Source organism: Podarcis tiliguerta (assembly GCF_965153285.1).
Source record: "Podarcis tiliguerta genome assembly, chromosome: 2".
Classification (NCBI taxonomy): Eukaryota; Metazoa; Chordata; class Lepidosauria; order Squamata; family Lacertidae; genus Podarcis; species Podarcis tiliguerta.
The window spans coordinates 87,801,263-88,085,482 of NC_139535.1; the positions used below are offsets into that span (position 1 = coordinate 87,801,263).

General features: G+C 43.3%; 11 protein-coding genes and 2 long non-coding RNA genes across 52 annotated transcripts in view; 9 read left to right on the forward strand and 4 right to left on the reverse strand.

Moving 5' to 3' along the window:
• Positions 1–8,001: 8,001 nt before the first annotated feature.
• On the forward strand, positions 8,002–28,878 carry SRP68 (signal recognition particle 68). Of its 2 annotated transcripts, XR_014508641.1 has the most exons (17): positions 8,039–8,241; positions 10,414–10,480; positions 11,611–11,724; positions 13,338–13,533; positions 15,986–16,068; positions 16,356–16,465; positions 17,590–17,672; positions 18,366–18,506; positions 21,693–21,791; positions 21,987–22,051; positions 22,626–22,782; positions 23,948–24,042; positions 24,590–24,719; positions 25,183–25,258; positions 25,798–25,850; positions 26,733–27,410; positions 27,540–28,878. XR_014508641.1 is itself a non-coding variant. In XM_083429907.1 (16 exons), exons 1-16 carry the CDS (start codon positions 8,004–8,006, stop codon positions 26,958–26,960), a joined length of 1,935 nt encoding a protein of 644 aa, XP_083286033.1. In that variant the 5' UTR covers positions 8,002–8,003; the 3' UTR covers positions 26,961–28,878. The 2 variants fall into 2 exon arrangements, 1 of the variants encoding a protein (XP_083286033.1); XM_083429907.1 differs by having other exon boundaries at positions 8,002–8,241; positions 26,733–28,878.
• LOC310672573 lies at positions 28,288–33,126 on the reverse strand. Its single transcript, XR_014508662.1, has 2 exons — positions 29,772–33,126; positions 28,288–29,637 (listed from the first exon to the last, which is right to left on the reverse strand). It is a non-coding gene; the product is annotated as an uncharacterized lncRNA (long non-coding RNA).
• Positions 33,127–42,913: 9,787 nt separating this feature from the next.
• On the forward strand, positions 42,914–81,666 carry EVPL (envoplakin). Its single transcript, XM_083429806.1, is given in 24 exon segments — positions 42,914–42,956; positions 46,426–46,490; positions 46,493–46,596; positions 56,148–56,250; positions 56,716–56,870; positions 57,929–58,052; positions 59,924–60,049; positions 61,272–61,310; positions 63,000–63,161; positions 64,530–64,637; positions 66,335–66,430; positions 67,812–67,937; positions 69,017–69,163; positions 69,954–70,108; positions 72,399–72,496; positions 72,771–72,952; positions 73,613–73,791; positions 74,092–74,230; positions 74,682–74,875; positions 75,687–75,837; positions 76,134–76,217; positions 76,316–76,426; positions 77,129–77,221; positions 77,696–81,666. Coding segments are annotated over 24 exon segments (6,186 nt in total). The 5' UTR covers positions 42,914–42,928; the 3' UTR covers positions 81,113–81,666.
• A 443-nt stretch (positions 81,667–82,109) lies between these two features.
• On the reverse strand, positions 82,110–91,432 carry CDK3 (cyclin dependent kinase 3). Of its 17 annotated transcripts, none has more exons than XM_083429946.1 (8): positions 90,860–91,432; positions 89,607–89,657; positions 88,740–88,817; positions 87,747–87,867; positions 86,859–87,029; positions 85,920–86,021; positions 83,643–83,846; positions 82,110–83,344 (listed from the first exon to the last, which is right to left on the reverse strand). In XM_083429946.1, the coding sequence occupies exons 2-8, from the start codon at positions 89,630–89,632 to the stop codon at positions 83,219–83,221; spliced, it is 828 nt and encodes a 275-aa protein (XP_083286072.1). In that variant the 5' UTR covers positions 89,633–89,657; positions 90,860–91,432; the 3' UTR covers positions 82,110–83,218. The 17 variants fall into 17 exon arrangements, with proteins under 17 accessions (XP_083286072.1, XP_083286066.1, XP_083286079.1 ...); XM_083429940.1 differs by having other exon boundaries at positions 89,509–89,654; positions 90,860–91,431; XM_083429953.1 differs by having other exon boundaries at positions 89,509–89,657; positions 90,860–91,431.
• A 1,756-nt stretch (positions 91,433–93,188) lies between these two features.
• Positions 93,189–101,255, reverse strand: TEN1 (TEN1 subunit of CST complex). 4 transcript variants are annotated; one of them, XM_083429984.1, is made up of 4 exons: positions 101,164–101,255; positions 99,370–99,486; positions 97,446–97,603; positions 93,189–93,737 (listed from the first exon to the last, which is right to left on the reverse strand). In XM_083429984.1, exons 2-4 carry the CDS (start codon positions 99,456–99,458, stop codon positions 93,601–93,603), a joined length of 384 nt encoding a protein of 127 aa, XP_083286110.1. In that variant the 5' UTR covers positions 99,459–99,486; positions 101,164–101,255; the 3' UTR covers positions 93,189–93,600. The 4 variants fall into 4 exon arrangements, with proteins under 4 accessions (XP_083286110.1, XP_083286109.1, XP_083286111.1 ...); XM_083429983.1 differs by lacking the exon at positions 101,164–101,255 and adding an exon at positions 100,974–101,157; XM_083429985.1 differs by lacking the exon at positions 101,164–101,255 and adding an exon at positions 100,834–100,948 and having other exon boundaries at positions 99,370–99,484.
• A 119-nt stretch (positions 101,256–101,374) lies between these two features.
• ACOX1 (acyl-CoA oxidase 1) lies at positions 101,375–129,086 on the forward strand. 3 transcript variants are annotated; one of them, XM_083429905.1, is made up of 15 exons: positions 101,436–101,719; positions 103,056–103,215; positions 109,261–109,421; positions 113,714–113,874; positions 118,373–118,480; positions 119,285–119,404; positions 119,893–120,008; positions 121,460–121,629; positions 121,960–122,122; positions 122,783–122,973; positions 123,398–123,577; positions 125,227–125,332; positions 125,427–125,570; positions 126,632–126,838; positions 127,366–129,086. In XM_083429905.1, the coding sequence occupies exons 3-15, from the start codon at positions 109,357–109,359 to the stop codon at positions 127,414–127,416; spliced, it is 1,782 nt and encodes a 593-aa protein (XP_083286031.1). In that variant the 5' UTR covers positions 101,436–101,719; positions 103,056–103,215; positions 109,261–109,356; the 3' UTR covers positions 127,417–129,086. The 3 variants fall into 3 exon arrangements, with proteins under 3 accessions (XP_083286029.1, XP_083286030.1, XP_083286031.1); XM_083429903.1 differs by lacking the exon at positions 109,261–109,421 and having other exon boundaries at positions 101,375–101,719; XM_083429904.1 differs by lacking the exon at positions 113,714–113,874 and having other exon boundaries at positions 101,385–101,719.
• Positions 129,087–129,589: 503 nt separating this feature from the next.
• Positions 129,590–158,409, forward strand: FBF1 (Fas binding factor 1). Of its 9 annotated transcripts, none has more exons than XM_083429851.1 (30): positions 129,590–130,217; positions 132,278–132,386; positions 133,142–133,169; positions 134,745–134,786; positions 135,430–135,517; positions 135,810–135,870; positions 136,179–136,229; positions 136,358–136,493; positions 136,965–137,048; positions 138,762–138,881; positions 140,458–140,611; positions 141,523–141,656; positions 142,818–142,917; positions 143,012–143,437; positions 143,673–143,744; positions 144,206–144,303; positions 145,148–145,185; positions 146,335–146,490; positions 147,586–147,686; positions 148,305–148,511; positions 149,086–149,193; positions 151,216–151,355; positions 151,779–151,897; positions 153,924–154,046; positions 154,435–154,620; positions 155,111–155,287; positions 156,004–156,141; positions 157,372–157,510; positions 157,659–157,780; positions 158,135–158,409. In XM_083429851.1, exons 2-30 carry the CDS (start codon positions 132,384–132,386, stop codon positions 158,216–158,218), a joined length of 3,435 nt encoding a protein of 1,144 aa, XP_083285977.1. In that variant the 5' UTR covers positions 129,590–130,217; positions 132,278–132,383; the 3' UTR covers positions 158,219–158,409. The 9 variants fall into 9 exon arrangements, with proteins under 9 accessions (XP_083285977.1, XP_083285973.1, XP_083285971.1 ...); XM_083429847.1 differs by having other exon boundaries at positions 129,591–130,217; positions 145,127–145,185; XM_083429845.1 differs by lacking the exon at positions 129,590–130,217 and adding an exon at positions 130,909–131,026 and having other exon boundaries at positions 145,127–145,185.
• A 3,755-nt stretch (positions 158,410–162,164) lies between these two features.
• MRPL38 (mitochondrial ribosomal protein L38) lies at positions 162,165–169,953 on the forward strand. The gene is made up of 9 exons (XM_083428757.1): positions 162,165–162,287; positions 162,994–163,173; positions 164,304–164,432; positions 164,527–164,735; positions 165,528–165,600; positions 165,904–165,949; positions 166,961–167,119; positions 168,018–168,154; positions 168,898–169,953. The coding sequence occupies exons 1-9, from the start codon at positions 162,221–162,223 to the stop codon at positions 169,032–169,034; spliced, it is 1,137 nt and encodes a 378-aa protein (XP_083284883.1). The 5' UTR covers positions 162,165–162,220; the 3' UTR covers positions 169,035–169,953.
• Positions 169,954–171,004: 1,051 nt separating this feature from the next.
• Positions 171,005–181,996, forward strand: TRIM65 (tripartite motif containing 65). Of its 2 annotated transcripts, XM_083428758.1 has the most exons (7): positions 171,005–172,671; positions 175,147–175,242; positions 175,641–175,874; positions 177,913–178,078; positions 178,734–178,775; positions 179,398–179,478; positions 181,334–181,996. In XM_083428758.1, the coding sequence occupies exons 1-7, from the start codon at positions 172,222–172,224 to the stop codon at positions 181,987–181,989; spliced, it is 1,725 nt and encodes a 574-aa protein (XP_083284884.1). In that variant the 5' UTR covers positions 171,005–172,221; the 3' UTR covers positions 181,990–181,996. The 2 variants fall into 2 exon arrangements, with proteins under 2 accessions (XP_083284884.1, XP_083284885.1); XM_083428759.1 differs by lacking the exon at positions 178,734–178,775 and having other exon boundaries at positions 171,006–172,671.
• A 3,445-nt stretch (positions 181,997–185,441) lies between these two features.
• On the forward strand, positions 185,442–204,167 carry TRIM47 (tripartite motif containing 47). The gene is made up of 6 exons (XM_083429906.1): positions 185,442–186,323; positions 194,072–194,167; positions 195,000–195,230; positions 197,157–197,352; positions 199,965–200,039; positions 201,800–204,167. The coding sequence occupies exons 1-6, from the start codon at positions 185,577–185,579 to the stop codon at positions 202,423–202,425; spliced, it is 1,971 nt and encodes a 656-aa protein (XP_083286032.1). The 5' UTR covers positions 185,442–185,576; the 3' UTR covers positions 202,426–204,167.
• Positions 204,168–208,584: 4,417 nt separating this feature from the next.
• On the forward strand, positions 208,585–222,585 carry WBP2 (WW domain binding protein 2). The gene is made up of 8 exons (XM_083429962.1): positions 208,585–208,762; positions 212,235–212,343; positions 212,976–213,111; positions 215,501–215,593; positions 216,748–216,882; positions 217,647–217,766; positions 219,053–219,129; positions 220,047–222,585. The coding sequence occupies exons 1-8, from the start codon at positions 208,704–208,706 to the stop codon at positions 220,098–220,100; spliced, it is 783 nt and encodes a 260-aa protein (XP_083286088.1). The 5' UTR covers positions 208,585–208,703; the 3' UTR covers positions 220,101–222,585.
• LOC310672574 lies at positions 216,935–217,632 on the reverse strand. Its single transcript, XR_014508663.1, has 2 exons — positions 217,296–217,632; positions 216,935–217,034 (listed from the first exon to the last, which is right to left on the reverse strand). It is a non-coding gene; the product is annotated as an uncharacterized lncRNA (long non-coding RNA).
• A 1,833-nt stretch (positions 222,586–224,418) lies between the features above and the next one.
• UNC13D (unc-13 homolog D) overlaps positions 224,419–284,220 on the forward strand; it is a 63,269-nt gene continuing 3,467 nt past the window's right edge. Inside the window, exons 1-34 of one of the 9 annotated variants that reach the window (XR_014508637.1) lie at positions 224,442–224,528; positions 239,071–239,129; positions 248,941–248,973; positions 251,542–251,649; positions 252,887–252,946; positions 253,574–253,640; positions 253,830–254,022; positions 255,438–255,482; positions 255,728–255,799; positions 255,973–256,042; positions 256,955–257,059; positions 257,958–258,050; positions 258,257–258,360; positions 259,222–259,339; positions 259,942–260,066; positions 260,980–261,070; positions 261,468–261,524; positions 261,899–261,996; positions 262,834–262,885; positions 264,233–264,363; positions 265,649–265,769; positions 266,379–266,522; positions 268,092–268,190; positions 268,724–268,930; positions 269,774–269,842; positions 270,600–270,679; positions 271,636–271,741; positions 271,869–271,940; positions 272,374–272,457; positions 273,083–273,203; positions 275,001–275,124; positions 276,088–276,293; positions 279,222–280,338; positions 282,966–283,170. Coding sequence is in view for 6 of the 9 variants with exons in the window: in XM_083429854.1 (XP_083285980.1) it covers positions 244,991–245,047; positions 248,941–248,973; positions 251,542–251,649; positions 252,887–252,946; positions 253,574–253,640; positions 253,830–254,022; positions 255,438–255,482; positions 255,728–255,799; positions 255,973–256,042; positions 256,955–257,059; positions 257,958–258,050; positions 258,257–258,360; positions 259,222–259,339; positions 259,942–260,066; positions 260,980–261,070; positions 261,468–261,524; positions 261,899–261,996; positions 262,834–262,885; positions 264,233–264,363; positions 265,649–265,769; positions 266,379–266,522; positions 268,092–268,190; positions 268,724–268,930; positions 269,774–269,842; positions 270,600–270,679; positions 271,636–271,741; positions 271,869–271,940; positions 272,374–272,457; positions 273,083–273,203; positions 275,001–275,124; positions 276,088–276,293; positions 279,222–279,346 (3,237 nt within the window). In the remaining 3 variants the exon portion in view is untranslated. Of the gene's footprint in view, positions 224,529–227,013; positions 227,156–229,396; positions 229,528–231,027; positions 231,215–234,612; positions 235,349–238,972; positions 239,130–244,842; positions 245,048–248,940; positions 248,974–251,541; positions 251,650–252,886; positions 252,947–253,573; positions 253,641–253,829; positions 254,023–255,437; positions 255,483–255,727; positions 255,800–255,972; positions 256,043–256,954; positions 257,060–257,957; positions 258,051–258,256; positions 258,361–259,221; positions 259,340–259,941; positions 260,067–260,979; positions 261,071–261,467; positions 261,525–261,898; positions 261,997–262,833; positions 262,886–264,232; positions 264,364–265,648; positions 265,770–266,378; positions 266,523–268,091; positions 268,191–268,723; positions 268,931–269,773; positions 269,843–270,599; positions 270,680–271,635; positions 271,742–271,868; positions 271,941–272,373; positions 272,458–273,082; positions 273,204–275,000; positions 275,125–276,087; positions 276,294–279,221; positions 281,917–282,965; positions 283,171–284,220 lie in introns of those variants that run through there. The other 8 variants (XM_083429856.1, XM_083429857.1, XM_083429859.1 and 5 more) reach the window with 8 other exon arrangements.

The following is a 284,220-nucleotide window of genomic DNA, read 5'->3' on the forward strand; positions in this document are numbered from 1 at the left end:
GTATCTATGGAAACACAGACCCCTCCCCACATACATACTACACACACTGAACATTCAGAGTGTTTGCAAGTCTGGGGCTTGCCCATGTGCTTTTGGAAGAACGGAAGGATTGCTTTAGTGATAAATAAATTGACATTCCTTTGATGATAACTTCGTACTGCAGTGGGATGAACTGTTCTTCAACCCTTTGTTGGTGCATCAGGGAAGGGGCAGAATCTTCCAAGAGACGTAAGAGCTAGTGGTGCACACATTAACAGCTACCACATGCAGCCGGCTCAGATATTTACACATATCTCTGCTGAGTGTAGCGGCTGAAAAATGTGCCACCATGCTCATGCGAATCACCGTCAGCAGTGGAGAATCTGCAGTCCAGAATACAGAATGCTGGAGGCATGAGTCCCAGCCAGTGTGCTGTAGTGGTTAAGAGTGGTAGTCCCGTAATCTGGGGAACCGGGTTCGCGTCTCCGCTCCTCCACATGCAGCTGCTGGGTGACCTTGGGTTAGTCACACTTCTCTGAAGTCTCTCAGCCCCACTCACCTCACAGAGTGTTTGTTGTGGGGGAGGAAGGGAAAGGAGAATGTTAGCCGCTTTGAGACTCCTTTGGGTAGTGATAAAGCGGGATATCAAATCCAAACTCTTCTTCTCTTCTTCAGTAGAATGAAGGTGGTAGACCCTCCTTTATTTGAAGATTATAAGCAGAGGTTGGATGAGCATCTGTCATGGATTCCTGAATTGCATGGGGTTGGACTAGATGACCCTTGGGAACTCCCATGACGCTTACTGTTGAGGATTTAGAATTTAACGAAGATCATGCTTAGACTGATGAGGAACAGTGCTAATAAAACATCATATCATTTCTTGTGTGTGGAGGAAGAATGTGAACGTAATGACCTGATGTTTCTGGGCTCTTCTCCAATTTTTCCAAAGCAATATTTATATTTCTTAGAAGAAACTGTCTCCCAGTCTCCTTCCAAATCCCATGGTGTTCCCAGGCTGAGCGACTGTAAAATATGATTTGCTTCTTTCTTCGTTGATGGCAGAATGAGTAATACCAGCATCCTCTACACAGAGAGAAAATGGGAAGCCTTGGCGATAAGAGTATTTGAGCTGCCTACAATTTCTCTGTTCTTAGTGTTTCTGTACTAAAAACCTTGCAACACCACATTTATTATTATTATTATTATTATTATTATTATTATTATTATTATTTCTGTCCCCTTTCTCTTTGACAGTTTCCATAAATTCGTATTTAATGAGAAAGTTGTCAGAGCAAATAATAACATCATGAGGAAATGCTGACTGGCCGTTGTTCTCCAGGGTCTCAGGCAGAAAAAAATGTATTTTCCAGCCCCTGCTACCTAATAGCTTTAACTGGAAATGGCAAAGATTGAAATGGCAGGGGCTTTTCTGCATGCAAACTAAGTGCTCCACCACTGAGGCACAACACACCATTTTTTTGTATGCCAAAGCACCAAATTAGAATAATGGCAAAGTCCCATATAGAGGCACCCTCATCGGAACAGATTGGGCTGCTGCCGCCATATAGCTGCTAACTTGCATACCATATGGTGTCCTCTCTACTCTGTGGAATAAGGGTAGTAGTGATTTTGCCTATAAGCACTTTATTGGTCAAATCCAGCAAGATCTGTGACATGGAATAGAAGGGAGAGGCTATCTGTAGACTAGCAGTCTCCAACCTTTTTTTGGTCCAGGGGCATTTTGGGAATTTTGAAAAGGCATGGACAGCACCAGTCAGAAAATGGTTGCCACCAGCAGTGTAGCCAAGCACAAAATGGATGCCAACTCCAGAGGAGCAGAAAAGAAAAGAAAAATAGTTCAAATATGAGAAGATCCATTCATTTTGTTGTTGTTGTTAGCAAAATATGTCTGAAAAACTTCCTTCTTTGCCAGACACTATTAAGTCTTAGTTGTTATATTGTCTGTCGCTGGTATGCTGCTGGCAATTACAGCTAGAAAATAAAAGGTAACTGAATCCTGGGATAATTTAGAATTATTACAGCTAGCCACACACTTGAATTGTCACAAATAAAAAGGCATACTTAATGCTGGCTTGCAAGCTGATTTTGTTGTTTTTATTAATTTTGTAAAATAGAAAAGAAGTACATGGAAAATTACAGAAAATACCAAGTATGGAATGTATGAGGAGATAATAAGGATGTTTCTGCTTTTCTGTACTGAGCTGTCTCCTACCCAAACAACTTTGAAACAATCCTTGATTTGGGCGAGGCATGGTGCTGGTGGGGAGTGATGAAAATAAGCATATATCTGGAATGAGCACCATCATCATATACAACAACTTGGGAACAATCAGAAAAAGTAATGATATTGATACCTCTGCACTCTACCCCGACTACAATTCCCATAGTTCCCTGTGAAGAGGAACTGATGGTTAAACTGAAGGAATGGGTTTCTGTGCAGTCAGTTTAAAACTGACTCAAAACCCCCCTTTTCTTCTTAGCATTTCTAAAATGCATAAAACTTGAGCTGATGAGCAAATGCATAACAAGGACACAGCTGTATAAACAAACTCTCTCCTTTATCAGTCACGGCAAGGGATGGCCTTGGCTGTTCCAGCCGAGTAGTGATGACATGTCTGGGGCTTATCTTACATGCTGACACACAGACCTAGTCAAGGAACAGCGCCAGAGTGTGTTCTTGGAGATGGTGACCTCTTGCTCCAAGATAAGAGTAGGAACAGGAATATCCTTTTATGGTCAGAAGTACAGGAAGGAATACCCTTTTATGGTTAAGAATACCAGAGCAGGAACATATGTGATGTCAACCTGCATGTATAGGCTGACATGGTTGGATTCCTGGGAAAGGAGGGAGAGGGTGCCTGGAGTATATATATACTGCATGAAATTTCTCATTTCTTTGGACTTGCTGTGGACACACCACACAGGTCCCTTTCTGCTGTTCCGGAGAGCAGAAATAAAGAACTCTTTCTCTGAACCAACCCTCGGTGTCATTTGAGTTCCTTTCTCCTGTCCGGGAGCAACGCAGACCCAATCGCTGAACTCCAATAAGGCTGCAAAACCAATCTTGGAATTGTACTCCTCAGAGGGGGTATAAAGGTCTCCTAAAAACTCTCAGCACCCTTAATAAATGATGGTGTCCCAGATGAACTCAACTATATATTTTTTTAAATATAATTTTTATTAACAGGCCAATCATATCACATCAATTCCAAATCACATTAGTTCCAAATTATACAGCCAATTTTTTTAAAAAATTGTTGGGGTAACCCATACTTCAAGCTTCGAAGGGGTCCAAACATCACTCTTGCTGCTGCTTTAATTAAACAGTTCTATCCAGTTCTGTCCAGATAGTCTTCCTTTCTTTGTGATCTCTGATAATCTTCACAAGCGGGTTGAAAACAAACATATCCTGTGTGGTTTTTACACTCTCCAAGAGTCATATTACATAAAGGACAGACGCCATTTCCACACCTCTGTAGAAAACATTCCCATAGTCTGTCCGTTGATTTCCACAGGCTTGCCAATCTATATCTCAAGGGGCTCTGCCAGGTCAAGATCACATTCCGCTCACCATACATTCACATTCCGATGACCCTGGTCCTCCTCCCCCCGTCCATCTGTGCGCAAGCCTGTCTTATTTGTAACTGCGTCATAAAGCTTTCTTTCCATTCCTCGATGTTTCCACCAGTCCTGTCTTTAATCAGTAATTGCTTTCCACACAGTTCTTAATCTCCTGCTTGTGATTAATAATTTGCAACGATTCTTCTCTCTGGAGGGGAGGGTTATTGAATACTCACATAAGACAAAGAAAAGAAAAGTTTTTTCCTCCCCCTCCTTTCTGGTTCAGTCCGACATACCGATCTTCTAATGTTGATTCTTCACTTGATTTATTGTCCAGCCCGTCACTCCACTCACAGAGATCCCATTATTCAGCAGTCTTTACTCCCGATCTTCACTTGATGTATGTGCATTAGCTTCTTTCCAATTATATATTTCCAATTATATATTTTGAGCTAATGCTAACCAGTGCGTGATTAAAGACAGCGTCAGGGAGAGCCAACCTCACCCGAGGGCTTCGTGCCAAGTGCCCGGTCACCCCCTTCTTTCGAATCCAGGGGTGAATTATAGACACAGCTGGCAAGGCAGCCCCCCCATTCCCCTGGGGGGGGGCAAGGGAGGCTGCACACTCCCATATCAGCCTCTTAATTACCTCGTGTGGGTCGGAGAGATGTTATTGTCGGCCATCTTCCAATGCGCCCCCTGGTGGCCCCCCCAGATGAACTCAACTATTGTGTATGGTTGCAGGGTTGCAAGTGCTTCTATATGAGACCTGTCCCAAGTTGTTAGGGTGTTATGTACTAAGCTTGGATCCTAGAACAATAGGCAAGTAGGATCCTAGAATGCAACAACTGATTGGCTTGCAGGAAAAGACCAATCAGGCTCCAGGAGGACGTTAATCAGCCTATTAGGCTGGTAGGATCATAGAATGCAACAACTGATTGGCCTGCAGGAAAAGACCAATCAGGCTCCAGGAGGTAAGCAGAATCAGCCAATCAGACGGGACTCATTGTGTAAATAATGTACACTGGTACCTCAGGTTACATACGCTTCAGGTTACAGATACTTCAGGTTACAGACTCCGCTAACCCAGAAATAGTACCTCGGGTTAAGAACTTTGCTTCAGGATGAGAACAGAAATTCTGCTCCGGCAGCGCGGTGGCAGAGGGAGGCCCCATTAGCTAAAGTGGTGCTTCAGGTTAAGAACAGTTTCAGGTTAAGAACGAACCTCCGGAACGAATTAAGTACTTAACCAGAGATATCACTGTATATAAAAGCCTGAGGTTTGGGGGGCAATTCAATCACTGTTTTACAAGCTGCAATAAACAGCATGAAATCGCTATAGGACTCCGAGTATATTTCAGGTCGCATCATGTTGTAGACTTCTGTTGAACTGCTGAGAGCCATTGGGTTGCAGTGGACAGGGGCATATACTGCTTGAATGTAGAAGACACGTTCAGATCCTGGTTTGTCTATGAAACCTTCTGAGCAAGTCACTGTTAAGGTTCCCATCCAGCTTATTGTCCTTTGAACATAGCAAGTGGACAGTGGACACATCTCAGCCACCATGCCCTTTGAAAACAGGTATCACACAAGGTCATTTTAGGTACTTGAGGTATAAAATCAGAAATGGAATGGTCATGTGGGAAGAAATCTTTTCATTCCTGTCATCACACAATATGGCACTGAATATTTGAAAACATCCACTGGAGGCAGAAAATCAGCCTGCATCCATTTTTCTATTAGGAACTACAAAAAACAAAAGAAAAGAAAAGCTGAAAGTGTTCAGGAGCCACAACAAAAGCCCTTGTGGATTTAAGCAAGCTGCACAGAAATAGAGGTGACACAAGAGAAATGAGCTGCAGCAGTATTTTACTAATTCTTTATTAATATTAAAGTGCATTTCCCCCAGGGCAGAAGGAAGGATGTGTGCGCCTTGATGCCACTCTCATTTTAAAATGCAGTGTGCACAGACCTGCAAATGGGAAATATATTAGCGAAAATAGCAGTTATGAATGTGATGTATTTTACTGGGCAGAATAAAACCCTCCTATAAGGTCAACGTGACAATTCAATTTTTAAAAAATATGTCTGGAGAAGAAATCTAATTTACTGCTGAGAGACTCACATTCTGAAAAGATGATGAAAATGGATTGAACAAGTTGGAGCCTGTGAACAGTCCAAGGAGAGTCCAATTTCCCCCTCCACATGTGGCTGTTTCACTGACAAAGAAAACCCAAAGGTCTTAGCACACAGTTAAACTATGGAACTCACTCCCACAGGAGACAATTTAGGCTACCAACTTAGATGGCTTTAAAAAAAAGATTAGACAAATCCATGGTCTAATGGCTACTAGCCATGATGGCTATGCTGCGCCCCCACAGGTGGAGGTAGTAATGCTTTTGAATAGCAGGTGCTGGAAACCGCAAGAGGGGAGAGTGTGCTTGAGGGTTTCCCACAGATGCCTGCTTGGCCACTGTGAGAACAGAATACTGGACTAGATGGGTCATTGGTCTGATCCAGCAGGCTCCTTTCGAGGGGGAATTACACTCCAGTAACACATGTCAACAGAACACGCATACTCAGAGCCCAGCTCTCCTTCCCCTTCATTTGGGGTTGAAGGGAGAAACCTATTCACCACCAGCCAGATCTTTGTGCAGTGAAATGTCCACTGGAGGACCCTGGAAGGCCACAATCATAGCCAGAGAACTGCCTAGTAAGTATGCTTAACACATGGGCAGAGAGGGGACCTGTGACCCTGCACTCCAGCTCCCATCAGCCATGACCAGTGCCATGCTGGCCTAAGCAGATGTTATTACAGACATTATAACTCATTATCTCCTCTCCTCTCTCTCTCAGCACTTCAGTACTCTAAACATAAACCTTTATGGGTGTAACAGGGAAGCATGTCTCCATTTTAATCCATTAAAAAATGATTGGCTTTGCTATCAAAAGTCTGGGGAACACAAGAATGTTTTTTTTTACAGTGTCCTGGTGTTGCACACATTTGCACGTTAAACATATTAGGCACAAGAATGCCATTTGAACTCTGCAGAACTGTGTAAGCATGCTAAAGCCGGCACAGCAGTGAGACTGTATCTGTGGGGTGCCTGTTCAGCTGGAGAATAATGGAGCTCTAAAAGGACATCTCTGTATGAAACTCTCTGGAATAACAAAGTGTGCCAGGTTTGGGGCAGCTGCCGCGGGATGTTTTTCACGGCAGGTTCCCATGCCTTTAGTTGTTGCAGGCCAAACAGAAAATTCAACATCTGCAGCTTTCTCACTCAAACCATCTCTAAGTTGAAAACAGGGCAGGCTCTATGATGAGGCAGTGAGGCACCTGCCTCAGGCAGCAGGTGCTGAGGTGTGGTGAGTGGCCAGACCTGTGCCATGTGTCCCCAATGCTAGCCTGCATTCCTCAAGCACAGGGAGGATATTGTTCATTCACCAGTAATGGGGTAAGATTCAACTATCAGTCCAGTTGGCTTTTGTATATACCTTGGGGGAGGCTGCCCTTTTGTCCTTCACATCAGGCAGCAAAATGTTGTGAGCTGGCCCTGGTTGGAAAACACCCTTTTTTACTGTTGTCTATTGTGCTCTGTTAAAGGTACAGGAACCCTTCCAATGTCTGTTTTTTTTCTAAATTGGCATTCATGGTGGATTATGAAACTTTCTCCCAATTCATGTTCAGCTGGCTCCTTCTGATTGATTTTGTTTGTAACAGAGCTGATGTTAATGCTCTCTTGTTTTTAATGTGCTATTTTGGCTTTTTAAGCTGCCTTGGGGGGCTCCTGTGGTTCTAAAAAATGAATGTTTGACTAAATAAACCCAAGTGAACAGTGCTCAGACAACAGCTGAAGCAGTCTTCTGTATTGGGGAGTCTGCTGCTGCAGCGGTTCCGCTGAGCGGATTGCTCCTTAGAACTTAAAAGAGGAGCCTCTGCTCAAACCTGCCATTAGAATAATTCGTCACTTTTATTTAACACCATCTCAGTACACGGGGCCTTACAAGAACACAACCTAAAATATAAAAATAGATTCAGGGAAACAGCAGCTGAAGGCAAGGGAAACGTAGCAGGCGGGTGTGTGTGTGCAAATTAGGTAAGCGCATGCAAATATTTCAATTAGACAATTACACGCGGAGGGACTAGGGAATTACAGATGTTTTTGTTGGACTGCAATTCCCATTACCCTTGGCCGTTAGTCACGCTAGCCGGGGCTGATGGGAGTTGGAGTCCAAAAAAAAAACAAAAAACGGGCCGGCTTCCCCGCTTCAGCTTTAAATGCTAACAGAGCTGCTGACGTACCGCCCCAGTTCCCTCTGCCCGAATGTGCAGCGGCTCGGGGGCGGCCTCAACCATTTAAATAGCCCCTTCCTAAAGCGCTTTCTCTTTTCGAAAGCCCAGCCCTCCCCCGTCCTCCTCTTTCCCGTCATCCTCAGCGCCCATGTCCGCTACGCCCCGCGCTCCCGACGGCTCTTCTCTCCCGTCCCGTGATGCCTCGCGCCGCGAGTGGAACAGGCGCAAGATGGCGGCTGAGCGGCAGGTGGTCAGCGGCGGTAGCGGCCGTGGAGGTGGTGGAAGCGGCGGAGGCAACAGCGGAGGTTCCGCGGCGGGCCTAGAGGAGAACAAGGAGAATGAGAAGCCGAAACCGGGCGGCCTCGGCGATAGCCTGGGCCTGGAAAGTATCCTGCCGGCATGACGGGGTTTGGGGAGGGCTTAGTGGGGACGTGTCACTTAAGCGAGCGGCGCAGCCCTCCATGCAGCCCTGGCCTCTGGCCCTCAGGAAGCTCTGGCCCCTTCGGCCTCCGTGGGCCTTTCTCCCGCTGCCTCCCCCCTCGCTCTTTACAGGGCTGGGGATGTGGCTGTCGGAGAAGGGACCACTGGCAGATTTCCTAATGGGCATTAGCGGGAGCAGCTGACGTGGACCTTAGGGATGCAGAGCAGCATATTAGTAATAATTAATAATAATTTTATTATATATACCCCGCCCATCTTAGCTTTACATTAGGGTACAGTTTCAGCCAGGCGTTATGGGGTGGTCGGGGTTTTTTTTGTTGGGGGGGCTGTTACTCCTTGAGATTTTGACAGAATGGATTTGGGATCCAGCAACATATGGCATATTTAAGAAGAACTTTCTCTTTCCACTACCACCCCCTAAACCGCCTGGATTTGCAGGCCACGCCTGTTTCTGAAAGGCTCCGTGTGGAATTTATTTTGTGGCAGTAGGCCATGGCAGACTTATTACCTGGAAAAAAAGCAGTGTTGAAATGTGAAATCCGTGTGCCAATTGTAGCAAAGATAGCTGAGCCCTGCTTACCGATCTCTTTTTGGAGGAAAGAGTTATTATTTGGAATTATTTGGTTTCATACGCATTTTTCTGGGGGTGGGGGGTCTTTCCTTTGTAATCTGCTCCTTATAGCAGATTATAGAAGTACTGCTAAACTCTTTTGACTGATATAGCAGTCCTGTTCTGTTGGACATTGTGGAGAAGCATTCATAACTGCTATATAAAAATGAAATGTTATACCGTGGAAAGAAATCCAGGCCCAAGGTGTTATTTTGCTAAACTTTGTGGATCATTTGGTGAAATTTATTTTTCCTTGGTGTTACCAGCATATGTAACACTTTACCAAGCAATACAAGTTTAAAATAAAAACTTCCACAAAGTCATTGCACCTAGATGCTTACAATTTAGACAGTGGGGGAGACAAGAGGCCATTGTTGTGGAATAGATATACTTTGATACAGAGTGAAATAGTTGTTTATGGATTGATGAGGGCAGCATCAAATTGTCAGATGAACAAAGGTCAGTGTTTGAAAGTTAATTCGGTGATTGGGATTAAAAGTAACTGGTGATCATGTAGAAATGTGTTGTGTGCAGCAGAAAATTTAACAGTCCCTGAAAATAACTTAAAGGCATATTTTTTGCCTCCTTCTCCAGAGCTACCACTAAATACTGCAAAGTGTTCATAGTGGACAGTTGTAGCAGTTCACTGAAACCTACTGGAAAGTATACCATTTCAGAAATTCAATATCCCAAACAGTGCAATTGCCACATGCAGTATTAGCTATCTTGAAATAAGGAGAGCATTTATGCTTGCTTGCTATTGTCCTCTACTCTTTGTTTTGCTAATTGGCTGACTTCCATAAATATTAAGATTTAATAAATATCTTTGTTTCTGTAGATTCAGGAAGAGGGAACCGGTAGTTCATGCTTTTTATATTGTGCGTTTGGAACCTAGAAAGGTTGATTTTTAAAATTTTATTAAGAACTGATCAGAAGACCCAATGAATTTTTGATACTTCATTATTTTAAGTGTTTACTCTTCTTGCGTTACTGAAAAGGTAGATGGGAAATGTAAAGTACAGACTACTTTTTGTCTTCTTTTTGAATTTATTTGTACTCTTACTATACTCATTGGCCTATCTGTACCAGTTTTTATTTTGTAACTGTAATAAATCAGATCAGTTAATCTCACAAATTAATGATTATGATTGCAGTCCTCGATACAGTTACCTGGAAGTAAGCCCCATTGAACTTTATCTCATCATCAAATATCTCTTTATAAATATATAAGGAAACATTGGGTTTCCTAGAATATAGGTTAACTGAATTTAAACAGTGATCTTCAAGCTAACATTGATATACACAGGTGTATTGGCTTTCCAGTGAATTCTACTTGTTGTAATCTGTAAAACTTATTTTGTTTAACACTTTCCCAGTTCAGAAATAAGTATCAGTGTAATATTACAAAATAGAAAGTTAGTTATTTACATGTGCTCCAAATAACAACTGTCATTTTAATGATACATCTTTAGCATCCTGTTTAACGTTTCCTTAACAAGTTCTTCAGTCCTTCAGATTGTTAAGGAATCGCAACAGCAACATGGGTTACGGCATGGTGATTTTCAGAGATACAGGTTGGTATACTAGGAATAACGAATGGGAATGATTTGCTGCCAATGTCCTTTTGTCTTTATTTAAATGACTAGGTCTAAACAGATGCTAGTTCTTTCTGGAGTTTTAGCAGGGCTGCCATATTTCAAAAAGTGAAAATCTGGACACAAAAGTTGTTGAGCTGCTTCTCTCCCCACCCCTAAAATTGTTGAGCTTTTTAAAGTTTTGCCCAAAATTGTTGAGCTTCTTTTTTTAAAAAAAACAAACTTTTGAGCTACTTTTATTGAAATTCACCAAAATCTACACTACCAACATGGGCTGCCATACAACTGGGTTTCCCTGGATCAGCGATTTCCACCCAGACACTGTTTACGAGGTCTATGTCTGGGAAATTCCGGGGGTATGGCATACCTAGTTTTAGAGAACCTGTTCCTTCCACTTATTTATGAAAATTTGTATCTACTTAACGTCTAAAGGTACTTCCCCATTTATTTGAATCGTTAAATTGTTGGGTGGCTTTTTTCTTCAATTCTATAAAGCACTAGCATGGGTGTTACATATAATTTATATAATACAGTTTTACAGGTGTGTAGAGGGGTATGCAAAACACTGAATGGAAAGCTACTTACTCAGAACTCGCATGTTACCTAGGCACTAAAGGCTTCATTTCCATAAGCCATTTGGTGCACCACTCTAAAGCAGCTGCTTTGTGGTTCCATTCAGTTCTGTAAATCTGTCATGTAGGCTGCCAAGATTTCCTGATTATTAACATTTTGGCTATGACAACTGTCTTCCACTGTAAAAACTGATGACAGCCACACATGGTGTCCTCTAATATATGAAATGTATTATAGCTCTAGGTTTGTTTTTACTGTCTTCCTTTTTCTTAGTCAAATAGGAGGCAAAAAATGGAATTCAACATTGTGTACATCCTATCCTTCTGTTAGTGCAAGCTTGCCAGACGGAACAAACTCCCATCTCCTCCTTCCACACACTGTTCTGGGGATTCTCCTTGCCTTCCCAAGCAAAGTGGGGAGGGGGAACCCCACTAGGCTAGCAGGGCTTGTTGCATTGGCTCCTGGAACCTATTTAGTTGAATCCAGCCCAAGTTCTATTCTTTGTAAGAACTAAAAAGTTGTGGTTTTCTCTTCAGAGGTTACTGCTCCCGACGACTAAGAAGACTCAGAAAAACTCTTAACTTCAAGATGGGAAATAGGCACAAGTTCACAGGCAAGAAAGTAACAGAAGAACTGTTATCTGACAACAGGTACTAGGATGCTCAATAGCTGTGCTGATTTTTTTATTTGCCAAAAGGGGCAGGTAAAGTTATAAGCTTCTGGTTATATCTCTCAATCAGAAACCTCCAGTAGTAAAGGGAAATGGTGCCGCATGCTTATATCAGTTGCTTTTGACTACATGTACCTTAGCAGTGCTATTCCCCCATTACCATGGGTGACATTATTCAACTGTGTGCTGAAGATTTGGGGTGCTGGTGAGGAGAGGAGAGAACTGTTCAACTTCAAAACACTGTATTTTTCGCTCTATAAGATGCACTTTCCCCCTCCTAAAAAGTAAGGGGAAATGTGTGTGCATCTTGTGGAGCGAATGCAGGCTGCACCGATCCCTCTTGCTCTCCTGGCTTCAGGGATAACCACGCAAAGCCTCTTGAGCGCAGCCGGGGCGCTCCTGCCTCTTCGCTCAAGAGGCTTTGCGTTGCTTTCTTGTTTCTTGTTTTCCTCCTCTAAAAACTAGGTGCGTCTCATAGAGCAAAAAATACGGTAGGCAGCCCTGCTCAGTATTATAAAAATGTTTTGAAGTGGATTACTGATCTTTTCCCCCTTTAAATGTAGTGACTTGGAAATCAGTATCCTGACTACCAGACTTCAATATGCATATTTGTATGCTAATTTCTTTGTGGGTGGGCGGGCAAAATGCAATCTTTGTTTCTTTCTACTTTGTTTGGGGATCGGATTTGCTGGGTTAACTGTTGGGATACTTTTAGATAAAATGGGATTTGAGTATGAAGATTCCACATACTTGAATGAAAAAGTTCACAAGCTAATTCAGAGCTACCCCCCTTCCTGTGTTGATCATTGCTAATCCAAGGAGCAGCATAGGGCCTGGTAAGTTCAGTGTGGATGGCACAGTCCAAAACAGGGACCACAGCCAACCTCAAAACAATTTGCTCAAGGTACCTGTACCACCTCCAGGTTTTTACACTACATCCAAAACTGGCATTTATTTATTTATTTATGCATACATACATACATACATACATACTATGTATAGTCGTACCTTGGAAGTCGAACGGAATCTGTTCCGAAAGTCCGTTTGACTTCCAAAATATTCGAAAACCAAATCGCGGCCTCTGATTGACTGTAGGAAGGTCCTGCAGCCAATCAGAAGCCCCGTTGGATGTTCAGCTTCCAAAAAATAGTTTGCAAACCGGAACACTCACTTCCGGGTTTGCCATGTTCCGGAACCAAAACATTCGGGAACTAAACCGTTTGAAAACCAAGGTACGACTTTATATGCCATTTAAGAGATAAAATATAGTAACCAAAAAATAAATAAAAACACACATACCAGTACAATAAATTGAATACAACTTGTATGAATATCAATAACATTTGACAACTAAAACAATTAGACATCAACAAAGCAGATTTTTTTAAAAAAATAGGTGGTTTACCTACAAATTTAAGTTGTGCAAAAGGAGAATGGTCTTCAGGATGTGTGATCAAGGCTTTAAAGGTGATGGGGTAGATAAATCTGTCCTAACCACAGCAGAACTTGTTCCATGGGTCTTTATTGCACAAGTAAAATAAAGAAATTTGTTTGGAATAGGTTTTTAAGCTGTCTTGTCTTTTCTTACACTAGATACTTGCTCTTGATTCTGATGGATGCTGAGAGAGCCTGGAGTTATGCTATGCAGCTTAAGCAGGAAGCCAACACAGAACCTCGCAAACGATTCCACTTGTTATCTCGCCTGCGCAAAGCAGTAAAACATGCTGAGGAGCTGGAGCGCCTGTGTGAAAGCAACCGCGTGGATGCCAAGACCAAGCTGGAAGCTCAGGTTACTGCTAACTTTCAAAACCCTTTTATAGCATAGAAGATATAAACTGACATTTTGTTTCTTGTTGGATAAATGAATCTGAATTGTAAATAATGTTAAAACTTCCTGTGGAGATTAGGAATGTCCAGTATATTTGTAGCGACTTTTAAAGCCCAAGTTAAATAACATAGTTCATTGAATCAGAATAGTGGTCTGTGAAGTCTGAGACAGATCATTAATCTGAAAGCCAGTACAGAAAATGGGGAAATAAAGCAGATAGCAGCTAATCCTAGACAGGAGTCTGGTTGGGTTCAGCCCATAGAATGTTTCCAGCTGGCCGATATGTATGCTGTTTAGCCAGTGCTTCCTCCTGTAGTCTACCTGGGACTGAAGGACTATAGTATGCCATAGCAGATGCAGCAAAAAGGTCAGGAGATGCAAATGCTTGTTTGAAATAGCAGGCTCTGTTATTTACATATATAAGGACATGTGATGGAAGGTTGACGAGTGATATATTTGAGGATGGTGAGTGGAATCCAATATAGTGCTAAGTTAATGCTTTGTCAGTGCAAGAATTTTGGCTTGTGCAAAGGAACACCCTTCCCTGCACCCTGTTCCATGCAACCTCTAAATCTGTTCTAAGGGTTTCCCCAACTCTCTGGAGCAGATCTGGGGAGCGTGCAGGCCATGCACAGCAAAAATAGAGAGGGAAATTGTCATGCAACTTGAAATAATTGTGCTGATGAGATGCAGTAGTTAAACACCGCTCGGTTTTTGGAAATATCAGGCTGTAGCATATCAATTTATGGAAGTTCAAATCTGACATTTCGCACCTTCTGTCCAGAAGTTTGAATCTTCATCCTGTCTTATAGGAAGCATAGATAATTGTCCTGTCATTCACTTTCAACTTTTGGCTGAGAAACAGGAAGGAGGTATCAGCCTGTTTGGAAGAACTCTATAAAGTTTGGAAAAATAAATAACAATTATTATCTCTGCCCCTAAAAAAGAAATCCCCTACTCCGGTGAGGATTATTACTATTATTCTATAATCACAGGATGTTAAGTGTCAGTTGGAACAGAAAACCAGGGGATACTCTGCTTGAACTCCTTGCAGCTTATATTGGAGGAGGGTAAGGCTGGCTGGCTGGAAACCTGAACAGGAACACTCCTGCTAGGAGGTTAAGGTGCACTGTAACATTTTGCGGTATATATTCTGATGTAGCAACCATTACCTAATATTTCCAGTGGAACTCCCATATATAAAATGAGCCTTTTCTGGGAATGGTCAGACAGTAGCAGGGATAAGGACTTGGGTCTCTTTGTTTCATCTCTGGTATTCTCCCCAGGTCACATCTCGCACCAGCCCTGCTTTCTTCTTTAATAAACACTGAAAGTCATTGAACTCTAATAAATGCTGTTTCCTTTTTTGGTGTGAAGGATAGGGAGGTAGGGGGTGTGTGTGTGTGTGTGTGTGTGTGTGTGTGTGTGTAAACTAGCCTATTGCATAAAGGTAAAAGTCACATTTGCAGTTCTTCCCACTTTTGCCTCTGGTGCTGCCAACTCCTGGCATACTACCCCTGGAAGGTTGCCCAGAAATGAATGCAGCCCTCTTGTTAAACTAAGCCCCCGCAGGGCTATAACCTACAGGGGATGGGACTTCCATTTTTACAAATCCTGGGATTCCTTGATTGAGGCAGAACCAAGAAGAGTGAGGTGGGAGTTTGGGGCCAGCTTATGTATTCAGTGAATAGGAAACTGACTGTCTGCAGAGCACAGAAAAAAAGAAAGAATAAAAAATTGCTGTGCTGAGAAAAGGTAAAATTCTACTTAGTCTAGCACTGTGTCTAAAAATACCTGAAACTTACAAGTGAAACATCCTAGATACAGGTTTTTTATTCATTCTCAGCATCTGGTAATTGGGCTTCCTCTATGTGCATTCCATTTTTAGCTGCCTGAGCTAATAGCAATGATTAACAACACATCCTTTAGGAATTTGTTCCAAAAATATTATCTATGCTAGAATCCTTCTATATGCTGATTTGTGACTTATCACACCCAGGCAGCTATTTGACTCTGGCAGTTTAATGATTTACTTATTATAGTGCACACGTTCTTTCATTTACTTGAACACCCTCTGTGTGGTGGAGTAGCATGACTACTTGCGCAACAACTGGACAGTAAGTACCACAAGTCTTAGTAACGTGTCTTTCAAAACAGCATCACATAAATCCTAAAGCTAGGTTTCTGAAAACATGAATTCGAAACATGAATGTATAATTTGTACAATGTATGTAGTGATGTAAAATGTTAGGGCTGAATGCCAGGTTTACTGTATGAATCTTGTTGTGGTATTTGAGGTAATATAGGCAACCGGGGAAAAGAATAGTGTTCAGGCAAGTTGCCGGTCTCTGCTGGCTGTAGACTAAGACTGTACTATTGCACCGACTAATAGGCTCCCCTCCTTGATTTACAGGCATATACAGCATACCTCACAGGTATGCTCCGCTTTGAGCGTCAGGAATGGAAAGCAGCAATGGAGGCATTCAACAAATGCAAGTGAGTTTGCCCATCCTTCCTATTGCTTTGTTAACATGAATCTGTTAAACTAATCCTATCACATGTTGATGAGTTTTTCCACGCAAAGTCTCCTCTGTGTTCCAATATAAATCCCCCTCCCCCATCAGTTTTGGACCCAGAGTAGTTGTCCTACTGAGCAGCATGATAATAAAGTTAAAAGGCCTTTGTAAGAACAGATCAGTACTGTAATAGTAATTTATTTTAAAGAGAAAGGACTTTCATTGTTGTAAAATTGAAACTATTAAGTTTTTATCTTTCTGCTGCAGAACCATATATGAAAAGCTGGCTAGTGCTTTCACAGATGAGCAGGCTATACTATATAATCAGCGAGTGGAGGAGATCTCCCCAAATATTCGTTATTGTGCTTATAATATTGGTAAGTAAACCAAGAAGAAAAATATTTTAAAAGACTACTAGTACTGTTTACATTTGCTCGCCTGCCAAAAGAGATCAAAGGGGTAATACATACTTGAGCATATGCTTGGTGCACCGTTTAAAGTCCAGACTGTCCCGCAGCTTGATGTTTTGGTAATTTCTGCTTTCATTTGGAATAGTTCTGCCTGTCATAATTGCAAAAAAGAGCTTGAAAATGTGCTGGAGAACACAGAAAGCTGAGAAAACAAGAATCAAAATTGGGCTTTAATGGTTATGAGTTGGATCTAGGTGCTTGCTTCCCCCCCGCCCTTCACTTCTATGCAGTAATTAATATCCCATTTTTTCCATTACTTTCTTTGATCTTGGGGCAGAAAATACTTGACACAAACCTGGTCATTTAAAATAAAGTCCAGAGTACATATGTCTTGCAGTTTTTTCCTGAAGAAGCTGCTAAAGCTGCAATCTTCACGTGAGGAGGATCTTACCCTTCTCTTTCCAGCATTTTTTTCCCTGCTGGAAATTACCACCCCATGTGCTTTCTCCTCACAGAAACAGCAGTACTTTTTCCTTTATAGATCAAAAATTGGTAGCTTTTAATGTGAAAGGTTTGAGAAATCCCCCCCCCCCCCGTGTTCTGTCTTCTACCACAGATGAAACTACTTGCAACTGAATAATATGTAACTTTCCTTTGAGAATGAAGGTTTGCAAATTTGAGGGTTCTTGTGCATAGTCAGCATCTCATTTTAGCATGGGCTGAAAATATTATTATGAGAGTTATTTATTATTATTTATTGAATTTATATACTGCCCTATACCCGAAGGTCTCAGGGCGGTTCACAGAAACAATCAACATGAAAACCACAATATATACAATCAAAATAAAAACAACCCAATAACCCCAAATAGCCAGTAACTACAGAGTTGCCTTTCTCAGCCCACTGTTGCAAATTGGCGTTTATCATTACAGCATATCTGTTTTGTGCATACATATTCAGGACACAAATGCACCATGTCTCCCAGTGTTCTTTACATTTACTACTTGCAATCACGAGGCTTGGAATTGTTTTCTCACAATGTAACAAAATGTGCTAGATCACATATTGTGCACTGCTATTTGTTTCTTAGGTGACCAGTCTGCTATTAGTGAGCTAATGCAAATGAGACTGAGATCTGGAGGCACTGAGGGGCTTCTTGCTGAAAAACTTGAGGTAATCTGTTCTCTTTTTTTAAAAAGAGCCTTTCTTGCAGAAGTTGGCATAAGCCTGAACTTAGACCAATAGTGTCAAACTTGAATGGGCTGTAGAGAAGACTTGCCATCTAGTGTGTGTTGCAGACATGGAAAGCTATTTTTTCTGTTAAAATGAATAACATATGCAGATGCCTAGCTGTGTCCTGGAAGACTTGGAACGTTCCTCTCCTCCTCCTCCTCCTCCCACTAGCCACCTAGCAAAGCAGATATATGTGTACGCATCCCAGTGCATATGATGACTGAAGGTGGTTTAGTCATTTGTGCTGAGTGTAGTAAAAGTGCAGCGGAAAACACTGGGATCCTCTAAGAGATCAGAACTCCCTGACTTTATGATGGACAGCCCAGATCTAGATAATTTTATGAAGGCAAGGATTTTCTGACTAAGCATAATAAACAGAAGAGTCCTTAGTGGCTTTAGGAGCATTTTTAAAAATACTTTAAATATTTTGATTTCTGATAATTACTTGCCTTTAGGGGATAGGACAGACTGCTTATTAAAAAAAATGAATGTGTTATCAGATTAATTTTTTTACAACTTAAACGGGCAGATTTTATGCCTGTCGTCATGGCTGTTGCACAGATCTAAGTGAAATATTGTGGGGAATACAACCTTCTATTTGCATTTCTAAATAGTAGCTTCTCTGTTTTGCAGTCATTAATCACCCAAACCCGAGCAAAGCAGGCAGCCACTATGAGTGAGGTAGAATGGAGGGGAAGAACAGTGCCAGTGAAGATAGACAAAGTGAGGATTTTCCTGCTGGGGATGGCTGATACTGAAGCAGCTATTGCTCAGGTAAGTATATCCCTGCAATCTGTCACTGTGATTTTTACTGTAGTCAAAGTCCTGTATTCTTGTGTGTAATTAGATAGCTGTACATCATCCACTTGTGTTGGGGGCGGAGCAGATTTACGCCCAGAAAAGTTGTGTAATAGAGCTGTGTGATCAGCAGGTGGTGTAGCTGACGATTTTCCAGTGTCTTGGCTGAACCTTGGCCAAAAAGAATGTAGGAGGATATAAGTGATGTGTATTTTCTGACCTATAATTGTCATGATCAGGCATGTCGCCAAGTCAGTGAGTACACGTAGATTGGCTTCTGGAATTATCACATGTTGACATGCAGACACTTGCAAGTACATAGCGCTCCCCAAATTTTGTCTTGGCTTACTCGTCAAACTCATTTATTGAGTTCACCACCAGCCCCTCCTGTCCCCAAACCTTATTTGTGCAGATAACTCGAAAAGTGTTAGGCTTTTGCAGAAGGCGCAAGTAGCACCTTGCCATTGCTGCATCTTGCCGAAGCCCAGTAGGAAGGGAAAATAAATGTTTTCCCTCTGCATAGAATAGGGGTGGAGAAGAAAAAAGAGGTGGCTTCTGTTATGCAAATTTTGCAAAAGTACAAGCCATGGATCGCTGCCTCTACTCCCCCTGTTCTTGTAGAACAGGGATGTCCAACCAGTAGATCGCCATCTACTGGTAGACCCTGGCTTATCCTGGTAGATCGCGGCAACCTTATCGTGTACAGTGGTACCTTGGGTTAAGTACTTAATTTGTTCCGGAGGTCTGTTCTTAACCTGAAACTGTTCTTAACCTGAAGCACCACTTTAGTTAATGGGGCCTCACGCTGCCACCACGCCACCGGAGCATTATTTCTGTTCTCATCCTGAAGCAAAGTACTTAACCCGAGGTACTCTTTCTGGGTTAGCGGAGTCTGTAACCTGAAGCGTATGTAACCCGAGGGACCACTGTACAAAAATTTACAGGGGAAAAGCTTCAAAACTAACTCTGTGCAATCCTACCCCAAAAAAGCTCAACCATTCTGGGCACTCCCCTCCTAAAGAAAGCTCAACCATTCTGGGCAATCCACCCACCACCCACCCGCTCCTCCTCCCTCCAATGACAAGGGATAGATCACTGCCAGTTTGTTTTTTTTATACTGGGGGTAGATCGCAGTCTCTTGGGAGTTGAACATGCCTGTTGTAGAATAACAAAGGGAGTGTTTACTTCCTGTTAGGATATGCAGGACTGCTGCTGTCTTCTGCAAAAGTCTTAACATGCAAAACTGTTTCTTTTCCTTCATGGAGGAATGAGCCAGTAGCAAATTGTTGCTGCCAGTTGCAGAAGCTGAATGGGAAGGGAAAGATACCACATTTTTTCTCTTTGGGAGAAGAAATAAGGAGGGCTTTCCCCTCCCCCTTTCCAGCTGGGTTTTTGTACGAAGCTGCTGCAGGGCAACTTTCAGGAGAAAAAGTGTATTTCCATTTTCTTCCCTGAAGGTACTTCTAGCTTCGCACCAGCAAAGGTTCATTGGTGCATGTCAAATGGAGAAACAGCACTTGTTACTTGTCATGAAGTAAGCAGATTTATGGAATCCTCGTTGAGTGGATCATACATGAGTCTTATTTAGAGGCAATCCTATGAGCCAAAGCCTGGTTAAATATCCAGTTCTGACAATTGTTTTTGTACAAGTTAAAAGGGAATCTCTACACGGATACACCCACAACAATATATACAAGTGTTGTTAGGCAGATGCTGAACATTATGAAGAAAATGCTTTCAAAGTCTCAACTGTCAGAGAAGTAAAACTGTAACCATGCTTCTGAATCAAGTATTTACTTATTCAAGCTATTAATCCAGTTCAAGTCTATTTTGCCTTCACTTCTGCTCTTTAAGAACCTTTGCTGATACATCCATTTCTTGAAGGAGCTTGTTATCAGTTGCAGTGCACCCAGTGCTTGTCCATAGTTATGTTTAACATGAGTGAACAATACACTAACTTCAGCCTTCTCCCCATTCCAGTCCTGAAGCTCTGTTCTCTGTTTGCTGGGCGTTTTATTACTTCATCATTATTTTAGTTGGTTTCCCCTTTGCATGTCTGAAGTTGAAATACTCTCATGGGTGTTGCTAAGAATGCTGTCAGACTTGTCTAGCTTGTCTCTGTGGTGGTTCAGAGTAACCAATGTCCCTCCTTAATATTTAGAAACCTTCTTTATATATACCTGAAGAATAAGCAGCATATTTTTGAAGTTTATTAATCCAGTTAACATTAGTTGGATGAGCAATTAAAGCTAGTATGCCCAAACCTATCCCAAAACTGCTAGGGAGGTTTTCTGAAGGGCTGTTCAGGCTAATGAAACTAGAGAGTAATTGGCTTCTGGAGTTCAGCCCTAATCCTGCAATGCGCAAGCCATGGCTCTCAAACATGCTGATCTAATCAAATCAGGCCGTATACCAAGGAAGTGGAACTTTTAGCCTTCCAGAAGCTTAATCTAGGAAAGGCTGACACTGTTAGTGGGTGGTTCTTTAAACTGGATGGGTGGGGTTCAAGCTGTTTTGGGTGGAGTCTCACACCACAAAGGAAGAGGTATGCAGCTTGTGGGGTCCTTCTAGATTCCATTACTTACTCTGGAGGTCTTGATATTTTATGATATGGCACTATATAAATAGTAATCTTCATGGTGCGGAGTGCCCTTCATCACCTGCAGCTGATGATCCAGCTGCATCTCTGTCTGGATGGGGACAGCCGAGGTTCTGTTTCTCTGGTCTGGTAATCTATGTAGATTACTACAGTGCATTATACATGGGGTTGCCTTTGAAGATTGTGGTCTGGAACTAGACAATCTAAACATATAACAATGATCCTGGTGGGCTCTTGGTTTTTCTTGCTCAGTTCATACGGTACAGCACTGATGAAACAGTTACAAACAGTTTTTATGAGAAACTACTATAGAAGGCCTTTTTTTCAGTGATTTGAACATAGTCACACTACTTTCCCTTGTGCATCTCAGGAAATGTTAGCCACAGGGCCAAGTTTCTACAGTTTGTTCCGCCAGCAGTGCAACATTCTGTAAAGTTTCACATGATGTTGCATTTCTGAGTTGTTAGAATTCTTAGTGTGAGCTTTTACCTCCTTTAAGATTTCAGAAAAAGTAGCATAGGCCTAATGGATTTTCAGTGTTTCTCTGGTGCTTCTTTGTTTAGGCAGAAGAAGAAGAAACTAAAGAGCGGCTGTTTGAATCCTTGCTGAGTGAGTGTCGAGATGCAATTCAAGCTGTTCGTGAAGAACTGAAACCAGATCAGGTGAGGATAAAGTATTGTCCTTGTGCATCACCTTTTAACTGAGTGCTTGAAGAAAACATCTTGTGACAGACCCTGTAGGGTTCTTTATGAAATGTAATAAATTGTAGTACAGTATCTCTCAGGCTTTGAGTTTTTGTTTTACCTCTTGTGTGCTCCCCAAATAAATACAATATAGCTTTGTTCTGCTCCCAACAGAAGCAGCGGGAACACTCTTCAGAAGTGGATTCTGGAAAGGTTACTAATATCCAGTACCTGCACAGGTGGGAGTCCTTCTAGATATTAATTTAGGGTTGTATCCTGTGAAGTCATCCCATTTGCACATTGGAATTCCCCACCCCTTCTCTTGCCAAGCACCCACCAAATCTGTTCTGTAAGTTTGGAGAGACCCCATAACAGATTTGAGGGAGCACATAGAATGAGAAGAGGGAAGGGGAAGCTGTGTTGCATGAGAAGTGCTTGTGTGGGACATACAACTCGCTTGGAGAAAACTCTCAATATTTATTTAACAGATCTTAAACTCTTAATGGCTTGTGACTGTGGATCATTCAAATCCAGCAATATAAGAAACGTTTTAAATATTCCAACATTGCTAATAAGGGTTTGTAAACCAGCCAAAGTTAAACATATTCCAAACTCTGTTCTACTTGTTTGTTTTGTTGCAAATATATCAACGAGAAAAACTTTAAGGTGGTCAGACTAGAGTTCTTCAATAAACTTTTTAGGAAGGTTTGACAGTCATCTTGTTCACTTGCCCATTTTGCCTGTTAAGCTTTTATGGTATGTCCAGGTGTTTTGAAATGGCTTTAACAAAACTCCTTTAATCATGCTTTCTAGTTATCTGACATACATCAAGCTGTCCACAGCCATCAAACGCAATGAGAGTATGGCAAAGGCACTGCAGAAGGCGCTGCTTCAGCAGCAGCCCGAGGAAGATGGCAAGCGTACACCTCGGCCTCAGGATTTGATACGCCTTTATGACATCATCTTACAGGTAATAGCAGTGGAGCGGGAGGAGGTCTTCTGGTTCCATATTTCTTAATCCTTTCCTAAGTTTGCAAATCGGGATCAGAAAGCACAAGTGCTATAAAGCTGCAGGAGATCCTAATGCATTATTTGGCAACCAGAGATCACAATCCTCTGCTGAAAATTCTGTATAGCCTGTAGTAGTGCTTAAATTCTAGAGCCTCGTGGTCTCAAAATGAGTCTGTTCTCCTGCCTGTTCATTCCTGCAAGTACATCTTTGCTGTGTTCATTGTCCCTAGAGGACTCCACCTCAAGCACACGGTCCCAGCTAGTCAGCATTCCAAATACTTATAGTCTTTCCTGTATTTTGAGATGCAAGTCTTTGGGGAAAATGTGGCTTCATTGTAGGGAGACTAAATCTGACGCATTTGTCACTTTCCTATATGAGCATTTACTACAGCTAGCACATAGATAATTCTGATAATTGCAGGTTATTCTTAAAGGGAGCATGTGGAAAGGGTTTAAGAAAATTCTAATGTTTAAAAGAGTGATGCTGTAGCTACTTTATTCAGTTATTTCATATGTTTGTGTTTCTTAAAGAAACAACCAACCATCCTGTGAAAACTACTGGTTTGGTTTACACATCACTCTAAGCCAAAGTGTGACTTGGCACAAGTGTTGGGGGCTCCTGGGAAGAAGAGGGTGGTGACTTTGCTTCTCCCCAGTTGTTTTGCTCCTGTTTAACCATGCTGAGCTAGTTTAGCTTAACACGTTGTCCAACCCCACCCTTGTAGTTTGGCTCTCTCCAGACTAGCCATGAGCCATAAACGAAGAGCGAACCTCGATTATGCTTCATGGTTAGTCTGGAGACAACTAAATTGTGAGCTCGCATTTGGGTGACACATTAAGCCAAACTGTGGCTTACTTCAATACAGTGCAGCAGCGAAACAACCAGACAGCTGTGCATTCACACCAAGCCATACTTAATTAGTTTTAGTGAAAGATTATCATTACTTTATTTTAACAAGATTTATATACCATTTGATTTTAAAAACAACAATCTGTTTTACAAAAAAGATACCTTCATTTGGAAACCACTAGTTGCATTTCTGATTTATGAAATACTATTTATATTCAAGAACTGTTTCTCTCCCCTCCCCCCCCCCTTCTGTTAATTCTCTTCATCATTGAAGAATCTGGCAGAGTTGCCACAACTTCCTGGCCTGGAAGAAGATAAAGGCTACCTAAAGGAAATTGGGATAAAGACACTGGTGTATAAAGCTTACAGGTAATTCTCAAGCAAACAAGGTTACTTGATCAGTTTACCTGTAGCTAAAGAACAGCTAATATTTGAATACAGAGGCATGGATCCCAAGAACCAAGAAGAGAAGGAGAAAGTATAAGTGGTGTTCTGTGAGCTCTTGTGTAAGCTGTACCAGAAGATTTCTTGCAGTGCCATTCCACAGTCTGTTGGTGATTTCATTGCAGTAAACAGGGAAAATACAAACTTATAACATATAAATGTTAGAGGCCCAGAGGAAGTTCTTGCACAGAAACTTAAACAAATAGTTATTATTTCAACACCAATTGAATTTGAAGTCGCTTTCCTCAGGCAACATTCTTCTGCTAATTCAGAAGCAGCCCTTTTGTGACTAACAGAAAACCAATTATGCTGAGAACTGAGTTGATTGATAACAAGAAGCAGACAAGAAATTGCTCAGCAGAGTGGGCTTCTTTTAAATTGCTTTTAAATTGTTTTTTATATCCTTTTTATTGTTTGAACTGTTTTTAACATGAATATGAATGCACCCAATGTTGTCTTCCTATCCCACTAGGTGTTTTTTCATTGCACAGTCATATGTTCTAGTGAAGAAGTGGAGTGAAGCCCTTGTTTTGTATGATCGAGTTCTGAAATATGCCAACGAAGTCCAGGCCCAAGCTGGAACTTATAAGAACAGCTTAAAGGTATGAAACTCTCCATTCAGCATGCAGCAACGTTGTCAGTGAAAGCTCTTGAAAGACCGCGTGCAATTAGCTAGAGGCCATGTGTATACATATTTAACTGGCTCTTTAACTGCTGAGCAGTAATACAATGTTTAGCTTTTGTAAATTCTTGCTCTGTAGATCCTAAGGTACAGTGCGCAAATGCAGCTGTGACTTCCAGAGACTTACCTCTTCTTGCAGAAAATATACTGAATATATGTATCTCAATGGTACTGCCGGATGCAGGCTGTGGGGTTGTAATGGCTACTGTGGATTGTATTTGTATATGCACAGTAAATGCTTTGCTTCCTCATCCGTTGTGATTGAAGCTGCTCTGGGTGATCTTCTGTCTCTGAGGAGTTTTTGAACAGTGGTTGAAACTTGCTAATGGCATAAAACTTTTAATACCTGGAAGATGTTTTACATAATTGACCTGGTTATTTAGGAGCTGCCTGATGTCCAAGAGCTGATCACTCAAGTGAATGCAGAAAAATACTCCTTGCAAGCAGCTGCCATATTAGGTGAGTGGGTTCCATTTCTTCTGTATAGATTGCTTCTCCCCTTTCAGCATTGTGAAATTGTAGCCTTTTCTCTGGTTCATGCTGTGGACACCTCTTGCCTACATATATCTAGAACTCTTATCACCAAAACCATTCCCCTCTGTTACCTTTTCTGAAACCTCCACTGGCTTTCTGATGCAGCACAAATTCCTCATCCTCACTTTCAAAGGCATCATACCTTTCTGTGACTTGTTCAGCACAACTCACAGTTCTCAGTCACTACTGAAAAGAAACCGGTGTAACTCAAGTGAACATGCAGTCGTTCCTTCCTTCTGTCCCCCACTCACCTGGGTCAAATTTCAGACTGCAGTATTGATGGCACTATTACACATAAATAAATAAAACAGGACGACTACGTATAAATCTCAAATTGCAACAGAGAATAGGAACATGTTCTTAAAGCTGTGACAATAGATGCTTGTATACTATTGATGTGTTTTGTAGGTAGTTGCATTGCTAGGAGCTGCATTTTCCTAAAATATTCTTGTGGCACTTTTCAGATGCAGGTGACAACCATGAGACTGAATCACCATCCCAGGTCAAGGATGGCAAGGTAAGACAGTTTTTGTAGCTAGTGAGATGGAAAATAGATTATTTCAGCATAATCAGCAAATGTACCACATGTTGCAGTTTGCACAAGCATGCTTTTAGTTACACAAATTAGACAGATTCTTACAAGTACATTTAATTGCAGATTTCTGCTGCTTGCTCATAGACTGGGACTTCCCCTTCCTCCCTTCTGCAGCTCCCACACCCCCCAGATCTGCCCCAGGTCCCCCAACCTCCCAGGGCAGACTGGTGTTTTTTTTAGCCTGGGGAGCGAGGAACCATGAAAGAGGAAGTCCCATTGGGCAAGCGAAAGTCCATTCCTCAGCCATAAACAGCTTTGAATTTCGTGTCATTGGACCATGAGGAATAAAAATACTTTTCAGCTCAGTTTTGTAGAATCACCCAGGCATTACACCTGAACTCTATTTAGCATGATAATGAGGACCTTCATCCAGATCTGGGAGGAAATCTGACAGCTCAGAAGCTGTTTAGAGAGAAGAAAAATGAGCGTAGAACAGGTCTAAACGCTTAACCAAGTTTGTGCAACTCTACACTTGACTCATTATTGAGAAGCTGTCAGCTTTCTGTAAGTATGCATACACACACCCTCTCTAGCAGAGTTTAAAATACTTCCTCTTCAGGCTTAGAAGAGAAACTGTCCCGTGGACTGGTTTAAAAGAAGGTTCTGAGGTTTCCATGGCAGTACATCTGAAATATCCATTCTTACTGTACCTGCCTCACTGGCTTGGACATGTTACCCACAAAGTCAGAACTGATGGGTAAGGAGATAATAGGTTCCTGCCTGGCCATTAGGCTAGACTTCACTTGGTAGCTAATGTTGTTTCAACTAATCTTATCTGAGATTTTTGTTTCCTTTGATATCAAGCCACTTTCTGAACGGTTTGAGACTTTCTGCCTGGATCCTTCTCTTGTCAGCAAGCAAGCCAGTCTGGTGCATTTCCCGCCAGAATTCCAACCGATACCATGCAAGCCTTTGTTCTTTGACCTGGCTCTCAACCATGTTACTTTACCACCCCTGGAGGACAAAGTGGAGCAGAAAGCCAAGAGTGGTCTCACAGGATATATCAAGGGCATCTTTGGATTCCGGAGTTAACCGGGGCCATTCTCAAGAAGAGCGCTTTTCTTCCTGTATTTTGGGATGGCTCCAGCAGGTTCAGACCTTAACTACTTATGTCTAAAATCTGTATGGGAGGTCTTTAATAACTTCCCACTATTCTCTTTGTTTGCACACCTGTTTTATTAGAAACTTTCCACCCTGAGAACATGCATAATGTGGTCTGTCTCCCAACATTTGAAACTGAAGGAAAGAGCTGGAGTCTCAAATCACATTTATCAATCAGTTCAGGCAGGAATAATGCCCACTTTGTGTGGGCTAGGCATATCATCATTTTGTTTTACAGCTGATATGGTACTTTTAATTTTCAAAAAGCTAACCCAGCCCTCTGGACAGTACAGAACAGAGGGGAACCAAAGGCACATATATGTCTTCAGATTTGGACTGTCTAAGCAGAGTATGCAAAAACCCACAGCTGGCTAGATATCTGTACCGCCTGCCATTTCTGACTTTTGCTTACAGCCATGTAAAGTTTTGTTTTGTTTTTAACAAAAATCAGGAGCTACAGATTTACAAAAGTCTTGGATTAAAGATATATGATGGTTAAAATCTATAAAGTAAAAATGAGATTGTTTAAGAATACACTTTAAAGCATATTGTATAGTCTTTCCACATTGAGGCACCACTTCTCAGAACAGAGGAATATGTTTCTCAGAGGGTCTTTCTTAGAACCAAAAGTCTTTTGGCTTCAGAAAGAACAAGCTACTATCATTTTATATCTTGAAAGACTCCTGACATTTCTTCAGTTTCCCTCTTCAACTTAGCTGAAAGTGGTAAATTGGGAGGGTGTTTTTGTTGCTTATTCTGTCTTTTACCTCCTTTCTGACATTATATTTGGTTGTTTTAGGGATTCCACTAGTGAAGAATCAAAAGTGGAGCCAATGAAATCTTAAGCAATAAAGATCTCTAGCCATGTGTTCATGGTGCATTTTTTGTGAGAGCATTTATCTGTGCTATGGGAATCCAAGTATCTTTATGTCAATATCATTCCCCCCCCCCCAAAAAAAAAATATGCATAGGCACAATTATTCTAAACATTTGTGAGCCTGAATTGTATATTTGACTTTTTTGCGAGCTATATTACTGGTCTTAGGTAGTCTGAAATATTAGTAGGAGATGAGAGTCCTTAGCCATATTTTCGTGTTTATATTTTGTCATACTGTGCTCCAGTTTAGCTCTGTTTCTTCTTGGCATTGTTGGAAACAGTTTTGAAACTGGATTGTTCAGTTATAGAAATATTAAACAAAAACTGCTTTTCAGCCGCTCAGTTAGCAAGCTGCAGAGAATTAAAATTTTCAGATTAAAAATAAATTGGGTTTAATTATACCAAAGTTATTGGATGTATGTACCATATGAAAAGAGTGCCCCACTTGTTTTAAAGAAATGGTCTTTCTGATCTGTCTATGGGAAGGGGGTTTTATAGGGGGGGAAACCTATTGCAAAAGAAAAAGGAAGTAATATTTTTTAATTTTTATCAAGAGATGAAATTTCTCATTGAGATGCAGTAGTAAGCCAATGATTTGTTAGTTCTGTTGAAGGTTAAATGGAAATGAGATCTTTTGTCAAGTGACTGGGTCCAATCTCCTTTCTGGGGATGTGCCTATCAGTGTTTCGTTGATTGTACTTTGCTTCAAGCTCTGCTGTCGTCCTCTTTTCAGATCTGAATTAAATCTGAGAACTCTGCTCCTCTTACAGATGTAGCCAAACTTTCTTTTTGTTTGCATTCTACCCCACACCTGTGGGCAACTGGACACATTCCACTCCCTCTGCTTTTGTCCTTGTTTGCTGTCACAAATGGCGACTACTTCCTTTGTGAAACATCCTGTGGAACAAAGCATGTTGGTCAGACAGAAGTGAAATCCTGAAACAATAAAGGACTTATTCCTGCTTTCTAAAAGTGTAGTTGTAAACTATCAAAATCAGTGCTGAGCTTCCACTTTGCTGCTTCCTTACTTGAAAGTTGAAAAATTGCCTTTGCAATTGTTGGAGCTAAATTTCTAGGGAGAGTAAAAGCAATATTTCAAACTGTTGCTGCAGTTTTTTTAAAAAATGCTTCCTGCCACACACACATGTACCCACTACAGTGGACCCTCCAATTTGAATTAAATTCATTCGGGGGGTCTGTACTTAACCCAAAAAGTCCATAACTGGACACTTCCAGGTTTGCTGCGTTCGCAAACCAAACATTGCGTATCCAGAGCAGTACGTAACTCGAGGGTCCACTGTACTACTATCTTGAGCCAGCTGAAATGGTTCAGACAAACTATGGGATGATTGAGTTGGAACCACTGTGCTTCGGCTGCTCACATGTCTTCAACTGTTCTTTAGCAATGTGTTAGGGCCTGTATCCAGGTGTATCTACCACCAAAGCAGCTGCTGTTCATAATGGGCACCAGCATATGGGCCACAACCCTTGGATTGGGTCAGGTGTCTGTTAAAGAGCAGCAGGGAGCCTCACTGCAGTGTTTCAGGGCAGTTTGTGCATCACAAATAGATTTCATTTAATGATTAATGGTGTGTTACCCTCTGAATTTGTAAACTGTAAGAGGAATACTGTGAAGCACTACAAAATCATCAAAGGAGAACACAGAAACGGGGGCTTTTTTAAAGCTATGTGAATTATAAAAACCAGGTAGTTTGCATCTGAAGTTGTAGCCTTAAAACAGGCATAGGCAAACTCGGCCCTCCAGATGTTTTGGGACTACAACTCCCATCATCCCTGGCCACTGGTCCTGTTAGCTAGGGATGGTGGGAGTTGTAGTCCCAAAACATCTGGAGGGCCGAGTTTGCCTATGCCTGCCTTAAAAGTTGAGTCAGGAGAGGTTTGTTGGTGATAGAATGCTAGATCCTCATAGTTGGCTGGTAGTAGTATATAGTTGGTAAGCACTTTTGAGTAATTCTTGAATATCTGAGGTGGGGAAATCTATATAGAATGCTTGTGAACAAATTATCAGCATAGAACAAATTATCAGCATAGAGGCAAGTGGAGTGGGGAGCTGCCTGATAACAATAAAGAATGCATATCTCCCAAAAGCAAACAAAAATTAATGTCACACTCAATGAAGAAACAGGAATGCAGTATTTGGTGGTGGTATTTAACAGTATGAATCACCAGCTTGTTTCCTTTGGTTCAAAAGAATATTGCTTAGTTTCACTATTAGTCACCTACACTATAAATTCCATCAGAATTCACAAGTGATTCTATAAGAGCCTTGATTTTCTGTGTAGCTTATTGCGGTTCAACGTTGGCTTAGTTGGTCGAGAAATAGGCGATGTCTTTCACTTAGTCCAGGGGTGGGGAATCGCTGCCTGGGGGCCAAGTGCAGCTCTCCAATTCCCTCTAAGGCCACACCTCTCACTGATGCTGCCCCACACCCTCCAGCATTTTTGCACGTTCTTGAACTGTGATCATGCATCTTGCTTGCCTAGGTGAAGAGATGTGTGCATAGAAACCTGACTGGCTATAGCTTACTGTACCAAAAGAAGAGCCTCCTTCTGCCTCCTTTTGCTTCTGGCCCCACCCAATGCTGGCATGTGGCCTCCAGAAGGTTGGCAATGAGCGACGCCCTAGGCTGATAAAGGTGTCCCATCCCCCCCGGCCTTGATTATATCAGGTTGAAATTTAAACACCTTTGTCTGTTTCTTGTATTGATCAGAAAGGTAAATGGGATGATTTGGTTGAGCTAAAATATTTGGCTGCTAGTGATGTCTGTACTATGTTATGTCACAGTTTTTAAGTTAATAGAACAACCTAGGAGTAAAATGTGTTGACTTAGGGAAAACACTGAGGGATTCTTCAGTTCTCTGCATAAGTGCAAGATAGGATGCAATAAGAACGATACAGATGCAGATAAGTATTGTTGCAAGACTCAGTTGTGATGAAGAGCAGCTTAGTTCTCTGGAGCCCAGTTTGTTCATTTAAGAGATGGGGAAGCTGTGGACCTCCGTATGCTCTTGGACTCATGTTTTCAGCAGCCCCAGCCAGCAACGCCAACAGCCAGGAAGGATGGGAGTTGTGGTCCAGCAATATTTGTAGGGTCACAGATTCCACACACCTAAGAGCTGGAAGCCTATTGGACAACACAAGCCTACTAGCTAACATTTCATAGGTTGTCGGCCTGTATAATGAAGCCAGCAACACCTAGTGATAAAGATGTCACAGTTAACTGAGGCAATGATAATGTGTGGAGTATTGTGTCACAACTTTTGACAAGTTTTTGCTTTAATTAAGTTAAAAGGTCAGCAAATAATCATTTGAAATCGGATTAGGATAACCAGAGAGCAGATGCGGACCTCCAGCTCCAGACAATACCTTCGGATAGTTATGTCCCGACAATTGAAAGTGGAATAAGAGAGTGGCACACTCTGCCATCCCAGTCATTCCAGGGCATTCAATTTAAAATGAGAGATCTGTTCACTGTTACAAAAGCTGTAATAGTTGTTTGAACACTGCAGTCAGGAGTTAAAAGAATGAATTTATATTCTATGTGTTTTTCTTTTTCTCTTTAATGTATCCTATCTCTTTTAAGAAAGATTAAAAACTGTAAATGCTCCAGATCTGCATTTTTAAAAATGTGTTTTGCCATTGTATGTGCTCGTGTTCTACCTGGACCATTAATTCTGCGCAGACCTGCTACAAACTCAATTCGCTTAATTTGTTTAAAACCAATTGTCATAACAGAGAAAAAAGATATGTGTGTATATACAATCTGCTGGTGAGTACTTCCTGCAGTGCTGAGAACAGAAATATTTTTCAACACCATACTTAATTTACCTTGGTTTCGGTCACTGAGCAGTTGCATTGCTGAAGTCGTTGTAGCAAAAGCATATGCTTAGAAAATAAATAACCAAGTTAGCTATCCTTTGGCTTGGCATAGAGCAGTTCCAGCCCAGTTTTGTGCTATCCTAATAACACCTCCCCCCCCCCTTGTTTTTTTTGAAAAAACAGAGCAGGTGCCAAATTTGGGCCTGATAAATCAATTAAAAGAAAATTAAAGGCATGAACAGCAACTCTGTTTATCAAAGTAAAAGTGCTTTTCTATGGTACAAAGTTGGCCCAGAACAGTTTCTGGCCAAAGAGGGAAAACTTTTCAAGGTTTCTATATACACACTGTTGTGTTTTTTATGGCGTTTTGTGACTGTTCATGTAAATCAAACTGCCTCCTCTCCATATGTTTGAAGAGTAGCCTCTGTGCAAGAACATATCTCTCAAGAAAATTAAACATCGTTAATTGTGAAAAGAAATATTTATTTTTAAAGGTCTTAAAGGCTGCTGTACACAACAATGAACCAAGCAGGTCCATGCAATCTAAACGGTGAAACGAGAGCCAGAGAAGAGGAGACAAAGCAGCAGTTGAAGTGAATACTGTATATAACAAAGCTATGGCTGGTCTGTCTGTTCCAAGTGCTTTATTAGAAACTAAACAAAGCTTGTCCCATTGTGTTGATATCATCCAGCTTGGGCAAAAGGTTAGCACTCTGCTACCCTTACTGTCATAGAGCTAACTGAACAGAAGAAAAGCAGGATCAGGATTAACAGTGGGAGGAAAGGAGGCTTTCAAGGAGAAGAAAGGAACTGATAATACGTGCCAAGAATGTAAACCAAAGATACGTGACTTTAAAAGATGAGCAAAAGGAAGAATAAAAGACAAGAGAAAAAAGATGGGAAGGAGAAAGTTATCCATCAGTCACAGAGTTTATAACATTGAATAGTGGTAGTGTGTGGATGAATGGATATGCCCCTCTTTCAAGTGGCAGCTGTGGTGTCAGTGCTGCCTCAAATATGCCATGCAAGCTTTCCTCATGGATTTTCAGAGTACCTCTTGGATACATAACAGGATGAAAGTTGGCCATAAAGTAGTTGTTAATATGGATAAGGAACAAGGTGGCAAGAATCTTGCCCTGTTGCATGGTCACTTTTTGCAGTTAAGCTGTTGTACAGGTTAGAGACAGGGTTACGAGGCATATTTACTACCTGTAAAAAGGTACCGCTACCGTCTGAGCAAGCTGATGAGTGGCATTGTCCCTAGAATCCCCTGATGGGACAATGATACACATCTGTTAAAAGCAGATGTGAATCCAAAGCTGTCAGAATGGAAAGTTAGAGGGTTTCTTAATAAGATGTTTAAAAAGTTATTAAAGGATTTTTGCCTTCATCTGCTGCTTGCAAGATCTGTCTGTGCCATGTTGTTACCTCCCTGGGCAAAGCATTCTATAAATGGGGTGCCACAACTGAATGAAAAGGCAGGGGCACGTAGAGAAGGGCCTCTAATAATTACATGAATAGGTAGGCAGAAACATGGGAGGAGGTGGTTTTGAGATGCCCAGGTCCTAAGCCATATAAAGGCTTTGAAATTCATCATGGAGTTGAATTATGCCTAGAAATAGGCTGACAACCAGTGTGGCTCTTTTGACCTTATGGCACTTGCCTTATTCTCCACCAGTATTCCAACAACTGTGGGTTGTTTATAATGGTTATTGCCAGAGCAGAACGACTGCTGGTGCTGTCAGTCTTCCTCTGCTCCCCACCCCACATCTGCTCTGGGGGTTCCTCAAACCTTCGAAGCATATTTTTTAAAGGGGTGGAAGTTGCTTCTCTCATGCAATGACCTTTTTGAATTCAACCCTTCATTCTGGGATAACTGAAGTCTCCATTCAAAGACATTGATATAATGAAATCTGGATGTTACCAAAGCATGGAGAGGCTTGCTGTCTTGGAGGGAGTTTCATGTGACACTTGACCAGTCTCAGTTGGTGGAAGGTGCTACTTGCCATGGAAGCCATTTGGACTTCCTGTGATAAAGCTGAATCAATCATTGCCCCCAGAAATGCAATGTTGAGCCTTTGGGGCCAGATTAATTCTATTCTGGCTGAACACTGCTGTCCAGGTCAGACAAACCAGCTCTGAACCATCAAATTGAGCTTCAGATTCTCACAGGCCTCAGACTTCCATTTAATCTTTTGGCAGCTTTACCTGGATTAGATTAAATTAGTAGTAGAGTTAGATGTTATCAGCATACCGAAAGCACAGCACTCCGAATCCCTGGTTGACTTCACTCAGCAGTTTTGTGAATCTTCTAATAGTTAACTACTGTAGGGCAACAAGATAGAGCCCTATGAAATGCCATATCACAAAAGTCAAGGGGTCTTCCAGGTAGGAGCAGGATCTTCTAGAAGTGGTGCCTCATTTCTGCAAAGCCTATCCAGGAGATCAATGGTATCAAAATAGCTGCTGAGGTACAGGAGAAATAACAGGGTGACATTCCTTCTGCCAGTCTCCCAGCAGAAGTCATCCGTGAGAGTGACCAAGGCACGAGAAGGAAGCCTGGAATAGATCCAAATAATCCACCTCTCCCAAGTGAGCCTGGACTTGTACAGCTTCCAAATGTTCAAGCACCTTGCCCGAGAAGGGTGTGGGATCATCGGCCATGTTGGCTGAGGCTGATGGGAGTTGGGAGTCCATCAACACCTCAAGGACACCATGTTGTTGGCCCCTGGCCTAGAATCTGTTGGAGATGCTTTAGCTCTGGGGTTTTGGTTTTGCACTGAGCAGGGGTTGGGCTTGATGGCTAGCTAGGCCCACTCCACTGATTCCACAAAGTAAGATAAAAATGGGTACTGAGAGCCAGTGTGGTGTAGTGGTTAAGAGCAGTAGACTCGTAATCTGGTGAACCGGGTTCACTTCCCTGCTCCTCCACATGCAGCTGCTGGGTGACCTTGGGCCAGTCACACTTCTCTGAAGTCTCTCAGCCTCATTCACCTCACAGAGTGTTTGTTGTGGGGGAGGAAGGGAAAGGAGGTTGTTAGCCACTCTGAGACTCCTTCGGGTAGTGATAAAGCAGGATATCAAATCCAAACTCCTCTTCTACTACTCCCCCCCCCCAAATATTCCTTATCCTTTGGACTTACTAAGATGAGTGTGGATAATAGCAAAGAAAAGGCAAATGAGCAGACATGAATAGGCAGGTAAGCAGGCAAGTGCTTTACTACTGAGCCACAGCCCCTCCTCACATATTTCTGATGCCGTTCAGTTACCTTCACGTGCCAGGCTGATACAGATTATAAAGAAAATCAGTGAAAGTTCAATACTGCTGTTCTCTGCCACTCCCACGCCTGTACTTTGAGGAAGTAGAGCCAGCGCTGGCGACTGCTGCTTAAGATCGGAGATCTAATGTGTACAAAGGTTGGGGTGTTGGTAAGTATTAACATCATCTTCATGCTTTTTGGCTAACATTCTCTCCTTGCAACTCTTGCGTATTCCTTTCTATCCCCATGTCTCCCAAGTGTTTGCCTCACTTAAAGGAATTCCGGCCAAGTTAGGGAGAGGGACACCCATTTCCATCACTACCTTCTTGTGCAAGTCTTTGGGTATTGATGGGAGGCATTGTGGACTTTCAGAGTGCTCTCTGCCCATCCCTGTCTAGGTTTCAGACCCATGTGTTCTTTTCCTCTTTGCAATGCCGAACAAAAGCATAGGGGTGAGGTACAGTGGAACTGGTTTGAATTTGCCTTTCCCAGGCCCTCCCTTGCCATTTCAAGCTCTCGTGAACTTAACAAAACAATGCACACTGCAAATGGGACACCCAGTGGAAAGTCTGAGAAAGCCTCTGGCCTCTTTGATTTTTTTATGAGATGTTATGACTTTATGAGTTTACAAGCTTTACCACAGTCACACATGGATTTCTAGCTTGGGAAGACACAAGAATCCTTATATAAGGAGTATCAATGTCTTTGTATTTGGAGGGATAGTTTTTTCTATCCTAGTGTTCAGGAGAGGATGAAATCTTCCCCACATCTAATGTCCTTGGCTAGTCTTATTTAATATATAGGTCTACTCATGAGCCTTCAGGGCTTGTTACTAAACTGATTTCCGAGTCTCAAGATACCTCTCATATTATGCACTCTGGTTAACTCTCAGCTTTCTGCTTTTGTGACACATGGAGGAGCAGAATTTGCATCCTGTGGTGTCTTAGGAGCAAGGAATGTAGTTATGGAGCATAGCATTCAGATTCCTGATTATTGTTTTCTGGCACTTCTTGACTTTCCTTCTTTTTAAAAGGACTTTTGAACTCTTGATATGTTTGCAATGCCTAGCAAAAGCAGAATAAATTATGCAAATTAGTACACTGGTACCTCGGGTTAAGAACTTAATTCGTTCTGGAGGTCTGTTCTTAACCTGAAACTGTTCTTCACCTGAGGTACCACTTTAGCTAATGGGGCCTCCTGCTGCCGCTGCACCACCGCTGCACAATTTCTGTTCTCATCCTGAAGCAAAGTTCTTAACCCGAGGTACTATTTCTGGGTTAGCGGAGTCTGTAACCTGAAGCGTATGTAACCTGAAGCGTATGTAACCTGAGGTACCACTGTAAACATTTCAAAACAAAGTATGCAACAACAGCAAAACGACAGGGACTGTGCATAATTTGTGTAGTTTAATCAGGTTGCAGAAATTAGTTGCTTGCTGCAATGTTCGGATTCCATGAGAGCAGATTAAAAAATTTATAGCAAAGACTACATATGGCCCTAACTATAATCTGATTCATGTGTTACGTCTCTTAGGGATAAAGAATCCCATCTCCATGGAAGAAGTTACATGTTATATTTGCCATGTGCTCTTTCAGGGCGTCAAATCCATGAATGTTCCATGTTATTTCTGGTTTGGGAGTGAGAACTCTTCAATACTTCTGGTTTAGTGGTTAAAACACAGATCCCAGACATCAAGGAAGCTCCCAGGTCAGCAGTCTTTCTCAACCCGATGTCTTCAGTATGCTTTCTTATTGATGTATTTAAAGCATTTTCCCCACCCATAGATTTTATTAAAGTTTGAAAAAAAGATATGAAAGTTAGTATCAAATACCCAAAATATTTTTAGAATATCAAAGGTAAAAGAAGCTAATCTAAATAAAAACACAAACAGGGGAAAAGGGAAAGAGAGAGAAATGACAATGAGAGTGAGGAGAAAACTTCTGATTCTTTGTCTGTCAGCAAAAGTAGAAAAATTATTCAAAATATCCACTCAAAGATATAAGGCATTTCTGACATGCTTTTCATTACAATGTAATTCCAAGGCAGGGCTCAATTAAAAAACCACCACAATACATAATAAAACACAATAAAAACATCAAACCCATATGCAATGATAAAAACAATAACCATAAAAATTGGGGGAAAGTTAATGGCAGCTTTTGGAGCCCAACAGAATAACATTTCAAGGGAACACTCCCAAGACTACCCCAAACTCACCGTCAAATCACATGTCTGTGGCCACAGCATGAACCACAGAAATCATACATCCACTGTTTCGTTCAGAATATTTTTTTTCTTGTTTTCCTCCTCTAAAAACTAGGTGCGTCTTATGGTCAGGTGCGTCTTGTGGAGAGGGCACCAGGTTGGGGAAGGCTGTTCTGGAGACTTTTAAGTTCGTTCCTTCCATACAATTCTGTATACTTGGAATTTGTTCAAATCAACAACTTATTTCTTTCTCTGCTTCTGCAGAACTGAAATGGAGCTCTTTTGTCTGTTCTTTGGATATGCAGACAAAGGAAGATTTAAAACTTGAACAGCAGGTCCTAATTCTGCTACTTAAATTTCATCCGACAAATCTGTTTGGATGTAGCTTTCCTCTTCTCCCCGTTGCAAACATTATTCTTAATGCAAAGTGTCTCTCTGTGCTATTTTCTCTCTCTCCTGAGAGGCATAGGACAGCAGCACTCATTCTTAAAATATTCATGTTGAAAATCAGCACAAGTAAAAATGCATCCTGAGTTTCTGGTGATGAGGTATGTGGCAGAGAGGATATGGTCTAGTGCAGCAGTCTTCAGTGCTTTCAGATTCGGACTCACCTTTAACTCAAACATGCAATTGGGGACTCTATTAATTTTGTTTATCATATATTCTTATGGTGGTAGTGCTAAGATGTAACCCACCTTAGATCAGGCAAGTGACCTGGTAGTGGCTGTTTTATTCACTTTTATATGTGTTGTGTGTTTTGGTTGATGTTTCACTGGCTTTAAGTTGCTTTTGTTTTAATACTATAAAGGGGGGAAATAGGCTGTACACCGCTTAGAGATTTTTGAAATATTAAGTGGTATATAAATGCTTTTTAAGGGATGCGGGTGGCGCTGTGGTGTAAACCACTGAGCCTTGGGCTTGTTGACAAGAAGGTTGGCGGTTTGAATCCCCGCGACGGGGTGAGCTCCCATTGTTCGGTCCCAGCTCCTGCCAACCTAGCAGTTCAAAAGCACATCAAAATGCAGAAAGATAAATAGGTATCACTCCGGTGGGAAGGTAAACGGCGTTTCCGTGCACTGCTCTGGTTTCGCCAGAAGCGGCTTAGTCATGCTGGCCACATGACCCAGAAAAAACTGTCTGCGGACAAACGTGGGCTCCCTCTGCCAGTAAAGCGAGATGAGCGCTGCAACCCCAGAGTCGTTTGTGACTGGACTTAACTGTCAGGGGTCCTTTACCATTACCTTTTTAAACTGCTTTTAAATATATAAATAAAATGTTGGTGGATTTTCATGAAAACTTTCCAAACCATTTCTAACTGGTGGCAAGAAAAGTGGCAAGATTGGAAATCTCAAAAACTGAGTGAAACCAAAATTGCAAGACATGCCTACGTCTACAGATAGGCTGGCCATTGGCCACCCAGCTTGAAACTGAGTCAGCATTCAGGAATGGGAGTTATGTCCTAACCATTTGGTCACTGCACACACATTTCCAAACCCCCGCCCCTCCAATGTCTTGCAAAGTATTTTGTGCAGTACGGAAGACCGTAGTGATCCAAGAGCAGTGAGTCAAGGATTTCTACCTCTCAAAATTCATGAGTTAAAAACCACGACTACAGTAGTAAAGATGAAGTATAATTTAATATGGCATGGAGCAACTGTAGAAACGGTGCTGGAATATTTGCTGCTTGAAGAAGAAAAAAAAAAAGAATTTAACAAAGCATCAATTAAAATAAGTCAGAATGCTGAAGTCCAGCAAGTTGAGACAGAGCTGAAAAAGTGGTTATGTATCAGTCCTTAACCCCATTTGCGTATCATTGTAAAGTAGGACATGTTTCTCAAGGGGTTCTTCAGGCTGAAAACATTTACAGCCACAGCTGGAATGCATCATAACTGGTCATCCTGTTTTGCATGACTTGTCCAATAACGACTCTCATTCTGTGTTGCCCTTTAAACATTAAAAATATTACGTAAATAACTTCTCCCTTCTCTGGATATTTTGGAGGGCAATTCAGGATAAAGGCTGTTAGGTGAAAATGCCAAAGTACATTCTTCTCATTTATTTGACAATCAACAACTAGTGTGTATGTTACATTTTCTCCATTGTCATATTCATCCAGGCCTGAAAGAGAAGCACGAGTAAAACCTGTGCCACTGTAATGAGTGTTGTGAAAGTATTCTCACCCACCGTATAATTTTTTTACAGGTGTACATTGTAGTGTAGTGACAACCCAGAGTCTTTGCATGCCCCTTACAAAAGCATATGCAAGAGAGCGGTGGTAAAGCTTCTGCCAGTCTTCCAAACAGAGTCTTATTCAGATACTGTGGCTTAGCTGTGTGCGATCTCTTTGAGCACAGCCTAGCCTCCATCTCTCCTCTCTGCTTGTAATAAAGCCTGCTGCAAGCCTGCATTGAGAGCCCTGCCACTGAGCTGTATGCAGCCCTGTTAATATTGGAGTTACCTCACCAATACCTGTGTGAAGCCTGAATTCCGTAAGGAATTCAACAGGCAGGAGAGAGATCTGTCCTGATGTTGCGGCTTTACAAAAAGGGATTCTGCTCCTGAGTTGGAATGGGAATAGGAATAGGAATTGAAAAGAGACGTGGAGACCTCCATCTTTGTGTTGTAGCAACTGCCAGTGCTTCCTTCCATGTCTTTGGCTGGCTTGATAACCTGCTGTGGCTCCAAAGGCGGGTGTGGTGTTGATTAGTTGATGTTTTGCCCCTAGGAATAAGCTGTGTGCCACCTGGTTCAGCAGGAGGTGAGATTATGCCTATGACTTTGAACACAGGCAAGAAGGCTTAGCTTCTGAGGCACTGAGACTGAGGAATAACTTGTAGAGCACATCTAATATTCTTTTTCTGCTTCCACGAACATCTGTGCCTTTGCTTTGTTTTTTTAGGCAGGGCAAATCTTTGAAAAGGGAGGGTCTGCCTAGAGTTAGTGAGGCATTAAAGCAAGAATGGCAACCCATAAGGCAAATGCACAATGCGATGGAGCCAGAAAGATGCTATCTTCCTTAATACAGTGGAACCTCTGGTTACGTACCATCCTCCTTGTGAACACTTCAGGTAACAAGCTCCGCTAACCCAGAAATAGGTCTCCTGGAAGCGAACTTTGCCCTAGGATGTGAGCAGAGGTTGTGTGCCAGAGGCACGTGCGCAGTGGGAGGCCCCATTAGCAAAAGTATGCCTCAGGTTAAGAATGGTTTCAACTTAAGAACGGACCTCCAAAACGAATGAAGTTTGTAACCGGAGGTACCACTGTATAGTACATTTTTGTATATTACTTTCAAGAATATATGCAGGCAAACACCCGCCAGACAACAGAAAGATCTCTCCCATTCCTTTGGTCCATGTTCAGTAAGGGCTCATCCTCGAGAAAGTTGAGGAGCAAAGATGGAGTCCTACTGGAGTTTGTAAGCTGCCCAACTGTTGAAAATCTGGAGTTTGGGGGTCAATTATTCTCTATGGAGAGGGAACGTGTCTTTCTGAATGTTTGAGTCTTATTAGGGTTTTATTCCTTTGTACTATTATTTATTTCCTACAAGTTCCTGTCTTTTATTCCATTTACTTTGCTAAGTTTGAAGTTGAAGGGACATGACCTTAGTTAAAGATGACTAACTGGTTTTCTGAATCATTTACCTTACCTTTGGAGGAAGATGTCATTGTCTATGCAGAACCCAATTCTTTCTTGTAGGAGGTGATAATTAATCTTTGCTGGCAACACAGGATTAATGTGCTGCTCTTTACAGTAAGTACTGGGAAGTCAGAATATTTACTCATACTTCCCAGGTCACGTTTGAAGTAAGGACTAAGTACCAGGGTAAGGATAGTTCATAATAGGGATCTCCTTTTATATCAAGATATGCCAACTGCTCTGATGTCATGATCTACAGGAATTAACCATGTAAAAAGTCCAGATTGTCACATATTGTTACAGCATGGAAAAGCTCCCATTCCCAGACTCTCTAATAGCCTAAGTTGTTAGATGCTTTCATACCCCATTAAGAATGTGTTTAAATCTCTTCCATTGAAAGAAATCCATTTAAATTTGGATGAATTGTGCCTATTGTACCCAGAGCATTCCTATTGGCTCACTCCCAGTATTTTGTATAGTATCTTCACACACACACACACAAACACACACACAAACTTCTCAGCTGTAAGTCTTTTCTTTCTTTTGACAACCAGACTGAAAGGCATGTTTGAGCACATACTAAAGAGCTCGGCCAATAAAATAAACATTAGGTGCCCCTGTGACTCTGGTCATACATTGCTGGTTGCTATATGCATTCAAAATAACACAGAAAAGCCTGTTTGAGAAAGGAATCATGGAATAAATAAGAAGTACGGTATTATTTTTGTGTGTGTGCACTGCCTGACATAAGGAAGACCAAAGCAGATAAGAGAGTGTCAATATTTATGGAAATACCAAAGCTAAGGAGGGGACCTCCTAACACAGCTTTGTAATGCTGTAGAAAGCATAGACCCATTCTGAAAAAGTGTTGCATCACAAATAAACCAACCAAACGAAAAAAATAGTTGAATCCAACCATTCAGAGTAGACCTACTGAAATAAACATTGCTGAGAATTTTAGTGGGAGAATATTGTTGTGGGAGAATATTACTGTGTTCATGTCTTGTGGTTAAGGATCTTCCAATTTTGGTTTTCCATTCTTGAATTCAGTTCTCCACATTTTGCAGCCATTTGAACTAAGCACACACACACACACACACACCATGAAAATTCACCAGCATTTTAGCTCAAATTTCTCCTAATAAATAATTTTTATGTGCAACTTTTCCTAATGTACACATTTTTGCAAGCAACCTTTCCTAATATAAAGCATGTCTGTAAGTTATTTTTTACAAATGTATTCATTTTTATGCACACTTTCCCCTAATATCTGCATTTTGTGAACATTGCTTGGTTGGAGAGCTGCATTGCAAAATTTACAGAAGTGCAAATTTTGAAACAAGGTAGATTCAGCTTTAAATGGCTACTGAATTGAATTTATCCTCCCTCCCTACTTGTGGGTTTTCCACAGGCATCTGGTTGGCCACTGTGGTAACAGAACACAGTATTAAATAGGCCTTTAACCTGATCCAGCAGAGCATTTATACTTTTACTATAGCACTCTTTGCCTGCCTACCATCCATACCCATGTCCTTGCCCGCACCTTGTCTCTATTTACATGATGATATTTGAAGCTGAAAACATTTATCTTTGCTATATTGCCTTTTAGCTCATGATAGCCAGAGTTCACAGGGAAGTGGGTGGCGCTGTGGGTTAAACCACAGAGCCTAGGACTTGCCGATCAGAAGGTTGGTGGTTTGAATCCCCACGACGGGGTGAGCTCCCGTTGCTCGGTCCCTGCTCCTGCCAACCTAGCAGTTCAAAAGCACGTCAAAGTGCAAGTAGATAAGTAGGGAAGGTAAACGGCGTTTCCGTGCACTTCTCTGGTTCACCAGAAGCGGCTTAGTCATGCTGGCCACATGACCCGGAAGTTGTACGCCGGCTCCCTCGGCCAATAAAGCGATATGAGCGCCGCAACCCCAGAGTCGGTCATGACTGAACCTAATGGTCAGGGGTCCCTTTACCTTTACTAGCCAGAGTTCACCCATAGCATTGATGTCTGAACATCTTCTCTCATGATCTTCATTTCAGAACTTTTCCATAGCCATTGGACCTACCAGCTTCTGTGATGTCCTGTCCAGATGTACAAAGCATCCTGGGCAGTAGCAGGTAAGGGCACACAATAATGCTTGATGGCCAGTCTTCGTATTTGTGTGAAGGAACATCTGAACTACTTTTGCAAACTATTGCAGTACCACTGGGGTTCTTTGCAGCTAGCTAGAATGACATTCAAAGGTACTCTGCTGCTGAAGCCATCACCACTTCAGGCAGGTTCAGTCTCTACCTGAAGTTTTGCTGGCATACTTTCTTGTGATCCTGACGCTTCCACATCATGCCATGCCTGCCAGCCATCAAAAGACTTCTCCACTGTCCTATCCCAGCTACAAACATTTCTTGATCTTTGCCTGAGAGAAATAAAAACAAGCAATGAGCCACCAAGAATTCTGGAATTCTTTCACCCTTCTCTCTGTACCTTTCACTGTTGCACTCAGTGGATGCCCTAGAGGGTTTATTTGTAGCACCCCGAGACTTATTTTAGCTCAGGTCCTGCCAAACCAGTACTGTTTACAACGGTTTCTGCCCAGTGTGCATAGAAAGTTACTGACATTGCAGCTGAGCCAGTTCAACTGGTTGTCCTGACTCTGTCTTCAGAATACCTGCCTTGCCTTTGAAAATAACCTTTAAAGGGTGCTATGTGGTGGGGACTTTCTGAGTCCCAGAATGCACTGGAATGAATGGGTCATTTATTAGTTATCATGTTGCTTCTTGTGTGCTTTTTGCAGAAGCATCTGTTAGACTTCCAGTGAAAAGAGGCTGAATGAATTGTTAGGGTCAAGCTCATTCACCTACTGTTGCGTATCTATTTCATTTTCATTTTATATTCTGGCTCTCAGGAATATGTTATCGCAAGACAGCAAGCACTAATTAAGCCATCATGCAATGACAATATGAAAGTGCATAATTCAAACTTTGAAAGCCACTGATAACATTAGACTAGTCAGTGCATTAAGGCAACAAACACAATATAATCAGAATGAAAACAACATCACAAATTTGAGTAGGCCAGTTAAAATTGCTCTGAAAAATCAGGGGTGGAGGGAACCATGGATATGTTACACAACATGACACAATCAAGCCTGGCTTTGATCTTGCTCTACCCTACGCCATATTGATATGTGAATTGGAATGATTATGCTATAAAGCTCAAGGAGTGCTGCATATAATTTCATTCCCTCATGCCTCCAAACACTCTGTCCTTATATTGTCAGGCCCAGATGATAAAGAGAAGAGTGAGGACAGAGGGCATGATGACACAGAACTTCGTTCCCTTTCTTTCTCAGTGAGTTTCCAGCACATTGAAGTTTTAGAAAACCCAAACCATGCCACCACTATCTTAGACTGAACACCTTACTCTTTGAGGCTGTGCTAATGCGAAAGTTTTTAAACTGAGACACTGAGCACAAATGGCTTTTGAGCGTCTCTCCTTGCTTCAAGCAATTTGTGCCTGACTAATAATACAAGGAAGGGCCCCGAACAGTCCAGCACCATCTCCCTCCTGGATTATTTCCAAGCACATGAAGACAGTCACTAAAGAAGTGCTGAATTCATCAGGGCGGTCCTCTTTCACAGCTAGAAGTCAGCAGGATGCTCAAATTTCTTTCTCCAAGCAGTAAAAGGCTTTTGTTTTTAATTTTTTAATTTGGCGCTTAGATCAAAGCCAGCACACTAGTGCTACTTCAGCCTATTCTCAGCCCTCTAGTCTTGAGCCAGAAAATGGTTTCTTGCAACTTCACAAAGAAATCACTGCTCTTCAATGAAAGCCACACCTTCGTGTGTTTTGGTTTTTGGCAAGCAGGGCACCTTTCAACTCAGATGCTTGGCATGTTTTGAATTCATGATTTGAGATGAGTTGCAATTTCCCTGCACGCCCACATCAGCCATATCACAGGCATATTGACAGCCAAAGCTGAAAAGGTGCTTAAGAAAATATTTCTTGTGCCAATCTTGGCTGGACATGATCCAGCTGGAAGGAGGAAACAAATAACCACAGGGGGTTTGCTCACATACCTTGCAGAGAGGAACCTGAGGTAAGCTCTAACATGGAGCTACTTTGCCCTTCAGTATATACAACATTGTATGTAAAGTGCCAACAAACGTTTATTTCGGTGCAACTATGCGGAGGGGAAGGAAGTTGAGTGCCGATCAAGAGATTTATGGCAAAAGCAACATGGCGGTGTAGTGATTGCTCTGGTTATCTATGGGAAAGGACTGGAAAGTGTAATTGAATATTTATTTCATTCATTCATTCCTTCTTTATTAAGTGTGTATCCTGTTCTTCCTCACAAAGAAGCCCAGGGTGGCAATGAACAAGTGACAAAGCAATAAAAACATATTAAAAACAATTCCAATACAGATGTAGACTGGTAAGGATCTCAATTTAAAAGGCATTTTGAAAGAGGAAGGTTTTCAGTAGACATCCAAAAGACAACAGACACGCCACCTTTCTAATATTGAAGGAGGATTCGAAAAGTAGGTGGCAAAACCCTAAAGACCCAATTCCTGCACTGCCAATTGACATCACAGCACCCTTTCGGCTCCTGCTAAAAGCATTTTTATGTGGCAAACCCATCAAGACATGTAGAAGTTGACATGTATTTTACATCTGGTTTTAGCTTAACTGTTGATATTAATCATATGCTGAATTTCTATTGTGTTTAATTTTGCCTTTTGTTGACAATTTTAATGTTTGTTGGTTTTGTTGAAGGTTTTGAGTCATGGTCAGCTAAGTTTTATTTAGAGTAGACCCACTGAAATTAATGGACCAAACCCTTAATTTAGCTGGGTCTGCTCTGAACTGGGTCTGCTCTGATTCAATCTTAGTGGAATACCACTCTTTATTTACAGGCAAGTGGGACATGTGTTCTGTTGAATAATGAATGATTTAAATAAATAATTTCCCACAATAACCCGGTAAAGTAGGCCAGGCTGAGAGACACTGACTTGTCCAGGTTCACCCAACGAGTTCCATGGGCAGGTGGAGGGGATTTGAACTTAACCTGGTACAAATGGAAATCTTTTTTCTTTAGGAATTAATTGGGAAATTTTCCTTTTGTCGAAAGGAATCAGTGGTAGATCTAAATAGTGAGGGTGCAGCATGGATTGGACAGCAGCCACACAGATGGACCGCCTGATCCTGTGCGCTAGCAATGAGCAAAGCTACTTTTGATGTAGTAACTACAGGCATACATGTTATTTCCCAGATGTAGATTGTATTTGGGGTAGGGAATTGCAGTGTACGAAATGTCTGTCAGAAATGGTGTGAATAGAACTGGGTATGCCTCTGCTTGTACAGAAGCACATTCTTCGGAGTACCAGGGTGGGGTCTCCCACTCCTTCCCTCTGGCCTTTTTTTTTTACTCATTCAGTCCTAAACTGGTTTTTCTAGTCCTTTTTTTTTTTTTTAGGCAAGTTTCCATCTCGGCTCTTAATCACCTGCAGCTCAGGGAGGAGCCACCCAGGTTCTGCTTTTAACAATCTGCAGACTTTCTCATCCTCTCCTGTCATACCATCTCCACAGACAACCTCAGGCAGAGGCAGCTGCTGGAACGCACCCACCCCTTTCTTCAACAGCCTTCCAGACAGCGAGAGAGAGGGGAGCTTCAGCCGCCGCCGAGATGTTCAAAGGGGTGGGCAAAGGCTCGCCAAGCAGAAGCTCCCCGAGCAAAGGGTCCCCGATCAAGCAGCCCAAGTAAGTAGTTCAAAAGTCTGTGGTTTTTGCAGAAGTGGGGAGAGTGCCATGGACACCAGGAGGCCACCTCTGAACTGGCAAGGTGTCTTACAAGTAAAGGGGGGGGAAATGAACATTGTTTGCCTGAGGGAAGGTCCAAAATAATAAGTGGCCTGTGGGCAGCTGCCTGTATCCATTCACTTGGTTGGGAGTAAACATTGGACTCTGAGGTACTTTTCATTTGAACAGACACACCAAGTGTTCTGCTGCAAAAGCTATACTGGCTTCTCTTCTCCACAGGAGGCTTCCTCCTCCTCAGCCTGGCAAATGCTTCTGAATATCTATGTACAAGTGAGAAGGTGAAAATCCCTATTTATTGAGACTAGTTACGAAAAATATGGCTTAGCTTGGGAGCATACCTAAAAGCTCAACATCTGGTGGTATTCCCAGCACAAGTGACCCACAGTTTTTTGAGACATCTCTGTCTCCTATTGTGACAATTTCCAGGGGGTGGGGGTGGGAATAGGAGACTGAGATGTCTCAAAGTGTCTGAAAGTGCCACAAGACTTTTCATTGCTCTAGTTCTGTTACCCTGCTTGTTCTTTTTCTTCCTGTAGTGGGATGGAAATTGTGGTGCTCTCTTGCATCCCACTGCCATTGGGATTCTTAAAAGACAAGGTAGCCTTCAAAGGGGCATAGCTGCATTGCTCCGTGGTGGCCTAGCGTGGGAGGCCAACAGCTAAACATTTTCCATTGGCTGCCAGATTTCCCTTCTCCCTCTTGGAAGGGTGTGATTCCTCTTGCAGGTATAATGCATGCAAGGCACCGTTCAAGGCAGTGAAACACCTAACTGGCCAAAGCAGGAGAGCCCAATAAGTCAAGTTAGCAGAGGGTAGAATAATATTGAATAAGGAGAAGTTCATACACCCCAATTATCCTTGCTTGTTAAGGGCAGTGCTTTATTTCAGGTGGTTCTCAAGGGTGTGCAATACTGGCACCTCTAGAGGTTGTTGTTAAAAAATTACCCTGGTTAAAGGTAGTCTGTTTTCTTGTCCAAGTCCATGGCTAATCACTTCCTCTATTTTGATAAATTTTTACCTTTTGCAGATGCCTTTTTTGAATGTTTATGTGAGTTGCTAGAACAGTAATTCTTTAGGGTTCAGAGTGGGGAAGGGATGCATCTTTTCTATCAGGGGCAACCTGTGGTAAATGCCTGTGCAACAGACATTAAGGTATGCAGGCTGCCATTTTGCACCCGCTGCAAAACGGTCCATTCCCTCCTGTTTCACTTTCTACTCCAATGTGGTGCCCTCCAGATGTTATGGCTTCATGCAATTTCCTTTCCTTCAGAGGCAGATGGAGTCCTTAGGCTCCATGCAAAGCTAGCTTAACTTAAGAACAATCTTCTCTGTTGGCTGCTTACTCTCTTCTCCTTGTATGCCCAACTGGGATTTTGTTGTTGAGCAGCTGCTGCCATTTGAAAGGTTTGTACATGCTGCAGGTTAGTAGCATGAGTGCAATGATTTTTCCAGGGAGGTATCCGCTGATAATATTGTCTTAGGGACTGGTTTATGTCCCTTTTTTAGTTTGTATTCCTCCTGATTGGACTGCGCACATGGTGTAGGCCAGAGAATGATCTGAGGGCACACAATGTTGTCACACTGTTAAAGCAAAGTGGGCCTCAGACTGATTTGCTAACTCTCTGTCTTGGTTTTCCAAAAGAGAATATACATGAAAGAAATCTGAAACCGTCATGGTATTTCTGTGCATCCCACAATCGAGCTGCACTAAGAGTGTTTGAGGTAGCATAATGCAATAATTCAGATTATGCTTAGTTTGCCTTATGGAGAGTTTCAGCCACATCGCTAAGGGTGGGGGATGCCTGAATGTTTGGAGGAGTCCTGCGAATAGCTGCAGTAGGGAATAAATATGCCTCATTGATAGAAGGCCATGGGAAGCTGCCTGATAATGAGTCAAACCGTTGCTCCATCTATTCCAATAGTGTCTGCTACAACTGGCAGTAGCTCTTCAGGGTCTTCTTCATCTCCTGGAACTTGGTCATTTCTTACAAAATGGAAATGCCAGAGATTGAACCCGGAACATTCTGCGTGCAAAACTAGGGATGTAAGGAGGCAGCAATTTCCATCCCATCCTCAGTTAGTCACAGTCAGCACCATTCCCATTCCACTACAGTTCGGCTTCATATATTTTCTATGCCCAAAACATAGGCAATGAATTACACAGTTAATTTCTGTACATTTCAATGGAAGGGAATCATTAAAAAAAAATGCAGAGAATAATGTAACCATTAACGTAACATTTGCAGACTTGGGGGTGGGGGACCAGTGATGAAGAATGTTGCTTGCATTCATTTGTGTGATTTCTGATCCTGGCCCATCGATGAACATTCACATTGTGAGAATTTCCACTCCTGTTTCTCTTTCTGATGAAATTCTCTGACATCCCTATGCAAAACACATGGTCATCTGTTGAATTATCTAACCACTCCTCAAAAGAAGCCATGGAAATATTATCAGTTTGCATCATTTATAGATGTCATGATCAGTATTTCTGAATATGGTGCTTTTACCCTAGCAGACGTCACTCATACTTATTCTAGCAGTTGAGGCACAGACCCATGGTGTTCCACTGAGTTGTGATGTGACCCTTTAAAGACAAATGCTGTCCCTTGAAAAAAATCTATATACTCCAGGCTTGAGTCTATTTGAACTGATAGGGAGACAGATATTGCTGATGGCTAGAGTTTTTCTATCAACTCAGTGCACACTGGAATCATTGTTCATTCATTTGTAAAGTCTTAATTTTCTCCATAGACAATTGCTAAGAATACAATAAAATCTTCTTGGCTTTGGTTTTGTCATCAGCTTGACTTTTAAAATTAGCTTTGGTTGCCCAAAGCAAAAAATAAACAGCCAAGACAGGTTGATGTTTTAGACGGCAGGTGTTCGATAGGAATCCAAAACGAAATGATTTTGCTGGTTCAAAAAGTCAAGGCAGTATGTCCAAGATCTATCTAATGCTTAGTGACTTCCAGATGCCTCATAAATATTAACTCAATTAAGCCTGCCCTTATTCTTCCCTATTTGACAGGCTATTCATGATGATATCCAGTGTCAGTCATATTCTTGAGAATGACTTAATTGGACATCACCCATAGCTGAGACAAGTTGAATCACTGTGCCCTGTCATGGCTCCTAGACTGCTTGATCTTTTCACCTAAGAATAAGGAAGAAACGAATGCTGTCATTTATAGGAACTGAGGCTTCTAATAATCTTCCAGCTCCTGGCACAATTGCTACAACATTCAGTTTGCGGAGCTTGTATTTTATTAATGTCACCAAGCCTGTATTCACATCCGTATCCCATGCAACTTTTCTGCCTAATAACCTTTTGGTGCATTGCAAACTTGCACCGTCACCTGAATGCAAAAGTGATTGCATTGTTAGCTAGCATGGAAGAGCTTGTTTGTGATTCTCAAAGCTGTTGTGAGGTGGAGATGAGAATAAACACATGAACAATTATTGTGCAGGTGACCTGTTGTGGGCTGGGGTGTGATGCTGGCAGATTATGGCTATTGTTGTTTCCAGTGGTTTGACATCACCCCTGGAGGCATACTCCATTGTCTCTCGAGACAGTTGTATGCCAACATTTATTGTGGCACGGAAAGGTGAAGTCACATATACAAATTCTAATGAGGTGTCATCATTTCTGAAAACAGTTGACAGCTATTTCTTGATTTCTTCCCTTTTTTGGTACAGATTAAACTTGAATGAGTTAGAGCAAGAAAGTTAGGAGGGTCATGGGTGTGCAGAAGTTGTTAGTAAGTTGTATTGATTTAGAAGCTGATTGATTTTTATTTTTAAAGGGGGAATTTCTAGGTTCATTTCTGAGCCAATCCAGTGAAGACAGCATCAGGGCTGCTTGCACATTTCTAGACTTGAAAGCCCTAAATTTATGGTCATGGAAGAAACCACTTGGTTCACTTATTATTACAGAGGAATATATATATATATGGATGGCATGGTCTAACAGAATATGTTCAACTATACACCTAGTTCTTAAACTCAGTTCTTAACTCAGAAAATGAAATGGATGTTCTATTGAAAAATCGAGTAGTTCCAGGTGTCAGCTAGCTCCTCTTTCATTGGATGTCACCAGTGTGGCAAGCTATTCCGCACTCTGAAGTCCCTTCCACTAGGGACTTCAGAGTATATTTTATCTTTTTATTTTAATAGCCACCTTATGTTTTCCTGTTGGGGAAAAAAAGGACAGTAGAGAAACTATTAATAAAGCAGAATGACAAGCCCAGAATTAGGCATAGAAAACAACATAGTATAAATGGATGTCATCTAGGCCTTGAATTTTGGTCTGTATCAGAGAGTATTTATGAAGCTTCTTTACCTTTATAAAAGAGTATCACATACTTAATTTAAAAAATCCTGCTCAGAAGCAGAATGTTATTTGAGAGAGAGGGTGCATAGGTAGCATTTGGTTAACTAAAGATACCATATTTTTCTGTGTATAAGACAACCACTATTTTTTTGAACCCTAAATTAAGAAATCAGTATTTTTGGGTTGCCAAAGTTGTTGAGCTTTTCTGGAGCAATCTTGGAGTTGTTGATCACCCTGCCGAAAACCGTGTATAAGACGACCCCCCGTTTTTTACTCAAAAAATTAAGGGGGGGGGAAACCATTGTCTTTCATACACAAAAAAATACAGCAAGAAAAGCCAAGATACTTCTTAGATTAAATACAAAAAGCTGTGGGGTGGTAGTTTCAGAAATGAAGGTAACTGCTGACCTAACCTGGATGGTCACCAAGCACGCTTAATAAAGCCAATTAGAGAGAATCATCAGTGAATTACCGTGAAGACAGTTACACAGAGGCAAGCACAGAATATGTATTTGTTCTGGAGAAAGTTGTTACCAGACTTAGGATTTAATAATCACATTGCGCTCATGCCTCTTAAGAGGTCAAGGCAATGAACACGATTAAAAGGTTCACTTTGAAGGAAACCCTTTGATATAAGTTTGGTGATGGATCAATTTGCTACATGGGTTTTGCTAAGGCTGTGAATCTAGGAAGGTAGATGGTTGTTGGGATAACTTTAGTATGCGTGGAAACATCTTTTGTGGTGTACTCTCACATGCAGAGGGCAACATGAATTTTGAGCAGCCACCCCTACCCACAGCAGAGTGACTTTCATGAACCTCCCCTAGCATGAGTCTGGGTCAAGCCTGCCATGTTAAATCTCCCACAGTGCCCCAGAGCATTTGACATAGCATTGCTGAATGACATTCTCTGGGGCACTGTGGGAAATGTTGGGCAGGAAGCCCAAAACAGGAGGCAGAGTCAAAAACAGTGCGCCGTGAAAAGGTGCTAGATGCTATCGCCAGTCCTGAGAATTTCTAAACAAGAATCACATGGCAAAATGCAAATAGACAACAAGGAAGAGTTCCATGAGCCACAAGCTTCTCATTCCAGCTCATCTTTGGTTCTTGGATTAGTCTGTTTTATCAGAAAGGTGGGTCACCAAAACACCTTGAGTTTCAATACTTTGTGGTTTCTTGCCATACATATCATACCATAAATTGCAAAGTATGAGCAAAGCTGTCTGATACGTTGAGTTTCCCTTGACTAGGCCTGTTGGCCAAGGTGCAGAAAGAGAACTCAGAGAAGCAAATACCTTTCTAGGGCTGTCTCAACATGTCAGGGAGGCCACATGGGTAATGACTAATATTCCTTCTCGTTTGGCAGAAAGCAACAGTTGAAGTTCTGGGTGGTGTCCAAGTGTTTGCCGTCAACGGCTCCTCCTCATTCCAGGGATGGGGAGCCAGTGGGGCGTCAGCAAGAGGCAAGCAACTTGTGCAATTGACATGAGAAAGGTTAAACCAGTTTCTTCAAAAAACTGGTAGGACTAGTGATCTCTGAGGAAAACGGGAGCCTGGTTGTGTGTGTGCCCTCTCTCACCAAACATTACCACCCACCTTCTTTGACAGTGACAGAGAATAAAGTTTCGCACAGGAACAATTGGTTGCATCCAGTTGTGTGCGCGGAACAACTTCGGCTCCTGTAACAAAATGTCTCCTCCCTCTCCTCTCCCCACACCCCACATCTGCTCTAGGGGTTTTCACAACCCTCCACAGCAGATCTGGAGGCAGAGCAAAGAGGAGGAGAGGGAGTGGAAGTTCTGCTGGGCTCATGGAAGTCATTGCATGTGCTCAGTGACGTAGCTTAGATTCAATCTGACATATATTGCTGTTTTGAGTGCTAAGAAAATGTGACATTCCTGAAACAGAAAAGCCCCCTTGAAAGGATCTAGATTGATCTATCTATCTATCATCTATCCATATAATAATTAAATATTTTTATAGCAGCCCATCAATAAAAATTCCCTGTGCATCCTACAAACAAGACAAGATTATGATTATGGCATGTAATAGTTTTTAAAATCCCACAAGAAAACAACACCTCGCTTTCTTTACAGTAACTGTTTGCAATAATACCACAAACAGTTTACAACTAGGCCACAATTGTCCAAGCTTAATTTAAAAGGAAAATTACTAAGGTGGAACAGAGAGAGAGAGAGAGAGAGAGTGTGATGATCCACCATAAGAAGTGAGGATGACTCAACACGCATAATCACTTTTTCGCTCCATTCCACTTCACTAATTTATTCTAGCCTTTGTTGCTGCTCTAGAAAAGCAGGATTAACAGATCACAGAGCCTAAATTGAAACTAAACTTGGAAACCACTCAACATTTTAACTGAAGTGGTATAGAGCCCTTCGTGGACTTCTCCAAGGCATCTAAAGTTTTAGCACTCTAATTTCTTCTTTCGCCATTGATTTATGCTAGCAGTAATGATAGGGTGTGTCTGAAGACATAGGGTTTGTGAAAACTGAATACTTCTGATGGTACATACCTCTGTCATTTTTCTGCAACAAAGGACAGCTGTTTCTCAGACATTCATTACATCAGCTCATTTTTATTGCTACGCTTTCCTGCATGGACACACTTATTTTCTGTTGATTAATCTGAAATAAACCAGTTTATTTTGATTTTGGCTTATAATCCCACAGTACAGGAGACAAAAAGCATGTGCTTAAATGCATATACATGTGTCACAGAGCCTTGACCAATTGCTAGCTTCAGGGTGAATTGATACAATCTTTAGCCTCAGATGTTGTTGTTGTTTAGTCGTTTCGTCGTGTCCGACTCTTCGTGACCCCATGAAGAGCCTCAGATACTTCTTTTCAAAGTTTATGCTGCCATTTTTAATCTGTGCATGCTAAAGACATAGCATTGTGTGTTAGCAGGGATGGAGGAGAATTTTGTTCAAGCTTGCATTTTAAGGAGAAACTGCTTAATTCATACTACTTGAACAAATACACAAACCAAAACACAGCTAACCTTTGAAAAGTTGCACTTGTATGAATTTTACAATGCCATTCTCCAGCAAAAATTTGTACAGAAATGCATATACACAAAAATGTGTATATTAGTGAAGATCACATGCAAGAAATATATAATATTTGGGGAAATCGCTTACAAAAAATTGTATATTGGATGCATTTATATACAAATATATTATATGCTGGTGGAAATGTATAAAATTCATACAAATATTTGTGTGTGTGTAAAATTATGTCAACTGTATTTAAGGTTGGGAAAATGAGTTTTCCTTTCCAGTTTTTAAAAAAAAACAAAAACACAAAATACCCTCCAGATATTCACTGAATAATATTTACCAAATATACTTGTAACAAGCATTCAGTTGTAACCAGCCGTTATATTTTGCAGCGTCGATATGCAACACAGTACAGTGTTAGTTACCAGCATGGGCAACTGATATGTAATGGTACAGTGGCTATCAAGCGTCCTACCTTCAAGGAACAGTTTCTACTTTGGCATCTGCCAAGGAACCTCTGTGTGCCACAACATTCTTGTGGAGGAACCCTGAAACTGATTCTGGTGCATGTTATTGGGTTCATACACACTCAGTTCACTCACAAGGGCAATGTTGAGTCCCACAAGAACACACTGTGCGCCCATATAACATACTCATTCTCTTGTGGTTGTTCTTCTCACAGAAGAGTATTGCTAAACTCTCTGTCCATGACACAATGTGGAGACTAGAGACAGGAAGAGCTGACGGTTAATGATATCAAAGGGGAGCTGTTCTCCCTTTTAATTTCAATCATGGGGTGGTAAAAAGTCAGGTTTGAAATCACCTTCAATGCCAATATTCAGGGGCTGATGGAGAATCAGGCATCAAGGCATGGCTCAGGAATGGGGTTTAAAGTGAAGGAATAGGAGACAGTTGAAGTGAGCTCCCCAGAAGAGAGTTTGAAAACCACTGGTTGTTTGTGATATTTGACAGCATTTGATAGTTGGCATGCAATAGTATTTATTATTCAAAAGCTGTCATGTAATGGTGTTTTTATCTTGTAACGTTTGAATGATAGGTATATAGTATATTTGTGAATAATGATTTCCATTCAAAGTGTGAATACAAAGCTTTGGTAACCAAAAAGTATGTTTAGTAGGTTCTTTAAAAAACACATATAGGACGATAGGTGCTTCTGATAGATAACAAGTATCTCTTCTCAGAGACAAATAGTTTTATTTTCCATTAGAATGACTCCCTAGAATATTATAGTCTGCAATGTCATTCACTTCAGTTTTTATACTTTACTCATTACTAAGGGGAGAAATAAATCAACTATTGCTCTTTTCAACATATAACGTAACACACCCTAGGTGGTTCTCAAGAAGTCACTAGGAAGTCATCAATGGGTCAAGCAAACAGTGTGTCTGGATTGTCAGGCTGTTGACAATCCACAGTATTAATTTGTGGTTATAGGAGTGTATGAAGAAGGCAATTTCTTAGTCTGGGCTGGTGGAAAAATGTGGAGAAGGATTGTTGGACAGAACTGGAAAGACTTGTGAAGAAGAAACAGTCGACTGAAGTTGCAGGACATTAGCAACTTTGGATGTGCAATGACTTTGAAAGCTGAAAACCCTCTCTAGGCTCAAAGAAAGACGCCTTCTTGTAGCAACTGTGTATAATATGTATATAGTGTGTTTTGTGTTTACCAAGTGAAACAACCTCTGCTACGTTTTGTCTGCTATGGGAAGCTTAATCGCTTTGCTGAATTTCTGACTGTGCGCAGTCACCCAGAAGATTACGGGGCACAAACACTCCAAAATGCATCTCACTTCCACATTACGTCAGCAATAAAGTTAGGCACTCTTTCTCAACAGCAGACTTGGATCTGTTTCATTCCTATTGGCCTGGGAGGGCCTCCTTGTGAGCTGGAGGCGCAGCAAGGCTTTGTTGAGGCTGCTCAGCTGATACACAGAAAAGCCACTAGGACTCCCCATTTACGTGCATTTCATTTATGGGGGGGGGGGGCGGTCCAGAAGGTAAGTGGAGAGTCACCTGTATTTGGCAATTACATAATGATTAATCGGGCCATGACTCGAATGAAAACTTTGAGCAAACTACTGTAATTTGTATGCACCTGATTTCTCTGTTCTTGTCCTCAGATCCTCAAGCACAAATGACTTGGCTGTGCTCATCTCTCGCATGCAAAAAAATGCTGACCAGGTGGAAAAGGACATCCTTGAAACACAAAACAAACTTAAGCAGGTAAATTTGGGGGGGTTGATATGAGACCCACACTATGTGCTAGAGATGAAGGGGCATTGGAGAAAGCCCTGAGTAGAGCATTAAAACCCTGAAGATTCAGCTGGAAATGTATAAGCACACCCAATGTCTAGGTGGTGTACAAGAGCTTAATACATACGTTACTGCCTTCGGGAAGTATCATCTGTTGTTGTTCCCTCAGCATGCTAAGTCTATCCTTCACGAATTTGTCTCACCTATTTTTTCAATCCTCTAAGCTAAAGGCTACCAGTGTATATTTGGGCAGTGATTTCTGTAAATTAATGATTATGCACTGCCTGACGAAAAACACTTTCCTCAAGTTTGTGAAAATACCGAGAGCTGCCTGTTTATACTCAGGAGTAAGATTTGGCTTCATGATTCACAGCCACTTCCTACCATCTCCGATGGATAATGGCATTTATGCACCAACACTTTTTTTGATTACAGGACAGCAGTTACCGCCAGCAGAACAAGCCTTTTGAGTTCCAGCAGGAGAATGCCAAAAACCTGAAAGAGGCCGAGGTCCTACTGAAGGACCTCTTCCTAGATGTGGACAAAGTCAAACGCCTGAAGCACCCTCAGGCCTTGGAAATTGAAAAAGAGTGAGCTTCTAATGCTTCTATTTGTTTGCAACCCTTCTGAACTAAATAATAATAATAATAATAATAATAATAATAATAATAATTTAATTTATACCCCACCCACCCCGGCCAGAGCCAGCCTCAGGGCAGCTAACACCAGTAAAATTACAATAAAAACATAATGGGGGGGAATTTAAAATACGGGTTAAAATACAATTTAAAATGGAGCCTCATTTTAATAGTAGCTCACAGATCAAAACCATAAGGGGAGGGAAACATAGGGGTCAGACTGAGTCCAAACCAAAGGCCAGGCGGAACGGCTCTGTCTTGCAGGCCCTGCGGAAAGATGTCAAGTCCCGCAGGGCCCTAGTCTCTTGTGACAGAGCGTTCCACCAAGTTGGGGCCAGTACTGAAAAGGCCCTGGCCCTAGTTGCATGGTGACTAGGGATGAGGCACAAATTAGATTCAGTTTGCATTTTAAGGTGAATCTTCCAAATCTGCACCTTCCAAAACAATGTACAGACTGAAATTCAACCATGCCTGGATAGCTCAGTTGGTAAGAGCAATCCCAAGGTTGCAGGTTCGATACCCATTTGGGACATCTGTATATTCCTGCATTGCGGGGGGTTGGAAAAGATGATCCTCAGGCTCCCTTCCAACTTTACAATTCTATTATTCAAAATTTGCACTTCTCTGAATTTTGCAGTGTGGTTCCCCAACCTAAGATATGTGTACAAAAATGCATGTACTAAGGTAAAGTTGCTCAGAAATGCATAAAGCAGCAGAGAAATTAATTAGGGGTAATGTAAATATATGGGGAAATATGCTTTAGAAAGATATATGTATATTAGGCAAATGTGTATACAAAAATGTGTATATTAGGAGGAACCAGCACTAAAATAGAAGTCTGAGAAACTTAAATTGACAGATTCTCCCATCCCTAATGGTAACCCATGTGGCTGACTGACATCAATAGGTGATAAACTCCAGACCAAACCTTTCATTGTGGTCCTGGTCAAATCTTCCTTAGGTTGGCGGACCTAATTTCTAACAGAGAAACTTTCTTCTTTCTTGCAAAGCATCAAGCAGCTGCACAGCCGAGTGACACACCAATGTGCCGAATATCGAGATCTGTATGAAAAGTTTACACTTCCTGAAGCTGGTTCCAAAGTGGACTGGGGGAAAATTCTAGAACAAAAGCAGGTAAAGGTTGCTAACTGGATACAAGTAGATTTGCTAATAAAGGTGAACATTAATTCCACTAAGGAAAATAAAAGGCATGATTCAAGAAGTGTGATTATGTTCATGAGGATTTTATTTTTATTTATTAAATGTCTATACTGCCTTTCATCCAAAGATTCATGGGGCAGTTAACTACAGTGGTACCTCTGGATGCGTACAGGATCCGTTCCGGAGCCCCGTTCGCATCCTGAGTAAAATGTAAGACGTGTCTGCGCGTGCGCGGGTCGCGTTTTGCTGCTTCTGCGCATGCATGTGACGTCATTTTGAGCGTCTGCGCATGCACAAGCGGTGAAACCCGGAAGTAATGCGCTCCGTTGCTTCCGGGTTGCCGTGGAGCGTAACTTGAAAACGTTCAACCTGAAGCACATCTAACCCGAGGTATGACTGTATATAAAAATGCAAAAATACATAATATAGTAACAAACAAATGCAATAACCTCCCCTGGCTCAATCATTCATAGCAGATGAGACCATCTTCAGATATGGCCCAATATACAACTTGAAGGGAATTCAGCCTGGTCATCATGATAATCATAGTAGCTATAGTTTGGATCGCAACCTTAGGCCCTGTTGTCACTGCCATCATTGAAGGAACTATAGCAGAAGGGGGTTTGTTTGGATTGTTAAATACAGTTTCTTTGCAGTAAACCTGAGAAAGTTTTTTTAATGTTGCAAATATCTTAAAGCAACCCGGAAGATAAACCTGCTTTAATAGTGCCTTTGAAATAAATCCCCCTGGCTTGTAGGCAAGATGAACCGGCAGCTGTTTTGCTACTAAACAGTAATGTCTGAAAAACATACCCTTTGCCAGAGACCTGCTTTCAACTACTGGCACTAGACCTGAGGTTTTAGAATGGAGGGTTGCCTTATCATCACTACAGCTCTTTGGTGTCCAGCTGGGCAGGGCATAAATAATAATACTTTGTTGATAATGTTGTTGTTGAGGATTATGATGATCTTCCAGCAGATGAAACAGGGTTCCTTAGTGCACAACCGACTTCTTCCTCCGAGTCAGGGGGAGTCAAATTCCCTGTTTGGGTGATGATCCAGTCTATGCTTCCCTCCACATCTCCTATTTACTCTATGGGCCCCTAATAAAGTCTGTGAGGAAGACAATACACACACACATATTTCTCTTCTCTGGTGTCCTAGCTATGGGCAGAGTAATGGCTGGAGGCATTTGCATTGCAGAGCTAGAAGATATTTTGGCTGCTGCCAACCACACTGTTGGATGTAAGCCTACTCAGCCGTTTCTTCTCTGCATGAACCTGAACACTCCTCCTGCCCTGCTTCCTTGTAAAATCAACAGCTAAGGCTGTGTACACACTATACCTTTAAAGCACACTCAAAGCATGTTTCTCCCATAAAGGAATTCTATGCACTGTATTTTATCCCTCAGAGTTGCAATTCCCAGTATGCCTTAACAAACTACAGTGCCCAGAGTTCTTTGAGGGGGGAAATGTGCTTTAAATGTGTTTTAAAGGTATATTGTGTACACAGCCTAAGGTCCTCCTGAATCAAAGGATTCTCCTCTGTCTGAAAAGCTTCATGGCAGAAAAAAGTTTATGGGGGGGCAGTTTTACCAATAATGGTTTTGTGCTGGTAAAACCACCAGGCCTTTTGAACCTGTCCTGAGAACCTCTGCCTCCCCTCTTCTGTTTTCTCCTGCTCTGTTGTTCTGGTGCTCAGTAACCTCCAACATCACAAGTTAAGGGGGTCCTTATTGCTGGCTGCTACCATGAGGAACAGATCTTGGCGTAGGAGGTTAGAGGAATGGACTGGTCTTTCTCTATTGGGTAACCCTTAAAGTGCTCTTACTGGCTTTGTTGCAGAAAGAAATCGATGCAGGGAAATATGGACCTACTATGCCAGAGCTGGAGAAACAGGTAGCAGAACACAATATCCTTCAGAAGGAAATTGAAGCATATGGACTCCAGATCAAGAACCTTCATAGTCCGGTAAAATTGCATATTTCATCTACCTTTCCAACTCTGTTGATAGACCCCATTGTGTGCCCCCAGAATGTGTCCAGTAGGGTTCCCTCAACCATGCAGTACAGATTCCGAGGTTGTATAGAGTATTGCAGATATTACTGTTGTGCAGCTGGAAGCAACTGGGTGCATAAAAACTGACTCCTTTTGAAATGAAACATGGTCCAGACCCATTAGATATTATTCAAAACTTGCAGAACTTTCTTCAAAACAGAAAAAAACATCAGTGATACATCCAAGTAATTCCATACAATATCTTGCGCTGTCCAGCACAGGCTCAGCATCTTATAAATAAAAGGTCTATACAATCTCAACAGTTAAAAACTTGAGAAAATAATGAAGTTTTGAGCTGATGCTGAAAAGATAACACATGAAAGATGCTTAAATAAACATAGCTTTGGTTCTTCAAAAAATTAGGGTATTTGTTTTTGTTTTTAAGGTATTTTACTGTTTTATTATGCAAACCACATTTTTATTTTTATATGAAAGCCAGTCAATAAATGCTTCATTGATTAATTAAGTAATTAACACTGTAGGTGTCAAATGGACTTCTGGGGGAAGAGTATTACACATTTGGGGCATTATGTGATTATGTGGCCTTTTTTAGGACATTGTACCTCAGCTGCCCTATTACTGAACTGTGTGATAATAACAGCCTACAGAAACAGACTGAGCCTTAATTACCTTAGTAAAGTAAAATTGCTAATTGATAGTGATGACTAATTGGTAGCCAAAAGTAAAGGCTGACTTAGCTAATTGATAGCTTTCTGCTGCCATTCTTTAAACAGAAAGCTATGAGTAGTCTGCTTTGAAAGGATGAAACAAAGCCAGAATTTTGCACTCAATGTTCAAAATTAAATGTTCCCAGCATCACTTTCCTGAATCTGATTCAAATTAAAATGATAAACACTGAATTAGTACACACAGAATACCAGCATTTTGAAATAAACTTGTTAGCATCAATTTATTTAAAAAGCCAGAAGACTCTACTTGAATCCAAATTGTATAAAATAAGTCTTCACTGACTTTCCTACAGTACATATATTGGACCCTGACAATTGCCTGCAATAAGACAAGGTCTGCTTTTTAAATAAAACTTTCTATAGTCTGTGAAATTCTTTTTTAAAACTTATAATCAATTACTTTGTGAATGTTCTCTCTCTCCCTGCCCTCCTTACCAAACAAATAGGAAGCAGAAGATTTAAGGAGCCGGCACAAGAAATTGCTGGTAAGAATCTTTTCCAATATGTCTAGAATAGAATTTACTGTGTTAATCCATAGACCACAACATCACTTTTTCTCTATGAGGTAACTTATTTTTCCTTTTAAAAAAACCAAATGGATTATTAAAGAGGCTTTTATATTTTAAAGAAAACTGTCAGGTTCAGGCAGGGCGTTGTTTGGAAAATGAGGCATGTTTAGCTGCACCCCAACCTGGACTAGTCGATTCCTGAAGCACTTACAAAGCTGCTGAGGCATACCCAGGGGCAGAGGAAGGTGGGTGTGGGCCACCCCGGGTGTCACCACTGAGGCGGTGCCAAAATGGCGGCACTCACCGTGGGGCCTGCAGCGCACCCGAGCCACGCGTCTCTCCTGGGAGAGACATGGTGGCTTGGGCGTGCGCAGGCTCTTTGCTCCCCAAACGGTCCGCCCGCTGCCTCCTACCCAGCTGTAGGGTGGCTGAGTGGGAGGAGGCAGGCAAACTCCGGAGGCTCTGCGGTGCACCCCACCCCATGGGTGCCCTGCCCTCGCCCCACCCCTGGGTGTGCAGCCCCAGGCGCCCAAGCGGCTTCCTCCAGTGTTGGGCATACCTCTGCACCCTTGGCAAGAAGCTATATTGGGACCTTCAAAGTTGGGAGGGACCATGGACCCAACACTCAAAAAGTTTGCTATTTGTTACCTTTCACACTGTGCCAGTGACTTTCCGCAGCCCTCAGGATTGGGTCTGCTATACTGCCACCCTTCTCCTTCCTGCTCCTCCTCCTCCAAAATCTGTCTGCCTGCTTCCTGTCTCCCTTCCTCCACTTGCTGCTTTCCCTTCTACTTCCTCCCTATCCCTTTCTTTTCCATCCTCCTGCAACTCTCTCCAACTGTCTCCCTATTTATTCCCTCTGAGCCATGCTGGGTGCTCCGCTCACACTTCTAATAGTGCTGCTGGCCACCTGGGGAGGGATCCCCACAGGGCTGCTGTGAAGGCCCACACCAGCAACTGGATTCCTCCTCTGAGACGCCCAGAGGAGCCTGCGCCCCTGGTCCAACCACCCCAGAGCTGCGGAGGAATGGCCTGGGCAATGGGCAGGTGGCCTCCTAGCCACTCCAAGGTAGAGTGGAGAGGTGCAATTTTTCCACACATACTTGGGCCTGCAGCCTTGGAGGTGCCAACCTGGTCAACCCCTAGGTACGCTCCTACAAAGCTAAAGTTGGTTACTAGTTCCCAGTACCTTATTTACAGTTCCTGGTTCCTTGCATAAAGGAAGCACTGAATGTGTAATTGGAAGCGTGAGGAAAAGAAAAGCATTTGAATGCCCTGGGTGCAGTATTTAAATTCTGCCCCTTCCACACAATGGTTTCCAGAACCTGAGGGCCCACTTCAAGCAACCAAACAGGCCACATGACTCACTGAGCACAAACACCTTCATTTCAGTCACCCATCCCCACAGTAGCCAGAGTCTCTATGTGGAAGTTTTTGGACTGAGGTTTTGAGGCTGGATGTAGGAGGAGATCCAGGTTCATATGATAAACATTCAGCGGTGGCCTTTGTCTTTCATTCTAAACTACTTCATGGAGTTGTTGTGGTGTCAAATTATATTATGAGGGAGAATTGAAACACATCACGTTCCCTAAAATGGGCTATAGGCATTCTAAGTTAAAATTGCCGCCAAGGCATTGAAATCTCTCTCTCTCTCCAAATGGACAGAAAGCCTCTATCTGGCGGGGCCAGAGCTTGGGCAGCCTCTATACACACCTCCAGGGTTGCACTAAGGAGCTGGGTTACCTCACAGAGGAGCAGAACAAGATATTGAGGCAGGACTGGAGTGACCAGATGGCTGACCCCCAGTCTGCGCGGCGTGCGTATGAGGTAAGTGAAGGCATTGCAAAACAAAAGCACCTGGTAGGGAAGAACAGGAAATTTGGGGAAGAATTCAACGGAGTGCTTTGGCAATGGTTCCATAAGCACAATAATTTTGACTTGCCAGACAGAAGAATTCCCTTACGTGGTGTCCTGGGGGTTCCCTCAACACCTGCAGAACCAATTTAGGGGACCACGTCCTGCATGCAGTAAATGTTATTGTGTGGGCTTCACCTAGCAAGGCTTGTTGGTAGAATCCTGCCCAAAGGGTGGTATTCAACTAAGTTTTACTCAGAGTGTACCCATTGAAATCAATGAACATTCCTAATTTCAGTTGATCTGCTCTGAATAAAACTGTTGAATGCCACCCATGGTAACATTTTGGATAAGACTTTGGTCAGGGAATGCGGGTTTCTTTTATTTACTCTCCATTTTTAGCTCACAATGATTCATATGTGTAACAGCACCAACATGCAGCATAGTTGCATTGGTAGGAGTCCTTTTAATTATATGTGTTGAACGTCACTTTACTGAACAGATTACTGGGTCTGTTGCTGCTGTTGTTGCCCTTTACCTCAGTCCCACAAATTCCACACACTCAGAGGAGAGTTCAATATGTTCTCTCTGAACTTGGGCATGTTTGTAGTTACTCTGACTTGGTCAACAGAACAAGGGTGGACCCGAGAGGAAACCATCCTCTAGGCTTCTTCTGAGCATGCATGCTCTCTAGTGCTCCTTTTATGGAGCTACAAAGTACCGCACAAGCATGGAAACATTGAGAAAAGAAAATGCAAATGGGGAGGATGGAGGAAGCTACCGACCATGTTATGAAACGTTTATATAAATGGTTGGGGAACCTGTTCCAGGCTGCTTTGTGGCATGGGTATCTGTTATATGAGAGAGCCAGCAACGAGGAAAGGGAAAACGGATACTTTTGCATCTAGATGCTTCTTTGTTTGCATGCAAACCATTTGTGAATGGGGATTTGGGAACAGAAGTCCTACCACTTTCAGCTGACATAAGCTATCACTATAATCTATGCCCTGGATTCCTTAGCCAATTGGGTCTGGGGCACATCTGGAAAGTTCTAGCCACATGAACTTCACATTTTTCCAGTTGTTTTATTGGGAAAAGAGATTGTGTAAATGTGCTCTTTGTCTTCTAATCGTTTCTCTCTCACACACACTTTTATATGAAAATCTGAGCAGCAGGAGTTTTCTCTGCCCCATTGACGTCAGTAAAGGCATCTAATAACTAAGCTTAGCAGTAGATTTGGCAGTTTCCAGGACACGTGGGGCTACTGCTTCTCCTAAAATGCAAAGGACCTCTTAGCATTTGAAGTGCTTATATATTGGGCTCCTTCTGATCCCCCTGCAGGATTTCAAAAATAATGAACTCCTTAACCAAGAAGAGTATGTGAATACCCTCCAAGATGATGGAGAGAGGATGGTCGAATTGAAGCATCCAGCTGTGAGCCCAATTCAGGTAGGTGCAGAATCTGGAACTCTCTCTGTGCCCAGATCTTCAAACAGTTATGCACTGATTCTCCCATAATCCCTAACCATTGGTCATGCAGGCTGGGGCTGATGGGAGTCCAACTACATCCAGAGGACCACCAATTCCCCACCCCTCTGCTTAACAAAGAATTGTTCTAGATTTCTCTTGCTTCAAGCTATGTCTAAATGTTTGTGATATTATATGGCCCTCCAGAGCGAGCTCAGGAGAACAGCAAAATAAAAGAGCACCGTATTTTTCGCTCTATAAGGCGCACCAGACCACAAGACACACCTAGTTTTTGGAGGAGGAAAACAAGAAAAAAAAATATTCTGAATCTCAGAAGCCAGAACAGCAAGAGGGATCACTGCGCAGTGAAAGCAGCGATCCCTCTTGCTGTTCTGGCTTCCGGGATAGCTGCGCAGCCTGCATTCGCTCCATAAGATGCACACACATTTCCCCTTACTTTTTAGGAGGGAAAAAGTGAGTCTTATAGAGCAAAAAATACGGTATTTATTGAGATACTGTTTCACCATTAAGACCTGCCATATCCTGAGAGCTGAGAGCAGGCAACTCTAGTGTGCCACTTAAAAAAAAAAAGATCTTTTCCCTCAAAGTTTTGCACTCTGCATTAGATGAAGGATCTTCTCTGAATAATTACGCCAACCTTACATTCTGTGTTTTGTTGGACAAATCCACACTACAAAAATAGCTTAGCAGACATCCCCTCCTTCCCAAGGAAACCTGGGAACTGTAGCAGGGGTGTGGGTGGACTCACAGAGAAATTTCTGCAACTTGGCCAATTACAATCCCTAGGATTCTTTGAGGAGGCAGCCATGACAGCTAAAGTGGTATAAAAAGACAAACCTAAGTTTGACAATACCATACTAATTGGGCCGTGCTATGTGTTGCTGGATCTGCTGGGTTCTCTGCCCTCTGGTTCTCTAGGGCAAATGGATCATGATGCATGTTCAATAAACAGGTTGTCAGGTGACCTGATTCAGAAGCTCCCATTCCGAAAGGCCTTTTCTTGTGTACCAAAAGATAAAATTCTTCAGCATATGTGGTATGTTGGAATAGCTGGGTCAAAGTTCTGGCCCGTCATATGTACAAGCAGACAAATGCCCTGGAAATGGTCAGTTATGGAAGGAAACAGAAATTGCAGAGCAAGGGTCATCTGGGGAGTTTTTGCTTTGTGCTACATTGAAGTTTGGCATTAATATTCTCAACTGAGAATATAATCATGGAGAGCTTGGGCTAGAGTCCAACAATGCAGCTTCTCAGGGAGTGGTAATATTTTGCGATCTGATGGCATTAGTATTCGGGGAATGAGATGTTGCACAAGAATAAACTATACTGCTGTCCATCCTCTAACTGTGCAACAAGCTTACACATGCGTGTTTTGAATGTTAATATTTTTCAAAAATGTTTTACGACACACCTCTGATCCAGACCTTATAGAAACTGCTAAGTTCACATGACATAAAGCAAATGTGTTGATTTCCCTCTCTCATATTTTGAACAGCATTTTATCTTTCCCCTGTCATATTATTTCCTTTGTTGTGTGGATTCAGCAGCCCACAGCTACCTACTTCTGTCAGTTTGGGGGGTTAACAGAAAAGAAACTCAGCGGAAAACCATGAAGCTAGATGGAGAATGACATGAGAACTATTTCTTTTTCGCTGCAGGCTCATCAGGAAGCGCTTAAGAATGAGTGGCAGAATCTTCTCTACTTGTGCATCTGCCAAGAAAACCATTTGAAGAACATAGAGAACTACAGAAAGGTAGATTGTGGGAGGGTACTAGAAGGTGGTATGTGAGGGACCCCAGGGATCTCAAATCTTCATGATCATGTGTAGAAACTTTTAAAATATTTAGGCAGTTTCCTAAGGGCAGGCAGACAATGTTCACATGAAACTTAGTGATCAGAAGGTACACCTTCAGCACTTTGAACTCCTTGAGCTCATGGATCCCCCCTCACCCATAGCTTAGAAAGATTCCATGTTCAGAGTCTGAAAGCATTTGTTTGTCTAGTATGTCCATAAAATTGTAGCGTTGTAGAGTTGGAAGGGACCCTAAGAGTGATCTCATCCAACTCCCTGCAAAGCATGTTGCATTTGTTTTTGCAGAAAATCTCTTCATTTCATAGGGCTCGATTCAGATTTTCTGTGAGCAGTCCTTCTCCCTGTGCCCCATCAAAGCTGCTCTAGAACTGCCTCCAAAGCAGCAGTGCAAGGGGCTTTGGGGTGGGGGAGCAAAGGTTAACAACAATCACCCTTGCCCACTCTCTTCCTCCCATCGGAACCACTGCTAGATCTGAGTCCATTCCACAAACAGAAGCAGACCTTCCATTTGTGGAAAGGCAGGTCTGAATCTAACGTCGTCTTTTTAACATTCTTTGAATCCTTTGGGGGGGTACAAAAGAGATTTCTAACTTCGTTGCTATTGAAATTCCTAACTCATCCTTCAGACACGTTCCTAGGGCAGCTTACAAAGAATCAAAATGCAATACCATGCAAGTGATTAAAGCCATTGCCACTTGCAAACAACGTATTAAAAGCAGCAAAATCTAAAACAGCAGCATGCAGTCGCCAGCAGATATAAAAACCATTACACAACCTTAGAAAATATAGAGCTCTTCATCTGGTGCTGGAAGGTCATCAAAGTAAGTGGCAGGCAAGCTTTCCTGGGAAGAGCATTACAGAATATGGGAAGCACCATGGCAGCGACCATTGCCCAACTTTCATCTGCCACTCCTGATATGGAGGGAAACCTGATGAAAAGTCTCTGTGCAAGATCTTGGTGTTGATAGAATTAGGGCATGTCTCCAACATTTTTAATGCTTTAGCACTAAACCAAATGCATAGAGGCAAAAGTCATGGCCACATAGTACTGGGTCACATGACTGTTGAGGTCTTAATGCAGGCCCCAATCACACCAGTGGGCAGCACAAGGAAAACTAGTGGAAGCAGCCAAACTCTGGAGCCCTGAAGCTTGCACTGACCTGATAGGATGAGGCTATATAGTTAAAGTTTGACAAAAACAGCAACATGAACATTCTGCTACAGGAGCACAGCAGCAGAAGTTAGCAGTGTCTGAATTTCATGGTCAAAGTACATTTCTCTGACTCTTTTGCTACTGCTCTTCTCTCTTTTTTGTATTTAGTTCTATGACGATGCTGATGCTGTGAGCCATTCACTAAACAAGCTGAACAATGACCTTGATACGAAATACAGCACGTTCAACAAGGACAGCTCGGGAGTGGTGTCTGATTTATTCCTCCAGCTGGAAGTGAGAACAACAAGGGGGAATGGGGACGTGATTTCAACAAGTTCTTACGTTTTAATTACTGGCCTGGAGCAACCGTGCCTCTCCTGGATTATTGAAGCAACCAAATCTAATTATTTTTATGGCTTCATCTAAATTCAGTTAGGTGCAGAGCCTGGGAGTTATAAATTGGACAAGTGGACTTGATTTACTTCATTAAATCGAGTGAAGAGAAGCTAAGATAAGAGGGAAAAGGAGGAGGTGAGGGAAGATGAGTTGCTGGGGGGGGGGCTGCACCCAGTCCCTGTGCCTTGTGATTGGGTTCTCTCCCAGAAGGTTTTGTTCCCCAGGTAAGAATTAATAAAACACAGAAGTTCTGTGCAGCAGATGAAAATTATGGATGAAGGGCTGACCTCGGTTGAGCAGTGAGATCATGTGCCTTTTGAAAAGTTCCTGATTGTGCAATGTGTGTACAAATTGTGCATGCACAAGCTCTTTCAGACCTTCAGATTCATAGAATCATAGAATCATAGAGTTGGAAGACACCACAAGGGCCATCGAGTCCAACCCCCTGCCAAGCAGGAAACACCATCAGAGCACTCCTGACATATGGTTGTCAAGCCTCTGCTTAAAGACCTCCAAAGAAGGAGACTCCACCACACTCTTTGGCAGCAAATTCCACTGTCGAACAGCTCTTACTGTCAGGAAGATTAATGTGCATTTTAGGAATGGAGACAGCAAACATGATCCAGATTCCCCTTCCATGCTTTCTTCTGAATGTGTGAACAGAACAAAAGTCATTGTGCCATCAACATCCTCAAAATTAGGGTCTCCAGCCCCATCAACATCTAGCCCACACAACTTACAGGCCATCAAGCCAAATGCTTCCCACTCACTATGTATGGCAGAGCACCAGGAGCTCGTTAACTAGCCTAGATCTTTGAAAACAGGAAAATTGTCATCTACCTAGCAGGCCAATGTATAGGGCTGATGGGCTCTGCATGGCTCAGTGGGCCACAAGTTGTGCTAGTCCTGCTCTAGGCTGCGTTATTTGCCCAAAATACACACCAGCTCTGAACTCTTTCCTCTTCCTTCCTGTCTAGAACGATGAGAAGTCTGTGAAACAAGCTGAGAGGAGCATTGCTGAACTGAAAAGGAGGAGCAAGGAGATTAGCCCTTTGAAACTCCGCAGACTTCAACCCTCCCAGCCAATTACTGTGACTACCATCTGTGACTGGGATTTGGGCGATGTAAGAAAATGGCCTTGTCGTATCATATGTGATGGAAACTGATTATTCTGAAATTGTGTACCGTGTACCTCACTGTGGTTTCTGAAGAGTTTGCTTTAATCTCCCTTTTGCTGCTACTTCTACATCAAATCAAGCAGAAAGAAAAGCAGCGGTGGAGTATTTGGGTGCCATGTTTGAAAAAGGAACAGTGTGGTATGAGAGTTCTCTATGCCCAGATATCCCTAAAACAGTGCAACAACCAATCTGTAGCGCACCACAAACAGTGAGCAGGTGTGACACCACACAATTGATCCCTTTATTGTATGATATACCAGAGTGACAGAGTTTAAGGGAAATCACTATATATGGCATTCCACTCATTTGGGGCTAGTAGGATAAAGTTAACAATGACTACTAGTCATGGTGGCTGTATACCATCATCAGAATCAGAGATAGTGTATCTGAATATTGGTTTCTGGGAATTATGGACAGGAGAGGGATTTTGCTCTAATGCCGGGTTTATGGGCTTTCCAGAGGCATCTGGTTGGCCACTATGGGATTTAAGATGCTGGTGTAGATAGGCCTGTGGTTTGATCCAGCAGCAGGGCTCTTCTTCTGTTCTTAGTAACGACACCAAATGTGTACATGTACAAACATCTAAAATAGACCCAGGGCACCTCTGAGGTGCAGTAACAAAGAACAACATTTTGTGACATCTGAACAATGTCTTGAGTTTGTCTTTCTAGCAAAGGGTGGCTATATTTGAAATTCTCTCGAAAACTTTCCTTCTGTCTTCTTTCCTTCCTTCCAGGGACGGCTCGAGATGGGTGAGAAGTATATGTTGCATGACAACAGCAACCAGGAAAACTGGGTCGTGCAGAATGCCAGTAGAGAGACTAAGGTAGCACCTGCTGTTTGCTTTTCCATCCCCCCTCCAGATCTAGAGGCCATAGAGAGAGTTAATAGGTGAGTACAAAGCTTTTTCTCTCTGTCTCATGAGTATACCACTAGCAGTATACATGCCACAAACAATAAGAACATATTTTCTATCTATTCATTACTGGTGATTTTTAAAAATCGGTGAATACGGGTTTTATTTTTATTTATTTATAAAACTATATCTATAGTGCCATATCATAAAATATTAGGGCAATATAGAACACAAAACACCTTTAAAAACAATGGGGTTGAACCATGGTTTTGGAAATTGTCCCATATCAGAGGTTCTTCTCTATAAAAGATGTTTAATGGCACTCTATCATGCGGGTATTATGTCTGCATGTGCTGGGGAGCTGCAAAAGATCTGGTTCATGATGGTAGCGAAATGTTGCTGGATGGAAACGGTTTTCAGACTCCCATATGCCTGTTGTTTAAGGTGCGGGTTTTGTGGTATCATGTTGCCTCTACACATAGACTTTCCATAATCACTTGGAGAATTGTTTTTTTTTTTTACGATCAAGTGATGTATAATGTTGACAGCAATTCATGCAGGGTGCTGCATTAGTAGTCACCCCATAAAGCTTTCATGTTACCAAGCATGAGTGCCCTGCCAGTGGAACTTGCACATCTACATATGCTAAAAATGTGATTATAGTCACCACTGAGAATCAGCCTTAAGACAGTGGTGCATAATTAGGAGGGGCATCATGGCAGCAGTTTCCCTTTTCTCTTGTTCATTTTTCCTCCCCAAAATACACACTATTCATGTCGTTTGTTGCTTAGGAGACTCTCGGAAACAGGAATTTTAATTAGTTTATGTCCTTCCAGCTCTTTAACAAATTGCTCTTTGTAGATTCCACCTCTCCCACTGAAGGCTCTGCAAATATGTGCTATCTTTTCTAATTAGCACTCTCTCTCTTTTTTGGTATTATCAGGATACCACATTTACTCCAAAAAGTGCAGACAACCACCTAATCTAAGACTGATCTTTGTAAAGCATTAAGGGAACAGTTTTCCAAGTAGAGATATTTATGAAGCTAAAACAGCATAATCAAGAGGGGGGAGGTACCAGAAAGGCTGAGGAAACCCCAGTGTTTGCAGAAGTACAAAAAAAATTTGAGAGAAAGGTCTCAGGGTGAGAACCCCAAATCAGTTCAATGAGCACACTCAGTGGGGACAGAATGTGGCCTGGCTGTTTGGGGGTGGGGATAGAGTATCCAGGGCATGGCTGGTTGGCCTGCACACGGAATAAGTCCACTAAGGAGAGACTGGCAATGGATTGGGTAATAGATTGTCTCAAACCCATGAGCCTCTTTGCTTGCTTAGAGGATGGAAAATAGCAAGCAGGCAGCAGCCATTTTGTGTGGGGATTCCTTTCCTGAGCCCTGCGCATGTTGGTGGAGCACACATAAGCCCGCCCCTCCCCTGGCTCCGTCCCCATTCTGCCCTTTTCCAGGACCAAAAGTCCTGCACTTCGGTAGTCATGCATCAATTGGACATGCACAAAATGGTTGCTGCCTGTGTATGTGTATGTGTGTGTATATGTGTGTGTATTATAATATGCACTGGACAGAGGGCGGTAGAAGCAGGAGTGTCAGCTTGGCCTCACAACTGTGGGTGCCTGGGGCCATGGGTGCCATACAGTGTGCATGGCCCTGGCGCCAAAATTTGTGGGTGCCCAGCCCCTTCATGGGGAATTTTGTGGGTGCTCGGGCACCCACGGTAGAAGTATAAATTGCTGCAAGGCTCATGGACGCTTTCCAGAGTGCACACGGCAAAGGAAACAATACACACCCTAGAAAGTACCCGTTGGCCTTTGTCAAAGTAGAAGCTGGTGGGAAAGTGTCTTCTGAGAAATCTCTAGCAGAAATCGATTCATGGGGTACTTAAGCAGCATGGGACCACTTCTTTGTGGATGCTTCTCAAACACACAGCTCAGCTAATGTCCTTAGGAAGCAATCTCACAGGTCAGGCAACTAATGTAGTCACTTACCATGTCAACTACCCGCCTGCAAGCTAGTTTTCCTGCAGATGTTGCTAGAGCGGCATGGGAAGCAGCAATACAAAAGCAGCTCTGATTTTAAAATTTCACTTTATTTTTACTGTTTGGTTTTATATACGATTGTCATAAATTTCTCTGATATTTATTTATTTATCAACAATTATTTCAATATAAATACTTGATATGGAATAAAATGACCTGATTAATGCCCCACTAGAAAAAAGCAGTCTCTCTGAGCATGCCTCGTGTACATGGCAAGTGTTGTAGGGAAGCCCTGTGCTGTGAATAACTTTGACTTCCTCCTGTCGTGTTCAGGCTGGAAGGTGAGCTGAGCGCAGTGAAGCAGAGGAGAGCTACAGTCCAGAACACCTTGAAAAGCAGCCACAGGGAACCAGTTAAATCCAGCCACCAGGGTATGTCAGCATTTCAGCCGTTCTCTAAGGGGAAATTGCAATACCATTGTGGCGTGACGGGTTGGTTAAGGTGCTCACCTCTTCCCCATGGGCCTTCAAGTTGTCCAGTCTCTGCTTGTGCAGGAACCCATAAGGATCAGAGATCCTAGGGGAAGGCTTAACTTACAGGGTGGATGTGGAAGAAGATGAACAGGAGGCATTTAGGCATAGCAGTTATCCCCATGGACAAATGCAAATATCTGCATGCTTTAGTGAATAATACTTGTCATTTCAGTTCCAGTCAGAAGCACCACTGTGGCCCAGGATGATCCCCAAGCCAGCCAGTTGCTCCATAAATTGGATAATGTTGGTGGTAACTTGGACCAAGTCAAGAATGAGATTTTTAGCCGCCTGAGGTCTCCACTAAACCACAGTGACCCTGTAGAGGACCTTACTCAACGGATCAGAGAGCAGGAGGCAAGTCCCCCCCCTTTTTTTGGGTAAAGTGGCAGGAGGTAAGTTTTGACTGCTCACTTGTGCCTCTGATAAGCCTGTTCATATTCGGAGAGAATGAACACCTTCACAGAGCAGAGAGGTTTCTACTGCTGTTTTACTGCCTGTACATTTTATGTCTACTTTGCAAGACGAACTGGGATGGACCCACTGACAGTCCTGATAAACAGGGGGTGGGGGGAGGCTCTCTCATGCAACACTAGAAGCTGCTTCATTGAAAACAAGTTCCTATCCTCACCTTCCTATCCCCTCAATATTTTGTAGAATGATTTTTAGCTTGTTCTTTTTTTTACGGCTTTCCTCAAAGATGTGGACAAATAACTCAAATATTTGGCTACATCCATGAAGGTTCTGTGGTTGAGAGTTGCTCATGAAATAATTGCCTCAGTATTCCCAGCTATGACTGGTGACCTAACTCCACTGGGTTGGAAAAAGTCTTAAAGTGGTGCTAGATGCATCATTAAACCTTATAAGCTTATAGGCCATGTAGACATGTCAATCCAATGGCTTCGAATCCACTGGTGGTGTTGAGACCTATGTCCCTAACTGGTCTCTCTGTAAATGACTGTTGTATCACATTGAATTTCACTGACTGATTAAAAATAAAATCTGCCTTTATATCAGGGAACAGCAAGGAGACTTCAAGTCATAGGTGCAGAAAAGGAAGCTGCCCGGAAGGAGTGTGAGGCCTATCTTTCCAAGAAGCCTGCTGGCACCTCTGCCTCTCAGCTGCCTGTGACACTCAACAACATCAAGAACAAATACAATGATGTTAAGGTGCTCTCCAGGCTCTATGAGGAAAAGTAAGTGACTTCAGCAATATTTTGGCAGAGAATAGAACTCTGTTGCTGTGTGAAGTGTAGAGTATTGCCAAGCCTCGATTCCCAGAGTTCCTGCCTCCGGATACCAGGGACACTGGCAGCAAAATGACTGATTTTGCAAGGCAGCAGCTTGCAAAATGTTTCTATGAAATCTTAAATGTTTTCACCTGGCAATATATAGCGCTTTTTTTTTTTTTTTTTTTTGCTTTGGTGTGGAGTTGAAGAAAATAACCTAGAAGTGAAATATTGTCTTTTGGCATTATAATGTCTCCCCCTCCCCAGAGCCAAAGCAGGCCTGAACCTGGAGAATCAGATAGAGAACACAGACAAGATCATCAGCACCCTTGAGGCCAAGTTATCTCATGATGGCATCATCCCAGCCTCGCCCAATGCACTGCAGGATCGTGCCAATGAACTTCAGGTGAGGGACCTCTGGAATCAGAAGGACATTGGTATAGGGTGGGATAGAACAGAGTATTTCTTTTCTTTCTTTCTGTGGGTGCTTCTGGGCCAGTTCTTCCCTTATCCCTAACCACCAGAGAATTTTATCTCCCAGGCTCTCTTCCAACTGAGGCTGCAACATTTTCCATTTGCTAAAACCCCAAGTGAAACTATTTATTTGTCCTTTCTTTTCTTCTCCACACATTGGTTCCATTGGTTTGCAATTAAATTAAATTATAGTACAATACCTGGCTTTTCATTTCTGCTCAGCGCCACACCAGTCTCCTTCCACTTAGCAGAAACAGGCTTGGCACTTCAGCACCAAATGATCGAGGAAAGCAATCAGACTTAGATTTCGGGAGGTTGTTTTTTTTAATCCACAGGTTGAAATAAAATTGCTGTTCTGAACGGATGGTCTCTTTCTTTCACAGAAACTGAAGCGAGATATGGTGAAACATGAGGACAGCTTGCTGAAGCTGAACCGCAGCCTCAAGGATGCTGAGCACAGCTGCAGTGCAGTGCAGAACAATTTTGAAGAGTACTGCGCTGATTTGCCAAGGCAGAAAAAGGAGGTCCAGCTACTTAATGACCGATATCATGCTGTTGCTGACCAGCTGGATCACCGGTAAGGAGCCAAATCCTCTCCACTGGTGGGCATGGAAAGTGTTTGTGTGTATCTGAACATCCAGCCTTGTGAGCCAACTTAATTAACAGGCCAGATTTGGAACAGGTGGCTTCCAGTCTCCCTTTGCCCTCGAAGATGATATAAAAACATATAAATACACACCAGGAATAAGAAAACAGAGGCCTCTAATGACAAAGATCCATCAATGACTACCCCCAAACTAAGAACCTGCTCCTTCAAAGGGAGTGCAAATGGGCAATTTCCTGGAGCTTGGAACCACCCACCCATAGTGACAGAATTTAGCTTCAGATTATTGGCCCTCATCCAGCCAATTACTGCATCTAGACACAGGTATAGGACTGACATGCCCACTTCTGATCCAGATGTTGCAGAGACATAGAGCTGAGTGTCATCTGTATTCTGAAGATACCGTGCTCCAAATCTCCACAAAACTGCTCCCAGTGGCTTCATTATAGATGCAAAATAGCATTGGGGACAAAATAGTGCCTTGCAGCATGGCTGAGATCAATGAACTATGGAAGAATGTGGAAAGCTGGTAGCTATTTTGTAGCCACTCTTCCCTCTCAGTGACCAGCCCATCATTTTCTATCCAGTCTCTGGCTGCTGGGTTAAAAGATATATATATCCCATCTTCCAGAAGCAAAGCCTTGTCTTTCAACAAAAAGGAATCAGCCTGCCTCTCGTAACTTGACAGAATGCTTCCAGTCAATAAACGAGGCACTTTCCCTTAACCACAGCAGGCACAACCTGAGCTTCTGCTTCTTAATCAGTGTCTCCGTTCTTTGTGCAGGGAGAAGACTCTCCGGAACACCAGCCTCACCTACCAACAGTTCCAAAATGCCAATGAGAACCTAATGTTCTGGCTCAACAATGTTCCCAAGTACCAGGTCAAGACCACAGATGGACCCAGCCAGGTCAACTACAAGCTCCAGGCCCAGAAGGTAAGCAGTGTGGTATCTTCACCCAAAGAAAGGTGTTGCAATTTCAAGGTCACAACACCCTCAGAAAGGGAATTGAGGGCTCCTTGAGGCGGCCATTGCTAGGTCGTTCTGCATTCTTACTGTCAGACTGATGTAACCAAACTCACCACAGTGGAGGACGAGGTAACCCAGCTCACCCACCCACCTAGACTGAAAGCAGGAACTTTCAGGGCAGGAACATTATAATGCTTGTTGTTTATTAAGCACCAGGGAGACCACGGGTGCTTTCTTGTCCTAACGGCCTTTTGCTCTTGCAGAGGCTGGCAGATGAAATCCAGAGTAAAGAATCTGACAAGGATGCTGTGGTCAACTTGTCCCAGAACGTGCAGAATGTCCTCAACGTATGTTTGCAAGATTTCTCTCTATACGTTTTCCATTTCCTGTTGGGTGAACCAGTCTGATCTTCCTTTGACCACATCCTTTTTTCGTTTAACAACAGGAGTATGAGCTTCAGGCAGGAAAATACCGATCCTCCCTAGACCCTTCCTTGACTGCTTCTTCAGCAAAACGCCTCCGGGTGACACCACTTCAGGAGAGCATCCAAGCACAGGTGAGAGCTTGGGACCCTGGACCCTGATTTCTTTCTATAAAATTTCTACCCCTCCTAACCAACTGGTTACACTCTTGAAGCAGTTTAGAAAATCTCAGAACAAAGTATTGTGGCACCTTGGCAGTATATACACTACAGCCTTAATATGCAGCTAGGCTGTTCTTTTTCTCAGTTTGGATTGGTTGGGGGGGGGGGAGCATCAAAAGCAGTGCATTTCATAGGAAACTACAGGATAAATATTGATTCACAAAGCTAAAAAGAGAAAATTGCCCAGTAGCCCTAATGGCTGATAAGAGGCTTAGAATTGGCTGGTGATTATCTTCTACTTATTCCTGCGATGCAAATTCCTCTATACCTAGACTTTTCTAACACATGTATCATCACAGTGTGTCACATAAAAATAAAATAAAATAAAAGGAGAAGGATCAAGGAGTGCCTGTTTGAGGGAAGAAAACTGACAAAGAGGGAAGAAAACTGACAAAGCACACTTACAGTTTAAAGAAAGCAAGAAATGCTCCCACTGGTAACATTCCCATTCCTGATCTCAGTTAAACAGCAGGCCCCATTTATAGTTTCCATACAGTGTTGTTTGTTCAGTACTGCAGCCTGGCAGATGTTGACAGCCTTGAACTAGAAGGGAAATGGCAGCAGGACAAAGTGATACGGTATCTTAAAATAATGCGTTTTGCTCATTCTCTTTAGGAAAAAAACGTGACAAAGCTCTTCACCGAGACAGCTGCCCAAAACAAAGAGCAACTCAGCCGGCTGGAATTTGCCAAGAAAGTTATGGACAAGGTATATGTAAATCATATTAGGTTAAATGATAGTGCATAGATAAATAACCATAACTTTCAGTTAGTGCAATTAGCTTCTCCTGGGAGCAAATGAGAAGGAAGATTTATTGGTGTTTCATACCAAAACCTGCCAGGATACTGCCTTGAGTTGCTGTCATTCTGACATGCTCTACTGCAGGGATGGGGAACCTCAAGCCCAGGGACTGAATGTGGCCTCCAGGAATCTCTGCAGGCCACACCTCTTCTTTAGCCACACCCTTCCTCACCTCTCACCATCACTGCTACACTCCCTCAATGGGTGTGTTTGCCTGTGCAATGTTTTCTCTCTGTCTTTCTCTTTATCACACTATTAAACTTGTTCGCTAGATAACTAAAGTCCTACCGCCACATATCCATATAGGCAGCAGTGTAAAAGTTTACATTGGGAGTCATTTTGGCTTGTCTTTCTAAAGATTCATTTTCTTCATTTCTGCAGAAGGAAGTAGAGGAGACAGTGCACATGATGCATGAGCAGACCCAGCGGTCTGAAAACACAGCTGGGTCCCATAGAGAATCAGAAGCCCTAAAATCTCAGCTGGAAGAGGAACGGAGCAAGAAAGCCAGGGCTCAGCAGCAGCTGGAAGAGCAAAGGAGCAAACTTCTCATGCTGAAGACCCAACGGCCTATTGAAAGAGTGGAGGAGAAAGAAGTGATGGAATACTATAGGGATCCCACTCTGGAGAGTGACCTGTCCAAAATATCTAATCAAATTGAGAATGAAATTAAGAAGAGAAGGGGTCTACAGGCAGATATTGAGATAATGAACAATAAGGTCCTCCAAATGGAGAAAGATAGTAAGGTTGTTAAAGCCCAGCTGCTTACAAAAGAAATTACTAAGATAGAGAAAGACCCAAGCCTAGATGCTCAAGCAGCCAGACTCCGAGAGGAAATCAGGCACCTCCAGGAGAACTCAACTTCCTCCTCCGAACTTGAACGGCTCAGGAAAGAGCTGCACTTGCTGGAGCAGATGCAGCCAAACATCCGAGAGAAAGTGGTGCTGAAAGAGGTGGTCAAGCTGGAGAAGGACCCAGAAATGCTAAAAGCAGTCAGGACATTGCAAATGCAAATTGACGAAGACAGCTTCAAGAGGAAGTCTCTGGTGGATACAATTGCTAAACTGAAAAGCAGGACTGAAGAGCTTGAAAAGCTGATTGAAACGGCAGAACCTAAAGTCATTGTGAAGGAAGTAAAGCAAGTGGAGCAAGACCCAGAGCTTCTGAAGGAGGCATCCAAGCTTCAGACTCTCATTGATGAGGAGAGAAGCAAGAACTCGTTGCTAGCAAGCCAACTGATAGAGCTGCAGAGCAAATACAGCACTGTGGAAAAGCAAAAGCCTAAAGTGGAGATTAAAGAAAGAGTCAACGAGATATTTCGTCTTGACCCAGAAACAGAAGAGGAGATAGCACGTTTGAAGAAAGAGCTCCAAGAAGCTTCAAGGAAAAGGTCAAGGGTTGACCAAGAGGTGGAAAGAGCCCTGACTGAGCTCAAAGTCCTTAAGTCTCAGCCTCCTACTGTGGAGTTTAAAGAGGTCATTGAAGAAGTGGTGAAGATGGAAAAGAGTCCGGAGATTCTGAGAGAAATAGACAGGCTGAAACAGCAGCTGAATGACCTTGTGAATACAAATGGCAGGTCCCAAGAACAGCTGATCAGGCTACAGGGAGAGAGAGATGAGTGGAAGAGGGAAAGATCCAAGGTAGAAACCAAGCTGGTTACCAAGGAAGTTGTCCGATATGAGAAAGACCCTCTGTTGGAGAGAGAAGCTGAACGCCTCCGCCAGGAAGTACGTAATGTATCACAAAAGAGGAGAGCAAACGAAGATGCCATCTATGACCTGCAGAACAAGTACATGCTTCTGGAGAGGAGAAAACCCGAGGAAAAAGTGGTGGTCCAGGAGGTAGTTCTCACCCAGAGAGACCCAAAGCTCAGAGATGAGCACAGCAGGCTAAGTAAGAGCTTGGATGATGAAGTGAGCAACCGCCGACGCCTGGAACGTGAAGTCCAGCAGCTTCGAGCTGCAGTGGAAGAGAAAGAGAAGCTGCTTAACTTCCAAGAAGACAGAAACAAAAGGCTAGCCTTGGAAAAGGAAATGCGGCAGATCACCTTGAGGATAAAGGAAATTGAGGAGAGCCCAGCCCCAGTGCAGGAAAAAATAATCACAGAGGAAGTAGTCAAGGTAGAGAAGGATCCTGTTCTTGAGCAGTCCAGCACCAACCTGCGAATTGAACTGGATAACGAAAAGGCTCAAGTATCGAGCCTGCAGAGGGAATGCAAGAAACTTCAATCCCAGATTGATGTTCTGCAAAAAGCAAAGTCTCAGGAAAAAACCATCTACAAGGAAGTAATCAGAGTGGAAAAGGATAGGGTGCTAGAAAATGAGCGAGCTCGTCTCTGGGATCTGCTAAGCAGAGAGAGAACAGCCCGGCAGAATGCAGAAGAAGATATCAGGCGTCTCAAGGAGAAGATTGAAAGAGCAGAAGGCATGACGAGAACGTGGTCCAAAGAAGAAGCCGATCTCCAAAGAACTCGCAATCTGACAAGGCAAGAAAAAGACAATCTTGAGAATGAATTAAACGAACTAGAAAGGCAGAAGCAACAGAAAATCCTTTTCCTTAGAGAGCAGACCAAGCTCCTGAGCCAAAGGACAGAGAATGACAGACAAAAGAAGATGCAAATTGGTCAAGAGCTTTCTTCCCTTGAAGCAGACATACTTAGAGAGAAGGATCAGATCTATGAAAAAGAGAGGGCTATCCGGGAACTCCAAACCAGAGTTAACAAGGAAGAACTGAACCATGAGACCCAGATGAGAGAAACTAACCTCTCCACAAAGATTTCTATTCTGGACCCAGAGACTGGCAAGGATATGTCACCCTATGAGGCATATAAGAGAGGCATGATAGATCGAAGTCAATATATTCAGCTGCAAGAACTAGAATGTGATTGGGAAGAAATCACAACGCTGGGACCCAAAGGCGATGTTTCTGTGCTCCTTGACAAGAAGAGTGGGAAGCAGTACTCCATTGACGATGCCCTGCGGTTTAGGAGGATCACAAAAGAAGAATACCAGCTCTACAGGGAAGGCAAGATCCCCATCTCTGAGTTTGCTCTGCTGGTAGCAGGAGAAACTAAGCAAAATTCCTCCCTTTCTATTGGTTCAATCATTTCCAAGTCTCCAGTTTCATCCCCTGTTTTCCAGCAAAAGCAGAGCTTCTTCCCTCCTGGTGCGCAGATAACCTTCTGTGATGATACCTTCCCCATTGCCGGTGTGTATGACACTACCTCCGACAACAAGTACAACATAAAGTCTGCACTTAGCAAGAAGCTGGTGGACCCAATGACTGCTCAAAAGCTTCTAGAGGCCCAAGCGGCTACTGGAGGCATTGTTGATCTTATCTCACGTGATCGATACTCTGTCCACAAAGCCATTGATAGAGGGCTGATAGACAACACCTACATGCAAAGGCTGCTGAATGCTCAGAAAGCTTTTACAGGGATTGAAGATCCAGTCACCAAGAGAAGGCTGTCTATAGGAGAGGCAGTCCAGAAAGGGTGGATGACCAAGGACAATGCCTTTCCCTATTTACAGGTCCAACATCTGACTGGAGGGCTAATAGATCCCAAGAAAACTGGCCGTATCCCAGTGCCAGAAGCTTCCCAGGCTGGCATGCTTAGTAGTGATCTGGCCATGATGCTACAAGATGAATCCAGCTATGAAAAGGATCTTGTTGACCCCATCACCAAAGAGAAGATTAATTACAAGGAAGCCATGGCTCGTTGCCGAAAAGATCCTCAAAGTGGGCTCCTTCTCCTTCCAACCACATCTGATGGATACCAGTCATATCAGTTCAGGCACTGAGAAAATAAGAAATCCTCAACAGAGCTCATATACTGTCCACAGATGAACAGAGTGCCTGGCAGTTCTAAATGGCTGTGTGCTATTCTAGATTGCTAGTCTTACTTCACTATAACAAGGCAGCAATGCACCTTTAAGATGCATTTCTGAAGGTAGAAGGGTTCTAATGCAGGAGTTACTGCATAGCAGTGGTTCCCAAACTTCCCCACCCCACCCCATGGACCACTTGAAAAATGTTGAGGGTCTTTGCAGATCTCTTAATGATTTATCTGCCTGTTGTAGCAATTGTGATGTGCTGTGCTAGATGATTTTTCATTGTATTTTTACAGAAATGCTGCAGGCCACCCGAATGAAGCTTATGGACCACTAGTGGTCCAGGGACCAGTTTGGGAACCCCTGCTGTATACTATAGGGAAATAAATGGGATTTTAAAAATAAACAGATATGCTTGGGAAACTTTTACTCTGTGCCTTCATGGCACGTTTAAAGGGTTGTGTATCAAGGAGCTTTGAGTTAGATGGTTGTCATGCATGCAATAAAAAAGTTAAAAGATTGAACAGGCTCCATTAGTTATCTTTTAAAAAGTTGGGACGGTTCCTGTGTGCACATTAGGATCCTAACCATGAGTAAATCGCAACGGGCTGTCCTAAAGAATGGACCCCATAAAATGAACATTATACAACTATGGAGAATAACAGTGCAGAAGGTTACATGGGGATTCTTGGCCAAAGAATACACTTTATCAGAAATCTAATGGTCGGGGCAGAGCAGGACTATGGGCAATAAAAGGCAAGCAAGACTGATGTACAACACACAGAGAACATTTCATTCCCTTGATAACCGTGAGGGCTGGAGCTCAAAATGGCAAAACGGGTTCTAGATTCTTTCTGTATACCATGCATTCAATATAAGCAAAAATGACCGCGGTGTAAAAGATTTTCCCATCATAGGCACTCTTGTCAGTAAGGACATTTGAGAACCAGCAAGTTACATTAAAAGATTTATCAAAGCATATTTTTTTATTTAGTGCATACAGAAACTTCTTCAATAATATTAACAGTTAATGATCAAAATGACTTAAAACATCAATAACAAGGTTTTTTAAAAAATAACCCCATAACTAGGCAGTGGCTTTGTTTCAGAGCAGGCAGAAGTAGGGGACAAGTTCACTGGTTTCCCTCCAGAGCAGATTTTCAGGAAGCACAGAAGATTGCAGGCAAAAGAGGAAATCAGTGGACATTATCTCCCCCTGCCCTTCTATCAGCAGGAGCAATCCATGAGCCGAACCCCATGTATTCGGCCAAGATCAGTAACTGGAGTCTATCAAATATTTATTCTTTAGCATCCTGCTCTATCTAGCTTATTCAGTGACTCTCTTGGCACATCGATGATCAAAGACTTTCACATTCTAATTAAATTAGAAATGAAAACTTGAAGGGCCCGACAGCTGCTCCAAGATTAAGAAGCCCATTCTTTAATGTGAATTGTGTTTGGACCAAGTTTTTGTCCTTTCTTGAGGGAAAAGGTAAACAAGTATGCTGATAAAGGATACAGAAAGAAACTAAAATCTGTTGTATTTCTGGGTGGTCTCATGATGCCTGGTTCTCCCACAATTTCCTCTTGAGCATGGATAGTGTGAATGCCAGCAAAAAGCTCCCATATTAATTACAGGGAGAATCAAATGACATGATATCCCCTGTCCACTGCATCGTCTGCAGGCTGTGCTGGCAGTGCCTAAGTTACTATAACCAATTTCTCTGCAATGCAATACTGAACTACAGCAAAGATAGAATAATATGTGGTTGCTGGATTAGGATTGAATTCAAATACATAGCAATCCTAAAATTTCAAATATATTTTGCCCCATCAAATGCTTAGAGTACCAAGTTTGTTTTCAAAGAACACAAGAGGCTGCCTACTATTTAGAACAGTCAAAAGCTATATAAGTATAGCATTAACCCCACTAAAAGGCTGAGAACTTCTAAACCAGAATGAACAAGTTTCATCCTCTATAGCCATTCCAATTCCAAGCATAAGAGGCTCAGTTATTAGGAAGGGTTAATCCAGGGAACTATTGTCAGGGAAGCACACTGCAGATTTGCCTCCTTCTCATGGGCCATACCTCTCTACTACACGTTGCTCTCTGGCATCTCGTGATGGAGTCTGCCAGAAATATTGGTGGGTCAAAGCAGCTTTGGCTGAGATGCGTCTGTTGGGATCATACAGTAATAGTTGCTGCAATTAAAAGGGGGGACACAGAAATATCTCTCAATGGATTGATACTATGCCTATCATCCCAAAGTCAATACTAATTTTCTATTCCCAAGTATAGGCTTTGCATGCAATGGTAATGTCATGATCAAAATGGCAGAAATCACAAATCCCTATATTACCAAACACCTATATTACCAAATACACTTGAGGGTTAAGACTAATTCTCAGATTGAGGCTCTTGGCTGAAATTCTGGTTTACAACATCCCTGCCCCAAGGTTGTTTTAAGAACAAAACCCTTCATTCCAGCCTCCTTCTTACCATCAGCAAGTCTCGTCCATCTCGGTCCAAGTTTGGAATTAACACCTTCATGTCTTTTCTCGGCCATTTTGGGAAATTCCCTTTGTAGTCCGGAAGTTGAGTCACTCCCGGCCACGATGATTCAGTAGGTGTACCAAGAGTGCGGAAAATACGGAAAAGCTGATCAATTTCGGAGTCCCCAGGAAATAAGGCTTTTCTGGTTACCTGGAGAAAGAAAAAGGATGTCTCACTCATCTATCTTTCCATAGGCACCCCTATTCTTTATCCAAGTGAAGTCCCAGAGAGAAGGAACAGAGAGAAATAAATACCTTTTAGTACAAGCCACCTGGTGCTGAAGGAGAAAGGAGAAATATACTGAACACCACACCAGATCCCCAAAAATCATAGTGTAGATCAGGGAAAGACTTCAAGCTTGTTGGATCTCCTTTGTTTTGTACTAGAATCCCAAGATCTACCAACCAGAGCTAGGTGTAAAGACATACAGTAAACTAAAGCAAGTTCAACATGATAATATAGAACATGAAATCTAATGTTGATCCCATGCCCTATATTACAAACTTGAACTTCATTTGAACTAAAACTTCAGTCATGTTTTATTCTGCTGAGAGCTCAGGATAGAAAAACAAGGACAGCCATGGGGGTGGAAATCTACATAAAAACCTGAGATGTGTTAATATGAAACTTTTAAAATAAAAATTGGTTTAATTGATCTTTGCAAAAGCAATTGACGTGGCTTTTCAGTATGAGCCATATGGTAGGCAAGGCTGAAGGAAGAGCCTAAATGCTTAAACCTTTGCGGTTTTCAAATGTTGTAAACAGTATTAGGATAAGGGCTGCATGTCCTTTAATCGAGTGCCATGTCATCTTCATCACTTTCTTCCTATACAGCAGCAGCCTCTAGTGGCTGCTGCCACATTGCACATCTTTCTCATAGCAAGGTGTTTTTCAGGAGAAGTCAGCTAGTGTGTGTAAAAGAGGTTGAAAACTAAGGGAACGCATTGCTGATCTACCACTGATAGATCTGTTCTGATAGGAACTTAGGGAACAGCCTTATACAAGATTGTTGGTCCATCCAGTTCAGCACTGTTGACACTGACTGAAAGCGGCTCTCCAAGCCCTACCTGGAAGCACCAGGGACTGAACCTAGGATCTTTCTGCATGCTGGGTATATGCTCTGTCACTGAGCTGCAAGCCTTCCCCATGAGCCACAGTTCTTCTTTTCCTTATGCAGAAAGCTAGCCGCATGCAACTGGCTAACGTTCAATCAGATACTTCCAGATAGGGGCTTAATGTTGTGAATGGAGAAATCTGAGTTAAGATGCCAGACCATATCTTTTTTTAAGCAATTGATGACAATAATGTTATGTAGGCTTTACAATAAAATAAAAATGTATGCATAAGGAATATACATCCCTCTGGAAGCATCCTCCCAGAATTGAGAGAGAAATTTACCAAACCAAAATGGAAGCTACATTCCACATAATTTTTCTTCACTGCAGACTACCTGCCATGGTCACAACCTTCCTCCTCAATACAGCAGCAGCATGAGCCTCACTATGCAATATATCTTATTTATTTGAAAGATACAGCACCCCTCAGTGCAGCTTTCAGCGCAGTGTACAAAAACCAGGTATAATGCTCAAATCAAATAAAACATTTTAAAATGGATAAAAAATTGAAAGCAAGTTTCTCCTTTACTCTGCTGTGATCAGGAAGCATGTATCTAAACAGAATCAGATGGCCACAGGAGCAGCAGCAACAATCAATGCACATTTTCATGCTCATTGCAGCTTTTAACAATATCAGAGAGGGAAGTCTTATCAAAGACTCTTGAAATTTTAAAAAGGTGGTAGCAAGAATAACACATTTTGAACACAAAACTTGGTTCTGCCACACAGTAGAATTAGGAAAAAAAATAAGAGCACATTGATTACATGATTTGCAGTGTCTGTTTTGGATATTTGTAATGTTAAGAGTATACATAAACTCAGTATCACTGATTTTTATGTCATCCAGATGACACAGTGCACCAACTGCTTCTCTTGCCAAAATGCAAGTATTGATTTGAGCTTCAATACTGACTTCTGGGCTAAGGGCTCAGATTACAAATTCTCTTCAGAGAGTGTGTGTGTGAGACAAAGACAAGGGGAGCTAGGTAGCTACAAATACAAACAAGGCACACATTACCACATAAAATTTTCATAAAAAATTAACATTTTTGTGCATCTAAAACACAGTGCACTTTACTTTTGAATCAGAAAAACTGAAGTCTATTACCATTTCTGCAAATATGCAGCCAATGCTCCAGATATCCACAGCTGTTGAGTAGAATTTACAACCTAGTAAAATTTCAGGAGCCCGATACCATAAGGTTACAACCTAGAAGGAACCACATTGAAAGCTCGAGTTCAATTTATGCTTTTTATGTATTCAAATGCCTTCCCACCCTCAGTTAAAAACTTTTATGATTGAGCCCATAAACTTTTACAGTCCAGTCTTTTGCAAGAAATTGTTCTCACTCGGATGAAGTCCGCTGGACTGCAGCATGGCCTCTTGAACGCCAGCCAGAAAAGCAGGTGTTGCTATCCCTCCACTCACTCTCCTCCCCAACCTGCTATGAGACAAAACTAGAGTCCCACTTGTTCTTTGCTATAGCATGTGGGAGAGGAAACTGGACAAAGGGAACTGATGGAGCAATGAGCTCAGAAGCAAGATGACTGCATCCTCTTTTTCTGTCTCGGCGCATTTAAAAATCTAAATTCCTGGACAGAAAGCATGTTAGTCTGAGGTAGTAAAAACATACCTTCAAAATGTATCATGGCATGAACTTTTAATCTTCAGAATCTTGACCCAGAATACTAAAGGTATGGGCACAGTCTTTAGGTTAAAGTCTGCCAATTGCAGTTTCAATCCGTTCTTTGCATAAGCCTGGGTATCATAATAGCTCATTTCATGGCTACTTTTCTTCTCACTTCACATCAAATAACATCGCCAGAGCAGCACCCGGAGGGGGTCTCATGCATCTTTCAGTGTTTCAAAGGCAGGAAAATTCTACCATTGTGGAGCATCACAGAAGCACTCTGATGGTGCAAAATCTGCCTCAAAAACTGTGTTTACACAAACACACACACACACCTTCTCAGAGGATGACTTGGAAACCTTCTTGCCTACTAACAGCACTAAGAAAGAGAAGGAAGAGATGATGACGAACATTACCTCATGAGTGTAAGTACGCAGTGGAACACCAAAGGCTCTTGCTAGGCCAAAATCAGCTAGTTTGATGGCTCCCATTTCGTTTATAAGTAAGTTCTGGGGCTTCAGATCTCTGTGGATGACTCTGTGGGAGTGACAGAAGCTTACACCTTGTAGCAGTTGGTAAAGGTAGCTCTAGGGAGAAGAAAAGGTTTCAGAGATTAGTAAAAACAAACAAGCAAGCATTTTAAATGCATTATAACACTGTGACACCAGATGGTGCTGTAGAATTCCCTGTTTCAGCAACATGATTTCCCATTACAGTACGAGGTTTACAATGTGTTTTCCTGAAACTTTTTTTTTTTAATGTGGCAAGATCCAGTGTAGGCATAAAGAAACCATGGGCAGCTGGTACATAATATGCCATAGTTCAACATCTCAAACAATTGCTTGCTTGCAAACAGGTTCCACGTACATTGTTAATATATTTCTTCGAGAACAGCAGTGTGACCAGATAAGAAACTTTCCACACTCCTTGTTAGGGTAGCCAGTTTGTTTCCTGTCAGGGTCCCTATGTCTTTTTTAAATGACAGGAAGAACGCAAGGAGAAAATTCAACAGTTAAAGCTCTCCTACCCCAGCCTTTGCCTGATTTGTTGTCTGTCACAGTTTTTAAAGGCACTATCAGACAGAAAGAAAGTTAAAATCTTACAGGCCCCTCTGCAATGTGAATGGCTTTTCAATGCTTCAAGGTCTAACACAGTGGTAGCTAACATGCAGCCTGTCACATATTGCTGAACTACAACTCCCATAATCCCTGATAACTGATAATGCTGTCTGAGGCTGATGGGAGTTGAAATTCAAGAACATATTTCCTGTAAGTGACTGTGCGTATGTTTGGATAAACTTCTACCTTGACCAAACTTAAAGGCAGCTCCCCTGTACGGGACGAGTCCATGTACTTCTTAAGGTCCTGATTCAGATATTCAAAGACTAGATAGAGTTTCTTCTGACTGTGAACCACATCGAGAAGCCTGGAATAAAAATTGAATTCAGTGACTGAACATCTGGGTTTGGAAGAACTAATGCCCCTGCAGAACAAATGCATCCACCACTCCGACACACACACAAAACACACCCCCTCCTTTTTTTGGCACAACAGAAGGAGAGTCGGTGTGGCACAGTAGTTAGGAAGCTGGACTAAGACTGGGGAGACCCAGGATCAACTCCTCAATCAGTCATGAAGCAAATTTGGGCTTTGTCTCTCAGCCTAACCTACGCCATATGGTTGTTGTAAGAGTAATGGTAAGAGAGCAGTAGCAGCTCCATTGTTCTCCCGGCTTCCCAGTGCTGTGAGTCACTGTCATTTACCAAGAGGGAGAGGGGTGAAGCAGCAACTCACGGTGTTGAGAAGCCAGGAGAGCAACAGAGACCCATCTCCACCATCCCATAAGCCACTACTAAGAAGAGAGAGACAGAACCATGTATGCCACTCTGAGCTTCTTGGAAGAAGGATGGGATAAAAATGTAATACACAAAGCAAGTAGACAAGCTTGTTTGCAAAACTGCATTCTCTAGTAGCTGCCAACAGATGTCTTGCCTAAATGCTGGCTGTTGCAATGCTATTTAAATTAAACTTACTCGGCACCGAGACTCCCTTGTTGCAGTTTCATGTTTATTTATCCCTCATTCTCTCCTGTGCTGCTCTGCAAAGAACAGCAAAGGTGCAACAAAAGACTATGAGGAACAAATTAACATTATCTGTTTTCAGATACCTGTATGCCTGCATGTTATTCGAAACAGCCTTATCTATTCCATGTTTCTATTAATCTAAGCAATGCTGTTATTGGTTATAGATGAGAACAGCTCACATCTACACAGACACAAAGTCTAGACTTTTTCTTACCTCACTATGTTTGGATGTTTCAATTCTTTCAGCAGGGAGATTTCTCGAATTGCTGTACTGGGAACTCCTTCTGTCTCCCTGTGAAGAAAGGGATTTGGTATCAAGCAATCTAATTCTTTCTGCTTTACTGGGCATCAGTGATTATTTCCACTCACATATCTTCTCTAGGGGAATGTTCTTAGAACTTGTCAGCCAAAGCAGGGAGAAAAAAGGGTGTCCCATCAATCACAAAAAGGATAAAAAGTGGAAAACTACACAGGTATAGGGTTAATATCTTAGCACCAGCAAACATAACATATGTGAACAAGTAAGGAATAAGATATGATAATCTCAGTGCATTATGTGTAAGGCTCTTCTACACAGGTTGAACTACAACTACTAAAATATAAAATTAAGGAGATGGCCTTTCTCCTCAAAGACTATAAGTCTTTTCTCCACCCCCTTCAATTCTGATAGTTGCTTCAATAAGAAAAGCATATCTGCACAAAATGCGTCTCCATTGTCATATTTAATGGCTAAATCAGCCATTAGTCTCCATGCTTAAGGTGCTTGCAATTCTACTGTTACAGTAAGTATACATTAACAGCTGGACCCTATTTGGAACTGACCCTTATGTGAATAAATTCTGCCCATGGTTTTCCGCATGATATCTCTCAAATTTCACAATTTGCAATGTATTAAAATTCAAAACATAAATGCTATCAGGAAACCATTTCATGAGTTTTAAGAGTAGCCGATTCAGGGGAAAGTTAGTGAACTAGGTACTTACGAATCTAGGCGGATCTTCTTCAAAGCAACTAGCTGGCCTGTCTGTTTGTTTTTGGCTTTATATACTACCCCATAGGTGCCCTCTCCAATCTTTTCTACCTTTTGGAAGACATCTTGGAACGCATCCATTCTCTGTCTTCTTACTTGCTGCTGTAACATTTGATCAGACAATTAGGAGTAGTACTATCTGGTCATCTCTATACATCATAGCATTTTGCATGTTTCCATTCTTCCATTCACCCTACCCCTGAAAAGTAATAATAATCCATTTAAACAAATAAGCATAATGCTTAAATAACATCTTTAACAATCCCTTTCAAATGGACTACTCTCATATTCTCCAATACATTAACCTACTTAAGTTAACTGAAGGTGTCTGGCGATTACAATGACATTTACTGTTCCCTTTGTGCTATGACAGCCCAGCCCCAGGGCCAAGAAACACAATATGCATCCCCACATAATGGATGGTGCCTTCTTGGGATCCTGCCTTTCCTTCAAGGAGTTCAGGGTGGTATTTTGGGCTCACAACACCATCCTATGAAGCAGATGAGCCTCAAAGGGTGTTTTGTTTCATAGCGAAAGATGTACCCCTAACTTTCCCAGTCAAACTTTATCAACTACACCCCACAGGCCTTGTTTGTTTGCCTCAGCTGCAAAATAAGTACAGGTTTTGTGTGAGTGGAGCAGAAAACGTAGGCAAATGGCACATTTTTCACTCTCTCCCCTATGGAGCAGATTGGCAATAGAGCCAGGACAGGCAAGAGGAAGGGATTCTTTACACAATGCATAATTGCATTATGGGATCCACAGCCACAATGTTTTCTAGGGTAACTGCAGATATAGGGAATATTCTTGTCCCTCCAACAAGGTTAATCAAAATATTTCTTGACTTAAGGGGGGGGTGTTGGGAATATTCTGAATAAGAATCCTTCTTTACATGCGATGTTCAAGAACACGGCATTGTTAAATGGAAGAGACTTACTGCACGTTGTCATATTTGAGGAAGGCCTTGGGCCCAGGCCTGCCCTGACACCCAAGGAACTACTCACTAAGCTACCCCCGTTCCCACGCGAGTCACAAATTACTAATGTGATCATCTAACGGGGAAATTAAAGCTCTCGGCTCCTCAGAATTCTTCCCACCTGCTCATCTAGTCTTCCATTTGCCTCCATACCCTCCTTCCTACTGAACTACAGTGTTTCCAAGGGGTCAAAATTCACCTCACACCACCACTAAAGTGGCTTTTGCCCACTAGAGGGAGATGTTCAAATGCAAAAATGCAAATGTTACCAAATATAAGAAAACACACAGAGAGATCTCTTTTGGTGCTGTTTGACTAGTATACTCACAGTTTCTGCATCCCTTCCAACAGGGATATATTGTAGGAAGTTGACAGGAGCAATAACTGCAGGCTAGACTTTGGCCCTGCTTTTAAAATTTATTGCAAGGGGGAAAGGATCAAAATTACTTAATCTGGGCAAGTTTTTCTTTGCTCACAGGCTATCTTTTCTTCAGAGACTTGGTGATAGCACCGAAGCACTCGTGAGCCCCAGAGGACTTCTGTTATGAAGTGAGACTAACAGATGCAAATATCAAATACAGTAAATAAATAATATTTGGATATTCAAAGAACGCAAGGAAGGATAAAGTGGGCACGCAGCAGCCCTGCAGCCCAAATTCCCATCCCTGCTGGCTCCACCCCAATTTTTGCACATCAAAACCAGTATTATGATAGGATACTTCATGGGTTCAGCCTCTCCATGCTTGGAAACCATGTGTATCAGGGTTCCCAATTGTGAGGAAGATTCTAAGTATATCCAGCCAAACACATTCAACATCCCCCTTCAGACTTTCCTGTCCAACATTCAAAGTTCAGGAGAGGAGCTAGTGGGGTTGTTGACATTGGGGGAAAGGCTGGCATTCACTACCCTGAAACACTTTATTCTCCTTTGCCAGTGGAAAGCTAACCTGTGGTCTTTCACAGGTTAGTTGTATTACAACTCCCATAATTCATGGACTATAACTCCCATACTTCCTGACCATTGGCCATGCTGGCTGGGGCTGATGGAAAGAGGACCCCAACAAGACCTGGAAGGTCACAGTGGTCAATCATCCTCAGCCTTTGCATTCTCTGAAACCTTAATATGACTGTGGTGTCTAGCTAAACAGATTCTGCTAGTTTTAGTTAGGCAGTATTTAGAGCTAGAAAAAGTATGTAACCATTCTTCAAGTATAGCATGAATAACACATTTCTCCTACCTAACCCCCAGCCTTTAAACAATGTTAAAGTCTTGCCATTATTATCAATATGCAAACGAATATGCTTATCCACATATGGAGAAGCACCATTTTACACTTACAAAAAAGTTGCGATCCTCATCATTTCAAGAACATGTCTTAATTTTTAATTTGGGATGGTGGTGGTCTGTTTTTGACACTACAGCGAACATGGTAGTTAAGGTCATTGCACAGAGCGAACAGTTTGATGCTGAGTTCTCAAAAGTGTGTTAACTAGGAAGAAATGGCACATGGGTGGATTTTTAATATCTCTTCAACACCTTTTTATAAGTAGGCATGGCACTTCTTACCAGCACCAGTGATTGTGAGTTCAGTATTCATCTGAGTTAGGAGACAGTCAGGACTATTTTGTAGAAGGCAAATGTGTGTTATCTTCGTATGAGATATCAGTATGGGCACTCTGCTAAAGGTCAGCCTCTGCTCCTTTCTCTGACAGGTTTTATTTCACAAGAAGATGACTCCCACATTAGAACCCCTCCCATAGATCTTAACAGCTGAGATTGATACAAATATAATTAGAACATAGAAACATTTCTTGTTTCTATGAATTCTAATGCAGAAATTAACTTCGATCATTAACACTTTGGAGTAGAAATCTCAGTCAAGAACCATGCAAAGTGCCGCAACTTTGGGGGTGGGGACACACCTCATTTTCAATATAAATCTCAGTTGAGCATGATAATGGCTATGACACAACTTTCAGTAATCTAGTATTAAGGTGAAGCCATAATGGACGTTTAAGAATCTGAGCTCCCATTAGGTAATATAGAAAAAAAACCTGTCATGATTTTGTAATATTAATATCTTGTAGTATTGTAATATTTCTCTCTGGTGGAGAAAGGATCCAGAAAAGCCCTCAAAAGATATTAATCAAAATCCATTCAGTGTCTCTCCCCACCCCCCACCCCAGCAGAGGTGCAAAATTTTGTTGTTGTTGAGGACTACATTCCCTCAGATTAAGTTGACCAATGGCAGGACCAAATGTGGACATAGCCACTTGTTTTCTCTCTCTTTCTGCCATCCCTTCTCTTTCTCACTCTTTCTCTCTCTCCTTCCTCCCTGTCCACCCAGCTGCTGCAGGAAGTACAGATCACTCTTGCTGGAGGTCAAAGCTGTTTCGTAGCAGAGGGATTTTGAAATTAGGCTAAGGGTTGCATATAATAAGGCTGAGTGCTACAGGTTGTCAGGAAGCACACAAATAAATAGCCCAGTAAGTACTAGTCGATCTAGGAATGCTGCTAACCAACCAGTTTTCTCACAGTATCCATAAAGCTTGGGACTTGAAGATTGGCCACAGAGGACTGAAAAATGAGCAACTTAACATAATCAAGGCTGCTTTGTGGCCCTGTCACAAAAGCAAAAGAAGAATGGGCATTTAAACACTATTAACTTTAAATTTTATTATTAAACAAAAAACCAAAGAGTATTTAAAATCCAGCTACTGTAAACTTAATGGCTGTTTTCATTATTTCAAAATACTGCTTCCAAACTAGTATGCATGTATTAACCTTTTGCATTTTGCATTGTTTAAATGGCTTTCAAAACACTGTGGCAACTTCTGCATATCCTAGCGTAATATGTGAAGCAGTTCTAGAACACCGGCGGCATACCTTCTCCCGCTGAACATTAAAAATAATTTTTTTGGGGCGGTCATCTTAAGGCAATAGCAGGCAGTACAATTTTAAGACAGCATTTCAAAATGGTACTGGAGTGAAGGAAAATGATAAGCTGGCCCTATTCAGTATAGCACTGATTATGTTCAGTAATAAGTCCTCTCCTAATGCAGAGAGCACTAGGAGGCATTTCCTTCCAGCTGCTTCTCTCTCTCCTGGAAATATTTTCTCTGTTCTGTTATGGCCTTCTCCAGCAACTGAAGGTTTATTCCTTCCACACATGTAAACACACGGGCCTTTATCACCATCTCATTACCTGTAAATATAAAAATTAAAGTCGTCAGAAATGTGGCAATTTTTTTAAAGAATCTTTGTAAGCTCTGTCATGGTCAATAATGCAGTCTTGCAACTGCAGTATGCTGACAAATGCTTATAATGCAGAATGCTACTGCAACTTTACACCAGCACACGACGATAGGCTGGTGCAAAAATCTAGAAGTGGACTATAAGGTCATATTTAAAACAGGTCCTGCTGAAAACTGAAATTAAGCAGGTCACATTTTCACTGTGCTTTGCTAAATATGACATATGGGAAATAGTTGGCTAGAAATCACTGAAGTGGAAAGAGATGGAGGGTAACCGTATGTCTATTTTATAGGTCATGGGATTCAGAGCAGTCAAGTCCTAGAAGCCATTTCTGATTTGAAATTCAGCTTCACATGTAATATTCCAAACAGTGACTTTTCTCTGTTCAATTCCCCCCCCCCCCCAATCAACCGATTCGGATTAATTCCAGAGTACCTACTTGTTTGTAAACTGAGTTCGAATACCCACAAGTACAAAGGCACAGTAGATTTCAGAAAACCTAATAATAAGTCACATGTCTCCTATATCTCAGTGTGCAACTAAGAAGTGCTCGAATTATGAGTGATTATCATAATTATTACTTGGTACAATAAGGTGTTGTCATCTAGTCACATTTGACATTTCACCCAGAAAGCTACTTAATTATTTAGGATCCCAAACGATCCATCTGCAGATCATGTCAGCTAACAGGCTAATTGGTGCCAGGCGTCAAGGTCTCCTAAAATATACAACTGGCGCCGAAGAAATGCTGGTATTTGGGTGCCAAGGAATACCCACACTATAGCAGGAGCTCTCCCAGACACAAAATGTATAAAGTAGTTATCCCTTTGCTGAAGAGAATTCAAAAGTCCTCCCTGAAGGCAATCCTTCTCTTGCAGGAATATAATATTTTCCAAGCACTCTTGTTGGAACGTCGTTTTGCTAGCTAATTGCTTATCTCAGCTCCCAGCTACTGCTTTTACACAGGAAAACGATATTGGGAATAAGCCATTTGCAGGAAGAGTGTCTAACTGTTCCCCTGCCCACCCTTTTCACCTTCCTTCTTCCATCCCCATAGCCACTATTATCCCAGCTAAGTTCCAAAAGTATGTTTGTAAAAGAATCTGAAATTTGTGCGTTTGTGGTTTTGCAAGGGCAAAGCACCAAATGAGGGGAGGCTGCATCCTCCTGCCCCATAATTCTGCTCTATAATCTGCCCCCTCAGCAATGCTTTTCTGTGAAGAAGAAGACATCACATGGCAGGGCAGAGTCTCAAACAAACATGTGCTCTTCCAACCCCACATTCCCAGCATGTTTGCACCTCTGTCTCAGCAACGTCTATGCTGATCATATCAACAGAATGGAAGATGGCAGGATCCCAATAATGTTCTCCATAGGGAGCTGGCTTCAGACACCAGGCCCGTTGGCAGACCAACTCTGTGTTACAAAGATGTTGGCAAGTGTAGCATGACGGCTGGCAACATTAACCCCATCGTGTGGGAATCCCTTGCAAATGACTACAGCGCCTGGAGACAATCAAGCTAGCTTGTGTATCTGCAGCAGTGATCAGAAGAGGAATGTCTGCTGGGAGGAGCGCAGAAAGAAGAGACGCCATGGTACACCTGCATCAGCACAACTGGACGCCTTCATCTGCCCCTGCTGCAACAAAACATGTCTCTCCCATATCAGTCTCTAAAGTCACAGCAGGCACTGTTTGATTTCACCCCCAAAAAGTGTACTCTTCCATTGTATCCCAAGACAGACGGATGCCAACAACAGCCCACAACAACCCATTTCCTTGAGATAATGCCATACTGTAGTAATAATAATAATAATAATAATAATAATAATAATACAGTGGTGCCTCGCAAGACGAAATTAATTCATTCTGCAAGTTTTTTCGTCTTGTGAATTTTTCGTCTTGCGAAGCACGGTTGCCTATAGGAAATGCATTGACGGTTTCCCATAGGAATTCATTGACGGTTTTAAGAAAAAGGCGCAAGACGTTTTTGTCTTGCAAAGCAAGCCCATAGGGAAATTCGTCTTGCGAAGCAACTCAAAAAACAAAAAAGTATTTCGTCTTGCGAGTTTTTCGTCTTGCTAGGCATTCGTCTTGCGAGGTACCACTGTAATAAATTATTATTTGTACCCTGCCCATCTGGCTGGGTTTCTCCAGACACTCTGGGCGGCTTCCAATGGAATATTAAACATTAAAAGCTTCCCTAAACAGGGAAGCTTCATATGTCTTCTAAAAGTCTGGTAGTTGTTTTTCTCTTTGACATCTGGTGGGAGGGCATTCCACAGGGCGGGTGCCACTACCAAGAAGGCCCTCTGCCTGGTTCCCTGTAACTTGGCTTCTCGCAGCGAGGGAACCGCCAGAAGGCCCTCGGCACTGGACCTCAGTGTTCGGGCAGAACGATGGGGGTGGAGACGCTCCTTCAGGTATACTGGACTGAGACCGTTTAGGAAAGCTAGCTAGACTGACAACAGTAGTACCACAGACATACATGGATGTTAGCCAAGATGGTGCCCCCAGATGTTGTTGGACTCCTATCAGTCCCACCCAACATGGACAATGCTCATAGCTGGTGGGAGCTGTAGTCCAGTAACATCTGGAGAACCATTGTGAGAACAGGATGCTGGACTAGATGAGCCATTGGCCTAATCCAGCAGCCTCCTTTTATGTTCTTAGGGAGGCCACCACTGCATACGGCCATCAAATTCTTGACAGATGTAAGCAATCAGTACTGCATGAACACCCCCAAATGCACTTCGAAAAATGCATTGAATTGTGTCCTCAGTGTAGTTGAATATAAGGACATGGTTCTTCTTTCCTCCCCACCCAGAGGCTTAAACGTACGTGCACTAGCCCTAATGCCTCCCACACAATATTCACTACCACTGTAGCATAAATCAACATTTCAAGTCTCATGGTTAGGCAATGCAACTTTTAATAAGGGTACACAAGCAGCTTAAAGTTTCTGTGTTATACAATCAGGTCAAAGGTGTTTTCCATATGCTAAGAGAGTCCAGGAATAAACGTTGCCACCTTTGCATAAAATTACAAGAAGCCAGGCTGCAACGAACAAGTTGGCTTGCAGCAGAGGGCTAGCATGATTAGAAAACAAGTGCTATCCCTGTGACAGTTCCAGAGAATGAAAAGGAAACACCAACAGGAGTGATTAGGTACTAACTTAAATCAGTGCTAATGTCATTTTCCTTTCATGCAAAAGGATTGCATCACTACTTATGACTACTTATTTTACCTTCTAGACCAAGGGTGAGGAACCTCCAGCCCATGGGCCAAACATGCAAGGCCATTTCCCTGAAACCACACCTACCTGCCCCTCACTTGATGCCATATGTGACTACAGGTGTGGGCCAGGTAGAGAAGCAGCTGCACAAAGCAGGATTGAACTCCCCGCGTATTAACTGCTGTGTGGGGAGTTCAATACTGCTTTGTGCAGGATCTCCTCCCGCCCCTGGTGGGCCAACTTTTGGCAAGTGGCTGGGACAACTCACCCATCATCAATATAATGCCTGATGACTAGCAGGCGGGTGGTCCTGCCCACCTGTCAAAGTTGGCTCACTGGGGTGGAGGAGATAAAGGTTGGTCCACCAGGCCAGCATCTAGACTATTCCTGGTTTCACGGATAGAAAAAAATACAGGTGTTCTTACCCTCTTTATGTTCGGTTTCCCCCAGTACAATATACAGAGCCCCAAGCTGGGCTTGGAATGGTTCCACAAACGTGGTACAAACTTGGATACAGTGCTGAACTGAAGCGTGCTGAGCTGTTAAGATGGCTTGGGAGCAGACCACATCATAGGAGTGTAGCCTGAAAAACAAAACCTTGGGTCTCAAATAATGTTGATAATAAAGCATGTGGAAATCATGTGCAGAATGATTTTGTTTCAAGTTGTCCGTTGTTACTTCAGTTTTTTGTACACTGCTTAGAGATATTTTTAATACATTAAGTAGTACAGAAATTAAATAATCAAATAATGTATTTAAATATAGAGAAATTAGATCTACCTATATCTGCTTCCCAATGCTAAAGACATTGGGTAGTGTTCAGCTAGGTTTTACTCAGAGACCCATTTAAATCAATGAATATAATTTAGTTGTGCTTATTAATTTCAGTGGGTTGACTCTAAGTAAAACTTCTTTGAACACCACCCAGTTAACTGAAAATAAATAACTGATTTCAAAGTTTTTTTCCTCAGCTAAGCATGTCTAATAATGCTATACTGAATGAGTGCCTGAGCTCAAAACACATACAATATGACATTTAGGATAATTAACTCAATGTTAGCCTAATGTTTCTTTCTTTTAACTCACATATTCATCTCTGTGCCAGAAAAATAAAAATGAATATTTTACATATGACGTTATGGATTACACAAATAATGAGGCATACGGCGGAACAGTACCTATAGATTACAGTAGAGCCTAGCATGCATGAAGTACACATTTTAATTTTTCCCCTCCCCCTTCCTATAAATTATAATTGTTATTGATACAAAATACCTCTTACTAAGGGTCAAAAAAGCAATAAATGTTGCTAGACATAATTTCATATCTGTAATAATTGTAATAATTTTGGCATATATACTTTGACATAACTTTGTTAATCTATTCAGAAATGTTTATCTGAGTGTTTATCGTTGTTTTATTTTAAATTTTATATCATTGCTGCGCATCATATCCTCCAGTGTAAACAATGCAACCATGTTAAAAAGTTTAAAAGTGAAGATGAATAAAAACGATGTTACTAAAACAACAACAACAAATACTTTGCAACATCTAATGGTGGTGCAACACATGGATTAATAAACTAACAAGGACACTATGCAACAGATGAGAGTCCAGTCCTAAGTAGGAAGGGGTGAAGAGTGAAGTGGTAGGTGATTCATTTTATTTAAAATCATTTCTATACCACTTTTCATTTAAAAATAAATCTCAAGGCGGTTTACAACAATAACATGATAACAATAATGATCTGTCACTTCCCAATCCCTGCCAGTTTGTACCATCTAGGGCAGGAGGTGTGGGGAGCAGATGTGCCTCTTTTGGGTTGTCTTTTTTAAAGAGCTCCACTCCCCACACCTGCTCCAGTAAATCCAAGGAAGCCAGCATCTCACACATCTAAGTCCCCAAAACTACTGCATTTTATTGACTACCACTAGCTCCCACCACCAGTAGAGCTAGCAGTGGCCTGGATTGGAGATGCCTCCCCACAACCACCACACCCCAACACCAGCATAGGCCTTCCTCACCAAGAGAGGGGCACTTCCACACAGTCATAACCCGCTCTATCTTGCTGATCTCAAGGTTGGGCTTAATCGTTACAGATATAGTAAACGGGAGACAGGAAACAAAACAAGTTTTTTTCACAGATGTGCAGGGTAGGGGGGAAGAAATCAAACTCGTTTATGCTTTCTCTTACATGTGGCATTTGGTTATTTATGAATTAGGTTCTTTTATGGAATCTAAAGGAAGGAATCAGAAGGAAAAGAAGAGACAAAAAGAGTAGCAGTAGTAATGTTAGATAGGATGACCAAAAGAAACAGAAATCTTAAGGTCGAAAGGAATTACACTGACCTGCCAAAGGTTCTCAGGGTCTTCCCTTCTGGGATCAATGCAGAGTTGATTTCCCAAGGAAAGTGATATGTCGCAGCATCTGGCAGCATTTTGCGCAACTGTTCTTGAGAACAGACCCTACAGTCAGACAAAAAATGAAATGAGTATTTAAAAGATTATCTTTCCGCTTCAAGGCTCCAAGGTAATTAGATTCCCCTACTACGCAACAGCAGGTGTTACTTTTTCAGTTGACAGGCTTCTTTAATTATGCTCAAATCGATTCTAATAGACTACTACCTATTTTGTTCATGATAATAACCTCATTTTAAGTACTTTGCAAGGTTCCCAGCCAGCTAGGCCATTGGAATAGGGAAGATTTGAGTTGTAGTCCAGCATCAACTGAAGGTCCACAGGTTCCACATCTCTGCTGTGGTAGCTATTACTATTTTACAGATCTGATGATAGGATTGCTATCTACCATACCTTTATCTTATAGCATCTCACTCTTCAGACGCCACTGCACAAGAAAGTGTCACATACAGTATTATATTATATACCGTTTAGGGAAGTTTTTAATATTTAATGCTGTATTGTTTTTAAGACTCGATCGGGAGCCGCCCAAAGTGGCTGGGGAAACTCAGCCAGATGGGCGGGGTATAAATTATTATTATTATTATTATTATTAATTATTATTATTATTATTTCATCAAATACAATTATTTATTTTTTGAATATCCCACTTTTTTCTCCAAGGAGTTCAAAGTGGCGTACATGGTTCTTCCCCTCCTCATTTAATCCCTATAACAATGCTGGCAGACAGGTTAGGCTGTGAACTTCTTTGCTGAGTGAGGATTTGAACTCCCAGGTGCTAATCCAACATTCTAACCATTACACCACAATGTCTATAAGCAAACTAGGTAGCAGAGTGCCAAAATAAAAAAATATGTAGAAGGAACCAAAGTGCAACCATAGAAAGAGGGGCGAGTCTACCTTTGAGGACGCCATTACAAATGGAAAGCCAGAACAAAAAGAGTTTAATAAAAGAAAATGGGTATCTGAAGTACAGCAGCAGAATATGCCCACAACAGGGGACTGCATAGGAAGCTCTAGTTACATCCTCCAGCCCCTTCCAAATCAATATGCAAAGTCAATTTTTGATTAAATGTTTACTAGGAAAACAGACCTCTTTATGTCAAGGCATGCATTCTATTTGTTCTCCATGAAATTTTAACCACACCTATCCCAATAAGTCTAATAAGTGAATTTAAATTTAGCTGGGCCTCTCATAAGCCCCCCTCCCCACTTAATGTTTTTGAAGCAAAGAGACAATGGAAATCTTGAATATGGAGACGGGTGGGGGGTCCAGTAACAATATTTTATTATCCATTTTATTATCCAACCATCTGACTGGGTTGCCTCAGCCACTTTAGGCGGCTTCCAACAAAGTATTCAAACACAACAAAAACCCTCAAACATGAAAAACCTCCCTGGTACAGGGCCACCTTCAGATGCCTTCCAAAATTCAGACAGATGTTTATTTCCTTGACATCTGATGGGAGGGCGTTGCACAGGGCAGGCGCGACGACCGGGAATGCGCCAAGCACCACAGGCGCAAGGCAAACTACATGCAAAGCAGCAATCGAAACCCTCGTTTATATCTTCCCCACACCCAACTAGAGGCGACCTGTCCAGAATTCCCTCCTATGCCGCAGAGTTTCTGCCGCGCAGCCACGTGAAGCCAATGTGCCCTTAGCCACAAATCAGTGGGCAGGCGACGTTAAGCCACCCTTGGTTTCCCCATCGCAGCTAAGGCACCTATTAGCAAGGAGGAAGAGGAGCAGCTACATCCACAACCGCTTCCAAAGCGCAGGGAGTTCCCGCTCTCGCTTCCTTTCTCGCCTCGTTATTGGATACGGAAACCGACCATCGCCGCCCGCGCAGCAGAAACCAGCGTCCGTCTCCCTCCATAAGCCCCGCCCATCAGAGGGAGGGCTGAAGAGCGAGGCCACGCCTCTCCCGGCGTCACGTGGCCCGGAAGGCCGCTCGCCCGGGGTGGAAATCCGCCTGCGTCACGTGCCGGCCGGGTGGGCGTGGCGGGGTTGCCCCGTCCGGAAGCTTTTGCCGCCAGCCTTTTTTTACCCGCCGCTGTCGCTGCTGCCGCGCTAGTTGTTCTTCTTCTTCCCTCGCCGTCCGCCACCTTCGTTAGTCTGCTGGCGCCAGAGCGCACCCTTCGCCATGGCAGCCGCGGCGGCGACGACGACCATGAACCCGGACCTGCGCAAAGAGCGCGAGGGGGCTTCCTTCGACACGGAGAAGCTCACCAACGTCTTGGACGGAGGCGCGGAGCGGACCCGGCGCCGCAAGGAGATCGGTGAGAGCAGCCGCTTTGGGTGGGTCGGAAGAGCGGCGGCGGCTGCCATTCTGGACCCGGGAGGTGGGGGCTTAGTAGGATGGTGGGCGCGCCTCCTTCTCCTCCTCCTCTGTGTGCAGCTACTACCTGGCGGTGGTAATTTGATTCGTTATCAAATTTGGGGTGTCCTCCGCGCCCCGCGATTCCACAAATCCTTCTCTCTTCAGATTGTGCCATTGCAACTTGTCTCATTTGGAACGCGTCTCGGCAAGCCTGAATCCTCATCAGGCGGAGACCAATTAAAACGATACCGTAGTAATTAAGCATTAACTGCAACCTCAGAGATTAAATACCAACCGTTCATTTTCATGCCAAAAGGGGAAAAAATAATAAACGGCGCGGCACCTAGGAGAAATAGACCGTTCAAAGATGTTGTTGTTAAAAAGAAAAGATTTAAAAGGCATTGGAGGGAGAGAAACAAAGTATACACCTGCTGCGGAAATGCTCTTAATGTAGTTGCCTGGTGAGTTTGGTTGCGGAAGGCATTCCCTAAGCCGATGCAGTTATTAAAAACTAGATTTATATACTGTGTGAATAAGTAGTTGTTCTGCACAAGGGTGCTTCCCTCACCTTTGTTTTTAGACGGTTGTCTGTGTGATCTCTGCTGCATGCAGTTTTTCTAAATGCTTGCATTTAAATAACTATTTTTTAAAAAATGTTAAAAGAACTTTCCCACTTAATGGGGCATTTGTAATAAAAGGAGGATTAATCTAAATAGTGGCTTGACAGTGCAAGGTAGCTTCCTATGTTCTGGCCTAAATGTTGCACAACACAATTCTAACACCCACTCCCATCCCTGCCTATGTTCCTGGCTGGGGTGGTGGGTTAGGATGATGTCTAGGTTTCTCTCCTCTGGTGTCTGTTGATGGAGAGAACCACTACTGGTGAAAGCATTGCCTTGCAAAACAGGTCCTGGATTTTCCCATATGGGTGGCAAGGTACCACCAATGGTAGAGTGTAGAAATTCCCAGAGCAAGGTGTTGTGGGGTGCTGGTGTCTTTGAATCCTCAAGCGACGTGATTGCCAGGTCCCTTGGCAACACTAGGTTGAACCTTTTCCCTGTTAGGATGTACAAAGATGGCCTGCTGATGGTAGCAATGGTGATAGCAAGCTGTCCAAACACAACGGATGCATGCCCCACTATTTGTGCCACTCAAAGCAATTTCTCACCTTTATGTCTTGAAGTTGTCAACAGTTTATCAGTAGTGAAGCCACAACATAGAACCAGCCTTATATCATTTTTTTAAAGGAATATGTCTTGACTTAGCACTAAATTTCTCTTTTGTCTTCTCTACAGAAGCACTTGTGACAAACGACCCAGACTTCAAGCACAGTGATGTAAATTTCCTCTCCCGCAGCCAGCGCTATGAAGTTGCTATCAGGAAGAGCGCTCTTATGGTGATGAAGCTAAGAGAATATGGAATTGCAGATCCTGATGAGATCTACTGGTTTAAAAGGTACAGAAATCCAGTGCAAGGCACATAAAATAGCAGGTGCTCCTGTAAAGACAAGGGCAGTTGTTCTTCATTCTGTCATGGATTGAAAGGTTAAGGACACTGGAAAGCCATCAGAAGTTGCCAGCTGATTGTAAGGCTTACCTGAGTAAAACCTCCTGGAATTGATATGCAACTTCATGCTCATTTTGATAAGGAAACATTTCCTAAGACTATAAAAATAGTCCTTTTAACGTTCTGACCATGAATAATGTCAAACTGTAAGCTATTGAAGGCTGGGAGCTACTTTCCAAAGTATCGGTATGAATCTAGACTGCAGATAAAGCTATTAACTTAGCAGTATAACTGTAAGATACTTTTTATTTCCTTGACCACATCTTCCTCCACTAAGGCCTTTTCATGTTAAAATAGATTGGAAAGGGTTAAGCATTCTTTTAATCTACATTAGATGATTGGGCACTATTGAAGGTCCAAAGATGAAGTTTACAACATGGAAGACTGCCAGCTTGCTGTGAACTTAATCGTGCAGAATGTTACGTGACTTTTGAACCCATGAAATTAACTTGGTTTAATCATTGCTAGGGGACACAGGTGGCGCTGTGGGTAAAAGCCTCAGTGCCTAGGGCTTGCCGATCGAAAGGTCGGCAGTTCGAATCCCCGCGGTGGGGTGCGCTCCCATTGCTCGATCCCAGCGCCTGCCAACCTAGCAGTTCGAAAGCACCCCCGGGGCAAGTAGATAAATAGGGACCGCTTACTAGCGGGAAGGTAAACGGCGTTCTGTGTCGCCAGAGCAGCGATGTCACGCTGGCCACGTGACCCGGAAGTGTCTCCGGACAGCGCTGGCCCCCGGCCTCTTGAGTGAGATGGGCGCACAACCCTAGAGTCTGGCAAGACTGGCCCGTACGGGCAGGGGTACCTTTACCTTTACCTAATCATTGTTAGCTAGATGTTGTTGTTTTTTATTCCTCTTTGAAGATTGCTGAATGCGTAGGTCTTGAAGCAGGATTGCAAGTCTTTCCTCTGAAATAGTTTATTCTCGCTGGAACAGTTGATGTCAAATGGGTTGCTCTGGCCCACTCAAACTTCCATTTTAAAAACTCTGGGAAGGATGACCTTGCTATGATGTTGCAATGTGCACGTGCTAGTTGTTTCATACAGCTGGTTACTGTTTCCAAAAGAAACAAATCTCTCTTAAGTAAAGCAGTGTTGGCCAATTATTCTTGCAATTGTGTCGCAAGCCAGCTTAAAAGTATTTTATTGTGCCACTCTAGCATAAACATAGCTCCTTTTTGCCTTGGTTGGAATCCCCACCCCCAGTTTTGTGAGACAGGGTACAATCAGAAATTCAGCACTGGACAGGGAGGCAGGAGTGCAGGCCTGACCTGCTCAGAGCCAGGCCTGTTGACTTCTGTCCAGAAGTTCAGCAACACCTTGTGCTGCAGGCTGCCTGCCTCAGAAGTGGCAGGTGACTGGGCAGATCAACCAACTATAATTTAAGAAGCAATAAAAGTGTCAAAGTGCTGAGATCCACATTTTTTTGTACTGACCTTGCTTCTGGCCCAGTTTGGACCTTGTTTAATTTGCCACATTTGCAGTAAGAAAGATATTTCTCTCTAGACCGGAGCAGTGACTCGCTGCTGTGTTTCTGGCATGCTACAGTTCACTTTCTTGGAGTTAGTGCCTTGTGAAACTTGTAACTCCAGCATGATTTCTGTTAATCCCTCTCCTGTGCTTGCGGCATAATTTATTCTAAAGGGTACAATCTGATCAGATGTGTCAAGTAGGGGATGGGGAAACCTTCAGTTCTTTCAGCCCTGCTATTCTGCATCAGTTCTATAAGTAGAATGGCGCCTGGAGTTTAGAGATACTAGGAAATCATTAATACAAGTTGCTAAATAAATAAATAAACAAACAGCATTGCTGTGCAATATAGTACCTTCTTACATTGATGTGCTATAATCTGAATTCTATTCGATCAAGTAACATACTAACTTGTACTGCTTTTTAAGCACTCCTGTTTTATGAATCGGGTAGCTAACACCACCCCTTTAAAGTTTAAACCTTAAACTATTGAATGACGCAGCTACTTATATCTGTGGGCAAAAGCTTTTCTCCCCCTGCCCCCACCCCTGTGTTTATGCAATTGTGACAAGGCAGGTTGAAGTTCAGTAAATGGGCAGAAGTCAAGTAGGTGGAGCTTGGTTTCCTTTTTACCAGTTAACAACAGGCTTGGTCCTGTTAGAGGGATAAAGCATAAGGCAGATAGCCTGCCTGGGATATTGCTATTTGATCTGCTCTCTGACATTGAAACTTCTCGCTCACTCTTTGTTTGAGCACCGGAATCCCGCATTTTAAGCATTGTAATAAGAGACCAAAAGTAGTTTAGAAATCCAAACCCATTATTTTGCCTAGCCACAGAATCTTTTTAGCAGCAGTGGGAACCTAGCGCATCTCTTCTCTCTCCCCTTAAAAAACAAAAAAGCATCAATAACGCCTGAAAATGCATAATCGGTGTTTTGTTTTGTTTGGGGCTCAGGAAATGGATTAGCTGAGCTCACTGGTTAGGCATGTTCATTCTGCTCAGCTCCCTCTCCCAGCCCTTAGTTCATCTCTTCCCATCCCATTGCCTGTGCATCTTCTATTGTCACAATTTCCTGTGCAGGAGAGCTCTCACCTAAGTTCCGGGGGGGGGGGGGGAAATCACCACCACCACCAACAAAATCAAGTAAGCCAATTAGTTGTCTAATTGATATACGTTCCTAATCTTCCACCCAAATCCTCCCATTCTGTATGACTAGTGCAATTGCATTCAGAATATTACATCTAGTTTAGAATGCCACATATAATAAGAATATAGCAAAATGATAGTGGTTGAAATGCCTTTATCAGGAATGGCATTTTGTAGCACAATCCTAACCATGTCTAGTCAGAAGTAAGTCCTACTGAACTTAATTGGCCATACTCCCAGGTATGTGCTACATCCACTTATCTTGTGTATTTTCTTATAAGTACAAAAAAAGAAGGTAAGTCAATATGTCATGTGACAGTGTGAGTAACTCATCTGTTCAGCTTTGGGCCCAGGAGGAATTGTCAGGTGACTAACTGGAAGGGCTTGTATTACATTACGTACCCAACTGAATTATTACTGTGGCAAAGTTAACTGTTTGAAAGGGCAGTGTGGCCAAAGTCATATGTTGGTCCCACTGTTTCAAGCCAAATGCTGATTCAAAAAGTTGCTGAATTAACTTATCAGCAGGGCAGCGCTTGCACCTTCTCAGTCTAATCTCATAAGATAAATTGCTGGGTGCTCATCTTTTGGGGTTTTTTTTTTGTACAGCAGCCAGATTATGCAAGAGAATACACTTTGCCTCTTTGCTTCTTTCATCATAAGGCTTTGGTGTAGCTTACTATTTCCCCACAGCTCATTATGTGGGTGGCTGTGAAAATAGTAAAATATTTATTTTCTCACCCTCTTTTCTCCCCACCCTACCCTTTGGGGCTTCTAGTAGCTTGGAGAACTAAGATGTTCATGTTTAAACAGAAAAAGCAAGAAGGTAGAACAAAATGACATTTAATGTTGTTATTTCCCCCCCCCCCCCCGCTTGCAATCCAAATTATTTTGATAAAAGGAATTCCTGATAGCAGATAGAAAGATGAGAGTTTCCAATCCTTTAACATTACGGCAGCTTTTTCACTTGTCCAGAAAAGGGAATGTCTTCTCCTGTCTCAAGAGTTCTTCACGTCCTGCATAATGTTGAAATCAAAAGTGCTGTTCAGTGAAGGAGAAATGCATTCAAGTGCCTTCTGCTAGTAACCAAAGTTTAGAGAGCACACAATATCATTTTTCACCCCACTTGTTCCTACATTAAGAAAAACGTTAGGAGGTGGACATTTTCTAATCAAGTGGACTGAACAACTAATGTTGCCCTCTATGAAATAGATGATCAAACTAACTACTATTTCCCTCCTTGGAATAGATGGCCATTTCTGGTTGCTCAGTTGTGGTGAGCTATAAATGAAAATTTGTATCAAACCATTCTCTTATTTTGATAGAGGCCTTGATTCCTTAGAGTTGTACTATGTAAAATTGTATCCAAGTCATTATGGAAAACACACAATTTGAGGTTTTTATTTTCACGTTGAGGTGTCTGGAGGGCCTATTTATATCCTTTAACAAATTTTACTCCAGGCGAGCAGCAAGTGTGTAACATATATAAGCACCTGCCCTTTAACGATAACATCTGCTCTTTAATGACTTTATAGCATTTTCACCCCGCTCGCCCTTGCTGTTCAGCTGACAAGGTTTCCAGAGCAGCTGATATGAAATCAACAATGAGATAAAAACAATCTAAAGCTGTGTGAGATCTTTAAAATTGCCTATTTAAGATGGTGGCAATGATGGCATTTTGTGTCATGATCATTATCTCCACCTGCTCATAGGACAGCTGGTTCTACCATACTCTGTAGGAAGGAGGAGCCCAGGTCCAAGTGGTGATGTAGCTTTAGGCTGAGGTGGCAATGATTGCAGTTAATTTGATTTATTTGTTGCTGGCTTGCTCCTGGACTCTGTTCAAAGACCCGGTGTTCACCGCCTTTAAAGTTCTTAATGCTCTGTGGCCAGGATACTTAAGGCAGCTCTTTCATCCCTATTTACCTTACAACCACTAAGATCTGAGCATAAGAACCTTCTGGCAATCCTCCCATCTGTTCTACTGGTAGCCAATGCTAAACCTACCTTTTCAGCAGCAGGTATGAGTAAGCTTAGAAATTACTTCACAGCATGGTGTGACAGGTTTACTAGCATAACTCTTAATTCTTAGGGGGAAGGGCAATTAACTATATATTGTAACTAGTGTCCTGATGGTTACCTTGATACCTGAACTTCACTTTCATTTCCCCTCTCCTTATAGTTTTATTTGTACTGTTAAAAAATGTTTAATTGTACTCTGCTTTGAGAGTTTGGCAAGATTAAAAATAACCAAAATAAATAACATGAAGCCTGGTCACATACTTAGCAGAATATTCAACTTCCCTTTCCCTTTCTGAAGCAGCTTATCTCAAAGTATGAAGTGCAGTCTAGGTGTCCTTGGCAGGATGAAAACAAAACACTTAAGTGGTATCAAACTAAATGATTCTACTAGGACACAGACTTTTAGCTGGGCAGTGGAACTTCCCTCTCACCTTGCACCCCATAAATTTGCGCTGGAGGGGTAGGGGAAACTCCTAGAACAGATTTAGGGGGCATATAGGGAGAGAAGTGGTGGAGATGTTTCATTCGGCAGTTCTTGTACAAGAGGAACTGTTTAGTTGGATAGTGCCTGCTCACTCCAGTGAGTGGCGTTCTGCAAACTTACTCTGCTGAAGTGTCACAGTGGTGCAGACAAAACAATAGTAGTACAATCTAGTGCTGATTTATAAAAACAAACTTTCCGGTGGGAAGCTCAGTCTGCAAATTGACTGTCTGCCTTCAGCAACATGCCTTTTAACACTCCTTTGTAATGCTTGTTAAACCCTGTTTTCATGTTGCACCCACAGTCCTTGTCTTCCCATTTTCTTTGTCTTCAAATAGCCTTGTCAGCATAAACAGCATCCTGTATAAGCTCCAATGTTATTAAAGTAATAATTGCAAACTAGATGAGACAAAGCTTGATAATGGCAGAATTTGGGCTCTTCTGGTGTATTTGAAGCTTTGATAGGGCTGGGGAGATTTGCCTTAAAACTTTGCTGTGGGGAGGAAGAAAGCTACGGTCAGGATTTTAAGAAATGCATTGGCTGTTTAGGTGCGGATGGGTAGAAGCACCCTTTGTGCATGAATGGTATAGGTTTTGAATTTGATGTCACTGCATTTTATAAACTTTTTTTTCATATACAGTAGTTCATTTATGCCTTTCCTGTTGTCATTACTGGTATATCTAAAATCTTTAAAAGTATGAAAAGGCTGGAAGATTTAGGGGGTATACGACTACGGAAAAATGGAGGGAGGAAAGCCTTGTTGGATTCTAGAAAAATAACAGCTACAACCTAATCTGCCATCTCTCTCTCCCATAGTGTGTGCATGGGTTCATCTGTTCTGCCTCTTGGTCTGCACTACAGCATGTTTACTCCCACCTTAGAGAACCAGTGCACTGTTGCCCAGCGAGAGAAATGGCTGCCTCTGGCCTCGCGGTTCCAGATAATTGGCACCTACGCTCAGACGGAAATGGGGCACGGTTAGTTCTTTCCAGAGACTTACGGGTGATCCTCTGCAGTGTAACTCCAGTCCAGCAGTGATTTTTAGGGTGAAATGGTTGCTTTAAAAAATACTGGAGTCAGAATTCAGTTCATCACCACTTCTGACTTTTCTGACAGTAACACTATATGCAAAGTTGTGCTCTTCACGCATTCAAAGGCACCTCCTTGCTGTTAGCTGGTTTTATATCCTTGTTCTCAGATCTTGTATATAATACTTCAGTTACTCAAAGTTGCTTCCTAGATTGCTGACAGTAGGCGTGAGTGAATTGTTCAATCAGCCTAGTTTTGTTTTGTTTTCATTGTGATGATGCCCAGGAACATTGATGTAGTTTATCTCCAACATTCATTTCCACTTAAGCAGCTGCCTTAAGCTTATGTAATATGTAATAGGTTGTACACGACTCACAACCTATGTCCAAGTACTTTGTTGTAAGTACTTGGACATACGAAGTGAGTAGTGTACAAAAGTGTGAAGCCAAAAGTGAAGTATGGCGCAGGTGTATTCCTTCATGAGTATACCAAATGAGCAGCTGCTAACTAGTGTACTTTTGGAGCAGGAAAAAATGTAGCATGTAAGCACCTTATAACACAGGTCTGTTGGTGAAAATTAGTTAGCAGTAGAAAAAGCTTCTAGATCCTTTGTGTGTTTTGTGTTAGCAGCCTTATATTTTAGATACAGCTCTTATTCTGCTGAAATCTGTAATTCAATACCCCCCACCCCCAAAGCAGTCAGGCAAGATGAAAAATCTTGACTGGACTGTTTTCAGGCCTTTCTGCTGCATGAAGGAGGGCAAAGTTCTGGCCAGCATCCAAATGCAGCTAATACTTGTTGGATTAAGCATCTCATTTCAATTTCATGAACCAGAAGAACACATCTCAAGAGCAAGATGAACAGGACAAAAAACCCACATCAAGAATATGAATATTTTCTTTTCCCTTCTAGCCACTACTCTTCTGTGGTAGGTAGTTTTTAAAAAGCACTAATCTCTTATCAGTTATGGGAGTATCCTGAGCTTATCAAAGCCCAATACTACTTTTATGACTTAGTCTGGATTGCTTGAATACTATACTTCCCTTTTAAAGAAGAAATGGAATCTTTCAAGAAGATGGAGAGTACATGGATGAGAATGAAAACCTCTGGTTCCTAATACATAATCTTCAATCAAACCCGGAGAATGGTGTCTCAGTTGAGCTGGGTTATATGATGAATCTGCTGTTAACTATTTGAAGTCTTGCCTTTTGCAAATGAACATTCCGCATTGTTATGGTATACTTCACATCACCATTTGAATTAACGGTACCGCCTCTCAAGCAAATAGTTTAAAGGCCAGAAGCTGCAAAATGAATGGAACACCCTGTGAATAAGCAAATCATTGTCACACTCGTTTGTCTACCCCTTCCCTTGAGACCTTGTCTGTGGATGTGACTATTTATTTATTTTTGCATGCTGTGTTTTACTACTTTCCCTGTCTCTGTGTTGATGTGTAATACATGTTGTATTCTGTCAACTAACCAGTGTCTTGATGATGATTCAGTCGTGCTGTCACCATCGATTGTTGTGTGTGGTGGTGGGGCAGTGCAGTTCCCGCTTAACATTTCAGATGATGATTCTTCAATAGCATGTGTGTTCTAGGATTACATCTGTTGGGTGGTGGATGACTTGCTGAACCTGCATTGCATTAGGATGGAGGCACTACTTAAAACAATAATCTGTACTGGGGCTGGTGTGGCAATAACTTGATTTTTAGGGGAAATCTCTCTACAGGTAATATTCCAGCATTCTTCAATGGTGCATGTGAAGTAAACTCTTCTAGACGTTTTAGATGAACAAAATGCCCAAATTTTAAAATCCTGGTATTTTTGCATTAGCTATAGGTTTGCTAGTCCAAGTGAGAATGGAACTCTTCATTTGGTTGCTGGATCCCTGCTCCAAATGGCAGCTCTGGACCCTTTACCATTTTGCTACTTCAGCCTGCTCTCCATTTTTCTTCTCCTGTGTTGTGCCCTGGCGTATTGGAGCTCCACTTGCGTAAACAGAGGCGATGAAGCAGCTCTGTGCTTTAGAGTGGAAACCTGCATGATTGCTTCACTTGTAAAATTACAACACTGAACATTGCTGTCTAAAAATTGACTTTTCTATTCCCTCTACTGTAGAGAGGTGTCTGTCCCCAATAGACGGAGACACTACATGCCGGTCTTTTTAATACTGTTCTCCTTTTTTTCAGCTGCAAAGGCAGCCACACATATATAACTTGCTATGGATTAATAATGTAGTATGTTGTTGCACTATCCCCATAGTGTTGGAAGGGATTGGTTAACTTTATGATAAGCAAACTCCTAACCGTCCCTCAACTCAGTGGTATGTGAAGCTAGGACATGTTGTACTAAGTTTTGATGCTGGTATTAACAATACAGTTAGCACATGCCATTGTAGGATGTACACCCTTAGTTGTGGTTCAGGTTTCACTAGCATGAGAAAATTGCCACACAATCAGCCTAAAACATCTTGATGCGCTTATAATAAATAAAGTACCGTCGTACTCCCATGAGTCCCATCCAACATGGCCAATGGCCAGGGATTATGGAAGTTGTAGTCCAGAACATCTGGGGGACAGCTTGTGGAAAATGTTGTGAATTGCTTTGCAGTGGAAAAGCAGGCTAAAAATATAAATATATAAGTGGGACCTGAAACAAAGTATTGCTGTGTGACGTGCTCCCTGGTTAGGATTCCAGGCATTCCATTCACCCTCCCACCTGTGTTGCCAGGCCTCTCTCACCCCAACAGTGAGGATTTTGTTTCAGTTGAGCATGCTCTGTCCTCACTGAACTCTTTGGGGATTTCACAATTTTTTAAGCCCTTCTGCAAGAGAGAGGAAGAGAGATTTAGGAATCTAAGTTCCCCCAAGCCTACTGGAGGAGGAGGAGTTTGGATTTGATATCCTGCCTTTCACTCCCCTTCAGGAGTCTCAAAGCAGCTAACATTCTCCTTTCCCTTCCTCCCCCACAACAAACACTCTGTGAGGTGAGTGGGGCTGAGAGACTTCAAAGAAGTGTGACTGGCCCAAAGTCACTCAGCAGCTGCATGTGGAGGAGCGGAGACACGAACCCTGTTCCCCAGATTACGTGACTACCGCTCTTAACCACTACACCACACCACACTGATGCCTTCTTCATGGCTGGCACTGTTTTAACTATACAGCAGAAGTGCTCCTAACCTGGATATATAAAATAGAGGGGATAATAAACAGTACTTTGAGTTTTCAGAGGGCTTTACACCCATTACTGCAGTACTCCCCGCAGAAACCTTGCGAACTAGGCCTGTTATCATTTCCATGTTGCAGATGGGATGTTGTGTGTGTGAAAGAATAATGGCTTGTTTAAGGTCCTCTAGTGAGTACAGTACATGGCAGAGGTAAGATCTCACAAGGGTTGATTTTGCTCACATTTCTAGACACTGCACCATTTAATGCAACAGGTGAAATGAGCACTGCGCACCAAGGTGTGTTGGATGGGGTGCTGGTATAGGAATACCTTAAGTATATAATGCTGCCTTCTGGATCAGAACATTATGGAACTTAAGTGTGGTGACTGGATTATCATAAGGAAGCATGTTTTGTTGTGTTTTGGGTGACCTTTGCTGGTGATGGCTCACTGGTTATAAATGTTGGCTGTTGATACAAAGCTATGGAGCTGTTCACTAGCTTTGATTGCTGATTCAGAGCACCATACTTTTCTGGATGGATAGTCTCCAACAAACTGGAGTAAAAGAAAATAAAACAGTTAACAAACAGGTTTGCTTTGAACAAGAGTAAACCAGTTTGGATTTTATGACTACACTCTCCCCCCCCCCCCAGAAGATGAATTGGGTAAGGATGGATTGCTGTCAACCCAGTGTAAAACATTCCTTATCTAATTTGGTCCCAAGCCACTCCACTTGTAAGACAGGCGGCTATTTTATTTTCAGTGTTTTATTCATGTTGAATACACTTCCAAGAGGCAAAGAGGACCTGGTAAAAAGGGGGCTGCGCTCTCTCTTGCCCTCCTGCCGCAATAGGATTGGAAGATCATCTTCACCCTTGGGTCCTATTATTGACATAAATATTAGTGGGCCTTGGGAAAAGAATGGTGCTCTGGTAAAAGTGTGCTTTCTAAATTCTTTATTCATATAAAATTATTTTTGTCTTCCCCCCTCCAATCTGCACCTCTAATCTCACCTGCTTTAATCCTATAACACCCCTTCACATTCCCTTCCCTCGGCATTTCTTCACAGCTCTGCTCACCACGGACGACCTGAGCCTCTGGACCTCCACCTGGGCATGTTCCTACCTACTCTCTTAACCCAGGCAACCCAAGAACAGCAGGATCGCTTCTTCATGCCTGCTTGGAACTTGGAGATCATTGGCACATATGCCCAGACAGAGATGGGCCATGGTACAGTACTTTCAAGTCTTATTTGCGAGTGTAGTACAGTGGTACCTTGGGTTACAAATGTTTCGGGTTACAAACACTTCAGGTTACAAACTCTGCTAACCCGGAAGTAGTACCTCAGGTTGAGAACTTTGCCCCAGGATGAGAACGTAAATTGCGTGGCGGCACTGCAGCGGCGGCAGCAGGAGGTCCCATTAGCGAAAGCACTCCTCAGGTTAAGAATGGTTTCGGGTTAAAAGCGGACCTCCGGAATGAATTAAGTTTGTAACCTGAGGTACCACTGTATTTCTGGGTAAGAGATGTTGAGCAAAAGGCATGGGGGCATTTTCCCTTCCAGTCTAGGATTCTTCAGACTGTCTGATTCACAGCCAAGGAGTTCCTTCTATATGAAATGCAGACACATCTTCGTTTTTCTCGCCTGAGCATATACATTTGTTGAGAATACATACATCAACTTTCAGATTACGTGTTATGATTGCATATGTGAGCTTGCACAAAGCAATATCAATGATTCAGCAAATAATCTTGAGCAAGAAACGTGAATTTTCTTTGACAAAGCCGTCTTTACTTTAAATCACAGTTCAAAAGTGATCTGAGAGAGAGAGATGCATCTTTCCTAACAGTCCTATATCATCATCATCAACAACAACAGCAGCAGCAGCAGCAGCAGCAGCAGCAGCAGCAGCAGCAGCAACTTTTAAACTTAGATGCTTTTGTAGGAAACATATTGGCTTTTCAAGCAGTAGGTTCACCACATCTAAATAGGATAATGGCTTTTGCAATAACAGCTAGAATCCCCCTTTGGTGGACTCTTCTACTCAATGTAGCCTCTAATTTAAATAAACTTTGGTTGTAGCTCTTGTGTGTTTGACAAAATCCTGGCTTCTGCATCCTTGTAAGGCTTCCCAGTTAACTAGAGACATTTCAGCTTTTAGTACAAACTGAAATCAGGAGTTCATAGGCTTTTGAAGATACAGCAAAAGGATATTAATCCAGATCCATTCTCTTTTGTGAGATACCATGTATCTACACCTAAGGAAAAGGAAACCTTCTCTCCAGTTTTTGAAGTATCATTGGAAACTTCCAAATGGTAAATGTTCATGTTGGTGTGGCACATTGCAAGATACTACTTACGCTTCTAATTTTAAGGTTATGGTGTGTCAATGTTTCTGGGTGTGTTTGAGGTGCGCTCTTGTTTTCCTCAGTGAGAGGCTGCAATTAGGAAAAGAGCTCTCAATGTGCAAGGTGTGGTGATCTCTATCACATGGCACCTCAGTCAGTCTCCAGGCCCATCTGACTTTTGCCCTACTTGATGTTTTCTTCTTGAAGATGGGAAAACCAAGTTTCATTGAGATACTAAAACAACAGATCATTTTCTCCTTATTTAGGAACTGTCCCAAGAAATTGCTTATACAGTGGTGCCTCGCAAGACGGAATTAATTCGTTCTGCGAGTCTCTTCGTCTAGCAGTTTTTTTGTCTTGCGAAGCAACCCTATTAGCGGATTAGCGCTATTTGCAGTTTAGCGGCTATTAAAGGCTTAAGGGATTAGCGGATTAGCTGCTAAAAGGCTATTAGCGGCTTAGCGCCTTAGAAAAAGGGGGTGGGGAGCGGAAAAAAATCTCAAGACTCGCAAGACATTTTCGTCTTGCGAAGCAAGCCCATAGGGAAATTCGTCCTGCGAAGCGCATTGAAAAACGGAAAACCCTTTCGTCTAGCGGGTTTTCCGTCTTGCGAGGCATTCGTCTTGCGGGGCACCACTGTACTCAGTGTTCATTGGGCCTTTCCTGCTAGCAGTGGAACTCATCAGTTGTTAGATGATTCCCCCCCCCCCCTTATTTAGCAAGTTAGTTTTGCTTCCGGCTAGAAAGCCTAGAATTTACTCTTCAGCAGCACTAGGAAAGTCCAGCTTCTTTTTGCAGACAGTGTCCAAAACAATTTAAGTCATCTAAATAGCTTCCAGTTTCCCCACACGCTCCCTACGTGACAGAAAACATAGTATTTTTGGAGTTCCAGTTAAAAACTTCAAGATTAGTAATTCTCATGGTCCCCTCTGCAGAGTGGCAGAGAAGGCTACTGATGCTCAAAAGGCAAGAGGCCTAGTAATTTGTATTCAGAAAATCAAAATCTGTAAGGAATTAGACTACTTATTCCTCCATTTCTTTAGATAATGAGAGATGGAGCTAATGTAACATTACAAATAGCCCGCTTTTTATATTAAATTGTAGGATTTCAGTGGCATAGAATAGGGGAAAGCTGTGAGAGTTGTCTCACAGTTTACATAGGTTTCCCTGCTTGCTCACTTTTAGATAATTTTTTACAAGTCAGAGCATTCCAGTAACAGTCTGTCTGCAAGCCTATACGAAACAGATTGTTTGTAAACTATTAGATGTTCACAGGGAAAGGCCACCAGAAGACAGAGGCCTGCATCTCTCCCTCTCTCTCTTTCTCTCTTTCTCTCAGGCTCAGATGTGGGAACATTTATCTTCTAAAGGCCTCTGAGGCAGATGGTTCTTTCATTTTGATAGAATGAGAAAAAATGAGCAGGATTGTCAACCATAACCAAAGGCAGAACTGTGCCCAAGTCTGAATTTAGGTCAGTGTTTGATAACTAAAGACTGCAGAGGGCTAGTCAACCAAGCAGAGGGCCTTCTCAGCAGTGGCGCCCTCCTTGTGGAACACCCTGCCATCAGATGTCAGGGAGATAAAGAATTACACAAATTTTAGGAAACATTTGAAGGCAGCCCTGTTCAAGGAAGTTTTTAATGTCTGGCATTTTAATTATTGTTTTGTATTTTGCTGGAAGTCGCCCGGAGTGTCTGGAGAAACCCAACCAGATGGGCAGGCTATAAACAATAAAATTATTATAATAATTATTATTAATATTATTTATTCATGTACACATCTTACTGCTGCAACCAGTGGTTGAGCACATTCCCTTTTTTAAATGCTAAAAGCTGGAGGGTTGTATCTATAGTTTTGCTCTAGAACAGGCTAGCTTACAAGGTTCCCCAGTTCCCATCAGTCTCAGCCAACATGGCCAATCGTCATGGGTTATGGGAGTTGTAGTCCATCATCTGGTGATACCAGGATGTGTACCCAGGCTCTCGACTTCACAATTTGCTATGCAATTGGCCAAACACATATCTCAGTGTCTAATAATAATAATAATAATAATAATAATAATAATAATAATAATTTATTTATACCCCGCCCATCTGGCTGGGCTTCCCCAGCCACTCTGGGCGGCTTCCAAAAGAATATTAAAATACATCAAACATTAAAAGCTTCCCTTTAAAAGCTTCAAACATTAAAAGCTTCCCATTAAAAGCTTCTTGTTCAGCATTGCCATGTATCTGCTTCAATTTTTGAAAAAAAAGTACCCAGTATACCTTAAATGTGCTCTGACTCTTTCAAAAACCAAATCCTTCACAACTTTCTCAGAACCTAGAAATCACAATCAGCCTACATCCGATTCAAGGAACTCATATTGCCATGAAATAACCCAGTTTGGGTCACCTGGAACCTTCTGTGGAAGCTCAGTTGCTATTTTGACATAAGCAGCCTTCAATTCCTCCATTTCCTTGAGCCACGAGAGACAGACACAACACCTGTTAGGCTTCATTGCTTACTTTGAAAATGATGTGTGTCCAGCAACAGCTATGAAGAAGATGATGGCTGTGGGGGTGGAAATCAAAATGAAAATCCGCATGGATGAAGCAGTTGTTGAAGATTTCAGCCTGTGAGGATTATCGTGCAACACACAAGCAGAATAGCCATTCTGCCAGCCGGACTTTTTGTTCTTAGCATAGCACAGCAGCTCCATCCATCAAGTTGACATGCCGGTCAAAAAGGTTGCACAACCGCTGGTGCACACTTAACATTGCAACACAAACAGGTGCACAGATGATGAATTGGGAAATGAGCTTTTATTAAGATGCATGTTGAAGATTACAGGTACAACTGTGCCCATCACTTGCACAACAATGGAACTCTCCTACTTCTTGCCCTGCAATTATATTGGATCGCTCAGTATCTGGATTTGAGAAAATACCTTCCTCACATGAATGGCGATGATCGGGAGCAGAATTCAATTATTGTGCTTCTCTCTTTAATTCACCTTATCAGGTACTTACGTTTTACACTCTGCACACATGCTATAGTGACAAGTAAGCAAGAAGCCGTGAGCAGTGAAAACCTCTTGGCTGTAAAACCAGTGAGCTTTCAGGATGGAGGTGCCTAAAAGTGGAATGATCTAGTTTGCAATCTTTTATTGGTGTTGTGATCAAAGGAAGAGTGGCATACTTCCTGCTATTCACACATGCAGTTTATTTCTTTCGTAATGTGTCATCTACTTCCCATTGTGTAACTATAATTTGCGATAAATGTTCTGCTTTTGCATTACCTATATAGTTGCATTGCCTCTGGAGTTCACTGAAAAAAATGTATGTGTCCATGTTGTAACCTGTGACTGTTGAAATAAGATGTGCTACGTGTCTACAGGAACTCATCTCCGAGGACTGGAAACCACAGCTACATATGATCCTGCTACCCAGGAATTTATCCTAAATAGTCCAACTGTGACTTCTATTAAATGGTGGCCAGGTGGATGTAAGTGAATTATTTCAACTTTGAAGCTAAAGAAGGAATTTTCTCCTCATGCAGTCAAATATTTTATAAGAGGGTGAAGTCAGTTAACGTTTTAAAAATACAACTCTGTACACACACAGAGAGAGAGAAACGTTTTTGATTTTGTTTTAGGGCCAGATTGTGAAACCAACATTTTAAAATTCATTTTAAAATTTCATTTTAAAATACCACACATGAATGGACACGGGTGGCGCTGTGGGTAAAAGCCTCAGCACCTAGGGCTTGCCGATCGAAAGGTCGGCGGTTCGAATCCCCGCAGCGGGGTGCACTCCCGTCGTTCGGTCCCAGCGCCTGCCAACCTAGGAGTTCGGAAGCACTCCCGGGTGCAAGTAGATAAATAGGGACCACTTACTAGTGGGAAGGTAAACGGCGTTCCCGTGACCCGGAGGTGTCTCTGGACAGCGCTGGCCCCCGGCCTCTTTGAGTGAGATGGGCGCACAACCCTAGAGTCTGTCAAGACTGGCCCGTACGGGCAGGGGTACCTTTACCTTTACCACACATGAATAAATGTTTTTCTTATAGCACTACTGCTTTTCTCATGTTAGAGGAAGTGATGTTACGTTGGAAAGGCTTGGTCAGTTTTAATTTATGATTTTGGGAAACTCATTTTTTGTTATTGGGACAGAACTTGATTACCTTTATATTTTTAAAAGTCTTGTGAGTGCATTAAACAAAGCCACTATTTAGCAACCTAAATTGGGTGCTTCTGGAACTGTATAGTGACGCTACCAATTGTTTACATTTGTTTTCCTTCCCTCCCTGCAGTGGGTAAAACATCAAACCATGCCATCGTTTTGGCTCAGCTTTACACCCAAGGCAAATGCCATGGCTTACATGCTTTCATTGTGCCGATACGTCAGTTGGGGACTCATGAGCCACTGCCAGGTATGGGCATCCTATTTTGGAGAATGGGATAATGCCTTATTAGTCACTTTATACCTATGTAGTATGCTGTAACTCAGGGGTTGCTGATTCATGACCTGTGGGCCATATGCAAAGGGGTTTCTTTCTTTTTTTAGAGGTGGAGACTCATAATATTGCCATTAAAAGTATATTATAAAAATTATTGTTCCTATGGGTCCTGTTACCTTAATACAAAAATGTTTTTTGTATCCCCAAGATCCCCAGAATTTCTCCTTTTACTTTGGTTTTTTTTTTTTTTTTTTTTGAAATTAAGTTAATGAATGATAAAGGGTGTAAAAATAATGTGGAAAAGGTGGTGAGGAAAGTCTTTTTGAAGACACACTTCAGCTCTTTGACACTTGTAGCTGGTTAATATTGTGGCAGAAGGTATTTCTATTAATGCCTCATTTTGGCTTTTCATTAAAACTCTGCCTCTTTTCCATATCCTTCCATTATAACATGTTTGTTAGGTATTACTGTTGGTGATATTGGACCAAAATTTGGTTATGATGAAATGGATAACGGTTACTTAAAAATGGACAACTTTCGCATTCCTCGGGAAAACATGCTTATGAAACATGCCAAGGTAAATCATTATGTTCTCTTTGCTTTTTTTTGTATTGATTTGTGGAATTACCAGTTATTTTAGCCAACTCTAAAGAGACTTCCATGTGGAGGTGTACTAAGGTTACTTTGGCTAGATGTTAGAAGGATATGTTTTCAAGAGGTAGCTGACTACTTTGTACTCAAAAGCAGCCATCTGTAAATTGGTCTTCAAGGAAAAACAATCAAGTCTCCATTTAAGATTAGCCCTGTTATCTCTTGCTAGAGAGTTTGGAGTTCTAGGGTTCTACTAATCCATTTGCCATTCTTGGTTAGCTCCTAATAATAATTAATAATAATAATAATAATAATAATAATAATAATAATAATAATTTATTATTTATACCCCGCCCATCTGGCTGGGCTTCCCCAGCCACTCCGGGCAGCTTCCAAATTTTTTTTATTAAAAACAAACATTAAAAACTTCCCTAAACAGGGCTGCCTTCAGATGTTTTCTGAAAGTCTGGTAGTTGTTATTCTCTTTGACATCTGGTGGGAGGGCGTTCCACAGGGAAGGCGCCACTACCGAGAAGGCCCTCTGCCTGGTTCCCTGTAACTTGGCTTCTCGCAGTGAGGGAACCACCAGAAAGGCTTGGTGCTGGACCTCAGCGTCCGTGTAGAACGATGGGGGTGGAGACGCTCCCTAGAAGCTCTCCCAGGAGTGTGTCAAAGTTCAATACACTGTGATTATGTAAGACAACTGAGCTCATAAACAATTTGGTATTGGTAACATTCCTGATCTTCTAATCCTTGTGAAATGAATTCAGTATCTGAATGGGCAGGGTAGTTAGACTCTTAATTTTCTGCTCCAACCTACTTCTCCATTCGTAGCTGGCCTCTGTTTTGCATAATAAGTATATGATAAATAATGTTAACAGCTAATCTAAATTCTGTTGCTTGGATCATATTACCTTTTTGGCCACCAGGCTGACAATGTCACTGGATAAGCAGCATGTGCTCAGGCAGGAAGCAATTAAAAGTGCTGAACATGGGGATCTTTTTATACAAATGCACAAACTATGTTTTAAATAAAGTCGATAAACAAAGCCAAGTATAGAATGACAGAGTCTTTGAAGTAGGTCTAATGACTGAATACCTGTCTGGACATATATTTTGAGTGCCCCTGTGACAAAGCACTTGTGAAACTCTTAAAAAGCTATACAGTGGTATCTCGGGTTAAGTACTTAATTCGTTCCGGAGGTCCGTTCTTAACCTGAAACAGTTCTTAACCGGAAGCACCACTTTAGCTAATGGGGCCTCCTGCTACCGCCGCATCGCCGGAGCACGATTTCTGTTCTCATCCTGAAGCAAAGTTCTTAACCCAAGGTACTATTTCTGGGTTAGCAGAGTCTGTAACCTGAAGCGTATGTAACCTGAGGTACCACTGTATGTGTATGAACAAGCATTTCAGATTTGTGAACTCTGTCCTTCTAGGTTGAACCAGATGGCACTTACGTGAAACCTCTTAATGCCAAGTTGACATATGGAACCATGGTATTCATCCGATCAATTATTGTTGGGGATGCTGCTCGCTCTTTAGCCAGAGCTTGCACAATTGCCATTCGCTACAGCGCAGTGAGGCACCAGTCTGAACTGAAGCCAGGGTAAGAAGCACGGCTGCTGGATGAGAGTTCCTGACTCCTGTGGTGAAATTCTTGATTAGTGTCCCCAGCACTGTGGGCAGCCTAAAACCCTTAGCATCCCCTGAGCTTTTACCTTTTCTCACCTGGTAAACATCCTGTGACACCTAGTCTTTAGCCCTGCTTCCACGCATATAGTTTTCCCAATCCGTATGTCCTTTCTGCTGATCTGATTTTCAGTCACATCTGTCAACTCTTCACGAATATTTAGTATATTTAACCTTCTGCCTTTTAACCACTTTATTAAAATTTAAATAAATGTGCATGTAACTCTGTGTTTGCTTTCTGCTGCAGTGAGCCAGAACCTCAGATCTTGGATTATCAGACACAGCAGTATAAACTGTTCCCTCTTCTGGCAACGGCATATGCCTTCCACTTCGTGGGCGCCTACATGAAAGATACCTATCGGCGTATCACTGGGAACATCAATGATGGAGACCTGAGTGAGCTGCCAGAGGTAGTACTCTTGGTCTTATAAAGCAGGAAGCTGGGCAGTGGAGCCTCTTCTTTCAGTAAAGATCAGGTTGAAGGTGGCTCCTGGGAGGGAAGGGGCGGGGGTCAAAGGAAGGAGAGTGAGAGAAACATTACCAAGTGAATTCACAAAAATAAATGGCATTGCTTCAGTTCCAAGTATTGTCGCCTAGATACAAATAGAAAATGGGAAAATAAAACCTATACATATATAAATATTCAGATTGAGTTTCCTCGTCTAAGAGGAGGATATTGTACCTGGAGTTTGCGGGAAGGGGGCCACAAGATAAATGTAATTCTGCTACTTCTCTCCCCCATTGTTCTCCAAAATGGTTGTAGAATATGTGCTGCAGCAAATCTTGCATTTGTATATTGTATATTTGTAAATTTGTATATTTGTATATGGGTCACAAGTACTTTTCAACAACAGCGGTAAAAGTTACTGGGCCTAGGAATCCCAGGGGAAAAGGAAATCTAGCTAATATCATCCTAGGCATTTGAAACATGTGGGCTCCCCCCAGGTCAGTTTTAAGGCTTTATCTTCCTACCTTCCCACCACTGAAGTCTGGGTGGGGGTGTTAATGTTGCAGTAAATGACAAACCTTGCAGAAGTATTATAGATAACTTGGTTCTTCTTCTTCCCCAGCTGCATGCATTATCTGCAGGGCTAAAGGCTTTCAGTTCCTGGATTGCCAATGCAGGCATTGAGGAATGTCGAATGGCGTGTGGTGGGCATGGCTACTCCCGCTGTAGTGGCCTACCTGACATTTATGTCAATTTCACCCCCTCCTGCACATATGAAGGAGAGAACACAGTAATGATGCTGCAGACGGCACGGTGAGTGATGCAGCTTTTCGCTTGCAGCTTGACTTGTTGCATGTCTTTAGTCATCTCTTTAAGAGGGACTCGGCATAGCTCTAAGGAAATCGCCCTTTCAGTGCAAACATTTCTGGTTTCCTGAAGGAATGATTACCCCTCTCCTCCCCTTGTGCCAGGAAGATACAGAAAATACAAGAGTCACGTCAGTCCAAGAACAAAACTCTAGAATGTGCAGCTTCCAACCTTATCAATGTTTTATTGGCAAGAGGGGTGCAAATGACACTGATTATTATCATGTTGCCTTCCTTCCTGTTTGTACTCTGCATGTGGCTTTCTCCCATTCTTCACATGACTACTGATTGAAATCAGTTTGTAAGTTGTTTTAAGCTGCAATCAGCCAAGTAATGTAGTGTGCATTTGTTTGTTTTATTTTGGCATCCAGGTTCCTTGTCAAAAGCTATACCCAAGTTAGTTCTGGACAGCTAGTGAGTGGCATAATGTCCTACCTGAATGACCTACCAGGGCTACGCATTCAGCCCCAGCAGGTGGCTGCTAGACCCACAGCAGTGCATATCAACAATCCGTCTAGTTTGGTGGAGGCATATAAACTGAGAGCTTCTAGGTAAGTTTATATAAAAAGTGCATAAAGTGGATCATAGTAACACTGTTGATTTCTTGAAATCGAAGAATGACATGTTGTTGTCTTTAAATTAAAAACAAAAACTTGCCCATCTCAGGACACTTGTTTTGACAATCTCACACTTGGTTGGTGTGCAGTGAGTCTTGCTTATCTCTGCTGCTGTCTTCCAAACATGAAAATGCCTCTTCCAGGATGGGCAATGCTGTGATCTGTATGGGAACGGGAGAGAACGTGCTAACAGCTACGGAGCTGGGTAGGGTGCAGTAACACCGGAAAGGGTGTTCGCCACTGTGGTAGAACCTCTCGATAAATTGCAATTAGAAATGCTCTAGGAACAAGCTAGGGGAGAGAAACTGGACAGGAATATCTAGTATAGTTGATAAGATGCCCTGCTGATCAAGTTGAATAGATAAAAGAATGCATGGTGGGTGGAGTACTGGCAGAGAAGGATTCCCCATCCAGAAAGGGATTGGCTGCAAGTGGACGAGGATAAACGCCACCATCCTACCTGGGAGATGGTGGTGGTGGGGAATTCCTTTTTCATAGTCACTCAGAAGTGAATGTTTCTGCTCCCTGAGAAATCCCAGCATTGTTACGTTGCAAAGCCAGAATACTGTCAGTGCTTACCAGGTCTTAAAATAGCACCCTTGCTATCATAGCATGTATCAGAGTATAAATCGCAAAATTTCTATCTATGGCTACTGAACCTTTCCCCTAATTACTTGACACAAATAGCTGGGATTCCAAAGGGGAAAAAGAAAAATATAACGTGCAGCCAACTTGCAACATTGCTTTTACTAGTTCGCAGAATGGCAAACGTAATTTGCAGCCCGTGACTTGTAGAATAAACAAACATGCTGGTCTTGACGGTGTTCCACATAAGTGCAAAAGTTAAAATTGTGCTGCACAGTGTAGCAAAATGACCTGTGCAACAGGATAGAAATTCCTATGCGGACAGAGATGAGCGGAAATGAGCATGGCCACTAAGTGAATGGGGAAGTACATGAGCACAGCACAGCACATCACCGTCACTTCAGAGAGCTTATTTTCATTCTGCTTTAAACCACCTCAGAGCAGTATTGGATGGTGAATGGGTGCTCCAATATTTTTTTTTTTTTTGGAATATTTTATAATATTATAAGAACAACATATAATCAAATACAGTTTTCCCCTAACCCCCCCCCCCAAACAGTCCCAACGACGTCCATGTAATTACATTAGTAATATAATCAAATAAAAAATATTTCTACAGTTGCTGGTTTAAAAAATATAATTCCACATGCTGCCATGTGTCTTAGGTGGTTTAAATGCATGTTCTTTCTTTGATGCATATGTAATATGCATCTTACAACTGCATCACGTCTTGCTGTTGCTGTTGTCTCTCCAATATTAAGAGGGAGATTTATCTGCTTAAAGTCTACCCCAAATTCATGTTTGGTATCTTCTATGTAGATTTGGGCAAGTACTTGAATGTATAATTTTGGGGGCTTGTGGTCATGACATTTGTTGTTGCTTGTACCAGCTCCAAGGTTCTCTTAGTGTTACATTTAATGGTCTTGAAAGTTCACTCTGCCAACTGTTGGTTTGTTGCTACTTTGAATAAGCTGTGTTAATGTCCTTCCTTGGTACAGGCTGGTTGAATTTGCTGCAAAGAATTTGCAAGCTGAACTGAACCGTAGAAAGAACAAGGAGGATGCTTGGAACCGGACTTCCGTTGATCTAGTGCGAGCATCTGAGGTTAGTTGAATCACTCAAATACTGCTTTTGGAAGCCTGTTGACTGCCCCACAGCAACCTGGATTCTCACTTGTCCATTAAATATTCCGTTTTAGGCCCACTGTCACTATGTGGTGGTCAAGCTATTTACAGCAAAGCTTTCAGAAATTGGTGACCCAGCTGTTCGTGCTGTCCTTAACAACTTGTGTCTGCTGTATGCACTCTGTGGGATCAATAAGCACAGTGGAGACTTTTTGCAGGTCAGTGACTGAATTCTATCTTGAGCCAAAATGCTCTTCTCTGTTGTTAATTTAATAATAATAATAATAATAATAATAATAATAATAATAATAATTTATTTATTCCCCACCCATCTGGCTGGGCTTCCCCAGCCACTCTGGGCAGCTTCCAAAAAATATATTAAAATACTGTAATACATCAAACATTAGAAGCTTCCCTAAACAGGGCTGCCTTCAGATGTCTCCTAAAAGTCTGGTAGTTGTTGTTCTCTTTGACATCTGGTGGGAGGGCGTTCCACAGGGAGGGCGCCACTAAAAAAGGGAGGGCGGGGAGAAGAACCACCTAACTGAGGCAGCTAGAATTAAACAGTTCTTGGTGCTGGGAGGGGGGGGACTTTTGGGTGACGTTTTGGCAATGGAGCTAAAGGCAAGATGGGTGGTTTTGGATAAAGCAGGCCATACTTTGAAGTTGGAATTTTCATGTATGTTTGCAAAGCAGAGGTGGTTTAGGGGAGCATACAAATAGGTATGACGACAGATCTGGGAAAGATCTCCGCTCTAGAGAACTGCCTTCCAGAGTACACAGTACTGGGCTGGATGAACTCTGTCTAAGGCAGCTTCCCACATTCATAGCAGGGAAAGCCATACAAGTATGATAACTTGTAAGTATGACAGGAGGGAGGGAGATGCTCATTTCCAAACATACTATCATCCTTTACTTAGTATTTAGGTCCTGGTCAGCCTTTAGCTAGCTTGGGCTTCACATTAGCTTAATATCCCCCAGTATTAATTGGGAGACACTTTTTTGTGCCAGGAATCTGTGTGCGTGTGTATAACATATTACACACAAATAAAATCATTCTGTAAAAATTACTAGCCTACACTTCTTTTTTACTAGCATGAAAAGAAGCTAATAGCCTGTTTCCAGGGCAGCTGCAGAGGAGGTTGGCATCCCTGCCAACCTGATTCTTGACAGCTTTATATTCACCTGTGTAATCTTGCCCTTCATGGGCGATTCATACTGTAGCTGCAAACCACAAAGTGCTTGGATCTGTAAAACTGTGGATTCCTTTTTGCCTCAGGGAGGCATTTTGACAGATGCACAGATAATTCAGGTGAACCAGCGCGTGAAGGAGCTCTTGGCATTAATCCGTCCCAATGCAGTCGCTCTAGTGGATTCGTTTGACTTCCATGACAACGTTCTTGGATCTGTGCTTGGTCGATATGATGGTAACGTCTATGAAAACATGTTTGAGTGGTCAAAGAAATCACCACTAAATAAAACACAGGTCAGTAAATATTTTATTCCCTTCCCTAGTATATCTACCAATTGTGAGGCGCAGTAAGAAATGCAGAGTTATCAAACAATGGTTTGAAAAGAAAATCCTGAGGTAAAATTGTGGTTAATGTAGTGATGCAGGCCTCTTGGGGTTAGTAAAAATATTTTAAAGTTGCCCCAGGTTGCTCGAGTTGTGCACCCTGAATTAAGGAAACTACAAGGTTCACATCCTAACTAAACCACAAAACATCATGATTGGGGTGGATAGGTGGGCCCTCTTATTTCTTCTCATTTTTCTGCTTCTACCAAACATCCAAACTCTGTCTTAAAAAGGATCTTAGGCCTTGTTTCACTGTCATGTGTAGTAGTAATTGATATGGTGCTATTACCATTACAGTAGTGATAAGCTGTGCATGTATATTCTGAAGTACTCAAAAGGTTTGCAGCTCTGTGAGGGAGCTGCATGGTTCTTGCAGCACGAGAGACGTTAACTTTAAACCAAACACTGAATAACAACTTATCTTGTTACTTCTACAGGTCCATGAATCTTTTCACAAGCACCTGAAGCCAATGCAAGCCAAACTGTGATGGCGTTTGCTGCTCTTAATGCACTATTCTCCAGTTCCTGGAATTGATGTCATTTGCCCTATGAAGCACTTGAATCACTTGGCAAATCCAAACAGTCATAGGGTAGTTACTAATTGTAGCCTTTCTTCCCAATTTTTAATAAATTTTGAAAGGATTAGAGTGGGGGGAACACAGGATTATAAAAGTGCAATTGTAATTATGCTCAGAAACTAACCTTTTTAATGATTCAAGAAAAGCTTTACAGATTGGTGTGAAGTGTCAATTTGTGAAGCAGTTTAAACTGCTGCAGAGGCCTGTATCATCTATAGCAGAATATTCACTACTAAGTAGTTATGGAGGTAGCTGCTCGGGAGCAACAGCTTCTCGTCTGGAAACTCCTTTTAAAGCTCAATATAGTATTGCACACCTTGTCAGCATTTATACCCAACACAGGTGAGAATTGTCGGAATCCTCCACATTTATTCTACTTTAGTGAGGTCTCCAAAAGTCTTGTCAGGAACTGGGCTTTGAGGATCTGGTCAGGAATATTTTGTGTTCATCATAGCTTCCATACTTTTGTGTACCAGTAATAAACTCCTGTCATCATGGGTTCAGACTCTCAGCAGGAGTCGTCATCATCTTGTTTGTTTGTGTGACACAGTGCTTTCCCAGACAGCAGCTAGTTCATCTCCCTCTTTCTCTAGAGCTGTAAATCATAACACATCACCCATACAACTGCCTCTAAGGCACAGAAGTGTGTTCTGTCTCCCGCTATTACTATTTGTTTGTAGTGCTGCCTTTCATCTAGGACTGTGGTAACAAGGAATGGAAAAATGTCAAGGTTCCCTGCTCTTGATTCTAGAAAGTAATAATGGGAATACTTTTACCTTTGCAGTTCTTAAATTTTACACAGTTTCTGATCTGTAAAGCTTTTAGTGTGCAACTAGTTGAGAGAGGAAACCTCCTTCACCCCACTTGCCCCATTTGACCTGAAAGGTGAGCAAGATCACAGTCTCTGAAACACTTTAAGAGGGAATGATTTGTTGCCCTGCATTTTAATGAATCATAGACTTGATGGGAATATGGTCCAAACTTCAATGATGGACAGAAGTCTTGTCAGCCTACCTACACAATCTGGATCTCGGGGTACCGTAGAGAACAAGAGTACCCAGTAAGGTGCCTTTAGACTAAGTAACTCCAGGTTACTATACTGTTAGCAGGCTAACATTTTAGTATTGTACAGAAATATGAAATCAGAGTGACTAAAAATTGTGGCAAAATGGTTGGATTCTGCCTTGTTAATATTATCCTGGCACATCAAGATTTAAAGATCATCAACTGAGGAACTTTGATTTGCCTTCAATTATGTGAAATTGTGTAAGGGGTTAAAACTGGAATTTCAGAGTTGATTCTTGGACCAATCTGATGCCCCCCATTCAAGAGCTGAACCTACTGCAAGGCTATCCTCACACAACCTTCAAGCAGAAGCACTGTATATTTGAACTGAATACTGATTGTAAAATTTATGTTAATGTCTAGCTGCTGAATCATTCCATCTAACATACCTAATTACTGTACTGTTAACAATGTGCATACTGTGTGCTTCCAGTACCTTGCTGATTGAAAAATGATGCAGTTGGAGAACACCTTATGTACCCTTAATAAATAAATTCATTTTAAAACAGTAAAAATACTTTTGTGTGTATGATTGTGTCTTTTCATTCATGTAAAGCACCAGAAGCAAGGGAAGTAGGGAAGGTGTAATGAACACTGCTTTAAAGGTAGAAGTATTTAGGAAGACATTTATTTGGAAATAGAAGTTGGCTTGCTTAAGCCCTGTGGTTCTCTTCATTACTTTCAGCATAGTCTTGAGGAAAACTCTGCTGGCTTCAGACATCCCTGAATGCCAAAGACACAGTGAGGAGGATGGCTATCTTCCAACACAGCCTCCCAGGTACCAATGGCTTCCGCCTGGCAGCTTCATCCCTGACTTCCACCTATGAATATCCACTGGTTCATCCATTCACTTTGCACCTGAAAGGTGACTTCTGCCACCCTATGAACATGTAATTCCCATGCCATGTCTGAAGGCACATTCAGACCACATTCAAAACTTTCCATTCATACAAGATACGTAAATGTATAGAATGAATTGAGTGGTATTAAAAGGATATGCAGAAGGGAGGGGAGGAACCATGGAGGGGTAGAGGTGGAAGTCTTAAAATAGGAATTGGTGTCTGAAAATGCAGAACTATATTTATTTTTTTAAAAGAGAGACGTTAATCCATTAGCCACTCTTCATTCATATACATGGCCCAACTTCAATCCACAAATGTCCACACAGCTTATGTCAACGAGCTTCCAAAGGTGAATTTCAACCAGCTTACATCCACAAACATAAGCCTGCTTCAGCCTTCTGGCATCCACTGCTTTTCAAATGCAAACTCCCCAATGGCTTCTCTGCCCCAACATTTGCCAGCTTCCAACCATGGATATCAGCCACCTTCAAGTTGCAATCCTGCTTCACAAGGGAACTTGCCTTCTCATCGCTCCACAGCTTCCTGCTGTGAGGTGATCACCTCATTCTGTCTGCCAGTTCACTTGTATGTGGAAGGACCTGGTGCTGAATGCCACAGCTGTTGCCCACTGTGTTCTCATCAGGAAGGAAAAAGTCGTCTCGTCTCTTCTTGCCTTGGCTTTCCACTTGACCCGATTTTACATATCCACTCAGGCGCCATGTTCTTTTGTGACATCACAGGCAGTTCACAACCAATGGCAGCAGCTGAGGAGGCATCATCATAACCTCCTCCGTCCTCACAATGGTGGGTACAGCTCAGCTGTTGTCTGTTTGCTTGGTTATTATTTAAAAGATGTATAGCCCATCCTTTATCTGTGCTAATAACAGAATGGAACACCATGGGCCCAGGGGTGGAGGACCGTCTCTCAGCCTGATGGCTGCATTCCTCTATGGCTAGTGGCAAAACGGTAGCGAAATGACAAATTTGACCATTATTGTCGTAAAGGAGGAAAGCATCACCCCCCCCCCTCCATTCAGTTAAGCAAGGGGCATAGTCAAAATTCAAGGAATCATCCCAACCAGGCAAAAGCACTCCAGAAGGTTATGAAGTCCTGAGGGCCAGGCTGCCTTTGATCTACTGGCTAGAAACTCCCCACCTGGGTTATAAAATATACGTATATTTAAAATAAGGCTATTTCCAATAGTAGTTGTACTCAGAGCAGACCCATGGAATCGATATAGACAGGGCCACATCCTGGACGGGTGGTATGACAGCCGGCAGCTGGGGCAATGCTTCATGTGCCCTCATGCTTGGTCTCAAGAGGCAGTGAGTTACACAGGCGCTGCCACGCGAAACGATCTTGCAAGGGCCGGTCCTGCACAGAGCCGTTTGCGCTTGCGCAGAAGGAAGAAACGTTCTCCCCTCCCCCACTCCTTTGAATGAATCATTCAAAAGAGAGCGACTTCCGGTTTGGCGTGCTGCGAAACGTAGCTCCGCGTGCGCAGTACAGTATATGGGCAGAGCGTTCTGCCGGGACTACGTTTCCCAGAAAGCTTTGCGGCCACTCAGCTGGGAAGAACCTCCCTTGCTTGGCGAGCACCTGGTCACCGCAGGTGAGAGTAGCTGTGCTCTTGCTGTTTCCAAAGGAAGAGGCTGGAGGCTGCAGGGGTCCGGAGGCGCCGGAGGCTTCAGGCGGCTCCCAGCCCAAGGAAAGGGGGCAGTTTGCGGGGCGATTTATTCCCGCTGCCGGTGTAAGGGTAGTATTTGCCGCGGACGCTGTCTGCCATGGTAACTCGGTTATGCTTCCATGGACAACGGTGGAGGTACGCCTCCACCGGCACTGGGAAGCGTGTATAAAACGTAACGTTAAAATGCCACAGGTGTGACGCGTGCATGTCCACACGTGCAAGTGTTGCCAGCATAAATGTGATATTGGTAAGCGAACCTAGGTCGACAGGGCTGGATTGTATCCCCTTCTGCTTTATGCTTGATGATTGCTAGCAATGGGCTACAGAGAGATACCCAGTTTGAAGTGGAAACTCCGGATTCCTTCTGTGGCCCTATTGTGTTATAGGCTTAGTTATAACTTCTTTTCCTTTATCATTAACTCCACAGGTTTAAAAAAAAAAGCATGGCAAAAAGAAAAAGGTACCATTTAATATTGCAATCATGGGTGTAGGCAAGGGGGGTAGCTGTGCACTCCCCAAACAAGCAAATAAATAAAAATGCTTAACTAACTGACCAATTGCATCACAGATAATTCAGTTCTGCCCGCCCCCGAATCCTGGCTACGCCTATGGTTGCAATCCCATGCTGTTGGAGAGTGCCTTTGCCCATTTGTTTCAATGAGCAAATGTGTGTCCCAACTGCATAAGATCAGGCTGTAATAAATTGCAAAAGCATTAGGGTGCTTGTTTTATGAAGGCCATAGTCATTCCAGTGAGGTAGTGTGCTGTGATGGCTAAAGTACTGGAGCTGGATATGGGACACCCAAATTTAGATTCTTGCTAGCTGTGAAGCAGGTGTTGTTGGGCAAGTTGCAATAGCTCAATCTTCTTCATAAGGTTGTTGTGAGACTAGAAACATAGCTGCTCTGGAAGCTGTTATTTTGGCAAGGTGAAATTGCATTAAATAAATAAAATTCTCTGAGCTCTTTGCCACCGTATAACAATCAATAAAATGTATCCCTTACTTGCATTGGTCTCTACAGCCACAGCAGGCACTGCTGCCATCCAACAGATTGACCAAATGCGCTGTCTCTTCCGAGACAGACGGATGCCAACAACTACTTTCAAAGCCTCAATAAATGAAAAATATTTATGATGCTAAATTGGTCGTTTTTATTGTTCTGTTTCTTTTTTTAGGTGAGGGAGGCGGAGGTATTGTCCACTGTATTAGCATCGTAAAGATGATTAATGTCTGAGTGGAACACATGAGAAAGAGGCAGAATATGCCATTGAGAGTCATGATATGGTAAGGCAGGCCTCATTAGTCAATTGCTTCTAATGGATTGGGCAAGGCCCTCTCCCACTGTCCCAGCCAGCCGAAACTGGAGCATGATACTCCAGAGAGAGGTTAGCTCAGGCACAGAGAGGTGTTTCTGAGTATGCATCTAGGAGTCCAAATCCCCATCTATAGTTCTTGCTTCCCCACTCCTCCCATGAAATCCCTGTGGGTGGCAACCCAAGCTAATAACACTTCATAGTGAAATTGTCCATGCAACTAACTTTAATTAACACAAAAAGGAAAGACTATCCTCTGTACACTCTACTGTAGCCAGAACACAACAGGGCCCCATTCACACCATACATTTAATGCACTATGATACCACTTTAAGTAGTCATGGCTTCCTCCAAAGAATTCTGGGAGCTGTAGTTTATTAAATGTGCTGAGAGTTGTTAAGAGGCCCTTATTCCCCTGCCAGAGCTACAGTACCCAGAATCCCCTGTGAAGAGTGACTGGTTGTTAAACCCACTCGGAGAACTGTAGCTCTCTGCTGGAGGAGAGGACAGGTGGTGGAGGATGTGCAAATCTGAGGCTCACTGCAAGTTATCCTTTTAAGGCTAAACCATTTAGTGTGACATGAGAACCCTCCCTATGGCTACCAGCTCTTGGTTTCTGGAGTTTGTTATGCACCTGTCCTGCATTTAGAAAGCTAGTTTGCACTAGTAAAGTTTTTGTCTTTGCTTTTGTTTTTCTAACAAATTGTCTGCCCCTTTCCCCTTTAGGCAGTGAAACCGAAGAAAGGACTGAAAAGTATGTGTGTTTGTGTTTCCACACTTTTATGACCCTTTTGATATTGGCTTGGGGTGGAGATGGTTTCCCATAGCGTCATCCAGTAGATGTAACATTTTCATCATCAGCTTGAGGAAAAAGCAGAGCCAATAACACTATGGCCCTATGTAGTAGTGTGGGTATTTTGGGGGAAGGAAAGCATTGAATTCTTTTTCTATGATAATTAAGCTACTTTATATAAGTTACTGTGTATTGGGAAATTTCCAGCTTTCATTGGAACATTTTTTGCTGCACTAAAGAGTGATCTAATTCAGTGTGTTTATTTTACTTGTATTTTGTAAACAAAGCTTTAAAAAGTGACCCATCTTAAATATTTTGTCTCAATGCACCACTGGCATTTGATCTGAAATATTTAAGAGGGAAAATTAAAGTGCATGCAATGTTCTTTAAACTGTAGACTTTTTTATTGGAATACTTAAAAGCATTTGAGGATAATAGCACGTACTTCTTGTGCATCATTTAACTTTAAGAAAAACCAAAGTACGAAAAAGCTTTTGACAATTCTGATAAATTTTAGCAGTCCAAAGAGCTACACATGATATGCTCACTTGAATACTTGCTAGGAGAGCCAGTGTGGTATAGTGGTTAAGAGTGGTAGTCTCGTAATCTGGGGAACCGGGTTCGCGTCTCCGCTCCTCCACATGCAGCTGCTGGGTGACCTTGGGCCAGTCACACTTCTTTGAAGTCTCTCAGCCCCACTCACCTCACAGAGTGTTTGTTGTGGGGGAGGAAGGGAAAGGAGAATGTTAGCCGCTTTGAGACTCCTGAAGGGGAGTGAAAGGCGGGATATCAAATCCAAATTCTTCTTCTTCTTCTTCTTCAATCACCTGAAAAACGTTAATCCCAACTTCATAACAACAAAGATTGCCTACTATTCTGTTTGCAATGGATATCCACTCATAGTTACTAATAAACTTAGAACACAGAACATTCTTCATGGAAAAATACAATAAAGGTGTAACACTGCAAATCTTGCTTTGCCCATTGAGAGCCAGCCAGCCTTTGGGGTGTGTGAATCCACACGCTTCACCCATTTGAGTTCCCCACTCTCTTCCTTTGTTGGCTTTAATAAAAATCCAGCATTATGGGTTATATCCAATCATTCCAGTAGCACAAGGACTTCTCTGTATGTAACAGGATTTATCTCCTTGTCTTGTGCTTCCTCCGAAATCTACTCCGGGAGGAAAGGGAGAAGTGGAAGTCCTTGTACTAATTGAATGACTTTGTCAGCTACATCCCCTAGATCTGCATCAATGGTGCCCGTAGCTAGTGCTAACCAGGTTCCATCTCAGCCAGGGATGCCAACCCATTTCAAACCCACATTTGAGACCTTTGTTAAGTGGTTGATCTTGGTTCACAGGCAGCCAATACACAGGATCTATTATGTATGTCTATATATTTGTCTATATATTTCTTGTCTCTGGAGTTCCTGTCAAAATATGGTGGCCTTGGATCTCCCTTGTTGCAGCAAGCCCTAAGTTCCTAAGTTTATGCTGGGATAGATTTTTGAGACTGTGAACTCGTGTCTTATTCTAGGCTCCATTGATGATGTTCTTGGTGATCTCCTTGGTGATGAAGGTAAATAAGCAGTGAAATGGGAAAAGGTGTTTTAAAATTCTGTAGGAACCAGTTTGTCAAGTAAGACTTTCAAATGATGCATGGCTACTAGAGGGAGGGCCTGATCCATGATGGTGCCCTGGTTGTGGAGTTCCTTCCCCTAGTAAAATTGCCTGGTGTAATTATCAGTACTGTTTCAGATGCCCAGTAAAGTCACACTATTCAGACATGATTCTAATAGTCTGCACTTTTCATTTTTAACTCTTGTTCTCACTGTTTTGTTGGGTTTGGGGAAGTTGTTTTTAAGGATCTTTTTAGCTTCTATGGTCAGCTTTAATTTTTGTAAGAAATGTTCTGTTTTAAGGGAGATATGGGCAAACATTTTCATAGGTGACTTAGCTGTGATGGCTGCTGTGCAGTGAGAATGTTGAGGCCTCACTGCGTTTCAGGAAGATGGAGACAACCATTGTGTTCACCATGCTGGCCTGCTCATATACTTCACGACTGATCTGCCTGGGTCTATGTTTATGCAAAGTGTGCTCAACCCCTAGCTTGTTTGTTGAGACTGCCAGCATCAGAGGTTGTTCAGGTTGCTGTGCAACTGTTAGGACAAAGGATATAACCTATGCTGCAACCTCCTAAAATCCCCATCTTTCATTCCTAGATGATGTTCCCCTTAAATCCAGCAAACCTGCCTCGTTTGGTAGTAGTGCAGGAAGACCCAGAGGAATCGCCTCACAGACCAACAAAAAGTAAGGAATGGCATTGCTATTTGTGACTTTAATGCTTTCAGCACACACACACAAAAAGATAGTGATATTGTTGGAGCCTCTTGAGAATTCCCCCTTTATTGTTTCCCCCCAGCATCTCTCAATTTGCCCTTTGTTTCAATAACCTTTTCTAAGTAGAGGCACTACTGAAATCTGAGTAATTTTGAGAGTGTTTCAATGAGGCCAGTGGAGCGTTTCAGGTGTTGTTTTCTAGGCTACCGTATTTTATTATTCTTCTTGCACATCCTAAGTTCTGGATTTCCCCACCCCACAGGGGCCTCTTGGGGGATGATGTCTTCAGCAAAATGGTTCTTGAGGAAGAGGAAGATGCAGAGGTGAGGGGGGGAAAATAAGAGTTCACATCTTCTCTGCAAGGTAAATGAAGGCATTTCCATTGATGCAACTTCAGTCATGGGTGGTGGGGAGGACATGGACCTGTAGAACTTTTCCAACCATTTCCCACTGGGGCACAGTATTTGTCGCTTTGGAGTATGAGCCCCGGATTAATAATGTGCATATGTTGGCAGCACTTGGATTAAGTGCCTTGGAGTGCTTGGTTTCCCCCCTCTTTTATTGAAAGGCAGCATAAAAATACTGCAAGCAATAAAGCAATAACTTGTATGTTCATTCATTCACCCCTAAGGATCCTGATATCTCAGATGCAGACCCAGGAGCTCTTCTAGAGACCTTGAAGGTAAACTGAGAAGACTTTTTTTGTTTTCTTTAGCAGGGCAAAAATATAAGTTGAGTGTGCTGTGCTCTCCTAGATGTGAAAAAGTGGAATACACTCATTTTGAGTATATGTGTTCTCTCCTGTGCCAGGATATAGATGACATGGACGCTGATCTTCTAGGCATAAAGAAAGCGCCTGCTCAGAAACTGGGGAAGAATATGGCAAAAAGTCAGCCGTTGAATGAGCCAGCAAGTTCTGCTAAGAAAACATCAATCACTGAGAGACGTAAGACGCCTTTGTTTCAGGACTGAAGTAATACTCAAATTTGTGTAAAGAGCTACTATAGTAGAAACAATCTCTTAGTGGTAGCTGTTTTTATTCTTAACATTACTGCAATTTATTACTAGCCTTTCACCCTAATGTCCCAGGGTGGATTACAACAGTTAAAACACAATATAACACTATATGAGAAACAGTTTAAAACAACTTTGAAGCAACTTCTTGTCATCTTTGTAGCCATGTCTATGATGATCACTTATTGATTAAGGACTAATGACATCCCTGAAAAAAGGAATGGGTTGTGTCCTTATCTGCTTCTAATGTTGCACCTACAGAATCCTCTCCAGACTTTTCAAAATGTTGATTCGCACCTGCAAGGAGCATTTAAGTTCACAGTGACTTGAGACAGAACTTTGCTTGTTACATTAGAATTGGACACGAGCAAAAGTATCCGCTATACCTGTTGTTTTAATACAGGAGACTCAGAAAGTGGAATCACTAAGAATCCCAGCTCTACTCTCACCACTTCCAGAAATCTGAAACAGAAGTTTTCCTTTGAAGGTAAGCTCTGCTTGTTAGCATGAGAGGGAGGCTATTTGTGTATGTGCGTACGCACACATGCATGTGCTCATGTAAAATGCATTTTTAAAAACCTAAGTTTGAGCATACAAGTACATCTGGATGGGGAAAGGTTAGGGTGTGACAGTGACACATTTATACACAACCAACATGGGGCCTACCTGATTCAACACTGTGCTACTTCATTTTTAAAAATAAGTTTATAATTTTCATTTGTAACAAATAAACACTTCAACAAAAAAAGAATTAAACAATCCTCACATATCAAACCTCGACTTCCCTCCCTCTCTTTCAGCGGTTCCATTAATTTACCCCTTTTCTTCTTCTTCTGTACATCCCAATTAACTCTTTATTCTTTTCCAGCTAATGTCTTAATTTGTTTACAATTTGTAAATATTCAATAAATGATTTCCATTCCTTAATAAAAAGTTTGTTGTCTTGTTTTATTATTCTTCCAGTACGTTTTGCCATTTCTGCATAGTCCATTAATTTCTGTAGCCATTCTTCTTTCGCTGGGAATTCTTCTTTCTCTTTTTGGCGATTATCATTATTGAGGCAGTCGTTGCATACATAAATAAATTTCTATATTGTTTAGGTAACTCTTATCCCATAATTCCCAAAAGAAAAGCTGCTGGGTTTTTTGTTTTTTTTTACAAATGTTATCTTAAACACCTTTTTCAATTCATATCTATCCCAGTAAACTTTAACCTTATAACAAGATCACCACATAGGGAAAAAGGTACCTTCTTTCCCTTTGCATTTCCAACACATATTCCATTTTGATTTATACATTTTTGCCATTGTACTTGGTGTTAGATACCATCTGTATAACATTTTCATATAGTTTTCTCTTAAACCATAGCATGCTGTAAATTTTATGTCCATGTTCCACAGTCTTTCCCATGCCTCCATGTCTATGTTATGACCAATATCTATTGCCCAATGTATCATTGAAGATTTCACTTGTTTATCTTTTGTCTCCCGTTCCAATAACATACATTTTAGTCACCACTTTAACATTACAATTTAGCAGGTCTCTCTCTAGTTGAGATACTTGTTCCCCAAACACCCGTTTCCTATCCTTTTTGAATACTACATTCAGATGATAATATTGTATCCATGTTGTTAACATTCCTGATAAACCCTTAAACTCTTTTAATTTAACTTCTCCGCTTCCTCTTTTAACAAATTTCTATGTTACCCAGTTTTCCTCCTCCTCCTCCTCCTCCTCCTCCTCCTTCTCCACTATAGCTTCTACTGCTGTAAGCCATAGTGGTATTTTGGTCTCCAATAAATTTCATAATTATATGGTTTGTAAATCCTTTATATTTGTAAATCCTTTGCCTTTTCATACCACAAATACATGTGCCAGCCATATATGTTATCATGACTTTCCAACTCTAAAATATACAGATTCTTCAATAACGAAACACTGCGCTACTTCAGATGCCATTTTGCTGCAGGAATCCATCCAACCCTAAGTGATGGGCATGGAACAACAATTCACTAAAGAAAGGGCTATTAGACATCATAAAATTAATTTACTAAGCACTGGAGAAGAATTCAATCCTTTCCTAGTAGTGCAGTTTCTTCCTATGCAGTGGCTGAGGTGGTAACTTTGCTGCTCCGTTTTGCTCTTTGTCCGTTGTTTTGAAGTGATTGCCCACTCTCTTAGATGTATTTTTTCTCCCACAGATATAGACGACCCTCTAGCTGGTCTTTTGTCTGATGAGGAAGAGGACATGGTGAAGAAAGCGCCTTCCTTTGCCACCAAAAGTGTTCCAGAAACAAATGCTGGGACCTCAAAAGAGAAAGGTTAGTGCGGATACCAGAATTGTACCATTGGCTTGGCATCTTTTCAAAGAAAAACACACCACACATTTGTTTGTGCAAATGAAACGGTTGGCAGTCTTTCTCTACTCATCAATGCTTGTGGTAGCATTTTTGGAAGTCTGTGAGAACATAAGAGCCCCGGTGGATCAGGCCCAGCACCTATCTATTCCAGTGCCCTGTTTCCTACAATGGCCAACCAGATGCCTTTGAGAAGCCCACAGGCATGGCGTGAAGACAAGACCCCTCTCCCATTGTTGTTCCCCAGTAACGTGTTATAACAATAATTGAACAACAAACCAACAACACCAGAACTGGCTTATGACTATAAAGAACAATTTTACTGGAATAAATATATACCCTCATAAACCAACTAGACAATGAGCAAACTAAAGTGCAATGTGCATAACCAAGCCTGGAGATAAACATAGAATGTACCAGTGTCTCTCTCGTTGCTGTACTGGTTATGTATGCAATAAATATGTCATAACACAGCTGGAAGAAACAGTCGTTCACTGGAAGCACAAAGCAATAAACGTAGGAGCGGTTGCCAGAAAGTGTTCTTCAAGGGGTCATCGTTAGCTGGAAGTGCAAAGCCAAATGATCAATTGAAGCCAAATAGATGAGACCTGTTCTCCAGATATTATCCGGATATTTGCTGTGCCGGTGAGTACCTTTTGTCTTGAGAGAACTCTGTTGAGTGATTAGCATCATGGACTGATGAAGCTTGCTGCGAAACCTTTGTTCCAGCTGTGTTATGACATATTTATTGCATACATAACCAGTACAGCAACAAGAGAGACACTGGTACATTCTATGTTCATTAGTATCTCCAGGCTTGGTTATGCACATTCCACTTTAGTTTGCTCGTTGCCTAGTTGGTTTATGAGGGTATATATTTATTCCAGTAAAATTGTTCTTTATATGCATAAGCCAGTTCTGGTGTTGTTGGTTTGTTGTTCCCCAGTAACCAACATCCAGAAGTGTTGTGCCTCTAATCCCAGAAGGGAGTATACATCTATCATGACTAGTAGCCATTGATAGCTCTATTCCCCATGAATTTGTTTATTCCCCTTCTAGATCTATTAATTTGTTTATTTTATTTTATTTTTAAATTCCGCTTTAAGCTTCGTAGGTCTCAAACCAGCTTGCAACAATAAAATATACATAATTTAAAACATAAATCAAATCTCCAACATTTAGCTATTTTAGCACACACACAAAAAATACCCCAATACAGCTAGTGGCTTTAATGGCATATTTTTTGGCAACAAGTTCCATGGGTAGCATTCACCTAAGTTTTACGCCAAGCAGACTCATTGAAAAGAATGGATCTAACTTAGTCATGTTCATTAGCTTTCATTGTGCTAACGGGAACTCTTATGCAGGCTTTTGCTAGTAGGACTGGTTATTTGAATCTGGCTCAGAATATTTAGCATGGAAATTACAAGCTATGTATTGGTCACACTGAGCAGTTCTTGATTGGGGAAGGAAGCCCATTAGACCAGTTCTGTAATAGGTAGACCTCATTGGTGCAATCTCTTTCGATTCCGTTTATTAGGAACACCTGTGTCTGCAGCTCCTGGCCACATTGCTGCCCCCGAACGGAAGCGGGACGAGTTAACATTTGAGGTTGATGGAGATGATCTCATGGATGCCATGGGGTTTGGTGAGAGCCCGAAGACAGAGCTGAAATCCGGAAGAAAGGACGGAGAGTAAGCAATCTCCCTAAAACTCACTAAAATGGAGTGAGTTGTGTGATACTTTCAGATTAAAGGAGATTAATGGCATGACTGGAAAAGTTGAACATTTGGGATAAGCTAAGGCGGACGAACTCATAGTTTGCACTGTCGCTCCTGATTTAGTTGCAGTTCACCCCGGAGAGGGCTGGCATGACTTATGAAAAAGACTGTGTACAGTTCTGGTCCCCTTATCTGGAAAAGGGATATTGTTGGGAAAGGTACAGGAAAGGGCAACTAAAATGGTCAAGGGGATGGAGCAAACCCCCTGTGAGGAAAGGTTACGGCATTTTGGACTTCTTAGTTTAGAGAAAGGTGAGTTAAGAGGTGATACAATAGAGTTTGACCAAAGTGCGGGAGGCAGTGGAAGACAGGAGTGCCTGGCGTGCTCTGGTCCATGGGGTCACAAAGAGTCAGACACGACTAAACGACTAAACAACAACAACAATAGAGGTTTATAAAGTGATGCATGACATGAAGAAAGAGAATTTGAAAGAGAATTCAGACAAATCCATGGGGGATAATGCTTTCAATGGCTACTAACCATGAGGACTATGTTCTGGCAAAGCAGTATCCTGAATACCAGTTACTGGAAACTGCAGTAGGGGAGAGTCCTGGAGGCAGCATCTTAAAACCTATTTCTAGCATAGAGGTGTAAGACTTCCTTCTACTAATTTCTGGAAATAGCCAGACTTTTTAGTTCTGAGCCTTTATCAGAAATAGCCCGTGTGTTTTAAGTTTTTTCTCATCTGCTGTACAGTTAAAGTAAATGCTGGAATAATAGCTAAAGGTGGTCAAAAAGCCATTAAGATTCTCCTCTTGACCTCCACATTCTCTGAACTGATCATATGGGTTAGTTGATGGAGAATTGCACTTCGTTTTGGCAGAGAGCAGTCTCGTCCCGCCCGATCCATGCTAGATGAATTGCTTGGGCAAGGAACAGCCAAAAAGCTCCTGGAGAGACCAAAGACAGGAGAACCCAAGGAGTTCAAACTGGACAAGAAATATCAAAAGCAAGCAGGCAAGTGCCGTAGGGGTGATGAAGCCTGTGGTGTAGTGGTTAAGAGCGGTGGACCCATAATCTGGTGAACCGGGTTTGATTCCCCGCTCCTCCACATGTAGCTGCTGGGTGACCTTGGGCCAGTCACACTTCTTTGAAGTCTCTCAGCCCCACTCACCTCACAGAGTGTTTGTTGTGGGGGAGGAATGGAAAAGGAGCTTGTTAGCCGCTTTGAGACTCCTTTGAGCGGGATATCAAATCCAAACTCTTCTTCTTCTTCTGTTTCATGTGCACAGTATTCTGGGAAGTCCTTTTGCCCCTCCTCTTAAACACTGGAGAAGCCTGCAGCTGAAATTCAGTTCTCTCATAGGTTGTTTGATGATTGAAAATATCTTAGATCCGTGGTGGGAATCTCCTGACCCACAGCCAAATTTCATCCCACCCACAGCCATCACCCACTCTGACTTTATTTCCCCCACTTAGAGCTTATCTGCCTCTCCCTCTCCCTCTCCCTCTCTCTTTGGGCTGCTACTCCTGCCACCTCCATGGCAACTGTACACAAAACCTGTTCCTCTTGCTTTGCCAGCTCATGGACGAGGGTTTGGTGCCACCATGGTTTCTAGTTCTACTTCACAAGCTTTCACAAGCAAGACACTCCAGCCCCCTTAGAGAGCAGCTGTTGTTGTTTGCCCCTAAGCACTCTCAGAGCAGATAGTGCCTGATAGCAAGGTAGACCTGGTCCATCTAGCTCCTTACGGTCTACCCTAGCTGACAGTGGCTCTTCTGGCTTTCAGACAGGGCTCTTTCACAGCTCTACTTTGAGAGAACAGAGGTTGAACATTGGACTTTCTGCATGCACTCTGCCACTGAGCCACTTCTCATTTCTTTTTTTAGAAAATAAAGACTATTTCTCTCATTTTTTTCGAAATATTGTTGCCGAGAATGTTTAGCAGAAAAGCCTCAGAATTTTTTATATCATACCTGGAGATTTCCGGGCTTCCAAAGCAGGGCTGGGGAGTCTGTGGCTCTCCAGTTGTTGTCGGATTCCATCCTTCATCATCCCTGACCATTGGAAGCCCACCACATCTGGAGGGCAACACATGGGCTTCCTCTGCTCTTAAGTCTCTGAGGAAAGCAAGTGCATCCCATCAGCTTGACTCTCTGGGCTCTTTTTGTGTACAGAGAAGGAAGATACTTTGGGAGATGAGTTCACTTTTGGAGCCTACCAACCCACTGTGGCCATGATTCCAGAGGGAAGGCAGTCAAGACGACAGTCTGTCAGGTAATGATAAATGCACGAGCCACAAAAGGTGGTTCGGTCTCCCACAAGGCTGCTTGTAAAATCCTGGCTCTCTCTCATTCGTTTCTATTTTCAGGTTTTCCTCGGAGAATCTCAGTGAGCTTAAAACAGACCAGAAACCAGCAACTCCTCATTCTGGCAGCCCTGTACGCAACAGGACTGCAGCTGATTGGCTGGGGCTGAAAGAGGATGATTTTAAACTGCCACCTTCACCTCCGCTAAAGGAATCCAGCAAGACCAGCATAAGAGGAGCCACACTGGATAGGCCTCCTAGCCCTTCTGATGCCGAGCCCCCCGTTCCTACCAGCCATCTTCCTTCTAGGTCAAAAGCAGCTGCTGAAGAAGCAGCAGCGCCAAAGCATGAACCCATCAAGGATGATGGTGAGGACAGCTGGCTGAGCAATGTCTTATCTCAGAAGAGAACTCGAGCGCAGGAGAAAGAGAGGAGACCTGGGTCCTCAGAGATTCACCGAAAGGAAGTGGATCCCATCACTCTTACCAGGTGAGCTCAGAGGTTGCTTGAATTCTTCACTTAACGTTCTTCAGATTCTCTAAACTGTTTTCCAAATTCAATACTATGCAAATTTCCCATGGGCACTCAAGTCATGATGCACTTAGCCATTGGTATTGCACATGTCACCCTGCCTCATTGCAAGTCTTGTAGGCTGATTTTTGGGGAGAAGTATTGTGTTAATTAACTGTTCCCATACTTTGGATTTTGTGTTTGTTTTTTTCAGCCAGGGGGCTCCATCCGCCTATCAGCAGTCTATTGCTCCGGTCGATAGGCCTGCCAGACTGGATCAACCTGGGTAAGAATTTACTTGCGGGCTTCCACTTGGGCATTGTCATTGGGCACTGCAGGAACAAGGATGCTCGACTAGATAAGGCCTTTGGTCTGGTCTATCAGGGCTTCCCTTAGGTTAAGTCCTCTGGGTTATTGTCAAGTTGCTCTGGGTAACCATGTTACTTCTGGGTAACCATGTTTCGGATTGTGGTGTGAGAACAGATTATTTAATCTGGAGCAAAATACCTGCATTTGTGTGGAATTATGAGGATATTCCTAGGTATTCAAGGATGTTTAAAAGAGAGGGTGCCAGCTCATTAGCTGTTGGATTGAATGATGTAAAGACGGGTAGAATACCTGATTGTGTTGTAGATTGACACTTATTCCATAATAAAAGGTGATTATTCAGATGCACATTAATCTCTCTCTCTCTCTCTCTCTCTGTCTCTCTGTCTCTGTCTCTCTGTCTCTCTGTGCTTGACACAGGTCTTCCATACCTCTGTTAAGATCTCAGGAACAAACCACTCCTGCTTTTCCATCTAATTCCAGGAAAGGGACTCCCTTTGGAGACACCAGTAAGACAAGTAAGATTCAAACTCCAGTTAAACTGCCAAGGGAATGAACGTTGCCAGCATACCTCCCATCCTTGATTATGGTGTTGTTGTTTCTGAATCAGTGGTATAAATGAACCTGCCTCTGCAGAGTTGCTTTCCAAGAATGCTGTTTGACCTTCACTAACCGTGAAATAGCAAATGATAGAAGCATTTCATGTTTGGGCTACCAAATGTCATGCACTGAACTGCACTTCCTCTCGGTGTCTGAGAGAGAGTTCTGTTTGGTGCTCCAACGAAGGGGAAAGCTTCTTGTTGCACATCTTGCTTCTAGTGTCATCTCTTAATTCATTTCTCTGCCAGTTTGATTTAGACTTGTGCTGAGGCCCCTTCCCCATCCCACTCTTTGACCTGGAGTAGAATACACTGTATTTGGAAATCTGATACTTTCCTTTGCTCAGTGCTAATATGCCCTGTTGTCTGCTGATGTTCCTTTCCTCCTCCTGTTGGGTTTGGTGTGGTAGAAAGAGGTCTGAAGCCACGCTTGGTGCTATGGAAGTGAAAGGGACCACTCATCCTTAAGCTGCCCCATCTTACATCCTGTCCGCACTCTTCCCACTTCCATTTGCCCACAGGGTTTTCTGTGCAAGGGACCTGTGGAGCAGAGCAGGGTGAAATTTCTATAGCCCCTTCCTTCTTTGCTTTATGTTTGAAGAGCAGCTAAACAGCTATCCTACCTCCTTTTAACTGTGTGGTAACAGAAATGGGCGATACAGTCCCTACCTGTGTATTGCTATATAGGGAAAGCATCTAAACCCATTGCTGCATCTGAGCTCTTTATGGATTGATTTTACAGCACCTGCAGCTTTTTTCCCAGGACATGAAGAAATCCTCCCCATTCCTGTGCACTCACCGGTAGGTAGGAGGTGATATTTTTTACTGCTTATTGAGGAACGGAAGTGGTTGGGATAGATGAATAAATGTATTTAACAAACACTCGTCTAGCAGTTCATACAGACGTTATAACAGTTCCTGAACTTTCTTTTCTTATTGTGCATGTATTTAAATAGAAACTGAACTTAGCCCAGAAGGCTGCATAATCCATTAACTGGGGGCATTGACTTCTGGAGCGGCCACATCCTGTCCCAAGATAACCTTGGTGCCCTTTATGGGTCTGGTGTTCTCTTTCCAGCTACGGGGATAAATTGGAGGCTCTCATACTCCATAAACCCACTGGATTGAGAAGGGGTCCCAACTGTCCCTAGACCAGTACCTGGCACTTGCAAAGTTTTTCCTGATTTAAAGCATTCCCCAACAGATACTGAGCTATTCTCCTTAGATAAACACCAGGGAAGGGAGATTCTACAGTTCCACATTATATACAGCACTCTCAAACTAATTTCCATAAGTGTAGGGTTCCTCAAAAGGACTTCCCATATTTGTATGTTTCTGTATCAGGAGATATCTCTCCAGCAAGTTGTTTTCTTCTATAGCAGATCAGACTCATGCATGGCATGATCTGGATGGCATGATCTGTGGATACCGCAGCACTCTTTCACGAGTGATGCTAAGAACAGTATTTGAAGTTCTAGAATCATAGAATCATAGAGTTGGAAGAGACCACAAGGGCCATCGAGTCCAACCCCCTGCCAAGCAGGAAACACCATCAGAGCACTCCTGACATATGGTTGTCAAGCCTCTGCTTAAAGACCTCCAAAGAGGTCTGCTTAAAGACCTCCAAAGACCTCCCTGTTTGCAAGTTGAATGATAAGAGCAGGGCCAGACAGAACGTTCATTTCATTTTACAGTGGTTCTTTCATGTGCTCTCTGCCACGGGGAAGGGGCACTTGTGGCCATACATTTGCTGATGGGCTCAGACCCCCATCGGTAAGCAATGATCAGAGATGATGGAAGTCCCATAGCATCTGGGGAGGGCAAAGGCTTCCCCACCCCAGTTCCGTCACATTCACAGCACATGGGGACGCTGTGAAGCCTGCGAAACATTCTTCCCTTGTGAAAACGGCCTCCTGTATCTTCTCTCTCAACTCCTCTGCCCTTTCCCAGCTCCTGCACTTGGATTCCCACATGCTGAGCTCACCTAATAGCAGCGAGTATGAAAAAAGGCTGGTGGGTCTGCAAGCGCAGCTGCGAGAAAGCCTGGCGAGCTGTCAGGCGGAGCTCCTGGGTGCTCAAACTCGCATCGCGGAGCTGGAAGGTCAGGTAAGTTAATTGCGCTTAAGGCATGAAATAGAAACAGCTGCTTTTTGCATCCTGTTATTTTAATGGAAGCACCACTCTATGCATTAAATGCATTAACTGCATTAAATGCACCATGCATTAGCAGCACACTCGGAGAAGGAAAACGAATCCTTATGTAGCCAAAACAGCACCATCCACTGCAAGTGGAGGAGGTTTCAGTAGACTTGAGGAAATCCCAAGGTTTGCAGAAGTACAGAATGTAAGAAGAGCCCTGCTGGATAAGACCAAAGGCGTAGCTAGTGCATCATCCGGTTCTCCCAGTGACTGCCAGAGGCCTATGAATCAGAATAGTAGAATTGTAGAGTTGGAAGGTGCCCCGGGGTCATCTAGACCAACCCCCTGCAATGCAGGATTCTCAACTAAAGTATCCATGGCAGATGGCCATCTAACCAGGACTCTCCCCAATTGAGATTCCCTGTAACCAGCATTCAGACAGGGGATGTAGATCATAGCCCTCATGGGCCTTTGATAACTTTAGCCTCCATTAATTTCCTTGATCATCTTCTAAAGCCATTGTGGGAGACTATGCCATGGTTCAGCTGTATGCATAGTGAGAAGAAATTATTCATTTTAACTGTCCTTAATCACCCAGTGTTCAGCTTCCTTGAATGACCCTGGGTTCTAGTATTATGAGAAAAATCTTTGGGGTGTGGGAACCCTAAGCTATGTAAGGAGACCTAAAGCACCTCAATGAAGACTGAGCATGCTCCACTGGCATATAATGTTGATTGACTATTAGGGATGGAAAATTGGAATGGAATATGCTGGAAAAGGGCATGACCAGCTGGCTAGAAATCTGAACAAGAGGACTTTACATTGCAACATTTTGTTGCAGACCCAACATGTCCTAAATGTGCGTGGATAGTGAGTGCTGATAAACATGGCCTTACTCTGCTGTAGAAACCATGTATGTGTAAGTAGCTGAGGGCATGTGAGTCACGGAAATATGACGACTGCTTAGTCACATTATTTAACAGTAAACATCCTTGTGATGGTAAACCCTGTTTACGGATATTCATAAGTAAACTTTTTTTTTTTTTTTTTTTAATCATTTAGGTCAGGCGGCTGGAGCTGGAGAAGAATCAGCAAAAACTGCTGTTGGAAAGTTTACAGCAGCGCCATCAAGAAGACTTGGAGCTCATTGAGAATGCTCACAGGTATTGGCAGCTGTTGCTAGTGCTCAATGGGACGAGTAGAGCAGAAAGCAGGAAGACCAACAGTAGGTGGTGCTAGAACCAATGGCAGGCAGAGAGAGCCGCACCATTACTGGCTGTAAGCAAAAGGCAAGAGGGTGGTGGTTGGCTGAGAGCAGACTGATGTTGGTGGGGCAGTGCTCCATTCGCTTTAATGGACCAACCTCCACCGGGCATTGGCTGTTCTGAACGCACAAACTCATCCTAGAGCACCTGCCCCAAGGATCCATATGAAACAGGAACTACAGGAACTTACTCATAGCCACATCTTCCCACAAGGACTTGCACGGGTACTTATTCCTACGTATACCAGGAGCATTTTCTCTTCTTGCGTCTTTCCAAATGATTAGGCCCACTGTGAAGTGTGTTGCCATCCCTTCCCTGAGCGGACATGCAGTACGAGCAGTATATATCTTCCTTGCCAGTCCCAGCCTGTTTGAGCAAGAGAGCTAGAGGAGTTTGCTACAATCACAGTTCTACCACTGGAACTATTGCTTTGACACATCTTCATCTAACCTCCCCACAAACAAATCGGGATGAATGCTCACTAAATAGCCAAAGTTGTTTTCCCTCCTGACGTAGGAACCGTGTAAAGGTGATTGAGGACTCGTACCACCAGCGTGAGGAGCGCCTCCGGCAAGAGAACCAAGAGCTGGCAGGTCGATACTTATCTTGCTGCCAGAATGCAGAGGAGGCCAAATCAGAGTTGCTGGCCCAACACCAGCGCCGGCTGACAGAGCTAGAGCAGGAGAAGGCCAAGGATATTGACCGGCTACGGGAGCTTCAGCGGTATGTGGTGGCGAAGGTTCAAAGGGATTTGGGTGGCTTTTCAAAGCCCAAGTCAGACAGTCCATCCTGTTGCTTTTCCTTTGACAAATGCTCGAACTTCAGTCCTTCCAGTGTGATGAGAGCCAGTGTGGTGTAGTGGTTAAGAGCGGTAGTCTCATAATCTGGTGAACCAGGTTCGATTCCCCGCTCCTCCACATGCAGCTGCTGGGTGACCTTGGGCCAGTCACACTTCTTTGAAGTCTCTCAGCCCCACTCACCTCACAGAGTGTTTGTTGTGGGGGAGGAAGGGAAAGGAGAATGTTAGCCGCTTTGAGACTCCTTCAGGTAGTGATAAAGCGGGATATCAAATCCAAACTCTTCTTCTTCCAACATTAGGCCACACTTTCTGTGTGACCTGAAAGCTTACCTTATTTGTGGAAAGATCTTTATGTCTTTGGAGAGAGAGAGAAAGCCCAATTTAGATTGGGGTAAACTCTGAAGTGAGATTTGTCCCAAGAACCTGTTTGTTTTATTCCATTTTCCTAGCAATCATGTGTCTAGTGTCTTTTCCCCCTCCCCCTTTGGGGACCCCCAGGATGTCTATTCTGGAAATGCGCAAAGACCACGAAGAGCAACTGCAACGTCTGAAACAGCTGAAGGCTCAGGAGATTGACGCAGTGACCAGCGCCACCTCTTACACCAGGTAACACCTGCTGCCCACCTGCGAGCTCAAGCAATTGGAAAGAAAGAGAAGCCAGTGCTAGGAAACAAGGACCATAGCTGGAGAATTGTCTGTAGTGCTCAGAGGGTATCTAGTCTTTCAGCAGCAGTAACCAGAAGGGGGGCACTTGAATGCAGGTAGTCAGAAACAGAGTTGCCAGACATAGAGGAATTCTCATATGCACATGACGATTGAGAGCATCTCTTTACAAGGAAGGATACCTGCCCCAGTCTGGTACACAAATCCAGGTGTTCAGGGTTAGTGGGAGAATATGATCAATGTATCCAGAAGGTGTGGGTGTCCTCTGCTCTCCTACTGGCCAGTGGCCCCACTGGGAGTGGTTCTGCTTCGCAGGTGAGCACTGCATTAACATCAGCCACAGGGAGTGGTAGCAGAGGCTTCCTTCCCTCCTTTGCCAAAATCAGCCTCCCCCAACTTGGTGCCTTTCAGTATTGCCGGACTCCCAAGCCGCATTAGCCCATAGCTGTCAACCTTCCCTTATATGGCAGGAAACTCCCTTATTCTAGCGCCGTTTCCCGCTGCTATCCCGGATTGTTGATATCCCATAAATTTTCCGGATTTCAAAGGAAGCAGCTCCTCTTCCTTCCTCCGGCCAGGGAGGCTCCTCAACTGCGTTGCTCGGCTGCGTTGCTCACCAGTAACGAGTCTGAGAACGACTGGGGGGTGGAGCTTGCATGCCTTGTGCCGATCAAATCGGCCGCATTGCCTGGGGACTCACCTTTGCTTCAGCGCTTCCCAGCAGAGAGGTGACAATGTGGTTTCCCTTGCTGCCGTATCCCTTTGCTGGGTTGCTGCGCTGTGGGAACCACTGCTTGAGGCTTCATTTGGGTGCTGGCTGGGCTTTCTGCCTTAGGGCCTTTTGGCTCGGAGAGGCTCGGAACGTATCTGTGCTCGGAATCGGATGGATACATCGTCATCGATGGCCCACTCACCCTTGCTGGGGATAAGGTCTGTCTGGAGCGGGGGCACATGGGGGAAAGAGAAGGAGCATTGAGTACAATGGCAGGTGGCGATCTTGTGTGAGGGAGGGCTTTGGGATTTGTTTTGGAGGCTCCTTCAATTGACTGTTATGGGTGAAAGGAAAGGAGCTGGCTGAGTACAATGGCGGGTGACGATCTGCTGCTGATCCCTTATTTTCAAATCTAAAAGTTGACAGTTATGTGTTAGCCCCCAGCCAGCATTGCCCAATGGTCAGGAATGATGGATGCTGAAGTCCAACAGCATGTAGTGGGGACCAGGTTGAGGGAGGCTGGCTTAGGTGAACCATAGGCTGCTTTGCTCTTGCAGCACTACTGGGGAAGTGAAACGGGTCAGGAGAAGTCTGAGGGTTTTTGCAAAGAATGGGACAGGGAAGGAACCCTCCACATGTTGAAACGGGATAAGATGTGAGAGATTCAATGGGTATGTTTGGGGATGCTGCTACCTAAGGAGAAAAGGGTGATTCAGGAGCAGTTGCACTTTTCTGAGGCTGTTTCCAGTGACAAGGTGGCTTAACAGTGCTGTTGTGGGAGAAACGGGGGTTCAGGTGGAGGTGGAGGTTAGAGGCCACATGCCCCAAACACACACAAGTTCTGAGCAAGACCTGAGAATTTTGAGGCACTGGCGCAAGGCTCTTAAACTGATAAATCTGGGGGGGAAACTAGTTTTGTTATTGTTAAATTGCTTCAGGATCTTTCATGGAAAGGGAAGTGGTATTCATAAATGAATGAATGAATGAATGAATGAATGAATGAATAAAAAATAAAATGCTGGCCAGAAATGCAGCCTGCATATCCTGGGCAAAAAAGGGCCAACACTCCTCTGCTCTAAATTTGCGCCCTGTATGACCAAGTAGCCAAAACATGTCTAGCCCGCCTCCAGCAGAAGCAACATATAAGCCTCACTACTGCAAAAGAAGCTTCCTGGATCATGTTCTTTGTGCCAATGGGAAACAAAAGGATGCATGGTACTGGGCAACTTGGCGCTCACATTGCTTTTTTCCAGGTCTTTGAATGGTGTCATCAGTCAGATGGAGAAGTTCTCCAGCAACCTGAATGACCTTGCTAACAAAGTGGAGGCCACTCACCACACCACATCCCAAGGACTTGAGATTGGGTCTCGCCAACGGGATGAACAACTCAGGGGTACGTGGCTTCCTGACACTAGGGACCTAAATGCCACTTCCACAGGACTTCCTCTTTCACTGGGGCACTTCTAATTTGGGAATTGGAGATTTTGAATCAGCTTCAGCAGATTCTCCTGCAGGGCCATGAGACTAGTGTGGAATCAGTGCAGAAGGATTTCCGGAACTTTCCCTTTTGTGTCTTACAAAAGCAAATAGAATGTGATGGAGGCTGTTGCCTGGGGGTGTCTCATCTTCCACTTCATTTGTGTGAGGTAAAATTACAAATTTCTTGGAAATTGGTAGGGATAAGCTGGTTAGCACCAGTTATGCAGTCTAAAACTGTTGGCACCGGCGGGGAGGGTTGATTTGAACAAAGAGATAGGCCCCTATACTATTGGAGCCTTGCAACGTGTCGGTAATTCTTTCATCCTCCCTTCTGAAGTTCTGGAAGACCGTCTGATCCGGCAGCAGAGAGACATGGAAGAAGAACGCAGCCGGCTCCAAGAGGTCATCTCTAAGATGGAGGCCAGGCTGAATGAGCAGACTCGCCTTCTGGAGCAGGTGAGCTATTGCTAGAATGGCAGCCATTTATTGCAGTAAGAATGTGGCTTCTGGGATTCTCAACTTTAAAGGGTGATCTGTTTTTCCTCCCCAGCTCCTCCTCAAATAACATGCTTGTTTTAAGGTGGCTTGAGTTATCCACTGGATTCCTGAGCCCTTTCCAACTACATTTATTTACTAGCTTTGTGGAAACTAAGTGGTCCATCAAATAAATGTCGCCTCACAGCCTCGCTCAGGCTGCTGCCACTTACAGGGTGAGGCATGGAGTAGAGTGCACAGAAGAGGCAAGTGAATATCAGATTTGGCAAGCAGAATTTTACTGAGGAAACCCACAACTTCCATTAACACCAATTTCTTAAGATTGTAACTGTACATAAAATGGTAACGGGTAGACATATTTCTTGATTTAGAGTGACATGTTGAGATTGGAGCAATGGTTCTGATCCAGCTTGCTGTTTATGAAAACGCTCCTGGTAAACTGATTCAGAATAAAATACCTATACTAGCATAGAATTAGGAAAAGGTTTCACAAATGTGCATTGAAAGAGTAGAGGAAATTATTTTCCTCACTGTCATTACATTAGCAAAGGGGATTTTGAAATGTGTTATTTATCATGGTTAATTGAATGACATGTCTCTAAAGCAGGGATGGGATGGAGAACTTGTGATCTTTCAGGTGCTGAGCACCTACCGTCCCCAGCTCTGGACAGTGGTCCGGGCTGATGGGAGTTCAACAACATCTGGAGGGCCACAGGTTCCCTATTCCCAGTTTGAAACTTTGAGCATGGTTCTAAGCCATCTTTATTCTTCTGGAACTGTTCAGAGGGGCTTGCCCCCCCGCCCCTGATGAATTAACAGAAGAAAATAAGAAAAAGCGAATTGTTCACTGATCAGCAGTTAAGGATTGCCCCAGTTCCATGGCATACTCCTCCACTGTCTTCCAAGAAATGTGAATGCCAATAACAACTTGTCTGTGTACATTAGTTTTCTTACTAAGTAAAGAGTTGCTGTGTGGTGTGGCATTGCATCAGGTTGATGACGCAGCCATGACTAGAATGGCTTTCAGTTGAGCAACACCCACTGTTTGCCCTTGCTTGCCTCCTTGCAAGGGCCTGTCCTCAGCTTGTCATGAGAGCTTGTCCTTCTGCTGCTCCACTGAGCCCTGATTTTTTCTTAAAGTAGCCACTGCCGCCACCCCATTGCCCTAGGATTGTATCCAACTAAACTCTACTCAAAGTAGATCCACTGAAATTAACAAACCTAAGTTAGTAATGCCAACTTCATTGGGTTTATTCTGAGTAGGACCAGCACTGGTTACAACCCTTAGATGTAGGACTCTTTCTGTAATTACCCACATAAAGGTAAAGGACCCCTGGACGGTTAAGTCCACTCAAAGGTGACTCTACGGTTGTGGCGCTCATCTTGCTTTCAGGCCGAGGGAGCTGGGGTTTGTCCACAGACAGTTTTCTGGGTCAAGTGGCCAGCCTGACTAAACCGCTTCTGGTGCAACGGAACACCGTGACGGAAACCAGAGCGCACGGAAACACCATTTACCTTTCTGCTGCAGCGGTACCTATTTACTTGCACTGGCGTGCTTTCAAACTGCTAGGTTGGCAGGAGCTGGGGCAGAGCAACAGGAGCTCACTCCATCATGGGGATTCAAACCGCCGACCTTCTGATCGGCAAGCCCGAGAGGCTCAGCGGTACCCTTTGCACACAGACAAAATAGAGCTCAAGTCCTGAAGCATAAATATTCCTTTAATTGGCAGACAAGCAATAGATCTTGTAATTCTACCACCCTGCCTTGGTGTGTCTGCCTTAGCTTTTCTAGCAACTATTCTGTTACAAGTATATTGTTGTCCACTCTGACATGCTAACCAACTGAGTCCATCCCTCTCTCAGCTTTCCATTCCCACATGGTCAATCAGCCTCCCCCTTGGACGGCTGACACACCCAACTGCATTGCTTTCTTGCCTAATGGTGGAATGAGCCTTCCCTGAGCAGATCTTGTGTCTTTCTACCTTAGGAACGCTGGAGGGTGACAGCAGAACAATCCAAAGCATCGTCCTTGCAACACTCGCTAGAGGAGCAGAGGAGGATCATGACCCAGCAGCTGAGCATGGAGAAAGAAGAGCTAGAGAGGGCAAAGGTTAGAAGGGCCCTTGGTGGTTTTGTTCGTTTGTTCGGGGGGTTTTTAGCAAAATGATGTTGCCATCACACTGCAAAGTGTGGACTGATCCGGTTGTAAATATGTAGCAGTCTATACCAACCTGGAAAGTGGGAGGGGAATTTCTGTACACCTCTTGCATTTCCTGCTGCTCTTGTTTCCAGATAGCGGTTCCTCCGTGACAACAAAGAGAATTTTAATGTGTTGGGTTTCTCCCCCTGCCTAGGCAACTGACTATAAGTTCAAGACACACATATCGACCTTTAAAAATGCCATTTTGGTGTACAAGGCCTCTTGTTGGATTTGGTGTCGTTCTGAGGCTTTCAAGATGTACACATTACTTCCCTGTGTTTCTCTTTGTTGCTCCCAGAATGCTTTGCTTGACGAGCAGAAGGCCGTCATGCAGAAATGTGCCGCGGAGCGCCATAAGCTGGCTGCAGAGTGGTCTGAGCTCCACACTCAACAGAGGCTGAGCAAAGAACGCACAGAGAGGGAGGTGGATCGGGCTCTGCAGATTGACTCTCAGAGAGAAGGGGCCATCATGAGCCTGGCAAAGGTAAAAAGGAGCTAAAGGAGAGCTTGCTCAGTTCTGGAGCTTTCTTTTAAGGCTGCAGCCTAGGGCCTAAATGATATGAAGTGAAAATAAGAGGTGGGAGAATCTGAGTGGATATTTAGGTCAGGGCTTGTGAAGCGTTGCTCTTCAGAATGCAATAACAATAAGGTATGTGTGAGGAACTGCAACCCTTGAGATGTTGTTGGACTTCAACTCCCCTCAGCCCAACCAGCATGGTTACAGCAATATATTATTTCTACTTTGTCTTTCTACCATTATGTGTACACATGAAGAATTAAATAATACAGTGTAGGCATGGAAATAGAAGATGCAGTAATTAAATTAACTAGAGGATCTTTTCCCGAATAGCCATTGCCTGCTGCCCAAGTGGCAACTGAACTAGGTGGATCTAAGTCATCATAAGGGGCTGCCTTATATTCCATTCACAAGATAGCATACAAGATAGCAAATCTGACAGGCTCTTTTTTATTAGGAACGCGCAGACCTGCAAATCAAAGCCAGTGAGCTGAGATCGAGGGAGGAGCAGCTGGCGAGAGATCGGGAGATTCTGGAGCAAGAGAAGCAGGAGCTGAGGCTGGAAAAGGAAAGGGTCAATGCAGCAGCTTTGCATGTCAAGCAGAGGACCGAAGAAATCCATAGCATGAGCAAAGTAAGAAGGCCTCATTTCCCCTTTTACACATCTAGCTGTGCTAGGAAGGCAGAAGAAGGAGGAAACTGAGTCAGAGCAGAATGTAGGAGCCATTTTGGCTTCTGATGGTCTGGTTTCTAGTCCTAGGTGTAACATCAGAATGTGATATTTTGTTCTCTCAGTCGTGGAGATGCTGAAACACACTACATTGTTCTTGGGTTGAATTCAACAAACCCACTGCATGAATAGAACAACTTGTGCAATGGAACTTCTCCATTCTATCTTTCCACTGTCTGCCCCCAAACTCCCCCAGACCTGCCCTGCAGGGTTGAGAGTAGATTTTGGTGGAGAGTGGGGGGTGCAAAGGGCATATGGGAGAAAAGGGAGGGAAAGTTCAATTGCACAATCACAAGTCATTCTTCTTACGCAATTACTTCATTGGAGTCAACCCTTTGTGCCAGTTTCAACTTAGTTGTTGCTCTAGCAGAAGCCAGGACAATGAGTTCCATTTGCACAACCTCTGTCTCCTCTGAGATCTGTCCAGGAGAGTTTGGAGAACCCCCGGAACAGGAGGAGGAGAGGAAATTCTTTTGTGGCGTCACCTTCTCCTTGGAAAATAGAATTAAGATCTCACTGCTTGTGGCTCAAGACGGGTTTTGTTGTGGTAAGCACACAGTAACACCGAATGTGTAGTAACAAATTGGGTCCTGATGATTGTTTCTCCTCACACTGCACAGCTATCCTCTGAGAAATACGAAGAGGGGGAAAGAGCCCTCATGGAGGCAAGGAAGGTGGAGTCGGAGCATCAGGCCAGGCTACGCCTCGTGCAGCATCAGATGGAGCGACTCAGGGAGCAGGAGGAACTGCTGCACCAGGTGATTTCTCTGAAGCTTTTAAACTATTTTGTTGCCTGTGTGCCAACACCTTTGTCAGTCTCGGCATTATTATTAGTAATACAGTGGTACCTCGGGTTACATACGCTTCAGGTTACATACGCTTCAGGTTACAGACTCCACTAACCCAGAAATAGTGCTTCAGGTTAAGAACTTTGCTTCAGGATGAGAACAGAAATTGTGCTCCAGCGGCGCGGCAGCAGCAGGAGGCCCCATTAGCTAAAGTGGTGCTTCAGGTTAAGAACAGTTTCAGGTTAAGTACGGACCTCTGGAACGAATTAAGTACTTAACCTGAGGTACCACTGTAAGATTAATCATAATAATATTTATTGGACTTACAGTGGTACCTCGGTAGACTTAGAGTGGTACCTCGGGTTACATACACTTCAGGTTACCGACGCTTCAGGTTACAGACTCCGCTAACCCAGAAAATAGTACCTTGGGTTAAGAACTTTGCTTCAGGATGAGAACAGAAATCGTGCTCCGGCGGCGAGGCGGCAGCGGGAGGCCCCATTAGCTAAAGTGGTACCTCAGGTTAAGAACAGTTTCAGGTTAAGAACAGGCCTCTGGAACGAATTAAGTACATAACCAGAGGTACCGCTGTATTAGTTTAGGACAGCTGTCCTAAACAAAAGATAGAAATACCACTTTAAAAAAATAATAATCCCACCCTGCCTGTGCAGTGGGGATTCCTCTCCACATACACCCCTCAGGTCTGTTCTGGGGCAGCTTTCAGGTGGCTGCCCAGAGAGAGGACGTTCTGCAGAACGTGGTGCAAGAGACAATGACACACAGGAGGCTTTTTTTGTGGTAGCTCCTCTGTTCTAGAATGTTCTCCCCTCCTGTGAGGTGCATCTGCTGCTCATGCTGTGTAGTTTTGTAGGCAGCTCAAGGCACACCTCTTTGCTCAGCCTTTGAAGGGTTGATGTGAAATGATCCACTCCCTCCATTATTTCACACTGATTGGCTGCTGCTTTTATCACATTTTGTTTTTGCTTGTAACTTTACACAATGTGACCCACCTTTGGGTGAAGGGGCAGTAATAAATCCCATTCAATCAAATGAATAAACTTAGGAGGCACATTGCAAGTTAAAAAAACTCATTCTGTGCACAGGACACCTGCTCAACGTGGGTTCGTTGCCCTGTGCCACAGAGCCTCCCACCAGAACGTCTCTAATTCTCTTTTTCATTCTCACACTGGACTCTGTCAGGAGCACCTCAGCCTGTCTCAGCAGAGGAGGCAGCTTGAGCAACTGCGGGTGGGACTTCCAAGCAATCCATTGGTGTTCCAGACCACATCCCAGATGCCGTTGTCAGGAGCTCAGGCCAATGCGATCTCCAGGACACACTGTAAGTAGCTACGCAGCCGCTACCAATCCCTTCCAGGAGTGTTTTTGGCAGGAATCCTAAGGATAAACCTTGGAGATGTTTGGGACATGATCTGTGAGGGCCTTTGTGTGGAGGCTCGTTACTCTATCTAAGTTTATTTCCTTCGCAGATTTCTCTCTTCCTCTTACTGACCTACCTAAAGCCAACCCCGGAACCTCTCAGGGCCAATCCAGTTCAGGACCAGCAGATCTCTATGCTAAACTGGTGCTGCATAAGATTTCAGCTGATCGGGTAAAAAAAAAAAAATTCTCTAGCATTTGATCTTCTGTAGACTGGGAACATTACCTCTGCCCCGGGCTTGTTGTTTCTGTCCTGATGCTGTTTATACAGCTTTCATATTACATATTTATACATAGCTCAGTTTCAGTTCTAACCATTGCATGCTTATTTAAAGAAGAGCGCTGCCTAGCTCACAAGACAGATGGATTTATTATTATTATTTAATGATATTTATATACCACTTGGTTGTAAGAAAACCTCTAAGTGGTTTACTCACTAAAGTAAGTTGGTGAATGGGAAGGTAGCATAATGAGTCTGTGACACCCACAGATCCTGTTAGTTTGACTTTTCTTTTTTTTAAAACAGGATCATGATTTCTTAGAGGAAGAACAGTTCTTCTTAGAAACCTTGAAGAAAACCTCCTACAACGCTCCATCCCAGTCAGCATAAGAATGGAAGAGTCCTGAAGGAATCCCTTCCTGGATTGATGGTTTCTCCTAATAAAGATGGATCTTTATCATTTTGATATATATTTTTTTAATGCTTCCGGAGGGCGGTGGCAAATGTAAACATGTAAATGCCAAACCTCACTTTAACAGATACTAAATTTGTAAAATAAAACTTTTTACGGTTTCCTGTAACTCCCTGCTTTTGTGAAAAACATAGGAGTTTTTTGGGTTGAAGCTTTTTGTTTTTAGGTGCCATTGGAGCTTGATCCATTTGGGTAGCAAGGTGCTCCTGGCCATACCCTGTCTCTCCACCCTATTGCCCAGTACGTTTCCGAGCACAATTCAAAGTGTTGGTGCTGACCTTTAAAGCCCTAAACGGCCTCAGTCCTGTATACCTGAAGGAGCGTCTCCACTCCCATCGTTCAGTCCAAACATTGAGGTCCAGCGCCGAGGGCCTTCTGGCGGTTCCCTCACTGCGAGAAGCCAAGTTACAGGGAACCAGGCAGAGGGCTTCTCGGTAGTGGCACCTGCCCTGTGGAACGCCCTCCCACCAGATGTCAAAGGGAACAACAACTACCAGACTTTTAGAAGACATCTGAAGGCAGCCCTGTTTAGGGAAGCTTTTAATGTTTGATGCATTACTGTAGTTTAATATTTTGTTGGAAGCTGCCCATAGTGGCTGGGGAAGCCCAGCCAGATGGGCGGGGTATAAATAAATTATTATTATTATTATTATTATTATTATTATTATTATTATTATTTATTTATTGCATTCCTTTCGTGGGGGCACTTCCCATCCCCTGTGAGCTGAAAAAGGTCAATAGAAGACCCTCCAGATTATATACTTGCTAAGCATTCATCCTGATTTGCTTGCACAAAGTTTCTGTGGAGGTTAGATTATATTCTATCTTTATTGAGCATTCATTCCGATTCATTTACAGGGCAATTACACAGCAATAAGCATTTGTCTAGCATTCATCCTGATTTCCTTGTCGGATGTTTACACAACTTCCCATTAGTCATTTGTTCTTTGTTATGATTTATTAAATTTGTATACATCCCTTCAGATCCGTAGATCTCAGGGCGGTTCAAAACATAAAATTACAATATAAAAAACAGAAAATGCATAATAAAAATAAGAACAAAAACAAACCAATAAGCCTCCTTCCCACAACACATTTAAAAGGACATCGGACGTCAATAAGCCAAAGGCCTGGTTAAAGAGGAACATTTTTGCCTATAGGTATACAGTATAATAAAGGCGCCAGGTGAACTTCCCTGGGGAGAGCATTCCACAAATGGGGAGCCACTGCAGGAAAGGCCTGTTCTTGTGTTGTCACCCACTGGACCTCCCATGGAGGAGGCACACAAAGAAGGGTCTTGGAGGATGATTTCAGGGTCTGGATAGGTTCATATGGAGAGAGGCAGTCCTTGAGGTATTGTAGTCCTGAGTCGTTCAGTTTGTTCTTTCCACACTTCCCAATGCATTTCCCCATCACTTTCTCTACCACAGAAAGGCCCTTTCAAGGAAAGTGCATTTGTTGCGCTAGGGCACCAGGGCATAACTGCCAACTGTTTCCTTTTTTTAAGGGAAATTCCCTTATTCCGAATAGGATTCCTTGCAAGAAAAGGGGAAAGTTGACAGCTATGCACCAGAGTCCATTAATTCACTTGAAATAAGCAAATCTAAAATTCTGGTACGCTATTGAATCTGTGCAAGAAAGTGACAGATATACTAACTTGTGCTGTTACTCATCTTTCATCAGGGTTGGAGATCCTGTGATCTTCCAGATGTTGCTGGACTGCAACTCTCGTCTGGTCATGGCCAATGGGAGTTGTAGTCTAGCAAGATATGGAGGCCACCATGTTGGCTATTCTTGATTTAAACTAAGCAATGCTAACTTTCACTTCTGATTAAGTGAATTATCAGGAGCAAAGGGGGAAGTGGCAGTGAAAAGTACTACTAGCTTCTAATGGCTAGTTTTTCTGCTGTTGGTGACAGTAATTGTGCGGTTACAGTGAACAATTGTGAAAATCTGATTTAAACCACCAAGCTTCAGCTAGTCAAATTAACCACCAATCTATTAGGCTGTAAAAATTGAGTGACTTCAACTAACAAACAAAAAGCTATTTTAATAGAAAGGCAGAAAGAGATTTCATTCCTCTTCCCCATAATCTTCAGTGACTTACTTCCATTTTCATTATTTCTCTGTAGCAGCCATCTGTTCTCAGCAATTGGCACATTCCATTAAGGCCAGAAAGCTTAATAAAAATCTGTAGCCATAGGAAAAACAAACTGCTTAGTGGAATAATATATTTTAGCAAGAGGAGGCAGAAGGTGTTTAATCTCCACATGTCACTGTTTTTTTGGTCAACTGTAAAGGGTGGCTTAAAAAAAAAACCCCAAACAGATAAAACAGAACAGGGCATTTAGTTGATCAGACAGTGTAGAAAAGGGTTTAGCTGTGCTTACCTAAACCTAGAATAATGGGAAGTTGTGGCACAAGAAAAATCTCACAATTCTTTAGATGAAATCACTGAATTAGGATCAGGAAGAGGTAGTGAGGGGGTAATGTGGCAGGTTTTTGGTTTTTTTTTAAAAGGTAATTTTATCTCTGTGATCTTCATTCCTGTTATGTAGCTGTAAAAGACACAAAGAGGACTGCCATCTGAAGAGGGGACACTTTAACAAAAGCTATCCAAAATAAAAGAATTCCTTCCAGTAGGTGCTACTGGAAGGATTTTTTTTATTTTGTTTCAACTACGGCAAACCAACACTGCTACCTGCCGGTAAACAAAAGCTATCCAAGTTCACATCACTAAATCCATCATGGCTCTATTATAACCTAGTTTCAAAGATAATTGGACTGCAGCAAAGTTGGGAAGAAATAATAATTGCTTATGACTATACTATCCTGATCTCATCTGATCTTGCAAGTAGTGCAGGATCGGGCCTGATTAGTACTTGGATGGGAGTACATGTGGCAGTACCAAGTGCTGGACCACTGCCTTCTTTCACTGTTACGGGCCATCCATTGTGAAGTAACCAATACTGTATTGGACTTTCTACCTGAGACCCTAGTCCTCCCTGACTACAAAAATCATCTCCAAACTGGCCCCAATATTCTTGATAAATCTGCTCACAAACATAAGCACTTCAGGATTGCCAGGGGAATTATTTCATAAACTCCTTAAAAAAGTTGTGCATTTTTTTAAAAAATGGGGGAAACTGCAGCCAGTTCTGTAGGATTGCTTCCTTTTGCAATGCTTTGCTACGCTGATTGGTGTAGTATAGTATCCAGCATGGAGCTCAACCGTCTGCCCAACTGCAACTGCAAAACAGTGCTCAAAATATTAATCATGGCCAGATCATACCTGCCTACAGTGTGGCCCAAGTATGGAATTCATAGGAAAAGGAAGGAAGCAGCTGGGTAGGAGCCAGGCTGAAATGGGGTGCCAAGAGCAGAAGCAATTTTAAAAATAAAAAACAAAATAAGAAGAAGAAACCTGCAATGAAATCTGAGACAAAAACGGAAGAAGGTTACCTGAAAACAAAAGAGGAAAAAATAAAATAATAAAAGCCTACAGCACCCGGTATTCCCAGGCGGTCTCCCATCCAAGTACTAACCAGGCCTGACCCTGCTTAGCTTCCGAGATCAGACGAGATCGGGCGTGTTCAGGGTAGTATGGCCGTAGACGTTAAGACTCTTTGCTGCCGCCCCTTTAAAGCAGGAACCGGGAGAAAGCGCGCCCTCTACACGCACATGGCAAACCTTGAAACACCTCGCTTTCCACAAAATAATCAGAAGCACAAGTGATGACAGCAAAGTAAATAAAAAAATAAAAAAAACCCTGGACTGCGCCACAAGGAGCATGAATAAGGCTTTGTTTCTTTGAGAGCTAATAGGCAGGCATTCTCGTAGACAACCGCTCCTGCGTGACGTCATCCAGATTGCGCGTCGCCGCGAGGGCTTTCCAGTCGAGCGACGCCGTGGTCCGCAAAATGGCGGCGCCCATCCTGAGCGCTGCGCTGCATGGACTACGGAATGCTAGGCCTTTTAGTACTTCTGGTGAGTGACGGCTGTCTCCTTTCCACACTGGAGGAGGATGGTGGAGGGAGGGGCGGAGGAGCGGGGGCAGGAAGCCGTTAGCTTGCTCTTTTTTAGGGTAGCTTGTCCTCCGCTACTGATGGACTCGAGACGCTTAAGTTCTCTCTAGCCCCGATAATTTAGGAATCCGAGGGCAAATGTTTTTGGACGTCTGAGTTTTGTATCTGATGGTTGTGTTGTGCCGTGAATGGCCAATATAATAGTCAACTCCCATGCTAACCTATATGAGCTCAGAGGATGGATAGCTGTGGAATATATTCATGTTATGTATGAGGAAGCAACACATTTTCTGACTTGGCAAGAAATCAGTTTAGTCTTCTTTGCATCTTTGAAAATATATGAAGAAACACAAAAAGTGGTATGCCACTCTCATTTTGCACATTCAGTAGTGAAGCTTCAAATATAGTTTACTGCCCCCAAGTCTGATTCAATCATTTCCGCCCGGTCTGCTGTTGGAACAGAAAGGTGGAAATGCAATTGGACACAAGTTTTTGTAAGTGTTTTAAGTATAAAACACGTCTGCGTATTGCCATCACTTTTGTGTCTGCAGTGTTTACTAGTGTTTCTTCTCTCCCCACACCCATTACTTCTGCTTTTGTTTGAATGGGACAGGTTCAAATAAAATGTAGACCAAACTTTTTATCCTTTTTTTGCTAATTTATTTTAGCTGTTCTCTGGAAAGTGGGAGTACCTCTCGGGCCAATGCCTAATGAAGATATTGATGTTAGTAAATTGGAGGTGCTAGAAAAGTACCGTGTCTTCACTCGCTACTTCAAGGAAGCAGAGAAAGCACAAAAGAAACCTCAGTGGTGGAAAACCTACAGGCGATATGTCACTCCAAAGCAAGGTACAACATTAGGGAGGACAGAAAAGTTCAGTCCAGTTTCTTCTGCTCCTCTCCTTTTTGTATGAATAGTTTATCTTCATGTGGAAAGTTCAATCCTATGTGTGCTTTTGGGGAGCAAGTGCCTGAATGCCAAGTACAGGAAGAAAAGTAAAGCAGGGCTATCACATTGTCTCTGCTGATAGACTGTCACCTCGCAGCAGCCATTCCATTTGACTATCTGAACAGTTTCAGTCCCATGTGGTCACTGTAAGAATGGTGACTTTTAAAAACCAGTGCCTGACCCTGTTGCTTGCCTCCTTCCTCTCCCTCCTTTTAGATGAGTGTGAGAGCAGAGACTGTCTTACTACTGATCTTGTGAACTGCTTTAGGAGCTTTTTTGACTGAAGAGTGGGAGTGAAAATATTATGACCTCGTCCCTGAGTAAACGAGCATAGAATTGAGAGCAAATTACATGCCTATACATTGGTACCTCGGGTTAAGAACTTAACTCATTCTGGAAGTCCGTTCTTAACCTGAAACTGTTCTTAACCTGAACCACCACTTTAGCTAATGGGGCCTCCTGCTGCCGCCGTGCCGCTGCTGCACGATTTCTGTTCTCATCCTGAAGCAACGTTCTTAACCCAAGGTACTATTTCTGGGTTAGCGGAGTCTGTAACCTGAAGCGTCTGTAACCCTAGGTACCACTATATTCAATTGAGTGGGAGAACAGGAGAAAGGCAATAAAAAGTGACTGTTCACATTTTGTTGTTAAACTTTAAAGAGAAACAGAACTGCCCATACTGTTCACTAAGGAAAGCTACTAAACTGGAAACACACAGCCTTGTAGTGAGCCTGAGTAATGGTTTTTTCATTCATTTTAAAGAGTTATACATGCACATATGTGGGTGTACTGGGGTCCTGCTGCAGATTGGAGGTGCTCAATAAGTGCCAAGTCTTAATGGGGACACTTTCTACTTACCTCGGGATATCAGGTAACTTTTAAGCTTTGCGAGTATTAAGCAACACCATAAGGCAAGGCATGAGCCACCCAATTTCCCAGTCATTTATAGTTTGCCCCTTAGCGAAACCAGAGGCAGAAAGTATGTCATGAGACTTACTTTATGTTTTCTCTGTTTTTCTAAAAACTATAGATGAAGAGGCAAAGATCGACATTGGGCTACCTTATTCTCCGCCACCATGGAAAAAAACACTTAAGGAGAGAAAAGCTATAATGAAACAGAATCGAGTGGAATTGGAAAGAGCATCCCGCCTCCGGAAATGTATGTTGGTCACAGCTCCCGCCTCATTTATTCCTTTTCTCTTCACTAAAGCTTTTCCACTCAGTATTTCACAGTGCTGTGTTTCTGTTTGCAGTGTTGATTCCCCTTGATGATGTAAGAGCTGAATGGGAGAGAACCTTTGGCCCATCCCACAGGCAGCGAGTGGCAGAACACTATGGACTGTACCGGGACTTGTTTGATGATGCCTTCTTTGTTCCCCAAGTTCCTTTAAGGGTGGAATACAATCAGGATGATGAATATGTTATGCCAGTTTATCATGGGAATATGGTGACACCCACAGAGGTATTGTACCAAATGCTTTGAGGGGAAGAATATCCTGTTGTTGTTTTTTTAACCACAAGTCATCTAGTAAACATTTTGAGAAAACAGATTCTCTTGAGTACTTCGCCAACTGCTTTGTTCTCCCCCACCCACTCAATGGCATATACCAACAGCTTCATTAGTCTACTTGTTGTGATGTTTATTTATAAGTACAGTGTTCATCAGACTTAATTTCCCGCTTAATGTAGGCAACTAATCTGGGAGTCTGTTTACACCAAGTCGTTTTTTTAACTTCAGAATTTTCATGACTCATAGTGATAATTAGCATTCTTTGTGGTATTGGTCCTCTTCTGTCTGGCTCTATTGAATGTAATTTTACCTTATTCATTCTTGATTATTTAAAAAGCTGTATATTATATGCCATTTTCCCCTCTTCCTTCTGGAAAAGAGGATGTTTTCCTATATCCCTTTTTGGTGAGACCCCTGAAGTCGCTTCAGTGTGTAGTATCTGTGTAGCAAATCCTGTATGCCAGTAGCAAATCCTGATCTTCAGGCTATTTTTAAATATTTTTTAAAAAGTCAAAAGTCTCTTGTTCTCCGCTTTTGTCAGTTATTAGTTTGATATTAAAGCATGCCCATTTTTATGATCTTTCTGCAAAGATAATAATTGTAACTAGTGTGAATTGTCTAGATCTGGCTGGACTGATAGAAGCTGGCAAACAAAAGATGGGGTGAAATTTAAACTAATCATATTTGGGAGCATAGGCAAAAGTCTTGGCTACTTTGTAATCATTGCTGTATTTTTCTGTTTAGGCTTTTAACCCTCCCAGAGTCTCATTTGAAGCGGATGAAGGATCCTTATGGACTCTGCTGCTCACCAACCTAGGTGAGTAAAGGTTTCCTCGCCCTAGGAATGGCCCAGATTTTACTTTTCTGAGAGGCTACTAGTTAATGTGCAGGTTCTGCAGTAACAGCAGAAATCCTGGTTGCAAAAGATTATGAAGGAGTTGCCAGTGGTATGGTAAAAATTAAAGGTGCTGAGTGATCTGGAGCTTTTAAAGCTTGGCCAAGCTAGGACAAAGGAAAAGAATCATTTGTGCAGCCAGAAAGAGCACAACAAAGAAGCATTACATAACTGTACATGAATAATGATAATTTAATTGAGATTATGTTTATGTTATACACACAGATGGGCACCTGCGTGATGCCGATTCAGAGTATCTCCACTGGCTGGTGTGAGTATTGGCTACTAATCCATCTTTGCACTGGCATCAGTTACCAACTTGGGTTACATATGGAGCTGAATCTCAATATTCCACTACCGCTTTCATGCAGACTTTCCTAGTCCATGCAGCAACTGACAGTGGCATGACTGCAGAGGTCCATGGCATACCAGATTCTCTACCTTCAAAGATCCTTCTTCTCACAATGACTTTTCTACTGCAAAGTTCCTGCACACCTCCCATGGGTTGCGGAGGTTTCTGTGACATGTCCCAGGATGCAGAAAGTCTTCTTGTAGAGCCCTAATGAGACTGTGCATCCCTTCTGCAAACTGAAAGCACACGTTGGAATACTCCTCTCACTATGGCAGTACACTGTATGAGTAGGTTGATAGCAGGAGGCCAGCCAACATTCAACATTACTGTTTTTTTCTCATCAAGATGCCCCAGGCTTCCATGGAGCATGGTTTGAGGACCACTGAGCTGGAGCCTTGCTTTTATATACAGTGGTGCCTCGCAAGACGAAAAGAATCCGTTCCGCGGGTCTTTTCGTCTTGCAGTTTTTTCGTCTTGCGAAGCAAGCCCATTGACGGAGTAGCGCTATTGGCTAAAAAAGGGCTAAAAACGGCTTTTTAACACTTGGGAGATTAGCGGTTTTGCTGCTAAAATGCTTTTAGCAGCTTAGCGATTCAAAATAAGGGGTTTTGGAGCGGAAAAAAAAATTCAAATTTTTTCGTCGTTTTTCGTCTTGCGAAGCAAGCCCATAGGGAAATTCGTCTTGCGAAGCACCTCTGCAGACGGAAAACCCTTTCGTCTTGCGGGTTTTCCGTCTTGCGAGGCATTCGTCTTGCGGGGCACCACTGTATTAAGCCACTTTCCGCCCCTTTTGCTTGTACTGTGGTAGCCTTAGAGAATGCAATTTAGAATGAGGGCAAGTCTTTACCTCTTCAGATGTGTAATGGCCATTTGAACTCCAAATATCATACAGACAAAATCACTCTTGACAATCGTATTTTAACTCAACAGGACAAACATTCCAGGAAACAAAATGGAGATGGGCAAGGAGATTTGCCATTACTTCCCCGCATTCCCCGCTAAAGGAACTGGATACCATCGCTTCGTCTTCCTTCTCTTCAAGCAGCTCCATCCCATTGATTTCACTGAAGATGAGCGGCCTGTGCCATGGTAACTCTTCCCATTTTGCATAACTATGGTGGAATCATTGGGTGCTTCCAACTTCCGGCTTCTTTTGCGAAAGGAGCCACAGGCTTATTTCTGAAGGTAGAATTGTGAACTATCCAGTATTCTCTGAAACTTAAAAATTAGGTCAAATAACAGTACAGCCAGAATGTAAGGCACAGCTCAAGTTGAAAAGGGTGGGGATGGGGACACTTAAGTAAAAAAGATGTGTCCAGGAGTAGATTTTAAGAGTTGGAAACCCACTGAAACCTCACCTATTGTAAACAATTGGGCTTGAAGTCAAGAGTAGCAATTGCTCTTGCATGAGTTTGTTACTTCTGTGTGATAGTCTGCCTTCCAAACCATTGCTTGCCATCCAAATAAACATCACACAAATAATTTTTCTTGCTTTCCTCCCAAGAAGCAGGCGTCTTTTAATTTTGTGACTGCAGCTAATTTCCCCTTATTTTTCTGGAAAGAAAAGGAGCATGGAAAACTAATTGCTAGAGATAATGGAAGGAACAAGAAACACAGCTAGCCAACATCCCCTTCCCTCTAACAAGAAACGGTGTAGCCATGGGTGAATTTGATGCAACTCCCTCCTACATTTATATTAGAAGTTTAAACTAGTTCTGAACTGCTTTCTCACCCAAGGAATCTAAAAAAATAGGCCTTTTTCGAGACTGGCGGTGTGGGGAATGAAAACCCCCTAAGCCATTCAGACTTACCATTTCAGTGGTTTCTTTGGTGGAGCAATTGCTACCTGATGGATAGGGAATATTATTTACCCTTCTATGTTTTACTCTACTGAAGGAAACTGGTGGCGGCTTGAACAGGGTAGTGAAGGTAGCTAGAAATAACAGCAGAAGGGTTCCATTGCATCTCTGTCCTCTCATCTTTTCAGCCACAGTCTCCAGATGAGAACGTTCAAGACGTTCGACTTCTACAAGAAGCACCAGAGTGACATGACACCTGCAGGACTGGCATTTTTCCAATGCCAGTGGGATGATTCAGTTACACGGGTCTTTCACCACCTTCTCGGTAAGTAATGGACCGTACATATAATTTATGGTAGTACTAAAAAAAAAATTAGTAATAATACTTTTTTTAGTAATAAAAAAATTGTGACTGGAGTACATGTCCAGTAATTATGCAAGACCAAAATATTTCTGAATGCGTGCTAAATTTAAAACTTGAAAAAATTGGGGAAGAATGCAATAAAACTTGATAAAAGTATACAGAATTGGGAACCTTTTTCTCCCACCCACTGTGTCCCAAGTTCCCAGCCAGAGAAGGGAGGGACTAGTTCTGAACTGCTTGGAGAGGTGATTATTTGGATAGGGACTTCAGGATCCTTGTGGAGCAATGAGGTTTGGGAAGCTGCTTACCACAAAGCCCAGTTCATACAGCAAGTATTGAAATAGCATGTTGGGAAGTACCTAGAGTACTTCATTTAAAGCTGCCTAGAACAGGGGAGCTTGCAGACCCATAACAGTTTGAAGCCAGCAAAGCATCAGTATTTGGACAGCTGGATTGGAGCTGTGTGGTGGGCTGGATTTCAATTTAGCAGAAAGGGCAACTGCATTATTGTACAGGTTTCCGCAGCAGAAAAACTAGAAATCATTAGGGCCAGAGCACAAGGAAATCGTGTGCTGTTAGTGGGCCAAAAGTCACCGTTTTCCATTGCAGATCATCGGTGTCTTTGAGCCAGAGGATGCTTCAGGTTGGTGCTTGTGGAATTTGTAGATGTTAGGATGTGCTAACTTCCAATCTGCCCCTTGCAGACATGAAGGAGCCTGTGTTTGATTTTGTGCGTCCCCCTAAATATCATCCACCGCAGAAGTTGTTTCCACACCTCCAGCCTCTGAGGTACCTGGACAGATACAGGGACAGTGATGAGCCTACCTATGGCATTTATTGAAATGTCTTGATACTCCGCTTGCCAACGGGACCCTGGACTGAGTAGCCATGGTGCAACAAAGAACCCTCCCAAGCAGTTCATATCTCTGATCGGAAAATGGAAATATAAGAGGCAGCTGGATTTGATTTGAATCATCACTTTTATTCACTTGGAAGAGAGCGGTGCAGCTTGCATCTATCTTCTCTATATCTTGGAGACTCTGTCCTTGCGATGAAGAAGCAGGCAAGCTGTGTCCAGAGGTCCAGGGCTATTCAGAAGCCGAGTTTCTGCCTCACTTTCTCAGGAGCCAGATGCTGTCCATCAAGTGTTCTGAGCAAAACAGTTTTCTTTCTCTGTCATCAACTGCTGGGCCATTTCAGCAAAATAGCCTCACCTGAATGGGATCGGATAATGCATGAAATATAGCAAAGCATTGAGTTGTTACTGAAACGCTGGGCCGTGTGCTGTCTTTAAAGTATGAACAAACATTCTTTTAAATTCCTGCTGAACAATACTTGTATTTGGGGAGAAGCAGATGGGAGCAGTCAGTCTCTCGGAACTATCTAATATATCAACTGCTTCAATAACTTCAAGCAGCCTCTCCCAACCTAATGCCCTCTGGATGTTTTGAATACAACTTCCATCAGCTCCATCCAGCACAGTTATGCTGGGGCTGGAGTTGCTGGAAGTTACAGTCCAAAACATCAGGAGGCCATCAGTTGGAGGAGGTTATTTCTTAAGTCAAGCAGGCATCATACCTTTTATGTTTCTGAAGGGCATCAGTGTTGTGACACCTTAAGGGATGAAACCTTTGGTTGGTGGCATGAACCTTTCATAAGCAATGCCTGCTTTGTGCAATGCATGAAACAGGCTGTGGAGCTAGTTGATATATGTTTATATGGTTTAAATGATTTGTCAGAATTAAACCAAATGAAATGAATACCAAGATGTGTGTGTTCCTTGCTTTGCCATTAAAATTATTTCTTCCCCCCCCCCCCCTTCATTTGGATACCTTGAGACATACTGGTAAATCGGTTTGAAGAGCCTATTTTGCATAGGTGATTTTTTTACCTTCTGGGAAACACAGGATCATCTCATTTCCTCATTTTTCTTTCCATATACAATATGAACCCTTTTGTTTCTGCATGGATGACTGCTTACCTTTGTGTATATTTGCAAGTCTGATAAGGTTTCGATTAACCAGTGTGTGCTTATGTTCCTCATTCCAAAATATTGTCCTGCAGAACAGTTCCATAGCATTTCGATAGCAAGCCCACAGTTGAAGAGTACCCTATCTTTTAAAAAACATTTACAGTGGTACCTCGGGTTAAGTACTTAATTCGTTCCGGAGGTCCGTACTTAACCTGAAACTGTTCTTAACCTGAAGCACCACTTTAGCTAATGGGGCCTCCTGCTGCTGCTGCGCTGCCGGAGCACAATTTCTGTTCTCATCCTGAAGCAAAGTTCTTAACCTGAAGCACTATTTCTGGGTTAGCGGAGTCTGTAACCTGAAGTGTATGTAAACTGAAGCGTATGTAAGGTACCACTGCACTACACAAGTTATTCGTCTGCAGGTTATAAATAGCAACACGGAAGAAGAGAAATACGGGGCTGCATGCTTGTTTTTAAAGAAGAGAATTTGGAAATCTGGGAAAGCAGAGTTTAGAGAGATTGTAAACAGTTGAGTCCCCTATTTTATTTAGTGATATTTAACGCTCATAAATGTATATTGAGATGGGATGGACAATGCGGTAGGCAAAATAAAATTATTTAGGGTGGAAAAAAATCCCGAAGTGTCTTGTGAAGAATGGGAAATAAATTACTCTCTCCATATGGCTTTTGGCAACAGCCTACCTAAGAAATTCAGTGTAAGTATGTGTGGAAAAAAGCAAGCTTTGGATCATAACGGAAAACTTACTGAAAGTGTCAGCTCTCAAGAGCCTCTGCCAGGAAATTCAGTTGCAGGAATCAACTGATTTTAAGGCTCAGCCCAGAAGTTTTGACAGTTAGTTGGGTTGGTTCTTTTGGGAGGGGAGATAGAGGAGGAAGAGTGAGTTAGAGACAGGGACAAGACTGAGAGGGAATAGAGTGACAGCGTTTCAAATATTTTTTTAAAAAAAATTGTGTTTGAAATAAACTTTAATCTTCGTTGTTAACTACCTAAGACTCAGTACTTCACTGGGGAGCCCTGGGATTTTACCCATAAAATTGGTGGCAGCAGAAGAATAAAGTAGTGGTGTACAGATCAATAGTCTGTGAAACGACCATCAAACTCACCCATCTGGCTGGGTTTCCCCAGCCACTCGGGCCAGCTCCTAACAGGATACTAAAAAGACGATTCAACATTAAAAACTTGCCTAAATGGGGCACAGATCTTGCTGCACCTTCAACTGAGCCTGCAAAGAAACTGGAAGCCCGTCATCAGATCTCCTGTCTCAGGGCTGGATTTAGGTTTGATGAGGTCCTAAGCTACTGAAGGCAATGGGGCCCTTTATACGTCCAGCTGTCCTTTGTCAACAACAAATTGTCGCTGTTTTCGTGTTGAATATATGCTATATGGTAATTTATGGACCTAATAGGTATCTAAAGCCCTTTGCACATAACAAAATACAGTGGTACCTCGGGTTAAGAACTTAATTCGTTCCAGAGGTCCGTTATTAACCTGAAACTGTTCTTAACCTAAGGTACCACTTTAGCTAATGTGGCCTCCCGCTGTCGCGACGCGATTTCTGTTCTCATCCTGAAGCAAAGTTCTTATTCCAAGGTACTATTTCTGGGTTAGCAGAGTCAGTAACCTGAAGCGTCTGCAACCCGAGGTACCACTGTATGTATTTTATCAAAGTACATCCACTTTTTTTCTTTTTAAAAAAATTTGGGGCCCCAAGAGAGTGGGGCCCTAAACTATAGCTTGTTTAGTTTATACGCATATCCAGCACTGTCCTGTTAGAGGAGCGGGTGGTATTTGAAAAGGTTGCCTTTCACACGGGGACAAGGGAGCCAGAAACTCAAAACTCTTTTCTTGCATGGAAAGGAGATGCCAATCATCTTTGCTCTCCCTGCCTCTTTAAGAGCCTGGGGACTGATGCGCCTTGATTTGGCCCAGCCCTTCCTTCTCCTGAGCCATCTCCAGCCGCTTCAGCCTTTTTTTGGCCCTGGGTTTCACTTTCTTTTCCTCCGGGCTTTGTAAGTGGCGCTTCTGCCGCGCGCCATGGCTTCTCCAGTCTCGCAAAGGCTGGAGGAGAAGTTGACGTGCTGCATTTGCCTGGATACGTTTAACACCCCGGTGACGGTGCCCTGCGGGCACAGCTTCTGCGAAAAGTGCATCTGCGAGTACTGGGACGGAGAGGAGGGCAAAGGGCCCGCCGCCGCGGGCTACACTTGCCCCTCGTGCCGCAAGAGCTTCCCGCAGAGGCCGGAGCTCAGCAAGACCGTCCTGCTCGACAGTCTGGTGGAGCTGCTCCACAAGCAGGAAGATGGCGGGCCCGCTTCCCGGACGGAGCAAGCGGCCGCTGCTCGGGAAAGGAAGTGCCCCAGGCACGGCCGGCCCTTGGAGCTGTACTGCCAGACGGAGAAGCGGGGCATCTGCTGCGTGTGCACGCTCAAGGAGTGCCAGCAGCACGGCAGGGCCCTCGTCGAGGACGAGCGGAAAGCCAAAGAAGTAAGCAGGGAGCGGGGCAGAAGCATTTCCGGAGCCGGCCACTTGGGGCCATGGCAACATAACATATACAGTGGTACCTTACTTACCGGTACTTCGTTCCAGAGGTCCGTTCTGAACCTGAAACTGTTCTTAACCTGAAGCACCACTTTAGCTAATGGGGCCTCCCACTGCTGCTGCGCCGCCGGAGCACAATTGCTGTTCTCCTCCTGAAGCAAAGTTCTTAACCCAAGGTACTATTTCTGGGTTAGCGGAGTCTGTAACCTGAAGCGTATGTAACCTGAGGTACCACTGTTATGTACACAGTACAAACTCCTGTGATCTTGGGCATCTCTCTTTTTTTATATGCAGTGGTACCTCGGGTTACATACGCTTCAGGTTACAGACTCCACTAACCCAGAAATAGTGCTTCAGGTTAAGAAATTTGCGTCAGGATGAGAACAGAAATCGTGCTCCAGTGGCACGGCGGCAGCAGGAGGCCACATTAGTGAAAGTGGTGCTTCAGGTTAAGAACAGTTTCAGGTTAAGAACGGACCTCCAGAACGAATTAAGTACTTAACCCGAGGTACCACTGTACTATATATATACATTTTATTAGTTTTTTTAACATATCATTTTCAACAGTAATTAAACATACTTTTACATCTTATTCAAATTTTTGACTTTCATCAATCCCGTCTGAAAATTTTCCAATCTAATCTCTCAGTATGCATTTCTTATCTTCCCTATTACATTTCAAACTCATAACCAATATCTCTATCTTTTTCTACTTTGTAACACTTTGTATATTTCTCCTTACAAAACTTCTTGTAGTCCTACTACCGTAATTTGTTGATTACAGTTGCTCTTCAAATGATTCATATACTTCTTCCAATCTTCTGTAAATCTCTGGTCCCACAGGTTTCGAATCCTTCCTGTCATTTTGTCCAATTCTGCAGAGTCCATTAATTCCGTCTGCCGATCTTGGGCATCTCTCACTCTGCACGGGACCAGGCTGTTGATGGACGGGTGTCATGCTGGCCAAAGGAGCCTTCGGGCATCCCATTTTAAAATTAAGCATTCCCTCTGGTGCATTAGTTACTTGGGATTGTGGGACATGTCCCTGCACATTGTAGTTGTCGTGGTGCGCACCTTACTCTTAAAGGATTTATGTTGTTGGGGGCAGAACATTCACCTGTCATCATCCTCTGTCTCAGATTTGGAATGAAATGTCTCAACAACAGTTGTTTTAAATAATGATGATGATGATGATTAATTAATAATAATTTATTATTTATACCCTGCCCATATGTCCGAGTCTACTCAGCCACTCTGGGCGGCTCCCAACAGAATATTAAAAACATGATAAAGCATCAAACATTAAAAACTTCCCTAAACAGGGCTGCCTTCAGAAATTACTTTCTTTTGAAAAACCAGTCAAAATCCTTCTACAATTTCTACTTTTAGTTAAGTATTTTTATTTATTTACTCGATTTAACTGCCTCCCACCCCCGGCTATGCCCACTGGTGACGCAGAGAAAGCCTAGGTTGTGTATATTGCTCTAATCTCAGCTTTGCTGCAGTGGATAAATTTTCACTTGCTGACTCACGACTCTTCTCAGATACCAAATGCTTTATAATAATGGGTTTGATGCAGTAAGGCCTTTATCTCCACTGTAGCCTAAGATTTAATTCATTCCATATGAAGGATGGCCGGACATTAACTCTTGGTGCTGCCACCAAGCTACATTTCCTCAACTTCTGTAGGAGAAGCCATGAAAGTTATAAAGCAGGCATCACTTGCCGTACAGTGGTACCTCGTGTTAAGAACTTAATTCGTTCTGGAGGTCTGTTCTTAACCTGAAACTGTTCTTAACCTGAGACATCACTTTAGCTAATGGGGCCTCCTGCTGCCGCCGCACCGCTGCTGCACGATTTCTGTTCTCATCCTGAAGCAAAGTTCTTAACCCAAGGTACTATTTCTGGGTTAGCGGAGTCTGTAACCTGAAGTGTCTGTAACCTAAAGTGTCTGTAACCCAAAGTACCACTGTATAGATATGAAACATTTTAAGGCTAGCTAGGGCATAACGACTTTGCTGTAACAATACCAAGCAAGAATCCTTTGCTTGAATATACACTGGAAGACATTGCTAGACCCAAATCATAGCCTGTGGGCTTTCGTGTGGTGAGGCAGTTCAGCACTGCTCAATACAAACGTAACGGTTTGGATTAGTCTGGGCATCATGGCCCTTTCTTACATCCTCAGTGAGTTACCACTTCCTATAACTTGGCTACCTTGATGCCTACACTGATTACCTTCAATCTAATAGGGTGTTATATTAACAGAACTCTGGAGCCTTTCCAAAGGGATGAATGAATCTTGGAAGATTCATCTGGGGAAATCTGCCTCCCCTTTTGGGAAGGTGAGATGCAGGGGCCGGGTGTGGCTAGGTGAGATTGAAGTGCTTGCCTGTTAAATTATTTTGAACTCTTTGGCAGGAGTCCGTAAGAGCAACCCTGGAGAAAACTCGAAAGGAGGCAGAGCCTATCAGAGAAGCAATTCAGAAACTGGAGCAGCAGATAGACAACATCAAGGTAAGGAATCCACAGAGAGCATCATAATGACAAAAGTGCCTCCCATGGGAAGTGCTTGCTCTCCATTGACCCCATTTGGTACCCATCATGGCTAAAACTCCAGTTACTGAATGAGCAAGTGGGCCTTCTGCATTTGTGTCCCTTTCCTAACAGCTCAGACCTGTAGTGAATTCTTTGCCAACCCTTTGCCCTCCAGATGTTCTGGATTACAACTCCCATCAGCCCCTGCTAGCCAGTCAAGGATCACAGTCTCTCTTTTTGCCTGCCTCCCAACATTTTATTTTCTTATTTCCATTAAGAGGGACACCTAGTACCCAACAGAATGCAGAGCAGCAAGGGAAACAGAGGCAGCTACAGTGGAAACAACTGTATTTTGTTGCCCTTCCTTTTTCATCCAGGGTTCCTCGGAGAAGTTAAAATCTGGAGTTGTGCAGAAGTTCGCTTCTCTTGTGGAAGCCTTGAAGGAATGCCAGAGGAAGACAGTGGAGAAGATTGAAAGAGAGCAAGATGCTGCGCTTGGCAAAATGCAAGAGAACTTGGACCAGCTGAAGCGCCAACTGGATGGGCTTACCCAGCGCAACGAGAAGGCAGAAGAGCTGCTCGCTTGTACTGATGATATGACGTTTCTGGAGGTATGTAATGTGTATACTGATGGCATTTGGGCCAGATCTTTATATCCCCACTCCCAGGGGACAGCTTTAATAGGTGGGTGGTCCTGTCAACTTGTCAAAGTTGGTTCATGGATGAGAGATAGTGACCATGAAGGACTGAACTCCAAGTAATTCAATCCTGCTTTCTGAAGGGATCGGCTGTGCCAGTGAGTTCTTACATAGCCAAACCAAGCAGGATTGAACTCCCCGCCCTTCACTCTCTATGTGCCCCACACCTATGGTTTGGGGAAATGTCCTGGAAGGCAAAACGGGGAGAACCGGTGGGCCAAATGTGGCCAGCAAGCCAGAGGCTCCCCTAAAATAAACCATAGCTTAGTATTACAGAGTGGGAGTTGCTGCCTGTTCTGCTTCCCATTCCTGGCGGCTGACAAGCTCTTAACTGGAAGGTATCTTGAATATCATAACTAAGCCTCTGAACCATGGCAACCATTGGCATGCAGGAGTTCTGTGTTTATTTAATTCTTAACAGTGATATGCTTTGAATGCAAAGATAGTCCCAGACCCTCAGAAGTTCTTGAAGTGTGGAAGTCCTGTCATACACCAGTGTGGCTACAAATGCTTATCCTTAAAAGTTTACTGTGAAGTGAGGATTTTCCCCCCCAGCATTGCACTGCATCGTAAGCTAAGAGAGCAGTGGTATGTTTCACACCATGTGTACAGCATGCAACTGAGATTAGAAAAGAGTGTAGGCTCTTTGACCTTTCTGTGGGACTCTTCATAATTATAAGCGCTTTTCTAGCCTTCTCAGCTAGGAGACAGAGAGAGGAGAAATAGGATTAGCTAGGCCTAATGGTCAGCAAGTTGAGACAATTGGAAAATAATTTGGCTGCCAACTCCAGAGCAGAGCTTAGAATGTGAATCACCCACCATGCCAGAGGGGGAAATGTCTGAAGTTGAACTGTCTGGGGGGGAATTCCATTGATGGGGCCCTCGGTCTTCAGAGAGACAGGCAAGTCATGCAGTGAGAGGGGCTTATTGTAGCAAAATGGCTTTGCCCAAATGGTTACTGACAGCAACATTTTGTAGCCGCCAGCAGCAGCAGGGAATTGTGTGGTTTTCTCATCAGAAGGCTGCTGTGCCATTGTCCTCCTTTCTGTTCTGAATTTTTTTTACGAGCTGAACAGTCTCAGATTGGCAAGAATGCCCTGGCACACCACTGCCTTCAAATATATAATGAATACACTTGCTTTTACAGTGGTACCTCAGGTTAAGTACTTAATTCGTTCTGGAGGTCTGTTCTTAACCTGAAACTGTTCTTAACCTGAAGCACCACTTTAGCTAATGGGGCCTCCTGCTGGTGCTGCCGCCGCGCCGCCAGAACATGATTTCTGTTGTTATCCTGAAGCAAAGTTCTTAACCCAAGGTACTACTTCTGGGTTAGCGGAGTCTGTAACCTGAAGCGTATGTAACCCGAGGTACCACTGTAGTTCGCTTTTATTTTAAACTCGTTTTTCAACATAGTGCTCAAAGTGGCGTCACAAAAGGGACCCACCAACGTGCTCTTGGCACATTTGGATTTCTGAGCAAGTGCTATGGGGACCACTAAGGCAGGCAAAGGAGGGGAAGAAGTGGGGAGGGGAGCATGTGTCCTGCTTTATAGCTACCTCTGCTTGAAGGGCTGGCTGGTCCAAGTCCAGTTTAGAGATAAGAAACCACAATGAAGGGAGAGGCAGGGACTTGGAAGTTGCATCTGGACAGAAAACTGAGCAGGGACACAGGTCACGCTATTAAGGTCTTCCCAATTTATTTTTATTTCAATGAATTGCAATTTTGTCCAAATGTGCATATATTAACATATTTTATGCAAATTTGTGTTAGTTTGTTCCCTTCTTTGGCGATGCATTTCCTCCTGCTTGGCAATATGTAAGTGGCCATTGTAGAGTACCAAACTAAAGAATTCCAGGATCGACCCAGTTCACTTAAATAAGCTGAAGTTAAGCTCCATTCATGTACGTCAACAGTCAGACTTTGTGATTCCTACATTTCCTGTTCCTTGTAGGAACTGCATCATCTTCCTCCTCTTGGCAACTTAGAAGTTATTCCACCTGTTGAGTTTGATTTGGCCAGCAATGTGGATGCTGTCACTGAACTCTTCAATGAGGTTTCCAGGCTTTTGCAAGAGGCTCAGTCAAATTCCTTGAGTCCACCAATGACTGAAACAAAAGGTAATCATTCAGCTGTTTTATGGAGTGGTGAAAAATTCAAGATCACTTGTGGAGAGTCAGTTGGTCAGTTTTCTTTCTAATAAAGGCAGCTGGAGGTTTAAGTGCTACAGTAAAGTGGGGGAAAGTATTTATTTTGATAAATAAAGTGCTTAGTTTTCTGAAAGAAAGATTAGATTTGTACTGCCAGAATTACCCCAATTTTCTCTGTAGTCATCCACAAAACTTTAACCTCCTCAGAGAGACTTTTTAAATCTTATCCTTTGTTCCCAAATGTTTTCCTAGGAAAGTAGGATCCAGTTCAGATGTAATCATGACAAACCACAGTTTGTCGTTACAAGGACAAGCTACAGCAAGCCTGAGGCTCATTCGCTTCCTCCTCCACTTCCCAGCCTTCTCTGACCATAAGAGGAGGAGATTAGAAGTGTCTGCTTCTAGTTGTAAAAAGCGCAGGAAATTGTGGTTTTGTTCTCAAATCAGGATTCAAAGCCATTCTTTGATTCTGTCTTCAGATCCTGGTTTGAGAACAAGCTGCAGTTGCACAAACCACAGTTTCCCACATTTGGATGAAAAGGCAAACTGAAGCTTGTAGCAAACTGAAATTCTGAACTGGGCCAGAACATGTGGCCTTTATCTGGATTTCACCTACTCATTTCAGCTCCTGACCTGGAGGCAACCCTTTATAATGGGCCTGGGCAAGGTGAGCAGCACGATACCAAGGAAGGCGGGGAGCGGAAGGGGCTGGCAGTGAGAGCACCTCATTCATCATTGGTTTGTGCCCACCATTGGCTCCAGCCCAGCCCACCAGTGGCATGCAGCCCCCCAACAGATTGCCCCCAAAGGAATCTTGCCCTCAAAGGAGAAAACCCTTCCTTTTGCACCTACATGACACCAAGCACCTCATACACAACAGTCCACAAGTGTGGTCTTTTGTGATGCATTAGGATGAGAATTGTAAAGCTTGTTGCACACAGAAAAGTGATTTTAGAAACTTGAATAATTTGATCATACATGAGAGAGTATTTGTGCTTTGTCTTGTTTCAGACCATGAGAGATTATTCTTTGGAAGCACCTAAGTGTCTGGTTATTATGAAGAAAAATATAACACTGTGGGATGCTTTTAAGTACACTGCTTCTTCTTCTTTTTAAAGAGAGATATTTTAAAATATATCCAAAGGCCAGCTTTGAACCTTGCTGCCTGTGTATCTTGTCCTCACCCCTCCCGAAAAGGCTCCCCCAACCCATTTTGAAATCGTTGTTTTTAAGGCAAATGAGTTTCCTTCCTGCTTTTAAGTTTTCCTTGCTTATCTCTCACTCTACAGTCTCACCGGAGCCAAAGGTAATTGTGAGAAGGGCTGGACCGTGCCTTCCAGACAATGAGTTAAGAATGTCTTTTTTGAAAGGTAAGCGACTTTCTGGGCTGCACGCAGTTACTTAAAAAAAGGAAGTAGGGTCACAAGTGCATAAATATATTCAGAGCTGCTTCCTTTGGGTCCTCTGTCAGAATCATAAATTTATTTCTTTGTGTGTGCGTGTTCTGTTGGTTATAATAATATTCCTGGTGGTGGTTGACCTGAGGCGGGTGAGGAATTCTCGCATAAACAAGTCTATTCATATGAACAGCATAGCATGGAAGTTGCAAAGTCACACAAGAATGTAGCTCCTCTTCCCTTCCACTTATGGGGTGGAATTCAAACTAGCGCTGAGGAGATCACTTGTCAGTGCAAGCATTTTTGCTTGCCTGTTGGAATGATTTCTCCACACTGCGCTAGTGGGGCTCAATGTGCTGGCTCCCACTACAGCACCTATAAAGTTTAAGGCAGTTCATGATTTTTGTTTTTCATGCAAAGGAATCAATGTTGCAAGAGTTTGCTGCTCCCACATTACACTGCTCATGCAAGTAAGCATTGCCCACATCAGTAGTCCTTTAAAAAAAGAAGAAGCATAAGTTGGCCCTGGTGTGCCTTCAGATCCAGGAGTTCAAAAAGCTTCGCAAAACTGTGGAGCCATATTGGAAGCAGCCAATGGAGACCTATAAGTTCTGCATTTTATTCTCACTGTCTCCCACACACCTGTAGAGGCGGTGACCAAGTTGCCCAACTCTGCTTTTGGGGGCAGCTGGGTTCCCTGTTAAGATTTCTAGGATCCTCCTTGTTCAAGAGAAGCTTCTTGCGCTTAGATTAGCAGGAAACCAGGAAGCTATGGAGCAGATGTTCACTTAAATCACAAAGAACACAATTTATCTCTTAAACTAATACAGTGGTACCTCAGGATGCGAATGGGATCCGTTCCGGAGCCCCATTCACATCCTGAAGCGAATGCAACCCGTGACTACGCATCTGTGTGTGCACGGGTCGCGATTCGCTGCTTCCGTGCATGCTCGTGACATCATTTTGAGTGTCTGCACATGCGCGAGCGGCGGAACCTGGAAGTAACACGCTCTGTTACTTCTGGGTCACCGCGGAGAGCAACCCAAAAAGGCTTAACCTGAAGCGACTTTAACCTGAGGTATGACTGTAAATGGAACAGCTCCTGTTTTCTGACACGGGTGGAACATGGATCAAAGAGAAAGCACTTAGGACTAGTAACTACCGCAAACAGTAACTCCTTTCAGAAATCTGTGGACCAGAGCCAATGGACAAGGTACAAGCTTTTCTATATACTTGCACATAATGCCTGTGTACTTTCCCTGCCCAGGCTTCTGGTTTGCATCCCTGAGGGAAATAATTATTCCATTAACCTTATTTAGGCAGAAGGCTGATCAAAGGGAATGTTGCATTGCTGACAACAACTGACACCCCTCATAGGCACCCTGGCAATGAGCAGGGATTTCTCATAGGCCATTGTGAGCACAAAGTGATGTTTAAATAAAGCAGAGCCTGCCATCCTAGAGATCCTGCTCCAAAGAAAATGGAAGGCACCCACTTCCCTTGGCTTTTATTTGACGCCTCTAAAGCCAACTTCCACTCTCAAGTGCACACTGATATTTTCTCCTTGCTGCTTTGGTTAAATGCCCTGCAATACTAAAAAGTTGGTATTTTGTTCTTAGAACAGAGTTGACAATAGATTAGCTCTGTTAGGGGAGAACAACAGATGAAATTGCCAAAATGCCACTTCAGTAAAGCCGTGGCATGCCTGATATTAGGGATGGGGGACCTTTTTCTCTAACTGAAGAGGAATTAGCCAGTTAAAAATAGGTTAAAGACACTTGGGTGTTTTTTCTCCCACCTGACCTTGATACCTTTGTCACTCCTGCAGATCAGCAGAATTTGACCTTTGATCCAACTACAGCTAACCTATACATGCAGTTCTCCGATGAGAACCGGAAGTGCCATCACTCTCAACGTATTCCGGGGTCGAGGCCAAAAGACCCACAGAGGTTTGAGCCGTGGCAAGTCATGTGTGCCCAGAACTTCAGCCAGGGCAGCTGCTACTGGGAAGTCAAGTTATCTGGCCACTCTGTCATCATTGGTGTGGCTTATGGAAGGTTCCCCAGGAAGAAGCGGGCTGGCCGCACATTCACCATTGGGCTGGATAAACTCTCCTGGGGCCTGCACGTCCAGGAAGACTGCTATATGGCTTGGCACAATGCCGAGTGCATTAAGATAAAAAAGCACGTGTGCAAATTCATTGGAGTATGGTTGGATTGCAACCAAGGAGTGCTATCCTTTTATGGCGTGGATGACAACATGACACTTCTCCACACTTTCAACACGATCTTCACGGAGCCCCTTTTCCCAATCTTCTGGCTTTGCGAAGGCATAGCTGTGACCCTCTGCCAAAAGCCACAGGGCAAAGTTCGAACTGATGGGGTGCCTCCTGTCTTGCAAGCAGCTGCTGCTGCTGCTGCCACCACAGTGGACGAACTGCCAGCTGAGGAGATGGCTCTGAAACAAGGAGAGCAACTCTCCTGAGATCTCAAGGTACAGTGGTGCCCCGCAAGACGAATGCCTCGCAAGACTAGACGAAAGGGTTTTCCGTTTTTCAATGCGCTTCGCAGGACGAATTTCTCTATGGGCTTGCTTCGCAAGACGAAAATGTCTTGCGATTCTTGCGATTTTTTTTCGCTCCCCACCCCCTTTTTCTAAGGCACTAAGCTGCTAATAGCCTTTTAGCAGCTAATCCGCTAATAGGGTTGCTTTGCAAGACGAAAAAACCGCTAGACGAAGAGACTCGCGGAACGGATTCTTTTTGTCTTGCGAGGCACCACTGTACTTTGTACTCATCTTCCCCAGGGAGATGCAAGTCCCCATTTCTCATCTCAAGGTGGGACAAGTGTGCAAGAGGGATTAAAATTTGGGGAAGATGATTAGGGCACTGAACTCCGACTGTCCTGGCCACTCATTGCTTAGTGTGCTGTGCCTCCTGGTGAAGAATACGGCTTTCTGACAATCTCATCTTATTAAAAGCTAAGCAGGAAATGAAGAGGAAAAGGAAAACAGAGTAAACAAAGTTTGTAATATTTCAGCCTACTTAAGCAATTATTAGGGGGCAGGGGGAATGACTGGAGGTGGACAGGACTAAATTGGTTTTTTAAAAAAAGTAATTTAAAAAAATTTAAATGGCACAGTAGGGACTGATAACTTCACCTTGGGACATATTAATTTTCAGAGTCGGCTTACCTTGAAACATTAAATTCTCCACTATGCATGTACTGCGTATGTGTAGCTTTTCATACAAGGAAACTGAACTCTTTGGTTCAGAGAGGTTGCAATATTTTATGGTGTGAGTTTAAATTATGATGGAAGGAGTTCTGTTTTACTTCTCTGTGCAGGCTCAACATGTCGTAACTGCTCATGTGTTTGTTGCCACTTTCTCGTCAGCAGATTATGGTGGGAATGAAAACTTGCCAAGTTGGTTCCTGTTTTATTGTTCAGCTTTTAAAAAAAGTTTTATTGAGAAATAAAGCTATCTAAGCAAAAATGAAAAATAAGTTTACTAAATAAATTTCTTTTATTAGAATTCCCTGTTCTAGCTGTGAGCTAGAAAATTGTCATAGCCCCAGGGTAGAGTATCCAAGAAACAAAACTGATCTGGTTCTTCGTAAGGTGACCTTAAGCTCACAATTGCCAGGGACTGGGTATCCTACACTACTGAACCTCTTGGTCTTGCTGATCAAAAGGTTGGTGGTTCGAATCCCTGCGATGGGGTGAGCTCCCATTCCTCTGTCCCAGCTCCTGCCAACCTACCAGTTCGAAAGCATGCCAGTGCAAGTAGATAAATAGGTACCACTGTGGCGGGAAGGTAAACGGCGTTTCCATGTGCTCTGGTTCCGTCATGGTGTCCCATTGCACCAGAAGCAGTTTAGTCATGCTGGCCACATGACCCGGAAAACTGTCTGTGGACAAACACCGGCACCCTTGCCCTGAATCAAGATGAGCGCCGCAACGCCATAATCGCCTTTGACTGGACTTAGCCGTGCAGGGATCCTTTACCTTACACTTTCAGTGACCCCTATTTTTTATTTTGTTTTGTGTACCGATTAATTCCCTCAAGTCCAAGAGCTTTTCTCATCGTTCCACAGCTTGGAAAAAAGCACCATCTTACTCGCTGAATTGAAGGTTGGTTAAACAAAATCTCTTCGGATTTCCTGTGCATCTGATAAAATCTGATTCGGTGGATAAAATCAGAGGCGTATGACTACTGGGCTTCAAAGTTCCACAGTGACAGATAGCCATTGATAGATCTATCATCCCTGAATTTGTGTTTTCCAAACTGTTACTGGCCATCACTGTTCATTCTCTGAAATAAGGACGGAAGAACAGCCTGCTGGGCCAGGCTAATGGCTCATCTGGTCCAGCAACCTGTTCTCACAGTGGCCAATCAGAAGCCTGAGGCAAGAACACAAGCAGGACTTGAGTGCAACAATGCCCACCTGTGATTCCCAGAAACTGGTACTTGGAAGTATGCTGCCTCTGACAGCAGATGCGGAACACAGTACTTCCCTTTCATTAGTTGCCCTCAAATTCTAATATCGGGGGAGGGGAGGGTTATCGTTCCAGCCACCTCTATCTCACTCATCCTATTAATATTATAAGTCACTATCATGCCCCTTTTTGTTGCCTTTTGTCCAAATTAGGGAAGGTGCACTAATAGCTTTATCCCCACCCCCCCTTTTCATGCCAATGAATTTTTGGAGAACGGTGGGCAGAACTGTGCACTGTATCCTAAAAGCAGTTATGCTATTGATTTAAATAAGAGAATGTTGATACCGACCATTTTACTTCCAATTCCATTGCAAACAATCTGAACACTGAATTTGCTAGGTGTGCCCTCTCTAATCTATGTGTGTTTCTGTCCCTTTCCCTGACCCTATCCTAGGCAAACAAAATTGTATCTGTCTAGGTCATAGCCACCTATTTATCGTTGAAAATCTGCTCAGTCTCCAAGTTAGCAAACATGTGAAAGCAAGCACATATGAAAGGATGGTATTCCCTATGATAGCTGCAGTGCTTACTTCTGAGGAAACATGTTTAGGCTCAACTTGTATGGGAGATTCATAATTCCGAGTGCCTCCCCGCCCCCATCAATAAATTCATTCCTGATTACCAGAGGAAATTAAAACGAACTAAAAAAATGCAGGGCAATAATCACACCCCCACCCCCACCGCTGTATTTGTGAACATGATCTTTAGAGCGTGCCGGCTAGGAGAGATCTATCTCCGAGATCTAGTGATTCTGTCACAACTCATATAAGGCTGCCTGTAAGCCTAAGGAAGCTATAAAGTTTAGAGCGTAAACCTCGTTCATTAAACTCGTTGGGTTTTACTTCAGAGAAAGCACGCTTAGTATCGTGCATCACTTCTACGACATCATAAATCCGACAGCCGGAACCTGTGGCTCTCCAGGCGTTGTTTGTTGAACTAGTACAACTCTGACCATTGGCCATGCTGCCTGGAGTTTGGAAGTCCAACAACACCTGGCGGACCATAACCCCCCCCCCCCCGCCATTAACAATGACACGAGTCTTAAAAGGGCCACAGCATCCCACCACAATTAGCTGTATGCCCCCTTTATGTTCCGGGGTCGGGGTCAGAGTTTCCCTCGACAGGCTGATATCCTCATTTTCGGAGAGGACACTTAATGAAAGATTTGTCTTATCCAACTTCGTTCCTCGCTCTTCCCCAAATGCGCAACAAGGAGCATTCACACGATCGTCTGCTCCTGACATTCACACCAGGACAAAAAGAAAAAGAAAGAAGAAAAGCCTTTATTAATGTGACTCCCTGCCGGCGCGCCGAAGGAAGAACTGGGGCCAAGTCCCTGTCCTTTCTTGGTGGGATTTCGGCGTGCTTGGACGAAGGGGCGGGTTCACCTCCTCCTCCGCTTCGCACCTTTGTGGGAGCGGCGAAGGGGCCGCGCCTCCAGGAGGAACGCGAACGCGCACGCTGCCCCCTTAAACGGGAGGCTGGACTCGGCAATCTCCGCTGTGGGGCTGGCCGGAGCTGCCCGTCGGTGACACGCGTTCCTGGTGGGCGGAGTTGGCTCTCCCGCGCCCTGGATGTGGGAAAGGGAGCAGCCCAGGCGCGCTCTCTTCGCCTCCTTCTCGGTGGAGTCGAGCAGCATGGATGCGGGCTCCGGCCCCATCAGCCCAGTCTCCCATCTCCAGGAAGGCCCTTTCAGCTGCCCCATCTGCCTCGACGCCCTCAAGGACCCGGTCACCACCCCTTGCGGCCATAACTTCTGCCTGAGCTGCCTCGGGGCGCACAGGCACCACCCGGGGGCCGTCGGGGCGGGAAGCGGCGCGCCAAGCAGCTCCCGCTGCCCGCTCTGCCAGGAGCCTTTCCCGGCCGACCTCCAGCTCCGGAAGAACCACACCCTGGCCGAGCTGCTGCAGCTCCGGCATCCCGCCCCGAGCAGCCCGGGGCTGGCCATGGCCCCCGACAAGCCGCCGGAGCCCTGCGTGCCCGGCGACTCTTGCGCGCCGTCGGAGGACGCGCCGCCCGAAGAGGTGCTGTGCGACTTCTGCACCGACGGCGAGCGCGCCCGGGCGGCGCAGTCGTGCCTGGTGTGCCTGGCGTCCTTCTGCTCGCCGCACCTGCAGCCTCATCTCAAAAGCCCCGCTTTCCAAGGCCACCGGCTGGTGCCGCCCTTGCGGCACATCGAGGAAAGCCTCTGCAAGCTGCACCTCAAGCCCCTGGAGAGCTTCTGCCGGACGGACGGGAGCTGCATCTGCCAGCTGTGCAGGGCCCAAGAGCACCGGGGCCATGAAGTGGTGGCGGTGGAGGTGGAGCGGGAGCACGTGGAGGTGGGTAGCACGCTCGTCCGGCCGTCCAGGCACAAAGGGGGTCCTTTGTGCAGCCTCGCTCCAGGGACGGGGAAGGCGGGGACGCTCCCCTACCCTAGGCTGCAGTGCGCGGGGATTCCTGCAAGCTTCGCTCACCAGTTCCAGCCCGGGAATAACTGGAAGAGGGGAGGGTGGGTGGGTGTGGGCCACTGCTGCTGTTCCTCGACGTGTTCAATTTAGGAGCCTCGCTAGGGACGGGTTGGGAGAAGCTGCCTGAGGCCGCTGCAAAGTGGCTGGCTAGCAGGTCCCTCTTGGATGGGACAGCATAAATAAAAAATTGTCCAGTAGCACCTTAGAGAAGTGTGTATTTGAAGAAGTGTGCATGCACACGAAAGCTTATACCCAGAATAAACTTAGTTTGTCTCTAAGGTGCTCCTGGACAATTTTTTATTTATTTCGACTTCGTCAGACCAACACGGCTACCTACCTGAATCTAGAAGGATGGGACAGCAGTTTGTCAGGTGCCCCAAGTTATCTGAAAAACAGGCACCCTATTTCCTAAGAGTTGGCACAAGGGTCTGTGTCTGCTCAGAAACACATTCCTGGAACTTACTTTCTTTGAAGGAGTGTGAGCTTGTTGAAAGACCCTTCCCTGTAAGCTTTCAGATTTTGAAGCAGTGTGTAGTTACTCTCTGGGGTTAGGAAGGCAGAGCAGTGCTGTCAGTGCAGGACTTGGGGGCAATGGTTTAGGGTCCAACTCAACAGAGTAAGTAGGAGATCACCACCACCCCAAACACAAAAGGGCTGCCTTACTACAATTTGAAGTAAGTTAAATAAGACACACAACTGTCTGCAAAGGAGATACATTAACAGTAGAGTGGGAGAGCATGTTAGAGTGTTGGATATGGGAGACCAGGGTTCAGATCCTCACTCAGCCAGGACGCACACTCAGTGACCTGCTTGGACCAGTCACTGCCTCTCAGGGTGCCGTAGCTTTGTGGAAGTGTGCAAATATTGTAGGCAGGGGCTTAACCCTTGGCATCTCCAGGGAAAAGAATAACAAGTAGCTCAGCTGAGGAACAACTCCTGCCCTGAGATGCTGAGCAGCTGGTGCCAGTAGACAGCACTGGGTCAGATGGACCAGAAGACTGACTCAGTAGAAGGCAGCTAGGCTGGCCCTACCATTAGGCTGAGTGGGGCAGCTGCCTTGGGCAGCTGATTTTTGTCAACATATTGTTACATTTGAGGTTATTATTGCTGCTCTTGTATTTCTACTTGTGGGAGTTCTTGCCTCAGGTACCAAAATAATGTGGCCAGCTCTTGGTTACTACTTATCTTGTGACTCTGGGAGAGGGAGGGTTGCTGTTCTGCCATGGGCAGCAGAACATCTCTGGGCAGCCATATAATCTTATGTTCGTATGAGTGGAACGGCAGAGGCTATGGAACAATATTAAGGCTTATTGGGGAATTGGTTCAGAAAGGGAAAGAGCAGGGCGAGATGCGCTGGAAAAGTTATCTGTAGAGCTAGCTTGGCAGGAGAACGGAGCAATCCTTGTGGAGGAGGAGGAGGCCTGGGTTGAAGTGGCACAGCCCTATCTGGGGAATCCTTGGAATGGCATTGCTCAGGAATCTGTAAGGCTAGGTTGTTGATCTGGAAGAGGGTGTGGGTAACTGGAGTATATGCTCTATGGACATTGTGTTTTAGGATGGTTTCAGGTATACATGACATGTTTTAAGCTCAGGTTTCTGACTTCATTATGTCTCCCCTGGCATGGCTGTAAGTGCAAGAAGCATTGGAACAAATTTTTGCGCAGTGAATCCCAAAGTGATGGCAACTTGGACAGGAAGCTTTTAGGTTGTAGCAGTCAAGACAGAGTTGGAAGGCTGATGACTGCAGTTAGGAGTGCAGCCTTAGAGTTGTCTAGAGGTCTGGAAGAAGGTGTCTGGATTTCTGATTTTATGGGTGGGGTACACTCACACACCCACATCTCTGCTTCTGGGGCTGTTCTGTGCTCAGCCAACGCCTAGAGAGCTTTCCAGTGAAAGCGGGTGGTGTAGGGGGCCTGTGTTTCCCAAACCCTCAATGAAATGTTCCTAATGCAAAGACAAACATTTAGCTGAACTTCAGCCTGGCCTGCCAGATTACACACATGCAAACAATTTGTTGCTTTTGGGTTTGGGGAGGAGGATAAAACAAAAGTTGCGTGGGAGGAGGGTGTGATTAATTCTGTGTGCCTGTTAACTGGGCCCAACCAGTTTCTGTTCTGACAGCCTTTGGCTGCTGTGCATTTGCACCAGGGACTCATTTCTTCCTCTTGCCTCTCTTTCCCACAGTGGCTCAGACCGGCTTCTTTATTTCACTTGGCTCGTCTCCCAGGTTCCGCTCCTTGCTCCGTTAGCCCTTTGTGTTGCGTTGAGACGGGGCATTTTTTCCATCGCTCCCCTTCCCGGTTGACGCTGACTCATCTCCTAGATTTTCACTTGCTAGTTTTTAATTGAGCTGTCAGTTTCGGTTTAGCTCATCCTAAAGCACCAGGTTAGTTGGGAAACCCCATCTCTGTGTTCTCTTTCGGAGAGATGGCTAAACTTGGAAAGGTTTGCTGCAAGCAGTACTTTACAACTCCCTAAAACAACTTCGTTTCAAGGTTATTATTCTTAAGTGGAGCATTTAAGGGCGGAGGACACTTCCGCAGATGGGAATCCTCAAGGGACCACACAGAGCAGGCAAGTTCCCATTGCATCGCAACGCCATTTTTTCTCTAGTCACAAGGCCGATTGAGATGTCCCATACCTAGTGAAGTGAGGGGAGAATATTATCCAGAAAATATTCTTGAGAATATTCTCCAAAAGATTATTCTCAAGAATTTAACATCACTACTCATGCCCCGAGGGATGTGGGTGGCACTGTGGGTTAAACCACAGAGCCTAGGGCTTGCCAATTGGAAGGTTGGCTGTTCGAATCCCCGCGATGGGGTGAGCTCCTGTTGCTTGGGCCCTGCTCCTGCCAACCTAGTAGTTCGAAAGCACGTCAAAGGTACCACTCCGGCGGGAAGGCAAACGGCGTTTCCGTGTGCTGCTCCGGTTCGCCAGAAGCGGCTTAGTCATGCTGGCCACACTGGCTGTACACTGGCTCCCTTGGCCAATAAAGCAAGATGAGCGCCACAACCCCAGAGTTGTCCATGACTGGACCTAATGGTCAGGGGTCCCTTTACCTTTACTCATCCCCCAGGATGCCCAGGAAAATATTTTCCTCAGTGTTCACACTACTTTTGCGACCCATTACATTAAGCTGGAAATGGGGAACCTTGTACCCCTCATGTTAGAATCATAGAATTATAGAATCATAGAGTTGGAAGAGACCACAAGGGCCATCGAGTCCAACCCCCTGCCAAGCAGGAAACACCATCAGAGCACTCCTGACATATGGTTGTCAAGCCTCTGCTTAAAGACCTCCAAAGAAGGAGACTCCACCACACTCCTTGGCAGCAAATTCCACTGTTGAACAGCTCTTACTGACAGGAAATTCTTCCTAATATTTAGGTGGAATCTTCTTTCTTGTAGTTTGGATCCATTGCTCCGTGTCCGCTTCTCTGGAGCAGCAGAAAACAATCTTTCTCCCTCCTCTATGTGACATCCTTGTTCTTGGACTCCCAACCCCCACCAGCCACAGCCCAAAATGATGAGAGTTGTAGTCCAGTAGCATTTGGAGGTCTATTTCTTCCTGATCTCTGAAGGGAGTACATAAAACGTTAAAAGCACTGGCTGTTGTTAACATGCTTTAAGCCAGCTATTGGGAGCCTCAGGCCTGGAGGTTGAATGGGGCCCCTCAAACCTCTTTGTCTGGCCCTCAGGACTCTCTTCAAGCCACAGCCCCTCCCTGTTCAGCCTGGCTGGAATGGGTCCTTGAACTCTGATAATGCCTCTTGCTTGCCTGGATTGAGGTGCAGAAGAGGCGCACAAAGCTAAAATTCATATTTATTGCTCTTCCTACTTTGGCATCTGACAAGGCTTACCATCAGCATGTGACCCCTGAAAGGTCGCCCAGAGGGGAGATGTAGCCCTCTGGGTGTAATGCCATGTAATGTACCAGAACTGATGCTATGATCACATCCGAAAAGGCCTTCTTGGAGAATTTTGCTTTCTGTTCATTAGTGTGGGAAGGACTCTGATACTGTAGTCTGTTCCAGTACCTCTGGCATGTAGAATAAGCTCCACAAAAGGGATTGAAGCTACAGCAGCCACAGGCAGGACAGCTGTGACTTTCAAAGTATAGGTGCAAACTCCCTAAATGGGCACCAGGTGTTCACTTTTAGAACATGGATGGGGAAGCAGTGGCTGTTCATTGTACTACAGCTCCCATCATCCCTGACCACTGGGCATGCTGGCTAGGGGTTGGTGGGAGTTGGAATCTCACAGCAGCTGGAGGAGCACCACTTCCACATTGCTGTCGTAGAGGCACAGAAGTGGGGTGTACAGTGGTACCTCAGGTTAAGAACTTAATTCGTTCTGGAGGTCCGTTCTTAACCTGAAACTGTTCTTAACCTGAGGTACCACTTTAGCTAATGGGGCCTCCTGCTATCGCCACCGCACGATTGTTGTCCTCATCCTGAAGCAAAGTTCTTAACCTGAAGCACTATTTCTGGGTTAGCGGAGTCTGTAACCTGAGGCATCTATAACCCAAGGTACCACTGTATAGGGACAGTCTCTAAAGCATATATCACGTCATGGGAAGGAGCCTCATAGCATGGTAACAATGGAGGAATCAAGTTAATCAGGACAGAGGTTATTGAAGGGGTTGAAAAGGCCATCTGATATATTGCCTATAAACTTGGAGCAAAACATTTTAGAAATGGTCCCAGTGGCAGCTGGGACCTATTGGGAGCCCAGCAGTAGATAGAGCCAATGATTGGCAGAGCCAACTAAGTCTAGATTTGTCCCCATCCTCTTCCCTGCTGAGGCGGACAAGGGCAACACTGTGAGACCAAGGAGGAGGAAGCTGGCAAGTCGTGTTGCCCCCTGAACTGGCTGTAAGAAGGATGCAGGCAGATGGGCCTAGCAGAGAGCAGGCTGAGGGTGGTGGGCCGTTCTCCTTTCCCCTAATGGACTAGCCTCCACTGGACAGTCCCATAGTTCAGTGGGGGGAGCACCCTCTTTGCGTACAAAAGGTCTCTGGTTCAGTCTTCGGCAGCATTTCCAGCTGAAAGGCATTCCCGGGTAGCAGGGCCAGGAAAAACTTTGGCACAAGACCCCAGAGAACGGCTGCCAATCAGGATAGCCACTACTAGGCTTGAAGGACCAATTGTTTGGAGCTGGTATGAAGTCAGAATTCCAGGCAGTGAAGTTCTCTCCTGCTGCCAGACAACCATAAATTGACCCCAGTTCTGTTATGGAGCCAGAGCAAGTCTGTAGCCGATGAACAGAAGGGAACCCGTCTGTTAATTACCTCCCCCTTTGCCTGGAATAAAATGTTATCTCTCCTGTTGGAAGGGAAGAGGCAGAGACTTTCCTGTGTGGCAAAAATAGATAGGGTTTGGCTTGCTGTCAAGGATTGCCATGCCTCAGATGGCTTAAGCAAGTTTTATTTATTTTCATGGTGGCACACTGAAAAAAAATAATTCCTTGCATGTGTGAGCACATGCACATGTATGTTAGTCAGAACACACTTAATCATTCTTATTGCTGTATTTATATTCCACCTCGAGGAAGGGTATCTTGTTCTTCCCGCCCCCGGCTCTGTTTTATATTCGTGAGAAAAGTAGGTTAGGCAGTTAGTTTAGGGGCTGAGAGGGGATTCGAACCCTGGTCCTTTAACAGCACCCTAACTAGTAAACAGCATAGACAGATTGGTGCTGTGTATGCCCCAAACGAAATACAATTTTTACCTTATTGGCCAGTGTCAAATCAAATTGATTGTGGCTATTGATGCTAGTTCCGCTTAATGCTAGCAATTTTATGTTCTATATGTTTATATAAATTAGCACATACGACTAAGGAACAAGTATTTCCTGCTTTTGGAAAAGAAGCAGCTTTTATGACCGGGAAAAATAAGGCCGTTTTTTTGTTAAATCATCTTGGCTACATCTCAGTTAAATCCCTTTCCTTCCCTCTCCCTGGGTCTGCTTAAAGAGATCAATGGGTTATTATGGCTTCACCAGATAAGCCCTCTCCCTGGCACTTTAATTTCCTTGCTTTCTGGTCCGGGTGAGGGTGTTGATGCAATTTGGGCTGTGGCTCTTGCTTTCTCTGATAGAGCAACGATTGTTCCTTTCATTGCAACCCTCTCAGTCTGGTCTTTATCTCACTCCAGCACATTGTTTAAATGGAGTTTGGAGCCACATGACAGTAGCACTTTGCTCTTTTTAGCTTTCCAGAATTGGGCACGTTTCCAGTCAAAATTCAAATGTCAGACAGTTGGGAAGACCGCTTCCTTTACAGGTCTTTAAAAGTAGACAAAAGACTGTTGCTTTTGCAAAAAAAACAAAAACCAGACACACACACATAATATATTACAATAACGTTTCCAAACACAAACCAACTCATGTTCAGGGTCAACATTTGATAGATCATCAGGGGAATGATGTTTCAGTTTAGATTACTTTGGCCTCATTCACACATAACACTAAGCCATGGTTTAATCAAAAACATTATTAGCATTGTGTGAGAGACCTGCCTAGTCATTTAACTGTTATTTGTTCACTGACAACAAACTGTGTTTTATTGTTGACTTATGAACCTTTGTTTTACTCAGTGTTTTTTTTTTAAATAAAAAACAAGGTGCTGGTACTCATATCTTGATAAAAGTGCCATTGGTGCCAGCACAAAATGGCTGCCATGAGGCACAAAAAATATGTAACAGTATTCAGTACCTGTGAGTACTATCACACACACACAAACAAAAGCACTGGTTTAGCTATGGCTTGGTGTGTAGTATGTGAACCCAGCACCCTTCTTCAATCATGGCTTGTTTGGTTACTCCACCCTAGATGTTTACCAGGTTACAAAGGCATGAGAAAAGAAGAGCTGGAAAACAAAACTAATCATCATCATCTTCTCCTTGACATCTGATGGGAGGGCGTTCCACAGGTCGGGTGTCACTATCGAGAATGCCCTCTGCCTGGTTCCCTTTAACCTCACTTCTCGCAGTGAGGAAATCACCAGAAGGCCCTCGGTGCTGGACCTCAGTGTCTGGGCTGAATGATGGGGGTGGAGATGCTCTTTCAGGTATAGAAGGCCGAGGCCATTTAGGGCTTTAAAGGAGAAATGATGGAGAAATAAGATGTGGTGTGTTTAATCATCCTGGTTAACTCATGGTTTGTTGAACAAACCGTGGCTTAGATTTATGGGCTAGCGGAGCCTTTGTCAAGAACAAATATATAATAGGCAGGAGAGACAATAAGGGCAATACGTTATGCAGAATGAATGGACAGGAGGGAATATAAGGGTTTTGGGAAGCAAGGGAAATCAGGCACAGTGCAAAGTGAAGTCTCATCACTACCACCTTCAAATAACTTCTTTTTTTTTAATCTTTAGAGTGGTGGTGACTCTCCAAATGTTGCTGGACTCCCAACTTTCATCAGGCACAGCTAGTTTGGCCAGGACTTATGGGAATTGGGAGCCCAACAAAATCTGGAGGGCCACAGTTCCCCATTCTTGCTTTTCAGAAATAGAGTTAACAGTGAATATTTCTCTACAGCCATGAGAACCGGAAGAGAAATGTACTATTTTCTGACAATGTGAGGTGACATTCTGATATTCCCTTTCTTCAAAAGGCCCAAAGACCCAAAATCCTGAACAGCGTTGAGAATCAGTTGGATGAACTTGGAGTCACTATTGCGCAGACAAGGAGGACTGTGGACCTCATCAAAGTAAGATGGCTTCAGTCTATTTCATCCCAGAAGAAAAACTGGCTGTTGATCACACATACACACTGTGCCCTGTTCTTTTCATATATTTTGATGTGGTTGTCTCCTGGTGCCAAGGGGATCAGGGATTTGGGCTGTCTCTCGGCCTGGGTATCAAGAGTTGGCTCATCCACTGATTCTGACCCAATTCTGCTGCAGTGTTGGGAGGTTTAATTAAAGATAACATGTGAGCGAAGAACAAAAATCCTCTTGCATGTGTGCACTCGTGTAGCACAAACATACAAGTTTCCTGAGAACTGGATCACATGGTGCTTTTCCTAGACTGTACCACTTCAGACTGCAGGTGGAGGATCACATTTTTCAACGTTCCATCAGACTTGGGGAAACTCCATTCCTATAAGAAAGTGGCATGTCCAAGGTAGCCATTTCCATGACATGCTACATTTCTACTTGCAGAGATACCCTCATTTCTGGCACTCAGATAAAAGACAGAAAAGCATATAGTGGCTTAGTGAATTTGGTAGCAATGGGAACCTTTTTTCCTAAAGTTTGCCTCTTTACACGTTGCGGTCCTGATAAAAATTGGAGGGCTTTAAAATGGAATAATCCAGATGTGTTTCCTAATGTCAAATTCAAGCATCATGCCTAGTCTGGCTTAAAGTGGGTCTTTGTTCAATCAGATCTTGGAGAAGATTTGATTGCTTCTGCCCTCCCCCACCTGGCCAACTTTAAAAGGAGGGTCTGGACTTGTGCAATGGTTTTTTGGGATGGTGGTGGAAATATATGTAATCTACATGAATGATAATTGGTATAAAGCTACCTCTGTTGTGTTTAGGGCACTGCTCAGAAAGAGAAGGAAAAGGTCAGCAAACTCTTTGCCGAGACGGCCAGGGTCCTTGCAGCCTTTCAGAAGGAAGTCCTTGGCTTCATCGAAGATGGGGAAAGAGCAATGCTGACTGGGGCAGCGGAGGAGCTGCGGCAGAAGGAAGAGAGGCGGGACGCACTGACTGAACACAAGCGGAATCTGGAGAAGGTTCCCAGCACAGACACCATCTCTTTCCTGCAGGTCGGTGCCCCTGAGTGTTATTCCAGTAGAGAGTCACCCCTAAAAGCACTTCATTCCTTGTCTCTGGGCAGATCCACACCCTACGTCGAAAGCACATCTAACATACATCGGAAGCACATGACTTTCCGCAAATGAATCCTGGGAACTGTAGTTTCTTCTAACCGAACTACAGTTCCCAATGCCCTGAACAAACTACAATTTTATTTCTTTTTATTTCTTGAAATTTATATACCGCCCTATACCCGAACACCTCACAGAACAAAACCAGAACACAAAACCAAAAAATATATACAGTGGTACCTCGGGTTACAGACACTTCAGGTTATAGACGCTTCAGGTTACAGACTCCGATAACCTAGAAATAGTATCTCAGGTTAAGAACTTTGCTCCAGGATGAGAACAGAAATTGCGTGGTGGCGGCGTGGCAGCAGCGGGAGGCCCCCATTAGCTAAAGTGGTACCTCAGGTTAAGAACAGTTTCAGGTTAAGAACGGACCTCCAGAATGAATTAAGTTATTAATCCGCAGTACCACTGTAATCAAAATAAAAGCAACAACCCAATAACCTTCCCCCCCGAAAAACCCCACCTTTTAAAAGGGCATAGGATGTAAATCAGATCAACCAAAGGCCTGGTTAAAAAAGAACGTTTTTGCCTGGCACCTAAAGGTGTATAGTGAAGGTGCCATGTGAACTTCCCTGGGGAGAGCATTCCACAGACGGGGAGCCACTGCAGAGGGACTGTTCTCATGTTGCCATCCTCTAGACCTCTTGAGGAGGAGGCACACGAAGGAGGGCCTCAGAAGATTATCTCAGAGTGCGGGTAGGTTCATATGGAAAGAGGCGGTCCTTGAGCTATTGTGGTTTAATGCTTTATAGGTCAAAACCAGCACTTTGAATTGGACCTGGAACCAGCACTTTGAATTGGTAGCGAGTGCAGTCAGACCAGGATTATTTTACAGAAAGCAATGTGCTGTCAATGTATGGCAGGGATTTCCCCCTCTCTGGAAACAGTAGAAAAGGGGAGGATTTGTGGAGACATGCTGTCCTCGCTAGCGAGCCACAAGTGGAGAGTCTGATTCAACTTGTCCACAATCTTTTTATGGGCAGATGCTGCTGCTTTTTCTGGCTCCAGACTGGTGATTTTTGTATAGGAAGGTGGGCATGCTCATACACTACAGGGGCAGGAAGGTATAACAACAACAACAACAACAACAACAACAACAACAACAACAACAACAACAACAACAACAACAACAACAACAATTCATTTATACCCCCACCCATCTGGCTGGACCTCCCCAGCCACTCTGGGCGGCTTCCAACCAAATATTAAAATACAGTAATGCGTCAAACATTAAAAGCTTCCCTAAACAGGTAGGACACAATGGGCATTTGTCTCTTTTACCAGGCCCCACAATTTGTAGGGCATTCATTCATTTACAATAGCCTTCCCCAATCTGATGCCTTTCAGATGTTGTTGGACAACAACTCACATCATCCATGACCATTGGCCCTCCTTGCTGGGGCTGATGGGAGCTGTAGTCCAGCAACATCTGGTGGGCACCAGGTTGAAGAAGGCTAGTATGCAATCGCAGTGCTCAGTCCTATCTGGATCTCTGCTGGGAAATATGCCCTCATCCGCTGTGTAGGGGCCCTGGGCAAACCGACCTTATAGGGAGGAGGCTCTGCTGAGCTCTATGTTCCTGGATCCACATTTGGAACAGAGCAGCATGCCAACATCTCCTGCCAGTGTAGCTGCTCTTTCTCTCTGTCCCCCTCCCTCCCTCTGGTATGTTTGTTTCCATGTCACGAACAGCAGCCATGGGCTCTCTGGTGCTCGGGAAAGAGGTGGCTCTGTGGAATGAGTCCTCCCATCAGTCAACTGCTGTATATCACCCCCTTTTCTTTCTTTCTTTTTTTGCCCCAGGAGTTCCAAGCACTGAAAATAGCCACCGAAGAGAAAAACTTCTCATGGGCAAGCTTCCCCAAAGAGCTGAGCTTCATCAAATCCAGCCAGGCCGTGCTCGCTGTGAAGGAAATGCTAGTGAACATTTGCAAGAACCAGTGGGACCAGCTCTCAGGGAACGGAGACGAAGGGCCCATTCTTTATGGCATGCCAGAAGGTCTGTAGCAGATGGAATATCCTGTCCTTGCATTCCATGTAGAGCGCTATGCATTCTGCAGTGTTTTGATTACGGAATTCTTTGCTGACTCTGATAGCTACTATGCGGTTTCTGCAGGGATTATTAGTGCCCAGCAAATGCTAAAAATCCACTGCTTCCCTGTAGCTCTTAAGTGTCTAGGAGCTCTGGAAGTCTCTGTGAACAGGGACTGGGCTTGGAAGTATAAGCAACAAGAATGCACATTGCTTCCTTGCCTTTTGCCGGTTCTCAGGATCTTTGCTTCAGTACATTGTTATTATAATAATTAATTAATTAATTATTATTTATACCCTACAGTAATGCATCAAACATTAAAAGCTTCCCTAAACAGGGCTGCCTTCAGATGTCTTCTAAAAGTCTGGTAGTTGTTGTTCTCTTTGACATCTGTTGGGAGGGCATTCCACAGGGCGGGAGCCATCACCAAGAAGGCCCTCTGCCTGGTTCCCTGTAACCTCACTTCTCGCAGTGAGGGAACCGCCAGAAGGCCCTTAGTGCTGGACCTCAGTGTCCGGGCAGAACGATGGGGGTGGAGATGCTCCTTTTCCCAGTCTGTTCTCAAAGCTTGAAATGCACTGGGATACCCAGCCTTATGCAAATTCAGGACACTTGCATCAGCTTCCATTTACATGTTGAATTTTGCTTGTAGACTTTTGCTACTTTTAACATGCAGTAAACACTTTGGGGCATTAGAACCCATTAGGCACCATTTACATCATGGAAGTGGGAACCTGCTGCTCTCCAGATGTTGTTGGACTTTATCGCCATCATCTCTGGCCGTTGGCCATGGTGGTTGGAACCAATGGGGGCTGGAGTGCAGCATCGTTTGGAGGGCCACAGGTTCCCCATCTCTGTTTGACATCTCCAAGTCTCCTCTTGATGTTGGCATTTGTACCTTCCTAAATGAATGTCAAATGCCAGCCTCAAAGGGAGAAGATGTTTCAAGCTACATCCTCCATGTCAAAGCACTGCAAGTGGTGCAGCTGTTTTGAAATTGCATAATAACAAGACTCTCTTAAATTGGTGTCGGGTTTCTGCGCCCTGTGCCTCCCGCTTGGGGTTGTGTTTTTTTTATGAGGTTTCCATAAGGACTCAAATAAATCAGAAGGCAACAAACAGACATCACCGGGTGTGGCCAGCAGTGGTTTGGGGAAGATGTCCAAAGTGGCTTTTCCTTGAAACAGAGCCTTGTCTTTCAGAACACAGGGGAGATATATGCTTGAAGCTCACTCTTCTGCCAGAATTGGAGTGGATCTTGCTGGCTTCGTCCTCAAGTTCAACTGCTCCCTAAAGAAACTATTGCAATGTGTGACTACTAGCCTAGCACCGGCTCTGTTCTGTTCAGGGCTTCCCCACCCTCTCCCATACATGCCCCAGGTTTCAGGGAGGAGTACTTCCTGGATACTTACCAGGGAGTTTGCACTAACTGCTTCCAGGTCACAGTGTGCTGCCACTAGCCCCACAAGACCCAGCCAGAGGCACAAACAAGACATCCATGAGAACAGTGGAACAGTCTCCCTCTGGAAGTTGTGGACTCTCCTTCCTTGGAGGTTTTTAAGCAGAGGTTGGGTGGCCATCTGCCATGGATGCTCTAGCTGGTATGCCCCGTGGAGAAACTTAAGGTCCACAAATGACAACATTTTGGAGGTCCCAAGTCGCAAGGTGGTTAGATTGGTCTCAACTAGGGCCAGGGCCTTTTCAGTACTGGCCCCAACTTGGTGGAACGCTCTGTCACAAGAGATGGGTTCTGCGGGACTTGACATCTTTCCACAGGGCCTGCAAGACAGAGCTGTTCTGCCTGGCCTTTGGTTTGGACTCAGTCTGACCCTTATGTTTCCCTCCCCGTATGGTTTTGATCTATGGGCTACTTTTAAAATGAGGCAGCATTTTAAACTGCATTTTAACCTGTATTTTAAATTGGGGTTTTCCCCCTATTATGTTTTTACTATAATTTTACTGGTGTTAGCCGCCCTGAGCCCGGCTCTGGCTGGGGAGGGCGGGGTATAAATATTATTATTATTATTATTATTATTATTACTGAGATTTCTGCATTGCAAGAGGTTGGACTAGATGACCCTTGGGTCCTTTCCAACTCTACGATTCTATGATAACTGGGCACCACCACACAGAGCCCTATGTGGTGGTGGGGAGGCTGAAGGAAGGAGAGTAGAGATAGAATCAGGCTTTTCAGACCCAGAAGGAAAAGTTGTTGGGGTCCAGCAACTCTGTAAAATGTGTGTTTTTGGGATGAGCACAGGACCACAACACAGTTATGAGCAGATCCCTCTGCTGGTTGGCTTTGTAGTAGCACAAGGACATGTTAGGATCTTGGATTCTGGGATAACATCCTCTGGAATTTCCCTCTTCTGATTAATAGGTTTAAGAATCTAATCACAGCAGGCCTGTTGATGACAAATGAATTTAAGGTTAAAGGTGGTTGTATGGAATAGTACACCTGCGTCTGATCAGCCAGGATACTTTCTAATGAACAAGCCTCTCTTCCTTGTGTGATGGGTTGGTTTTTTTCTTCTCCCTTTTTGCTGAGGTAAATTTTTGACAATTTCCTCTCCTCACAGTGACCATTGAGCCCCCGATTCCAGAAAAAAGCAGCAACCCCGCCTGTTTGGAGTCCCGAGATTATTTTCTCAAATGTAAGACCATTTTATTGTATGTTTTGTCTCCCTTGGCTTTTGTTTCTTTGCTGATGGCGTAACGTTTGGCAGACGTCTTGCAGACAGCAGAAATGTCAGCCCACTCAAAGTTAATTATGAGCGCAGTCCAGTGAAAACAAAATGCTTGAGTGTTGTTTTTAGAAAATGTTCAGTGTCTCAGTTACTGGTCTTTAATGGCCTAGCTAGGTTTAGCGGAAAATATGGGGACTTAAGCACACGGGCAAAAGATTCCTAGATTGCAGGGGGTTGGACTAGATGACCCTTGTGGTCCCTTTCAACTTCATGATTCTATGATGCCTGTAAAACTACGCCACCTCCTTTTTCTGTCATAAAGAGGCACGTATTGGAGGAGATCAGTGGCGTAGCGTGGGTTGTCAGCACCCGGGGCAAGGCAAGTAATTTGCACCCCCTAACCCGTGGATTTTAGCTGCGAGTGCGAGCGCCCCCCCCCAGATGTTGCGCCCGGTGCGGCCGGCCCCCCCTGCACCCCCAACGCTACGCCACTGGAGGAGATGGAAAACACATACCGGTATTCAGTTCTATCACTACATGAAAGGAAAAAAATAAGGCTGTGGCATAAAAAAGAGATTTATGTTAAATATATATCATAAGGACTAGAAATTTATATCATAAGGACTAGGATTTTATTTTTATTTTTTTAAAGTAAATCTGGGGAACTGAACTATCAGTATTTAAAATGCATTTATATGGAGGAGGAAACCAGAAACCTTGAAAATATAGAAAACAGAAGGGGTCTCTGAAATCAGAGTGCGGTACATCTTTGCTCCTTGATTCCATAGCTGTGCCACTCTCTGCTCCTAAATGACTATTACTCTACATACCCCCATCTTGCCACCCGCTTTCCCTATTTCACCTTCCCAAAACACAGAAACACAAGGTGCGGGTAAATATTTTTATTTTTTTTTAAAATCTGCAACCAACCAAGTTTGCCATAGGGCTAAACTGAAGCCACACAAGTGGTATGCGCAAATTTAAATATAGTTAGGAAAAATCCAACAATTTTTGCAGAATATATGTTGGTTGCAGCAGTGGAGTTTTTAGAACACGTGGTTGTATCCAACACTGCTGTTCCACTCATGCAACAGCTTTCTGCTTGTGCAATGCAATTATGTTGTTGTTGTTATTTATATACCCACCTATACCCGGAGGTCTCAGGGCGGTTCACAGAAAAGATCGACATAAAAACCACAATATATATAATCAAAATAACAACAAGAAATTAAACACACACACACAAAAAGAGCCACATTTTAAAAGAGCATAGGATGTCAATCAGATCAATCAAAGGCCTGGTTAAAAAGGAACATTTTTGCCTGGCACCTAAAGGTGTATAATGAAGGTGCCAGGCAAACTTCCCTGGGGAGAGCATTCTACAGATGGGGAGCCACTGCAGAGAAGGCCCGTTCTTGTGTTGCCACCCTCCTTTTCTCCTTTCCCCTGCAGTCCCCCACCATGATAGGGGACCCTTTGGAACATATTTTGGGAGGTGGGGTGCAGAGAGAGGAAGGGGGAAGTCCCATTGCATCACTCACACAACGTTAGATCCTACCCAAGACTCCTAAGCCAAGGGTGCATAAGTTCAGGAGTCTGAATAATTACTTAGGGGTACCAACCTTAGTGATGGTATGTTTCAGTTTTGTTGACCAAGAAGACAGGATAACTAATACTGTGTGACTTCCTTGCTCTGCCTTCTTCTCACCTTCTCCCACCCTGCACAGTTGCCTTCATCATCGACTTGGACAGCGACACTGCCGACAAATTCCTCCAGCTGTTTGGGACCAAGGGAGCCAAGCGGGTGCTGAACCCTATTGCCTACCCCGAGAGTTCGACCAGGTTTGTCAACTGTGAGCAGGTGCTGGGTGAGAACTTAATGAACCGAGGCAACTACTACTGGGAAGTGGAGATCATTGACGGCTGGGTGAGCATTGGCGTCATCACGGAAGATTACAACCCGCAGGAGTCCTATGACAGAGGCCGCCTGGGCAGGAACGAGAACTCCTGCTGCCTGCAGTGGAACGGGCAGAACTACGTGGCCTGGTTCGGCGGCTTTGACTGCGTGATACAGCAGCCTTTCTTCCATACGATTGGGGTGTACTTGGAGTACTCTGAGAAGGTGCTGACCTTCTACGGAGTCAAGGATTCCAAGATGACGTGCCTGCAGCAGTTCAAAGTGGCTCGCTTCAAGAAGGGCCATTTTGACCCCTTCCAGAATAAGATCAACCACCAGTTTCCGGCGCTGTTTACGCACAACCTCAAGCCGGCCTTCTTCCTTGAAAGTGTTGATGCCCACATGCAGCTTGGGCCTCTCAAGAAAGATTGTGTTTCGGTGCTGAAGCGACGGTAACTCGTTCCATGTGCGGTAGAGCAAGAAAGGAATTGGTAAAGAGATTTAAAACGGGATCTTTCCTAGAACAGCATGTCACTTCCATGATACAGGGCTACTAGGCTCTTCACTCATATGTCTGTCCCTGCTACCTTTTGAGTCATTTGACTGGTGCCTTTAAAGATAATGGGCCATTTCCATGTTGGTCTTTTCTCTCTCTTGCCACCTCTTGGATTTTTAGTCATAGTTATAGTTTGTTCACACTGGGCTTAAACTCAAAGACCAAGCTTGTTACCTTTCACCTGCTGTTTGGGGATTTGGAGAGGATTGATTCTAGTTTGAACTTTCATTTTCCAATATTAATCCAATATATTTACCACACACACACAGTTTCCTGATTCTGTACGCATCAGTTCTAGGGCTTCTTCCTGCTCTCTTAGCTGGGGGGATGGTGGCGGCGGGGAAAATATCAGTGTTACTTTAAGACAGGAGTCAAGAACCTGGAATGTTGCTGGACTACAAGTCCCATTACCCCTAACTATTGGCCAGACTGACAGGGGTTGCTGGGATTTGGAGTCCCCTAACAGCTGGAGAGCCATAGGCTCCCCATCTCTGGCCCAGCTTGTGAGGAGTTACATTTTTTTCTGTGGGCACTGAGCCAAATCTTAACTTCTGATTTAAACTGCTGTTCTTTAAGATGGGAGCTGGTGGTTGAGTTGAAACAGGCGACCTACTTTTCTTCTGTTTCTAGGATATCTTGATTTTAGTAGATAATTACAGTTCTTCATATAAATTGGGAAGGATGGAAAAGTAAAACTTAGCTAGTTCAGAGACAGAACTGATTTTTACCATTTGAAGATTATTATTATTTACCTCATGGATTCCCTGACAATAACTGAATTGCTGAAATGCTTGTGTGTTTTATTAGCCCCGTGGTCTCAGCATTATGGTTATTTTCTGCCAGGGTTTTCTTCCAGTTATTCAGTTTGTTGCCTATCTGCCATGGGTGGATCTTTTACAAAATAAATGGCAACATACTGGATACAGGGTGAAAAATATTATGAATTTGGTGAAACATGATGGTTAATTGTATGAGTTCACTTATCCCTGCTGTCTGGGCTCATGCAGTTCTTCCTGCCTACCAGTAAGAAACGGTGAGGTCACCAAAGTTATTTTCTACTTCCCCTAATGGAAATAACTACAGCGCAATTGCTCACAATAGCAACACACACACACACACACACACACACACACCATCATTGGTCAGCATTATTAAAAATATGTTTTGGCATTTTCATCTTTCAGCCAAATACTAAATATGTTAGTCTGACTTGAGTTGAGCAAGACTCTACTTCCTGGTAGATATGCTTATAAATGCAGCCCTTACAATATCACCAGTTGCCATTGGAATTAGTTACTGAAAGAATACCACAATGATCATGTTGTGATTTCTGTATTCTTACTGTATTCTTAAAAACACTTTGGGGATAAACTGGAACAATAGGAAATTTCACACTGAACCAAAATTGGCTGTATTAATTGTTCCTCCATGAGCAAAAAATAAAGCCAGTATATTTGCTTCCTTAGGTAATACTGTGCTGCTGATTGTTTTTCACCCCAATTTTTGGGTGGTGGTAACCTTTCTGCTTTGTTTTATTATTTTTATTAATAATACACAGTTGTATAATCTAACATGTGTGAGGAAATAATAAGGAAAAAAGTTTAAAAGAATCTAGTTGCCATTAAAGAATATGCAAACATAATCCTGGTTTGTCTTTCTTTGCTAACCTCAAATGAATGAGCTTACTTTCTGCAATGTTTTCAATCAATACCAGTTTACTATGGGCAAATAATAACACTTTTGTAGATAGCAGCAGCCAACTATACACCATAAAGTTTGCACACCCATGTGTCTGCATTTATTTTTAATAAAATGAGGGCTTTATTTATTCGATTCATGAAGCATGTACATCCTCTTTGAAGAAAATAATCTGGATTAATTTCATAAAAATGGCTTGCAGTTTTTAAGTTCTACCACAAAATATCATAGTAAGAGACTCGTGATTACTGTAACATGTGGCACTACAAAATTTCCACTAAAGTCAAGCTTAGCTGGTACGTAACCCAACCAGAGTAATCCTCATTATCCACATTATATAGATTCCACCTTCCATTAAAAATGGGAATGGATACAGCCTCTGCAATATTATTGTTCTGCAGTAAAAATCTTCACGCTCCAGTTTCTCATTTGTTTTGACTGCTGCCTGTGATACTGGAATAATCTCACTGCAATAGCCAAGCAACTTCCCATAGCTACAGTGCTGATGGTGTAGCTGTTGATAATGCCACAAAGCAAGTTTTAGGATCAAGTTGTAAGGCAGTGAGCTTAACACAAACTGTCGCTGAAAGTAATGACCTCCCGTGACCTTCCTAGGGCGGGTTATATCCTGGTTTTTTTTACGTGATAACGCATTAAAGATAAGTATTAAAAAACAAAAACAAGGTCAATTAAAGTGATAAGAAAAAAAACAAGCAAATAAAAATGCAGTAGAGATGGTGTAAACACAATTTAAAAAGCAGAATATACCATATCTGGTTTGAGTGTCCTATTTTAAATTTATGATTTTGTAATAGTTAAGTCTTTATTAGGTTATAGGGTGCTACAGCGACAGTCCAGTATGTACAATCCTGGCAAGTAAGTCCCATTGAACTTTTAAGCAGACATATAAAGGATTCTGCTGTAAAGGAGATGCATGTCTGGCCCAGATTAAGGGGTTGTATTTGTGGTTATGGGGAGGGCAAAGTAGTTTGGGGAGTTAACTTTACTTCATTTTGCCCACCCACTTTCTGCCTAAGTGCTGAAGGTGGCAAACAGTTGAAAATGATAGCTTAGTATCAAAGACAGAGCAATTGACTCCCTCTGGGGAAGATCCCTGGGGCAAATTTGTCCAACATACAGTACGAAAGAAAAATGGTGAGAATAGGGAAATAATCAGCACTTGGCCAAGAACATTATATATTGTTGTGTAACAAGGATCGGGGATCTTAGGCTCAGGGACTGGGCGTGGCCCTTCACATCTCTTTGTGTGGCCCTCAGGACTTTCTCCAGACCATGTTGCTCAATGGTCCTTCTCCATACCCTCAACTGCTATTGCCTGGCTAAAACATGTCATTGAATTATTATAATGCTGCTTGTTTGCCTGAATGGAGAGGTGTGCATGTGTGGTGGAGATACAGGGTGGAACTCAACATTGACCAATGTTGAATGTACTACCTGCACAAGCACATCAGCTTGCCAGATGGCACAATCGTCCCTCCTCTATGTGTGCTGTTCTGGGAGTTTTCCCAACCATCCCCAGAACCAATTTTCCAGGGTGCCAATGGAGGAGAGGAAGGAAGCTCCATTGTGCAAGGATTTGTTAGGTGAATCATGCACACAGAAACCTCTGGTATGGGTGGAATGTAACCTATTGTACAAGTCACATCCATGTAACCTATTGTACAAGTCACATCCATTGCTCTGCCCACTTTTGCCCCTGTCTCCACCTACTTTTGCCTTGGGCCCTGCCCACCCCTAGAGCCAATGTGGTGTAGTGGTTAAGAGCAGTGGACTCATAATCTGGTGAACCGGGTTCGATTCCCCGCTCCTCCACATGCAGCTGCTGGATGACCTTGGGCCAGTCACACTTCTCTGAAGTCTCTCAGCCTCACTCACCTCACAGTTTGTTGTGGGGGAGGGAAGGGAAAGGAGATTGTTAGCCGCTTTGAGACTCCTTTGGGTAGTGATAAAGCGGGATATAAAATCCAAACTCTTCTTCTAGCATGCGGCCCCTGAAGGATGCCAATGATTGAGTGCAGCCCCTTGAGATGAAAAGTGTTCCCTTGTTATATGATGAAGATAATGAACTGGATGGGATATTCCCTGCAAAAGACAATACTGCTTCACTTCTGGGAAGACCCAGAGCGTAGTTGAGTCTAACCAGGCTGATGAAGGGGTGGGCCCTCACTGTTTCACCTCTCTGCTGCAGTCAGATGAAATGGCCAATGGGTACAGTTTTGTAAGGGGAGGAGGACCCATAGATTGTGAGTCTGGGCCTGGCAGATGGTGAAAGCCTTGATGTCTCACCTCTCCCTATTAGGCTGCCACTTGGAAGAGCACTGGACTAAGAGAGTAGGAGCAGATGTCTACTTTGTTTATTTGTTTCAGCATTTCCTGGTTCTTTAGCTAATGTTAAGTGCATGAGCCCAGCACATGAAGCCATGTGTAAACACAACATTGTAGTCATTCTGAAACCAAGGGATTAAGACGGGCTAAAAAGCTACAGCTGTTGATCTCTCATAATGACCAATCACAAATTTTATTTCTGCCAAACTGGCTAAAAATTAAAAATAATCCAGTTTCCATTCTGTTGCAACTCCAGTCTTCTCTCGAACAGGGCTTGCCAACTCTACCACAATTGCTAGTGAGGGATCAGTTGTGGATGTACATCCAGTTCTCGCTTACAGCCTCTTAATTTGGACTAAAGCCCTGGAAAAATGAGTGATTTAGCCATGTGACTGAGCCAGCCAGGAAACTTCTCTGTTAAAAAAAAATGGCATGAGACCACAACAAACTAAAATAGTAGTAAAAATAGCTTATAAAACCACTAAAGTGCCAATATCTTTTTTTTAAAAGGTTAAATACCTGCTGTGAATTGCAGCTGTTCTGTTTGGCAGAAACACCAGAAATCAAGTTACTTGATTCATATGACCACTGCTGCTTCCTATTTATGTGGTCTTAATAGAATTAATACAGTTTATTATACACAGTGAGAAACAAACAAATTTGGAGACAAGACAAATTTCAACAGAGTTCATTTGCTATAGCAAAACACAAAAGAGGCAAGCCATGTGGCACTGTAAAGACTTACATTTTATTAAGTTTTTGTAGCCCAGAACCCACTGTCCCTATCCAGTATAATTTAAGCTTTACATTAAAATGACACAGGATGATGAGAACTGAAGTCCAGCAACATCTTCAGTGCCACAGGTTGGGTACAACAACTGGTTAGGCAAAACAACTCAGGAGAACATTTCTGTAATTTGAGCCCCCCCCCCCCCCATGGCAGGGCTCAAGAGAAGTACAAAGGACAAGAGCTTCCAGGCCATAGCTGTGAACCTTCCCTTTTTTTGCGAGAAATTCCCTTATTCCAGTGCTGTTTCCCGCTGTTTCCCGCTGCTATCCCGGATAGTTAGATATCCCATAGACTGTCCCCGGGACAGGTGAGGCTGCTGGTCCCTTATTTTCGAAGCTGCTGATCCCTTATTTTCAAATCTGAAAGTTGACAGCTATGTTCCAGGATAACCTCTAGATCAGTGCTTCTCAAACTATCTGATGCGGGCGAAAGACATTCTCCCACCCCACAAAATGTGCCATGGTCAGTACCATATTTGGTCCTTGAAGCATCCCACCCAACCTCAGCTGTGAGTCACTGCAGACCAGCAGCTAACGGCTTGTGGACCAGCACCAGTTGGTGAACAACCACCTTGACTAGCAGTGCTCTAGATGGCATTGAACTCCACTCCTATTAGATTTAACTGATGCAAGTCATGAGTCTCACGAGGGACACAAATGTCTCCCTCTCCCAGGGTTTCAGGTTTTACAACAATCTAGCATCAAACGAGCCATTTGCGCTGCACAGTTTGCAACTCCAACCATATCTGCAACAAGATTTCCCTTTTTTCCACAACCACGAGACCAGCATCAAGTCTTTTTTTATTCTTTTTTATTAAAAAAAAATATTAAAGATTTTCTTGGTTTACAAAAGTACATGCCTTCTCTCTCTCTTTTTTTGCGTAAGAAAGTTTTTTTTTTTTATTATTCTTATTCTCAAACGGCGGCGGCAGCATAGTTGTCAACTTTCAGATTTGAAAATAAGGGATCAGCAGCATAGCTGTCAACTTTCGGAGTTGAAAATAAGGGATCAGCAGCCTCACCTGTCCCGGAGACAGTCTACGGGATATCTAACAATCTGGGATAGCAGCGGGAAACGGCGCTGAAATAAGGGGATTCCCGCAAAAAAAGGGGGAGGTTGACAGCTATGGGCAGCAGCAGCAGCCGTTCTCAGACTGTCCAGCGCCGAACTACATTTCCCATCATGCTCCATTTCCTCCCGCCCTCTTCCGGTCTCTGCGCTGCCCGGAGCGCGGCTACGCCGGAAGCCGTGAGCAGAGCCTGCGCAGCGCTTTCTTCACAACATCGTTCTGCGGAGGCCGGCGGGAGCGTGTGCATCAAGGGGTCCCTCAGCTGCTTGGCGGCCATGGCGCTGAACAGGAACCATTCCGAGGGGGGCGGCGTCATTGTCAATAACAGCGAAAGGTGAGCGGGTGCGGCGGCTATGTGGACGGCACTTGGCCGCTTCTGTTCCCTTACTGCGTTGTGTGTGTATATATATATATATGTGTGTACAGTGGTACCTCGGGTTACATACTCTTCAGGTTACACACGCTTCAGGTTACAGACTCCGCTAACCCAGAAATATTACCTCGGGTTAAGAACTTTGCTTCAGGATGAGAACAGAAATCGTGCTCCGGCGGCGCGGCAGCAGCAGGAGGCCCCATTAGCTTAAGTGGTGCTTCAGGTTAAGAACAGTTTCAGGTTAAGAACGGACCTCCGGAACGAATTAAGTACTTAACCTGAGGTACCACTGTGTGTGTGTATATATATATATATGCCGTGTATAGCGCTGCGTCTGATGGGGGTCGCCCCGCCCAGGGGCGGGGCAGCAAATGTTTACCTTCCCATTTCGCTCGGCCCTTCCGTCCTTTCTCTGGAAATATTAAAGCCCTGAATCCTGTTGGGGGATTCGGCCAACGGCACCTTTACTGCTGCTCTCTGGATTAAAGGGAAAAGTTTGCAACTGTTTCCCCAACCCTTTGGACGAGTGGGGTGGGGGGAGGACTAATACATAAACTAGGGCAGCGAGGGGTCCTTGGGAAGCTCGCTAACCCGATGTGTTTTGTCTCTGCTCCAAAGCATACCTGCTAGTTGGAGGTCTGCTACAGTGCCTGAGTCCTGAGCTTCCACCCTTGACACAAATCTATAAATCAATGGAGTCTAGGATGGTGTTTTGAAAGCATTTTTGCTCCCAGTGATTTGTGGTGACTATTTCTGTAAATTGGTTTAGGGGAATCTCTAGAAATTCTGTTGGACTTCAACTTCCATTGTCCCTGACTGGGACTGCTGGGAGTTGGGAGTCTTGTCAACGTTGGGAGGGCCGTAGCATCCTCATCCTTGCTGTCAATTAACCATGCGTTATGTGAAATAATATTTCCTCTTGTCTATTTTGAACACGCCACAACTTAATCTCGCTGTCCTGAGCCTTTAGCATTTTGAAGGAAGGAGAGACAACACTTTCCTCCCTCTATTTTCACAAGTTCATTAATGTTCCTTCCAAGGTTTCGCAGTTGAGGGTTTGCAGTTGCTGCTCTCTAAGAGTCAGGTTCCTTTCTAATTGGGATTGATTGCTAAACCACTCTGAGAATTGTAGCTTTCAGCAGTTTAACAAATTACAGTTCCCAGGATTTTTTGGAGGAAGTCAGGAATTTTTAAAGTGATGTAGTGCTTTAAATGCATAGTGCAAATGGGACCAATGAGTAGTTGGTATCCACAGCCAGGTAGTAGATCCAGGATGCTGGAGGGCAGGAACGCCAGAATATGCAGTTTCATAATATTTGGTTGTTTAGAAAGTTGACATTACCTGTGAGTTCATGGGCATCTAGCAGAAGGAGCTACCCTCTACCACTCTCACGTTTTTGTTCTGCCCTTTTGTAATTAAGTGTCTTGGTTACTCCTCATATCGGATTTCACAACTTTGTCATGTCTGTAGATAAGATTTCACAGCCTTTGCTCATCTTCTCCAGGCGTGGAAGTAATTAATGCTGAGCTCTAATCTTCCACAGTAGGAAATTAAATTCCAAGGTTGCTGTTGCCTCTTGCTAGTACCAGTTTATGTAATGGGAATACTGCAGAAGGAGCAATCCCATTTGGTGCTTCATACACTTCTGCTGTAGGAGTGAATCTATTCTTTAGAAACCCCGAGGTTTAAATTATTAAGGCATAGTATAAAGGGATTACAGCTACAAGTGAAACTAGCAACTGGAAGGCTTACAGATGCCATCTTTGTACTGTACAGTATTGCAGATACATTTTCAAGGAGGTGTTTTCCCCTCTTCTCTCCTCACTATTATTTTCCTTCCACCTCCTGCTGCTCCCTGTATTTGTAGCAAAATGCTGTGGGGCAGCAACTGCCTGGCACAGCACAAATATGGATGAAGAGCAGCACTGCACCCTGGAGATGGCAGCACACACACATGGGTATATCAACAATTTCCTCTGTGTATGTTTTTCTTCCTGAAACAGTTGGCAGAGTTTGTTGCAGGGTATATAAATGTGCTGCAGGTGGTGGTGGCCAAAGACAATGGGGGGGGATGGAACAGGAGCATATTTGCAGGAGCTGGTGAGATGGTGAAAATTCACCTGCATAGAGCTCTATTATACGATTTATTAAGTGAACATTGCAGAGCAGTTTATACACCATCATCAGTTTCACAGGTTCCTACAATGTTAGAAAATGCTAATGAGAGTACCTCCCCTCTTTCAAACTATATAGTCACAGTGTTTCCTAACAGTCATGTAGATGAGTAGGGGTCCGGTGGGACCTGAAGTGATCTTTGTGTTCATATTGCATAAACTGGATACAGTGGTACCTCAGGTTAAGTACTTGATTCGTTCCAGAGGTCTGTTCTTAACCTGAAACTGTTCTTAACCTGAAGCACCACTTTAGCTAATGGGACCTCCTGCTGCTGCCATGCCACCGGAGCACAATTTCTGTTCTCATCCTGAAGCAAAGTTCGTAACCCGAGGTACTATTTCTGGGTTAGCGGAGTCTGTAACCTGAAGCGTCTGTAACCTGAAGCGTCTGTAACCTGAGGTACCACTGTACACTGAAATGGCTCATAAAATCACCACCACCACAAAAAGCCATGTGGAATTCCCACACTGTATGTAGGCCCTTCTTGATAAGATATTGCTTGTTGGGACATGTAAAAGAAGGCATGAACAAAATGTTGCCATTGCAAGTTGAATAGTTCTGGCAGTGTCATGGCCCTGTTCAGGAGTTCAGCCTGATCACTGGAGAGCTAAATATGTATAGAATAATGGATGTGTGCTTGTGCTGACTCTGCCTCCCACATTCTCTGCATGCCAGGTGTACCCCCCACCCCAACATTTTAGTGCAAAGGTTTGAATGCAGTTCAGCTGAATACAGTTAGAAGCCTCTGTTAGATCAGGAATTCTGATTGTACAGGATTCCTGATTGTGTGGAAGCTCTTAACCACATTCAGCTGAACATGGTTAGATGCCCCCTTCATATGGTTATTTTTGGGGTGGAAGGGGGGTACATCCAATGTGCTGAGTATATTGGCTGTGGGGCCAGTACATGTACCAACCAACGAGGGCTCCTGTGCACACTTAGCCCTCCTGTGTTCAATCTGAACAGCTGAATATGAGTCAAGGATACCGGCTTTGCTGTTGCTATGCCTCTTGTGCTAATTAAATTTTGTGTCAGTTTTGTGTTCACTCTCCTATTTCTTTTTGTACAACCCAACAGACAATCAGCATGTTTGTACATGTGTTTAGTAATATGGTCACATTGCATATGGGTTTCACTTGGTGAATGAGGCTGGGTGATGATCTGAAATTTGTCAAACCCCACGTTATCTAACCTATAGAGAAATCATTACTAAAGAGTGAATCCGTGTACCAAACACCTCTTTTTTTGTGTGTATAGCATCTTGATGACCTACGATCACATTGAAATGACATTCCATGATATGGAATACATGCCGGATGCATTCAAAGGGACCAAGAAAGGCAGTGTCTTCATGACCCCATATCGAGTAAGTTGGCAAACATGTATTTGGTATGTAAAATTCTAATATGAAGAGTGAAGAATATAGAAACAGACCACATGATTCTTCAGTGCTTGTTTTCCTCTGAAGCTCCATGATGAATTGATGTTTTGAATCCCAGCTAGCTATCTGAAATATCTTTACTTGTAAAGCCAAGCATATTGATGCAAAGAAGTAGGAGGGTTGTATGGAGAGGAGGAGATATGATGGTTATGATGATGGTGATAAATTCAATTTCTTATTTGCCCTTTTCCACATGGTCCCAGGGTGGGGAGGGTGAGTGGCTCCTGTTACTTAGAAGTACCGTGAGAGGTGGATTTTTCCAGGGCTACGCATGTTCACGTAATAAATCCATTAACCTTCTGGGGGGTGGTATGAAAGTTTCTGGAAAGAGGTGAGCAACAATGGCAGGTTATGTGTGTTTCTGAAACGCATTGCTGCATCGTAGTATCAGTTGAATGAATGGCTAGGCTATTGTTCTAATGAATACATGACCTGTGAAAGTCTTCATTTTGAAAGCCCACTTTAGTTTTTCAGATTTTAGCTTCTAACAGTAAGATGGCTTTTTATTCTGATGCTAAATGTACCTGTTAAAGGAGATGTATTCTTTTTGCCTGCAGGTTATCTTTGTGTCTAAAGGAAAAGATGCAATGCAGTCTTTCATGATGCCCTTTTATTTGATGAAAGAATGTGAGATTAAACAACCAGTTTTTGGAGCAAATTACATCAAGGGGGAAGTGAAAGCAGAGGCAGGAGGTGGGTATCATACCAAAGCCATTGTGTTTGGTGGTGCATTCAGTTTCTGACTTGAATTAGAAAGTGAAGAACTAGCAAAGAATTTGGATTCCTATGGACCACATGACAGCTTTATTATCAGCAACAAACTTGTCTGAAGAGCATAAGAATTGCAGTGCTGGATCTGATGAAACAGCATTTATTCCAGCATTCATCTCCACCACTGGCCTGTCAGATGCTCCAGAATCTGATGATTCTGCACCAGTTTAAACATGGTGGTTTATATTTTTAGCTATGGATTTTTCTAAATCTGTTTTAAAAACTTTGTGTGCTTGGAGAGCCACTACAGTATCTTCTGCTAGTAAAATCCTTAAGAGTAGTCATGCTTTGTGTCAAAAGATACTGAATATGCATGCATCCTGAACCTTCTGTTAGCTCAGTGCATTTTATTGGAGGACCCCAAGGTGCAGTGTTAAGAGAGTGGATAATTGTATGGGAGCACCCCCTCCCTTCGGCCTTCAGAACTTCCTGTAAAGAATTCACTGAACCCACACATTTCTTCCTGTCCTGTTCTCGTCATTCTTTATCCTAGTCCTTGCCAAAAATGTTAGTTCTATGAAAAACCAAATATTGCATTTCTAGAAGTACATGGCTTTTGACCAAACTGCGGGAGGCAGTGGAAGGCAGAAGTGCCTGGCGTGCTCTGGTCCATGGGGTCACGAAGAGTTGGACACGACTAAACCACTAAACAACAACAACAACAGAAGTACATGCCAGAACTGCAGTATTGATTATTTTAATCTGTCCAGTTAGGTCTTTAGAGAGAGTTGGGATTACCTTTGCAGAAATGGTTTCTAACTTTACTTGCAAGCAGTTGAGCTCAACTAGGTATGTTGGAAAAGTTCAAAATTCAGTGTGTCAAAACTCTTTTTTGGTAACAAAACTGTAAGGAAAATTTTGTCCCATTCCTTCTCTACCTTTGTACTTCTAATGAAGCAGGATGTCACCGGAAAAAATGAGCTCATGCTCCACTTTGCAGATAATAAAACTAATCAGCCAAATTATTTTATCTATTTAGCATCCTTAAATGGCTCACAATGAACAGCAGTCCAGGTCCCAGAGGATTTAAGAAAGACAATTGAGCTATAACTTTATCTTGGCTGTAGCCTTATCTCTTTTGCCTATGTAACTCTATTTCTTCATTTCAAACCTCAAACTTAATTCACTAAAAAGCAATTGAGCAGCATTTGCTTCTGTACAGCATGAGAGAGGCTTTTGACAAAAGTTAGATTAGCAATCTTCCATCCCACTCTGACTTCTGTCATTCTTATAATGTATTAAAAGGCGGCAATTCTAAAGACACTTCCCCAGAATAGTTCCCTTTCATGAATATATAGCTTCTACACATACTTGTGCCTCAAGTTTAATAGACACTTAGTCACATGTAGTGTATTGTCAGCAGTGGCCTGGATGATATACTCTGTTTGTTTCTAAAATGGGAAGTTCTGTTATCATTAATTTTATTTCTTTAAACCAAGGGATCTTTTGTGAGCCTTATGATATACTTCCCATTTAATTTCTTGTCAAATGATTATAATTCCAGACTGATCTGTGGCTAGCTAGTGAGGGGAGTTGTAGAGTCTTTTTAGCAAATTGAATTTGCCCTTGCTGACTCAGAATAAATCTAATCTTGTTGATATTCAAGGTTGGCAGACAGAATTTTGTTGTCCTTTGTTGTCCTTTAACCACATTCTAAGGGATGTGTTTCAAATTCATGTACCTTTCAGTCTTTTGACTCCACTCAGCTTGCAACCTTCTTAAGGACCTAAGATAAGATAAAAGCCAAGTTACGTTTTGCATCCAGAAAATTGCAACTCTACTTTTATGATAAATTACATAAATCAGAGATGGGTGGCTTTTGCTTTTAAACCATTTTTATTACCACCAAATTTCCAGCTTGATAAAAACAAATATTACAAGTCATTCTTTCATATACAAAAGAATATCAACTCTTCACATCAGAGAAGTGCATTACTTTGTCTCAAGGCAAATTAAAGAGAAACAAATCTTCATGTTTGGATACTGAATAACACTTGCTTTATAGAACAGCCTGATAACAGATAAAGTGGTACCTCTAGTTGCGAACGGGATCCGCTCCGGAGGCCTGTTCACAATCTGAAAAGAACGCAACTCGCGTCTGCGCACACGCGAGTCATGATTTGCCACTTCTGTGCATGCGCGTGATATCATTTTGCACAAACGCGAGTGGCAAAACCCGGAAGTAACCTGTTCCGGTACTTCCAGGTCGCCGCGGGACGCAACCTGAAAACGCTCAACATGAAGCAAACGTAATGTGAGGTATGACTGTACTCCCATTCCATTCTTACAGTTTATTTTACCTTTTCCCTAGGAGGTTGGGAAGGATCCACAACTTTCAAAATGACGTTCTCTGCAGGAGGTGCCATTGAATTTGGACAGCGTATGCTGCAAGTAGCATCTCAAGGTACTCACTGTTTTTTGGTAAAAGAAGCCAGTTCTGCTAAATATAATCTGAATATATTTTGCTGAAAAGAAGGAGTGTGTGTGTGTGTGTGTGTTGGAGAGAAAGGCAGAGAGAGAGAAGAGAGAAATTAAAATATAGCTGAGTGATTTAAGTTATTTGAGAAATTCTAAGGGTTTGGGGTAAAATTGAACTATGACAGTACTTTGATTGAATGGCTTGCTTTGAAAGCTCCTCCTACTAGGTGAGAAAGTAACAGCTATTGTAGCTACAGAATCAGTAAAGTAAAAGCCATAGTGAAATAGAGGACGAGATGGTTGGACAGTGTTCTCGAAGCTACCAACATGAGTTTGACCTAATTGTGGGAGGCAGTGGAAGACAGGAGTGCCTGGCATGCTCTGGTCCATGGGGTCACGAAGAGTCGGACACGACTAAACAACAACAAAGTTGCAGCTTTTCATTGACCCTATTTGCAAAAAACAAAACCACTCTTGGTATTCAGCATCTCAAAGACACTCCATTATGTGTGGCACGAGGCAGGCACAATAGATGCTTTCACACCTGACCTAGCCCTTCAAACAGGATTTCTCTCCTCCATCCTAGCTCATTGCCATTAATGACCTGTTGTTCCTTATACCCGCTGATTATCAAAGGACAGTCCAAAGTCCTTCCAACTCCCTAATATGCATTGCTGCCTTTTTGCTCAACATCCTTTTCAGTCAGCCGCTCCTGCTGCTTCCCAATTCTTCCAAATGGCTGATAGTTATGGGAGCTGGGTCTCCTTCCATGTCTCCTTCCTTGGCTTATTTGCTCAGTAAAGCATTTCTTCCTGTCATCTTTCCCTCCATCCCCACCTGAGGGGTGCATGAACACTAGGCATCAGGCCAGACAATTTACATTGCTGAATATTTCCTCTTTTCCTACTGCACCAGACTCCTCATGCCAACTGTACAGCGCGTGCTCTGAACTCATTAAGATTTCATGGTGGTGTTGTAAGATATGACAAGCTGTATATTTTATTCCTCTCACCCACTGCAGATTTCTTAACATTATAGTAGCGAGTTTCAAATTTGTTGAAGCTGGTGCCCAATGGTGTTTTTGGCTGATGTGTTTTTGAAACGGACACTGATCATAATTTCCTTTCCTTTGTTTTGCAGCCTCAAGGGGTGAAGTCCCCAATGGAGCCTATGGTTACTCATACATGCCGAATGGGGGCTATACCTTCCCACCACTTGCTGCCAATGGGATATACCCTACTCCCTCGGGGTATCCGTATCCTCCACCACCTCCGGGTGAGTATTGAAAGCGGGAGAGAGAAAATCTAGTTAAGTTATTATTTTTAAAAAATTGAAAATGAGAGAAAATAATAGAGCTCATTTGCTTTGTCGTGATTTCTGGCTACTCCCTTGTTAAATGTGGGCCACTTTTGTTTTGCTTGAAAGCACTTACCGTATTTTTCGCTCTATAAGACGCACCAGACCACAAGACGCACCTAGTTTTTGGAGGAGGAAAACAAGGGAAAAAAATATTCTGAATCTTAGAAGCCAGAACAGCAAGAGTGATCGCTGCGCAGTGAAAGCAGCAATCCCTCTTGCTGTTCTGGCTTCTGGGATAGCTGTGCAGCCTGCATTCGCTCCATAAGACGCACACACACACCCCTTACTTTTTAGGAGGGAAAAAGTGAGTCTTATAGAGCAAAAAATACGGTACTTTTAATAACTACAGAGTTCCCACAGAAAACTCAGCCTATTCCTAGTACTTTCCATAATGATGAGTGTCTTCAGATGCCATGAGGTAGTTATCATGGCATAAGGTAGTCGTCATGCTGTGAAGTCACTTTGAACTTGGCATTTTATCTGCCATAACTTGCCAGGCACAATACAGAAAAATGGTTTGCTGGTGACAGGGTTGAATCTGACATGCTCTTCCTCTAAGATTCCCTGTTTTTAATAATATAGACATTGTTTTAAAATATATTGTATCAGCCAGAAGGTATATGGTTTAGTGATGCATTACAAAACTCTCTCTGCAAACACTTTATTCTTCCTTGGAGCAGAATTGTATCCTGGTCCCCCAATGGATGAAGCCATGGGATACATGCAGCTTCCTCCCCCTCCCTATCCAGGGCCCATGGAGCCGCCTGTCAGTGGTCCAGACCTTCCTTCAACTCCAGCAGGTAAGAGAGGTGCTAGGATGGCTGCATCACATATCCTCTGAACAGTGACATATCTGTAAAGGGCCTCCAAGCCTGGATTCAGCAGGATTCACTAGACTTTAAAGCAGCCTGAATAATGTTTATTTAGCTTCTCCTTGCAAACTTCCTAAAAGGGGGGTGTGTGTGTTTTGGAGAGCAAAACTTTAAAGGGCATCTTTCTAAAAATGGTACAGTTGAGGTTTCATGTTAAACATCATGTTCTAACTCCAGAGCTAGCACAATCTGTTTACAAAGAAACGATTGTTTCCTCGCTGCCAACTTTGCAAATGCAATTAATGCAATAAGGGAAAATAGAGGTTTTCTTCTACATTTTGGGTCATCAGGAAAGGGATAAAAACACAGCAGCTGCTCCATCAGACAAGCCAGGCAAGAATTGAACTTTGTTTACCATAGCAACGACATAGCATAACATGGATATAATAACAGCACTAGCTTTGCTTATTTGGTGCCACTGTGTAATACAGATTAAACAAGAACTTCACACAGAGACAGAAGGTTTTGTAGGAATTTTTGAGGGCTAAAAAAGATGCAGATCTGTGTCACCACTGAAGAGTTGCAAAATGGCAGAGAGCGCTTAGTTTACAGTGACAGGTGGGAGACAGTTACTTAAACCTTTTATTTCCCACTGTGTTCATCCCTGTAATCCCCCTTTCTCCCTCCTCCTCCACCAACACTTCCATCTCCTGTCAAATGCTTCAGAATCCAGGCTGGGAAACAAGGTTGTTGGGGGAAGAATTTAGCATTGCACTTCTGGCCTGCCACTCCTCTACTTCAAATTGCACCCTTCTTCTGCCACTTTGCAGCTGTTTGGCAATGATTCAACTTTCCAAACTGGAATCTGTCGCAGATTTCTCATTTGGCTCTTAGGACAGAACTGCTGTTATACAATCACAGATCTTGCAGCAGATTCTTACAGTGGGTCTGAGTTTGATGCTTGGCGATCGGTAATTTACCAAAAAAAAGGCAGTTTACAAAAAGAACCAAACAATAAGATGATAAGTTAGAGCAGTTAAAAACAAATATTTAAAACATCAACAAATAAAAATCAATGAATGGCAAACTAAAAACAGATTAAACAAGCACCAGCCTTCTATATAGATGGCTAGGCTTATCTAAACAAAAAATGTATTTATCAGGCACTGAAAAGAGGAAGTGAAGGTGCCTGACGTCAGTAGGCAGGGAGCCTCACCTGAGATGCTGCAATTGCAAATGCTGATCCTACCTAACCCATGATGTTTTTCTTCCAGCTGAAGCGAAGGCTGCAGAAGCTGCTGCAAGTGCTTATTACAACCCAGGCAACCCACACAACGTCTACATGCCAATGGTATGCTTTGCACCTTGCCCTGCATGTCATTGCAGTCTTAGAAAGGAAGGGAAGATTGGGCACAAAGTATTCCATCTTGTTATTGGCATCTCTTCCAGCCATATTGTACTGTTAGTAAATAAGACAAATTAATGTGGGTGCAGCAGTCAAAGAGCAGGAGAGGGTGAGGGATGCATTGAGGATTTTGTGAAATAGATCCTGGTGGCAAAAAAAGAGCAGGACTTGTTTCCCACCGTAGGGCAGCCTTCTCTGATGTGGTTCCCTCCAGCAGTTTTGGACGACAACTCGCATCACCCTTGACCAATAACTATTAATCCTGGCTGGGGCTGATACAGTACTCCAGCATCACCTGGAAGGTGCTAGGTTGGCAAAGGTTCTTTAGTTCAATACAAGAAATGTCTGTGTAAATTCAAGAAGACATTTCATATATTCTCATAGCTCATTAATCACTTGAATAGTACTCTTGCTGCAAAAAGCACTTTGCAGTCTTCATAGCACTCCTTAGTGAATTTATTGTAGAGTAGAGGTTGTTTTGGAATTTGCAAGCTTAACAATATGTATTTACCTCAGGACTGGGAAACTTGGGGGGGGGGGGCACGTGCCAGTGGTGAATGGAGCTACAGCCAAAAGCGAGTACCAGGGGAGAGACAGATTGCTGTTGCCAGAAGTCTGACCTGGTTGCTTACAGGGGGCTCCCCACTCTTCCTTCTTTTGTGCAGTCTGTTTCAGCTCCATCCCCTGCATCCTAATAAAATTTGGCCACATACAGCCCTCAGGCCACAGGTTCACCAACCTTGATTTACATATTTGAGTGCTCTGAAGTAGTAAATTGGATTGCTCCTTCACGGTTGGCATTGTTTACGAGGTAATGAACTGAAGTTAATTCACACAATCTCTCTCCCTTTCTCTCATTTTAGGACCAGCCTCCTCCTCCTCCTTACTTTCCTCCAGAGGACAAGAAAACCCAGTAAACAGCCACCATACACTGCTTCATTTTTTGCCACTTGGCTAAATGTTGATTAGGGATATGACAATGGTAAGGACCATTTAACCTCCCTCTCGTACACGTAACTCCCACAAACAGCAGTGGTAGATACGTGCGGCATTAGAAAAGAGATCTAACATTTTCCTGGATTGTTACATATAGAACTAAAAATATATTGTTTTCTTTTGTATGGTTCTTTCTCCATGTTGATGATATAATGGAGAAAGAGTTTTGTTCTTCCTCTCCCATCCCATCTTTCAACTGTCCTGGAGAATGTTCCTTACTGAACAAAGACCACTTAAACCGAAAACTTAACCAACAGCTATTGAATTAGATAGGTGTTGACACTCTGACTGTGTTGACCAGCTCTTTCGTGGTGACGCTTCGGAAGAAAATCAACTTTGTGATCTACTAGACAATCCTTAGTTGCATGAACCCCCGCTATGTTGCGACCAAGGAAGTGCACTGATCTCTTGACAAGATCATCTGGTTCTATTTGGACACTGGACTCTTCTGCCATTTCTTCCGCAAGATGCATGTATGGTGGAATGTATGCATCGTCTTTTAATTTTGAACATTCCTGTTGAGTCACTTATACATCTTGGTCCTTTTCTTTCATACAACAACAACAACCAAACATTGGGTGCAAAGTTCTGGCAGTAAAACATCATACCTCTATGGTAAACTTGGTAATTTATTTGACTATGCGGTTTGATCAGTTACCTAAACACTAATTCCATCTTAGCCGCTGAAAGCATTTCTAGGGAAGAAGATGGCTCGTATTTTGATCTATTTATTTAATTAGTTTTGTTTGATTTTATTTATTTGTTTTTTATCCCTAGCATTCTGAGCATGCTATAATCTGAGGCAAAGCAATTCCCCTTTGGTTGCTTATGCTCAAAATCCATTAATTCAACTCAAAGAGGTAGTGAAAGATCACCTTCTGGACTGGGGATAACTTAGATGATGTCTAAACTAACAGAAGGGGAAATAAGAGAAGCCTCTTGGAGTTTTCTGCATCTTCTGTTTCCTCTCTGAGGCAGAATATTAGCAATTGGTTTTGAATAGCAGTAGCCCTTTGATGCACGGAGCATAGCAGACTCCCAAAGATCTCAGAAACCCATTTACTGGAATATTTGGAATTTGACAGAGCTGTATGACCCAGCATGTATGTGTTACCAGAAATCTGTTTCATTAGCATCACTTGTGACTTACACCAGAATAAAATCAGAATCTGATTTGTACAAAAATCTTCCCTCTTTCCCTGTAATCTGTGACGCAGAGGAAGTGCTTCAAATCATGGCTCTCTCAAATGCTAACTAACTGAGCCCATGCAGAAAACCTGGGGCATCTGTTCACAATTGCTTTGATCCTGGGTATCCGGCAGTGTTTGAGACCACCCTAGTTAACTCCAGCTTTGTGCACATTGCGACACTGTTCCACTTAGCAAGGGATGCCAACTGCTTCCTGTTGTCGTTGCTGCAGAGATGTCCCAAGGAAAAACACAGGTAGTATCTGTGGCCAAAATTATGGCAAAGTAGGATGGCTTAACTGCATGCCTCTGCAGTGCTTGATTTGTGCTCCCCTGACTTAGCTGTCTGTTTCGTTTTGAATAACATTCCTGACCTTGTGATGTATGCCAGGGGGTGGAAGTGCAAACTTGTTTAGTCTTTAAAACGTCCCTATTTGCATTTATTGCAGTTACTGCACTATGCTGCAAAATTGAGTGACAGCCAAGTGGATGAGAATCTTGAGTTTCTGCAGGAATCAAATTTAGTTTGTGTGCTTTTTTGAATAGTGGGAAAGGTGTCTCCTGCAGGAGCTCAAAAAACACCCTGTACTAATGAAGCTTGCTGAGATACTAGGTGTGTGATGCCCCAGACAGGCAAAGCCCATTTCTGGAGTCCTTAGTTTGAATTTTCAAATGCTTTCTAGCTGACAAGTGATGTTAATGCGTGTGCACGCCCCCTTCCCATCTAATGCACTGACTTTTTTCTAGAATTGCTATTTAAACTGCAGTGATGTAAAGAAATGATTATTTAAAGAATTGTATTTTGGGGAAGTTCTATCGATACCTTATGGATGTGAAGTGGGTCTTCTGAATGCAAGGCTGACTTTTTATTTGCTCAAGACTGTGAAGTAAAGATAACTTACAACAACTCTCTGTGGCTCATTGTGACTGCATATTTGGGTCGGCAGCTGTTTTGCTGTGGTGAAATTGCCTTCACAGGCTTTCAGATGGAAGAGTCATTTTACAAATAAAGCTCGGGTTGCTTGTGCAGGGTGATTCTCTTTCTGTGTCTTCCACTGATTTCTGTCACAACTGAAACGGAGTTAGTTTATTCCATCAGACCTTGTTTAAATAAATTGCATGGTTTTAGATATTCTTGCAGAAGCCAGCTAAAAAAGAATTTGCATAAATGTATTCACAACTCAAGTGGAACACAATAAAGTATATCATTTTTTCTGGATTTGCTTAACTATTTCACTGGGTGTCTTTTAACTTGGACTGTCAACAAACCTTCTACCATATAGATACCGAGCACTCCCAAGTTCATTCCCCTGTCAAAGTCTCTCAGCACACAGAGTGCTCTTCTCCCTGAACACTCCTGTTCTGAATCAGATGGTTCTTGTGCCCTTATGTGCCCTCCACCAGAAGATTGATGCAAGCCACAACAGAGGTTCAAAGGAACAGATGAGGTGAGGAGGAGAGGAAAGGCAGAAGAGGGAGTGGTGGATCAAAATGGACCCTGAAGTTGCCACCTTCCTCACTCTCCAAACTTTCCTGTGAAATGCTTTATTACATATGTAACCTGCCGTTCATACAAGAGGTGGAGAGACTACACCTTACAAGAAATATGGTGCTGCTGTTTTCAGTGGCAAGTCCCCCAAATAGACACACATAATGTGTCCAGTGTCATTGTACTATGTGCTTTCCCCCACCAGTGCTCTGTGTCACTGGCTGGTATGGGTAGGGAAATTCACGAAAAAAAGGATGGTGGGGCATGGGCAGGTTTTAGTACATGCTACAGAGGGAAAACACTCCTGACTGCTTCAAATTATACAACAGCCACCCCATGGGAGTTGTCAGTAACACTTCCACGTGGCAGCTCTGTGGTGGCGGTTATGAAATGACCTTCAAGTTCCCTTCAGAGGAAGGGAAGAGTTCCTGTTAATCGCTCATGAAAAAATGCACAATTTGGCCCATGAAGCTCTTGCATGAAAAATCTAGAGTAGAATCTCTAGCATACCTCTTGCTCCTCCTGGTAGGAGGCACCTTGTGGGACTCCCAATATCCAGAAATGAAGGCGACTTGCAACCTACCATACTAGTGCTGGTAACTTCAGACTGTTTCTCCCTGAAACAAGTTCAAGGAATCCATGAAGTCTGCTCTCACCTCTCATCACCTTCGCCCTCAGGTAGATGGAGTAAGCAGTGCCACACCTGAAGAGATGGATATCCGCTTGACATTGCATTCATTTGTTGAAACAGTTTATATGCCATTAACCACAATTGTCTCTAAGCAAATTACAGGGGTACAATACAAAAAGTAAAAATCAGAAGTATAAAATTAAACCACTAAAAATGCCTGATGCAATAAAGAAATCTTCAGCAGGAGATAGAAATTCAGTGGGGCAGGGTCCTGTCTGATTTCAGCTAGAAAGGAATTCTGTAAAATTTGGCTTGCAACACTAAACACACAGTGCCTGGTGGGTAGGGCTACTAAGAGTGACTGGCCCAAAGACCTCCATGATCAGGGAGGGATATAAAGAGTTAATGCAATGATGGCATTGATGGCAATGTCTGTTTCTGGGGGTCTATTATTCAATAATATGTGACTGGAAGATGACATAGTCGTCTCAGTGATAATGAAAAATGATCAAAGATAATTTGATAATTTGCACAATTCTGGAACTGTTATTTACACACACACCATGCACATGTTGCCAGTAGATGCTGGTCCACTAAGGCATAATCCTCCCAGGAGAATGCCAAGCAATTAAAAAGCCCTCCAAAATCTGAAAGCCACAATTTCCTGTCTCACATACAGTTTTTACTTCTCACAGGAGTTCTGCAAACATTTCTGTCAGTCAGGTCTGTGCAGCCCTCAGCCTAATCCCAAAACCCAGCTGTAGCAAAGAAGGCCTTCCCATGTATCTAAGCAGGAAAACTCTACAAGTGATCAGACAGGCAGGCCTCAAATGAAGGCTTCCACTCCATCTGCTATGCGGCCTAACCATCATTTATAACAGCATTGACCTATTAGCGATGCCTTGAAGAGCAGTCTGAGCATGCTCAGAGCTGTTTTCTTGAAAGAAAGCAAAGCACATTCTTCGTAGTTCACCAGAAGGGTATGCTTGCTAGCTTGAGCAGCTTTTTAAATGAAGAATAATTGTTAAGGTGAACAGTGTGTGTAAGTATATTTCATTAATATCCGTTCTCAAATAATTTGCATTCATTTATGTGAATGGGAGGAGAAATGGTGGGTGGTTTCTATGTGTGTTGCAACCTTCAACACTGTGTTGTTGGGACAATAGGGTTTCTGGGTGTGTCTCTAGATTTGAGAGAAGTATAGAGTTTTGCATTCAAACAGGATGTGTGGTGGTCTTCTGTCAGAACAGGGTGCTGGACTAGATAGGATATTCAGCAGGAAATTCAACTGTGGCGATTATGCAATATATTACGTATATAAAGGTTGCTTGTGGAATTGCCTTATACAGACAGAAGTTCCGTAATGGTGAGGCAGGTGCACTCTGTGTATGCTCACACTATTTATTTTGAGGCCTATATCCTTTAGGCCAAATTCTATATCCTGTGCTAAGGTTTGTTAGGAGGAGGTGGTAGTGCTAATAGTCAAAGCCCTTAGTCTGCATCACACCCTGATTGGGTAGAATATTGCCTGCACATTTTTCTTCTCAGTAAAGTCAATTGGCAAAAGCCTCCCTATTTTCATACCTTTAAAAATAAGTGCACCAGAGGATGTGGAGACTTAACATAAAAATCCTCCTTTCTGTCACTGGCTTATTGTGTGGTGCTGAGAACATTAATCTTGTATTCTTTCATTTAATGGGCTAGCCAACCAGCCATGAAATGAAACAATAATCAAGAAGCACTTCAGAGACTAGTAAATATTATTCTATAAGATTTCAGCCATTACTGAGAATGATGCAGACGACAAAGTGGGTTTTAGCCTCCAATAGCTTATGCCATAATGAATTTGTTAGTCTTTAAGGGGCTAGTACTGTTTTTGTTGTTTTTGCTGAAAGTGGCAAACTTAAAATGCAATTCAGAAAAGTATGGCGGTGCAGAGGATGGTTCAGATGAGAACTCAGTGTGCAGCATCTTTATGTAGTACAGAATTATCAGTTGCATCCTGCCCATACACCCCACAGAGACTAGCTTGTCTTAGAAGACAGCCACACACTGGACTTGCCACAGATTTACATGTAAAGTCCAGTGTTTGTAGGCCTGAATATCCTTAATGTGTGTCCCGGATTCTTTTTTTCCTTTTATACTAAGAGCTTTTTCGACATTGGAACAGACTCACACACGTCTGTGGTAAACTCTCCTTCCTTGGAGGTTTTTAAGCAGAGGTTGGATGACCACCTGTCATGGATGCTTTAGCTGAGATTCCTGCATTGCAGGGGGTTGGACTAGATGACCCTTGGGTCCCTTCAAACGCTAAAATTCTATGATTCTGTGTTTCCAAACTAGCCCCCTCTCCACCATTTCAAAATAAGGGGCAGACAAACTAGAGGGGGACATTTATTTTCGTTTATCAGTATTACATTTAAATCCATTCCACCTTTCCTCCAAGAGGTTGAAGGTGACATTCATGGGTCTCCTCTTTCCCCATGTTATCCTCATAGCAACCCTGTGAGAGACAGCAACTGGGCCAAGGTCACACACTGAGTTTCATGGCCAATTTTAACCCTGGTCTGCCAGGTCCTAATCCACTTAAATTCCCTCCACCTTATTCCACATTCTGGAAAAAAGATACAGAAGTAGATAAGCAGGGGATATAGGCATAGCCGGGGTGTGTGTGTGCAAGGGGGGTAACTACCCCCCATCAAGTAAATAAATAAAAATAATTAACTGACCAATTGCATCACAGGTAGCTCGATTCTGCCACCCCCCAACAAAATTCCTGCCCACCCCCAACATAAATCCTGGCTACAACCATGGCAGGGCAATAATGGTTTCTCATAGGTCAGACAAAAATTATGGGGTTCTTTGTTTACAGTCCTGTGTGGCACCTTTAAGGCTAACCAATTCAGGCTGCAATCCTGTTCCTACTTATCAGGGAGCAATCCCTATGGAATTCAGTGGGGTTTACTCCTGATTAATACAGTTATACCTCAGGTTAAGAACGTAATTCGTATTGGAGGTCCATTCCTAACCTGCAACTATTCTTAACCTGAAGCACCACTTTAGCTAATGGGGCCTCCTCTTGCTGCTGCCGCTGGTGCACAATTTCTGTTCTCATCCTGAAGCAAATTTCTTAACCCGAGGTACTATCTCTGGTTTGCTGGAGTCTGTAACCTGAAGCGTCTATAATCCGAGGTACCACTGTAAACAGCTTCGTAGGCATGAACGCACACTCAAAATTGTAACAGCAGGGAACTCTTCAGAACCAAAGTAATACACTTTTCAGTTTGGTTAGGTGCTGTTTGTAAAATTGCAATGCATAAGCATCCACAGTAGCTTTGCAACGGAAGAGGATGGGGAGAAAACCAGAACAACTTGGTCACACACACCTGTGACCACTCACTGGCCACGCCCCCCCATGACCTCCTAGCAGCCCCACCTGGTCTAGTGGGTGCCAGCTGCTGCTGCTGCTGCAGCATGTTGCTGTGTCCACTCCATCCACAACCTCAGGGGATTTATCAGCGCTGTAGTGCTGCCTGCGTTCCTGCCCAGTGCTGTCTTGCCCGTGGGTTTACAATGCAGTGAGTCAGTCCAGCATGTCAGCTGTTAAAGCAGTTTCCTGCGTTTAGAAGCAAAGGCACACCTGGCAGAAGAATCTGTGTGCTGACTGAGGTGAGTTATGGCCTCCCCGTAGCACTGTTGCAAGCCCACCCACCTGGTCTTTATCTGGTTCGGCATTGCCGGTGAGCTCTCTCCCAAAAAAGGAATGCGTTGATAAGTCTGAGAGATGTTACGCGGAAAAATGCTACTTGCAGGAAAGAATTCAAGGCAGAGCAGGGTGGGGCAAGCTTCGGCTTGAGGGTTGTGTTTCAGATAGTGCTGTAAGAGTTTCACTAGCAATGGCACCCCAAATAACTGCCTGAGGGAGAAAAATCTTGAATGCTGCCCCCTCCCATTTTACTAATAATGTTATGATGATTTAATTACAACCTACCGGCCTTTCATGGAACTCCAAGTTTTGCTATTTGCTATCTTATTTTGCTAGCAATTTAGCTTTCAACGTGCCATTTTATAGAAATCTAGTCGACAAAAATTAGCTGCGCAATTCAGGCTAGAATGCTGCAAAACAGGCTCATTACAGAATTTGTTTTGCGGATGAGTACCTTAATGGACTGTTACTGAGTTATTAGTGGTCAAATCTTTGTCCCAGGCACCTGGCCCAAAGTTGCAGAGGAGGGTGACCATGATGTTAAAGGGTCTGAATGCCAAGACTTACGGTTGAGGGAGTTGGGTATGTTTAGCCTGGAAAAGAGGAGACTCAGATGAGATATGATAGCCATCTTCAGATATTTCAAGGGCTGTCACATGGAAGACGGAACGGGTTTGTTTTTTTCTGCTCTGGAGGGTAGGACCTATCCTAAACCAATGCATTCAAGTTACAAGAAAGGAGATTCCAACTAAACATCATGGAAGAACTTTCTGACCATAAGAGCTGTTCAACAGTTGAAACGTCTCCCTTGGGAGGTGGTGGATTCTTGTTCCTTGAAGGTTTCTAAGCAGAGGTTTGATGGCCCTCTGTCATGGATGCTTTAGTTGAGATTCCTGCATTGCAGGGGGTTGGACTAGATGACCCTTGGGCAGTGGCGTAGCGTGGGTTGTCAGCACCCGGGGCAAGGCAAGTAATTTGCGCCCCCCCCCCCCGCTGCACTGTCCCTCCCCCAGATAGTCCCTCGCTCTCTCTCCGCACCGCACACCTGGCACCCTCCCCTTCACAGTGGGCGGCGACCCGGCGGCTCGGATCAGATTCGCACAGCCAGCATTGCAGTGTGAGAGAGTGAGTGAGCCAGGTAGGGGCAGAGAGCTGCGAGTGCGAGCGCCCCCCCCCCAGATGTTGCGCCTGGTGCGGCCGGCCCCCCTGCACCCCCCACGCTACGCCACTGCCCTTGGGGTCTCTTCCAACTCTACAATTCAATGATTCTGTTTTAATTTTAGGTGGAGTTGGTGGTTATGGAATACCCCAAGTATGATTATCTGCTCAACTAAATGATCTGTCTAGTGGATTTCACCAATCCAAACCTTGAAAATATATAATACACCCACTTTTGTATAAATCAGCCTTCTCTCTGCTACTGTTTGTTAGACATTGCCTAGTAAATAGTTCAGTTTCTGGTGTGATTATTGATTCTTCATATTGAAGTGTTGAGTTAGGAATGTCTGATTGTTACACACAGAGACCACGTATGTACAGACTGTATTATTTTTTCTCTTCGATGTGACATTTCTTCTTGGCTAGTGTTTTTCTACAAAACCGGGTTATACCCAAGGGCCACTGTCATTACAGTTGTCATCTTTATATTTCCTGACAGAGGCTGTGTGCCTATAACAGCTTCCTTACAGGTAGAAATGAAACTCTCAAATACTTTTCTGTCAGCTAGCCGCAAAGACAAAGAAACCTTTTTGAAAATGTGTGTGTCAGGCTGCTGTTTGAGAAGTAGTCTAAAGGTCACACATCATTAGCTCTTCAAATTATGAATAAAAACCACAGCCCTCATATATGTTTGCCAGTTGTCCAGAAAACTAACCTGTGCATAGTTAAACTGTGGAACTCGCTCCACCCGCAGTGGTTTTCAACCTGTGGATCCCCAGATGTTGTTGGACTACAACTCCCAAAATCCCTGAGCTCTGGCCTTGCTAGCTAGGGGTGATGGGAGTTGTAGTTCAGCAACATCTGGGGACCCACAGGTTGAGAAAGGCTGCTCCACAGGAAGCATTGATGGCTACCATTACTTGAATGACTTTAAAAGAGGATTTGACAAATTCCTGGGGGATAAAGCTACTAGGCATTATGACTATTCTCTTCCTTCACGGTCAGTGGCAGTAATACTTCTGAGTACCTGTTGCTGGAAACTGCAGGTGGGGTTTCCAGCAGGTATCTGAGTGGCCACTTGAGAACAGGATGCCAGACTGATCCAGCAGGCTTTTCTTATGTTATTTGCCTGATCTGCTCTTGTGCCAATATACACTAGATGTGCAGAAATCAGCAGGTGAGGCTTTTCATGGCATGGAGAGGAACGTTATCATCTGTGTTAAATGTCTAAAGATCAAGCTGTTTATCCATCTAGCTCACTATTGGTTACTCTACTTGTGACAGGCAGTAGCTCTGCATGGTTTTGAAAATGAGAGTCCTTCCTATCACCAGTTACTAGATCCTTTTTAACAGGAGATGTCCAAGATTGTACATGCAAACAGTGACGTAGCATGGGTTGCCAGTGCCCTGGGGGGCGTGGGAGAGAGGGAAGTACACAGAGTATGCATGCATTCAGTGGCATCCGCGTCAACCAGGAGATCACTGTTTCCTTCAAATACAGCAGGGGTGGCCAACTCCCAAGAGACTGCGATCTACTCACAGAGTTAAAAACTGGCAGTGGTCTACCCCCTTTTGGGGGGTTCAGGTCAAAGTTGTTGAGTTTTTTCAGGGAGGAGGTAAAATGTTGAACTTTTTAAAGGGGAGCCACAGTTGTTCAGCTTCTTTGGGGGGAACCAATGATCTACCAGTGATCTACCGCAGAGGTCCAGTGATCTACTGGTAGATCACGATTCTGAAATACAGTATTTACTCGAGTCTTATGCACCATTGAACCTAATGCACACCTCAGCATTCAGAACCTTGAAACAAAAAAAAAAGTATTTGCTGGCAAATGTAAATGTGCCATCAAATGTAATGCACACCTTAATTTTCGCAATGTAATTTGGCCAAAAAAGGTGAGCATTAGATTTGGGTAAATACGGTAATCCTGGGCACTGTGATTTACCTTTCACAGTTACAGTTCCCAGCAACCCATATCAAACTACAATGCCCAGAAACAATCTGCGTTTTACTTGCTAGTCAGACTCCAATATTATTTACCAGGTAGAACACAGCTTGCTTTGTTGGCTATTCATGCTATCACTTTCTGCACTCTACAAGAAGAGGCATCATCTTTCAGAAGTAGAACACAGACCTGATGTGACTTCAGTACAAATGAGCCACCTGATGGGAAATAAGTATGTTCCTCTCTCTGTGTGTAAAAAACTGAAGGGTATTCACACAGTGAAATCAAGGACCACTCCTGTATATTCTTGGTGATAAGTAAACAAGCACCTGCTTGGTTTTGATCATGAGACTGCAGCCAAAAGGTTTCTCCTTTCACAGGGTCTTGTTCTTAACTTGGAAGGGTGACTTGCAAAATTCTCTGTCTCCCCCAAAGAGATTGAATATATACCGGATGCCAGCCAGACCCGAATGGTTTGAACAACAGTCACGCTGAGCTCACAGTACAGGCTTTTTTACTATTCTGCTTATTAGAACTCCATGGAAGACCAAAAACAAATAGAGCGATTTGTATTAATTCATTTTTTGGGGCCAGTGCAGCCAATTAGAGCAGAGCAAGACCTTACTCTAGCCTTACCAGCTGCCTGTTGTTAAAGGTCCTAAGTGCATACTTCCTGTCAACAATGACGGGGTTACTGTCTGCTTGACTATAATCAATGGATAATGCAATAAGAAACTGATTTACGTTTCCGCCCTGAGGCGGAATGGGATTGTATGATCTGCAGGGTGCTATTACTATTGAGGGAACAGAATCCTTCAAGGAATAGAACAGCTGGCGGCAAAGTTCAGTTTGGCATATCAGACATGCAGTAGCCGGGTGGAGCACTGCTGTGTAAAGAGCAAAAATGAAAACAGACTAGGTAAGCGTTGATGTTAAATATATGTCTGACGGGAGAAGCTGCTTTTGTGAATGCATCTTAGAACGTCTTCTAGTAGGTTGGAAGTTTCTGAGGATTTCAAATATTGAAAGATAACGTTTGTCTTGCATTGTTTGTGGTAATAAATCCATTTCTGTGCCACACAGATAAAACCACACATTCATGAAATGCATCAGCTAATCTGACTTGACTACTATATGCACCTTGTGTACTCCGTCACTATTAAAGAATTCTAGTGATTTTATCATGAAAATGCTTTCAGAGGGACCCCTTCCCACACACCCATCTTTTACTACTGTTAATCATTTTGGTTATGATGAATGTGAGCGTGTGGCTTAGAGAGTGACCCTATGCATGTTTACTTGGAAGCAAGTCTCACTGTGGATGAGGTTTATTCCCGAGTAAGTGTACTTAGGAGTGAAGTCCAATGGTCCAGAGGTGTAAAAGAGATAATTATTCATTCAGTGATCATCACATGCTATTTGTGTAGAGCTGAGTTAGAATTTGCATATGTGCCATGTCTCCTTGAAATAAATTATGGGATGCTGCTACAGCTCCATAGAATATTGTGGAACAGCCCTTTTTCATGCACCCCTGTGGTATGTCTTCCAGTGTTTTAGAATATTGATGTGGCTACTTTTAACTCAATGGATAAACCTCCGTCCAAATACTACTGGAGGTATAGCTTGAGGCCTCTGAACACAGGATATATAGGAGATGATTGGAGGTGGGGGAAGAGGTGCTCATGAAAAATGTATTCCTGATACAGCATACATCTCTCCAGTTTATCAGTAACTACACTTATGTATGTTTATAACATGCTTTTGCTTGCCTTAAGGAAAACACAGTTAAAACTATAGACACTAACGCTTTTGAGGCTGGATGTTCTCCATATCAGATCAGAATTAAGTGAATACTAACAGGACAATCCAATGCATGTATATTAAGAGTTAAGTCTCAGTGTGTTCAGTGGAGCTTCCTTCCAGGTTAAGTATGCATGGGATTGTAGCCTTAATCTATACTGTATATTATCTCAGGCCTTTGGCCTTTTAAACCGTGGGGTTATTGTTTTTGTTTGTTGTTATGAGATATATTTTTGTGTTTTTATATTGAAAACCACCCAGTGATCTTTATAATAATTGTTTACGAACAAAATTTCATAATTTAATTCTCATGCAATATCTAGGCTTCATTTATTTATTTTGACTCACCATGATATTCAAAAATCAAAATAGCTGAGGGTGAAGACAGGCATTCTAGAGACTCAGCTATGCTAGTAAAGAAACAGCGATTTGTATTTTCTATAAACATGCAACACCAGATGGCGCCAGAGAGCAGGAAGTTTTAAAACACAATTTTCTATAGAGATTTTTTTCTTTTGCTGTAACAATCTAATTCTGGCATAGGCAAACTCAGCCCTCCAAATGTTCTGGGACTACAACTCCCATCATCCCTGACCACTGGTCCGGTAAGCTAGGGATAATGGGAGTTGTTGTCCCAAAACATCTGGAGGGCCGAGTTTGCCAATGCCTGATCTAATTTATGACTTATTTATAGCATTCCCCCCTGTGTCCAGATCCACCCTAAGTGTGGTAACAAATACATGAAAAGACTTGCTGCATTTCAAGTCACGTGCTTGCAAGGTGGAGGGAATGTGCTGAAGCACCTTCCGTTACCCTTTAAAACGACTTGTCTATACCCCTTAAAATTGTGCAGCTTGACTGAACTATATGGAATAGCGATAATATAAAATTACCCCATTTGTTGGTTACGTTATTTTGTTAGTTCCCTGGAATTTCTTGTGTGTCTGTGTGTTTAAGGGAATGAGGAAGTAAAAGTGAAAGAGAGAGATGGAACATGAGACACACGGTGATAGGGTTAGAATGAGTGTGTTAAGGACCAAAAGTTCATCCAAATCTCTTTTGCTTTCATTCTGAATCTTCAGGAAACCTGCTTTCCAGTTATGTTCTGCATCCTTGATGAGAACGACATGCTTGTTGAAACAAAAGGCGAGGTTGTCATGATGCAATGAGAGAACAGGCACGGGAACTCTGCAGCTTTCTGTTAGAGCTGCTGACCTAGCTCTGCAGCAATAATGGTTGGACAGTGATTGTTATGTTCTGTTGGCCATAAACACACTCCTCCTGCTCTCAGATACTTGATCTGGAATTTGGAATGGGAGCTCAATTTCCTGCATACTCTGTTTTAACTGAGGCAAAAAAAAGTTCCGCCTTCCTTATTGGGCTGCAAAGCAAAGCAAACTTCCCTATTTGAACCTGCCTCTTCCTTTCCCGCCTTGACCCTTTGAAATAATACTCTGAACAGCTAGAAGGCAACACGGCGCTGAAGTTGGTTCCTCATTCCTTCCTTGCATGAACTTGCCCAACACAGCTCAAGTCAGAAAAGTTTAAAAGATAAGGATTCTATGTTCCTGAACCCCAGAATGAGCTTTGGTCTACCCCATATCATATTTTGTTTATTTCATAAAAATTATACATGGCTTGACTGGGGGGGAAAACCCCTTTGAGTGGTTAACAAAAATAATAAAACAAAAACAATAATTTTTTAAATAAAAAAAAATCTATTTAAAACGTAGTAATCTAAGCAGGTGTTTCCACTGCTCTCCAGTAGCCTTATTCAGCCCACTGTCTCTTCTTTTCCTTTGTCTCTGGAAGAAATAAGAGGAACACAGGTCTGAGAGCTCACTATTAACTTAAGCAGCTGGTATGCAGAATCAGTCACCAATACTGGGGCACTGATACCCAGGCATAATGGGTCGTATTTAATGCTACTGCTAATCAGACCAGACCTACTGAAGTTAATGGACACGCCTAACTTAGGTTCATTGGGCGGGGTTCACCTAACTAGCTCTGCCAATTTGGAATCTTAGGTGAAAAGTTAGTATGTTGATTTCAGTGAACTTAGGCACATATATATGATCAAGCAGCTTTTTAAGGCAGGAATTATATTGATGCAATCATGGATAAGTTACAGCTGTGGCCTTTGCTGGCCCGGTAGCTGTTAAAGGCACAGACCCAGTGTAAGGAGAAGGTGTTTTCCTATCTGAGTGGTGTAGTCGGCTTCAGATGCTGAGTTATGTACATTTGTTGATTGTGTGGAATAGAAAACGTGAATCGTTTTCAAATTGTACAGTCCAGGGAATGTCGATTTTATATTTGCCCTTCAGTGCAAAATCTGATTTAAGGGCCGCCTCTGCATTATACATTTTAAACAGTATTGGGCCACTTTAAACAGTCATGGTTCCCCTCAAAGGATCCCGGGAGCTGTAGTTTGTTAAGGGTGCAGAAAGTTGTGAGGAGACCCCTATTCCCCTCATGGAGCTACAATTCTCAGAGTGGCTGAACAGTCAGTCCCAAGGAATTCTGGAGCTTGTAACTCTGTGAGGGGAACTGGGGCCTCAGAAACCACAGCTGCCAGGATTCTTTGAGGGAAGCCATGTCTGTTTAAAGTGGTATGATACTGCTTTAAATGTGTTGATGTGCAGATGGGACCTAAGACTCAACATCCTCCCTGTGAATGCTGCTGGGATTTATACCGATAGCTTCCAGGGAAGGAGGACAAGGCAGGCATTATTTGCCCTAGCACTTGATCATCATGGACAAACAGCAAGCTGTCCAGCATTGTAGCTGCAATTGAAGAAAGTGTTGCTGGTCAGACAAAACAAGTTAAACCAGTTGACTGATCTAGTCTGGGAAATCGTACATTCCTAAAAAAACCTTCAGCTTGTGTGTTCGAGGCTTCTGGTCTTGAAGCCCCACTGGAAGAAAAAAACCAGAAAGAAGCAGTTTCTGAGGAGAAGCACGAGCAGGGGAAAGGTTGAATGCCCACTTTCCTGTGTGCCTTTGCTTTGTAAAGATTTGGTGGCTGGTCTGCTGCTGTCTTCTGTATGGTTTGTCTGGCCTGGACCTTGACTAATATTCTTGGCAATGTGGCCTCTTGGTAACTGACTTTAAGAAGAGTACTTCTTGGGTGGCAGCAGACTCAGCTTTGAACACTGTATTTTCCCACCTCATCCCTGTATCACTGACTGCTTTTCAGGACTTTTGTACCTCTGGTTCGTTCAAGACTGTGTGCGAGAACCAGTTATGGGTGGGGGTAAGTATTCGATTCTATTTATGTTGGAAAGGGTTGTTTTGAAGTTGAACCAGTAAAGAATAGGTGAAATGACTATTTTGTGTTGGAATTATCATCACCATCATCATTATTGCAAGGTTTGAAACCCCACCAGTTGTTCTCCAGGCACGGTCATTCGGAGTAAATATTGGTCTATGAACAGAGTAGTGACAGTTGATGGGAAATGTGCCAAAAGGATAAAAGAAATTTGTTGTTGTTTAGTCGTTTAGTCGTGTCCGACTCTTTGTGACCCCATGGACCAGAGCACGCCAGGCACTTCTGTCTTCCACTGCCTCCCGCAGTTTGGTCAGACTCATGTTTGTAGCTTCAAGAACACTGTCCAACCATCTCATCCTCTGTCATCCCCTTCTCCTTGTGCCCTCAATCTTTACCAACATCAGGGTCTTTTCCAGGGAGTCTTCTCTTCTCATGAGGTGGCCAAAGTATTGGAGCCTCAGCTTCACAATCTGTCCTTCCAGTGAGCACTCAGGGCTAATTTCCTTAAGAATGGATAGGTTTGATCTTTTTGCAGTCCATGGGACTCTCAAGAGTCTCCTCCAGCACCATAATTCAAAAGCGTCAATTCTTCGGTGATCAGCTTTCTTTATGGTCCAGCTCTCACTTCCATACATCACTACTGGGAAAACCATGGCTTTAAATATACGGACCTTTGTTGGCAGATAAAATAAATATTAAATATTAATTGCTTTGTTATATTAATTGCTAGTTATAAGGTTAGTTAGTCTTTGTACAAGGAAATCACTTGGCGTTTTAGTATGTTACGGGGCTGGTAGGAGAGGACTCAGACTACTGTAGTAGTAGTAGTAGTAGTAGTAGTAGTAGTAGTAATTTATACCCCGCCCATCTGGCTGGGTTTCCCCAGCCACTCTGGGCGGCTCCCAACAGAATATAAAAAACACGATAAAACATCAAACATTAAAAACTTCCCTAAACAGGGCTGCCTTCAGGTGTCTTCTAAAAGTCAGATAGTTGTTTATTTCCTTGACATCTGATGAGAGGGCATTCCACAGGGCAGGCACCACTACCGAGAAGACCCTTTGCCTGGTTCTATTCTAGGATATGTGGAGAGGGGATGTGTCAGTCGTCAGTAGCAATTTTCCCATCTCCAAGGAATATCAGGACTGGAGTACATTATAGGAAGCCTCAGGTGTCACTCTTGCTTCTGGTGACAGGAGGGGAAAGAATGGCAGTGTATAGACCATCTTGGTGTGAGTCCTGGAAGATCTCCCTGCCTTGCAGGCCTTTTCCCGCCTGGCCTGATCTTAATTTTAGATCTCCTTTTGATTTGTGTTGAAATTGTTCAATTGGGTTGTGTACTTTTTGATGTTTCAGTTATTGTTTATGGTTACTTTTGTTATATTTGTAATTATGTGATTGGTCTAAGTCGCCTTGAGCATGAAAAGGCGGCATACAAATAAAAAGATGTATGTTTATACAGTGGGATAGAATGGAGATACTGGGGTTGTGTTGGACTTAAATTTCTTCACTGTGTCTTAGTTCTTCATGTCACCACAGCCTCTTTTTCCCCCTTCACCTAATTATTTTTTAAAAACATGTACTTAAGTCCTTTCAGATTTAAATCCAAGCCACACAACAAATACAGTTCTCAGATACCATAGTGGAACACACTCTTTTCTTCAGATATGTGTCCATCAGTCACACTTTTACATTCTGCTCTGCATTTCTGTTGGCAGACTTCCTACCACAGCATTGACAACGGCTACATCAGACAAGGGCCATGTTGTCTGGGTAATATAGAGGCCCTGGAAGTGTGCTTTAAAGGTGAGGAATGGGCTCAAAGGCGTCAGGTTGTGATGAATGATGCCTGATTTTCAGGTGCAATTCCACATCTTGAATAAAAAGAAGCATCTAAGAACTAGTAACAGAGCAAAGTAAAAAATTCTAGAACACCAATTAGCCATGATTACAACAGTAGGGTATTTTATTTTATTTTTTTGTTTAGCCTGATCACCTTGTGGGAGAGCTCCTTTCCTTTCCTCCACACTTGCAGGGTCCATGGGCTGCAAATGCTAAAGATTAAAAATAAAATAAACAGTGGTAAGCAGAAGACGGATTATAGTGCCTGGTGAGATTTTTGCAAAGAATGCAGGACTAGAATCTGATTCTGATTCAATAAAGCACTTCTTATGCAAGAACTTAGGATTACTTTATGATTTAATTATACTTTATATATTAACAGACCGTGAGTCTGCTCTCTTGCGCCATGAATTATAAACACACCAATAGACCCTAAAGTCAACCCACACTCCTGTCATACAAGCCAACGCAGCTGCAAACTTGCTTCACTTTGTCCATGTCAGTGTACCCACTTCAATTGCTGATTCTTTGTCAGCTCTATTTTCTTTGTAAATGAAAACAGGGGCAGTCAAGAGATTCTCCTTTCCTATCTTCTTGTTGACAAGGGGGCCAACAAAGGAAGAAGCTCACCATGTCTCTCTCTACTAGATGAAGTGGAAGGTTGGTGCCCACTTGTTCCTGTGTGCTCATTGCATTCAAGTGCACAGTAAGAATAAGGTACTATTTAATTCCAGCCGAAAACAGCATAGAAATGACGTCTCCAGCGTTTTCTAGGTGCATACACAAAAAAGACTCTGCACACAGTGTTCTCAAGAAAGAAATGTGTTCATTGTCATTGGGAAACTTCTTGATAGGACAAGTGTCTAGTTCAAACTGTTCTTTATTGGGAACAGCAATTCCAGTTACATTAACTCAAAAACTACCCAGTGGAAAAGCTCATGAGTCTAGGATGATTTGTAGGTGATTGACGTAAGTAAAGACCTTGGTCACCATCCTCTCAGCTCTTTATAAACATCACTGTGAGTGCACATATTCATTTCAGTATTACACTGAGTTGTTTCGGCATAGGAGTAACTACTAGGTTATTGAAATATGTAGTCCTCGCTTGTGGAATTGCCAAATAGTTAGCAGCTTCTAACTTGCCGTAATTTCAACATGCAGTTACATGCAGATGCAACATAGCTCTGTTTCTTTGCAAAGAAAACAATATATATACAGGCACAGTTCAGCCAATATTAATATTACCCAAGTTGTGGATATCTACTAGTCATTATTTTACTCTTACTCTCAGTGTACTATATGGACATGATCCAGCCAATGTTAGACACTTGCAAGTCTTCATGGTTCAAATGCATGCCACCTTGAGCTCCTTATAGGAAAGGTGGGGTATAAATGTGGTAATTGATGATGATGATGAATGTAGTTTTCATTAAGTTGGAGGCTGCTGCCAGTGAGGATGGAGTATAGTGCTATATAGATATGTGGTCTCTCATGTGGATCCAGAATTGGTCTCCACAGTCACTTACGGACTCATTGTTAAAACCGTGTTTATGGAAGACAATCTTGCTCGGCTATGAGTGATTGCCAAGGAAGAAATAGGAAGAAATATACAAACAATTTTTTACAGCCTCAAGTACACATGTCAAGTTTATGAAACTGAATGATTACAGTTTTCAGTTTCATCATGTGGCAAATTTGGTTTTTCCCAGCTCAGTGTTACTGAAATACCATAGTTTTGCACAATAATCATTTGACAGAACTTTCCTCAGACCAACCTACTTCACTTTAGGCTTAAAAGAAGGAGGGAACCACATTGGAACCTCTTTTTGTCTTTGTGTGTAAAATTCTGCTCGTTTATTTTCTAGGTCGCAATTCACAATAAAATCAAAGGAAGGACAGAACTACAAGACAACCGACACAAGAGGTAAGCACATATTAAGCTGCCTTTACTAAGTCAAACCATTGGTCAATTCCTTTCAGTATTATCTACAGTGACGGGCAGTGACTCTCCAGGGTTTTAGGTAGGCATCTTTTCCTGCCAAATCTTGAGACACCAGGGACAAAATCTTGGGATCTGCTCATGAGTAGACGTGTATAAGATTGTGCTGCGCAGTTGCAGTCCTTCACACTTATCTGGGAGTAAGCCCTGTTGAACTCAGTGGGACTTGTTTCTGAGTTGCATAGGATCCAACTTTTAGCCCTGTTTTAAGCACAGTTTGCTTTCTCTGATGCTTCATTTACAACATTTAGGATGAATGTTACTGCGAAAGCAGCTTTGGGACCCCAAAATTGGTTGAACCTGAGTTTTTTTTGTCATAGTAAAATATTTAGAGGCTGTGGTTGTTATTTGAGAGAGCAGTAACTTACAGTATTGCCCCATTTCACACAAGACTGTGGCTCTTAGCACAAACAAGCAAATGTGGTTTTCCAGAGAGAAGGTTGTTGCTGCTGTGGAATTTAACACCTGGGTGACTGACTGTGTGTGTTTGTGTGTGTGTGTGTGTGTGTGTGTGTGTGTGTAAGGGATATAGACATTTTTTGTTTTCTTATCAGTGTCTTGAATCACTGCCTGTTACTCAACTGTTGAATGGCACAACTTTTCTCTTAACTGTAATACCATGGCAGAAAGTACTTTTCCTGCTAAATTAAAAGCTTCCCCCATTGAGAACCAGTGTGGTGTGGTGGTTAGAACAGGGATGGGGAACCTGAGGCCCTCCAACTGTTGCTGGGTTCCATTTCCCATCAGGCATAGCCAGTATGGCCAAAAGCCAAGGATGAGGGGAGCTGTCACCTAGCAACATCCCCAGGTTAGAGTATAAGACTAGGATAGGCAGACCAGGGTTCAAATCCCCGCTCATCCATTAAAATTCCCTGGGTGTCCTTGGGCAAGTCACTGCCACCCTTCTTGTCCCCTATTTGCTCCAGAGAGTTTGAGGGACCAACAGAAATAGACTTGAGGGCATGGGGGTGGGGAGAGCGAGAGGAAGTTCCATTGCACAAGTGGAAGTCCTTGCACTAATGGGATGGCTTCATTGGATACAACCCTAAACGTCTGTCAAAAAGTGATTAAGTGCAGGAACTTTGCCAGGGAAAAAAAGTGACAATCTAATTTGTGACGTTTAGGGTTGATTTTTGTTTCTTTCTTTCATATATATTAAGATTTTCTGATTGGTAAAATTAGCACATGCAGTGGTCTCTGCAATTCTATTTATGAAATGTGTGCCAGAGGTGGTTGTTTGCGGCTGGATGTGGAAGAGCAAATAGACTGGCAGCTCACCTAGTGTGAGAGGAAACTGTACTAATACATGTATTCAGTGACTAGCCTTTTTCCTTGTGAGACAAAAGAAGAAATGAAACTTCTTTCAACATCAGTGTTTCCTAATGCAGTTCCTCCAGCATTGCTACTTATAGTTTGAAGGAACTCCCAATTTAAACAAGCTACTGCTAGAGGGGAATAATTTGGGTAAGCAAAACATAAGACATGAGCGATGAGGAAGTAAAAGAACCCAGTAGAGTGGGGCTTTGTGAACCCTCAGCATATAATGACTGCATAGCTGTGAGAGGATTTCTGGAGGCTTCTACACAAAGCCGGCTCAATATATTTTGCCTTAAGCAAAGAACTAAATGGTGCCCCTCCATTCCATGTACCAAAGACAGCCAGAGTGATGGTTCAATCTTACTTCTATTCGGGCAATTAGGCAGCATCCTCCAAAGCTGTCCCACTCTGTCTAATGGTAGGGCCAGCAGGACAGAGACGCTAGGACAAAGACAGCTACTACACAATACTATGAATTTCAGTGACCTAGCTTTATTCTGGCTGTTGCATATTGCCTAGACAAGGTTCCTCTTCTACCTTTTTTGTTTTTGGAAGTAATAGCTAAAATTAGGGTGTCTGACATCCCGTTTGTGTTAAGGTAAAAAAAAAAAAGGTAAAGGACCCCTGGACGGTTAAGTGCAGTCAAAGGCGACTATGGGGTTGTGGCGCTCATCTCGCTTTCAGGCCGATGGAACTGGCGTTTCTCCACAGACAACTTTCCAGGTCATGTGGTCAACATGACTATACCGCTACTGGCACACGGAACACCATGATGGAAACCAGAGTGCATGGAAACGCTGTTTATCTTCCTGGCGCAGCAGTACCTATTCATCTACTTGCATAGGTGTGCTTTCGAACTGCTAGGTTGGCAGGAGCTAGGACAGAGCAACGGGAGCTCACTCTGTTGTGGGGATTCGAACTGCCGACCTTCCGATCGGCAAGCCCAAGAGACTCAGTGGTTTAGACCACAGCGCCACTTGCATCCCTATATCTCGTTTATGTAGCAGATGTCCATTCACACAAATGGTGCTTCTCCCTCCTGAATTTATCCACATTGGTGTTGGGGGACCCTCTGGAACAAAATGGGGGGCACATGGGCTGCAGGGGAAGAGAGGAAGGTTGCATCAACTTGAGTGATGTAAGTTATTGCCCTGGAACGTCACTTCTGAAATTTTAACAATAAAGGTCTCTTTTAAAATTTGCTAGTACTGCACTAGCAGAAACACATGAAGGTGGCATGTCAGGCTATGTGAATGACTAATTTTCTCTATGGGATTTGTGGTTGGTTGACAGCAAGTAACCTCAGCAACTGCAGTGGAAAACACACTGGCATTTATAGCCAGAGCTGCCAAAGCAAATAGATGGAAAATAGAAGCTATTGGAAAAACAAATTATTTGAAGCCATATTTTAAACGGTGCAGACTAATTTTTCATTTAATTAAATATGAGGAATTGCCAGGCTGGATTTCCAAAATGTATCGGGTCTTGCAACAACAACACTGGCTTTCAGTTTGTTTCTAGGTACAATGCACGGTGCTGTTTGTTACCTCAAAATCCCTTCGTTTTTTGTGGCCAGGGTATCTGAAAGACTGCCTCCTCCTTGTGAACCTGCCTGCAATGTAAGATCAGATTCATAGGCCCTGTTGTATGTCCTATCTCTATGAGAAGCTAGGTTTATGGGGAAATTGGACAGGTCCTTTGGGCAGCATCCCATTATGGAATTCCCTCACTCGGAAAGCGAGACAAGACTAGCTTCATCTTCATTTAGTTTTCAGAAAGCCATTAAATCTTCTTAGTACCGCATGGCTTTCAGATTATTATAAATACAATCAACTTTTCTGTTGTTTTTTAAATGTTTGTTATAATACTGCTTTAAAGTTTTGAGGTAAAAGTTTATAAATCTAAGTCACCATCTTCCATATTAAACCGCTCCTGCTTTAAAATCAGTAGATGAGGCCCTCCTGATGGTTCCTCCTCAGGATGAGGTACATGATGTCCCGTCCCCCCCCTGAAAAGGGCCTTTTCAGTGGTGACTCCTCATATATGGAACTCCCTCCCTACTGTGGTATGTCTGGCCCCATTTCTTTATAGTTTTAGCTGGTTATTGAAGACAAAGCTTTTTAGGCAGGTATTTGGAGGAGGACAGCCCTGATTGCTGTTGCTGCTATTAGTAACTGTTTTAGTGATTTGTTATTGTGTTGTTTTATGGATTTATAAAATATACATTTGCTCATTGTAAACCAACTTGTGCCTTGTGCATAGAGCGGTATATAAATTATATTGTTTAATTAATTAATTGTTGCCTTGGGGGCCCATTTTTGCCCAAAGTATGGTTCATAAATATTTTTTACAATAAGCTAAAAAAATAAAATTGGGTGTTGATGGGGACTAGAAACATGCCAAGTCTAAATACGACACTGAATTCAGTGGAAGTATCCCTGCTATATGCCAAGTCATTTAATCTTCCTTTCTTTCCTCTCTATGATACTTCAAAGAAAGAGGAAGTGAGGTCTCCAGTCTTGATAGGGAGCTTTTAGGATGGCAGTTGATGCTGGCAAGTGATAATAACATGCAGTTATATGATGGACTACAATCTGATCAAAGTGCCATTTATGTGAATAATATATCTTCCTGTTTCCCATCAGTGAAAAGAAAGACGTTGTCTCTAACCCTCAGGGTGTCTCAGTCATAAACCAGAGAAAAGACTGCTGCTCTTTGTCAAGTAGAGTTCCAGATATATTCTCCTTTATCCTTTTTAGAAAATTGAAACAACTATGAGGTCCGATTTTAGTTCTTGATGTACTGTACAGCTGAGTTTCAGTGCTTAAAAAGAGTAAAGTGGAAGTTTCTGCTTGTTTGATGCAGATAATGCATATTTCTTCCTGCCTGTTTCAGTGAGGCAACGGTGGCTTTGAAACCACGTACTTTCTTAGATCGTAAGAGCTGTGTCTGTTCTTAAGTAACAACAGCAGACACAGTTCTTATTTGTGGATGTGTGGGGAAGAAACTTCATACATTAGATTCTTCACACAGAATGAAACTGAGTGTATGTCTTTCTATGCTTCCTACTGTGGCGTGGGAGGAAATGGAGGCAGAGACCGAAAGGTTACTCATCACAACTCAGAAAGCTGGTACTGTGGCTGTGTACAGAAGGCAGTTGGTAGTGGAATCGAGGCATCTTATATATATATAAGTTCTTACATCATCTACACAGTGTTGTTCTTATGCAAATGACAGCCTGCCCTTCCTATCCCCGTTCAATTTGGATTTTCCAGATGCATGGATGGTGAGGGAATGGGCAGTGGAGTGGGGGATAAATCCAACCTAAAATTGCAAGTTAGCCAACTGTGGACATACTGGAGCACATTGTGTGGGAGGTTTTTTAACATGTGTGGTGATGTTTTGCTGGGTGCCATCTATCATGACACATCCTGCTTCTGCTAGTCAGGTGCTCCTCTATGGGCTGCTGGTGGAGTCCACATGACACACAGATTTCTTTTGTGTGGTATTTTTGACCCACTGTTTTCTGCAAGTCTGGTAAATAGGAAACTTGTATCTCAGAAAACTTGGCCGTGTGCACAAGACACAGTGCAAATACATCCCATCAGGTACCCCGCACTCACATGGATGGGAATCATAGGGATGCAGTTAATTTGCTAGAGTGTTGACAAATGTGTGCAAAAGCACAGAAGAGTCAGATCTCTGTGACCCACATGGTGAAGGTGTGGGAGCCACATGGTGAACTGGTGAAGGGAAATGCTTTGCAGTTAAACCTGAACATGATAGCAAGCACTTGCTTACCTAGGGAAATTTTCTTAGCCCTGTAGGAGTGCAGGACCTTTGCATGCATCACAGGTGTAGGGGTAAAATAAAGAGGGGAAGGCATCTTCTCATAGCACTGAGTCAGGTGAAAGGATGGGAGAAACCTGCTGATAAGTGATTCAGTCTGTCCTTGTCAGGAGGACTAAAGGATATGTGCTCTGTTTGGGATCTGAGAGTGCTTTCTCAGAGGTCTTTCCACTCAGTCTGTCCACTCAGCCTGTCCTTAGCACATGGGGATATGCAGTACTAATTTCCAACATGAATATGAATTTGTTTTATTTGTGCAGAGATGTTCACCCCTATTGGTGTAACTCTCAAGGCAGCTGAATGCATAATCAAAGAGAGGGCGATAAATTTGTTTTGAACCAGCCACCAGTGTGACAGGTCTCCACATGCTCTAGAGAAATGACAACTCAGTAACTCTGAAAGAGGGCCGGGTACATTTCCGTTTGCTGTCACAATGGTCAGAGTGTGATAAAAGAGTGTGGTTTCCTCTTAAGCATGTGAGAGCTGATGGGAACACTGTGCTGGCAGGGACAAGCTTCTGAGTTCAGGGTTCAGCCTCTGAAGAGTATATACACTCTGGCATCTTCCTCCACTTGCTCAGGCTTTCCCTATTGCTCAGGCCTTCCCTAGACCAGCCAAGTATGGAGGCTGACAGAGAGACCCCGGTGGGGGAAACCCCTGGGAAAGACAACAAAAAAGTATGTAGTCTTTTCTTTCACTTTAGAATGTTCTTTAGCGGCTAGTTACAGCTCTTGCTTTTCAATCTCCTTCCTTTCATGTTCTGCTTCAACCTGCTGAGATACTGAAACCTTTGGGGGTGCTTTAGATCCCATTCTTAAATTTCTTAATATATTTTTTCTAAAGAGCTTTTTAGATTCACAACCACCCGTCAGGGTAGGTTAGGCGGAGAGGCCGTGAGCTAGTTAATGAGGATTTTGGACCTGGATTTGTTACATCAAGCCCAGTACTCTAAGCTACTGGTTCTTACCTTGAGGTCTAGCTTTGACCTACCTTTTGCAGGGCAGGGGATGAGATGCCCTGGCAGTTGCAGTCTTGAAAAAGAATAGTGTGCAGACCACATGAGCCAGATTGTGGAGGAACATCTAAGGGCTTTTTGCTTCCTGATATCTGTCAAGTCCTTGCATAACATTTGGTGTAACTTGTGAATTTTGCATGTGCAAAATCAGCTAGCGTTAAATACTTCCTGGTGGTGGAGTTCCTCCGAGTGGGTTAGTTGATGAAGGAATGGCCCTGACAAATAATATCTCCACTGTCCATAGACAATCATGCCACGTTTTCTTGCAGTAGCTACCCAGGGCTTAACAAGTAGCTAGTCTCTGTTCATCAAGCAATTTATGACTTGTTGATCTGATCCAGTATCCTTTCCCTCCTGTGGTCATTTCTGATGCCTTGCAAGATAGGAATTGGGAGGAGAATACTATTGATGCAAACCTGCCTTTTAAATTCCTAATCAGAAAACAAAGACTCATCGGAGCAAGTCTTGTTCTTGCTGTGCCGTAAAACTCCTTTCCACTTCCTCACCCAGCCTGTACTAACCAGTTACGGCTGTGGTTATGGCCTGGTGTGGTTCTCTTATTTCTAAAAGAAAGAAAGCACAACTTGCGAGTCAGCAAGCAGCAACTCACAACCCTTTTTATAGCGGTGTTTGTTTTTACAATGTGGAAAATGTCTGACGGGGATCTTAAAAAAAATAAATCCATATTTTAAAAAACCAAATGAACACTCAAACCTGGAAAATGTAGAGAGCACACAGCAAAGCTGCTAAAAATAACACACATACCTCTCTGCCTCTAAGACCAGAAGCAGAAGTCAAGGCATCAACATCTCTAGAACTTGGGTAGGCAAACTAAGGCCCGGGGCCGGATCCAGCCCAATCGCCTTCTCAATCCGGCCCGCGGACGGTCTGGAAATCAGCATGTTTTTACATGAGTAGAATGTGTCCTTTTATTTAAAATGCATCTCTGGGTTTGGGGCCTGCCTGGTGTTTTTACATGAGTAGAATGTGTGCTTTTATTAAAGATGCATCTCTGGGTTATTTGTGGGGCATAGGAATTCGTTCATTTTTTATCCCCAAAATATATTCCGGCCCACCACAAGGTCTGAGGGACAATAGATCGGCCCCCTGCTGAAAAAGTTTGCTGACTCCTGATCTAGAATGTTTCGTAATATGTAGCATTGTCTGAAAGCCATTGCTGTTGACTCTCTCTTTTCTTCTTCTTTGGCTTTATTGAAAAAAAGATTAATTAGGAAAGGTATTAGATCTTCCTAATAAAGCAGAATGATATTTATATATTTTAAGAAAAAATTCTTGGTTTTGCTTATGTATATGTTGCTGACTTTGATAATGATTTTGTGTGTGTGTGCTGTGTTAGGTTTAAAGTTGTAATAAAGTTTTAAAAAACACATGGAAGGTCATGATCACTCATGGTGGGTGGAACATACAGGACAGAATTAGGAAGAAACATTGGCACATGTCCTTGTTGCCTTCCAGGGCAGTGCTCATGATGGCCTGATTTTGTGTTGAGGGGGTATTGATTGCAACCAACCACAAGCTCCAAATGGGGGGGGGGGTATGCACCACATTCTCCCCTACCCTCAGTTTTACCTGATCTTCACCCTTCCCTGTGAAGCATTTTTCTCCTGACTATCAGGACAACTCTAGTGAAGCTAGCATGCTTATGTTAGCTACAGACTACAGTGGTACCTCGGGTTACGAACCCTTCGGGTTACAGACTCTGCTAACTCAGAAGTAATACCTTGGGTTAAGAACTTTACCTCAGGATGAGAACAGAAATCGCATGCTGGCAGCAGCGGGAGGCCCCATTAGCTAAAGTGGTACCTCAGGTTAAGAATGGTTTCAGGTTAAGAACAGACCTCCAAAACGAATTAGGTTCGTAACCAGAGGTACCACTGTATTGTGGGAGCAATAGTGCTGTGTGGAATTGGTTCCTTCTACTTTCCTTGCGCAGGACCATTATTCTATACATACAGTACCTGCAGTGTTATCTGCAAACTGGGAGGGTGGGTAGGTGTTAGCTGTAGTTAGTAGTGATGAATTGTCAAGGCAGCCAAACCATTTTCTTCCTGGAACACACGTTGGGAGCACTGCGTACTCTTGCTTTTCAAACCAGGTTCACAGACTTACTACTGCATCTTTTTAATACTCCTCATTAACTTGTCTGGGCTCTTAAGAATTCACATATATAATGCCAGCATTTATTGCTCACTTTCTCCAGCTGATGATTCCTCAGGCTGAGGACAACCTCCCAGCAGTTTTCTTGTGCAGTACATTTGCTGGGCAGACAGTCAGAAAAGCCTTATCTTCAGTTTTCTGTCTCTTGTGTAAAGTACACAGCAGACCTATAAAAGGAAATCATTTCATTTTCAAGCTACTGTTCCCAGTCTTTTTATCATAGTAATTTGTCAGTAGTTAAGGTTGCTCCAGGTTTCCTTCTGTTGTGCCCAATCCCTGTAAGATTGCTTGCAATAAACATTAATGCCAATAACCCATTGTGTTTAATAAAGAAAGGTTTGTTGTAGTTTTGGTTGTTGTTTACATTATACTGTGAAATCATGTGAATATTACAGAGGAGTAGAGCTGATTTTTGTAAGAAAATGTAAACATTTAGGGTAGTATCCAATGAAGTCGTTCCATGAGTTCAAAGACTTCTCCCTGCCTAGCCCCTGGACCCTCCCCATAGCTGCTCCAGAGGGTTGGGGAAAACCCCATAACAGCTTAAAGGGGCGCATAAGGAGAGGGAAGGAAAGTTCCATTGTGCATCCAGAAGTCTGTGTTCGAATGGAATTGCTTCATTGCATGCTGCCCTTAATTCACGAGACAAATAGCGGAATTGTTACTGGCTGTTCTTTTATTCTAAAAGTTCTTGAGATGTATGTCCACCTGAGAACCTAGATGCCCTGCAGGCTTGCTCCGTATTTTGGGAAATGCTCTGTGTACTTGGTGTTGGGGAAAGGACTCCACTTGTACCTTAAGGCACCCACATCTATATAGAACGTTTTGTATTTATTTAGCATTGTTTGAGTGTTAAAAAGGAGAGTACAGTGGTACCTCAGGTTAAGTACTTAATTTGTTCCTAAAACTGTTCTTAACCTGAAGCACCACTTTAGCTGATGTGGCCTCCCGCTGCCACTGCCGCGCCGCCAGAGCACAATTTCTGTTCTCATCCTGAAGCACTATTTCTGGGTTAGCGGAGTCTGTAACCTGAAGCGTATGTAACCTGAGGTACCACTGTAATTGCATTCTGCTTTTCTTCCCCCTCTGTCTTTATTGAAAATAAGATTTATTTGGGAAGGTAGACGACTTTTAAATATGGCATAATGACTTTTTTAAAAACTTGCTTTTGCTTATGTATATATTTCTGATTTTGATGATGTTTTTGTGTTAGTTTTAAAGTTACAATGTGGTAAGCATTTGTGGTAATGCATTTGCCCCATTTTGGGACCCCTCCTGATCCATTCTGCTGAGTAAGACCCTGCCCCAAAGTTTTACTTTGACAGCACCACTGATTACAGCTTGTCAATGAAAGTCTTTTTCTTTTGTTTTCCCCAGATGGACCTGTCTCATAAATTCTCTAAGAGAGAGGTAAGAATCTATTCATACCTAATAGTATACAATCACAGAGCCTTGGTGGATCATGCCAAAGGACCACTTGTTCAGCAGCTTTATTTCCCACAATGGGCACCCAGGAGGCTGTGCACACACCATGCGTTTAAAGTGCATTACTTCCCCCAAAGAATCCTGGCAACTGTAGTTTGTTTAAGTTGCTGGGAATTGTAGCTCTGTGAAGTGGAAACTAGTTTCCAAGATCCTTTGGCTGGAGGAATGTGCTTTAAAAGTATGGTCCATATGTAGATGCCTCTGGAAAACATACAAAGAAGGGTTTGTAGGTGTCCTGACACCTGCTATTCAGAGACTGTTTTGCCTGTGCTCTGAACCTAGAAGCTTCATTTAGCCATCACAGCTTATAGCCATTAACACATATCCCTCCATGAATTTGTCTAATCCCTTTTAAGGCCATTTAGTTCATTGAGTGCCTCCACACCCTCAGGCAATGAATTCCATAAGGTAATGATGCATTCTGTGAAACAGTACTTTCCCTTTTTTGTGTGTGTGTGTCTGGGTTATACAGCCAGATTCAGTGGGTGAGCTCGAATATTATGTACTGTTTTTAGAAAAAGGGACAGATTTGTTATCTCCAATCATTATGTCTAGGTATGTAGCTGTTGTGAAGTTGTTGTTGTTGTTGTTAATTACCCACCCATCACTGTAAGGCCCTCAAGCTGGTTACAACAATTTAACATACAGTTTAAAACAGTTTTAAAACTTACAAAAAAAGAGAAAAAGATGGGTGGGTCCTAAAAATGTATATCTCAGGTGTCAGAAGCAGAGATGAAGAGGTGTATTTCAGCATGAAATAAAGCGTGAAACCAGGGTGGATTTGATTTAAATCAAAAGGATTTAAATCAGGATTTAAATCAAAAGGATTTAAATCAGGATTTAAATCAAAAGGATTTAAATCAGGATTTAAATCACTAGTCAGTAAGACTTGATTTAAATCACTAGTCAGTAAGACTTGATTTAAATCACTAGTCAGTAAGACTTGATTTAAATCATTTTTTTACAGAAAGACTAATTCTTGCTGGTATAATCTTAATGTTTACAACCAGATGAAGGTTTCATTTTTGGAATAATAAATTTAGTTTTTATTTACAGTTTTTACAGTTATAGAAAAAATAACTGATTTGGTTATACTATTACAAATACATTAACAGATAATTATGAAATTATTATAAGGCTTAATAAATTAACTATTTAATTTGGACAACTTTTCTACTGTACTTTAATGGAAGGAGAAAAATAATCATTTCCTTAATAATAATTTAAACAATTTATTTAACTAAAACAATAACATTATAGCATATGTATCCATGTTCGTTAACTGCTGTGGTTAAACATTTTTTTAAAAAAAACTTAGACTGAAAAACTTAAAACAAATCCTTATATCCTGATGAATAGCCTTTGGACTATAATGTAACTTAAATAGAAAGCTATCTTTAGAAATATTTTCCCTCCAAAAGCATTTTATTTTAAAAATCCGATTAAAATAAAAAATCCATTAAAAAAAAATGTTATTGATTTTTTTTATCCATCCTGTGTGAAACACACCCACACCATGCCATACAGCCTGGAGCTGTTTCCTGTGCAGAGCTCCTAGTTTGTTGTGGCAGACTGTCAACTTCACTGTGTTAGGTTGGTTAGTGTGACTGTAACTCCTGATCAGTTGCTGCTTTGCTCCATCTTCCCATCTTCTTGGCAAGCCCAGAGCTCAGGAAGCAAGTCATCCAAAGCAGCAGGGGAGCTGTCCATCTATAGAGACTCTCTAGCTGGACAGCTCCCATCACAGACAACAGACAGAAGATGAGTCACAGCAACTGCTGGGCACCAGCTGGGCAGCTTTATTGCTGATTCTACTTCTCCAACCCCAAACAGGAGCAGCAGCAGCAGCAGGGCGCTGATCCAGAGCACATATTGTTTCTGGCTTCCTTCTCCTTAGTAGCACCAAGGAGGCATTGTGTTGTCAGATATATGCTGCACTTTGCACTTTCTGGGCTGGTTCTTCACTCAGATCTGCTGCTGTTTCTGCTCCTGGGGGATTTTGAGGATCTAGCATTGGAGAGTAGGGCCAGTCATGGTGTATTAGGTTCTTTCTGACTGGGGCAGCTTTCTGGGTGATGATCTCAATAGGTGCTGGGGCGCCATTGGAATCTCCCTTCTCCAAGGTCCTGTTGGCATCAGTCTGCCTTGAGACACAATAAGCGTGCCTCTAGAGCTGAAGTCAAAGTGCTGTGTTAGTCTAAAAGGAAGGGAGTTGGTCATGGCAGGTTGGAAGGGGGTTCTGCCATGTGATCATTGGTTTGAATCAGATGGCCTTCTGGCTACTTCCACTTCTCTGGTTCTACATCATGAAATCCAGCCCTGCGATATGTTAAAATGGATTATTAGTATGAAAAACCCTTCCCTTATGAACAACAACCTTATTCTGTTCAAGGTTCCCTTTGGTTAACCAATCCACAATAAAGTAAGAATGCAGGGACAGTAACCCAGAAGACTTTGGCTTTGTTTTGATCTGTTTCTAATGTGCTGTTGCAGCGCACCCTGCTATATGAAGAGGTCCTCTACACCATTCTCCATCGCTTGGGCAAACCAGAACTTAGCCATGTTGCTGATCCAGAGGAGCTGTACACATATGTGCAGAAGGTCAGATGAAAGCCAAGTCCATCTTGTCTCATTAATATCCAGCCTAAAGTCTGGCATCCATCTCTGTTTGGGGTTGTGTTCTTGCCGTGCCCATTTATTTTCCTCCCACTGCAAGAAATGACTGTCTCAGTTTTGTTAATATCCCTACCACCATCACACCCACAAGACATCCCAAATGACATCTTGAGGAAAGTGCTTATTCTCTGCTATATGGAGTCCATTTGTCAGAGAAGAACTGCAGGCAAGTAATGGTGACAGTAGAAGCCAACAGACAAAACTTTACTTGCTAGGCTTCATTCCTTAAGAAGGCCTGATGTTTGAGAGGCCACCTGAAATTGCCTTTTTCAGAATGCTAGTGGCTAGGCTTAGGTTGTTCTGCAGTAGATAATTTTGGTACAACTTGCCTTAGAAAATAAACAGCGGGAAAATGTTCTGTCTGCACCATATTCTGTGTCCTGTCCCAGCCCGCATTAATATTTATTTAAAGTTGGTGCCACTTGAAAGATGTACTAACCTTTCCTCACCATCCCTTTTCTATATCTGGGTATTATTGCCTCTTCCACCATCAGGGTTCCTTTCTCCTCTCTTCCTTTTAATTTCATAATTTGACATTGTGGATACCCAGCCCTTTTCAAGGTGGCTTCCACAATTCCTTGCTACTTCCCACTCCCACAGAGAGTTATGGTCCCCCTTATGTTTTGCAATAAAGGTGATATTCAAGCAAGCAATTGGTCTCTACTGGGATGGGTGTCTGTTTGGGCACAGAATTGATGCTGTTTGAAAGACAGCCTCTAAAGCTGACCCAAATAGCCTGCTGATCCAATGATCAGGAAAGATGTACGCATGGAGAATGTGCAAGCAGCTATCCTGAGACATCAAGAGACAATGAAAACTGAAGCCCTAAGAACTGTAACAAATTGTTCTTCTTTTAAGCCAAGCATGGGGAACCTGTTGTCCTCCAGTTATTGTTGGGATGCTAGTTCCTATCAGCTCCTGCCAGCATCGCCAGTTGTCAGGGGTGATGGGAATTGTAGTCTGGAGAGCTATCAGTTCCTCAGCTCTATTTTATGTGTAATCTAAAATAATCTGTGTCAAGGCTATAAGGGATTACTCTTAGCTTGCCTGCTCGATGCTGTTTCCCTTCACTGAGCTCAAGGTGATGGAACTTGCCCCACTTCATGCAGTATTATAAAAACAAGTAGGTCTCTAATTGTTTCTTTTCCAATATCTCAACCAGGCCTTCAATATGGATCAAGAAGAGCATAATATTCTACTACAGAGGGTCAAAGAGCTAGAGGTAAAGTCTAAGGGGAGGGGAACTCAGACCTTCTCTTTATCTGGGCCTCATAACTCTCTCCAGACCCCACCATCTCCCTAGCCATGCCCCTCACCAGCTCTGCTTCACACACACCATGAGTGTTTTTCCTAACTGCTTGCACTTGCTTGTTCTCTGGCAGAATGACAAACATGGCACAGGTGTTACAGGTCACTGCAGCAGCTCCCTTGCTCCCCCATGTCTCTGGTCCTATGCACACCAAGAGACAGAACTCTGGGCCTTCCCCTTAAACTACCCCACTAAATGCCCTTGCAGATGCCCCTGTTTGTGAGGTCTGGTTGCAAGCTCCCAGGATCTGCAATGAGCGAAGTTTGACTGCTGCTGGTTGCTAACTCCTCCCTCAGCCTGGCTTCCTCTCAGTTGTAACTCCTCCCCCTCAGATCCTGTGTTCCCACTGAGCCATCAGCCACACACACACCCCCCTCAGGCTCCAAAAGCTCACTCTTCAGTCTCCTCCAGCAATCCTTGTTCCTGTTTGCGAGGTCTGTTCGCAAACTCCCAGGATCTGCTCTGTGGATCTGTTCTGTGCTCTTTCTGAAGGATTGAATGACTCACAAGTTAAATGTATTCTTTCTATTTCTTCTTCAGAAACCCATTTTTTGTCTTAAAGCAACTGTGAAGCAAGCCAGGGGCATTCTGGGTAAAGATGTCAGTGGTGAGTGGACAACTCAAAGGGACTTTTGAACCTAAAAATATGGTTCCTCCTTCAGCTCAGGATGGGCTTCTCCCTGTAAAACACTGAGAACATGAGGACATTTTCCAACTCCCATCCTGCTGGTGGTGATGGGGCCTTAACATATAAAGCAATCCCTGTACGTTTCAATAGCTACTTCTGTGCTTGCAGGATTCAGCGACCCATACTGCCTCCTGGGGATAGAAGAGAAAACTCGGGACTCTTCCACCAGTGGTGGCTCCCGTCAAGAGAACAAAAAGCGATCAAAGGCTGTGGTGAAGAATCTGCTCCCTGAAGACCAGACTCACCGCACCCAAATCATCAGTCAGACTCTAAATCCTGTGTGGAATGAAACCTTTATCCTGTACGTCTTGCTTCCTTAAGAGTGTGTGTTTTGCTTCTGACAATTTGGGGTGCTTCCTCTTCCCAGTCCTTGCAGGAACCACAGGCAAGAACCAGATCTCCAAATCTGCCTCTCCTGTGTATGTAAGCATCACCCATGAAAGTAGCAAGGGGGTTGGCAGCTGGCGAAAGGAGTAGTATGCAGGTTATCCTTATTGGAGAAGTGATTCTCTAGTAGTTTGATGTTTTGCAGCATGGTTTCAGACCACTGCCATGAGATCCAGACTAATATTCAGCAGGGTGGCAAACCCAGAGAAAGTGGTTTGTTGCCCTGTGAGAAGATCTGCTGCTGTTTGGGTTGAGGGTGACTCAGATAGATGTATATATATAGCTGTCTGCAAATCCAGGACAATTCTAAAAATAATGCCTATAATCAGCTGGTTGTCATAATGAGGTAGGCTTGTTTACATATGGCTGTTATGGGGGTTGTTTTGCTTTCATGGTGTAATGTATTTATATTCATGCTTTCAGATGTGTTATGTAGGTTTGCATGGAGACTTTCAGGTAGCAAGTGGCTAACAAGCCTAATATATAAATAAATCCTTATGCATAGTGTGCCCTTCGCCATATGTTCACAAGGCAGAAATGCATCATGTAGAAATAGTAAAATAAACAGTGAACGCTATAAAATGTCAAAAGAATAAAACAAAACATCAGCGGGGTATAAAAGCAGGTGATTAAAATTATCAGGGTGGTTGTCAACATCAGCAGTTTCCAAAGTTCTGGGGAAGGAGGTAGTTTCTGGTGAAAAATTAGCAATGCATAAACAGCAACAAGACCGAAAATATGAAAGTAGTGCTGTATTGCACTCTCTAAGAGCACATATATCAAAATATAAATAAAGTTACATATTGCACTGTGTTGCTTAATTGTACCAGAAGGCAGAACCCTGGTTGAAAGTTCGCTTTGACTAAATCGATGTTTCCCAAACTTAGGTCTCCAGCTGTTTTTGGACCACAACTCCCATCATCCCTAGCTAGCAGGACCAGTAGTCAGGAACTGATAGGAACTATAGTCCCAAAACAGCTAGAAACCCAGGTTAGAGAAACACTGGACTTAAATGGTCCTTTTACATCCCATCTATTTAATTATCTGGCATCCCTGGGAAGAGTGACAACACCACATTCTCCAGAAGGAAACGTACCCAAGTCCTTCATTTGCATTACTGGCTGATAGAAGCTCTTTTGCCTGTGCAGCTGCTTATTCTTTGGTATATTGTTAGCTGTAATCATAGTTTGCTTTAATTGCAACACTATTTATTTTTGGTTATATATGGGCCACTTTTCAGTTTCTTGGAGGAAAGGTGAGATAAAAATGGAGTGAATTTTCAACTGCATATTCATTGCATTAATAAAATGTTCCAATTTTACCTTCTAGGGAGTTTAAAGATATAGAGAATGCCTGGTTACATCTAGACATGTGGTAAGTAGGGTTGGGTGTTATTCCTCACAGCACTTGTACCCTTTGTGACATTTGAATTGTATGGCTTCAAAGATCTCTGTGGAGTTGGTCAGGCCTAACATTGCACCCTCACAGAAATATACCACTCTGCTAATGTCAGTCCATCTGTCCAGAATACTAAATTGTCTTTTGGCTGACACTCTTCTCATTTTGTTTCCATCTCTTTCTCTGTTTCGCTTGTACATCTGTAAATCTGTTTCTTGTAGGGACTCGGATGATGATGTCGAAACTGTGCGCCACAAACTGGGAGAGTTGACAGACCTCCATGGCCTGAAGAGGTTTGTACTAACCATGGGCCTTTTCACGTTAATGTAGGGTCATCCAGAGAGGCTATTGGACAAGCAAGAAAAGGCATTTAAAGAACAAAATGTTACAATATTCTGTGCTCTTCTGTACAAGAGAAGTCTCCCCTTGCCATTTCACCCTCTCTGGTTTGCGTTTTCCTCTCCAGGATTTTTAAGGAAGCTCGCAAGGACAAAGGGCAGGATGACTTTCTGGGGAATGTGGTACTTCGCCTGCAGGTGAGGAAGGGAAGAGCGAATTTTCATGGCAATGTTTTACCTGTTGGCATCCTGGTCTTCCTTGAGCCATGGTTAATCCTCACAAATAATTCACATGTCATAAAGTGGTTAACCAAATGCGCATGTGAGATTGTTTAGCATGTGGCTCCCAGAGAGTTGGTTAAGGATAAGTGTGGCTGTCAATCAAAGAAGTTTAATTATCCCTGCTTTAGATAAAGAAAGCCGTCTTGGTTCATTATTATTTTCTAAATCCAGTGTGGTCCAGGGAAGATGGGACCTGTGTGGCAGCTGGCATGGTATGTGCCACTAAAAGAGATCCAGATTCCAGAGTTGGTTTTTGTTGTCACTCCAACCTCACTGATTGGAGGGAGCAGGTTCAAATCTGTAATTTACCAAACTTACCAAACTGTAACCATAGCAACGCTGCGGTCATGTTGAAAATGCGTGTTCTGCAATCGGAATTGCTTTGTTGTGTTTTTCAAAAAATACATTTATTTAATTTTTCACAATGTATCAAAGGCTATAATCCAAACCCCCTCTGTTTTGGGCATGGGGCGTATGTGTTGGCTTCTGCCCACAGAGTGACAGCTCCCTGTTTCACCCACCCAACACGTGGGTAGAAGTGCCACTGGCAGGGTCCCTGCCACAACATCCTGCAGGAAGCCCTGAAATGGAGGATAGTTGAGCCAGTCTGAGATCTGCTGGATCCTGAGCTGACCCTATTTCTCTCCCATGAGGGCATTGTGCCCAATCTTGGCCCAATCCCTCTGCCAATTTCAGGCTGGTGCAGCAGCCATTTACCAGGGTTTGGATGGCAGCCTAACACAATTCAGTGGTGATGCCTCTAATTCACCTGCCAGAACTATCCTAACCTCTCTTTTCATCATCTGCTTTCTCTCTTTGTTTGGACAGGACCTGCACAGCAGAGACGACCGCTGGTGCAGGCTGGAACCTCGCACAGAAACCTACCCCAACCGAGGACATTGCCACCTGCAGTTCCTTTTTATGCATAAGAGGGTAAGGGAGTGACACCTTACCCTTTAGAGGGCGATATGAAGCCAGCTGGGGAGGGGACTCTGAACTATGCGCTATGGTCTTCGATGGTTAGGTTGGCATGGCATCAAAGTGCAAGGCTTTTTCTCCTGTGTTGTCACCTCCTGCTGGAGGTTTGCTTGACCCAGTCTTTGGTTACCTTCCCAAAGCTGGTAAAGACTTTACCCTTTCAAATGACATTCAGATGTTCTGAAACTGTGTTGTTTTGCTGCTATGGCTTATTACAGCTCTATTGGGAATTGGTCTTTTACTAGTATGGGCATTGTCTCATATATTTCTACCCTGCATTGGTTATACATCTCGGAGGAAGTAAATGAGATATAAGAGACACTTTGTCAGGTGTTCTAATATGGGTCAATGTTATGATTGAACACGTAGAGATCAGCAATCCCCAGTATTGTGGGAAAGTGTGTGTGGAACTGAGTCAGCTCTGTCATTAGGCAGAGTAAGGTGCCTGCCTCAGGCAGCTGATTTTTGATGTCATGAAAGGACAGCAAATGCTTATTTATTTAATTTAGTAATGTATTTTTTTACTGCCCTCTGTGAGGGGAAAACTACAGTTCCTAGGATTATTTTGGGGAAGCCATGTGCTTTAAACATAACGCTTGCCTGGAGGAACAATCTTCCCCCACCGTGTGCTGTTTCAGGGGTTATTCTGAACCCCCTCCAGTCAATTGAGGGAGGCAGAAGGCATGTAGGATGGAGGAGAGGAGGGAAGCCCTCATTTTGCTAGCAGAAGTCTTTGTGTGGGCTTCCACTGGCGGGGCCCAGTTAGTTGATTCCAGTCTGTGGTACGTATGCAGAGAACACCCTCTTCTGGCGCTTTCTAAAAGCTGGATGCCTGACATTGTTTCCTTTCTAGAGAGCCACCTCAGCCAGCAAGACACAGCCAAGCTACACAGTCCACCGGCACCTTCTTCAGCAGATGGTTTCTTATGAGCTTCTTCAGCACCAGGTAAATGATGGACTTGACTTGGTTACTCCCTGTTTCCTTCCATCTAGTTCAATAATCTAATCTAGGTAAGTGGCGCTAAATGGAAACTGAGCTTCAGCAGAAAGAAGCACAAAGCAAGAGTCTCACAGAGCAACTAGTTGCTAGAGCTTCTCAAAGCAGTCATGATGTCAACAGGACTGCTACAGTCTCCTTCCTTTCCCTTGCAGGTGGGCAGCACTTCCTGGAATGGGGAGTTGAGCAAACATGCCAGTACAATCTTGTATCTGCATGCTACACAAAAAGATATTTCAGACTTCCACCAGGTTATGGCGTGAGTATCTCCTGCACTCCTCCACCCGAGGCAGCAGCATATTGCCATGTGGAAGTTACTTCAGCAATCAAATGGCATTAGGAGTTAGGACTGTCACTATTTTCGGGTGGGATTCAATCGCATTCCAGCAAATTCGGGTTATAGTTGGTTGGGAGGTCTTGCTTAGTAACTCTGCTTCCCCCAGAAGATTGGATTTTTTCCCCTGATGTGAACCAAGTTCATGAAGGAAATGCACTGGAGGGTGTGGGATAACACTGGCTTTGATGCAACCTCATCTAACCTCCTCACAGACAAACCAGAAGAAATGCTCATTAAGTAGCCAATGTCCTCTAATCTCTCTGCAAACAAATTGAGATGGATGCTCAATAAAAGAAGTCATCTAGTAGTGCCTTTAGTCACAGATGCCTTCTGCTGATTCCTCTGTCAATCCTAGAATCCCATTCATGAGTTTGATTCATTTCCATATACTATGCACGCAGTGTGACCCCACCCCTCCTTGAATAGACCTTTCCAGAGATATTTACTATTGACAGAAGAGCTGTCTCCTCTCCCATCACTTAGCAGTCTCAAATAACCAGTTTCAGTTTCTTCAACCTGGAGGTGGCACAGTGGGTCAGTGCTTGTGGCTGTCAACCAGAAGGTTGATGGTTCAAAGTCCACTCAGGGACAGCTATGGACAGGGTTCCTGCATTGCAGGGGATTGGACTAGATGACCCCCAGGATCCCTTCCAACTCTATGATAATTCTACAAAAATCTAAATTCCACCCCCGAGAGACATTAAGAAAACCAATCCCCCGTTTTCTGCAAAGAGATGAAGAGATTTCAGTGCTTATTGTGTGACCTCTCCCTGCTTGACACAGGCACTGGCTGGCTTACAGCAAGCTTTACCAGAACTTGGAGTTTGACAGCAGCTGCCTGCTTCACCAGATCACCAGCATAGAGTACCAGTGGGTGGAAGGTCGATTAAGACAGGAGCAGGTAAGAAAGAAACCTGAAATTGCAAGCGCTAGTAGAGTAGAATATGCCTGTCCAGCCGGAGACAGCCTTTGAACCATGTTTAACCTAAAAGGAGTTCCTGCTAAGTCCCCCATGTGGACTGATGCAGCAACACTTATGCACATGAATACTTAAGCCTGCAAAAATGACCACTACTTGGCACCTCTCAGTGCTGTGGTTGCCCTTTACCAGGTTTTTCTACTTTCTCGTGTCTTTTCATTCTGCTTTTGGGTCATTTTGGAAGATCTGTATGGCTCTTGTTACCGACAGAGGAGGAGGAAGGGTTGGGGGTGAAACTGGCTTAGAGGTGTAAACTGCTTTGAGGTTTTGTGAGCTGCTTTGAGGAGTTTTAAATGTCTGACATTTTAATATGTTTTTATATTTTTCTGGAAGCCACACAGAGTTGATGGGTGGGGTGTAAATAATAACATTATTTAAATTAATCAATCCTGAGTGCTTTCTTTTCTTGGGCGACTCACTTCTCTCAAAAGGTACTTCTCACTAGGTCTGATACACACACACACACACACACACACACACACACACACACACACACACAAATAAATATTTGTTTCTTTCCTCAGAATGTAGAACTGGCTGACTCTTTTCAGTCCTTGCTGGCTTATGGGATTTCTCTAATCCGGAAGTACCAGATTGTCTTTCCGCTTTCTGCTCCTAATTCTACAAAGAAGCTACAATCACTGCTCAGGTGAGCTGTCACAAAGCTTCCCTATGAAAAGGACCACAATCAGCCCTCCCCACACCTTGGCTTAGGAGAAAAGAGGCAGAGCTGTGTATCATATCTGCATACTGATGACATGTCAGTCCAAGCCTACAGAGGATTTCTCCTTTTGCATCTGTATAGATGCTAAAAACCTTGAGGGATAAGATAGAACACTGAAGGACCAAAAGGATGGAGTGTAACAGATTACCCAGAGTCATCTTCTGGAATGGCCCTTCCAGAAGGGATCAGCACCACTGTAACCCCATTCGTCAAACTCCCAACCAAAGGTGGTCTTTAAGGGTGCTAGGGTTTATGTGTTGAAAGCCATTAAGAGCCCTGCTAGAAGAGAGATCGCAACTCATGTGTGATAATAATAATACATTTTTATTTGTATCCTGCCCTCCCCAGCCAAAGCCGGGTTCAGAGCGGCTAACAAGAAGTAAAAATAGCACAGTACATAAAACCACACAGTCAATGAATTAAAATACATTCTAAAATCAATTCAGAATCAAATTAATGGCAACCATTGGGTTAGAGTTCTATGAGGATACAGAAGAAGAGAGGGGGTCAGACTGTGCCTTGGCCAAAGGCCTGGCGGAACAACTCCGTCTTGCAGGCAGATGTCAAGTCCCGCAGGGCCCTAGTGTTTTGTGACAGAGCGTTCCACCAGATTGGAGCCACAGCGGAAAAAGCCCTGGCTCTGGTTGAGGCAGCCTAACCTCCCTGTGTCCCGGGATCTCCAAGATGTTTTTATTTGAAGACTGTAAGGTCCTCTGTGGGACATACCAGGAGAGGCGGTCCCGTAGGTATGAGGGTCCTAGGCTGTAGGAAAATAAACCCCAAACCTTTATTCAAATAGCATTAAACTTCATCAATGCTTTTTTTCATTGCCACACAGACTCTTGGTGCAGATGTGTAAAATGAAAGCCTTCAGAGAACTTTGTACAGAGACCCCTGACCTTCAGGAAATGGTGACAGAGGCACTCAAGGTACATGGCTACTGGGCCTTTACGCTCCACGCTTCCTTCAGTGTGGAGCTGGAGCTGGAAAATGGTTAGTCTAATCCTGTTTTCCAAAAGTGACCACCAGTGCTGGGCTTTGGGTTGTCTGTGATTGCCACCCTAGAGCAATCCATGCTTCAGCTTTTCTTCAGAAAGTCTGTTGAGCAAGTAGCATTTCCTAGAAGGCTCAGTCTATGACCCCAGAAACCTTCTCCCTGTCTTGAGTATCTGGCACAGTGTAGCTTCCAACCATGGCCCCAGATAATACATTGTTCGGATGTGACTAATCCCTGACTTCACATCTGAATGTGGACTTTTAATGGGCTTGGAAGCATGTGATGGAATGTGACTGTAGTACTCTTCATTCCTTGTCCTGTTTTCTCAGACCGGAACAGCAGAGTGGTTTCAGATGAAGAAGCAACACCTGAAGCCAATGGTAAAGGTAAGTGTGTGTGTGTGTGTGTGTGTGTGTGTGTGTGTGTGTGTTTTAGTTGGACAGAGCTTACACTGAGAGCATGTTGCTGGGTTGTTGAATTCTGCATCTCATAGATTCTGGGATGGATGAAAGTAGGCAATGCTTCACACATTGCATTTCTTGTCCATATGGATAGACCCTGGATAGAACCAAATGAGCACTCATTTGTAGTTAAATGTAACCCAGGCAATTTCAGATAAGGCCACCAGCGCCTTCCTTAATCATTAGCTGGCAAGTGGCAGAGGTGAAAAGGGGGGTGGGGAGATGTTGGCGATATGGCATACTGGCACTTACCGCCTCAAAAAAAGCACTGCCTGTTCCCTTCTCCATTCCTTTTGCAGACTATGGAGGAGTGCGGGAAGGCCCTGGTCACTCTTCTTCTGGAGGTGAATGCAGATCTCCAGCGGAGCCACAAAACTTATAACAAATATTTCACCAAGTAAGTCTCTGGAAGACATTTTTCTGTTCCCTGTTCGGTCTCTCTGCTCAAGAAATATGTCCCAAAATCTTTATTCAGCAACAGAAGGTCCAAGCGGTTGAGACCAAGCATAGCAGAATCTTACCCTAATGTTATAGTTGCCCGTTCTTCCTAGGAGAATTAACTATTGTTTGTTTTAAATATTACTTTACTTAAATACACACACACACACACACACACACACACACACTTATGTATGCATGTATCGCCTGACTAGTTATCATGAAGTCAGAAAGAAAAGTTTTACCGTCAAATTTAAATCTGGTTAGGCATTCAAATTGACTTATTTTGTACAACTCCCCAGCCTAGAAATTTAATCTTTTGATGTTGTTTAAATCTCTCACATCTGCAATTCCTCAGAGATTTCTGACATTTTAGCTACTGTTTTTGGATACTTTTGAGGACAGGGCCTCTCCTTATCCTTCCTCAAAATGGACACAGGAACTTAAGAAGAGCCTCCTGATCAGGCCCATGCCCTATAAAGTCCAGCATCCTGTTTTCACAGCAGCCAAGCAGATGCCTGTAGGAAACACACAAGCAGGAACCCCGAGCACAAGAACCCTTTCCCAGTTTCCAGCAACTGTTGGCAAGTCCCAGCATGACAGCTATGAATTACTCTGTGTAACCTGCTTGCCTTTTGGTTGACAGTTCTGGGGGCCCAGCTTGATTGGTACTGAAAGGGGCTGAATCTGGCTCTGGGCTGCAGATTCCTTATTACCAGGCCTGAAAGGATTCAGTAATACAGTGTCTTGGCACATTTCTGACCACCTGTTTCTTCCTCCTCCTCCTCCTGTGTAGCACTGTCAGAGTGGACCTCTTCTCAATTGCGTATCTCGAAATGCAGGCGCAGGTGAGTAGCTGCTTTGTGGGTCAGCTGCAAAGAGGACTCCAGTTCTTTTATGTGCCACAGCAGTGGTGGAAGAGACTGGGGAAAGGATGAAGCAGTGGCTGCCTCAATTTTTATTTTTATTTTTTGTCACAAGCAAGAACTCTGGGCTTTGTCTGCTAGTTCCAGTGGGTGGTGAGATTCACCTGAGTCTTATTCACGATGAAGCTTCACTTGCCCTGAACCAGCTATGTTCATGTTTCATCTCAGGACTGGTTCACAGGTCCATTTCATCTTGGCTTTGAATCAGTGTGTGTGCCAACCAGCCCTGTGAGTACATGCAGTCCAGCTCAGGTGCTAAGAGACCTTGCTTGTTTTTGGTGTGAGTTTCTGGGCATAGCTTCTCTTGAGTGTTTTGGTGTTGTAGATGCTCCGGGAACATATTTACACCATCAGTCATTACACACTGATTCAAAATGGGGTGGGGTGTGTTTTTTCCCCAGGGTGTTTTTTTTAATGTAAACCCTTTTTTTGCAAATAAGCCCTGAGACAGGTCATGTGGCAGATCCATTCAGGATTAACGTGCCACAAATGTGTGCAATCCTTCAGGTTCTTCTCTAGGTGGAAATGCTCTGTGGTTATCCTTTCACTTCATGTGCCTATTGAAGGTTTAGGGCGTTGGGTGGAGTGCCCTGGTTAGCCTATGAAAGAGCCTTTTTGCATGTTTGGGACAATGGCATCAATTAAAAAAGAAGGCATACATACATCCTCTTTGTAGACTGAGAACCCTAGCCATTATGGACCCAATTTTCTGCATCGTAGAGGTTGGAAAATGTGGGGAGAGAAACACAGGTCCCAGTATGACTCCGTCCTTGCCCCCCTCACTTACCTGGCAGTGACGGCCTTAATTCCCAGGCAGCTGATGGGTGGTGGAGGAGCAACAGCTACAGTAATAGCAAACCATGCAGGGCTTGCATCTGAGCAGGATGCATATTGTGACAGTCCTGACCAAGCTTCCTCAACCTTGGCCCTCCAGATGTTTAGAGACTACAATTCCCATCACCCCTGACTGCTGGCCCTGCTAGCTAGGGACCATGGGAGTTGTAGGCCAAAAACATCTGGAGGGCCGAGTTTGAGGAAGCCTGGTCCTGACCGTGCTCCTTAGGGCTGGGATTTTCCAGTATCTGACCAGTTTTGTTGTAGGCCAGCTGAATTTTTAAAATAATAGTTTTCAAAGGCTACGCAAAGCACAGCTTATCAAATGAGTCTTCCCTGAGTCAATAGGAATGGCTGTTTGCCCTCTGGATTGCAGGGCCTGCTGCATGCTCACTGGTTCTCATTGGCCCACTCTAGTTTTTGTTGCCATTCTAGGTTTCCCATTATGTCAAGGAGCAGCTGAGAAAGATTGACAGTGGCATGTCCCAGCTCACAGCAGAAAGTCTTTTCCAGCTCTATCTCAGCCTGCAGGAACTATATCGCATGAAGGACCTTGTGTGCAACAGGTGCTGACCTCTTTGAAGGTCAAAGCTTTTGCTTTCAGCCTTGGGTCTGTTCTTATGGCCACCACATGGAGGCTCCTTATCCATTTCACTAGAGTGTGGCCATTTCTGTGTGTGTGTGTGTGTGCATTCTTGTGTGCTTATAGTGTTATGAGTTTGGGGCGGGAGCAGGCTGCATGTGAGGTCGTCCCAACCCCTGAATCCAGCAAGTGTTTTTTTAAAAATAAGCCAGGCTATCTTACTGTGTGGGCTGCGGGTTGCACTGTTGGTTAAACCACAGAGCCTAGGACTTGCCGATCAGAAGGTTGGCGGTTCGAATCCGCACAACAGGGTGAGCTCCCGTTGCTCTGTCCCAGCTCCTGCCAACCTAGCAGTTCGAAAGCACGTCAAAGTGCAAGTAAATAAATAGGTACCATTCCGGCGGGAAGGTAAATGGTGTTTCCGTGTGCTTCTCTGGTTCACCAGAAGCGGCTTAGTCATGCTGGCCACATGACCCAGAAGCTGTACACCGGCTCCCTGGCCAATAAAGCAAGATGAGCGCCGCAACCCCAGAGTTGGTTACGACTGGACCTAATGGTCAGGGGTCCCTTTACCTTTACCTTATCTTACTGTGTATTGAAGTGATTGCCTGGGTGATGGGCCATTAAAGGAAACAAAGGAAAGGGGGCTCTATGTGAGATAGCAAAATAGCAAATGTGTGGGGCCCCTCCCTCAACTCAGAGATAGTTAGAAGGACAAAGCCTGAGTTTAGAGTTGAAAGTGGCAGTGATGTAACCTAGAAGTAAAGCAAAAAGCCGGAAAGGGAGTTAGAGCAGCACCTTGAGAGCAGTGTTTGATTTCTGTTTGAATCCAAGGCTTGTAGCTATTGGGAGAAACAAGATCCTTTGGGGGCATTAATGCTGCAACCCCCTCCATCATATGCTCGGGTTGTATATATGTGCAAATAAACCATAGGTCATAAAGACACCAGTCTCCGCTGTGCCTCATTAACATGATAGTACTGCAGCAATAAAGCTGCCAGTACATTTGCAAAGCTATGCAGGGTCCAGTATGGTTTCAGAAGGAAACATGAACCTTGGAATCCTGCACTGCTTGGAGATTGGGAGTGGTGTGTAACAATGCACAAGGAAGGGCCTGTTGGGACAGACTTGCTATTGTTGCCCCTGACCGGGATGACTAATCCGTGGAGCAAATTCAGGCAGAAATTTAGCACAAGTTACATGACTTAGTCTCAGTTATTGAATCTGCCGAGTTAAGTAGGTTCTGGTTTTGTATCTTTTCTTTCCAGGGAAGGTCCTCTTGAACTGACAAACTACCACCAATGGTTCAAGGAAGCCATCCCCAAGTGGCTTCAGAAGGCATACACCATAGCCTTAGAAAGGACTCAGAGAGCTATCCAGGTAGACCAGGTAATGAATGGATCCCCATCCAGGGAAGGGTCAATTCTTATTGCTTTCAGCCTTATGGCATTCATATAAAGAATCTCCTGCATTAACAGGTGACTTTTGCCAATAGAAATGGTGACCGTTCTGGTGAGATGCAAAGGGGATTAAATCCCAAAAGGAACAATGTGTGCAAAATCATCATCATCACTATTAGGTTGAAGACACATTTATGCAGTGCTTTTTTCCCTTAAAATCAGAGCGGTGCTCTAATTTTCCTACTCATATTGAAATACTACCTCTCAGTGAGGCCAAACTTAGATACACAAAATGTTTAGGGGTACGCATACCCCTGCGCTGTCCCCCCCCACAGCAGAAAAAAGCAGTGCATTTAAGTAAGCAGTTTTTTAAAGTTTTTTTTAATACCCCCTCCAAAGACCTAATAGCTACCGTACTTCCACTGGACCAACATCACTGAAGTAAGTGGAGCATTCTAAATTAAGTGATCGGAGGAACAGCCAGCCAAGTGTGAAAATCTCCTTTTGTTCTGGAGATTCAGGCTCCAAATTATCTGAAGCACTCAACCAATCTGCACTTGATTATTTATGCTGTTTCCCTTCTTTTGTTTTTCTTCAGCTGACACCGTTAGGAGAGCTGAATAAGCACAGCACATCCACGGTGGACTTATCAACTTGCTATGCTCAGATGGTAAAGACCTGGCAGCAACTGGACTGGCCGGATCCTGAAGAGGCCTTCATGATCATGGTGAAATTTGTTGAGGTGCGTATACAGTAGGGATGGGCTATGTTTCACTTTCATCTGTGATCCATTTATAAGTCTTTTAACTCTTGTTTCCACATTAATCTGCAAATTTGTGCAGAAATCCATACAAAAATAGCATTTAAATACCCATGTATTTTTAAAAATATATATATTTCAAAATTTTAAAATGCATTGTTTTTCAGTATACTCCACATACTTCTAAATATATTTTGATACAGCTTTTTGATTGAAGAACTGTGTCATAACATTCAGGAAGTGCAAGATCTGGTGGATCTTCACATTAGCCCTGGAGGTGTAGTATAGAGCCAGATGTTCCAATTTAGTAACACTGAGATCCAGTGTGATGCACAGAAACAAATATTACGAATGTTGGGGAAGATCCACCCTACTGTAAATGACTTTGTACATGAATCTGGCACTTGAAACTTTTAAGATGCTGGAAAGAAGGAGGCCAGCTGGCTGAGAACCTATAGTCCCCAAAGAGGCATAAACAATGAGACCCAAAAACAATCAAGCAGGTCAAGAGCAGCTGAAACAAAAAAAAAGCCCAATGCTTTGCGCTTGCACCTGGTCTCACAGTTTTTTACACTTGCTCTTTCATTATACTCTGAGAAGTAGTACTTCAGAAAAGAAGTAATACATAATTCCAACGGAAAAAAAGAACCCACCTTAATTTGGGATAGAGGATCGGAATATTTGTTTGTTAATTATTCTTATTTCTTAAATACAGTGGTACCTTGGGTTAAGAACTTAATTTGTTCTGGAGGTCCGTTCTTAACTTGAAACTGTTCTTAACCTGAGCTACCACTTTAGCTAATGGGGCCTCCCACTGCCGCCGCGCCATCAGAGCACGATTTCTGTTCTCATCCTGAAGCAAAGTTCTTAACCCAAGGTACTATTTCTGGGTTATCAGAATCTGTAACCTAAAGTGTCTGTAACCCAAGGTACCACTGTATATTTCTTGCCCGCTTGCCACCCCTTTGATCCCTAATGACCCGAATTACCTCCCAGACCAGATGTATTTCATTCTTAAAAGGTAAAGGTAAAGGTACCCCTGCCCGTACGGGCCAGTCTTGACAGACTCTAGGGTTGTGCGCCCATATCACTCAAGAGGCCGGGGGCCAGTGCTGTCCGGAGACACTTCCGGGTCACGTGGCCAGCTTGACATCACTGCTCTGGCGAGCCAGAGCCGCACACGGAAACGCCGTTTACCTTCCCGCTAGTAAGCGGTCCCTATTTATCTACTTGCACCCGGGGCTGCTTTCGAACTGCTAGGTTGGCAGGCGCTGGGACCGAACAGCGGGAGCGCACCCCGCCGCGGGGATTCGAACCGCCGACCTTTCGATCAGCAAGCCCTAGGCGCTGAGGCTTTTACCCACAGCGCCACCCGCGTCCCCATTTCATTCTTACGATGCTCTTATTGTCTGATGAAGGAATCGCCTCTGCCTACGCCTTCCCACATCCTTGTAGGAAGCAGTGAAATCCAAGCAGTGAACTGATGCATTGGGAGTCTTTACCTCCATAGAGCACAATATCCTCAAGCTTACTCCTTTTTTGACTTCTTAGGACATATGTAAAATTGCTCTGATGTACTGCCGACTGATCAAGACAAGGGCAGAAGAATTGTCATCAAAGAAACACAAAGAGGGAGAAGCGGCAAACAGGGTGAGCGATGGAGCCAGTTTCTGACAAAGGGCGTTGTTCAAGTAGGCTTTTGGGAGGTGGAGAAGTCCCACTGAAATATACTTGGAGTTGAGTGCGGATTTCATGCTCTTTATTCAGCTCATAGTAGTGAGGAATGCCAGTCCCCCCGAAATGTCTGCTGTATATACATTATTTACACAATGGGCCCCACGTGATTGGCTAATTATGGGATTCTCCTGTAGGCCAATCAGGTTGCGGATTCACTTCCACCTGGAGTTGGATTGGGTGGCTCCTGCGGACAAATCAGACTGCTGCATTTTGGATCCTATTGTTCTAGGACCAGTCAGACTGCTGCATTCTGAATCCTATTGTTCTAGGACCAATCAGACTTCTTCATTTTGGATCCTAGTGTTCTAGGACCAATCAGACTGCTGCATTCTGAATCCTATTCAGTACATAAAACCTGCCAACTCTTGAGGCTACAGAATTCTGGCATTCTGCTTCACAGGCAGTTGGAATGCATCAGTTTCTTGCTTTATTTCTCCCCCCGCCAGCTCTGCGTTGTGGTGAACAACATTGAGCAGCTCCGCATGATGATCCTGAAGCTGCCGTCCCAGCTGGACTGGGCGCGCCTGGAGCAGAAGACGGGAGCAGTCATTGCGCCAGAGCAGATCCAGCACACCTTGCACCACCAGCTTCAGGCTACCGTCACTTGCCTCAACAACGAGATCCGTGGCGTGGTGCAGACCCTGGCAAGCAAAGTAACCCGGCAGCCTTGGCTTTTCTCTTGAGAAGCTCAATCTGGCAGGGAAAGGTCTGGGAGGGGCATGGTTGGAAATGGCAGAATGGGGCCAACACGAGACAGTCCGTGTTTTGCAGCCCGTGGTTATGGCTCCCTAAGATAAACCTGTGTGCATTCTGCATTTCTGTACAAGAGCCATACTGAGAACGCAGGATTTTGTAGGGGCCATACAACTCAGCATCTCAAGAAACCCAAGATTTGTATGAAAACATTAACATTTTTTTAAAAAATCTTAAGAAAATTTCACACACTGTTCTGCGTGAAATTTCAGAAGCCAGAGCAGAAGACGAGAGGGGGGAACCTTCATGGGAAGCTCAGACCAAATAGCCTACCTTCATACGAGGCTCAGACCAAATAGCCTATCTTGTTCAAGATTGTTTACATTAACTAGCAGCAGCTATCCAGCATTTCCCACCTGAACTTTTTATTCATGCAAAGCAAATGCTTTGTCAGTGAGTTTTGCCCTTCAGTGCCCCCTCCCCGTAGTTCCTTGTCTAAGGCAGCAGAAATGTTGTAAAAACTAGCAAATAGACACACCATTGGCAGAGGTGGTTCCAAGATTGAGGTTGAAGAAGGGTGCTCAGTGGCTGCTGTTGTTGTTCTTGGTCCCCATTCTCTGCTTGCTGCTCTTCCTCATCTCTTCCTCCACTGTAGAAAAAATATTTTATATCAGAATGTAATAGCAGCCTTCTATACCTGACTAATGCAGTGATTACTAAGAAAATGTATGTGAACTGCTTTGAGCACTTACAAAGCATCTTCCCTCAAGTAGTAGTAAGCACATGCGTTTTTATTTTGACAGCTGCATGCTGGAATTGCCAGACACATCCAGGAGCTGTACACCTGCAGCCCTTCCAGGGACCCAGAAGATGTGAGTCTTGGAATGCCGGAACAAACCGTTTTTTCTAGGCTACATGCTGTTGTGCTAAATGTGCCTCTTGGCTCTTTTGCCCTATCCATGTCTCGTATGCTGCCTTAGGTAGTCCTACATTCAAAAGAAACCACAACCGGAACTAGTAATGTACTAGTAATGCCCCTGGTTTTAACTCTCGGCCTTGAACTGTAATATCTATGCCTTCTGGAGCTTAGGGGCTGTTTGACTTTCCAGCAAATAGTTTGGCTTTGGAGCAGTACGTTAGATCTCTGTAGAGGAGGTGCAGGGAGGTGTTCAGGAGCCACAAAGGAAGGTGGCAATGGGGCGGCTTGAGTCACTTCTGAACTTACTGAGATGAATGAGAGTGTGTAAGTTCATGTCAAAAAAAAGCAAGCAATCATGGCGACAACCACCTTGTTCCACAGCTGTTACTATTGTCACTACTATTATGTTACTACTACTAATAACAATATAGAATTAGCTTTGAGAACTCCTCCACAGAGCTAAGAGATGTTGATATTTTCTTTTTTTAACATCTTCCAGGACTATCTAAAGTCATTATTTTTGTATATAACAAAAATATAGCATATAAGGTAAAAGCCTTTGAAATGTTATGCTGGCCCTTTTGAGCACCACCAGAGGAAGGCATTTTTACACGCCTTGTATGGAGGCCTCTGAAATGTTTGATATAGACTCCACAGTGCTCTTCCCTGTCTCTCTATTTTCTCTAATCTTTTTCTCCCTGCCGCTCTAGTGCATCACCCCTTTAATGCTATTTTTGGAATGTGAGCTCCAGTATCTAAGTGGGAACCTGGTCCAAGAGAACTTCAACAGGTGAGACAGAAGCCTGACATTGTTAGGATCTCTCCCCCCCCCCCCCGCATCATCATTTTGTAGTAGCAATTATAGTAGTCTGTGGCCCTATGTTCTCCAGAAGAAGAATCTTCTCCCTCCCAGAAATTCTGCAACTCCTTGGGAATAACAAAGGCTGAAGGAAGACAGGAGAGCTTAATGCTACTGGGAGATGAGTGAGGGGCATCCGACAGGTAAAAGGCCCAGGGTGCCAGAAGTTCAGAAGATTTGCTATGGTGTCAGTGTGAAGAATACATGGGTGAACCACAGCAGCATGCCAGGCTCCGTAGACAAGGAGATCCACTGCTTAGTTTCTACATTAAGAACACACAATCCCAGTGTTTCCCTGCTGGGTTTTGAAGCTCTCCAAATGCAGATTTACTAGTTACAGCTATTGGGGGGGGGGCTGACCACTCTGCACATGCTCAGAGACATTCCATTCTTTCTTTATTTCGACTTCCTTGGGCCCCAGTGTTGAATCCCTAGCAAATTGGCAAGATGTTTGAGAAGGGATCAATCAGACACAGGGTCTTCAGAGGCCTCACAACTGTCTTGTTCTTCTGAACTGCTTTTGGAAACCATTATGGTTGAAAAGAGGTGCATAAATATTCTTACGTAAATAAAATGAAATATTGGAGCTCCTCTGAATGCAAGTGGAACTCTCCAATGCTATGTTAAAACTTTATTTTGCCAATTTATTTCTGGGTCTAGGACCGCCTATGATGATTCTACTGTTGTGCATTTTTTTTTTTTAATCCCCCCCTTCACCCATAGTTCACCTCATTCCCCCACAGAATCTAGTTGAAAGTTGATAAATGAAACCTCTGGGAATAAGGGAGTTAGTAAGATGCCCCCTGGCTTTCTTTCTCATTCATCTCGTTCACTGGTATCCAGTGGCAACCTAGTTTCTATCTCTGCTTTCTCTCCCCTCCAAACAGCCTCTTGGAGCTGCTGTGGAATCACACTCTGGACATGCTGAAAGAGGCTGCAAAACAGCAACTTGGCAACTTGGCGTACTTCAAGAAATTGCAGTGTGCCCTCAAGGTACTTAGACATGTGGAATAGAATGTAGGATGGAGCATCTGACTTTCTTTGCTGGGCTTTAACAATGGAGCATTCACTCTTTTTCCTTTTTCTTCTTCTCCCCACCCTCACCCCTTTCATTCCATAGAACTTGGAGCGGTGTTTTCATGGAGAGGGCTGTGGTCTGCCAGAGGACACCCTCCACAATGCAACATTTACAGTAAGATGCTACAAACCCAATTGGGCTCTCTGGAGCATTGGGAGTGGGGCGAGGGGGACCATGAACAGGCCAATCAATCTAGGGACTCAGCTACACTCATCAATTATATCATTAAGTTTGTGTGACACCAGATGGCCCTGTGGAGCAATGGGATTTTCCATTAAGAGCTTTTATAATGTGTTTTTCTATAGCACTTAAAAAAAAACTATATAGATCCAGCCTAGGCATGCACAAAACATCACCTAAGAATGGTGGTCTTGCTGATCACCAATGATGGGGTCTTTAGAACAAGTGGGCCTCCACTCTTACTTGCTGCTTGTTTCAAATTTAATTTGTCTTGCATAATCTGTCAATTTTTTGGGGGGGGTTGTTTTGTTTTTAAACAATTGCTTAATACTAGTACAATTTCTGCACAAACCCACTTGTCTCCTAGGCTCTGGAAGAAGAACTGGACCTCTGCTCTTCCACCAGCAGAAAACTTATCCAGAAATACTTCAGCGCCCGAATCCAGCAGCAGGTGTGTGACTTCAGTGGTCTCTGGCTCCTGTTTACAAAGAAGACTGCATCTCCTTGTTCATTCTTCCTTGTGCTGAATTATATTGTTACATCTTATTTTCTTACATTATTTGTGGCTAAGATCACCACTGTTGATTTACAGCAGGGATGTGAAACCTGTGTTCTTATAGACAAATTAACAGAGAATTAGGTTATGTTCTGCTCATACTGTTGGAGGCAGTACACCTCTGAATACTAGTGCCTCGAAAGAGGAGGAGGGGAGGGAGTTGTTGTGCTGAGGTCCAACTTGCGGGCTTCTCATCGACCCCTGATTGGCTCCTGGCCTAGATGGGGCAATAGCTTGATCTAGCAGGCTCTTACATTTTGTGGCCCAACAGTTCTTATTAGATCACATTTCCCATCCTACCTGATTATTGGCCATGCTGTCTGGGGCTGATGGGTCACACTCCAAAAAACATCTGTAGGGGCCACGGATTCCCCATCCCTAATTTGCCGGATGGAACTGGAAGTGATGTTTATCACTGTTTATTACTATGGTATAGGGAGACTAGGACCATTAATTGCTGGCAAGCAAACTGGGGCATTTGAAATGCATCCTGACTTCTCTGGTTGTTCTTATTTCTTAGACAGAGGCTAGCCCTGAAAAATACGGGGCTGTGACCATCAAGGCCCTTTACCGCCACTCGGAACAAAAGCTGCGTGTCGAGGTGCTCAACGCTGTCAACCTCCTTCCCCTGGACTCCAATGGTGAGAGAGCCCTTGAGCCAAAGGAACGTGTCTCATTCTCCTTATTAGTGCAGGCGCATGAATCTGGAACGCTGTGTACGGTTCTGGCTGCCTCTTCTCAAAAAGGAGTTGGAAAAAGTTCAGAAATGGTCAATCAGAATGATGATAACAAGGGGGAGTGATTCACTTCCCTTATGAAGCAAAGTTGCAACATTTGGGAGTTTTAAGTTTAGAGAAAATGTGGTCACAAAGGCACCATTGGAGGCAGCAAGGCTTCTGAATAGCAGTTGCTGGAAACCACGGGAGGGGAGAGTGCTCTTGCGCTCATGTTCCCATGGGCAACTGTTCAGCCACTGTGACAACAGAATGCCAGACTAGAAAATCGAAAAATAAAGGTTGGTGTTTTGATGCCAACGATAGAGTATAGACGCTGCAGAAAACATTCATGTGTGAGCAGCACTGATTCCATCTGGGAGCCCCCTTCAAATCTGAAAGGCAATTGCAATTGCTGGTAGTGTGGATAAATACAGCTTTAATATCTGAAGGGAGAAGGGGCTGAGCAGTCTGTAGGAACTACAGTGCAGTTCATTCACATTTCCAGAAGAGGTGGTTGTTGTCTCACTTAAGTGCTCCTGACTCTTTGTGCAAAAATCACAGCGGAGAACACTGAGCGTTTACACACTTGGCTCTTTTAAGAACACAGTGTGAGCTCTGCATGCTTGGGACCTGGAATGGGTAAATAAAGATTTTAGTAAAACTGAGCCAAGGAAAGAAGTGGATGAACCTGCTCCAGAGAGTTGCTGCATCAGAGACTAAGCCTTTTATGCAGAAGATCCCACGTTCAATCTCTGGTACCTCCAGACAGCTTAAAAATATTTCAAGTAGCAGGCTAGGAAAGATGCCAAGTTGGAGAGCCACCACTACCCCATCAGACCCCACAGCATTGGGCTTGTTGTTGTTGTTTGGTCGTTTAGTCGTGTCCTACTCTTCGTGACCCCATGGACCAGAGCACACCAGGCAACCCTGTCTTCCACTGTCTCCCACAGTTTGGTCAGACTCATGCTGGTAGCTTCGAGAACACTGTCCAACCATCTCGTCCTCTCTCGTCCTCTTCTCCTTGTGCCCTCCATCTTTCCCAACACCAGGGTCTTTTCCAGGGAGTCTTCTCTTCTCATGAGGTGGCCAAAGTACTGGAGCCTCAGCTTCAGGATCTGTCCTTCCAGTGAGCACTCAGGCCTGATTTCCTACAGAATGGAGAGGTTTGATCTTCTTGCAGTCCATGGGACTCTCAAGAGTCTCCTCCAGCACCATGCATAGACCCAATGCACTGACTCAGTAAAAAGGCAGTTTCTCTCTTTCAACCTAGAAGGCTGAAACATAACTCTCAGCAGCCGTAGGGGGCTTGCTTGCTAGGAGGTCTTTGATGGGTCAATAACACTTGGCTTCCGTTCACAATTTATCAGAAGAAAGTACTAGCAAACATTCTATGGTGGGGTGAACTAAGATAAAGACTCTTAAAATTGCAGGACACCACCGGGTGCCAAGTGAATGCAACTTATGCTTGGGGATTTGTTAGAAGAACAGATGCCCCAGGACAGACTTGCAGTTTGCTAATTATTATTATTATTATTATTATTATTATTATTATTATTATTATTTATTTATTTATTTTATACCCTGCCCATCTGGCTGAGTTTCCCCAGCCACTCTGGGCGGCTTCCAATCATGTGTTAAAAACAATACAGCATTAAATATTAAAAACTTCCCTAAACAGAGAATGATTACTCTCTTACTTCTTCCTATCCCCCTCACCCCCAGGCTTAAGCGACCCCTTCATCCAGTTGACCCTGGAGCCACGGCACGAGTTCCCCGAGGTTATGACACGGACGACCCAGTGCATAAAGAACAATCTCCACCCTCTCTTTGATGAAGTATTTGAATTGTATGTATTATTATTATTATTTATTGAATTTCTATACCACCCTATGCCCAGAGATCTCAGGGCAATTCACGGAATAAAATCAAAATATACAACCACAGAATAAAAACAACAACCCAATAGCTACCCTTCTGTCCTGCCCTACAGACCCTTGCCATGGGTTGGTTTTTTAAAAGCCCGGCAGCACCCGCAGGTCTCAAACCTCTGGAAGCGATTGTGGGATTCAAGCAATGTGTTGGTCAATGGAACCACTGGGCTAAGATGGCTCAACCCTTGCCATGGTTGACACAGCTTGATAAATAGCATGAGATGGTGAAGGCTGGTCCATTACAGCAAGTGGGACCCTGCCCCACCAAACTCAGTCTACCCTCATCCACTTGCCAATCTCCTTACTTACAACCAGTCCAGGGAGTGGAGGCCCTGGCTGTCAGCTTCCTCCTCCTGAGCCTCAGTATTGCCCTTGTAGAACGCAGCAGCAGGTGGGTAGGTGGGTGGGGGAACAACACTGAAATTACCGTATTTTTCCATGTATAAGACGGGTTTTTTCCTTAAAAATAATGTCAAAAATAAGGGGGTGTCTTATGCACGGATACATCTCCCCCCCCCCATTTTCTTAAATCTGAGTCCTCAAAAATAGAGGGTGTCTTATACATGGGGGCATCTTATAGACGGAAAAATATGGCAAGTCAGCTAGGCCTGTCCTTGTCTCTGTTTCCCCCTACTGTTGGCTGTTCCGCCTTCTGCCCTAACAGTCCCTCTCGACTCCAGCCACTACTGCCCACAAGTGTTACCAATTATTTCTGTTCACCCATTCCCATTGGTTGGTATGGTTTGAAACACAGAGGAATCATTCGTCTGGTACTTTCTGCGTGCGCTCGGAGGTGGTGCTTCTTCCCCTCGGTTTGAGGTGCCTGCAAAATGGGGTCACTCAACTCAGGCCGTCCCCATGCTCATTTCCTTTTACAGTTTGGTCCCTCCAGAAAAATGCCAGCAGGATGGGACGTGCCTGCTGCTCACCGTGTTTGACTACGACACCTTAGGAGCCAATGATCTGGAGGGAGAAGCATTCTTCCCCCTCTGCAAGGTGCTGGGGCTGAGTGAGGACGAGGAAGCCATCAACCCTTCTAGGGTGCCGCAGACCCGATTATCCTTGACTCATCCCGGAACTGCTGGTGAGCTCGTTACTTATACATTCCCAGCTTCACTTGTCCTTCTCCTTTTTGGCCAGCTAAACCTGTAGCCTCTTGTTGGGCGGGGTCATGGGCTTCTAGGCACACACCCCTAGAAAATACAGGTGGGGTTCTTTTGTTCCAGACCAAGTACTAGGCTGTATATTGAAATGCTCAGCATTTTAGTCCTGTGATTTTGGCTTGTATCCTGCGTAGCGCTAAGTTAACATTCTGTGAAGTGCTCCCTAACTCTATCCTGGGGCTTCCTTCAACAGGGAGTTTGCGGTGGGGCGAGAGGGGTGGGAAAGTCCCATTGTGCAAGTGGGATGCTGATGGGGATGCTGTCTTTTGCTGTTGAGTTGGTGGTAAATTATATCTGCACAAACACAGTTATGTACTACTAATCTAATGAAGCCAATTTAAAGAGTTTACAAAAATTCAAGCTGATGCAACTGATGAGTCTTCCAGGCTTCTCTGCTGACCAAGGAAAGGGAAAGATTTTGTTGTCCCTTGTGGGCCCCATCTGACCATACATTTAAACCCTTTAAACAGTCATGGCTTCTTCCAAAGAATCATGGGAGCTGTAGTTTGTTAAGGGTGCTTAGAGTTATTATGGAACACCTATTTGCCCCCACAGAGTTGCAACTTCCAGAATGGTTGAACCATTGATCCTTCTTCTCAGAGAACTCTGGGAGTGGTAGCTTTCTGAGGGGAGTAGGGGTCTCTTAGCAACTCTTGGCACACATAACAAACTACAGTTCCCAGGATTCTTTGAGGAAGACCATGGCTTCTTAAAGTGGCATGAAACTGTTTTAAATGTATAGTGTAGGTGGGGTAGTGGTGCTGGGAATTAGGAGTTCTGCTGCCTGCATTTCAATCCCTTCCCACAGGGAGCTTAGGGGGAATTGTCAATATTCCTCCAGCCATTTCAGCATTAGCAATTTAACTAAAAACTAGAAGGCTGGTTTCATAACCTGTCTTCTAAGTTTGGAACCTAGGATGTTATGGAACACAGCAGGCTTAGTATGGGAGCCGGGCCCTGGAGGCACCTATACATATGAAGGTTTTGGAACCTTGGCTTTGATCTGTTACTGGAGCCATAGAGCTAGGCATGGCTTCTGTTCTACTGCTTCATTTCAGAGACAGAGAGAGTGTAGGGATGGCTTATTTTCATAAGATGGCTCCTTGTATAATATGGGTGGAAAGTTAGGGCTTTGTGGCAAACAGGCTGGGAATGGGTAATGTTTGAGGGGCAAATATCTGCAGAAAGGGCAGAAAAAGCCAAGCAGGAACAAAGGACTGACTGTACTTAGGACCAAGTGCTTTTAAGGGCTCATCTACATGTCAGCTTGTCCCGTAGCTAGAAAGCACAGGTCCAAGTGGTTTTCCATTTGCCCTACTCTGTTCCTGGGGGAAATGTGCACTTTAGCTTTAAACTGGAGCAAACATCAGTCCAGGAAAAAAGCACCTGATTGGTGCTTGCTCCAATTGAGAACGAAATATCAGGTATCCCCAGGGGAATGCAGAGGGGAAAGCAGAAGTCTGGATGAGCCCTAAGTGTGCCCATAGCAAATGGAATGATAATTGGTTTGAGAGTAGCATGGAGGCAGGCTTTTTCACCAGCAGCACCAGTGTTGAGAAATTCCTTCCCTGCTGCAGTAGGAGAGGCTTACTCAGTAACAGCATTCCCCCGGCTCTTGATGACGCAGCCATTTAGGCAAGCATTCCCCTGAACTTGAACTTTTTGATACAGTAAACCCACAACTTAGATATATTTAACTTGTGAGCATTCAGCTTTGCACTTTTGGCAAAATAAGGTTTGTTTTGGTTTTTTTAAAAAAAAGACTGAGGAAAAAGACTTTAGCAATGCCCACCCCCCGCCATTGCACACAATGTGTTTTGACTATACACAAGTTTGTTATCAGGTACTATCCCCAGAACAAAACCCATGTGTAAGTTGTGGTGTTTTTGGTTGTTTTTTTAAAAAAAACCTGTTTAAATTGTTATGTTTTTTACCTGGCTTGTTTAATTATGTATGTTTTTAATGCTTTGGAATGGTTTTTATTGTGTGTTTTAATAATATGTTAATTTAATAATTGATTTTATACTTGTAAACGGCTTCAGAGCCATTTTTGCATACAAGTGGCATCTAAACAAACAAACAAACAAACAAACAATGTGAGGCATTTTCCAAAAGTGAGACAAGGTGAAGAGATTGTTCTTAGATTGCAGGTTGCTGTCCTTTTTATCACCATAGCTTCTACACTGCCCCCTTCCTAGGGACACTGGACTGCACCCACTGGACTGCTGCTGGATTTACCTGAGCATCATAGGAGCAGCGTTAGCAGTTGACTCTTAACTAGAGATCTCCTGCTTTTACTTCCAACAGCTGAAAAGGCGATGGACAGTAACACAACCCACCACACCCAAACTCCATTCTCCTTTTAATAAGATTCCCTCTTCCTCACTGCTTGGAAAGCTGCTTCCATAGCAACCTCCATCGGGAACAGCGTTTTGACTCACTAAAGGGAGCTACAAGAGGTGCTTGGAGCTAGAACAGGAAATGGAAACAGCTGTTTTTCAATTAGCCTTGTTCTTCATGGGGCACGCACATCATTCGCATAGTATCCATTAGCTGCATCCATTAGCTTGTTACCCCCTGGCGATGTCCTGCAGTTTTCCATCAGGTACCTCTGGGCTTCTTTGCTTTAGGATGTTTTGAGATATATGCAATGGGTAACTTTTTGAGGGGCCCGGATTCTTGGCTTTGGCCTAGAAGAAGCTTAAGTCTTAGTTGTTGCCTAGCTTTTGTGATGTCTGTCTGCAGGAAACTGGGTTTGTGTTAAACGTCAAGAGACGTTTAGTTGTAGGAGCAGTCTACTTGATTCCACATCTCACTGATTGCATGCCACCTCTCCCACTCTGTCCCAGGAGCTGAAATCTTGAAGCTGCTGGAGACCCGCAAAGGAGACAAGGAGGCCCAGGCATTTGTGAAGCTCCGCAGACAACGAGCAAAGCAATCTAGGGAGACTGAGCGACAGCAGGAGCAACAATAGAGGCTGCAGCAGAAGGGACTGAGCTGTGCTGCCATGGCGACAGCAAATGCACCATGGAGAGCAGGAAGCCCTTCTTCCACTCCAGCTTTTTCTGCTGGTGCATTGGATGCCAGAGGGACATGCGGCATTCTAGCCTCGCCATAGCAGACCCTGGGGCTCTTTTGTCAGTGCATGCTGAAGAGCAAGCTGTGCCTGGGTGAATGTTTGATCTGTTTCCATTCAAGAGGCGACAGGAAAGGGTTGTGTCACCCACTCCCAGCCCCATTCATCCGTTCTTCATCTGCAGTAAGGACTTCCCTTATTTTAAGAAAAATGGAAAACATGGTACTATTTGATTTTCATACTGCAGGCGAAGGGATGCTGTGAGCAAACACATGCGCACAATTGGCACGCATGCGTGCACACGAGGACTGAGAAAGAGCCTGTTTGGCCAGCAAAGCTTGTAATGTGCCCCTTGTGGATTTCCCCCAGGAAATGCTTTACTCTGTTCGCCAGATGGCATGGAAAGCAGGCAGCCTGGTACACCAGAAAGCCAAAGGGTGGGGTGGGGGTGGGAGAGCAGCTTTTGGTGAGTTAAAAAAAACAAACACCCCAGACCTGCGATCACTAATCTCTGCTACAGGAACTGGCACTTCCTTCTGATTTAAGCATCACTGACTTAAAAAGGAATTAAATGGAAGAGCCGCTGGCTGTACGCTGTGATGGATTCTGTGCCCACTCATCTCCAGGGCACAATTCTGATTATCACAAAGAAGGCACAGATGTTGCTGGGGAGTGGAAACTCTTGCGATTTAAAGCAGGGGAGGCTTTAATTGAAAAGAAAAGCTGCATATTCTATGAACAGTGCTGTTGTTGTTTCTACCTGTAAGCTGTGCTTGGCTTTGATGGATTGATGGGAGCATAAGACTGCAGTCACCACCACCACGGTTAGAATTTCACCTCCATTTCGGCAGAAAGGCTTGTGAAGTGTTACTGTGAACCCTGACCTACAGGTAAATCTAGAGACAGCCTAATGTAAGCTTTGATCATAGCACTGCAGGAAGCATTCCCTCAATTTCTGAGCATTTGCGTCTTGTTCCCCCCACCCCACTCCTTTGCAGTCAGGTGTTTCCGCTGCCAGGTCTTTAAGGATGGGGAACCTGGACCCCAACTCCCATAGCGTTTTCCATGCTGGCTGCAAGTTGGGAGTCTGACATCTGGAGGGCCACAGGTTCCATCCCCACTCCTGCTCTACAACTTAACTTTTCCTGTTTTTCCTAAAGCCTAGAGCAGATCGTTGTCAGTGTGGTGGTGGTAGATTTAGCCAAGGTTTCTGTGCAAGGGGAAATTTGCTCAGTAGACTGTAGTTCTCAGCTGGTTTCCTCTCCCATCAAGAGGAATTGCTTTCCAGTAAGTGAAAAGGACAACTAAAGGATTATGTGAGGCTAAGGCATGCTATTTCTGTCACATTAGCAGCTAAAGGCTAAAGGCTGTGAAAGAAACCAGGCCAGGCTCTCGTTTAGTTTGGGCGGGGTGAGCTCTGAGCAAGCAAAAGCGTTTCCTATTTTTACAACTGTGTGTATGTGCATACATTCCTGAGGGTAGAGCTGAGTGGACAGGCTCTTGTGGAGGCATTTTTGAGCATCTTAAATATGTAGTGCTTTAATGCCTTTCACTTACTACACAGTCTTTGCAGGGGAGAGAAAACTCAAGAGCATCCTCTATATAGAGCACAGCTGCTGGATGTCTTATCTACTAACCCCCTCTCCCCCCCCCCCCCAAATCAAGATTTTTAAGCTAAACTGTGTTTTCCTCCAGTGTACCTCAGGAGACTTATTGGCATACTATACACCACTTATTCTATAATGTGTTCCAGTTTAAATTGGTGAATATAGTGTAAGAAGGGGACAGTAGCATTCCGTGGCAGTGGCAGCAGGGAGGGAAACGGAGTATGAAGTAATCTCATTTCCTTTTGTAAAGGCCTGTATAAAGCAACCTCTACAGAGGCAGCTAGGGCTGTTGCAGGAGGAAGGGATGTAGCATAAGTCCTGCATTGATTCAAAGCAAGTGTCCTCCTCTAAGCATCCTGGTACCAAAAATGGCCAACCAGATGTTTTGCACAGCCCATAGCAGGGTGTGAAAGCAACAGCTCTCCCTTATTGTTTGCCTCCCCCTCCAATGCTGCAAATGGAAGTGTAACTAAGAAGTTTGGCAGTGCAACATAATGTGGCACTTCGGTTCAGAGTTCCAGTTACTTCATTCCCTCCCCTGACTGCCCCACCCCAACCATTCACTCTTTTAAAACCATTTCAAGCCCACTGGAACATGCTCAGTCTTCATTGGCCTGTATTGGATCCACCCTGCATTGGAGTGTTGTTGGTGTGGTGGCGGAGACACTCGTGCCCAATTCCAGTCTATGGGCTGCTCTCACTTTTGTCACTGGGAACATTTAAAATAATTACTCAGGGTGGAACCAGCAATTGGATAACCCAGATAATCAGGTTTCCTTTTGTGTGTGTGTCGCCAAATCCCCATTTCATGGAGATTGTGAAGGTTTGTGACTGTATGAATAAAAAATTGAGAGGACAGTATACTACTTCTGAACCTGGGAGTTTTGTTTAGCCATCATGACTACAGTGGCTGCTGCTAAACATGGCCTCCAGAAATTTGACTAGGCCTGCATTAAAACCATTCAACCAAAGGGTCAGCACATCTTGTGGCTCAAGTGCCATAAATCATGTGCTGTAGGTAGGGTTGGGCAACATCAGCTTTTCAACATTGCGCTATATCACCAGCCAAACATCGTGGTGATATACCGAGATGTTGGAAAAGCAAGCTGCATTGGCCTCTGCCCATGAGGCACCTGGTGAAAGTGCCCCAGCTCTCACCTCGGGAACTGATGCGGTTTCACCCAGACGCTCATGGGCTGGGACAACACAGCTTGTTTGTGCAGCTCAGCTGGGGCCTGGGAAAGTTTCCCCCTCCCCAGCTGAGACAGCCCCTGCGCTCCTGCCGCTCACAGGTGAACGGGCAGAACATCGGGGCTCCTTTAACTGCTCGGCTGAGGCAAGAGCAGCTATAGACTCCTCAGTTGAGCAGTTTCAAGAGCAGAGGGAGGAACAAGCTGTATCGGCGCCTTGCCAATACAGCCTGTTTCTCCCTCTGCATTGTATGAGGAGCAGACCGCGATGTCAGTTCCACTGAGCAGTATATCGCTGGTGAAACCACCACCGCTTCAGAGTCCCTCTGCTAAGCAGCGCCCACTGGACGAACTCTTGACTCCCTCCAGCAGATGCTGATAGCAGACGGACTCAGGAGCGGTGGCAGTTTCACCAGCGATATACCGCTCAGTGGAACCGACATCGCGGTCTGCTCCTCATATATCGCCCAGGCCTAGCTGTAGGAAGTCCTGTTGGGTGTTGTGAATCTATTCCTGTATCAGTTTCAGTGGGTAACCTGAGCTCCAGTACAGTATGAAAGGGAGAGGGGAGGAAATGCTCACTCTAACCTTCTACCCATTGCACTCTTTGATATCCTATTTTCTCCATGTCATCTCTTTCCTTATGTTAATAACCCCAAACACTTTAGCCTTTCTTAATTGGGAAGGCGTTTTCATTGCACTTCTCTGCCTCTTTTCTAGCTTTGTGATGTCCTTGTTGAGTTGGCATGACCAGAACATGCATGTAGTAGTCTAGAGGTGGCTGCCCCTTGGTTTTAAGAAAGACATTATTATATTGGCCATTTTCAGGCCATTTCCAAACTGGGCCCAGCATGGAATCTTCATTCCTACACAGCTATGCCATTTTTATTGTGCCATCCATTATGACGGCAAGTTTGAGTCCCAGGTCAGTTTAGAATTCTATCAGTATATATGTGAAGTTATTTTTTTGCCACTTTACATTTACTTTTGATTTCATATGCCATTCTGTTGGTTATGAAATATGTAGTAGAAAGGCCAGTTTGGGGCATCTCACACTTGTCACCTCCCTGCAAAATTGTTATCTTCCACAGACTTGACCTCCAGAACACTTATGAGTAAATGAAGTAGCAGCACTCCCATCACAGGTCTTTGGCATAGCATAGTACTTACCTCCTTCTCCTCCTGTGATAACAGTCTCTTCTTTCTATGTGCAGAGTCCTGTTCGTCAACCAAATCTTGATGCAAAAGAGGATCTGTCATTTTATCCCAAGACAACTAAGTTCAGGCAGAGGCCTTAGGGAAGTTATGTCACCAAAAGTAAATGATGCCTATAAGATCACTTCTCTACCTATTTGGTTAACCCCCAGATGCTTCTTAAAATGTTAGGGAAGCAAGACTTCAACTTGTACAAGCCATGCTTGTGCTACCTATATAAAGCGTCTTGTTCTACGTCAGGGTTGGGGAACCTGTGGCCATCAGCTTCTGCTTGACTCTAACTCCCCATTAGTCCCTGGCTGTATTGCCAACAGTCAGGGATGATGGGAGTTGTATTCTGGTGACACCTGGAGGGTCACAGAGAGGAGTGTGTGTAAAAATAATTTACAGTGCAAAGGTATAATTTATATAAGCTGCCCCACCCTCTATTTAGTGTTTATCGTCACCCCTAGAAGGGAATGACAGCCCTCAGACTGAAAATGGTTCTTCATCCCTGTTACAGAGATAAGGCATAGAAAGCACATGTGCATAGTAATTAACATATGTGTAGATCACAGCATGTGCTGGTCTTACAAGTAAATAAGTCACTAGCTAGCTAGCCTCCGCTGCAGCAGCTTCTATGTAGTGATTTCATGAAATGTGGATTGATCCTTCTGTCTCATCTAATTAAGAGTAGTTGAGTGTCTGGTTGAATCTTTATTTTTCCAGAAAGGCTTGCCTGTGGGTACTACTTTTCTAGTTCAGTGATTGACCAAAGAAC

Excerpts from the sequence above, each read along its gene's own strand:
- SRP68 (XM_083429907.1), top strand. The coding sequence starts at position 8,004 with ATGTCCGCTACGCCCCGCGCTCCCGACGGCTCTTCTCTCCCGTCCCGT. Across the intron at positions 16,069-16,355 it reads GAGGCATTCAACAAATGCAA|AACCATATATGAAAAGCTGG; the intron begins GTGAGTTTGCCC and ends TTTCTGCTGCAG. Across the intron at positions 21,792-21,986 it reads AAGAACTGAAACCAGATCAG|AAGCAGCGGGAACACTCTTC; the intron begins GTGAGGATAAAG and ends TGCTCCCAACAG.
- CDK3 (XM_083429938.1), bottom strand. The coding sequence starts at position 90,298 with ATGCATTGTGTAAAGAATCCCTTCCTCTTGCCTGTCCTGGCTCTATTG. Across the intron at positions 87,868-88,739 it reads AAACATCCAAACATAGTGAG|GCTTCTCGATGTGGTTCACA; the intron begins GTAAGAAAAAGT and ends TTTTTATTCCAG. Across the intron at positions 83,847-85,919 it reads GCTGCATATTTGCAGAAATG|GTAACCAGAAAAGCCTTATT; the intron begins GTAATAGACTTC and ends TTCTTTCTCCAG.
- TEN1 (XM_083429982.1), bottom strand. The coding sequence starts at position 99,744 with ATGCTGGACTACAACTCAAATCTTCCCTATTCCAATGGCCTAGCTGGC. Across the intron at positions 97,604-99,369 it reads ACCCTGAGAACCTTTGGCAG|GCTACACTCCTATGATGTGG; the intron begins GTCAGTGTAATT and ends TTTGTTTTTCAG. Across the intron at positions 93,738-97,445 it reads GGAAACCGAACATAAAGAGG|GTAATGAGATGGTGATAAAG; the intron begins GTAAGAACACCT and ends TTATATTTACAG.
- ACOX1 (XM_083429903.1), top strand. The coding sequence starts at position 101,584 with ATGGCAGCCGCGGCGGCGACGACGACCATGAACCCGGACCTGCGCAAA. Across the intron at positions 113,875-118,372 it reads CCAGACAGAGATGGGCCATG|GAACTCATCTCCGAGGACTG; the intron begins GTACAGTACTTT and ends ACGTGTCTACAG. Across the intron at positions 122,974-123,397 it reads ATGATGCTGCAGACGGCACG|GTTCCTTGTCAAAAGCTATA; the intron begins GTGAGTGATGCA and ends TTTGGCATCCAG.
- FBF1 (XM_083429847.1), top strand. Across the intron at positions 146,491-147,585 it reads TCGCGGAGCTGGAAGGTCAG|GTCAGGCGGCTGGAGCTGGA; the intron begins GTAAGTTAATTG and ends TTAATCATTTAG. Across the intron at positions 155,288-156,003 it reads AAATCCATAGCATGAGCAAA|CTATCCTCTGAGAAATACGA; the intron begins GTAAGAAGGCCT and ends CACACTGCACAG.
- MRPL38 (XM_083428757.1), top strand. The coding sequence starts at position 162,221 with ATGGCGGCGCCCATCCTGAGCGCTGCGCTGCATGGACTACGGAATGCT. Across the intron at positions 164,433-164,526 it reads AGCATCCCGCCTCCGGAAAT|TGTTGATTCCCCTTGATGAT; the intron begins GTATGTTGGTCA and ends TTCTGTTTGCAG. Across the intron at positions 165,950-166,960 it reads GAGTATCTCCACTGGCTGGT|GACAAACATTCCAGGAAACA; the intron begins GTGAGTATTGGC and ends TTAACTCAACAG.
- TRIM65 (XM_083428758.1), top strand. The coding sequence starts at position 172,222 with ATGGCTTCTCCAGTCTCGCAAAGGCTGGAGGAGAAGTTGACGTGCTGC. Across the intron at positions 178,776-179,397 it reads TTATAATGGGCCTGGGCAAG|TCTCACCGGAGCCAAAGGTA; the intron begins GTGAGCAGCACG and ends CTCACTCTACAG. Across the intron at positions 179,479-181,333 it reads AAGAATGTCTTTTTTGAAAG|ATCAGCAGAATTTGACCTTT; the intron begins GTAAGCGACTTT and ends TCACTCCTGCAG.
- TRIM47 (XM_083429906.1), top strand. The coding sequence starts at position 185,577 with ATGTGGGAAAGGGAGCAGCCCAGGCGCGCTCTCTTCGCCTCCTTCTCG. Across the intron at positions 186,324-194,071 it reads TGGAGCGGGAGCACGTGGAG|GCCCAAAGACCCAAAATCCT; the intron begins GTGGGTAGCACG and ends TTTCTTCAAAAG. Across the intron at positions 200,040-201,799 it reads CCGAGATTATTTTCTCAAAT|TTGCCTTCATCATCGACTTG; the intron begins GTAAGACCATTT and ends CACCCTGCACAG.
- WBP2 (XM_083429962.1), top strand. The coding sequence starts at position 208,704 with ATGGCGCTGAACAGGAACCATTCCGAGGGGGGCGGCGTCATTGTCAAT. Across the intron at positions 217,767-219,052 it reads CCTTCCTTCAACTCCAGCAG|CTGAAGCGAAGGCTGCAGAA; the intron begins GTAAGAGAGGTG and ends TTTTTCTTCCAG. Across the intron at positions 219,130-220,046 it reads ACAACGTCTACATGCCAATG|GACCAGCCTCCTCCTCCTCC; the intron begins GTATGCTTTGCA and ends CTCTCATTTTAG.